The sequence below is a fragment of the Ceratotherium simum genome, chromosome 17, assembly GCF_057802395.1.
Source record: "Ceratotherium simum simum isolate JZ-2026a chromosome 17, ASM5780239v1, whole genome shotgun sequence".
In the NCBI taxonomy this organism is placed as follows: Eukaryota; Metazoa; Chordata; class Mammalia; order Perissodactyla; family Rhinocerotidae; genus Ceratotherium; species Ceratotherium simum.
Window position 1 is genome coordinate 49,492,265 of NC_141916.1, and position 288,358 is coordinate 49,780,622.

A 288,358-nucleotide genomic window follows, 5' to 3' on the forward strand; every position below is an offset into this window, starting at 1 on the left:
AGGAACTCTTTTGTTCCATAGAGAATCTTGAATACAAGGAGAAAGAAATCAACAAAAGATTCTCTCTTTTCCAATTGATTGCATTCCGTTTTTATTATATGCTATTGGAAATCACTAATATCTATCATTATTCTAGATATTCTTTTGTGTTCCTTCACATTTCTGTCTTGTTTAATTTTGAATCTAATGGTATCATTGAGCCACACATGTTTCTTTTGTCTTTGCAGGAAAAAAAATGAATCTAAATCCCACACTCACATTTCATATCATTGCCTAAATGCAAAGAGGTTCTACTTCTTTCTGCCATATCCTGGCAGAGGGCTTGAACTTAATGAGTAGAAGAATTTCAGGCAAACAGGCTGTGTTAAAACACATTTGCTATCTATATTGCTATCACTATCTATAAAATCGACCATGTAAAAAACTCTCTGCTTTGCCTGAACTGAAGGTCAGTCCTTATCTTTTCTTCCCTATTACATCCATTTCTGGAATGATTTTTCCTGATCAGGAGGAAGGAAAACACTCTTTGGTGAGATTCTGCCTAAGGTGAAAGAGGTGTGACCTCAAGAATGAATGTTTGACCAGGAAAGGGGGGATTGTACAGTTAGGAATATGTATACCAGAGCAACTTGAGAAAGAATGCTGAGAATCCCAATGGTCATGTTGTTCCATAAGTAACCCTAGCTGGTGATGCCAGTTCTAGGAGTCAGTTCTCAAAGATTCTCTGGAATGTTCTCTCTACCCTTCTAGACTCAAGAATCTTTGACATGTTTTTCCCTTAACATCATTCTCTTTTCTATTTTGTTTCTCATAATATTTTACAGATAACTAGATTTTTTAAATTATTAATTTCATGCTTTCCTATTACACATTATACACATGTAAGAAATACGGAAAATACAACGTATGTTATTTACATTGTAGAACTACTTAAACACAAGAAGAAGAATCCTTGTTTGTATGATTTGTATTACCTAGATTCAAATTTACTGTGAATTAAGTCATGTTTCCCAAAAAAAGAATAAATCTAATTTAATAATAGAATTAGTCTTATTCCCTGGGAATATTATCTGGCAAAAAAACTTTTTTTAAAAAGTATGATTGCCCCATCTAGAGAAATGACTGCAATATAGAATGTGAGATCATAAATCTTATAAAAGGAATTGATTGTAACTAGAATAAAGTGAGAATTTTCTTAATTTTAGATGAAATTATTTTCAAGAGAAAACCCTTCAGTAAGAGAATTGTCATGGACAGCATTTCTCATATGGAATAAAACTAAAGATAACAAATCTTTTTTTGGCATCTTTCATTTCTAATAAACAACTGCATAGAGGGCAAATTCTTAGTAAATATTGTCATGTGCCTGCCTGACTAATAACATGCCATTTATAATTAGATTCATATTATATCCTCCCCTAATTAACCATTTACGTGAAAATAAGAATTATCCCCTGACTGAATGCTAACTCTCGACAGCCTGATTGCAGTGATCATTTCCAAAATCAAAATCCATTTCCACTAAGAGACCTGACTTGGGGGAAATTTATAATTTATGATGATGAAAATAAAGTTTCATTTATACATTTTGATTTTTATTAAACACATGTTTTTGTTTGCTGTTTGTGACTCCCTATTCGAAACTCAATTTGACAGGTCCAAATATGCAAACTTAACAGCAAGAAGCCTGTTGCAAATTCATGAAATATAATCTTTTTTCATTTTCATGAGACCAATTTCAACCAAACATTTCAGTTATCACTCACTAAAGGCTGGTAATCATAATTTGCCCAGGCTACGAAGCTAGTCAAGCTGTTTGTTTGGAACAGTCAGTTGGTTTAATCTCCATGAATGCAGAAGCAATCCTATTTCAGAGGAGAGTTGGGCACTTCTGGAATGACATTAAAGTCAAAATAATGACAAATGAAAACATCATTCATGATTTGAAGAATTTATTTATCATGCTCCAACTGGTCATCTGTAAACTAGCCCACCTGCAGTGATATTTGAGATCAGGGTGTTCTCTCTACCAACATGCTCAGTACAGAAGACAGCATCTTCCTGGTCATAATTATCAGCAAATTCATATTAGGAATGTTGGGGAATGGATACATTGGACTAGTAAACTGGATTGACTGGATTAAGAAGAAAAAGACCTCCTCAATTGACTACATCTTCACCAGTTTAGCTATCTCCAGAATTTGTTTGATTTGTGTAATGGTACTGAATGCCATCATAATAGTATTCTACCCAGATGTTCATGAAAATGGTAAACTAAAGATAGTCAGTATCTTCTGGACACTCACCAACTACCTAAGTATGTGGATTGCCACCTGCCTCAATGTCTTCTATTTCCTCAAGATAGCTAATTTCTCCCACCCGCTTTTTCTCTGGCTGAAGTGGAGAATTGACAGGGTGGTTCACTGGATCCTGCTGGGGTGCTTGGCCATTTCCTTGTTGATCAGTTCTATATTTGCAATGATACCAAATTGTGAGATTCCTAAAGTTACAAAACGTAAAAGAAACTTCACTGAATCTTTCCATGTGAGTAAAGTTCAATACTTCAGCCCAGTGACACTCTTTAGCCTGCTGGCAATTGTCCCATTTACTGTGTCATTGATCTCATTTCTCCTTTTAATTGTGTCCCTATGGAGACATATTAAGCAAATGAAACCCAATGTTACAGGCTGCAGAGACCCCAGCACGAAGGCGCACGTGAGAGCTATGAAAACTGTGACTTCATTTCTCTTTCTCCTTTTTGTATACTATCTGGCTTCTCTTTTAATGACATTTAGCTACCTTATAAAAGAAAGCAAGTTAGCTGTGATGTTTGGAGAGGTTATAGCATTTTTCTATCCCTCAGGTCACTCACTTATTTTAATTATTGTAAATAACAAACTGAGGCAGGCATTTGTCAGGATGCTGAGATGTGGCAAAACAGCCTCCGTGATGTAAAATCTTATCTTTATTAATGGACTTTAAAAGTAAATTTTATTAAAAAACACAATTTTCTCATAGGTCCATTGGCATTTTTTTCCTGTTATTCCATTTATTTTGGGTACATATCTTTACATGTTATTGAGACCTACTAGCGCACTAACAAATACATCCTCTATGTCTCTTTACACTCCAGACATTCTCATCTTCACACTCCCTTTCCTTCAAGAATTTCAGAGCTCACACTTCCCTTTTTGTCTTCTCACTGCAAATGTTAGGCATGTATTGCCTAGTTAAGTTTCGTTAAGATTTGACTTTGGCCCAAAGTCAAGGTCACCTGAGCTGCACTAACTGGTTTCTCATTTTTTTCTACCATGCACTTTCATTGCTGGCCCTTAATTGTACTCCCTTCACAGCTCTGCTGAGTCCTTCCCATTTGGCTTATTAACTAAGAGCTCCGATTTCCCTGTCCTGTCTCTGGTTCAGTTTCCTGGTTATGTCTCTCTCCTCCCAAGTGAGCAGTGCTTCAGGTGGTCTCTCGGGTAATATTTCCTAGTTGATCTTATTCTGGCACCTCAGATTCCCTCTTCCTTGAAATTAAATTTCTTTTCAAACAACGTGGTTTTAGGCAACACCAGGGTAGGAATAGAACCCATTCAAACACCTCCCTCTAAGGGAGGTTCCTAAGTGCTCTTCACGGTCTGGAAAAAAGGACAGGGGTAACTAACATGAGTCAGACTACTCCACTCAGGTTCCCTTCCTTAATAAGACCCACGGGGGTTCTTTTCACTCAGGACTTTAGAAAAGAAATTAATTGGGAGGAATTAGCATACACAATGATTTTACTATATACTGTTACTAAAAAAGCAATATATGTCCATAACACATACAGAGTAAATTATAAAAATAAAATAAGTCGTTAATAAAATGTGGTTCTACTGTGAACATCAAATCGCTCCTCACTAGAGTGTCATTGAAACACTTGATCTGGCACATCTAGGGTCATGTCTGTTCTGATCTGGCTGTCCATTTTTGCTCCCGCCATTTTCTATGTCTAATTCTGGTCTATTTCAATCTACTCATTTCCTTTTAATATAAGTAAAATATTATTTACCTGAAGATTAGCAACTTTTCTGCATATAATTATGTAAAATTCACTGTGTAAAGTATTGATATTTACAGCCTTAAGTACATAAAATTCATAAATTATATTTCTAATATGTTAACTTTTAAAGTCACTATTTGTTCTACAAGACAGGAGAATTGATGTTCTTTTAGTGAAATATATTAATATACTCTATAAAGTACCTGGAAATTCTATGCTGCGATAAACTTTATTTTCTTCTGCGGGTTTAGATGAAATAAATATTTTCTATGATTAGGACTTCTGGGAAGATTTTCCTCCATTAGTCTGAAGTCCATTCTTCCATGTTTTGTTTGGTGAAGAAGATTGGCCCTGAGCTAACACCTGTTGCCAATCTTCCTCTTTTTGCTTCAGGAAGATTGTCTCTGAGCTATCATGTGTGCCAATCTTCCTCCACTTTGTATACGGGATGCCACCACAGCATGGCATTATGAGTGGTACATAGGTCCACACCCAGGATCTGAACCAGCAAACCCTGGGCCACCAAAGCAGAGCACGCAAACTTAACCACTATGCCACGGGGCCAGCCACATGGTTCTTCCATATTTTGTTTTCTGTATCTGCAATGTTTCAAACATCTTCAATGACCATGACTGGGATTCAAAGCAGTGGGCTTGCGGCAAATGTTCTTTTGCGGGATTTTTTGTTGTTGTGCTTTTTTTTTATTAGGGTAAGAACACTTAACATGAGATCTACCCTTTTTAACAAAATTTTAAGTGTACAATACAGTATTGCTAACTATAATGTAGTGGAATGTGTTACATAATGCAAAATGCTGTACAGCAGATCTCTAGAGCTTATTCATCTTGCGTGACTGAAACTTTATACTTGTTGAATAGCAGCTCTCCATCTCCCCCACCCCTCAGCCCCTGGCAACTACTATTTTAAACTCTGTTTCTATGAGTTTGACTATTTTAGATACCTCATGTAAGTGGAATCAGATGGTATTTGTCCTTCTGTAAGTAGCTTATTTCACTCTGCATTATGTCATCCATGTTTTTGCATATTGCAGGATTCCTTTCTTTTTTAAGACTGAATAATCCGTTTATCCATTCATCTGTTAATGGACAGTTAAGTTGTTTCCACATTTTAGCTATTGTGAATAATGCAGCAATAAACATGAGAGAGCAAATATCTCTTCGAGATTCTGATTTCAATTCTTTTGGATAAATACCTAGAAGTGGTGTTACTGGATCATACGGTAGTTGTGAGGAACTTTCATACCGTTTTCCATAGTAGCTGCGCCATAACATCCATTCTATACAATACTGATATTCATAAAATACACATTTATTTGCAAAAAAAAAAATTTGAGTCTCAAATGTATTTGGGTAAAGGTATTATCATAGCTACTGTGAACACTTTATTTACCAGGACACACTATGGAGAAGAAAGTGATGTGCCTGGGTCAGGGACCATTTCCAAGATCAGAGGAAAGCTGTCACGTGTGAACAAGGCTAATATTGAGGCAGTTTGTCCAAAAATTAGGGCTGCAACTCAGGAATGAAGGTTTGTCCTTTAAGGAAGGATGAAAGAAAATATGCATTCCCAAGGACAGTATGAGAACCCCAGAATTATTCCATGGAAACACTACGTAGTAAAGCTTTTCTCAGTAACTTTATTTTTTTTATTTATTTTGTTTGTTTGTTTATTGTGGTAACATTGGTTTACAACATTGCATAAATTTCAGGTGTACATCATTATACTTCTATTTCTGCGTGGATTACATCATGTTCTCATGTTCACCACTCAAATACTAATTACAATCCATCACCACACACTTGTGCCTAGTTATCCCTTTCGCCCTCCTCCCTCCTCCCTTCCCCTCTGGTAACCACCAGTCCAATCTCTGTCTCTATGTGTTTGTTTGTTGCTGTTATTATCTACTACTTAATGAGTGAGATCATACGGTATTTGACCTTCTCCCTCTGACTTATTTCACTTTGCATAATACCCTCAATGTCCATCCATCTTGTCACAAATGGCTGGATTTCATCATTTCTTATGGCTGAATAGTATTCCATTGTGTATATACACCACATCTTCTTTATCCATTCGTCCCTTGGTGGGCACTGAGGTTGCTTACGAGTCTTGGCTATTGTGAATAACGCTGCAATGAACACAGGGGTGCATGTATCTTTACGCATTGGTGTTTTCATGTTCTTTGGATAAATACCTAGCAGTGGAATAGCTGGATCGTATGGGAGTTCTATCCTTGATTATTTGAGGAATCTCCATACTGTTTTCCATAGTGGCTGCACCAGTTTGCACTCCCACCAGCAGTGTATGAGAGTTCCCTTCTCTCCACATCCTCTCCAATACATGTTTCCTGTCTTGTTAATTATAGCCATTCTGATGGGCGTGAGGTGATAACTCATTGTAGTTTTGATCTGCATTTCCCTGATAGTTAATGATGTTGAATATCTTTTCATGTGCCTATTGGCCATCTGTATATCGCTCAGTAACTTTAAATTAGAGAAGCTATTTCAAAACAACTGTTAGTCTGAAGAAATGAGGTAAATTTAATCATCAATCTTCTGCCTAACAGGCTAGAAGTGTTAAAGATCTAGAAATTCAGATGCAATTAGGTATGGAGGAGGTGAAGAGTAAAATGAAACACAGGATTTTACTTTCTTCTCTCTCATATGTACAAGTGGTCTTAAAAACATTTTAAGTGAAAAGGAAAAATCTAAGGTAATCAATATTCTTCCTTATCATGGCTGCTTATTATATATAGCAGCACAAACTAAATGACAATTAAATGTCACTTGACTGATAAGACAATGTATTATTTTAAGAGGCCTTGGGCCATATAATTGTTCATCTGAGCAACCAAGATAAGTGAGCTAAAATATTTTTTACAACCAAATAATCTATACTTGGTGTTAACATTTTATTTTATTTTATTTTATTTTTTAATAATTTTATTTATTTATTTTTTCCCCCAAAGCCCCAGTAGATAGTTGTATGTCATAGTTGCACATCCTTCTAGTTGCGGTATGTGGGACGCGGCCTCAGCATGGCCGGACAAGCGGTGCGTCAAGTGCGTGCCCGGGATCCGAACCGGGGCCACCAGCAGTGGAGCGCGCGCACTTAACTGCTAAGCCACAGGGCCGGCCCCGTGTTAACATTTTAAATTTCCTGAAAGTATACAGCTCTCAATGTTAACTCAAATTTGGGAAATTTTAGTAATAATATTATCATTTAACAAAATGAAGATTCTTCTACAAATTTCAACTTTTGCCCATATTCTAATGTTCCCATATTCTAATTCCAAGAAAATGCTTGAGGTTTAGGTTTGCCAGATAAAATACAGGGCATCCAATTAAATTTGAATTTCGCTACTTACCAGAAGGACTAATCTCATGCAATTTGGGAAATATACTAAAAAATTATTCATTGTTTACTTGAAATTCAAATTTAACTGGGTGTCCTGTATTTTTATTTGCTAAATCTGGCAGCCCTATTGGGGTTACTAGTATGCATTGCAAATTAATGAATCCAAAATTTGCAAAACATAGCCTCAGAAAGACAGCACAGGATCATGAAAGGGAATTAGCCTAATTTGCATCTCTAGCAAACTGTAGCTCAGCCTAAATTAGCTGTATGTGGAAAAAGAAAACCTGCTGAGAAGACAAATGGACATACAGCAGTCAGGCCTGGGATTGCCGACCACATTGCTTGCCAAGACAAATTAGGATTTAATGAAGATCGCTTCAGTCTTCATTTGCTATTCCAGTCTCCATCACAAGACAGACTACAGTAAAAGAGATAAAGAAAATTACAGCAAAATCTAAGAAGCGGGTGTAGATATCAAACTACATCAATTCAACTAGAAACAATTTGGATATTTATCTATTTTAACATGCCGGAGAGCATGTTAAATGTGGAGAGCACTTTAATGATGATAGCAACTGGAGAGTTCTCAATGGGGGTCTTAGGAAATGCATTCATTGGACTGGTAAACTGCATGGACTGGATCAAGAATAGGAAGATTTCCTCCATTGATTTAATCCTCACAAGTCTGGCAATATCCAGAATTTGTCTATTGTGTATAATACTATTAGACTGTTTTATATTGGTGCTGTATCCGGATGTCTATACCACTGGTAAACAAATGAGAATCATTGACTTCTTCTGGACGCTAACCAACCATTTAAGTGTGTGGTTTGCCACCTGTCTCAGCATTTTCTATTTCCTCAAGATAGCTAATTTCTTCCATCCCCTTTTCCTCTGGATGAAGTGGAGAATTGACAGTGTGGTTCCTAGGATCCTGCTGGGGTGCTTGGCCTTCTCTGTGTTTATTAGCCTTCCTGTCACCGAGAATCTGGACGATGATTTCAGGCGTTGTGTCAAGGCAAAGTGGAAAACAAACTTAACTTTGAGACGCAGAGATAATAAAGCTCAATATGCTTTCATCAAGCTATTTCTCAACCTGTTAACACTATTCCCCCTTTCTGTGTCCCTGATCTCATTTCTCCTCTTGATTCTTTCCTTGTGGAGACACACCAGGAAGATGCAACTCAATGCCACAGGGTGCAGAGACCCCAGCGTGGAAGCCCACATGGGAGCCATGAAAGCTGTCATCTCCTTCCTCCTCCTTTTCATTGCCTACTATTTGGCCTTTCTCGTGGCCACCTCGAGCTACTTCATGCCAGAGACTGAATTAGCTGTGGTGATTGGTGAGGTGATAGCTTTAATCTATCCCTCAAGCCATTCATTTATCCTAATTCTGGGGAACAACAAATTAAGACAAGCATCGTTAAAGGTGCTATGGAAGGTAAAGTGTGTCCTAACAAGAAGAAATTTCTAACATAAACAGATCTAAAGACAAACTATCATTTTTTAGGACAAAGGAAGACAAAGTGTTTCTTAATTATCTTCAGTTCTTGTATTAATGTTGGTTTCATATGGTTAATTACTCTTGAAACTTATTTATACTTGTAATTTACTTGTATACTTGTAATTTAGGAAATCTCGTGTAGAGCTGATTTTGCCCTTTTCTCTCTCTCTGTCCCTCTCCTCTCTCTCCCTCCCATCAGAGTTTATTTTTTAAACATGTTTCAGAACATATAGAAGTTAATATCTGAATAGTAACTGTGAGGGGGAGAGTATTTTCATAGTGAGTTCTAAATCATTTCTCCAGAGGCAAAATCGTATGGCTCATTCAGAACAACTGTAATAACATCTTGCTGTTATTTGCATCTCTATGAATAGCAGCTGGCTCATTCGCATGGTCCTAGCTAGAGTTTTTTTATCTTAGAGCATCCAACTAACCTCCATCTTTGGAAAGACTCAATAAGGTGACAGTTCTTAATCAAATGCTACAGAATTTTATGAATGTAGCAGAAATTAATACTGAATATAATCACAATCAAGGCATAAATTGTGATTAAAATAAATATTGTGACAGTGAGTTCAAAAATTATTTTAGGATCATAGATCAATGAAAGAAAGACACTCTGTAAGCGTGAGAGAAGGAGAGTTTATGTAGAAAGTTTCTATAAAATGAGGTTGGCTAAAGAAAGTGCCTAAGTAGAATTATTGCTTATTGAAGGATATTTATCCACGAAAGACATGTGTAAGTTTACTTTTAGCAAACTAAGACTACACCAGACATTGAGTGTCAAGATACCCTGATAAGACGAGAGCTTTAATCAAAAACTCTTATATTGAGATGTTAAAAAGTCAGAACTGTCAAAGGAGACATTGATTCAGTACAGATCATCTCTACGTGCCAGGTGACTATTATTTGGATGATACATAAGTTATCTATGAGCTATCTATTTGGGAAATTCCATCAAAAGCATCATTTATGTTTTGGAAAAATATTTTGGAATGATCAACTCTGTTACTTACCAGCCTAGAGTAGCCATGGACTTGACGTACAGAAAAGAACATGTTCGTAAGTAAAGAGATATTAAATATTCTGATCAATAAATTTGGTAAAAATTAAAATTACTTTACACTAGTTTCATGTTAATTTTTCTTCTCTGAATCTGGCAGTGTAAAAGATATACATTGATTAAATTGATATATTTTAAAAGAGTTATTGCGTGTCTTGTAAGTTAAAGAAAGAATAGAAAATACCTGTCCCCATCCCCCACCTAAGCAGATGCCAGCTTATGTGAATTTATTAGGCATCGGAACAAAAAAATCTTGAGAAGTGATGGGAATTTTGGAAGCTCCATGTTTGATGTCTTCATACTGTAGACCCTAGAAACTTGATCATCCACTTGCTTTACAAACATAGCATCTCAGCACTCACTTTCTCTGTGGACAGTAACCAGGCAAAGGATACTGAGGTGGAAACAGAAACCATATTGGAGCCCTCTGACTGTACATAATTCTCCTAATTGTCATGTCTTGGATGAAAGTGATATAGCCAAGGCAAGTGGTTTATCTTCTGAAATTATGTTAATTCTGAGAAATCATGCAAAAATAATAATAACTCAGGGTTGAAAGAAGTATTTGTACTGTTTCTTTCACTCCCAGTGTTTGGAGTAGAGTTTTCAGGCTTTCCTTAGGAAAGGGTAGTGACGGGGTTACAGAGAATGCAAGCAGATTCCTTTCTGGTTTTGTTCCTTGTTTAAAAAATAGGTATCCACTTACATATTGAATGTCTGAGTGTCAGGCACCATCCTGGGGGCTGGAAATACCGAAAAATGTGACAAAGTCCATGCTCTTATGCAATACATAGTCATGGAAAATATTTTGAAAGACATAAATGATCAAGTAAACAAACAGTTACAAGTCATAATTAATGCAACTGAGAATAATTGGAGATGAGGAAGAGCTTTATATAATGTAGTAAGAATAGACCAAACTGAGATTTCAGATTGAGACTTGAATGACAAATACAACCCAGTCATGCAATTTTCTGGACAAATAACATCCCAAAAAGATGGCACAGCAAGTGCAGGTAACCTGAGGGACAAGTGTTTGAGGAAGAGCAATAAAGTCGGAATGACCAGAGCATGGTGAGCAAGGGGTGACTGGCAAGATTGTGAAAGGCCTTTTAGGTCATGCAAGGGAATTTAGATTTAAGTGCAATGGGAAGACACTAAAGGAATTGAAACCATGTGTAGCATAATTTGATTTATATGTAGATTTAAGTTCACTTTGGTTATATGAAGAATGGATATTGTATGTGTTGGGGAGGAGTTGTACAATTAAGAGGACCAGCTAGTCAATTATTACAGTAAGTAGTCCATATGAGAAATCAGAGTGGCTCAGATTTGGATGGTGGCACTAGAGTCAAGGAATTTCTTACTGAATGAATTCTATGTATTGTGTAGGTAAAGCTGATAGGTCTTGTTGCTTGATTAGAAAAAAGGAGAGAATTGAAGGAAAAGAATATTCAAACAACTTTTAGATTGTTTTTACTTTAGATTGTTTTACTTTACTTGGGAATACACTACTACCTAAGATTGAGGAGGAACTGTTAATGAGGGATGAGAGAATAGAAATCAAAAATTCTATGTTTTTACATATTATGTTTGAGAGACCTATAAAATAACCAAGTGAAAATGTTAAATGGATCACTGAATATATGAATCTATAACTAAGGGTAGAGATGAGAGAGATGAATTTGCAAGTCGTCAATATATAAACAGGATTACATAAAAAAAGATTATTGATAAAGAAGTGACACCAGATCTGAGGCCTGAGATGTTCAAATCTTTAGAGGTTAAATTGAGGAAAAAGGACCTGAAAAAGAAAACAAGAAGGAACTCCTAGGAAGATAAGAAAAAACCAAGAAAAGCATGGTGGAATGGGAATAAGAGATGTCATTTTGTTACAAGGAGGGAGAGATCAGCTTTCAAAAGCTGCTGAGAAAAACAGTAAAATTGATACAGCAAGACAACCATTGGATTTGGCAGCATGGATACAATTAGCGACCCCAACAAGAGCAATGTTAGTGAAGCGTAGGGGCAGAAGCAAGTTTCAGTGGGGAAAGTTAAAGAGGAAGTGAAATGTGAGAAAGCAAAGACATGGCAAATATATAATATTTTTAGTAAGTTTTGTTATTAAGGAGAGTAGAGGATGAAGCATGGACACTAGGCAAAATTTTAGTGTTTTCGTTGGTTTTGGTTTTAAGTTGGATGATATAGGGAGTGTATGCAAATCGAAATGAATTAATAGAGAGGGAGATAAAAATATAAAAGAAGGGTCGTAATTGCTGGAGCAATTATGTTAAAATCATGGCCCTGACATAAAAGAATGCAACCCTCAGACCTGAGAGAGGGACATTTAAATAGATAAGACTGAAAATATGGAACCCCCAGATTCCCTGGAACCTTCAGGGCCACCAGAAGCAGACCTCTACCTCTTGCAAGAGCAGAGGAGCCTCTCTACTCCTGGAAACTGTTCAGTTAACTCAATCTGAGGCAAGTTAACATATATTCTCCTCAATATTTGCTCTACCACTCCTCATGACTTCAGGCCAAGGTTTCAGCCTTGCCTAATCAGGAAAGTACAGTTTCTGTTCCAAGAGAAAATAGCTTCAAGCTAATACTACAACATATTGTTAACATATCAGCAGGAATAAGAAAACATGCTGAAAATGGATCTTGAGGGTGATAGATCAAGGGATCTTCTTTATTTAGTCTGGATATGGAGAATTTATTGACATGGAGGCCCTCAATAATGACTTGGGACTCAATATTCTGACAAGGGAAAATACTTCCAGTCCTAATATTCTGTTGGGCCAGCTCCATGAAGCTTGGACACGATGATAGCCTCATATATAATGTGGAGTTCCTGCGACTTTCTTGACATAGTATTAGGACAGATCAGAAAGTTCAGGGAGATGGTAATGTCAGAAAAGATTGACCATGTAAAACCCAAGGACCCACCACCTAACTATGTTCCAGGAGATCTCAGAGGATATTTCCCTCACTGAGGCAATAACGAATGCTCTGGTGAGGGGAGCACAGGCATCACTGAGAACTCAGTGATGGGACGTTCTCTGTAAGCCAGAATTGGCTGGTGGGAAAGGTTGCCAGGAAACTGGACTCCCTACTGTCAATGAGTACGTTGGAATTGCCAATTGCAGCACTTAGCCATCATACCATATTGGGCAGCAAGGCCAACCAGAGTGCTAATCAGTGTACACTGATCCACAGGAATCTGTGGTGAGAACTAATAACAATAGTATTCCTAGGATTCAGATAGATAGATAGTCAAATAAGGTGTTTATTGAATTACGTGAGAAAAAATGAAATGCCATGAAGTCACTCCACTAGAAACTCACTGTTTCTCCTCAAGCCTCCAGCTCTAAGTCACTTCACAAAAAGTCTTTGGATTGAAGAGGAAGCTGGGTCACATTGAGAAAAGACCCTACAAAGTCACTACAAAAGGTTTCAAGGTACGTGTTTTCCCAGTCCTCAATCCTCCCCAAAGGGAACAGCACTCATTTGACAGACTAATAGTGAACTAGGGAAAAGGAGTAATTAGATGTTTTGAGAGCTGTTAAATGCAGAGTTTGACTTGACACTAATATCAGGGCAACGAAAATGCCATCATGATCTTCCAGTGAGAGTGGAGACTTGGGGGGACAAATTCTTCAGTGGCTCCAGTGGGTCCGCATAACTACCATGTGGTTATCTCCCTAGTTCTCTAGAATAAAATTGGGATAGACATACTTAGCATCTGCCAGAATACAATATTGAAGGCTCTTAAGTTTCAGGTGGATAGAGTGACTCACCCAGTGGATGTCAGCAATCTTTTGTCTTCAGCTATTCAAGTTTTGAGTAGATGTTGAAAGACAGATACTAATTGAGTGCCAAAGAGGTGGAAATACACATAGATTTGGCTTCTTCAGGAAGCAGTTCTTGCATAGTAAGAGGTGGATAGTCAGGTTCGTGGTCAGTCTAATTCTTACCTCTCTGGGCAGACACCAGTGATGACTAGAGTGTCTCTGCCTGCTTTGTAACCAACCATATGGCTCCATTTCAAAAGACAAAATATGTACAGATAACCAATTGTGAGTCACAGTCCAGGCCCATCATCTCTGTGTGTGGGGACAGTTGTTCCCCAAATCTGATCAGGACTCTAAGTGTCTAGAAAAGAATCAGATAATCTGGTATTTAACTTCTATATGGTAAAATTTAAAACACACAATTGAAATTGACATAAAAATGCCAACTTTTATCCTTTTATCCGATTGGGCAGTAGAATCCTCTCTGTGACTGGAATTTAAGTGTGGCTGAAAAAAAAAAAAGAGTTATTCTAAAACTGCTGGAAATTTGCTGCCTAGAACTCTAAGTATGGCAGAAGAAATTCATTTCTAGGGAGTATTTCTCTGTTCCAGTTAGAATCATATAATTAAGCCAACATGGTCAAACACATACAAATCAACAACTTCAGCATGGTCTTCCTTTTTTGTGTGAGGAAGATTAGCCTTGAGCTAACATCCGATGCCCATCTTCCTCTTTTTTTGCTGAGGAAGACTGGCCCTGGGCTAACATCCGTGTCCATCTTCCTCTACTTTATATGGGACGCCGCCACAGCATGGTTTGACAAGCAGTGCGTTGGTGCAAGCCCAGAATCCAAACCTGCGAACCCCGGGCCACTGAAGCAGAGAGCGCACATTTAACCGCTCTACCACAGGGCTGGCCCCAAGCATGGTCTTCCTTTTTTTTGAGGAAGATCAGCCCTGAGCTAACATCCATGCCAATCCTCCTCTTTTTGCTGAGGAAGTCCGGCCCTGTGCTAACATCTATTGCCAATCTTCCTCCTTTTTTTCTCCCCTTCTTTCTCCCCAAAGCCCCAGTAGATAGTTGTATGTCATAGTTGCACATCCTTCTAGTTGCTGTATGTGGGATGCTGCCTCAGCATTGCCAGACAAACGGTGCGTCAGTGCGGGCCCGGGATCAGAACCCCGGGCCGCCAGTAGTGGAGCTCGTGCACTTAACAGCTAAGCCATGGGGCCGGCCCCCACATGGTCTTCTTTATTGTCCTTAAATAATCACTTTGGCCCAGCCCTGTGCTTGACACTGGGAATATGAAGGTAAATGAAACATTTTTCCTGTACTTAAGGAACTCAGGAAGATTAATGGAAGATTTAGCCTGGAATAACAATGGTCACTATCAGAAAAGTGGCAAAAGAAGGTATTATGGAAACTAAGAGTAGAGAAGGAAAGAGAAGGCCTCCCAAAGTAGATGGCATGCGATCAGGCCCTTGGAGAGTGGAGGGGTGGGGGGGAAAGCAGAGTGAAACGCGTTGCTAAATCTATGCATGTAACATAATATTTCAATGGTCTAGGAACACTGAATCATCCAGGAAGGTTAAGTGAATAGAGGAAGACAAAGTTGGGGATGTGGGTTAGTTCCAGATTGTGAATGGCAAACTGAATTTATAATTTATTTAATGGGCAAAAAGAGACTTTTGGAGAGTGGAGTAGCATTTTTTCTTTGCAAATACTTCAGATTGGAATATAAATTGATTAATGTAAAATTTTGTCTAAGGAAGAGGAGTGCCTCTTTAATAAGAGATTTATTTTAATGTGAGCAAAGTGGAAGTTCCCTCTGGTAGGCTGGGAGACAGTTCCTTGGGATGATACTAGGAGAGAAGAAATGAGGAATAGAGCTCTGAACTGAAGATAGTATTGCTAGGCATGCAGTTTTTAACCAGAAAAGCCCAGTTTGGGGATCTCTTTCTGAAAACAAAGCATGGCGTTGAATGGTTTGTTTATGAATGTCCTTGCCACTGGGGTTGTATTGTGCAAAACTGTATTGATTTGGATATGAGACCATGAGCTTGTTTTCCAGTATTTTGATTGAAATGATTGCAACTCATTATCTAGTAAATTGTCAATTATCTTTCATGTCTAGTGTCATTATGAGTTTTGTTGGTTTTTATTTTTTACTTTTTTTCCCTATGCTTTCAATAAATAGTGGAAAATTGGGAAAGATAACAATTGGGGCTCCTAGCCTGCTTGCACAGTAAAGAGAAATTTTCTAATTTCTTCTTGAATCCTCACGCCCCAAGTCATTTTCAAATGTTTCTACCCTCAGGTTTATACATTTTCATACATTTTGCATTCTGAAATGTACCAACTCCATCTGCAGCATGGTCATATTACTTTAGAAACTGGATGGAAAGTCAATCAAGGTGCTGAAAACGCCAGAACAACCAAAGATTAATTCTGCTTCCAAGGAAAAGGCTAGTTCTAGATCCCATTCCAGAACTAAACCAGGCAGTGAGTATGGTAATAAATAGAATTAAACATGTTTGCTCTTTTTATTACGTTAACCTGTAAGTTCTTCGTTAATACTAGTACTAAAAGCAAACTACATATATCCTGGATGGAAATATCCATTAGAGTTTTCATTTTTATCCTCACCTAATTTTACAGTCAGTCTTCTTGGGCCACCAGCATTCACGTCTGTGACTCCCCATAGGTATAACCATATTTTGACACTCAGAGAAACAAAGAACTTCTAGGCTAGGCACAATTCCTAGCTTGACTACGTTGAGCCCACCAATATCTCACCAATGCTTCCCTGTAACACTCCTCTCCATTGATCTTCATTCTCAGGCTTTGTAGGTAGATGGCATAAGTGTGTTGTAATTAGTCTATGTATGTATTAGTCTATAGTCTCATTCATAAAAAAAATCTGATAAGTGAATTTTCTCACTGTATTAGTTTGCTAGGCTTTCCGTAACAAAGTACTGCAAACTGAGCGGTTTAAACAACAGAAATTTATTTTCTCACAGGTCTGGAGACTGAAAGTCTAAGATCAAGGTGTTGGTTCTGTCTGAGGGCTATGAGCAAGAATCTGTTCCAGGCCTCTCTTCTAGCTGCTGGTGGTTTGCTGGCAATCGTTGGCATTCTTTAGCTTCTGCTACATCACCCCAATCTCTGCCTTCATCTCCACATGGTGTTCTCCCTGTGTGCATGTCTGTGTCCAAATTTCCCTTTTTATAAGGACACCTGTCATATTGGATTAGCCCACCCTACTCCTATACGAGCTCATGTTAACTAATTACATCTGCAACAACCCTTTTTTCAAATAAGGTCACATTCTGAGATACTGGGGTTAGGCCTTCAACATATGAATTTCCGGTGACACAATCAACTCATAACACTGACTTTCCTTTACATATTGCCTAGTTTTGGCAAATTTACTTGACACCATTTCCACAAGTGTATATATGCAGAAGAAATAAGTTGAGTTAACATGTATGAGCTCAATGCAGTGCACGAGGTAAAACTGTATGTCTCTATACCAAGGGGAAGCCTGTCTGATTGACAGCTGGATGAGAGGTCTGTCTCTAACAGGGCACACTGAGGGTGAACAGGTCCTGGAGGCCCTCTCAAATCGCAGACACAAAACAGAAATATATACTATGGTATGCATGCTTTGAAAGACTGCCAGAGATTAAGGAAGTTTATAAGGTAATTTTTCTCTGTGTTTGAGCTGAGAAAAAGATGTGGGTATTGATAATCTGAACTTCCCAAACTCCCTTATTGGTCTCAAGACTAAAATTCTTTGCTTTGGAATACGGTGGTACTTAAGGCCTCACAAAAATTATTAAAATCTGAATATTTTAATAATTTCCCATAAAGTTGCACAATACAGATATTTGGAGTCCAGTCAGAGCTTTGTATCTCCCAGCCTGTCCTTCTTGTCCGTTGACTGAGAATCATGATCTTAAAAGGAAAACAAGAGCCAGGGCTTTAATGCTGATAACTTTATTGATGTTTTAAAGTTGGAGAAAGGAAAGGCCAAGAAGTTTACACCGCTGAAAAGTCTATAGTCATCAGTTGAGCTCTATCATTTCGGAAACAAAGAAAAGAATTTTAGACAGAAGTAATAACCTGGCCTGGGCATGATCTATGCCCGGCGTCTCTACCATTAAGTAGTCTCATTACAAGACATCATATTAAGAGAGACAGGAGAAGAAGGAGTAGGGAGGAGGAGAGGGAGGAGGAAAAGGGCAGGAGAGGGGACAAGGAAGGAATGAGAGGAGAGGATAAGAGAGGACAAGAGAGGAAGGGAAAGGAGAGGAGAGGTAGAAACTTGGGAGGCTGTAGGCTTATATAAGAATAAGGGAGTCAAAAAAAGAGAAGCTCATTGTGTAAGTAACACTTGCTTCTATGAGAATGGAGGATACTTTTCTATATGTAAGGTTGAGTCAAGGAGAATCTTGGCAAGAACAAATCTGGACAAACAGTTTAAGAGTGATTAAAGTCAAGATTTAAAAACAAGAGAAATGCACAGAAACAAGAAGAGAGAATTAGGAAATTTAAAGAGAAATTCACTAGATTAATGAATAAAAACACAATTAATACCTAGAGAATCACTGGAGGTCATCTTTAGTTGGTTTTCCTTGTCACAGGCCACCACGCTGACCACCCTGGCCACCTCTTCTGTGCTAGCCTCTCTGGCCACCAGGGGCACCCTGGCCACTGCCGCCGCGGCTGACCTGGCTGCCCTGGCCACCCTGTTGATCTCGGCCTTTTGGGCCACCTTGCCCACCTTGACCACCTGGACAACCTTGGCCACCTCTGCCACCTCTGCTAGATGAGCTTTCTTGGCCTCCCTGGACATTCTGGTTGCAAAGCCCACAGCCTTTCTTTCCATTTTTGCCCATCTTGCCATGCTGACCTCCACGTTCTCCTTGTGATTCCTCTGGGATTTCTCCAATTAATCCATCAGCTGCATAGGCGAGTGAACACAGATTCAGAAAGGAACAAGTAAAGACAAAGATTAGCCATAAACTTAAATGAGGCAAGTACAAAATCTACAATAGCCCAAATGTGGTTAGAAGTAATATATTACTGATCAAAATGGTAGTGACCAGGGCCCATTGCCTACAAGAGAAGGGGCAGAAATCCTGGCCTCTTCAGAGTGCATGTAGTTAGCTTAGCACCTCTTGTTCTCCCCATCACCACTTACCCTCCCTTCTTTTGATGCTTCTACCACTATTCTATACTGCCATCTATCCTGAACTTGCCATGATATTCATGAAATCATCCATAAACCACCAGATATCTCATGACTTCTGAGAGAAACCACCAGATAGAGTCGCTGTGTCTGCCTATTGATATATATACACAATATCTTGACACAAAATCTATTGTACAGGGGGAAATTTTCAGCCACTCTGCTCTTTCCAATAGCAATGTAGTCATATAAGCCCACTCTCCCCTTCTTCTATCACTTTCTATAAACTGTTAAATCTACAGCTTCCCAAACAGAAAGTGTAAATGAAACTCACCTTATAATGTATCCTTTTGCAAAGCTGTGGTACCTATAATTGAGTCCAAGCCCTCACCATCTCTTGCATCAACTTTCTATCATTTCTTTATGATCTCACGGCCATCACTCTTACAATCATTCATTTGTGGATTCAACATATATTTTACTGCTTGCCCACATATTATACTGTGCCTTATGATAGGCACTAAGATTCCAAGCTTAAAAGACACAATCGGTGCTCTTAAGCTGCTTACTCCTCATTGTTGTTAGATCAACAAAGAAATTACTGTGTCACTCCCATGTTCAAAAATCTCTTTGTTGCCCATAGAGTAACTCACAAATTCAATTTGTCATTCACAACATCCTTAATAACCTGGAACTAACTCACATCTCCAACTTTATCTTCCTATATTCACTTCAACCTTCCTGGATGATTCAGTGTTCCTAGACCTTTGAAATATTGTGCATAGACTTAGCAAGAGACTTATGCATACAGACTCTGCTCTCCCCCACTCCTCCACTCTCCAAGGTCCAGATCTCATGCCATCTCCTGCGGGAGGCCTTCCCTTTCCTCCTTTGCTCTGAGCTTCCATAATACCTTCTTTTGCCACTTTTCAGATAGTGACCATTATTATGTCCAAGCTAAATCTTCCATTAGATCCTGAGTTCCTTAAGGACAGGAACAATGTTTCATTTATCTTTGTATCCCTGTTGCCAAGAATAGGATCCTGCCATGGTTATAGTTAAGTTTTAAATTTTATTGGATTAATGTTGGGTTGAGAATGTGGGTAATCAAAGCATTTCTTTTGGGAATCCTCAAATAGGCAGGTTCTCACAAAGGTAGTCAAGGCCGGATAACATAGGCAAGTAAAAACCAGGAGGAAAGTAGTGGCCACATTCTCTAGACCTGAGAGAAGTCTTAAACCTAAAGAAAATTTCCCTTTTTTTTTTTGTTTGGTCTTTTGTGCTCCTTGTGCACTGTGAAACTAATAAGATTAAACTGTATAATAGAATAGTTGAGAAAGGAAATTCTAATGGTTGTGTGATTTTTTTAATTAAAGTAAAAATCATAGAAATTTCAGATTACACCAGTGACCTGGAGGTTCCTAAAATCCATTTAGAAAAATTCTAAATAAGTTAACTAAATTCAGAATAACTCACTTAATAGTTGGGGTGTTTTCCCTTCCTTTTGAGGGGCTTCTGCAAAGAAAGAACAAAAAAAGAATGAATCATGAAATATATCATAACCTGAAGGAAAGGGTCATTGACAAGTCAGGAACTGGGAAAAAATCATTAAGCATGTAAAGATTTTCTTTAAGCAACAAAATTTTTGGTTGACCCATTTACACAATTCTGCCATTTCTTTGGTAACATAATTTATAATTCATTAGCTGTCTTATGTACTCTGATCCTTTCTTATACCTTCACTCCTGCACACACTCCCATCCATGCTTTTAAAATTGACTTCAGGGGCTGGCCTGTTGGCGCAAGCGGTTAAGTGGGCACGCTCTGTTGCGGCAGCCCGGGGTTTGCTGGTTCGGATCCTGGGCGTGCACTGACACACCACTTGTCGAGCCATGCTGTGGCAGATCCCATATAAAGTAGAGGAAGATGGGCATGGATGTTAGCCAAGGGTCAGTCTTCCTCAGCAAAAAAAAAGAGAAGGATTGGCAGATGTTAGCTCAGGGCCGATGTGCCTCACCAAAAAAAAAAAAAAATTGACTTCAAATTTTTCATTTGAAGTGTGTGTGACTAATAATGGCTTTAAACTTCACTTACTCGTAGACAAATTAACATTTAAATAAATATCAAGGCTTAGACAACAAAAAAAGGTGCAATGGTAAAATCACTGATTGAATAACTATAGTACTTTAATTAAATTGCATAGTAGATTTATGATTACACAGTATCTTTATGATTCAAATTAGTTAAATGTCAGTGGAGGTAATGCCCACACAAATGTAAGAGATTTGTTATTCAATCATTAGCCATTGGTTGCAGAAGGATTTAGAGAAAAGCATTTACAAACGAGTAGGTTGTCATGTTCTGCTGATGTTCAGACACTACTTAGATCTCTAACAAAAGAGATCCCAATGTGAAAGGGAAGGAGATGGCCCATATCTAACAATATTACTGAGGACCACTAAAACTTATGGGTTTCTTATTCCTTTTTGCCCTTCTCTAGACGATTTTGAGAACTTTCAAGAGACAAAACACTAAGCAAAGAAAAAAAGTATGATAGGTTCTGAAGAAAAAAAGAAAGGAACACAACCTTGAACAATGATTTACCTAGTTCTTCAAGAAAATCTTCAGAAACAATACTTAGGATTTAAAAAAATAAACAAGAAAAAGAACATAAATTTAATGTTTGATTTGATAAAAGATCCCAGCTGTACATTTGTAGGAAGTCAAGTAGGTTTAGATACGAGAAGTTAAGAAAATGCCTAAGAGAACTCAAAATAATTATAATAATAATGATGATGATGATGATGATGAAAGGTTTAGATATAACGAACTAACATTTCATAAAGTAGAACGCTAGTCCTGATCATTGATTCTGAAGCAGAGGTGAAGAGGGAGTTAAATATTTTACTAATTTTGCATTGTATATAATGAAATGAAGAACCACAATAATTGTAGACAAAATAAATATTATGTGACACCTGGAAACAGAGAAAATTTGAGAACTGAAACTATCTACAACCATGCAGTTTACTGTCTACATTAACATGACTTTAGTATTCCATAAAACTTCTTCCCAGAAAGATAAGTGTTTCAAATAACTATTGTTTATTTCAGGAACGTGCCCTAAACCCATTAAAAAAAAATATTAACCTGTTCAACTCTTTAATGGCATCCATTGTTTACTCTCTAATACTCTCTTTACAGCACCACAGAACCTTTGCCTCCTAAACTCTTAAATCATGAATTATACCCATTCCTAATAAAGCCCTCCTTAAACCAGACCCCAAAACTTTATTTGCCCTCTTGGGACTTCAGTCCAGGTCTTCAGAGAGAGATTTGCAGTCAGTGGAAAATAGAAACTAATGTTGCCTCCTCTTTTATTGACATACTCTCTGAAATAAAGTGCTTAATTTCTGAGAAGGGTCAATCCAACTCTACTCTATTCCATGAATTTTAGCCCCATCATTCCTGGTATGATCTCCATTTCCCCCTCTTACTATCTTCAGTGCCCCGAGCTGAGCTCAGGGCAAGCAAGGCCATTGAGAGCAAAAGCAGCAGCATCTTGGTAGAAGCCATGGTGTCTCTCTTTCCTGATGCTGTAGGAACCTCAGACACACTTGTTTATAAGACCAAGGAGAACAACATCACCTTTGAAGCCCACGGGTTGGACACCTCTCACCCATATCTGATTTGCCATTTGGGCCTCGCCAGCCTGTTGGGTTCAAGGGCTGGTCAAGCTCTTCAATGGAAAACCATAAATTGGTCCAGTTCTTTAAAATAATTGTTCATCCTCAACTATTAGTTATAATTATAGATTTTAATAATTGCCTTCCATTTTGTAATATTCTATTCAGAACTATGGTTCTTTGTTTTACTACCCTATCCAACATTGTTCAAGTGGTCCAAATGACAATTACTTCAGGCTCCTTTCCTGTAGAATGAGCCAACAGAATCATCATGAAATGAAAGGCTAAAATAACAGAAATATAATAACAAGATGAAAGAACAACAAAGGGTCAAGAAAGACTAGTATAAGTTATCTTATATGGCTTAAAAAATGAAAGCAGTTGCCAGTAAGAGACTAAAACCAACTTGAGACTCAGAAGTCTATAGTTATTCAGAATATGCTTGAGTTCATGATTTGAATGGACTGTGAAATCTTAAAATGAAAAATGATCAGAATAATGAGTGGGTTAGAAAACAATATCATGCAAGGAATCATTAAGTGAATTAAAGGTGTTCAGCTTGGAAAGAGAAGAGTATGACTAAGCATGATAGTTGTATTTTGTTGTATAGAACAAGGAGAAATCTTGTGTGTATTGTTCTGGAAGGTACAAAAAGAACTATTGATTTAAAAAGGAGGATATTTTTAAAAGATAATAGAAAAATAGGTAAAATAATTTCTTACAATATTTAAATTATTTTAGGTAATTTTAAACTTAATTTTTAATTATCTTAGATAAATTTTATCTTAGAATAACATAAGAATACATTTCTTGAAATTATTAAAACTTGAAACAATAGATTGAGTTCTTCAGGGGAAAATTAGTTTTTTATCACCAGATGTCCTCAGACACTAAGGGATCTATAACTAGTATGCTAAAAAAAAGTGGAGATTCATTGGATTAGAAACATTTATGTCCAACTATCTCTTTAAAACAGTCAGTGGAAGAAAGACTTCTCCTTCCTTTGGATGAAACTGCAAGTTACATGACTTTTCTGATCACTCTTTTTTTTTTTTTTTTGTGAGGAAGATCAGCCCTGAGCTAACATCCGTGCTAATCCTCCTTTTTTTGCTGAGGAAGACCGACTCTGAGCTAACATCCATTGCCAATCCTCCTCCTTTTTTTCTTCCCCCAAAGCCCCAGTAGATAGTTGTATGTCATAATTGCACATCCTTCTAGTTGCTCTATGTGGGATGCGGCCTCAGCATGGTCGGAGAAGCGGTGCGTAGGTGCGCGCCCGGATCTGAACCTGGGCCGCCAGTAGCAGAGTGCGCGCACTTAACCGCTAAGTCACCAGGCTGGCCCTCTGATCGCTCTTAGAGAGTAAAATCTAGGAATTATTTTGCCACAAAATAGTCTCGATTCAATATATTAAAATGCCTAATCTCATGTAATGGTCATAGCTTTGATATTCTTTCAAAGTCACAGCTATTTTTCCTCCATCCAGCTAAGGCCTTTTATAGGCAAGTCACCTGTCTCCTAGCCAAAGGGTGTACTCAGCTCTTTTTTTCTTTTTTTGCTTCCTTATCTATTTCCTCGCTCAATAGCAGCTCTTTTTGATACTCCTGGGTTGGAGTGAAGGGAGGAGAGGTAATAAAAGAAAGGGAATCAAAAAAGCTCTTATTTGACTGACGTCATAAGCTAGCCCTATTCTCTAGGCCTGGTAGATATTTAAAGATGACTGTCATAGGAGTACATTCATGCCTTCTTTAGAGACCTCCCTATTATTGGTACAGTACTACCTATAAATCCCTTGATGAGAACAAATGTATCTCTTACCTGGTTAGTTACAATCCCACAGTTCAGCTTCTTTGTCCTGAGAGTTCATCACTTCTCCAGTTGGTGCTATTGGACAGCATCTAAGATGACCCGTCACAGGCTCTCTCACCTGCCTAACCCACATCTAGTTTATGGGAAACACCCATCATTTGCCCTGAAAATCACTGGAGTGTAGGGCAATTCCATTTCAGCCAACCATCCTTCATTTTATCCATGAGCAGTTATCAGGCCACAGCCATAACTACCTTTAGATATCTCAGAGAAGAATCAGACACTAGTCCAATGTGTCCATCTCACCCAGGGTCATAGCTATTTCACATAGAACCTTTGTGCAAATAAGAAGACATCCCCTTTGGGCAGATATAGCCCTGCTGTTTCACAGTTTAGTAAACTCACTGCTGGATGGATTTCTATCACTACTTGCTCCCTTAGCCAGATACCCTTGTGGCAAAGCACAACTTGCTTACCATATGTGATGTGCCTGAATATACAAATCCCTACCCAATTTCAGAAAACCTATACAAAACTCTTGAGTAATCTCCCTTAATGCACCTCTCTCTTGACTTGAGGTGAAGAGAGAAACATCACCTGATCCTCTTTGTTGGTGGTGATGAAGAGGGAAGAGGCAAAGATATTCACAGAGCAGCTCTGTCCAAAAAAAGTCCTTCTCGTAAATCAACCTCTCAATCACTTTTCTCCACACTTAGATCAATGTAAATGACAGGCTTAAAAGATGGGTAACTAGTTTTTGTTCTGTCCTTTTTGAAAGTCCTTCAAGTATTTTATCTTACAACTCAATTTGGTATCTGATATCTATTGTATATTTGGTGCCTTAGTTGGAACTTCTAATTAACATTTTGTTGTATATCTGCTGACTCCACTAAACTCAAGGTGGACAGATTATTTTTCTGTTCCAATTTTAGCTGAGGACCATCCACCAGACGTCCTTTGTTATGGTATGAGGTAAGGAGTTCCACCCGAGGTTATCCTGGTGGTCCCTCAGATTGCCATGTGTCTTAGTCTATTCAGGCTGCTATAACAAATATCATAAATGGGTGCCTTAACAACGACAGAAATTTATTTCTCATAGATTTGGAGTCTGAGAAGTTCAAGACCAAGGCACCAGCAGATCTGGTGTCTGATGAGGAACTGCTTCATTGTTCATAGATGGCCATCTTCTCCCTGTGTCCTCACATGGTGGAAGGGACAAAGAAGCTCTCTAGGGTCTCTTTTATGAGGAACTAATCCCATTCACAAGGGCTTTGCCTCATGACCTATCACCTCCCAAAGGCCCCACCTTCTAATACCCTTACATTGGGGATTAGCTTTCAACATTTGAATTTTGGGGGACACAAACATTCAGTCTATAGCACCATCAAAAAGCTGTTGATTCCTCAGACAAAGGAGTCCCCTGTATTGGGACTTCTCTATGTCTCCAGCTGTTGTATACGACACAGAGAACTCTCAGTCTGTGAATAAGATATTAGACTAGGTGACTTTTTATCCTTCTGAGTGGCTGTAGACATAAACTCAAAATAGTCAAAGTTGGTCAAAAACTTTCATCTTATTTATTTTTCATTTACCTAAAAGGAAAATATAAAGAAAGTAGACTTCACAAAATGTGCTAAAGACTGAAGGCTTTCTTCTGTCTTGCCTTCTTACCTGGCTCCTTTCCCAGTGTCTAACACAGGACTGTGCACATAAATCTCCTCAAGCCCAACTCCTATTCTCAGAAAATTAACTGACTTCCTATTTCAGTGCCTTCAGGGATGTCAGATAAGAATTTTCTCTCTGGATTTATCTATCCTTTACACTTCTATACCTCCTCTCCTCCTATCTCTAGAAAATGTGCTTCCTCCTTTCTGAGACTAAGTACTTAACCTATGCTTTCTTTCATTTACCTTGGTAACTTGCTTCCAAATTAATTTCTTTGTTTACTCTCATAATCTTCAGCTTTTTATTTCTCTCTGACTCTTTCCTCTCAAAAGACTTTTGAAGATGTCTCCGCACACTCTTATTTTTTTAATCTTACTTCTTCTTCGGGATATTTCTTACTTTTCTTTCACTACTAAACATATTTTTATAAGTCTACTCTTGCTTCTTTCATTTCTTCTCTTTTCAATTATGCAATGCACCAAATGATAGATAGATAGATAGACAGAAAGACAGATAGATAGATGATAGATAGATCACAATATCTATATTGTTCTAAGTGCTTATTGCATATTAACTCATTTAATTCAGTTTTAAAATATTTTAACTTATTTAGTATCTCTATATGTAATTTAATCTTTAGATACATGAACTTGTTTCACATTTACATTTACGACTTTTTGAAATTTGCCTCCCGCCCACACCAGTCTTCCAGCACCTCTCTCAAGGTTTCCAATAATATCTTAATAGCCAAATATGTACTTCCTCTCGAGTCCTTTGACATTGTTGACTGCCATATACTTTCTGACTTTCTTTCCTTTAATGATTTTACAAAACTTCTGTCAATAGGTTCTTCTTCTGCTTTGTTTTTCTCTTCTTACCCTCATTCATTGGCTCTTCTTTCTCCATTCAGCCATTAACTCGTTCAGCAAATATTTAATGAGTGCTTACTAGGCTCCCATCACTGTGATAGACACTTGGTAATAATAATGAATAAAAATAAACTACCCCCACCTTCGTAGAAGTCATAGTCTAATGGACTATATAGAACAATGCACATCCAAATAAAAATATCACAAATTTTGAAAAATGTGATATTCTCCAAGGTTCCATCTTATTCTCTCAGTCTTATTCTCTACTCAGTTGACTATTTATTCTAAAGCAATCTTATCCTACCCATGGCTTTAGCAATTACTTATATGATAATGATGCTATATCCAAATCTAAGGCCCTGAGTTGCCTCCTGAACCTTAAGGCTGTATCTCTTTTATAAACGGCACTGCCGGGATATCCACCAAGAGCCTTAAACACATGCTCAACATTGATGCTATTGAACTTCTTGTTCTACACGCAAATTGGCTCTTATTCTCTTCCTTCCATTTTTCTGATTTCTATTAGTGGGAATACCCACTACTCAATTATCCAAGTCAGAAATCTGGAATCCATTCGCACCTCCTTTCACTCTCCTACTCTATGCCTGCCGATTTTATTCCTATTAATTCTATCTCCTCCTCTTGCTATTTCAACTGTCACAAGCCCATTCAGAGTTTCATCATGTCTTATTTAGATTAGTACAATAACTTCTTATCTGATCTTTCTGCCATAGTAACTCCAATCTATGTGTTGTCACCAAAATTATCATTTTAACTTTTCTATTAAAATAATTCAATCACTTAACATTACCGGGTGAAATTGAATCATAATATGATATACATGCAACTTCGCAATCTGGCTTCACTTGACTTTTATAGCTTTATATGCTGCTAGTCTGTGCAACAGTAAGCTTTTATAATAGTCAAATTAGCCTATTCATCATTCTCTGAAAAATGACATACTATCTTACCTTCATGTCCTTTCTCGTCTTAGTTTTTAAATCTTGAATACTCTTCAAGCATGCCTTTTTTTTTCTCCTCCTAGAGAAATAAATCTAAAACATTCTTAAAAGGCTAGCTCTAATGTCATTTTTTTCTGAGAAGTCTTCCCTGACCCCTCCCCCAATCAGGAAGAAATTAATCAAGAATTTTGCAAGTTGTTTATATTGCTATTGTATATCTTATACTAGTTATTATACTTAATAGTCTACTTGTGTTATATATAGTAGACAGCAAATATTCTTCAGAGTAGAAAATTTCTGTCATTCATCTTGTAATCTCCAGCACTCCACAAAGACCAGGTATCTGGAAATTACTCATTAAATATTTTTTGAATTGAACTGTTAAATTTTAAATTCAACGAATATTTTATAATTATCTTTTCCCCCTTTCTCATCTGAAAAACAGGTATATCTTTTCCCACTCTAAGCTAAGCTTCCCGATTGTGTTTTTGATCTCATTCTCTCCTACCTCCTCTAGTATTTTGTTTTTACAATTTTCTTTCCCCTTCCTTGCATGTTCAGTCTCTGCTAACTCCTCTACCTAAAGCCAAAATATTCTCGTCTCCTTTAGCCTAAAAAAAATAAGCCTTCCATGAACTTTTCTAACCTCTTGAGCTACTATCCATTGCTCTTATTACAACTGTCAGTCACTTTAAAACTATCCTGAATTACTCTCTCCAGAGGTCTCAGTTTATCCTTGATTATCAAATATAATAATATACCCTTAGTCGTTTTGTTCTTAACTTTTTTGAAACTTTTTATTACTACATATTTCTGTTTTTATTACTATATATTTCTTCTCTCTTAAAGTCTTTTTTATTTTACTTCTGTGAGACTAAAATCTCCCAATTCTTTTTATACTCTTTTTCATTTTGTCTGCTTCATTGAATCTTCATTTTTTAAATGAAGTTATGACCTAAGACGTGGGGAAACTATTGCTAATTGGTTACTCACTATCCATTTTTACCAGTTAAAATACTGATTGGTATGGCAATGTATCCAGCTAAAAATATCTATTTTCAGACTCTTTTGCTGCTAGGGTGACCACATGGCACAATTCCAGAAAATCTGAAGTTAGTTGAATTTTCTTTGAGTGGTACTTTTGGGAAAGACTACTTCTAGAGTACTATTTGCCTTTTCTCTTTTTACTGCCACAAATGCAGACACAATGCCTTAAATTTTCACAGCCATCTTAAAATATGGGGGCACAATGTGAGGATAGATTTCAAGATGTTTAGCATGCTAGAGATGAAGAAAGAAACATTCCTAGTCCTTAATAGCGTAACCAAACTTCTGTACCAGTCCTGACCTTCGGACATCTTGTTAGTGAAAAAACTAATTGCGTAAATTGCTAGTAGTTAGAAATGCAGCAGAATGAATGCATTCCTAACTGACACACCAAGTTTGTAACTTTGACCTTGTCAATATCAATCATTGCCATCATTTCAACTGTCACATCAATAGGGATCATTCTCACAATAGGCTGTTGGTTGGGGTGGAATGCAAAAGTTTATACCAGCTGCTTAGATGACTGGAGGTTAAGAAATTAAGAAGACCTGAAGACATGACTCATTTTATAAGACTAATCACTGGAATAATCTTTCTTAATTAGGTAAATATGAGACAATAATTCATCAATTGCTATGAAAATAATCTAACAGTCTCCCAATAACTAGTAAATATTCCTTGATATACAAAATTCTGGACATACAGTTTCAAAATGATTTGTGTAAGGAGACCAGGGGTCCTCTGTGAGAGAGGAAAGAGAAGAGTTGAAGACATCTTCTTTCTGAGATTTGAGATAAGAGAATCCTGTCAGAGAAGACTAGGGTTCTCCCTCCAAGGCCCAGTGGCAGGGAAATGCAGTGAGGCCTATGAATAGAAAGGGATAGAACAAGCGAGTAGCTGCCCTAAATCTACAACAGGAAGAGGGAAGAGAGTGGTTCTGGAGGTAGGAGTCTGCAGAGGCCCCCTCCCAAAGGCACACTTGAGTTTTAGATTGGCTGTTTGGCTCTATAATTCAGTTAAAGGGGCAGCTACTATGAGATTTGGCAGAAAACCCTCTTGACTAAATTCTGGAGGGTTAGTGTTATCCTGACTTAAAGAATGCTGTGGTTAAAGTCACGAATGAGGGCATTTATTTCCCACTCCCCACATCTCTTTGGATTTGATCCTCGGAGACACTGCTTCGTCACAAATGCTGTTTCTCCATCAGGGACAGGTTTTTGCAGCTCCTTTACCATGGTAAAATACCTTTGCAAGAGACGTTTCTTCTCTGAACCTAGCACTTCTTCAGTGTAAAGGGATTTAAAGAGTTGCAAACTCAAGAGCCCAAGTTAGTTTTTGGTATGAAGTTCTCTTGATTGAGGGAAAATTAAGAGATTGAAATATTCTTGCCTCAAAGAATGTCTGACCTGTATAGAGTACTTCCAGCTTTCAGCAGAGGCAGCTGCCAAACCAGTCCCCCAAGCTTGGCACTCAGATGCCATGTTAACCTCTCCTAGAACAATCCATCTTCAAACTCTGTGGTGACAGCATTCTATAGCCTCAAGATCACACCTCTATGTTCCAGTGTCAGTCCAAAGAGACTAAAAAAAAGCAAGATACCACAATCCACAATGACTCTTATTATTGAGATTCCTAAACATACAAGAGGGAGAGCAGGTGTCTAAAGAAATGGAAGCTGGAATTTTTGCTATCATACAGAGATTGAATGCTCAAGAATTACATTTTGTTTTATTACTAGGGAGCTATTTATGCCCTAGGTTATAAAACCAGAGACATCAGTTAAATTCTCAAGTCTTTATAACTGACATCCACAAGTACCTTAAAATCCAAATTTTCAAAATTGGATTTGTCATCTTTTCCTCAAAATTTACTCTTTTTTTTTACTAACCCACACTCTATACCTCTAATATCAGAGTCAATTTGACCTCTCTCTCTTTCATTCATTCTTTCATTCTTTTCATAGCATAAGTAATCAAGAGTCTTCTTATTTCCATTGTGTTAGGCATTGTGTTGCAAAGATGAAATTTCTGGCCAAAAGAAGATTACAACCTCACTTGGAAACATACACAGAGACAATTACAAGGCAAATATTTCTTCAAGCCAGTACATACAGGTAAAGTGGCAAGCAGTAAATGGAGCACCCGAGTTTGTCTATAGAAATCAAGGAAGGCTTCATAGAGAAAATAGCATGTCAACAGAAGTAGTAAAATCTTAGTTAAACGTCAGGTGGATGGCTGGATGGTGAGCACGTTCTAGGAAAAAGAAATGTGTACAGAAACAGAAAAGTGTGAGAGAACATACCATATTTGGGACATTGAATGTAGCTTGGTACTTCTGAATTATAGTATCTTAAAAGAGAAGAGACTTGTAATGGAAGGAGAAAAGACTTGACGCATATATAGAGACCAAATGATAAAACCAGATGATAAAATCTTGTGTACCATGTAAAGGAGGTGGTATAAATTATATTTTATGGAATGGGAAACAATTAACAAATATCACACAAAAAAGTAAGATCATTAGACTACTGTGTTAGAAAGATAACATTGCTAATTGTGTTGAGAAGAGAATGGTCTATTCCAATTCTCTAAGAAATATATATAGTGATGTGCTGCATAATGATGTTTCAGTCAACAACGGACTGCATATATAACAGTGGTCTCATGAGATTAATACCAAATATAGGATGCTTACGTACAGTCTACGATGTTCACACAATGACAAAATTGCTTGACGATGCTTTTCTGAGAAGCATTCCTGTCGCTAAGCTCTGCATGACTGTAATGAGGGCCCGAGTTAGGACAGTAACAATTGGAAGAAGAGAAATGCTCAAAGAGATATTTCAGAATTAGAATAAAGATGATATTTTGGTGGTGAACATGATGTAATCTATGCAGAAATAGAAGTACAATGATGTACACCTGAAATTTTTACAATGTCATAAACCAATGTTACTGCAATAAACAAAAAATTTAAAAAAAAAGATGATAGAATTAAAAATAAAGTAGAGTTTTCTGAGGTTAATTTCACTTTTCTTTTTTTTTTTCTTTTTTTGGCTTATGCAACTAGTGACATTAGGATTCACCAAAATAGGCAATCCAAGTAATGAAGAAAAGCAGATTTGGAGGAAGATGCGATGAGATTAAGGTTTAAGGAACCTGTGTAAGATCCAGGTAGAAATGTCTAGTGTCTCACATGTACCTGGAAAATAGGTGCTTACAAACATTCCTGGAATCAATATACTGCTATATACATCAGGATCAGACCTGGAGTGAGATATAATTTGGGAGTCACAAATATGTAGGTAGTTAAACCCATGGTAGGGAATGAGATAGAACCCAAAGTATATATCAGACAAGAAAGGAATAAAGAAGAAGAGGGCTGAAGACTCCCTGGAGAAAAGCAAGAGTTAAGATATGGGAGAAATCAAGGATCCTGCAGGAAAATAAAGACCAAGAAGTTGCCAGAAAGTTCTCAGTGACATCAACAGAAGAAGAAGAAAATACTAAGTCAATTAAGGCGAGGAAGGAACAGTAGCCATTGTGAATGAGTAGCTCAAAGTACTCAGGAGGCAACAGGATGACACGAGATTCAAAAAAAGAAAAAAGTGCATCAAATTAGAAAAGCTTTTATAGAAATTAAAAGTACAACAATAAAATTTAAATCCGCAGTGGAGACAATAAGGAGCAAAGGGGAGTCATCAGAAAATCAAATAGTGCATGTTGTTGACTATAAATTAAAATGTCTAAGGCAGTTTAGAGTAGAGAGTCGATTAAAAGTCAAGGATTCAAAGTCAGACTGTCTGCCTTCTAATCCTGATTCTGTCACTTCCTAGTCACACAACTTTGGGGAAATTACTCAGTGTCTCTCACCTCATTTCATCTGTGATGCAGTAAAAGAACAGAGGATGAGCAATCAACATATAAATAATTTGGCATAGAAGCCAAAATCAAAGCTAGATTAGGAGAAAAATTTTTTTTTCTTCACTAAAAATGCCCAAGTAGATTGAAAGAGCAAATGAATAAAAATAAAAGTCTAAATTAGTTATTTCTCATCAAAATTTTAAAAGTACAAATATATATTATTTTATTTCATAAAAGTATGCAGGTAATGGGTAGAGGTGGGTATAGTTTCTTACAAGGAAATAAAATTTAGACTGGCCTAGTAAATATAAGAAACTACACATAAAATTAAGAATTGTACATTAAAGCTGAGAGATAACATTTTCTAAGTATTAAATCAGTTAAAAATTTGGTGAGTGTAAATTGATAAAAGCAACTTGAAAACTGTTTGGCATTATGTACTAAAGCTGAACATACCCATACTCTGTGACCTAGCAATTCTAGTCCTAGGTGTAGACACAACAGTAATGTAAGAGAAGTGCACTATATGATATGTATAGTAACTAGCAGTTTTATTTGAAGCAGCCCAAACTGTGTATAAGCCATTATCTGTCAACAGGAGACTAGATGAATAAATTGTTGTACAGTCACAGGATAGAATATTATACAGCAATGAAAATGAACACACTATTACCATCCTCGTACAAAATGTTGAGTGAGAGAAACCAAACTCAGAAGAGTACCTACTGTTTTATTATATTTTATATAAAGTTTGAAACTGTAAAACTAATCATTATGGAAAGACGTGTGTGTAGAGGCAGTGGGGAATATTGACTGGGAAAGGACCAAAGGATTCCTTTGGAGTAATATAATGTATTATTAATATACTATTTATGGAGCTGATCTTAATTATATGGGTGTGTTCTCTTTGTAAATATTTGTCAATCTATACACTTACAGTTTGTGCATTTTTCCATGGGCTTCTTACACTTTAACAAAAATGTTTAAAGTTCTTAATCTAGATGATATCGTATCTTTGTGTATAATATACAAATTGTTCCAACTATGTTGGTAAGGATATAGGAAACAGTCATTCTCCTATACCCTTGGGGAGTTTGAGTTTATACAACTTTTAGAAGGTAAGTTGTATGATCTATCAAAGTGCACCTCTTGCTTTATCCAGAAATCTCATTCTTAGAATTATTCCTATAAGTATTATACTGCACAAGTAGGTAAGTAAATAAACTAGAAAAACTATTGCAACACTGTTTGTAATAGCAAAATACTGAAAACGATATAAATGTTGATCTAATTGGTTAAATAGTTATCAATCACCAATACAATGGAATATAATTCAGCCACTAAAAAGAATTCGGTTGATGTGTATGTATGGTATGCATATTAAAAGATATCTAGGGCTGGCCGCATGGCCTGGTGGTTGAGTTCTGCACACTCTGCTTCGGTGGCCTGGGTTTGCCAGTTCAGATCCTGGGCGGGGACCTACGTCACTCATCAGCCACGTTGTGGGAAAGACCCACATACGAAATAGAGGAAGACTGGCACGAATGTTAGCTCAGAGCTAATCTTCTTCAAGCAAAAAAAAAGAGGAAGATCGGCAGCAGATGTTAGCTCAGGGAGAATCTTCCTCAGAAAAGATAAATAAATAAATAAGATATCCAAACAAAATTAACTGAAAACAAAGATTAGTATGATCCCATTTCTGTATAAAAGAAAAAAACTATATATATATATATATACACACACACACATATAATAGATATATATTAATAAATATATATAAACTTTTTATAATGATGTGAGTTTTTTATATTTAAAAAATACTAATAAAAATGAAGACCCTTGCCAACAAGCTTTAGTCTGACAGAATGAATGAGGACCACCCCACAACTGGCCTCATGCCTCAACTTCCTGCTTCCTCATTTCTCCTGCCAGGTATCTGATCTTGGCTTTTAACCATGACCTCAAGTCTAGATCCAGTCAACACTTAGCACCTTCCTTGCTGTCATCCAATAATTAGCTCATTGCAGCTCTTAACTCCACCTGGCCCTGTCAGGCTCACTATGACGTCTACCTGCTTTCACCTGATAATTGACTTTCACTTTGTTTCTTAATTGCAGGCCTTCCTTCCAGATGTAATTTTCCTTTCACCACCTGCTCTTTAGAATTGATAATAGCCATGATCTTGGTTTCCGTGTCCACATGCCCAACCTTGAGATCAATAATCAGTATCTAATGATATCTAACTTTCAGTCAACCTGGGTTCTATGCCCCAAGTATTATGTAAATTCCCTTAGCCATTCTGTTATTTAATCTAATCCTGATAACCTTGGGAAGTAAGTGCTATTATCATTCCAGTAGTATAAGTAAATAAATTGAAGCATAGATTATGTTTATCTAGTAAGTTTTGGAGCTGAGATTTCATTTTAAAACTATTTGACCCAGACAGAATCCATGCTTTTAGCTACTACATTATACTGTAGACAGGACTTTGCCTAACCTTTACTTTACTCTGCCAGATATTTTTATTTGTGTTATATTCCTTATTTGCTTATAAATTTCTGAAAGAGACTAGCAATATTTAGTCACTGTTCTCAGAACATGACTTGAACATTGTTCAAGAACATTCCATTGTTCTTCAACATGCAAGTAAAGGGACATTCCTTTGCATTTGCTTCCTACTTTTGAGTTCTCACTAGCTTCTTTCTCTTTTGTGAGCTTGATAATAAATATTTAAAATGCAATATCAATTTGCTGATGCTATTACAGTCAGGTCAAACATCATTGTAAGACATAACCAATCAAATCTCATCCCATACGGCTAATTGAGAAACACAGTGATCTGGGAATCAGGGTCAATGAGGGCTAGCAACAGATAAAAAGGAAGAGGGATTTTGATCTTGAAGGGAAGGTTTATGTTGAATCACACACTCACCTGGAATTCTGATTTTCAAAAAATCTATTATTTACAAATTTTTCTACCTAAAGACTCACCCATTCATCATATGTACTTTTCTGATCAGAAAAGTCATAGCGATTACAATTACAGCTTTCCAGATTGGTTAGTTCTGGTCACTATGAGAGAGAGAAAGAAAGAGGACAGAGAGAAAGGGAGAGAGGTAGCATATTTAATAAACTGCCTCCAGAGAATTTCCAATTTTCCAAAATGTCTACACAAATTTCTCTGCTTGCTTAGTGTCTTCTTAATTGTTTTTCTTTTGTTTCCTACATTGCTAAAGAATGCTTGATCATTTTGACCTAAGGAATTTAATCCCTTTATTTGGTACTCCCTTTTTCTATGGAAGTTTGGCAAATGACATTCAGGGAACCTAAGTGGAAGCTGTAATCAGGGCATAAGACCTCCCCTCCCCCTGAAAGAAACAGGGGAATGAGTGCTGTGGCCCTGTCCATGTGTAACAAAGGGAAAAATCATTATGAAGTATAAGGCTTAATAGAGTATGTATTTTTTACAATTTAGAGATAAGAAAAAAATTTAAGATTATAATTATGTTTTGGGGGAGAAAAATAATTTTTTAGAGGACCGAGATGCACTAGTGATAAAGAAAGAGATTGATAAATTGGCTACATGAAAATTAAGAACACTTGGGGGCTGGTCCAGTGGCGTGGCGGTTATGTTCACGTGCTCGGCTTTGGTGGCCGGGGTTCACCAGTTCAGATCTTGGGCGCAGACCTACGTACCACTAATCAAGCCATGCTGAGGAAGCATCCCACATAGAGCAACTCGAAGGATATACAACTATGACATACAACTATCTACTGGGGCTTTGAGGAGGAAAAAGGAAAAAAGGAGGAAGATTGGCAACAGATGTTAACTCAGGGCCAACCTTCCTCAAAAAAAAAAATTAAGAACACTTGGATTCATCTAAAGACAGTGAAAAGAGAAGACACAAAATGAGCAATATTTGCAGCACATATAGTGAACACTTAGTAACCAGAATATATAATGAACTACAAATCAATAAGAAAAAAGAAAGCAACCAAATGCAAGAAACGGAATAAGACATGAAACAGGCATTTCACAGAAGAGGCAAACTCATATGGACAATAAACATGAAAAGATGCTCAACTTCATTAATAATCAGGGAATGGCATACGAGACCACAATAAACTACAAGTTTCCAACCATCAAATTGGCAAAAGTTAAGTCTGACAAAACCAAATTTTGACAAGGATATGGAGCACAGGAATTTTTATTTTGCTGATGGGCGTATAAATTACTAGACACTCTCTTCAACAACCTGGCATTATCTTATAAAGCTGAACTAATGCATACTCTATGACTCAGCGCTTTTATTTTAGGAGGATTCCTGGAGCTATTGTTGCTTATGTTTTCTAGGAGGCATACCCAAGAAAGTTTATAACAATATTGTTCAATAAAAAATTATTGGAACTGGGCCAGCCCCGTGGCTTAGCGGTTGAGTACGCGTGCTCCGCTGCTGGCGGGCCGGGTTCGGATCCCGGGCGCGCACCGCTTCTCCAGCCGTGCTGGGGCCGTGTCCCATGTACAGCAGCTGGAGGGATGTGCAGCTATGACATACGGCTATCTGCTGGGGCTTTGGGGGAAAAAATAAATAAATAAAACTTCAAAAAAAAAAAAAAAGGCCAAAAAGAAAAAAAAAAAATTATTGGCACTAATTCAAATTCCACACAACGCATTAACAGATTACAATGTAGTCACCCAATGAAATAGTATATCGCAATAAAAACAATTAGTCACAGCTACTGACTGCATGGAAGAATCTTAAAAACAGAATGTAGGGTAAAAAAAGCAAATCACCTAAGACTGCAGTATGATACCATGTTATGAAAAACAAGCCAAACTAAGCAAATATTATTTAGGAATACCCAAATACATTATAAAACTTATAAAGAGCAAGGGAAAATATGGCCTAGTTGTTAGCTGGAGGGGGACAGAGAGAGATGGATGGGAGATTAGCATACAGACAGCTTCTACTGAGTTGTTAATGTTCTGTTTCTGACTTAGGTGATGGGGTCACGAGTATTCTATTACATTTTTTCAAAGTTACTTCCATAACTTAGAAATATGGAACATATATTCTTTTATAGGAATATTATGTAACATTTGCATAATAATCTAGGCCTCTGAGGACAATATTAAAAAGTAGAAATAATAAAAGAAAAAGAAAAACATTGGGCTACATAACAATGTGAAATAGTGACTTCATTGTGAGAGCAAGGTACCTGGCAAATTATGAACCCATTGGAAACAAAAATTCCTTCCTTACACATAAATTCAGACTGCACTCTTTCTGAGAATTAATGTTTGCCCCTGTAAAATGGGAGTATGTCTCTACATGGTCAAGCTGGGATGAAGGTGAGGCAAGAGAAGCACTGGGCCCAGGTGCCAAACTTTAGGAGGCAGCAAAAAACAATAATCAAGATCAATCATTTTTTAATGTAAAATTTAAGAAAAATAAAAACACAAGAAATCCATGATGAACAAAACATTACAATTTTAAATAAATACCAGTGCTGTGCTGAGCTATAGTAGAACTCGAGGCAAAAGGAAAGATACGTGCCCCATATACATGATTTTATGGAATTTTTAATGGGTGATGTTTTTTTCCAGAATATTAAAGTAGTTGGAAAAATACTGAAAAATTCACGAGCGAACAAAACTTACAAAATTAAGTTTAAATATTTTATTTATATAACAGAAACAGATTTTATTATAGTTTTACTTTCCTGGCTTTAATGGAAGCAAATACATCAATAATATTTTCAAGATCTATTTATTTGCTTACCTTGTTTTCAATTAACAGAATTGCCGTGTTTTGATAATTTTTCTTAACCAAGTGATTAAATAATTTTTAATTAACTTTGGCTAGTTGAAATTTCTTTCACGGGTTGCCACTGGGGCAGATGTTCCGCACTGCCTTTGCATCTGAGGATGATGAATGTCATCCTAGAGGTGGTTCTCAGTGTCAGACGTCATCACGGGGCCAGTGAACAACACTCACTGCTGGCATTTTACATGCAGTAGTGAGTGAGTGAAGGACTATGATCACAATATGCTCACTATTGTCTTTGTTTTAATATTCAACCATAGTAGTGTTTTAAAAGTTAAATAAAGAATAAACTTAACTAGAAAAGCTCAAAAACTAAATAAATATAGCTACCTTTTCTCTTATGGGCTTATTTATTTATTTGCATTTGGGAGAGGGGGCTTGGGAGTCATTTCCCTCCCCAACTCTGCCTCCTCTGATTGTAACTTCCTTGACTGGGGCAGCACCTCTGCTTCAGCTGGCACCTTCTAACTAGTCCCACGCCCTTCCCAGCATCTGCCCCAGCCTGTTTCTGCTGAGGCTGTTTGTCTCTTTCAGAAAATCCTCCTAGGCAGGTTTCGGAGAATTTCCAATCTCTCTTTGCTGTGTGGTTCACAAATGCTGCATAAGGAGCATGCACCTTTTGCTAGGTCTGCAGTTTCTTCCCAAATGCTTCCTTTTATTCTGTTTCCAAAGACTTTTTCTGCCAGCCTCTCACTCATAGACATTTTTTCAGGGATGATTTAGGCAACAGTTTACTGTCCCCCTCAAATTTATGTCTAGGGAGACATATTTAGCTCTTTGAGCCTCTCAGACTAAGTTGGCAGTGATGGGGAAGCCTTATCCCCAAACTACCTCCATGGGGAGAGAACAAGATTGAGACAGCATTCTCATGACTTTTTTCCCAAGGAACTTGTCTCTCTCATCTACAGAATGCTTTGTGGAATTCTTAGCCTTGGCATCCATAACCTAAAGTAGATATGAGGCATTGGTCTTAAACAGGTTTTCAGACACATTATTTGCAAGTCATGCTTAGGGCATCTAGTATTTTGTTTGGAATGTAAGAGGAGTTAGCTTTAATCATCTAGGAGATTTTATAAAACTGAAAAAGAAAGAGTCTCTCCTTTTAAGATTTTATTACACAAGGATGCTTATAGTTCACTTCTTCAGAAAGATGGGAAGAAGAGCCTGTCTAAGAGGGCTACACTTCCTTGTATACACTATACAACGCAGAATGCCAGAGTAATTCCCATACCCATCCCTTTCGTCTTAGGTTCTTAAGAACTTTAGGAATTATAACGTCAACAAGCATCACCCAACATCTTACTGAAAGTTCCCTAGGGCACTACTCCAGACTGAATCATTTAGACTTTAGAAAATATACTTCCATAGCCAGACAAATCTGGATCCTGGGGCAAAATCAAACCCAAAGGTAAGTAATATGACATCCTGAGAATTACTAGAAATGTAGAAGACTGAAGCATCCAAGGTTTTATAAAACTGAGGGCAAGGAAATCAGGTTAGGAACTGGACTATGAGGATTGTGACTACCTGCACTGACATGGCATAGCCGTTATGACTAAGAACTGAGACCACCTGCATCAACATGACCCCGTCGTTCTGAGAAAACTTAGACCAGTAAAAACAAACCTGTAGCATGAGTAAATAACTTAGTTGTGTTGATGGGGTTCAGGACTCACTACTCCAAAATATGGCAGCTTGGCATGTATCTTAAGCTGAAGGATTCTGAGAAAATGGCAGAAGAAGGTGACTCTGACTCACCCCTCCCCCCTCTTCCCTGAAACAGGTCTAAACACTCGCGTGTGAAAGGTACCCTCCTTGTACCAAGAGGAAGGAAGACATTCTTAACACAAGGAATTCTAGGCCAAGAAATGTGTGCAAACAAACCTTGTTAAACTCATCCTTATCTTCCTAGTTACTTCTCCACCATTTACTACCCCAGCCCAAACCCCTCTGTCTTGTCAATGCTTTACAAATTTACTGTTTCTTTGTCTAAAAGGAATAAAAGCTTTCTGCTCTGGTCACTTCTTTGGGTCTTTGTTCTTTTATGAAGGCTCCCAAGTACGTGTAAAAATTTAATAAAATTTGTATGTTTTTCTCCTGCTAATCTGTCTTTGTCAGTTTAATTTTCACACCCAGCCAGGGACCCTTATGAGAGTCAAAAACTTTTTCCTCTCCTACAGTGTGCTTCAGGAAATTTCTGGAAAACAATTTTTCTTAGGCAATAATCTGTTCACCTGGGCAAACAGTTTATTTTAAAATATTTACCTCTGGGGCCGGCCCGGTGGCACAAGTGGTTAAGTGTGCGAGCTCTGCTGCAGCAGCCCGGGGTTCACCGGTTCAGATCCCGTGGGCGCACTGAGGCACCACTTGTCAGGCCGTGCTGTGGCGGGGTCCCATATAAAGTGGAGGAAGATGGGCATGGATGTTAGCCCAGGGCCAGTCTTCCTCACACACACACACACACAAAACCACTGGGCAAAAGTTAGCAGATATGAAGGGAAAGGATGAAAAAGGTCTGAAAATAGGGAAATTAGTTAAACATTTATCTACCAGGAGACACTATAGAAATGAGTCTATGTGAGCTGCAAGCCCCTCCCCGGCACCAGCTACCACCACCAGCACCACAAAGGAAAAGAACATATCATATATTTTAAAGTGATTCCAACAGATTCAGCCAGTGATTTAATATCTCAAACCATCCATTCTTTGAATATCATGCATCTAGAAATATCCGTTTACTCAGTTGGCCAAAATGAATCTGCTCCGTTGCGTATGTGGACTTGGTTTCTCTATGACCCTCTTTCTTGTTATATTGATAAGAACGTGAGGAATCACAGAGCACACTAATCTAATCTCCAAGACTGCGAGAGATCACATTTCATCCCCTTGCTTTGGGAGCAAGGTTTCATTGTAGATTCAATCTTATTTTCAAATATGGAGATTATCCAACTCCCTTGGTAACTTAATACAAAATTTCAAAATCCTTATTAGGTATTTGTTTAATATGATTAACATAGAATAGCCTTAATCTGTTTTCTCTTGTGCAATCCTTTAGAAGCTTGCACAGGGAGATAAAACGGAAGATTTAAAATAGTAAATGTTTTATTTTCTGTGTTCTGATGCTTTGACATCTGGGGACTTGCTGACCCTGGACTGCCCCTCCCAGGGTAAGCAAATTCCTAGTAACAGTAAACGACTCGCTTTTCAAATGCAAACCAACCCAGAGCCCATGCCCCGAACCACCTCCTCCACTTGGGGCTCACACTCAGGGCCACTAATCACCCCAAAGCCAAGTGCCAAACAATTAGGGGCAGCTCCTCTGCCCCAGAGTCTGCTGCAATTATTCAAACCAGCCTATCCTAAACCTGCTTACCCTGCAACACCCGGTTCCTTCCCGCTCAAACCGTAACGGAGGTTCTTGCCCATAATCGCCTCCTCCCTCTGCCTCCTGACCCACTCCAGTGCTTCCCCTTGTGGCACCCATGGCATGGCTTGCCTAGTCCTCCTGGGATCTGTGAGTATAACTATCTTCCAAGGGCAGTCATCCGCTGAGCTGTTGGCCTTACTATATCTAAATAATAATAAAACAGTTACACACAAGGATATTCACTAAAATTATATGTGATAGCAAAAAAGTATTGCAATGTAAATGGCCCCCAGTAGAGGAATATTGGAATTAATTATATATGTCCATAGGATGAAATCCTAAACAGCAGTTTAAAAAAATGGAACAGCTCTATATAAACTGACATGGGATTATCTCCGAGATATATTGTTAAGTGGGAAACTGAGGCTGCAAAACAGTAGATACACCATGACGTACACTGGATGTTTAAATAAGTACACAAAACAACACTCTATATTTATAAATGTTCATATACATGAAGGCACACACAAAAAGAAGCCTTTTTGGATGGTAAATCAAATAGATTACAGTGGATACTTCTGGATAAACCAGGAGGGATTTTAACTTTATCAGTAGTTTTTAAAAATATTTTCACACTGAGAGTGTATTTATGTATTATTTGTAGTATTCAAAATTTTAAAAATTATCTTATTTTTTTAAAAAATTTTAATTAATAGCTAACCTAATTTAAATTTTTCACTAGCCTTATCGTCAACCTACCCCTCAAAATTCAAGGTGTCTAAGGTCCACCATGTTTAGGGACATTATAGACCACAAGCAAAATTAGCCTCATCTCATTACCTCAGCTATAAGTTCACTTCCACTTCAGTGCTACAGAAATTCAAGGATCTCTTTCCTAATTGACTCAGTAAAGAAAAATCAGAATTACAGCTTTGCAGAGAAGTATATTGAATGCAAGTCTTGAGCAACATAGCACAATGCTGAGCTATATGCAATGTTTGGCCACTAACTTTTTAAACATAATTTTTTTTCTTCTGTTTTCTTATCTGGACAGTACCTATGAATGTGCTATTAACCACAGAGAATTATTTTAGGGTTCAAAGAAGTTTTCTTTGAAAAAGCATAAAAGAAACATACTAATAGATATTCATGTGCAATTTCTCTTTCTAGGGTTCATTCTTCCCCACTGTTAGGTAAAATATAAAACAAATTAGAACATTTGTCAGGATAGTCAACTATAGCTTATACCAGAGATCTCTCTGTTTTCTGAATTCTACAAGTTACCATCCATGTGATTCATACATTTTCACGTCCTATTATAGATCATGTCTGTGCAAAAGATAGGTGTTCATTAAATAGTTCTTAAATTAATGAGTTTCAAGTTACACAAATGGGAAAAACTCATCATGCTGAAGTGGACATCATAAGGGATGACTCTCATGATCTCATTAATTTATTACATGGTTTAACTTAGGCAAATTGATAAATGTCAGTACTGTGTGTTTCTTCATATATTTTCCAAAACAAACATTAAAAGATTAGATCAATATAAGATGAAAGATTAAAATAACACCAACCGCATCACAAGACAAAACAGAAACAAAGAACCTGTACACCACATGAACTTTCAGAATTATCTACAGGCGTTTCAGTCAAATGGAGATGTGTGCCTTCTGAAAACATCCCCAAGTCCCTTAGGTTTCACCTCCTACAGAAACTTTGGGGATCCCCTACTGGTCCCAAAGATCCCCATCTGGACCATATGCTTTGCAATCCAGTTACTCCTGGTACCCTTAGAACTCAAAAATAATTAAAACCACAAATTGGACACAGGGCTCAAATATAGATGTCGCTGAGCATTTAATGACGTGGATTTTGAGAACAATACTTGAGAGGATAACATTTTGGCAGAGATGAGTCATTAAGGAAAGCTCAACGATATCTTGTTCTGAACCCATTTCTCCATCCAATATCTAGAGGGGAAAAAAAGAAACAGAGAAGGAAATAATTCAACCAAGAGTTGAAAACTCAGCTCTAACCTTCAGATGGGGTGGTATTTATGCTGCCTTAGAAAAGGAAGGGGAGCAGTAGGGAACATAAGAAGAGGAAAAGTCCTGGCTGCTTAGCGAAGGATAAAGAACATTGCTAAAATTATCAACCGCATGAGTAAAGTCACTGCATCTGTCCTGTCCATCACTGTCTTCTCAGTGCCTGGCATATTGTGGGCATTCAATAAATGTTAGTTGAATGTAAGAATAAGTAAATAAATGAGGAAAATCGGTGGAATATAAATAGAATGTTCTTCTGAGATGGTATGCCCTTTTATACATCATGGAGAAACTGGTCTAAATTCTAGACCACAGTGGACTAAATTCTATATTATAGTTATAATTGGATATAAAATCTGAGTCTGGGTTAGAAGAATATAAGAAAAAAGACACAGAGGGTATTTTAACATGAGAAAGTCAAAGAACTGATGAGAGGATCATGTTGCCTGATACTTATGCCTTAGATTGTGGAGATGGATAGAAAATGAGAGGGTCAACCGTAAGAGGATGTATACACCTCATGCCACATGTAGAGATACCACAGCATTTCATAGCAGGCATTGTCTTTTGTACCAGGATCCTCAGAACAATATATAGAAGGATAAGCTTGTTGCTTAGAGTGCCCTTTGCAAGGACGGGGTCTAAATTGGGTTTGACTTGAGTCTTGACTGCCACTCTGTTGGTTTGCCTCAAAGATTGTGTATATCCAGGACACGTACCTGACCTCTCCTCATCTGTAAAAGAAAAAAGGAGCTGTGAGGCTTTTTACCTTCTCTGTACTTCTATAAGGAATTTAATAAAAGATATGTTCATAGCCTCTTATTAATTATACTCTTCTGTTAGCTCATTCCTCTCCTTAAATCGTGTCTTAAAAGTACTGTAAAGCACTAGACAAGTATATTTAAGGTGTAATTATAAATTGGCTGTTAGACCAGCTCCAACCTGGTTGCTGTAATTCTTTGATATATATCATATATGAGATACATATATGGAATACATATATTTGGAATATTTATATATATATTTGGAAAATACATATTCATAATGTGTATACATTTAGAATATGTATGTGTATTTGGAATACATATAATTGAAATAAATTGAAGGCAAGAAATTACTCACACAACAAAGATGTTTCAACTTAATGTTTGTCTATCAACAGAATCTTATCACAGTTCTATATAGAATTAACAAAATATTTTTGTACATATATACATCTTTTCAACCACTGGAAGTTTTTTAATGTAGGCTTACTCGAAATATGGTATAGGAAATCTAAATTGTGGATGATCAGCAGATGTAGATATCTTTAATTCATTTATTTACTCATTGATTAATTTCTAACAAGTATCTATTGAGTGCCTACTGCATAGGCCAGAGTTGTTAGCACTGACAGTATAGTAGTAAACAAAACAAAACAAAAGTCCTTTCTTTCATTGACTGGGCAAGATAGACATTAAAAAGGATAAATTAGTGAAAGATATACTACATTAGACAAAGAATTGCTAAAGAGAATAATTAAATGAGGAAAGAAGATCCCTAAAAATTCCTTGCAATCCTAAGTCTCTGGTTCTTTTATCCTAGTTACATAAACATTAATCTCCGTAAATAAGTTGTTTTCGTAAGTTTTTGCACACTGAACATCTTGTCTATTCACACTTACTGCCATTTAAGAAGCACTGAGCAAACTTTCACCAGGACTAACAGGAATAATGCTCCTGATTTCCATAAGGTCAATTAGGTTATAGATTTTTTTATTAAAATGCAAGTAAATATTACCAGTAATTAATGAACGCCAGGAAGCATTATAAATGTTCATAATGATTCTATGGTATTTTGACACTTTATAGTGTCCAACAAAATTTAATATATGAAAATGGTAATCCCTGTTGGTCATTATACCACAGAATAGGCAACACTGGACATGAGAGAAAAGAGTTAAAAAATTGAAAATACAGAAAACAAAAAATTAAATAAAACTTACTTGGTGGTATGAATTGACTTTCTAAAGGAAAAAGGAAGAAAAATAGAATTATAGAATGAACCAAGTATTAAAACTCACTTTCCCTTTTTTCTATAACTTTCATTTTCCTTTAATAGGGAAAGTAACGGAACTGGAGAGTTTAAAGTTTGGGAGCAACTTACAATCCCTTTCATGAAAGCGTTATACTTATTATGAGATTTTCTTTCATCAGTCTCCTTAATTTTGGTAATTCACCTCACTGAATATTTAGCATAGAAGTTATGAATGATGTAAATATTCTTTCATGTTATTGATTTTTCACTATCCATGAGGCACATTATTTCATCAACTTTTTCATGCATGTATATACTATGGCAGATTTTTCTTCACCGCAGTTCCAATGTCATACTTCTGAGTCAAAGGAAATAGAATAGGATTTTTTTCAATCTTTTAATTTTGGACTAACTTTAGATTTCAGAATAGTTGCAAAGATAATACCAGTGTGCCTGTAGATCCTTCACCTTCCTTCCCTTTATGTTTACATCTTACATAACCATAGCACAATTATCAAAGCTAAGAAATTAACATTGGTGTAATATTCTTAACTAAACTACAGAATTCATTCAGATTTCCCTAGAATGTTCCACTAATTAGAATTAGAATTCTCCACTCATGTTCAGTTTCTGTTCCAGGACGCAATGCAAGATCCCACATTGCATTTAGTTGTCTCCTTCTTAGTCTCCTCTAATCTGTGAGGGTTCCTCAGTCTTTCCTTATCTTTCATAATCTGAATACTTTAGAAGAGCACAGGTCAGATATTTTACAGAATGCCTCTCAATTTGTGTTTGTCTGATGTTTTCTTACAATTAGACTGGAGTTATGGGTATTTGGAAAGAACACCACAGAGGTGAAGCGCTCTTCTGCTTACATTGTATCGGGGGTATGTGATAGCACCATGCCTTCCTACTGGTGATATTGACTTGATCACGTAGTTAAGGTGGTGTCTTCCAGATTTCTCCTTTGACCACGTGGTTAAGGTGGTGTCTTCCAGATTTCTCCTCTGCAGAGTTGCTACTTTTTGTATTCGATACTTGAATGGATACTTTTAATGTGACTCATTACTGGGCTGAAGGCAGATGCTTGTCTAGCCCTAGCACACTAGCAAGGGTTAATCTTTGCAGTGAAAAAGTATGATACACTCTCAGAACCTCCATCTGAAGGCAACAGGTAGTGAATGTTGTTGGTGCCCTACCCTGATCCTCTTCTGACCAGTGTTCCCAACAGCCACTAGTGGTGAGTATTGGCTGCTAGCACTCACAGCTGCCTCCTTCTCCAGATAATTGCCCTTAGCAGCAACTACCTAACTAGAGGGTACAAAAGACTGGCCTCCTGGCCTCAGGTGGGACAACTCGGTGGAGCCACTGGTATTCCAGAGCTTTCTCTGTGAGGTGAGACTAAGCTAGTGTCCATGTGAAACCACATTCTTGCTTAACTTTATTCTTTGCCCTTACCTGCTTCCCTCACCCACCCCACCCCCGGGGACAATTCCTCAATAAATATATTGAAAACATTCCCATTTCAGGCCTGGCATCTAAAGAATCTGACCTCAGACAGTACATCACCTTGAGTTCTTTTTCTCCTCACAGTACCTTTCTACCTTCACAAGTAAGATCCAAGGCCCTTCTCTCCCCCCTACCAACAGCAGAATCTAAAAGGGCAGAAAATGCCCACTCACAGAGATCAGATACAAGAAGAGACAAGTAGGGGCCAGTGATGGAGTTAAGACGACAGAGGGCTGTGGATGGGCTTGAGAAAGAAGAATCAGAGCGGGAAGCTCTCTGCCACCTGCATCTTGTGCTCTGAGCCTCGGGTCGAAAACTTTCAATCTTGGAGGGAACTCAAGGATAAGTTAGTCACTCCCCAAATTCACTCCACTGTCTTATGAAATCAGTATTGGCTGGATTGTTTCCACGGACTTGAAGTAAAGGATTGATAAAATATATTCTCTGGGTTTCTATATACAAGACTTACTAACTGACAAGACATTTTGGTTGCAAAATTCTAAAGGATGCAACCATATAAGGAAGAGGCTGAGAAAGAATTAGTAAAATAGATTAAATAGAAACAACCTAACAGTAAGAATAAATTTAGAAGAGAGTAATGTCACCAAAGTGCAACAGAAAAGTTTCAGAAAGAAGAGTATAAACAATAGTGTCAAATACAAACTCATTTTGAGGTTCATTGAAAGCAAGTTTTAATAGATGGCATTCGCTCGAAACCAGACTGCTATTGGTTGAAGAGCAGTTACAAAGTGGATTTTACAAATAAAGGATATTTGTTCAAGAAGTTAAGCAGTGAGCTGTTACATAGCTAGCTTGAAGATTAGATAGGATTAGGTTTTCTTTTTAGATAAGGGAATGTTTGACTAGGAGCAAAGGGCAGTTGCCAAGGGAAGGAAAAACTAGATATGAGTCAGAGAATGTCAAACACGTACACAACCAAGCATAGTGCTTAAACCCTGGTTTCTCATGATGATTTCCTTGGAGGTAAGAACCTACAATCATTTGAGCTAGTTTTCATTATATTGTGATTATGCTTCTAGATGTAGTTTTACCATGTCATGCATGATGTTAGGATGCCACACTGTGGGCATTCGAAGTATAGCTTCTATACTACCTCCTTTATATATTATTACACTCCTAGATATGAATTGCAAAAATTTACATGGTCCTTTTATTTTTCTAACATGGCTTCCTATTTTAAGTTTGTTTTTGAGTAATACATAACATTAAAAGAAAATATAAGGCCAAATAAATAATGCAACATACAAAAAGGAATAGGAGATAAATAATAAGAATCAAAAAGTGGGTTACAAGACTTAAATATATAATTTTAAAATTTAGTTGAGAACTTTGTAATGACACGAGGTTAACTTGGCTAACTTTGAAATTATGTTGTATCATTTCTCTGTTAAAAAGCGGTACGACTTTTTAAGATAATGGCATTCAGAAGGATAGAGAAGTTCAAAGGGATACTACAATAGTTGTTATTAATCTTATTCCAAGAACAACTTTTTTATATTCATTATAACAGCACACATACTATAATAACTGCAAACCCAGCTATTGAGGAGTCATCTAACCAAGTATAAACCATTCTTGCTCATTTGATGTGGCCCTTTTTAATCTCTTTTTATTTGATTCTAACAACTTAATAATGGTCTTAGTTCTCCAGGTCCACAGGGATGTGTATCACTTGTTTGTATCATATAGTCTAGCAGTAAAATGCTGAAATTGGTACTTCTTTGTATACCACCTTCTAAGTGTATTCAAGCCTTACTCTCCCATTAAGATTGTCTGTTCCTTGAGGACAAGAAGCCACATCACATATTTCTTTTGAATCCTCTATATAAATACATCATTAATTTAAAGTTAATAGATTGAAGAAGGCTGTATTTCTAAAATTATATTTAAAAAACTATTTGATCAAATTAATTAAGATCATAAAAATTTATTTTCATTGACCAAAGTGACAAGTATATCGACAAGAAATTGTGTTTTGATTGATTAATTCAATTAACTATTAGAAATACTATTCAAAATAAACCAAATCTCTCCCTAAAATTTCAGTACTGTACAACTGAAGTAATAGGGCACAACTCTTGGGAAAGGATAAGAGAATCTTTAGAATGTTAATCTGAATTCTTATTAATCTGTACTGTTGATTAGAATAATTGACATCTTAAGTAATTGATAGAAGAATCAATAGACTTAAACAACAAACATGAAATGAAATCATGGTTTAACAAATCATCTGCTGAATAAATTTTCCTGGTGTGTTGCTCTTTTGGAATTGGGGTCGATATGTTCATCTAATTCTGTCACCTCTTGTTCTTTGGTTGCTCTAGGAAAAGGGAAAGCAAAAAAATGACTGAGGATAGACAGTCTAATTGGTAACATGTCTGCTCATCAAAATTTTACCATATATGTCACCATATCAGACATACCACTCTTGGTCTTGAACCTTTTGCCAGGCTGTGCTCAAAGCCAGCAGGGTAGCTAAAAGAAAGAAGGAAAGCATCTTTAAATCACAGTTATACTCTCCCTTCTTCTGGAGAGATGTGAGGTTTCTCACTGACGTAGTTCATAAAGAACAATAATAGTGTTGCTGCTACACAGGAAGGGCCTCCACTCTTTTATTTGATGGGTTGCTTCAACCAGAACATTTCCTCTATGTGATTTATCACTGATCTCATTGTGTTTTGTGTTATTAAAATTGTCAAATGTTAATATGGCTTCTGCTGTCTTCCTTAACTCTGATGAGAATGACAAACAATGAAAGATTAAGAAAAGACAAATGTAATTTCTTGATGACACAGGAACTGCTTTGGGGGAGGATTTAGGAAAAACTTTCTGATTTGTCAGTAGAGCCAAAGAAATCACTAAGTAGTGCCAGGGCAAGAATCTATAAAGGAGAGACCCACATTAACATACTATATCTAATTTACAGTTAACTTAGTTCATAGAAAATTGGTAAGAAGTGAAGATAAAATTTATGACATCAGATTCCCTTAGCAAAAATGTTGGAAGTGGGGAATTAGAAGTTGTGGAGAGAGTCCAGAGAGTCATGTAGTGGGGCATGGCACTTTTTACAGTGTAGGGGAGCAAAATTTGCCACCCTAAAATATCTCTCTTTGCATGAAGATTATTTTAGGTTGATTATTTTTAAGAAACAAAAGACTCAGTAAGAGCTTTTATCTCCCCCTTAACTCCCTAAAAGATTTAGATAAAGGGCCTCTTCTAAGAAGAAGAGCTATCACCAGATATATCTACAAAGAATAGGAGCTCAATGTGCAGACTGGAGGAAACTTAGCAAGGCCTGTTTGATCAAAGTCCTCTCTGTGTCTCTTTGTCTCTGCAGAGCATGGCAAACATTTGTTTACCAAATATTTTCTTCTCCCATCTTCCTGTGAATTGTCTTCCTTCTCTTTGAAGCCCCAGACCCCTTCTCACTTCTTCTTAGCTCAGAGTAGCATATATACCTCATTTTGCCTGGCTGTCTTTGGTATCTCTCATGTTTATGTGGATTCCTCATACCTAGGAAATTAAATTTGATTTTCTCCTTTTAATCTATTTCATGTCAATTTAATTCTTAGACCAGCCAGAAGAACCTAGAAGGCTAGGGGGGAGATTTTCCCCCTCCCCAACAATAGCAACTTGGAAGGAAATTTAAGACAAACTGACCTCAATGGACTGGAATTATGGAGTTAAATAAAGTTAGCTTGGGGCCAGCCTGGTGACGTAGTGGTTAAGTGCACACGCTCCCCTTCAGTGGCCCGGGGTCCACAGGTTCGGATCCCTGGCGCAGACTGACACACCACTTGTCAAGCCATGCTGTGGTGGTGTCCCATATAAAGTGGAGGAAGATGGGCATGGATGTTAGCCCAGGGCCAATCTTCCTCAGCAAAAAGAGGAAGATTGGCATTGGATATTAGCTCAGGGCTAATCTTCCTCACAAAAAAAACAAAATAAAATGTTGGCTTCTTACACAAACATGAAAGGTCAAATCCAATGATTTCTGTGAATTCAAAACTTGGCTTCTCCATTTATTATCTCTTTGACCTTGAGCATTAAAACTGAAAGAGCTGAACTAAATGCTTTTTAGAGACATGCTTATCTCACATGCTGGGAATCTTAATGGAGTTTCTAAGGATAGAAACTACTATTTTATCCAATACTCTACAAAAAATTATCAAAAAAGATTATTTTACAGGCACTAAGAAAAAGCTTGATTGAAAGAATACATCTAAACAAGAGTTATTCCTTTGGTTCTAAGGAATAAACTATGGGGGTTGTTTGTGCCCTGAAGTCAGATGTGGTTTAAAAATCTGTCTTCATCGCTTACTAATTGTATAATTTGGGCAAACTAATTAACTTCTCTAAGCCTCATTCTGTTTATCTATAAAAGAGAAATAGTAGTAACTAACTCATAACCTTTTTGTGAGAATTAAATGAGATTATCCTGGCCTATCATAAATGTTCAATAAATATTTAGTGATAAGGAAGATGGTGATAATGATGTGGATGTTCCTTAGGATGCATGAATTCCTTCTTTTGAGTGTTTACAGCTGGATGAAAGAGAGGATTACCTCCCATCTACTGACAGCATGTAATAATATATAAAATAAGTGTGTGGTGGGGGTGGGGCCAGATGAGTTGGTAAGAAAGCCACGAAGAAAGTTAAAACAAGAGACAGGAGCCAGGGCAGTAGAGACAATGTGTTGGCTACGGGGGACATTGGCAGAGAAGAATCAGAGCTATCACTGAGGAGAGGTAACATCACAGCTAGCTATCTTTTTATTTCAATCTTTTATACAAGATAAAAGCAGAAATTAGAAAACAAATAGGATAGTTAGTGTCAAAGAGAGAGTTGAGAGCAGTATGGTATTAGGTGTTAGATGGTCAGCCTGTGGTACGGTACAGTGGCACATTGCAGAGGTGAGCAAGGTAGTTTTAGAAGCAGTGAGCAGCTGAGCATGATGGTATCTTTAGAAGTAACACAAAAGTAGTCTTATCGGGTAACAAAGCAATGTTATTATAAACATGGACCAATTCCACACTGTGCTTCCACTATTGTCTTTTGTTAAATCCTGTATTCTTATATTGACGTGGCTTTTTAGGTGAATTCCTACAGATATCTTAAAGTTTAATCCAAATATCTATTTCAATCTTCTCACGTTCTTTACTGTTTTAAATGGTAATGTTTACTGAGCATTTATATGTGGCATGCATTGTGCTAAGCACTTTATAAGCTTATCTCATTCAATCCCTACAAAAACTTAGTAAGCATGTACTGTTATTATTCCCATTTCGCAAATGAGAACACTAAGACCTCTCCAAGGTCACACAGCTAAGGGTCAGTGGGATTCGTACTCAGGCAGTCTGATTTCAAAACCTCTAGCCTCTTAGCTCTTATTTTGGTTATGATGGGTATTTGAATTACTCAACAGTGGATATAAAACAAGCTGGAAAAGGAGAAAAGGAAAGAAAAACTGGCATTTATTAAGCAGCTGCTATGTGCAAGGCACTGCTCTCTCATTTAGTCCTCGCAAAAACCGTGAAAAATGGGTAAAATTTTCCCCATTTAATGGGTAAGGAAATTGAAACAAAGAGTTGTCCAAAGTTATCTGATAATCAACTAAAGTGAAAGAAAATCATCCAAGATATCTGTGGCTTGTTGAACTTCCTTCTCTTCCTGCTTAAATCCCCACAGCTTTCCTGAGAGATAACTCAGATCATCCACTTTACTTTTCTGAAAGAAAATACTAAGTAACTGAACCGTGGTTCTTTGCCCTGAATCACACAATTTGGATAAAAGACTACTCGAATTTTAGGTTAGAAAATTTAAAAAGCTGTCTAGTTAACTTCAAAGCAGTATAAACGGAATAAGAAAAACAGTAATGAGGAGGGGAAATAATCAGCCTAGCTCAGCACTCTGTTTAGCCAAGACAAAGGTAAAGTGCCTTTAACTGCAGGAAAAGAACTTGATTCCATGTGGATTTTTATGGGGATTGGAATTTTCCATTTCAAGTCTGAATCCTCAAAGTCCCATCTCCTGAAATACTACTCCTTCAAGGGCTCCATCTAGTGGTGCAAATTTGATTAAGAACAGCATATTTTATCCGTGGATAATCAAATGTGTGTTCTAAACTGACTTCTACCATTCGCCGTTTACAAAACAATATTAATTGCTTCTGATGTACATAAGTAAGTGTACCTATCACATAATTATCTCCCACTAGACATAGCTCTTTCATTGTCTCGTTTAAAACCTAGATTTTTATTAATCAACTTTATAAATCTAAATTTTATCTTAAAAGGATGACGCTAAATATAACATCAGAAAATATTTTTTCCTACATCTTTCATATTAAGATGAGGAAAGTGAAGGAAAGCCTAGACTGTGTTAATGACTTTTCCGTGTTCATATTACTCACTATGGAAAAAGAATCAGAAGTAAAACTTGGGTCTCAGCTCTCGAGATTGCTTTCTTTTGATGTGGCGTGTATATTTATGACAGTTCGAAACAGGTGTTACTATAATGACTTTGGATCCTTTTGCCCTACCTGAGTGCTTCCTTGAATTCAAAGACTTATTAACTTTGCTCTGGCTTTCATTGAAAAATGATAAGTCTCTACTACAGCCCTTTGGGAATTGGTGGGTATACAGAAATAATCAGTAAAATGTTACCTATTTTTGGACACTGGATTGAGTCACACAAGTGTCTCAAAACACAAGAACCAGGAAATAAAGGCATAGCATTATCATCCTTATTATTTTGCTGTTATGGATTATTCATGATTGATGGCCTTATTCTCGAGGATGCACAATGCCTCCACATTATGAAAGTTTTCCAACCCAGGATTTAGCAAGGGCTCCTCATTCAGATGTCCTAGGTTGTTGAGATTGGCAGGAAAGGTTAAAGCACAAAAGTCAATAACACTAGGTGGAATAGCAGGAAAACCACTAACAGCCACTCAAAGCTATCTGATATTCCTAATTCAGAGAGGAACATTCTAGAAAAGCATATCATTCAACTTTACTGAATCTATGATTTGTGTTAGGCTTCTGTCCCTACGTAAAAGAGTTAAATATCCAAGTTCATCTTGTGTTTTTGTCACTTTATGCTTATAGCACACAAAGCTTCCGAGAGATTTTTCAGAGCCAACCACCTTATTCCTCCAACAAGAAAATAGAAAATAGAGGGACTGTGATTTTTTTTTTTCGCTGATTAACAAAATTTGTTGCTTACAAAAATAAGAATTTTGAGAGCAAATGTAATTTTCTTTATTGAGGCCAATACCCCATTTAAATTAGATATGTTGAGCTTCCCAGTACGTCTTCCTAGTTATTTTTTTTTAAACAACTACTCAATCTAAAGGTATAAAAGTCTTATTCCTAGGAAGTTATAGTGCCTCTTTGAAATGAAGATGCTTAGAATCAAAGATACGAAGGAATAATGTAAGAGCATCGTGTGGTCTATTATTGTCGTGCCTTAAAATGGATATACTCCTTCATGCTGACTCAGATGTATTTATTCATCTTTATGACATACAAATACGTAGATTCTTCACTCTTTTGTATTCTAGAATAAACAACTTTCATGATGGCACAATTCTCAGATTATTTCTTTTATCTACCATTAATACTTCATGATGCCATTAGGAGGTTTAATTTCAAAAATTATGTACAATGTTCATACACTACATTTTGGAACAAACACAGCTTACTTTGACAGTGGAGGGATTTTGTTTCAGCTTGTTTTGGCTTTGTTTCTTTTTATTTTTCACTGTGAGAGCCGAATCAGCTTATCTGACCTAGTAACAGTGATCCCCTTATATATGGTGATGAGGAGGGAAAGCCTGGTGTTGGAGTGAAGTAACAGCTATCCAATAGAATAATTTAAAAAACTAGGGGCAACAAGGGAATTAAAAAAATTTTTATCCAGATCACCTTGCCTCTAAGAATTAGGTTTGCTCAAAAACTCAAAAGAGCAAGAAATGAAAAGAAGGAGGCAGTCCTGCTGTAATGGAGGTAATGCTGTGAGTTCACCAAATCCTTTTTCATGCTCTTTCTCCCTGAAAACAAGGAAAACTATTCTTCCCAAGTCCCTTGTAGTCAGCTAGAGCCATACGATTAGTTCTAGGCAATAAATATGAGCAGAAGTGACGTGTGCTGTTTCTGGTTTGCAGCAGCGAAACACCCTATGTAATGCTTCAGGCAAATGTGGAGGCCTTGTGTTCAGTCGATAGAGGCGTAAGATCAAAGCAGCCAGAATCCCCGAGTAACTCATGGAAGGCAGAGAGGCGTTCAGACCCACATCAGACTTTCTATGAGGGGAAAAAAAGCAAAACAAAAAAACTTGTTCTCTTAAGACTCAAGTCTCAAATAAGATTTGAGACTCGCTGCAGAGTAAAACCAAGAAGAAAAATCTTCCTTGAGAGAAAGATTTGAGAACTTAGAAGCAAGACTAAACAGACACAAAAGAGGAAAAGAGCTTTATACCTCTACCAACTGGATTTTAAAGATTGGGCTAAAAAAGAGAGAGGTAATTGTTAATAGGTCAAGATTGATTTAATAGAGAATGAAAAAAGCAAGATCCTACAAAACAAAGTGAAATCACTTTCCCAGTAGTAGTTGGTTTCAGAAATTATTGCAAGGTGCCCTCTAAAAGTGTGATAGGAAATCATAAAACAGCAATTGACAGGACACCAAAAGTGCTAACCATACAACAAAAAATGAAGATATTTGCCACACAAGTCTTTGAGAAGCCTGTATCTACAAATTAGGAAGAACCACTTCAAATCAGTAAGAAAAATAAGAAAACTAATACAATCATAAGTGAAAGACTTCGACATTTCACAAAACGGTAGATCCAAATGGCCAATAACATAAGGATGCTCAATGTCCTTAGTCATCATGGAATTGCAATTAAAACAATTAAGTTAGATAAGTTTGAAAAAAATAAAGGCATATCTGAAAAAAACATGGAACAGCAGAATCATAGTCCATTTCTTCAAGATAGGAGTTGGAATACAGAGATATTTTGCTGCTCTTGAAGCAATGCAATTTACTCACATCCTGAAAAACTCAGACGCTAGAAAAAAGCATGTTTGGGGAAAGGAGAGAGCTTATAGAAAGGGATATACTGTTCCTCAGCTGGACCTGGGGGCACAGAATTTGCTCCCAAAACATCAAGAGCTCAAATCAAGAATAAGCTGATTGAAATGTTCTTTATCTTGAACTGGGACATAGTTACACAAGTATACTTGTATGAAAAATGTTATCAAGCTGTAGAATTAAGATCTATGCACTACACTGTATGTCAGTTGTGCCTGAATAAAAAAAGAAGTTACTTAACTAAAAGCATAAGGTAAGAGTAATTCTCCAGCTGAAGTGAACTTGGGAGTGAGAAAGAAGCTTCCTCTAGGGGACAGGATTCATAGGCATAAAGAATATCAAGACAGGAAGTAACAGTGACAACATAGGGCTAAAAGGTTTGGGGCTCCTGGTGGGGACAAAGACAGACATCTTCCAGAGCAGAAGACTCGAATGAAGGCTAAGGTTGCTTGGATGTCCCTATTACAAATACCAGTGCCTTGCTGAAAAAATACTGTGGAAGAAAGACGCCATTTAATATTGGACTGCTAAGAATATAACGTTCAAAAAGGAAACAGACATTCAGAGGTTTCTCATAAACTAGTGGGAAGAAGAATTCCTTAAGTAAATTATAGACAATGTTTATAAAATTTTAAATACAAAGAGTTTCACATTTGACTGTCCGAGAGAGAATATACAGATAAGATATAAAATCACTATTAACTTAGTAAAGGGGATATTTCTTCTAGTTGATTTTTAGCTCACAATTTGTGGACTATAAACATCTGGTAGAAATTGACAGTCTAAGTTGAAACAATAATTTCTTCCTTTTTTTTGTTTTTCTTTTTGCATTTTCCTACCTCTGTGGCTGGCAATAGTAATGAAGGAACAATTCTTTTGCTCATTAAATGTTATTGCTCAAGGCAAATTTTCTAAACTTAAGTATAGGATATTTTTATAATATTCTTTTAATTGCAGTTATTCTTTTTGTTCTTTGGAAAATGAGACATATAAGAGACTGTGGCTGGAAAGCAAGAGGATATTTTTCAACTTTGGAGATTCGAGGACCTATAATTACTCAAGTGACAGATGGTGCAAACTCAGCTAAGAAGAAAGGAAAATAGAATCCAACTAGGTATCTGAATGGCTTGGATAAGATGAGCAGAAGATAACATTGGAGAGCAGAGTATTTTGGAATTTAGGGGGTTTTTTAGGGTTTTAATTTATAAGTCATGGAAACTTCTCTTAGAAAAGTTCATAACAGGAGGCATTTTTCCTGTGGTAGTGTTTTTCATTGTAAAGTGGGTTCATTTTGTAACTATGGGACAACGGGTTTGCAGTGGGGGACTTGTGGGGAGAGAGGCTTGTTTACCCTTTTCCTTTCACTTGCGTCCTCCCTACGTTTCCAATCCTTTCTCTCATCCTTTCTCCTTTCTGCCCACCTCCCTTTATGGTCCCTCTTAGGAGAGGAGAATTTGCTAATCTGCTTGTTCAGAACTAAAGATATTAGGATATTCGGTGGGCCATATTTTAAGGGTAGGTTTGCTTGTTTCAAATCCATGAGGTACACTCTCTTTTCATTTACTTCCTGGAGTAAATCCTAGCTAGGCTTGTTCCCTTGAGGCAGACTGATCATTATCTTCTCTCCCCCTCCTTTGGCTAGGTTGATGAGTAGGCAATGGTCTCCTCTGTGCCCAGCCTTTTTGAGAGAGAGAGAACGAGAGTCAGAAGCCTCACTTAGGCCTCCATTCTTCCAATCTGGTTTACACCAAACAGTCTTGCATTACCCAGTGCTGACCCAGATAATTTCAAATGTTACATAGAAAGCTTTCCATAAACACGTTTAACTTATTGAAATGTTGTACATGCATTGATCATCACTTATACTAAGTCCAATCAAGCTGAAAAGAGTTGACGTATATAAGAAACTGAAGGAAATAATATGCAATTGATTCAAAGGATTTTTGAGAAAGAAAGAAAAAGAAAGAGGAAAAGCGACACATGGTTCATGTAGCCAGACATGTGAGTGGTGATGGATTTGTCAATATTCTCAGGAGACAGATGAAAGAATTTACTAAGGGCACAAAAAAACATTGACTAACAAAGGGTTATAGGACCTGATCTATAGTTATAAAAACAAAAACAGGTGCCATCTACTTTAACTTGGAGCAATTACGGTATTATCATGGATAATTCCGTCAATACATGATTTTTTCACCTTGTGTTCTGACTTTGGTTCTTAACTTTGTGTTAGATGCAGCTCCACTGCATTGTGCTTTTCTTTTGTCCACTGTTCTTTTCATATAAGCTCCTTAGTCAGGAACCCTGAGGCAAAAATCTGAGTGGCAGGGTCCTGGATGACTGTTTTAATGACATCTAAAAGCCACCAAATCTCACTCTGTCTTTTAAGAATACTTCCTTAACAATCTTTCCCTTCTCAATCCATTGTACTGGTTTCGACTCCCATTATTCCCTAACATTACTCTGGAAAGGTCACCCATCCTCTCCACATGCCCTGAATATTCTGCCAGGAAATAGAGATGGCCTGTGACGCCTGGGATGGTTAGTGACTGCCTGAACAATATACCTACCTGCAAATATACTTGAACCCACAAGTGTATTTGCTTGTTAAGGGGTAAACTGTGAAGATACCTCAGGTCAGCACACATCATTGAAACAAGCAAGAGGAACATCACAGCGGTCCCTTTCCTTGATTGGAGTTAGGTTATCTTTAGTTTTCTCTCAGTTCTATCATCAGAAGCAGGGTCCTGCTCTTCCCTCATCTCTCTCCACAAAGATAGGGTAGATGGAGAAAAGTCAGTATTTCCATTGATTTATTGTAAGTCCCTTGAGGTCAGAGATCTTTATCTGTTTTGTTCACTAATATGCTCCAAATGCCTAGAAATGTGCCTACGACACTGTAGGCAGTCAGTATATATTTGATAATTTTATATAATATTAATCATTAGAACCTGAAGGCTACTTCTTATTGGCTCAATTGGGAATAAAACATAGATCAATGACACAAGTAACAAAATAATTTTTGTATTCAGCAATCTCTGATAAATGCATGGGAAGTTTTTAGTTTTGATTTATCTTAGTCCATTTGGCTGCTATAACAAAATGCCAAAGACTGGGTACCTTGTAGACAATGGAAATTTATTTGTCACAGTTCTGGAGGCTGGAAGGCCAAGACCAGGGTGCTATCATGGTTGGGCAAGGGCCGTTTTCCCGGTTGCAGACTGCCAACCTCTCACTGGGTCCTTGCATGGTGGAGAGTGAAGGAATCTCTGTGGGGTCTCTTTTCATAAGAACACTAATGCCATTCATGTAGGCTCCCCCTCATGACCTAAGCACCTCCCAAAAGGCTCCACCTCTTAATATCATCATCTTTGGGGGTTAGAATTTCAACATATGAATTTAGGGGGAGTCACAAACATTCAGACATAACACTTTTCTAATATACTACTTACAATTCATGAACTCACAGACGCCTATTTGTTCTGTTTTAGCCATTTCCCCCCAGAACCTTGCAACAACAACTGAAGACCTGTCCTTTCTTCACCATACAGTACATGTCTCCAAAGATCTGAATTTTTCTGCCTGTCAGAGCCTTTGTTTTCCTCATTTGGACAGTAAAAGATGAAAATGCTAAAGGTCTGTTTTAGATTCTTTTAATGGAAGCCATGGATATTCTGCCTTAACATTTTTTAACAGTTTAAAAAACACTTATTTTCCAGACACGCCTTCAGAAAAATAAAATTCCAGTCATTGTAATTGAACTTGAGTATTTCTAAGTCTTTTGAGCAGTACACTGCCACATAATTTCTTACTTTAAAGCCCTTGTACAATTGTAATGACTTTGTTTTAGTATAATCATTTTTTAAACATTTGTCTCCTCTTCTGGTATGTAAGCTCCACGAGAGACAGGAGTATGTGTCTTGTTCAAAACTATGGTCCTGAGACATTTTGTGTTGTCTAGAACCTAGGAAGCACCAGGTTGAGCTACCTTTGCAAATGGTTAGACTATACTTCTATACGTGTTTGCGTGTGCATGTTTGCGTATATTTGCACTTTGGGGAAAAAAAATTTTTTAATGACCTTCTCTCAAAATTCAAAAGGACTTTTAAAATTGGTCCTATGTACAATTATGTAATGCAGTAAAATATGGTGGATGTGAGTTGAAAATAATTGCAATAATAAAGACAATTACTATTGACTGAGTGCATATTACGTGATTGGAACAGTTCTAAGCTCTTTAAATCTAATTCTTCACTACAATACATTGAAGGCAGTACTATAATCAATAACATTTTGCAGACAAGAAACTAAGAGATGGGGAAATTAAATAATTTTCAAAGGTGACACAACTAATTGAGGTGAAATTTGAACCCAGACTGTCTGGCTGCAGATTTTGTGTTTTTAACAGCTTTGCTACCCTGGGCATTGAGCCTTTCTCTGCTGTACACTAATAGTGTGAATCTCAGTTAATCCTAGAACCTATTTTTCTCAACTTGAATTTATAATAATTATCTCAGACTTGTGGAGAGAATTTGGTGATATAATTTATGAATGTTTTGGAAAATGCAAGGTGATGTCAATTTATATAGGAGGGCCTATGATAGTTATTCATTTTTATTCAATTCAATGTTTCTCTGTTCTATGTATTGATTCAGAGATTGCTGAATACAAATATTCTTTCATTACTGGTGTTGTTAGTATATGTTTTACTAGTAGTATAGCCAAAAAGAAATAGCTAGAAATAAAGAAAACAATTAATAAGTGAGCATTAATAATTAATAAGTGGGTATTAGTAACAGAATGGCCAGATGCAGCAAACTTCACCTCAACAACTCTTTGAAAATGAATTTCAAAGTAAGGACTAAATCCTTAACCATACTGGAAAAAAGAAAGAATATCATTAGAAAACTAGAAATGTTTATATATGTCTAAAAGATAGAAATCTGACAGGATTGAATTGAGGAAGGAGATTTGGTGCAAAGATTGAGACTAGATGAGATGGCTGATATGGGCGAGGTTGGTTCTTAAGGCTCTTCTAACTCATAACTAATAAAAATAAAGAGGAACAGAGAGCCAAGGACAATCCTTAGGGTGACTGCTTAGAGATGGAATGTAGAGTCTGTCAGGCAGGTTGGGCCTGCTTCCACAACTCCTACACAAATACAAATATTCTCTCTCACACACACACACACACACACACACAGAGTCAAGCAGTAAACGGTTCAGCATCTGCTTCCAGAGCAGAGAAGCTAGTGTGAATAACTGGGTCACAGAGGCAATACTGTGTTCCGGGTGGGTGGCAATACCCAAAAGGAGTGGAAAAATCCTCCCAGGGATGACTGAGAGATTCTGTACTAGTAGATTCCAACCGTTTCCACCCCAACACAGGAGGCAGGCAACAGTATTAAAAAGTGTACGCAGTCAGGGAAAGAGGAATTCTCCAGTGCAAATATAAGCCTACAATTAAGACTAACAAAACACACAGGGAAAAAACAATTTCATTACAAAGAGGCACCAAATAGCACAGCAATAAAAAAATGAATAAACAAATAAAAGGCACAGCTATGGAAAAGAAAGCAAGGAAAGAGTCAACAACTATAGTTGATATAATTGCCTTTATTGAAAATTCAAGAGAAGTCAAGTGACAGACTATTCAAGTTAATAAAGAAGTTCACCAGGTAAAAGATTACTAGAGGATTTAAAATAATGCCTGGCAAGTAGTAAGTACGATGCAAGTCTTAGCTAATTATACAGCAGTGACCAATAGAAAATGCAAGTTAAAAAAAAGGTTTACATAAACGTATTCTTACCATATGATCTAGCAATCACACTTTTAGGTAGTTACCCAAATGTCCACACAAAAACCTGCACGTGAATGTTTATAGCAGCTTTATTCGTAGTTATCAAAACCTGGAAGCAATCAAGATGTACCTCGTTAGGTGAATGGATAAACAAACTGTGGTACAGCCATACAATGGAATATTATTCTGAGATAAAAGGAAGTGGGCTTAAAGCCACAGAAAGAGATGGAGGAAGCTTAAATGCATATTGCTAAATGAAAGAAGCCAATGTGAAAAAGTTACATACTATATGATTCCAACTACATTACATTCTGGAAAAGGCAAAACTATAGAGACAGCAAAAAGATCAGTGGTTACCAGGGGTTGGGAGGTTCATCAATTGTAATGAGTGTACCAAACTAAGGCAAGATGTTAATAACAGGAGAAACTGTGGGTTGGAGGAGGGAGGAAGGGAGGTACACGGGAACTCTCTGTACCTTTTGTGCAGGTTTTCTGTAAACTTAAAACTGTTCTAAAAACATAATTTCTATTAATAAAAAAAAGTTTACAAAATCTCAGTGTGAGAGCTTTAAAAGAAAAAATACAACGATTACTAAAGGACCTAATGAAGATGTAAATAAATGCAATGACAAACCATGTTTAAGAAGAAGAAGTATTGTAAAGATATTAAGTCTTCCTGAATTCTTCTATAAGTTCAGTGAAATCCCAGTCCAAAATCATAACAGAATTGTTCTGTGAAATTTACAAATTGATATTGAAATGGATCTAAGAGATTAAGTGATCATTGACCACATCAAGAACCACCATCTCGATTCAAGGAACTGAGAATTCTATATATAATTGAAAAAATATTTTTCGGTGCATGGCTGAGCCAGAAAAAATCAAAGGAAATGCTCAGAGATTTAACTAAATAAAGGAAAAGCAAAAATCCAAGGAGAGAAGTCAAGCCTGAAATTGGCGCCTGCCCTCAGGGTATCTGCCCAGCCAGCATAATCTAGAGCTTCCTGTTTATAGCCCGTGAGGAAAATGGACACGCACAAAACTGAATACTCACTCACGTTCACTAGTGAAAAGTCATTAGTCAAGTTGGAGACTAATTAATAGAAACCAATCCCCCCTCATACACACACACATATCTGGAATACAAGAAGGCTATACACTCATTGCCAGGGGGAATTACAAACAAATTTTAAAAAAAACAACTCTCTTCCTCAGAAAAGGGAGGAACAAACTTGTTATAGGTATCAGTCTTGGAAACAAGGGGGGAGAGAGAAAAGAATCTCCACTGAGAATTCATAATCACAAACCAGCCTTCAAATATGTTTGCAACGTTTAGTTAAAACCACAACCCAAGAATTTGTTTTAAAGTGATACCATCAGTTGCCTCAAAGAAGCAAGAAAGAAAACTTTAGTGGAAGAAAACAACTTGAACACAGATCCCAAAGACTACCCATGGATAAATTGCTCAGAACAGGAAGTAATGGGGGAAATCATACACACACACACACACACACACACAAACACACACACATACTCATTCTGCATGCATATGCACAAATGAGGAACTAAGTTGCCACAAGTAAAAACCAGTGGAAACAGAAAGCAATAATCTGCTACTACTTAAAGAGCCATATTTTTTTTTCTGCTTGCTTGGAAAGATAGAAACGTGATAGAAAAGGGAAACGAAAGCAGGGACACCTACAATAGATCAAGAAATAAGTATTAATTATGTTATGTCGGGAATTCAAGCACTCTTAGTAATACAATTAAGACAGTCTTTGCTTTCAAAGAGATTGTAGTCTAGCTAAAGAAATAATATTATACACGTTAAAATAGCTTACATTAGTCAGTGACATGAGCCTCAAAAGAGGTAGCGTGAGCCACTATGGCCTGAAAGGCTTAGAGGATGTAGGTGGAACTTGAACTGTGTCTAGAAGAAATAGAATTTGCATAGCATCAGAGAAGTGGAGGGATATTTCAGGAAGTAGGAGGAATACACAAAGGTGAAATTCACAAGGAATCTTCAGGGAAGAGGGATAGGCTCTCGAACCATCACTCAATACTTGTGCAAAAAAGAATCACAAGAAAATGCTTCTAAAAGAAGAAAATTCGCAGCACCCAGCAAAAAGACTGGAAAAGAGCAGCACCACATGTAAATACAGTGCTATAAGGCAAATTAATCGATCCGTTAACTACTACCTATAAAATAAATAAATGATGAAAAAATAACTATCAGCTGATTGTACATACAAGCATCTATTATCCAGTTGTGTAAGTGGGAAGTAGGTTCAATTAGAAATCAGGAGACCTAAAATTCTCTTCCTAGATGTACTACTGGCCAGCCTTGTGATTCAAATTATTTGGGATTCAGCTTTTATATTTGAAAACTGGGAAGGAGGGAGGTCTATAGAGGAGGGTGCATTAATTAGTGATCTCATTCACGCAAGAAGCACTACATTCAATTTGACAAACCCAAATGGAACGACGAGTGTGCTCATTCCTCCAATGCTCAGAAGAGGGCGCTCACAATCGAGACTCACTAAAGTAGCCATAATCCCCCTTTCAATTTCTCAGACTGAGTTTCATTACCCCAGAAATCCACAGGGTGGCAATAACACTGCACTAGAAGTAAATTTTGAGTAGAATTCCAAGAAACAGGCTTCTTCAATATCTAGTGTTTACAGATTTCCCTTCACCTGCTTTTATGATGTCACTGAGGCCAGAGAAGCTGGGAGAACAAAGGCCGTACACACAGCAGGACAGTGAGGACGACTCTCACGGGAGAACCAACTATGATCTAGACCCTTTGCAATCCTCACAGTTATGCAAAGGAGACTTTACCATCCTCATTCTCCTTGTTACAGAAGAACTAGGAAAAGAGAAACCACATAAAATATATAAGATAACAGAGAAAGCAAGTGATCTAGCCAGAATTCCAACCGTAATGTCTCTGGTCAAAGTCCACGGTCCTTTCACCACAGCTTGCTGAGAGCTCTGAAGAAAACCCATGTGACTAAGCAAAGTGACCTTCCTTCCTAGCCATCCTCCTCATCCATATAGAAATGAGACCTTTGCTATTTTCTTTACAACTGAAGGGAAACTTAAAAGATTTGATTCATTTTTAGCACGTAACTTTCCCAGACACTATTAAATAGTGGCTTGATCACTAGTCCATGATTTTCGTGGCATGTCTGGGCTATTGCCTCTTTCTAATAACTGGCTTTCTCTTCTTCTCTAGACCCCACAGCTCCTGAATTCACACAGCGTCAGCTCCAGTGACTAGCAGAGACTGGCCCACATCTTTGAATCCGGATTCCCAACCTCTGAGAGAAAGAATCCAACATGGTCTGGTGATGGCTATAGAGTAACTAAGCACAAACAAGGGTGATGATTATCAACGAATGATGTTCTGAGCCAGGCAGACGCCCCAGAAAATGTATGTTATAACTGGCTAAACAGCTTTCTGGGAAATTAGAAAGAACATGAGGATGAATTCTAAACCATTTGGCACGTCCACATTTCCTCCCTATGCCAATGATGATAACTATCAAACCATAATTTGGGACAAAAGATTTTGATGATTTTTCAGAATATATCAAGTTAAGCCAAAATTAGAAAATTCTGAATTTATACTTATAATATCTATACTCAGCCTGCCTATTTTAAAATGAATTAGAAAAATAAAAATATGCCTTAACGACAGATCAAGTAGAAATACACTTAAAATCACAAAAGAGTAATTTAAATTTGACATGCAGAAAGACTCCTGACTACAGTTGGAGCCACTGAAATAGGTTGTCATTTGCACAGAACATTTCTTTCCTAGGAAATGGCTCTTAATAATAAAGCAGATCTAGCAAGGATATTTGATATCCTGATTACAGGCAGGTCAGTGAAAATTATTGTTCAAACTGACACCCTTAAGTTGTTTACAACCAACATTCGTTGTATTTAGCTAGAGAGAGCCGCAAAAGTTACCAATACGTTACAAATTTACGTTACTGTCAAAAGCTAAATCACTCACAGCTTATACCCTACAGCAGTGATTTTCAAACTGCAGTGCACTTCAGAATTGGCTGGAGGTCTTATTAAAACGCAAATTGCTGCCTGCGCCACCACCATGCTCCCCTCCAGTTTCTGATTCTTTAGGTCTGGCTAGGGTTTGATGATTCATAATCTGCATTTCTAACAAGTTCCCAGACGGCGCTGATGCTGCTGGTCCCGGGAGTGCACTTTGAGACCCTCTCTAAACTCAGGACATAGGAACCCTGTCTCCCTCCCTTCTTCCCTTCCTTCCTTCCTCCGATTTCTTTCTCTCTCTTTCTTTCCATACTTCCTTCCTTCCTTCCTTCCTTTTCTCTTTCTCTCTTTCTTTCTCTCTCTTTCTTTCTTTCTCTCTCTTTCTTTCTCTCTCTCTTTCTTTCTCTCTGTTTCTTTCTTTCTTTCTTTCTCTCTCTTTCTTTCTTTCTTTCTTTTTCTCTTCCTTCCTTCCTTCCTTCCTTCCTTCCTTCCTTTCTTCCTTCCTTTCTTTCTTTCTTTCTTTCTTTCTTTCTTTCTTTCTTTCTTTCTCTCTTTCTTTCTTTCTTTCTTTTTCTCTTCCTTCCTTCCTTCCTTCCTTCCTTCCTTCCTTCCTTCCTTCCTTCCTTCCTTCCTTCCTTCCTTCCTTCCTTCCTTTCTTTCTTTCTTTCTTTCTTTCTTTCTTTCTTTCTTTCTTTCTTTCCTTCTTTTCTTTCTTTCTTTCTTTCATTCTTCCTCTCTCTCTCTCTCTTTCTTTCTTTCTCTCTCTCTCTCTCTTTTTTCTTTCTTTCTAGCATTATGGTCCCTCTCCATGTTCACTTTAAAATGTTAAGCGATGTGATGTGTCAAGTGTCAATCCTGCTCAAACAGCGTGGTTTAGGGGGCTCAGGTCATTATGAAAGGAAAAAGCGGGATTTTCCTTGGCAAGGCATTTATGTTATAGGTATCAGAGGGTCTGCAGAGCTTGTGTGGAATCTGGAATTTAATGTAAGTCTGCATTTTGGCGTTTCAGTTGGTGATCATCTTACTGCTCCCTTACAGTTTGTGGTATGATTCTCCTCACCACATTCACACCTGTCTGTGCAAAAGGCCTGCACAATGCAGAGTGTGGTTTAAAGTGTGTGCAATCTTCATCCAGATCCTCTGAGCTTGCCCATTTGTCTTTTTTGTTTTTTAAGCTTTATTGAGGTATAATTGACAAATAAAATTGTAAGATATTTAAAGTGTACTTCATGATGATTTGACATTGTGAAAGATTCCTCCCACCTAGTTAATTAACATACCCATCATCTCACATATTTGTTTATTTGTTTACTTTGGTGAGAATATTTAAGTTCTACTGTCTTAGCAAATTTAAATTATACAGTACAATGTTATCACCATAGTCACCATGTTACGCATTAGATCCTCAGACCTTATTCATTTATGGCTGAAAGTTTGCACCCTTTTACCAACTTCTCCCTATTTCCCCCATCCCACCCCCCAGCCCTTGGCAACCACTTTTATACTCCTGTTTTCTCCCATTCACAGGTTGCCTTATCATTTCGTTGATGGTTTCCTTTGCTGTGCAGAAGTTTTTCAGTTTGATGTAGTCTCACTTGTTTATTTTTGCCTTTGCTTTTGGTGTCAAATCCAAAAAATCATTGCCAAGACTGATGTCAAGGAGCTCTGAGAACTTTAAGAACCCCTGCTCTAAGCTCAGGACAGAGGAACCATCTCTAACTGATATTTTTCAGGGTTCATACAGACTTATACCAAACACAACCAAATGCACCAAAAGCCATAAGCAAACAAACAAACAGCAAAATATTTCACTGACTTACTTCTCAGGGTCCAGCTTTATCCAAATTGGAGATGGGAATAATGGTGGTTGGGTGAGTTAAATATATATAGATACATTCACAAATGACACCCCCTATCCTCTCAAAGAAGAACGAAAGCTGAAAAGCTGGAGTAAAGTCTAGTACTAGACAAAGTGAAAGGCAAAGAAATATGTGTTCAGATTGTCACTTGTTTTTGAAGGATCATGGTATAATAGAATCATCACAGATTTTATTGTCAGGCCATCCAGAATTTAAAGCCTAGGTCTTCCATTTACAAAGTACAGAATCTTGTATATTTTTTTTTTATAATACCTATTAAAAGTGATATTGAGAACACTGTCAGATAGCATATATTAAAATGTCTGGCACATAGTAGGCATTCAAAATAATAACCACCACATATTAGAGTGGTATTATGTGCAAAACACTCAACTAGGTGCATTAGCTTATTTAATCCTCACAAGAGCCCCTTGAGTTGTCATCATCCTCAAAACCATCATCATTCCCATTTTGCAAACAAGAAAACAGAATCCCAGAATCACTTAAGCTAAAATTCAAAATCAGGGGCTGGCCTGGTGACATAGTGGTTAAGTTTCCACACCGCGCTTCAGCAGCCGGGGATTCATGGCTTCAGATCCCAGGAGTGGACCTATACACGGCTCATCAAGCCATACTGTGGCAGCGTCCCCCATACAGAATAGAGGAAAGTTGGCAATAGGTGTTAGCTTAGGGCCAATCTTCCTCACACACACACAAAACAAATTTCAAAGTCAAACCCCCAACAGTTTAAGGCCTAATGCTTGCTTTTCTACAAAGATGAGTTTTTTTATCCCCATTGTCTTTCCCATCTCAAGTTCCCTGGCTACAGTTATGAACTAGAGGCTCTCATTGCAGAATGACTTCCTCCTTTAGTCGATTTCCCAGCCTTGCCCTCAGCTTTCCTCTGTCTAAGGAATGTTCACTACTCTTATATCTTACTCTATCAAGACTTTATTGACAGCACTAATTAGGCAAAATTTAGATGTGGGAAAATTTATTTTTCGTAATCTAGTCTCCATTTTTTCCTACATTGCTCCAATAATCCTTTAGTCTTTCTGCTATTATATTCTGTTCCCAGGGGGAAAAAAGCTGACCCTGAACTGCTACAACATAGTTCCTCATCCTGACTATTTGATACAAAAAAGTCTATTTTATAGCATAAACTAGTCTGTATTATATTGTCAACGATTAAATGATAAAAATGACTTTGGAGGGCATTTTCATCCTCCCCTACTCCTTCTTCATGAGGAGATAGATACTTGTCCAATGACAGCTGTCACCACTTCCAGTCAAATACCTGTTTGTCAAGGTGTCATTCAAATATCATTTCCTTGATGATTCTTTGCCTTATCCCCAGATTTTTCTTATCATCCAAATCCCACAATACTTTGTCACTTTTTTTTGTTCTTTTCATGCTCAACTTTCTATACTAAATACTACCTGTTTTCTCTTATCCTCACTAGACTGTGATTTTTCTTGAGAGTGAACATTTACTTACTCATCATTCTTTTGCTGCCTGCTTTTAGTCAGACTCTCTGCTGGTGCTGCAGAGACGGTATGGTAAGGAAGACCAAGAATCAGATTTCCAGAGGCTCACAATCTAGTGATCTCAGAAGATGCTTAGAGAAGCTAGGGAAGGCTTCATCAAGAAAGTAAAGTTCGAAGACAATCTTGAAGGAATAGTGAAAGCTCTCAGATGTGCAGAAGGGGAAAGGGTATACCAGATACGAAACAAACTATAAAAATGCGTGGAGACGTGACAGCACACAAATAAAAGAGGATTTCTAGAGGAGGCGATACATTTACCTAGACTGGCAGATCTGACCCACTAACCCCTTATCCAACCATACTAGACATCACTAATCCATCAAGGATCTCCTTCATACCAAGCTCAGATGTATCCTTTCCTCAGAGTCCTTCTTAACAAGGCAGTCCAGGGAGCCATTACCAATCAACTGAAGTTTGCATGGAATATGAAATCTATTTGCCAAAACTTCACTGACTGAAATATATGAATATCTATCTTGTAGAATTTCCATCTAGTGGGGCAGATATTTTATAGTAAGGGAAGCTTTTGGTGTGAATAACTAAAATTAATTCTCAATGGTGACAGCCTGCAGTCTATATGTCAGATGAGAGTAAAGAGATGCTAGTGTTGCTGAAGGTGGACCAGAGGCTGAGAGAGCGGAGGAGTGACTAAAAGAGCAAGGAAAGGGCATGCTGAGTCAAGCCCTGGGAACTCCAGTACATTGTTTCTTCCTCTTACCATTGAGGGGAGTGATGGCAAACAGACTGCTAACTGGAGAAGTAGGTAAGCACTTGAAACAACCTTCCTGGGCTCTTTGAATGCCTACCTTCTGGTAGCTGTTTTGAAATTTTGTTTCATTATTCATTTGATTCTGCTTAGGTACATTGTGCATTGCTCTAAGAATTATGTCCCCAAGTGATAACAGTAACTTATATCTTTACTGTCACAATGTTCACACACAATATTACATAAAGCTCTTTACTGCCTCCGGTAGGTGGGTCTTCACAACTCCCCCTCACTCCACCCTTGGCAATCAGAGGCTACAGCGCTGTATGGGGCAGAGATACCCTGTCATTATTAACTTAGTTTTATGAGGCACTCCTAAGTTATGGAAGTCTTTTACACTTTTTTACAAGCTGCTTCTCAGAACAATACTGAGAAATGGGTCAGCATTGTTATGGCTCTTTACAGATAGGAAAAAGAGGCTACAAGTTTAGCAGGTTACTTTCTGAAGGGCTGACAATCAATAATAGGGTCATTCTTACAGCTAGGATCTCTTATGCTGTTTGGTCATGAGCCCTGTGATTGACCCACAGGAATTAATAAAATGTTATTTTCTTAGTTATTTTGGAATTTTATTACAACTCCACAATATGTTAGATGCTGCACAGATTACAAATCTCACATATGTTAAGATGAATAAATGACACAATATGTCAAATGTATAATGGACCACATTTGTTATACATAATGTGCTGTATAGTTTACTTTGGGTGCTTAGACATAGAAAGATATTCACATTATGCTCTCCTCTTCATCACCCTTATTACGCTCCCTTCCTCACCCTGCCAGGTGACCACAACAATCATAATCAATTACAAAGATGCCATACTGTATGCTTGTAGGGCTTCTACTTTTGAGAACTACTCCAACTCCTCTTCAGTGCCTAGCTCTGTGGTTTATCATAGCAATTGACAGATTAATAAATTTATAAGTACATTTGATTTGTAATGACAGAAAGATGTATTTAAATGTATGGTATACTTATACAAACATTATAAATGCATATAAAAACCCTGAAAGGATAAAAAATCATGTTTTAAAAATTGTTTTAACTTTTTATTGGTAAATAATTTCAAACATACAGAAAAGTTCGAACTATAAAAACAGTACCAAAATAATCCACATACCTTTTACCTAGATTCACATATTAGCATTTTACCCCATTTGCTTTTTTATTCTCTCTCTTTTTGCCTGAATCATTTGAGGGTAAGTTACATAAATCATGGCCTTTCACCCCTAAACTTTTAATGTGTATTTCCTAAGAATTGTGATAATCTCTTACATAACCACAGTATAGTTATCAACTTCAATACATTTCACATTGATAGAATACTTTTATCTAATCTACTGTCTTAATTCCAAGTTTGTGAATTAAACCAACAATGTCTTTTACAGCATTTGTTTTCCCCTCCAGCATACAAATCCAATCTAGTACCGCATTTAGTTATCATGTCGCTTCAGTCTCCTTGAATCTGGAATATTTCCACAGCTTTTCTTTGTCTTTTATAATATTGCCATTTTTGAAGAATATAGTGCCCCCTCTTTTTAATACAACATTTCTCACTTTGGATTTGTCTGATGTTTCTTCATTATTAGATTCAGATTATGCATTTGCAGCTGGAAGACTACCTAGATGATGCTATGTCCTTCAGAGGACACCTCATCTAGAGACACAAGATGTCCATCTGCCCCTCATTGGTGGTATTAATTCTGATCCCCTGGTCAAGGTGCTGTTCAATTCTCCACTGTATCATTACTGTTTTTTCCCTTCCAATTAATAAGCAATCTGTGGGAAGATATTTTAAACCCATAGAAATGTCCTGGTCCTCACCAACATTTCCTCCTCATGTAGTGTCCATGATGAATCTTACCTGATACCATCTGTACTCTTACAGTTGCAAAATGCTGGCTTACAACAACTCCAGCACACCCTCCACAATCACCAGTCAGCACCGAGCATTTTGTTGTTGAACAAGAGCCCTCCCTTCTCACCATTTATTTATTTTTAAGAGTATGACTCATGAACTCTTTATTTTTTCAATGGTCTATAATTTATCACTGTACTTAATTGTACAAAACAAATTTTTAATAGCGGTTATCTCCAGTGAGTGGGATATAGGGAAAGACGCTTTAAAAGGGAAACTTTAACTTTTTACTCTTTCTTGTTTAAACTTTTTAACATAAGTAGTATGTATCTGTCTTTTTTTTTAATCAAAGGAAAAAATAAAAAAGTAAGTTGTGAGAGAGAAAATTTCCGTAGGGCACTCTAGAGGCAGCATGTCACAGCCTTGACAAGGTGGACATTTCTAATGCTCTGATTCTTATATAAGTATGAGAAGCTAACATAAGAAAGGCAAATTTGGCGGCCAGCCTGGTGGTGTAGTGGTTAAGTTCACATGCTCCACTTCAGCAGCCCAGGGTTCATGGGTTTGGATCCCAGGCACAGACCTACACACTGCTCATCAAGCCATTCTGTGGCGGCATCCCATACACAAAATGGAGGTGGATGGGCACAGATGTTAGCTCAGGGACAACCTTCCTCTTCCTCAGCAAAAAAAAAAAAAGAAAAAAAGAAAAAAAGAAAAAAAAAGAAAGGCAAATTTTTGGAATTATAATTCCAGTAGTAGTAAAGAATTTGCACTGATGACTCATGGCCTCTAAGCTAATCTTGTAATCAACTGGCTGGGTACACAAGTTACTTAGTTAGAATTAGTTCTACAGTGCACTGCTTAAGAAATGTTGGAAGCTAAATTAACTATTATGAAGACATCTCTAATTATTAGAGAACTTGCTGTTGTTTCAAGAAGGTTTTGAGGAAATAATAATATAAGGACGTTAACCTTCCCATACTCAGATATTTAAGAATTGTCTTAAAATAATTACTTAATTTTCTTTAAATAAAATTAAATCATGGGCCGGCCCCGTGGCTTAGTGGTTAAGTGGGTGCGCTCCGCTGCTGGCGGCCCGGGTTCGGATCCTGGGTGCAAACCGACGCACCGCTTCTCCTGCCATGCTGAGGCCGCATCCCACATACAGCAACTAGAAGGATGTGCAGCTATGACATACAACTATCTACTGGGGCTTTGGGGGGAAAAAAAATAAATAAATAAAAAGAAAAAAATTAAATCCAACCTCTCATCCAACCAGACTGGCAAAATACATACAATTTCATATTATATTTTAATACATTATTCTGCTCCATTCCCACTATTAATCCTTACATTTCTGTAAAGAAAATTTACCCCTATTCTGTTATCTTCTGTATGGCATTAAAAAAAAAATTTGGTCTGAATGAGAGGTGTTTCAAAGACAGTAATTGTCGGAAAAATCAATGCCTGGATATATTGGCAATTGTAAAGAAAAAACTCTTCCTATTTTCTATCTACTCACAGAATACTTCACTTCTGACACCAGATATGTAGGTTTTCCACACATCGTCAAGCAATTCTTCAACACCAACTGGGTGTCCTATAATTTAACTCAATTCTCATAATATCTACCTGGAGATAGCATCAGATCCCACAGGTTAAGGGTTTAGTCTTATAAGACTGCCCCCGACACAAACACACAAAGACACACACACAACACAGTTCAGATGCCAATCACCTGTCTAGGTTGTTACCTGTGCTTCTGACCCATCAGCTGTAGATCTGAGGTACCCGTGCCTCCCTTTTAATTTGCTAGAGATGCTTAAGAACTCATGAAAACAGTTTACTCATAGTAGATTACCAACTTATTACAAAGGATATTAAAGGATATGAATGAACAGCCAGATGAACAGATGCATAGGGCAAACTCCAGAAGAGTTCCGAGCACAGGAACATCTGTCCCCTTGGAGTTTGGGGTGCACCACTCTCCTAGCATTCTTGTCCACCAAACCAGGAGCTCTCCAAACCCCATCCTTTCGGGTTTTTATGGAGGCTTTATTACATAGGCACGATTGATTAAATCATTAGCCATTGGCGATTGAACTCAGTTTCCAGCCCCTGTCCCTTCCTTGTAGGTCAGGGTGTGGGGCTGAAAGTTTCAACCCTTTAATCACTTGGTTGATTCCCTTGGCAACCAGGCCCCCGTCTTAAGCACTTTCCAAAAGTCACCTCATTAACAGAAGCTCAGGTGTGGTTGAAAGGGGCATGTTATGAATAACAAAAGGCAGCTGTATCAGTCTTACCACTTAGGAAGTTGCAAGAGTTTTAGGAGCTCTGTGCCAAGAATGGGGAGGAACCAAATATATATTTCTTATCATAAATCACAGTATCACAGCAATATTTTCCCCAAGAGCTGAATATGTAAGCTGAGCACAGTGGGCATTTCCTGCCTATCCTTTTCAGGAAATGAGTCCTCTTGGAAAAATTTCTTTCTCCCAGAACAGCCCCAAATCTACCCATTGCAAGAGCAGTTTCAGAGTCTGTATTAGTCTCCAATAACTTGGAGTCTCAGATAATGGAGCAGCTGTGTGGGGTGTTAAAGATAAAAAGGCATATTAAAAATTTTAAGAGTTTATTTGAACAAAAATCGATTTGAATCAGGCAGTGCCAAACAAGAAGCAGTTAGGAGCACTCTACTGACAGGAGGTAGGGGAAAGACTTTTATAGAAAAGACTTGGAGGCAAAGCCAGGAAATCGATTGACTATAGCTTAAGCTGTTGCATTATGTGGTAAAGTCTAGTTGGCTGTTTGTGATTGATTGTCCTTAAATTTCAATTTCTTAATCTCGAGGCATTACAGACTTGGATTTAGGTTGCTTACATAAGCTAATAGGTATTAAAGTCACCTCAGTCTAATGGCCTCTGAATGAACTTAACAATTCCGTCTTTTGGTCATCCTCTCATGTATGATAGATTGACCAGAAATTTCGTATTAACACCACTCTCAGTCACCACAGTGTTAAGTTGTTCTTGTCTCATCCCGAAACTCATGGGCTGTGATATCAGGTCCATGGAAGAATTGTTTTTGCTGTTCATCTTGTTTCTGTTTCTCTAAATGCAGTGAGACCATCCAGTGTCCCACTGATGACTGTGAACATGTATTTTAGACCCTTGAGAGAACACAGCACATCAGGGAGACTGCAGTGTTGATTATCCGGAGTATAATTCCAGGAGACTGAAGTATGCTCTTTCATCAGGGCCACCACGAACCAAATTAGTTGGTATCAAATAAATCAAAGAATGTACCTCAAGAGGCATCTACCTGTTTTAGCCAAATAGCTTTTTTGCTAATTTCTTTTATTTGCTGCAGTAGCAGAGGTGTTGATCCGGGTACAGCAGGAGGTATTTGCTATGGCACAGATGCCTACTTGTTCAGCCAATAAGTAATCTAAAGCAATTCTATTATCTAAAATCACCTTAGCAAGAAAGCCTAAGGACTTTTGCTGTGCAGCTATGGCCTTCGCAGTAGATTTAGGGATAGTTGCTAGAGTTAAGGAGCATTCTCTTCCAGTGCATTAACAGAAGAAAAAAGCAAGTAGAGAAAAGGTAAAAGGAATAAAGGTTTTATATTGGAGATGAAGATCTTCATCTGTGATCTTGGGAGATTTCTTCACTTTAAGATGTCGTTTACTTCTGGGGAGGAACCTTCCCAGTCAATTTTAATTTTAGATCTTCAGCTGATGTGCAGTTCCAAGAGTCTGTAGGAGCCCTTTTTAATTGGGAGATGTGGATCCAAGGTTCAAGGCCCTGAAGTTTGGCTGTCGACTGAGTAGTGACCTGGTATGGTCCCTTCCAAAGAGGTTCAAGAGCAGTCTTTGTTCTTAATGATTCTAAGTCAGAAAGATGAGAGAAAATTGGAAATGTTAGCTTGGAGAGTTGTAGCCAGATATTTGAGGAAACTAGAATTCGGGATCTAATACAGTTTACAGGTAGGTGACAAAGCCTCAAAGACAATGAAAAAGACAAAAATTTAATACCCACAAGGTTGTGCTATGTTTTTCCATTGAAAGGTAATTTTTCTCTCTACAGTCACCCCCATTTCAATAAAAGATAATCCAAATTCTGGAGGGATCATGTAGGGAGAAAAAGTAAATGTTTCAATTCTGTGTACAAAGGTATACTTTACCAAGTCATAGATAGCTTAAGAGAAAAGAGTTTTCTTAAATCTGGAAAACCAAAACATTAAAGAACTAGCAATGTTTCAAACATAAAGTCATTAAAAATTATAATCATCCTCATCAGTTCACTCAATCCCATGTTATTAATTCTTCTGCTTGAATTCAACTTTTCCATTAGAGTTCTGAAAATTCTTACCCAATTCAGTGGTATGATCTTAAAGTGTCAGGAACCTGTATTCTAGAGGACCTGTTGGAGTACTTTCTGTGAATCTCTCTGAAGACGAAGTACTTTTGCACAAGCATCAATGTAAAACAATAGCTGTCTATGAAAGAGAAAAAGACATTTTAAATGGCCATGGTTAAAGATCTGATGAGAATTCATTTGATAAGGAAATTTAGTTATTTCTGTGGCATACAATGATTTAAGATAATAATTGGGCAATGAGGGTATTGACAAATTTTTATGAACTTAGTTTCTGGAATACCTATATTAGTAACATATATTCATACATATATAACCTAAGAATGTTTATAATCACTTCTTATTTGACAATGCTTCCCATGTAATTTAAATGCCAAATAAACCTAATTAGTTTAACCTAATCTCGTTTACAAAGTGAAAGACAAATCCTTTGAAAATTTCCAGGGACACTCTGGAAATCCCAAAGTTAGTTTGAGGTCAAAAAGGCTCCATTTTAGATTTTATTTGGTGAAACTGTAAAAAGTGTCAAAAGGTTTGAACACGATTAAATAGGATCACAGGTCATTATGAAATAATAATTATCTATTTAACAAAAGTGACAATAGAAGATTTTAAAGGCAAATACAGAAGGTTATGTAGTTGTGAACAAAACTTAGCTCTTATAACATTGAGATGACTTGGTTCTTCCCAGCAATCAAAGACCTGATAAAAACAACATGAAGCACAGGAAATTATTTTGATAAGATATAAAATCTTTGCTTTCTAGGCGGATTACCCAAAAGGTAAAGAAAAACCTTTCACAATCTCTTATCAAGAGCAGACCAATAGTCCAAGAAAACTGTCCTTTTAATAGAGAGAAAATCAAGTTCTAATTTGCACCAGTGTACTTTTGGTATTAGGGATCATTATTTAAAAACATAAATAAATCCATTCCAATCATAGTCAGCTTGACCACACATGAAATTCCTTTCCCAGAAGTCCTTTTCACAAACCTTCAACAACTTTTTTGTATCTATTCAGTTTTTGTCCTATATTTTTCCTTTCTCATTCTGGAACAGCCAGTCACTCTACTTTAGGACAAAATTACTCTCTTTTTCTCTTAACAAAAGCATGTCCTTCATTCCTTTCCTTATCCTAAAAACACATTCTACTTTCTTTACCTACTCTTCATACACAGTTGTTTTCCTTTCACCCTTGTTATTTCCAGTAATTTTAATTACATATATTGATTAGAATTCTTAACCTTTATAAACCATAATTTCTAGTGAAAACTAAAAAGTAAGCAATTATAGACTGTCTACTACACTAGCATTCTGTGGACCGGTAAATTTATAAAAGCTTTTTGTAATTTCCAGAAGTACACTCTTCATCATAGTAAATTTTTCAGTGTGGCACAGGATAAGTTTACCGATAGACTCAAACATCTTTAATTCCATCATTTAATTTAATTTAGTATAACTTTAGGTTTCAAGTTACCAAAAAGATTTTGGAAACTATTTTTTTTTTTTTTAAAGATTTATTTATTTATTTTCCCCCCAAAGCCCCAGTAGATAGTTGTCTGTCATAGCTGCACATTCTTCCAGTTGCTGTATGTGGGACGCAGCCTCAGCATGGCCGGAGAAGTGGTGCGTCTGTGCGTGCCCGGGATCCGAACCCGGGTCACCGGCATCGGAATGCGCGCACTTAACCGCTAAGCCACGGGGCCGGCCCTGGAAACTATTTTTTAAATAATTATGTTTAGATCACTCACAAAAGTTTCACAAGACATTAAACAGCTAACCATTTTCTTAAGTTATTTTTCTTGCTGATAAATTCTGTAACAGAGATAACATGAAGTTATTTGACTTTTAGTAAATTTAGGTAGAATAAAAGTTGTGTGCCTGCATTTTATTTAATGTTGATAACTCTGAAGACATGCCTGTTTTAACTAAACCAACAAAACTTAAAGTAGCTTTTTTTTTTCTGACTATTCTTTTATTTATTTATTTTTTTATTGATCTTTTAATAGTTTTTAACATTGTGAAATTTGGGGTTGTACATTTTTGTTTGTCCAACACCATATATATGTCTCCCTTCATCCCTTGTGCCCACCCCCCACCCCCATTGCCCCTGGTAACCACAATACAGTTTTCTCTGTCCATGTGTTTGTTTATATTCCACATATGAGTGAGATCATACAGTGTTTGTCTTTCTCTTTCTGGCTTACTTCACTTAACATAATACCCTCCAGGCCCATCCATGTTGTTGCAAATGGGACGATTTTGTCTTTTTTTATGGCTGAGTAGTATTCCATTGTATATATATACCACATTTTCTTGATCCAGTCGTCAGTTGAGGGACACTTAGGTTGCTTCCACTTCTTGGCTATAGTGAATAATGCTGCAATGAACATAGGGGTGCATAAGCCTCTTTGGATTGTTGATTTCAGGTTCATTGGATAGATTCCCAGTAGTGGGATGGCTGGATCATAGGACATCTCTATTTTTAATTCTTTGAGGAATCTCCATACCCTTTTCCATAGAGGCTGCACCAGTTTGCATTCCCACCAGCTGTGTATGAGGGTTCCTATTTGTCCACATCCTCTCCAACATTTGTTGTTTTTTGTCTTGGTGATTATAGCCGTTCCAACGGGTGTGAGGTGATATCTTAGTGTTGTTTTGATTTGCATTTCCCTGATGATTAGTGATGCTGAACATCTTTTCATGTGCCTATTAGCCATCTGTATATCTTCTTTGGAGAAGTGTCTGTTCATTTCCTCTGCCCATTTTTTGATCAGGTTGTTTGTTTTTTTGTTGTTCATTTGTGTGAGTTCTTTATATATTATGGAGATCAACCCCTTGTCAGATGTATGCTTTGCAAATATTCTCTCCCAGCTGGTGGGTTGTCTGTTCATCTTGATTCTGGTTTCATATGTCTTGTAGAAGCTCTTTAATCTGATAAAGTCCCACTTGTTTATTTTTTCTTTAGTTTCCGTAGTCTGGGTAGGCATGTCATCTGAAAAGATTCCTTTATGACCAATGTTAAATAGCGTGTTGCCTATTTTCTTCTATGAGTTTTATAGTTTCAGGTCTCACCTTCAGGTCTTTGATCCATTTTGAGTTAATTTTTGTGAATGGCGATAGCAGATGGTCCACTTTCATTCTTTTGCATGTGGCTGTCCAGTTTTCCCAACACCATTTATTGAAGAGACTTTCCTTTCTCCATGGTATGTTCTTAGCACCTTTGTCGAAAATTAGCTGTCCATATATGTGTGGTTTTATTTCTGGGCTTTCAATTCTGTTCCATTGATCTGTGTGTCTGTTTTTATACCAGTACCATGCTGTTTTGATTACTATTGCTTTGCAGTGTGTTTTGAAGTCAGGGATTGTGATGCCTCCTGCTTTGTTCTTTTTTCTTAGGATTGCTTTAGCTATTCGGGGTCTTTTGTTGCCCCGTATGAATTTTAGTATTCTTTTTTCTATTTCCGTGAAGAATGTCATTGGGATTCTGATTGAGATTGCATTGAATCTGTAGATTTCTTTAGGTAATATAGACATTTTAACTATGTTTATTCTTCCAATCCATGTGCATGGGATATCTTTCCATTTCTTTATGTCATCATCGATTTCTTTCAGTAATGTCTTGTAGCTTTCATTGTATAGGTCTTTTACCTCCTTGGTAAGATTTATTCCTAGATATTTTATTCTTTTTGATTAAATTGTAAATGGTATTATCTTTTTGAGCTCTCTTTCTGTTAGTTTGTTATTAGCATACAGAAATGCAACTGATTATTGTAGATTGATTTTGTACCCTGCAACTTTGCTGTAGTTGTTGATTATTTCTAATAGTTTTCCAACGGATTCTTTAGGGTTTTCTATATATAAAATCATGTCATCTGCAAATAGTGAGAGTTGCACTTCTTCATTACCTATTTGGATTCCTTTTATTCTTTTTTCTTGCCTAATTGCTCTGGCCAATACCTCCAGTACTATGTTGAATAGGAGTGGTGAGAGTGGGCAGCCCTGCCTTGTTCCTGTTCTCAGAGGAATGGCTTTCAGTCTTTCCCCATTGAGTATGATATTGGCTGTGGGTTTGTCATAAATAGCCTTTATTAAGTTGAGGTACTTTCCTTCTATTCCCATTTTGTTGAGAGTTATTTTCATAAATGGATGTTGTATCTTGTCAAATGCCTTCTCTGCGTCTATTGATATGACCATGTGGTTTTTATTCTTTGATTTGTTGATGTGATGTATCACGTTGATTGATTTGCGGATGTTAAACCATCCCTGCATCCCTGGTATAAATCCCACTTGATCATGGTGTATGATCTTTTTAATGTATTGCTGTATTCAATTTGCCAATATTTTGTTGAGGATTTGTGCATCTATGTTCATCAGCGATATTGGCCTATAATTTTCCTTCTTTGTATTGTCTTTGTCTAGCTTTGATATCAGGGTGATGTTGGCCTCATAGAATGATTTAGGAAGTGTTCCATCTTCCTCTATTTTTTGAATAGTTTGAGAAGGATGGGTATTAAATCTTCTTTGAATGTTTAGTAAAATTCACCAGAGAAGCTATTTGGTCCTGGACTTTTATTTTTTGGGAGGTTTTTGATTACTATTTCAATCTCTTCACTTGTGATTGGTCTATTCAGATTCTCCATTTCTTCTTGGTTCAGTTTTGGGAGGTTGTATGAGTCTAAGAATTTATCCATTTCTTCTAGATTGTCCAATTTGTTGGAATATAATTTCTCATAGTATTCTCTTATAATCCTCTGTATTTCCGTGGTATCCGTTGTAATTTCTCCTCTTTCATTTCTAATGTTATTTACTTGAGCCTTTTCTCTTTTTTTCTTAGTAAGCCTGGCTAAGGGTTTGTCGATTTTGTTTATCTTCTCAAAGAACCAACTCTTTGTCTTATTAATCCTTTCTACTGTTTTTTTTGGTCTCAATTTCATTTATTTCTGCTCTGACTTTTATTATTTCTCTCCTTCTGCTGACTTTGGGCTTTGTTTGCTCTTCTTTTTCTAGTTCTGTTAGGGGTAATTTAAGGTTGCTTATTTGGGCTTTTTCTTGTTTGTTAAGGTGGGCTTGTATCACTATGAGTTTCTCTCTCAGGACTACTTTTGCTGCATCCCATATGGTTTGGTATGGCATATTTTCATTTTCATTTGTTTCCAGATAGTTTTTGATTTCTCCTTTAATTTCATCAATGATCAGTAGCATGTTGTTTAACCTCCACATTTTTGTCACTTTCCCGGTTTTTGTTCGTGGTTGATTTCAAGTTTCATAGCATTATGGTCTGAAAAGATGCTTGTTATGATTTCAATCTTCTTAAATTTATTGAGGCTTGCTTTGTTTCCCAACATATGGTCTATCCTTAAGAATGTTCCATGTGTGCTTGAGAAGAATGTGTAGTCTGCTGTTTTTGGATGGAGTGCTCTGTATATGTCTACTAGGTCCATCTCATCCAGTTTTTCATTTAAGTCTACTATTTCTTTATTGACTTTTTGTCTGGATGATCTATCCATTGATGTAAGTGGGGTATTAAGATCCCCTACTATTATTGTGTTGTTGTTAATGTCTCCTTTTAGGTTTGTTAATAGTTGCTTTATGTACATTGGTGCTCCTATGTTGAGTGCATATATATTTATAAGTGATATGTCTTCTTGGTGGAGTGTCCCTTTTATCATTATATATTTCCCTTCTTTGTCTCTCTTAACCTGCTTTATCTTGAAGTCTACTTTGTGTGATATGAGGATGGCAACACCTGCTTTCTTTTGTTTGCCATTAGCTTGGAGTATTGTCTTCCATCCTTTCACTCTGAGTCTGTGCTTGTCTTTAGAGCTGAGATGTGTTTCCTGGAGGCAGCATATTGTTGGGTCGTGCTTTTTAATCCATCCTGCCACTCTGTATCTTTTGATTGGAGAATTCAATCCATTTACATTTAGGGTAATTATTGATATATGAGGGCTTAATGTTGAAGTTTTGTCACTTATTTTCTGGGTCTTTTGCATTTCCTTTGTTTCTTGTCCCATTTGTTTCGGACTGCCAATTCAGTTTGGTTGTTCTGTCTTATGACTCTTCTAGTTTTCTCTTTGTTTATCATATGTGATTTCGTTTTAATTATTTGTTTAGTGGTTACGTTGAGGTTTGTGTAAAAACTCTTGTGTATGAGATAGTCCATTTTAAAGTAGCTTTTATTCTTTAAGATTATCCTACATCACTTGAACTTGAAAAATATTTGGGCTAGTTTCTATATTTCTAGGAGAATACTTGATTTATATAAGCACTTATTTTTATTCAAGCTAATTAAATAGAACTCCTTTACAAATTAATTTTGGCAATACCATCCAGAACTAGAAAAATCACATCTCTATACATACATATATAGACATACATAAACATACAGACAGACAGATTTTATAGCTTTCATTTTAAAATTTTAGCCATGAGACAGGTACAACAATACAAAATTCACCAGTTTATAATAGAACAGTTGGATCCAAATTGTGTTTCTGGCGGATGGAATAAGTTAAGTTTACTTGCCCATTTGGCTTAAGCTTTTTACTAGTATTTATGAAGAAGACTTTTAAGACTTTTTTATTTGCCTAGTTTCCAAATAGCTTCTTCTTTTTCTCTTCTGATAAGAACTATCTCTCTGTGCAACTATGACATACAACTATCTACTGGGGCTTTGGGGAAAAGAAAAAAAAAAAGGAGGAGGATTGGCAATAGACATTGTTAGCTCAGAGCCGGTCTTCTTCAGCAAAAAGAGGAGGATTAGCATGGATGCTAGCTCAGGGCTGATCTTCCTCACACACACAAAAGAAAGAATTATCTCTCTGAAGATTGAATTTCAAAGAGATGGCTCTGGGTTCCTAGAGAAGACAGGGTCAAAAATTTACATCTCAAAGGCACAGAGAAAGGATGTAAGTTTTCTCCAAGAAGGAGTTTTGTTTCCAAAGTCCTGATCTTTTGCAATATCTGGAAGTCTTTTGAGATGAATAGGGAATGTTTAAGGATTGTTAAAAAAGGACTGATGGGCTTTGATTGTTTCTAGTGCTGCGTTTCTATTATTATAAAACAAGTACAGTTGTTTTTAATTCCTCAGAGAATTAGGTTGCAACCTGAAAGATATCAAGGGGCTGACCCACCCTTCCAACTTGCTTCTTTACATCAGGGAGAAGATTTCCAACTAAGATGGAAATCAAAAGATTCCTATGCTCTAGATTAAGAGCTGTGTGTCTTTGGAATGTTTTAGTAAATCCTCACACAATGGCTTCAGGATGTTTTCTTTCCTCTGAGTATATTGTTCCATTTTAGCTTAGGAGAGAAGGCCTTTTTAAAAAGTTTCTATCAGGCTCTGAATATCAACTTCCAGTTTGGCCAACTTCTGACCATAGAGCTCATTTAAAAACATCTTTTCAAATATCTTATTATCAGATTTTAGCTAGGACAAACAGTAGATATTCCTGGTTGTATTGAACTGCTTTTTAAAATTATTATTTTTTCCTTTTTCTTTTAAACCAAAGACATACCTATCAAGTGACTCAAAACCAAACCAATAAGCCTTTTATGGCTTAACCATGGACACAGGAGGCATCCCAAAGAGGGTGCAAAATATGTAGGTCTTCCAAGATCCAGAACCACTCCCAAAGATAACCAAAAGAAAGAAAGACTTAGACAATTCCCATGAGAGCTGACAACAGTCAGTAGGGCATTAGCTGCAAATGCGGTACAACTCACATTTCTTTTTTTTTTTTTAAATAATTTTTTAATTTATTTTTTCCCCCAAAGCCCTAGTAGATAGTTGTATGTCATAGCTGCACATCCTTCTAGTTGCTCAACTCACATTTCTATCTGGCCATACTCTTGGAGCCCAAACCTGATGGTCGAGCTTCCTGCACATACAAGAACTAACAACCTGCATGCCCCAACAGAAGAAAAGCCAAGCCAAGTTCTCAGGACACAAAACAAGACAAACAAGAAAGCAATAGCTGTCCCTGGGAGGAAAAGAATGAATATCTAACAGGTACTCCAAACCAAATTCACAAGAGTATGAATTTGGAAAGGAAGGGAAAACATGAAATTTTACCTTCCTCTCTCAACCAGGCACTACAGACAGAGATCTGCAAAGCTAACTTTGGTAAGAATTCTTGCACTTTGCTGGCTTCTGCCAGTTTTCCCAGGATCTCATCTGCAGGCTCTGGAGTGAGAGAGGTGTCCCAGCAGGTCCCGTCTGGATCACCAAAAACTGCAGGGGAAAAAATAATTTTCCCTCTATCGGTCTGAGTTCTTGGCTGAGACTCCTTTTTCTCTAGGGCACCTCATAGATGGATAAGCTTTTCTAGGTTAAAAGTTTCCCACTGTGGCAACTATAATTCAAGATTATCTTTCTAAAGTTTAACCTACTTGTTCAGACAAATGTAGGTTCTGAGCTCATAATTTTTATACATATAGTCATCCAGAGTCCCAGATGGAGGAGTCTCAGACTCTTTGGACTTAAAGGAATCTATGTTCTCTTTTTTTTTTTTTCTTAAAATAAAATTTTATTTACCTGAGGCCTCACACTGGACCCATTCCAGTGTAAGTTGGGCCCAGTCTGACTCTGGACCCAGTCTGGTTTAAGTCAGACCCTAGTCCAGTAAAAAAATGTGCTCCAATAAAGTCTGAGAGCTCATAATACAAAAGCTGTGGAGTTTGCATGTCTGAGAGAGACTTACCTGCCATCTCCAGATGCAGCGAGAAAGCAGGAAGCACAATGGGGTCAGCAGGTACCCCTCCTTCTCATTGCTCATTGCTCCCAAGGGCCATTAGGGCTCTCCTTCAGATCCCACTACTGACACCAGAACTTTTAAAAGATAAACTGAGGCATATCAAAAACTTTAAGAGTTCATTTGAGCAAAAATCAACTTGAATCAGGCAATACCAAACCAGAAGTGATTAAGAGTGCTCCACCAACAGGAGCTAGGGTAAAGACTGTTATAGCGATGACACAGAAGCAAAACAAGGAAATTGATTGGCTACAGCTTCAGCAGTTGCATTATTTGGAAAAGACTAGTTGGCTGTTTGTGATTGGTTATTCTTAGGTTTTAATTTCTTAACCTTGAGGCATTACAGGCTTAGGTCTTAGTTTGCTTACATAGGCTACCAAGGCATTGAAACCACTTTAGTTTAGTGGCCTCCTTGTTTAATTAATTTAACAGGGGTTTAAGGCAGAAACATAAGGTCTATTGACGGCAAGCAATGTGAGTTGCTCATCCAAGTCAAATCTTCAGCCAAGCTTCTTCATCCTTAGAGGCACCATTCTTCATCCTTAGGGGCACCACCTCCTTCCTTTTCTCCTCACCCCTTGGGTCATAACCTCCTGCTCACATCCGTCCTTGTTTGGGAGAAGAATGAGAAGGTGATATATCTCTCCTTGCCCTTTATCCATCCTCAACCTTCATCCATTACCTGGTGAGGGTTTAGACTGTACTTTCCTCCCTTTTCAAATTCCAGTTTATTTCCTAAAAATCTTCCCCAAATAAAGCACATAAAATTCTCTAGTAGAAAGAATTACTTGGTAACACCTAATAACTCATTTTCTAAGCAGACTCTGTAGGGCTAATGCTATTTGATTCATAGGCACATAAAGTAGATCATAAGAGGGTTAAGTTAAGTGGCTGTGAGTCAAACTAAAGATATAATAATTGAATGTGGCCTCTACTGAGATGATAGTGGCTCCACCAGTGCTCCCTTGGGAACTTCAAAGCACACCTTAGCTTTTTCATCACAAGCACTCATTGCATGGTCAATCATGGAATGTCAATCTTCCTCAAAATCAAAATTAAAGAAGCGTGACTGTACTCACTAAACTCTAAACAACTATTTTATAAATGTTTCCTTTCTGATGAGGAGGAGAAGGATAGACAAACATTTACTGAATATTTTCCATATGGCAGGTATTATTCTAAGACTTTTATATACATTATCTCATTTAGTCATCATAACAACCTTATAAAAGAAAAGAAGTACTATTATTATCCCAATTTTGCAGATAATTAAACTGAAGTGAAGAGATGTGAACTTTTCAAGGTTATACAGGTTATAAGATGGAAATCCCAGTAAATATGGCTTCAGACCTCCATTCTTAACACTACAGATGCTAGTCAGTCTAGTCTCACTATGGGGTCCAGTCTTTTTCAAGTCACAGGCCCTCTGTAGGTGCCTCTGGCCACTATATTGATGGCAGGTTAAAGTTTATGATAATTTGATGGGAGTATCATCAGGCTTCACCCATCACAGAAGCTGGTTCTCAGGGAAAACTGGAGAAGGGTATCCACCCATGTTTAACTACAACTTTGAAAAGTGGTTGGCATTCAGAGCCTTTGACTGCCATGTTAACTCCCCATCTACTCTTTCACAGGGTCTGAGCCAATAGACTGAAAATGGGCCTATCTGCCTGAATCCCACATCCCTGCTGTGGAAGGAAACAGCTTCTTCTTCTTCCCTTTCTTTCTCCAGCTTCACTAGTTAGGAGAATTTTGGAAAGGGGTTGAGTTCAGTCAGGTTAAGATTTGTGCAGGCAAAGATGCTCATCTTTGCTCCTGCTCACACCTGCGCTAAGTGGGTCAGCTCCACTCTTCCTCAGGCTCCAAGGGCCGGTTCCATTGTAATGAAGTCTCTAACCTTACTGTGAATATCATCAGCTTTCCCTAATTTTCTGGCAACACTTAGGAGGTTTGCCTACCATATTCTCTGGATTTAAGCCCCCAGAACCAGCTCTCAAGTACAAGCAACTGAAATGTTTTGCTTGAGAGCACTAGTGGCCTCTTCAGGTTGACCTCCTCAGACATTCCACAGGTCATGTTCTTTTTCTCTGCTCCCTAACATCTCAATATGAGCCTTATTCAAAATAGAACTGTCTTTTCTCTTGGGACGGAAATTGTATCTCCTAAAAACACTCTGAGTTTCTGGTAATTATGTCCATCACAAGCTAAATGGCCTTTTCCTAGCTCTATCATCTGTTCTGACCTGTTAAACCATGCCTCAGATGGCATGCCCAGGTTTGGAGAATAATTTTCACCTCATACACAGGATTCTGACGACATTACTCCTCCATCTTTAAGAAGTGGTTTAATTTTTAACAATTTATTCTGATATGAGGGTCTTATATCCACGCTCCCATTAAAAAGTATTCTCCAAACCATAGTTAAGCAGGGTTGTCTTAACCCTAATTTCCCTCATCCCCTTCTGGACAATATTAAAAATTTGTGTACTAATTTTTAAACTCTGTCTCATCATAGTCCACTAGACACAAATCACTAAGGCCTTCTTTTTTTTTTTTAATTTTTTATTTATTTATTTTTTCCCCCAAAGCCCCAGTAGATAGTTGTATGTCATAGTTGCACATCCTTCTAGTTGCTGTATGTGGGATGCGGCCTCAGCATGGCCGGAGAAGCGGTGCATCGGTGCATGCCCGGGATCCGAACCTGGGCCGCCAGCAGGGGAGCGCGCGCACTTAACCGCTAAGCCACAGGGCCGGCCCCACTAAGGCCTTCTGAGCACACACCCAACTCTACATCAGAGTCAACTAGGCTAATGAACCATCTGATTTGCCTGGGACTGAGGCATTTCCCAGGATGTGGGACCTTCAGTGCTAAAATCTCAAAATGATTTGGCTTCAGTGCTAGGAGTGGTAATCTACACACGGCTCTGGTACAGACTGCACAAGGACTTCTGGTAATTGCAGAAAAAAATAGCACACACAGGGTTATGAGTCCACATACTCAGGTGTGAAAAAAAAAGCCACCTAATGCACTAGTCAGGGTCCTGGCAGGAAAAAGATGGCATGATAAAAGGTAATTAATTGAAGAGGATTTAAAAAAGAAACTCCTTTAACAGGTGTAGATAGGATTAAGGGAAACCAACTAGAAATAATGCAGTACCCCCTTCCCTTCACCACCACCTCCCGGGGCTAACAACAATGGGGAAGCTTCTAAAGATCTTAGGTTTGAGAGAGCAAGGAGACGGAATGGTTACCAGAACCCAATCCAATCCAGAGAGAGTAACTATAAGGGAGGGCCACCAGACAGGATCAGCTGTCTTCAGTAAAGACACCCAGTCAATCCATAGGAAGGGATCATTGGACATAAATATCCCAATTAATTCCCCACTTTTCCTCTGATCTCCTTCCAGTGCCTACCAATAGCTGGACACAACTGGAATCCAGAGGGCAAAGAAGTCTGTAGAAGCCATCCATAAAGGTTAGCTCCCTGGGACACAGACTAGGGACGAGAAAGTTGGAGAATGGATCTACAAGACAAACAAAAATATTCAGCCTACATTATTTTCTTTAACTTAAAAGTAATCTTATTTGGGGAACCTATCTCACCAAAGTGGTAAGAAATTCACACAGTCTTTAATGGGGTTGTGCTTCCCCTTCCCATCCATGTCCATCCCATCTAAGACCCTTGTTACACAGAGCAAACTTTGGTCTACGCTGTATTCATGCTTGCTGCTGAGATGGGCATTGTCGAAACTTGCAAGAATGCCCAAGTCCAGTGGTCCTGTGGCTCTGCACCACAATGTTCATGAGAATCTTTACCAGAGTTGAGAACCCCAAGCAACAAGGTGATACCCAAATGTGCCCACCATGCAGACATCCCACACACTACGAAGTCCTGCCAGGAGGCACTAATGGGAGCAGGCCACAGTCCCAGTTACCCAAAGTAGCCTCTTCTCCCCTTTCACTAGAAACACTCTAGCATATTATCTTCAGTGGGTTTAGATCTTCACCACATAAAAAGAGGTCTTCTTAAATCTGTTTCTGCCTTCAGTCCTTCAAACTACTAACTGCCAAAATCTTGGCTTTCTTTTTGGAATAAGGAAAAAGAAAGTCACAGAAACAAACCCAGTTAGTCAGAATTCTCTCTGGTTCTTCTATTGCAATGTAAATAACATGCAACTTAATTTACATAAATCAAATTGGAAATTTAAATGGTGTAGGGGTACTATAGCAGAAGGGGAAATTGAGATTAATCCTAGCATGTAAGATAAAAACAAGAAAAAAAGAAAAAAAGAAACTCTGCGTATAATAAGACAGGAAAACAGTCATAGCCTAGTCACTTATCTCACTCCACATATATCCCACCCCCTCCTCTTTGCTTCCACATGTCTGATCCTCTGAGTTCGGTAGAAGTGGAGGGATGTGGGAGGATGAAGGCAATCATTTAGTGATATGGCTTAATCAACAATTTTCAAACAAACTTGCCTCTCTGAATGAGTGCTAGATTACTTTCTAGAGCTGGTAGCCTCATATAATCTATATGGATAAGAGCTGGAGGAAGCATCAGTGTAGAATTGAAGAGATGGTCTTTGTTTTAGGCCTTGAAAGACCTGAGTTTGAATCTCTGTTCTATGACCTGTGACTTGCCTAAGGTCTAGCTCTGTGACCTTAGGCAAGTCACATGACCACTCTGAGTTTTGGTTTCCTTATCTGTAAAATTAGGATAATTATACCAATTTTGCAGCACTAACGTAAGGATTAGAAATGATAATGATGAGGCCCCTATTTAGTACCTAGACTATGATAGATATCAGATAAATAATGACTTCTATTGATCTTCAAGTAATTGTGTCACCCTCACTACTATAGAAAATAGCAACTGCAAAAAAGATCTGAGAATTTTATGGATTCAAAAATGAACTGCACTTGAGTTAAGGACAATTGAAATGATAAGAATGGCAAATGGAAAGGGTCAATAGAAGAGAATAAGTTTATACCTAGGAAATATTTTTGCCTTTTCTTTCCAGTTTTTGTTTGAGAGGGTGATGGGAGGGGATCCTCTGATTACAAAACTTACTCTCAATATGAGTTTGGTCCTGATCTGGAGGAAAAGGCATCAGTAATCTCAACCTAGCATTTTCTTGACAGACTTCTATTTCAAACAACACTGTGGCCTATTTCTGTAGGTATATAAGGCTTGCTTAAGAGTTTCAGCTATACTAGAGGTCAGGAAATTGCTAACTAATCTTGAGGGACCAGAATATATTGAGATCAGAAACTAAGGCTAATGTGTGCCCAGTTATACCTGTTGAGCAGCTATAGTGAATCTTATTTCCTAAACTATGACGAAGAGTTGAATGATGGAGTAAAGTGTGTATCACTCTCCAGGGCAGACTCCTCTTCCTGTCAAATCTGGGTAATAAAATATCACTTAAGCACATACCTATGGGCTTTTCACAGTAAGTCAAGACTTCATCCAACAGCCAACCAACCTCCTGCCCACAAAGATTGTCTTCAGTACCTTTCCAAATAGGGAAGCTATTTTGTCACATGATTGAATTTCTCACCATCTCACAGTTAGATGATATTAAACTGAGATCCTTCTTGGTACAACTTTACTTGTGTTCTTCTGGTTTACTCTTATTAGACACAAAAAAATACCTAGCTCTCATTATTATACATTAGTGAAATTTAAATAAAATGGCATTTTTAGGTCTCAATGTGCCTTCTGGGTCCCTTTAAATGTCAGGTTCCATACTCTAGCTTTAGGGCAATACTTTATTTCATCATAGTTATAGATTATGAACTTTGAATGTGAATAGGAACTCATGAAACTGAGATACAAGAGAACAGGAGTAGCCACAGCCAAACAATGTAATATATGTCTTTACTGTAACATACTTCTTAATATTGCCCATCATCCTGAAGACATGTTTTTAGCTTAGTGGGTTTTTTTTTTACAGTGACAAAATAATAATAATAATAATACATATATAAAAAAATCATCACCCCACCACCACCAAAACAAAGTAACTCCCTTGGAAAACAAACAAAACCAATCCACTTGATTCTTGCAATCTTGTTTTTAAAAATTAGCCTACTTGAACTTAAGTTTTCCTTGTTGATATTTCACAACTCCTAATATTTTCATCTTCCATGTAATCTCTCACTGTAGGGACTCCTGGTGTGGTATAGCTTTAAACTCTAAAACTTCTTCTTTCATCTTTAAAAACTCTAAAATTACTCCATCTTTACCAATAAAATACTCTTTTATTTATTATTCCTTTTCATCTTAAATGGCTTAAAAAGCCAAAGAGAAGGAAATACTGGCTTGAGAGTCAAGACGTGGAAAATCACTGTAAGTTGCCTAAACAAGAACACAAATAAAGGAAAAATTATTTTTCTAAAACTATTTTTCAAAATATATTTCATGCATCAAAGCAAAACAGCATTAGGTGGATGTGTTTCTGGAAATTTGCAACAAGCTTATCTGTAATTATAAATCGTAGTAAAACACAACCTAGTCAGGACACAGGTATCCTTTCATAATAATTATTTTTGCTCAAACTCTGCTCCCCAACATCCTATACTTATTAAAAGACCAAGACCAACAGTGATGGATTCAAGGGATTCAGGTAAAGGCAGAATAAAAGGAAGAGGACTAGAAATAGTTTACTCACAGTGCAGTAAGATTTCTAGAGATCCAAAAACTTGGAAGAGATAGGTACTGCTCTCCTTATTTATATTTAGTTCATAATATCAAAATAAATACACACTCAGATCTATACTAGAAAATATTACTACTTTATGGTAATTTTTGTGTGTATATATATGGATATATTTTTTTCTTCAATATCATGACCTTATCACATGGAAGTCAAAACTCTGATGGCACTTGACTAATCTTTCATTCTTGCAATTTTATTAGGAGTTAGTTTCTTCCTACCCTCTCAAATTTTCTCATTCTCAATTTCTACTCAAAAGTTCCAGTGTTAGAGGAGTATCACAATCGGAGAAAGATTGTTAAAGAGCAAAAACTGAAAAAGAGATCTATTGGCAGCCGGCCTGCTCGCATAGTGAAGTTCACGCGCTCTGCTTCGGCAGCTCAGGGATCGCGGGTTCGGATCCTGGGGGAGGACCTACACACCGGTTATCAGGCCATGCTGTGGCAGGCATCCCACGGATTAAATATAGGAAGATGGGCACGGATGTTAGCCCAGGGCCAGTCTTGCTCAACAAAAAGAGGAGGATTGGCAACAGATGTTAGCTCAGGGCTAATCTTCCTCACCAAAAAAAAAAAAAAAAAAAAGAGAGAGAGAGAAAGCGATCTATTGGCTGCTTTTCATTTTTTCTTTTGCTGGTTGAGGATCTATTTCCCAGAATTGTCATATCTACCAAAAAACGTAAGACATTAGATCTTCTAGACAAGAATTTAGATTAGATATCACATAAGATTTAATTTCTAAACAAGTGAGGACATAAAGGGAAGTGATGAAGAAGATAAATAGAGACAGCAAATTAACACAAGAAAAAAAGAAGTAATCTGTGCAGAAAGAGACAGAAGAAAACTTTTTCAGGAAGAAGAAAATATATTTTATTCATTGTTTCAGAGAGTTTGTTCCAAAATGCAATAAAAATTGCACACAGCTGTTTGGTTTCCTCTCCAGGGGTCCTAATTGAAAAGATATGAACATCTTCTAGAGCCTTGTTCAGTTGACTATTTCTGAGCTGAGTTCAGAGTGTTTACAGATTTCTCTGCATGTTTCTTACATTTTAACAGATTTCAGTTATTATTTACTTAATCAAACAGGAGGGTTTAAACACCACTAGACTGAATGCCAGAGCATGTGGATTTTTTCAGCCAGAATTGTATTTTCAGCCAGAAAGAGCACTGGACTGAGTGTAAGGAGACTCAGGTCTTGGTTCTAGCTTTGCCACTAAATAGATGAATTAGTTTGAGAAATTAATCTCTCTGAGTCTCATTTGTAAAATGAGTGGGGTTGAAATGAATAATTTCTAAGATTCCTTTCCAGTTTTTATTTATCTATGAGACAATCTTTTCAAGTTCTTCCACCCAAAGTATACCAATTTGCTAGTCTTTAGAGAAACACTGAGAACTTATCTAAATAATTTAGGAAAAAAAACAATAGAAGGAAAACAGAACAAAGTCTTTTAAAAGCTGGAACTTTTATACAAAATCAACATATGCTGAAATAATGAGTTTTTTTACACCTGTTTTTTAAACTTCTCAGCAATTGCTTCTCCCCTCTCAATAATCTCAGACCTAGAGGTGCAACATTTTCCAAATCCTAAATCCAGTTCCTATAGGAGAGGGTTAAGTCACAGAGAATCCCCCACTCTACTCTTAGTTCTCTTAATGCAAAGGAAGAAAGCCAATAATATATCTCCACTTTGGTATGGTGATATAAAAGTTAAAGGAGAGTGTATGTCTGCAAAGGCAGCGGTGGCATGGAATGGATATTGTAAATTAACTTTATTTGCATATTCTAGAACTTATCAGTGACACCATCAAATACAGTTATCCAGAATTTTGGAATTATGATTCATGTCAATTCTTTGGATATTATATGTCATAGGGAAGCTCAAGCAAGCCTAACAGGTAGCATCATCTTGATGGGTTACCACAGACTGATGTGGTCCAGATTGCAGGGCCAAGACTTTTTCACAATGGGCTTCTGGAGAATTATTCAGGCTAAATTCCTAGTTGTCTACAAGACTTGTACAAGTCAGTATGGTAGCCACTAACCGCACTGAGCACTTTAAAGTGTCAAGTCCAAATAGAGATGTTCTATAAGTTTAAAATACACACCAGAGTTTGAAGACAGTACCAAAAGAAAAAGAAAAAAAGGAATATAAAATATATCATTAATAATTTTTTTATTGATTCAATGTTGAAATGATAATATATATTTTGGATATATTGGGTTAAGTAAAATGTATTAAAATTAATTTCCTCGGTTTCTTTTTACTTGTTTATTCTGGCTGCCAGAAATTTTAAAATTATATATGTGGCTCATATTTGGGGCTCAAATTATATTTCAATTGGACAGTGCTGGTCTATACCATAAGCTCCTTGACTACAGGGGCCGTTCTGGTCTTGATTTGCATGATATCCTTAGCACCTAATGTGAATAATCAATAAATATGTTGAATGCATTATTAGTGAATGCCAAACAGAGACTTATAATTAGGGTAACTTCTCCCCTGAACATTGCTGGTGACCATGAAAAACCTTTGCTCTCTTATTCCTCTACTTTTCTACTTTTTTATTCCAAACTGACCATTTCCCTTCTGCGTTGTTTTAGCATCAATTAGGTTCAGATTAATACTTCACTGTTTCCCAGCATTACCAGATACGCTAATATATCAATGCTTCCATGCCTTAAGGCTCTAGTCCTTTGAATGGTTTCAACTCTCCTTAATCTCCTTAGCCAATTGCATTTTCTGCTTTAGGGTGATATGCTGGATAGTCTCTTATCAACTCAACATCATCCTTAGCCTCTTCAAAGGCAGGAACTACATTTCCCAGAATCTCCTTTCCTGTATGGTTCCAGGTTGGAACCTGTCAATGAGAGGCACTAGTTCAAGATTTAGAAGGCAGAAGAGAGAATACCATTGTTTTCCAGAGTCAGTTACAGGAAGATGCGTGGGCAGATGGAGGTTCAAAGTTGCTTCCAGATAAACTTCTTGAGGAACTCCAGCATCTATGTTGCCAACCATAATAGCTAGTGTGGGGTGAACTCATGGTGAAGCTAAGGAAGTTTAAGATGAAGGGCTCCTTTCTCACATGAGCCCTTTCTAAGACTCTGGGTGTGCCTTCAGCAATTTTATGTTCAAAATTTTATTTGTTTTTTCTTGGAGAGAGCTCTCTAAATTGCATAAACTATAAGTCTCACAATACCTGGCTCTACCCCTGAATGGTAGAGAGCTTCCCAGAGATCTTATGATTCCAGTGGCTTCAGGAGAGCTCCTGAGAACCATAGGCTTTGGGGCTGGAGTCCGAGATCTTCAGTGAAGCCTCTCTTTCTCCCCTCCAGCTCTTCCAACAGTTGTGGAAGCTCTAACTCCCTTCATACTAAGAACAGTGTAGCTTTTATTTCCATGACCAAATTGGTCATTGCTTAAAAATGATTGCCATGAACAATTAGATTATGATTCTTTTTTTTCTTCCACTTAATCTCAAATTTAAGAAATGAGATTTTCTTACAATAGAAATGATAGTGAAAAAAAATGATTTAACATCACAGGAAAAAAACCTCAGAGCAAGCTCCATTTTGACCAACATTGGATAATCATAATGTAGCACTTTATCTGCCTTATAGTGTGCACTTAGTAAATAACTGCTAATGAGTGAGTGCATGAATTAATGAGTGAGTGAAGGAATGGAAGACTTTATGTGCATCTGTATCCAAGTTGCTCTCTACTCATATTATTAAAACATAGATCATGGTTGTTTTAATTAATTCTCTCTAGATTTATTTAGCACAATACCAAGGACTTGCAACTGCTTGCTGCTTTTTTTGGTGAAAATGATGAGTAGTTTTGGGAGCCATTCCAGCACAAAATTCTAGGAAATCCGAAGATACATCTGTAACTATTTTAGGGTCTTCCAGAGGTTGGAGATCACACCTGCTGTTATGAATTGTTTTCCAAGGGTGGATATACATATATATATATATATATTTTTTTTTTTTTAAAGGGCTGGACTATTAGATTGGAGTTTGAAGAGTTCAAGTCCTCTTGTTTTTTTTTTCTTGGAATCCAATTCTGCATGATAAATAGCAATAATAATCATTTTGTTTGTTAAAGTCAATGGCCAATCCTCACCAAAATAAATCATGCTTATAATTTAATTGTAAGACTATAACCTTTAAAAATTAAGAAACAATTTAATCATGCTTCGAATTAGACCAGCATTTTTTAAACACACACATATAGTTAACATTACTGTATGCTCTGTATTGAAGTCAAACTAAAATATGAATGTAACATTTAGATGTTTGTAATTTTAAAAATATAGATGAATTACATGGAAAAGTCAAAAATTCTGTATTTTGCCATTTTTTTCTAAGAATTTCTTTTCTCTTCTTCTTCTTTTTTTTTTTTTTTTGCTGAGAAAGATTCACCCTGAGCTAACATCTGTTTCCCATCTTCCTTTTTTTTTTTCCCTCCCCAAAGCCCCAGTACATAGTTGTATATTCTAGCTGTAAGTCCTTCTAGCTCTTCTACATGAGGCATCACCATAGCATGGCTACTGACAGACAGGTGGTGTGGTTCTACCGGTGGAAACCAGGCATGGCCACCAAAGCGGAGCACCAAACTTTAACTACTAGGTTATCAGCACTGGCTCAGAATTTATTTTCTTTAATTTGTATTTTTCATGGATGGAATAAGAAAGTAATAAGACAGGATAGTTTCATAATTATTGATAATGAATGTGTTGATAAGTAATGGAGTTTGGAGAGGTCTTTTTGTTTGCTTGTTTTCATTGATAAACATTTCCTGTGTTCTAGCTCTATGCTAGGTACTGTGCTAACCAGTGCGGATACAATGATGAATTACACTTGATAGCTACCTTCTTGATGCAGTCACATAACAGACAATTCCAGGAAAAAAAAATAGGTAAATGGTATAGTAGAATAGGTAATGAAAAAAAGGATCTTTTGTTAGACCAGACACTGCAGTTACATATAATAATCTCATCTACTTTCCATAGCACCTTTCAGAAACTCTCATAGACGAGGAAACCTACTCTGGGACGTAGTATTCCTAGCCCAAGTTAACGAAGAGCAGCACTAGAATTTATACCTAGGTCTGTCTGGACCCTAGAGGCGAACACCAAATAGTCCTGTATTCCAGGAGTTCTTGGCTACCGGTCACAGTCCCTCTGGCCATGTGTTTAGCATAATCCAGTCCATTCTCTAAAGGCCTTGTGGGCTCTTCAAATGGGAAAACGTTTATAGGGTGATCCGGGTCTCTATATTTCTCATTCCTGAGGCTAAGAGGGCTCCGTTGCTTAATTAAGCCTTCACCAGCTGGCAGAGGCAATTGCAGCAGAAGGTAGGATGTGGATTTATTCGGGTTTGTTTCAGTATCAAATACATATTAACAGCTCATTATTTGTTGCTGTTAAATTGGTGTAAACTCTTTTTACATGAGTTCTCCGAGGTTTGGACCTCAATTCCTCATCTGTGGATTATAGACTAAATAATCCGTAAACTATCTTTCAGGAGTAAGTAGCCAAATAGTCGTAAGATCTTAACTGCTGTATCACAGTTTCTGGTGCTTCACACATGTTGAATGAATAAATACAAAGGATTTAAACACAAGTGTTTGGGCGAGAGAAGCGCAGCGAAATTTGGATGCCCTATTTTACCTCTCCTAAAGGTCAGTTTCTGATGTCAAGATGTCGTGAGGAGGGAGAGCCCCTCTGCCGCGCTCCAACAAAGGGACAGCAGCGCTAGCTCAGAAAACTCCAGATCACAATGCAAACCTCAGACGCACCCTTGCTTTCCCTGACTCGCCAACTCGGCCCCTGCGCCCCCGTCCCGGGCGGACTGGTGGGTGGGAAAGGGCATCAGGCGCCTTTAAATGCTAATGAAGCCGATGCCCAACTCGGGAGCCAACTTTCTCCACCCTCTTCCCTCGCCCGCCCTTCCCTCCCGGGCCGGTGCGCCGCCTAGAAAAACTTGTGCGGGGCCATTTTTGGGGCAGTAAGATCGAGCGAGGAGCCCAAGAGCGAGCGCGCAGCCCGAGAGCTCGAGCCGCCTCCGCCGCGAGACCCACCTCGGCCGCCGCCTGCGCCGCGCGATCCGCACCGGCCTCCCCGAGAGCGAGCCCCGGCCGCCGCGACCGCCAGCCGCGCTAACCGCCGACCAACCGCCACCAAGGCGCCCGAGTGAGAGCAGACGAGGCGGCATGAGCGAGGCGGGCGAGGCCACCACCACCACCACCACCACCACCCTCCCGCAGGCTCCGGCGGAGGCGGCCCCCGCGGCCCCCCAGGACCCCGCGCCCAAGAGCCCGGTGGGCAGCGGCGCGCCCCAGGCCGCGGCCCCGGCGCCCGCCGCCCTGGTCGCAGGAAACCCCGGCGGGGACGCGGCCCCCGCAGCCACGGGCACCGCGGCCCCCGCCTCTTCGGCCCCCGCCGGCAGTGAGGACGCGGAGAAAAAAGTTCTCGGTGAGTCAGGCCTGGGAAGGTAGGGGCTGCTGCGAGCGGGGCGGGCTGCAGCCGGCCGCCGAGCGCGTGTGGGCAGCCCCCGCTGCATTTCCCCCGGGGCCGGGGCAGCTGACAGTGCGAGGTCCCCGGGGACCTCGGGTCCCCGGCGCCGTGGCCGCAGCCCGCCCGTCCTGCAGGCGCTCCCAGGTGAGCGCGCGGCGCCCTGCGCTCCTCGCCGTCCGGGGCGCGTCCCGCCTGGGACTGGGCCTGGCCCGGCAAGTTGGGGGTCTTAACTGTGGTCACTTAGGCAGGCAGTGTCGCACATTCCCTAGTAGAGAATGCCTCTGTCCCTCTGTCTGAAGGGGAAAGGAGCGGCAGTCTGGAGAGGGGACCCAAGGGAGGGATGGATGTGGATGTAGGGGAGGGACAGACACGTGGGACAGGGACTTTGGAGTCCTTGGTTAGGATTTGGGTGAGGAGAGGATTTCCTTTGGGGAAGAGTCAGGCCCTAGAAGGAGACGGGGAGGGAAACGTGGAAAGGCTTCTTGCTGGGAGGGCTCAGGTGTCTGTCCCTGACGCCCTTCCCACATGGGCATGGGAAAGACGCCATGCTTCTGTCTGCCACATGCCGGCAAAGAGGTGTTGCAATCCTCTCTGGGAAACTTGGGTCTCGGTCCCACGTCCTCCTCCCTCTCTGTATCCACTGCTGGCGCAGAGAAGCATTCAGTGTAGCAATCGCTACACGTTTTCTTCTCCCTAAACTGTGGGAACGCACTTGGTGGAGCAGCTGAAAAAACTTGGGAGTGTGGGTGTGACGTTTGTTCAAAACATCGTTATCTTGGGACTTGTAACTTAGGAAAGGAAACAGGAAGATGAGAAGTTCAGGTTTTGGAGGCAGAGCATTAGAAAGGGTTTCTGTGGTCGTTTGGGTTTGTCACATTTTTCAGCGGTCTCTCCTTAAGTAACGTCCTGTGTGAGGCCTTGAGGCTTACAAAGCAGGTGGGTGGTGAATAAGCTCTCTGAAGAATGTGTGTATCACTTTTTCTCTTTTAAACGGGAAAGTTAAGAGAATGGTGCTGGATACTCCAGAGAAAGTCTCAGTATTTTGGGTGGGTTGTATTCCATCTCTCTGATCCTTACCTGCCCAAGTTTCTAGAAGGAAAATTGAGAGAATAATGTGAAGGAAGTTTAATACTATTCCATGTTCCCCACCTGGACAGCCCTGTTTTGTTTTTCCAGGGCTTTTACTCAGTTACTGCCAAATAACATGTTAGATGTAACCTGTGTGGGTTAAGAAACAATGTAGCCCTCATTTTGCTGGACTAAAAATCGCTTAAATCTACTCAGTATTTGTATTGTGATGTTGTTTCCAACAAGTGTTTCTTGGAACACTTCCATGCAAAATGCCTGATAGAGACAATTTTGGGTTATCCAGCATAGTGTTAACAAATGTTCTTAGCAATAATTTATTTTTGTATAAAGGAAATTTTGCAGTTTTTCACTTGATCCTTTTACCCTTCTGGATCTAAACTAAACTTCTGGATTTTAAACTAAAGCAGATGTTTTTAAAGATGAAAGAAACAGATAAAGTTCATTTCCTCAACCACCAACTGTTATTCAGCCTCTACCACATCCCTGGTGATGAGTCTGGAGGTCTTTCATCTTTCCACAGTAACTCGGACTCTCAAAATGAAGGGCAGCCTTCTACATGACATTTCAACACTGTCTCTGTCCAGTGTGTTCTGCCATCTCCTTTCCTTTGCCAGACAAACACGCGGGTGCCTAAAATGTGCCAGGCACAGGGCTGACTGAGATGGAATTCTGGTTTTGGATTCTCCCGTTACAAACTGTCTTTTAACTTTCCCATAGGCCAGGGAAAGTAGTTTACCTGAGTGAAACAAAACTTCCCTTCTAATGAACATTGTGGAAGCCTTATGGTCTTCCTCTGTTCCCCTTTCCCCTGTTGTGTATGTGAAATGAGTTTGTGGTTTTAAAGCAGGAAGTGTGCATAAATGTGTTTGGCTATTTGAAGTCAATGGAAATATTTGTAGAATTAGGAAATTTTTTAAAACTACATTGGGGAGTAAAAATAACCTTCAGCCTGGATTGAAGTTAAACTTGAAAATCATTTTTCATCTTTTTTCCTGTTATATTAGAGTTGCCCTTCTAATCAAGATTATTCCTTTGACAGTGCTAGACATTAACTGTATGAAAATGAGTTGAAAACAGTTCCTATCCCTGTATTTTCCTAGGTCATTAATTTTGGGGCATATGAAAGGAGGCGCAAAAAGCATGTCTTTTGAAATAATGTGTGACTTAAAAGCATATGATTTGTCAAAAACAGGCCTCTTTTGTTGACATTTTAATCTAAAACATAAAATGTTTTTTCTTCTTTGCCCTGCTGCTCTAATTAGAGTGGCCTAGAAGTGAAGATTCCAGTGGTTTAATCTCTTGATTGGAGAGACCTTCCTTCCTTGGAAATAGAGCTGCAGATTGCTCAGTCAATGGTGGACTGAATGACTGTGGGGGCATAAAGAGTTGTTTGTTTGTTTTCTTTTTACAAAGAGAGCTAAAATACTTTCTGAAGCGTATCAGTCTAGCAAAACTCAGAAGTAACCCTGCCCACAACAAAGCAATTCCTAATTACTATTTTAGTCTTGAATTTAAAAACTGAATCCTTACTGTTTATCCTTAGAAATTATAAACTTTGTGTCTCATAGAGAGGCAACATGGATTAATGTTAATTGTTACTTTCATTCTCTACTAAGCATTTTTTTAAGGTACTCTATTGTAGGATTTCCTGTTTCATTGAGTCTTGATGATTGCTTTATGCATTTCCTGAATTTAGACATAGGCATTTCCTAGACGTACTGAATTTGGCATTCATAATTGATTCAAAGAAGTCATCTCAAATCATGCTTGATGACTGAAATAAATATGAATCTAAAAAGTACTAGTTATATGACCAGACTGTTTAGATTCCTTCTCTTGAATTCTGTTAAAATCTGGTGTTGTACAGAAATGGTCCTACTCGTGGTGGAAAGTAGAGACAGTAATCAAGTTAGAGAGGAGGATTTTATAGAAATGCTGAGTTTGATTCCCACCAACTGCAGAGAGTAGAGTAAACAATGAAACAGAAGCCCAAATGCATCACTGTGGTTTGAAAAGGCCTGTTGCATCACATCTCAGGGTGGTGGGTACAGAACTGGATTGAGAGCATCAGTTCTATTATTACGCTTGACTCCTCCGATAGGCCCCTGTCTGGCAACTAGACAAGTAACTTTATGTCTTTGTAGATTAGCTGTTAACAAGGAGCAACTATTTCACTTATTGAAGTTTGCCTAATATTTCAAAGTGTGAAAGGATGTGTTAAGGTTGTTGGTACTTATTTTGTTCATCTACCTACATTCTTTTTCCTTGTGACCCTTCTTTTGCACTTTAAAAATTTTTCTTTGTTAAAACTTTAGTCTTACAGAGCATTATTTTTATTTTTCCTTTAACAGTGTTTCTCAATTTTAATTATTACAGAATTGTATAGACTTACGACCACTCCTTATCTTATGACTTTAATGAAAAGTTTTACAAGGAAGAAAGGTTTAGTCTTCTGAAAAGTATTCCTTATGATATCTTCACTTGCTTCATTTTTTTTTCCTAAAATATTTTGGAATTAAGCTTTTAATGGTTTCCCCAGGTATGTTTAGGCTTTATATAATGCTCTCAAGACCTTAGTGATATGAGCTTTATCTCTTTGTAGGTCAGATACTAATCTATCTGCTTAATCCTATTTTAGCCACCAAAGTCCTTGGCACTGTCAAATGGTTCAACGTCAGAAATGGATATGGATTTATAAATCGGTATGTGTGTGTGTTATCTCTACATGTTTTAAATACATACTTATGTTGTGTCACCAGCAGTTACAAATCCTTACATACTTTATTAATGGCTTGTGGAAGTTTTAAGATTTCTAGGCACTGTAAATATTCTCATTTCTAAGCTACTAGTCATTAAATATTAATTAAAGTACATTTCCAGAATACTGATAAATAACTTGTTTTATAAAACCTAATCATTAAAAGAAAAGGGGGAGGAGGGAGATAAATCCGAAATGGGAAGGGCTTTAGGATAATTGAGCCCATAACCATAATTTCACAGATGGAGAAATGGAATCTTAGACTGGTTAAGCAACTTTCCTAAGGTCATACAACTAGTGAGTAATTGAGCTGGATCTGTAACCCAGGTCTACTCCAAGTCCTGTGTAGATACCGTAGTGTTTTCTTTAAACCGTGGTAACTTCTAACCATATAGGAATGAGAAAGCAACTGCAAGCCATTGGGAATATTATGATGTTTTTACATGATGTCGTCCTTTTCTTTGCTCTCTCTCCCCCCCTCCCCATTCCCCCCACCCCCACACTTAAAAAATTCCTCCAATTTCTTCCTTGTCTGTTTTGTTGGGGGTAGGGGGGAGCTAGGGCAGGGTGGCGGTGGGGGGACTGTTTTAGGTTTCAGTGTAAGGAGAGCCTAGTTCACAGCTGTGCCCTATCCTTTTAACTGTCTTGCTTTGCTTTTGCTGGGAGGGATGTCTGGGGCTCTGATTACATGCCATGTGATTTAGAAGGAGATGAGAGGAAAGGGGTATTTCTGCGTGTTGAATCTGCATGCTTGGATCTAAGCCCTGTGGTAACATGGGGGAGTAAGGTGGGTATCTCACGGGTTTGGAAGTTTTTAACAAGGATTGATTCTAGGCATCTGAATTAAGTTTAGAGGATAAACAAGAATTTATGTTGTATTTTGAGGTCTTGGATTTAAACTCATAAAACATCTGTTCTTATAAGTTTTCCATGTACTTAATACCTTTAATTGTGAGCTTTTTGTCTTCCAACAGAAATGACACCAAAGAAGATGTATTTGTACATCAGGTAAGCGGGATAATAAATGTTACATTTGCTATGTGAGGAGAGAGGTGTCTGTAATCTGCTGTTTTCCCTTTCTGAAAATGAAGTCCTATAAATTATTCTACTCTGACCTCTTTCTGGTGATTTTATTTTGGCAAGAGAGTTCAATTCCACGTTTTAAGGTTGGCAGATAAGCTCTTCTGTCCCATGATATTAACTGTTTTCGAGTAGTTTTTATTTTTGCAGTTGAATGAATTGATATTCAGTTAGACCACTTACTAATTTTTAAAGCCTTTGAGTCCTTAGTAAAAAACCTTTTCTTTCCATGTCAGCATCCTATTCTGACCTTGTGGTTCCTCCTTAGTGTTTGGCTAGAACCCATCTGGCTTTTGCCCGAATGGGTATTGGTTAAAGCTCCTCTATGAGAGCAACTCTAACTTGAAGTAAACAGCACAGCGAAGCAGATGGTTAGGGTGTGTGTATCCAAGACATGAGGAAACTCCCCATTCCCAGGATAGTCCTGACTCCTGTTACAATGAGCCACAGTTAGCACATGTCCAGGTCAGAAGGCCCGCATTCCCTCAGAATGAAAGGAAACGGAGAAAATAGGTAAGATGTGGAAAACACGGGTTTCTCTGCTACAGGTATCTCAGTCTTTCTTTACATTATTATCCTAGATGTTATTTATTCTATTATTATGTATCCTGACTTGCTTTACAAAATAGGTTAAAAGAAGGAATACCAACCCTTACTGTTCTTTTTGTATATTTGATTTTCAGTGAATTATCTCAAATATGTACGTGTTCTTAGCGTGTAACCACAGGGAAGTATAGCGGCAGATACTAATACCAGCACTTTTACCTGCTGGGCTCGGGCAAGCATCTGGTTTTCTGGGTTTTTGTTTCCTTCTGTTTAGGTTTGTGTGCGTATCGAGGTGGGTGTGGTGATGGAGACAGTGATATCTAAGAGTGAGCTCTCTAATTGTGGTTCCTGTCATTTATATTTCTGCTTGACTGGATATATTTCAGCTGTACCTAGATAATTTGAGTGGACTTTTTTGTTCAGATACAGTGACTTAATGTTAGAGCAGACTGAAAGGAAGTGTTGTTTATAATACCTGGAGGTTAGCACACTTTTTGGGGTAAGAGCTCCCCGTTGGGCGACTGCTGGAGTTAGGGACCTCAGAAGTGTGTGTGCCAGTGGCCAGCTTCCTTAGCCTGTGAGTGTATGACCTGATTCCAGCCCCGTGAGGTTGTGTGGTGAGTCACCTCTATGTGTCAAGGCCTGCCCAGTTTAACAGGAAAAAAGGAACAAGCCGGCAGGGAGGGGCTGTTTTTGGAATGGCTGACTCTTCAGACTGCGTGTGTATGTATCCTGTCCTGAACTGGCTTTTTGCCTCTGTGGGTGAGGTCTCTGCCCTATTGGCTCGTTGTTTTTTTTATTTTCCTCCCTCCTACTCAGAGTAAGAGAAGGGCTGGATTACACATGCCTAATCGCTTTATAAAATAAGGTTGACCTAGTTCCACAGAAACTCAGAGCCCCTTTGACTGTTTAGAGATACCAGCTAGAGAAATGGAAATTCATTGCAGGAATGATTCTCTCCCTTCCACTGGTTGAAGAAGAGAAGCCTATTGATAAGCAGATCTTTAGGTGCAGATATTTAATGCAGGATGACAGCTTCATTAACCTTTTCGTGTATTATCAGGGAAGGTGTAGGGATGAGTTGACGTGTGAATGGTGTGATGGGAAAAATATTGACTATCACATAAATACAGTACTGTACAGGGATGTGAATTCCCCCCCTGCCCCCCCTGCCCCCCCAGGCTGCGTCTTGATGCCTTCAGATAAATCACTTATGAGCCTCATGTTTCCTCATCCCTAAAGTGGGTGGGGAGTGGGGAGGAAGAGGTCAGATTATCAGTACTCTTTTGGTTCTTGAGGTCATTTTGTACATTCTATCAGGAATATTGATCCCCTTGGCATTTTTTAATTCCATTTTTTCTATTCTTCATCATCCCTCCTTCCCTTCAAACATTTTTAAATTCCTTTTGAGGTTAGCAGTTTCTCTTGTCTACAGAAATCTTTATTCCTAAAATGTCTGCTAGTGTGTTTGTGTGTAAGATTTCATGAAGGCATTTTTCCCACCTACTGATGGAGCTGCAGTCTGAATCTCGGACTCTTAAGAGTTTGAGGGAAGTAATACAGTCACGTGTCACTTAACTACAGGGGTGCATTCTGTGATGTGTGTTAGGCTATTTTGTCGTTGTGCAAACATCATAGAGTGTACTGAAGGGGAACAAAATTTGCCACCTTGAAATGTGTCAGTTTAACATGAGGATTATTTTAGGCTGATTTTTTTTTTTTTTGGTGAGGAAGATTAGCCCTGAGCTAACATCTGTTGCCAATCCTCCTCTTTCTGCTGAGGAAGATTGGCCCTGGGCTAACATCCGTGCCCGTCTTCCTCTACTTTATATGTGGGACGCCTGCCATAGCATGGCTTGATAAATGGTGCATAGGTCCATGCCCTGGAACCAAACCTGCGAACCCCGGGCCGCCTTGCCGAAGTGGAGCATGGGTGAACTTAACCACTGTGCCACTGGGCAGGCCCCAGGCTGATTATTTTTAACAAAAGATTTAGAAAGTTTTTCTTGTTATCTCCCCCTTAACTGTCTAAAAGAATTCAGGTTACAAACCTGTCTCAGGAAGTAAGCTCTCCCCTTGCATAACGTGAACTAGAGGGTAGGCAGGGAGGAACCTAGAAAAGCCCGTTTGTTGGGCTCCCCTCTGTGCTTTTCTATTTCTGTGTGGCCAAACACTTGTTTTTCAAACATTTGCTCCTTTTCACTGACCTGTGAACTGGCTTTCTTTCCTTTGAAGTCCCTGACTCTCCCCACCCCCCACGACTTCTTTTGTCGTTAGCTGAGGAGGGTGTTTAAGGTGAAGGCTTTAGCCATTTTAGCGAGTTACTCGGTTTTCCTGGGTTTATCCCATGTATACATGTTGTTAAACTTCTGTTTTTTCCTCCTGTAAAGCTGTCTCATGTCAATTTAATTCTTAGACCAGCCAGAAGAACCTAGAAGGATAGAGTAGAATTTCTTCATTCCCTCACAGTACTTACACAAACCTAGATAGTGTAGCCTACTGCCCTGCTAGGCTGTATGGTACCGATCTTATGAGATCACCCTCGAATAGAGGGTCCGTCATTGACTGAAACATGCAGGTGTGACTGATGTCCAATATCATGACTAGGTGATCAGGCTGTAACAGGTGTCATAACTACACATTCTGTTTAATACACCTACCACGATGAATTTTGAAGGGTAACATGAATCCAGAAAGTAATGTGGAACATAGTTTTATACTGTTTTTTGTTCGTTTTATTTTATTTTGTTGTTGTTATTTTGGAGATCCAGGTTAGTAGGAGAATAATTTAGAAAAGTAATAATAGTCAACGGTTTCTTCAAATACCCAGTAAACTTGAAAGTGATGAAATCTGTGGCCAATATTGACATATACTTCCTTTAGAATTTTCTGTTCTCTTGACAGACTGCCATCAAGAAGAATAACCCACGGAAATATCTGCGCAGCGTAGGAGATGGAGAGACTGTGGAGTTTGATGTGGTTGAAGGAGAGAAGGTGAGAGAAGATTGTGGTTGGGTATCAAAGTGTGCTGGCACAGAGTTTTCTTGCAAAGTAAATGGTATGAATTCACATTACTTTGGATTTTTTGTATGACAGGAAAAAGTGACTTTTAAGTAGAAATATTTTCCATTATTGAATGTCATTATAAACATTCTTTGATATATTATAAAAGAACATTTTAATTTTTCCTTTAGTAAATGATGAACCCTATTTAATTATGAAAGGAAAAACTAATTTCTCAAGATTTAAAATGACATATTGTATTTTGGTACCAAATGTATATTCAAGTGTAGATAAAAATTTAACTGTTTTGTAGTGTTAAAAATAGATAAAAAGCTGCTGTGGGGCAAAAGATTTCTTTTTATTAAAATAAAATTTTCAGGCTGTGATGTGTAGGCACTTCTGCACAAATAATTCACGATAAAGAACGTTTTAATTTCAATAAAATAAGAATCAAATTGAATATGATCATTGTGTTTTCTCTTTGGCTTGGATTTGGGAAAACTGAAGGCATCCTGACAGACTGTATCACAACTTGGTTCAGATGAAGAACAACCCAAGAAGCTAATGGATCATTTTGAAGTGCATCTACAGAATTTTTTTTCTGCTGTTCGATATTTAATTCCAATATTAGTAATGTCCTTTATGCTTTGTTTTTAATTAATAATCTGTTATAGCTATCAGTAAAACAGCATAGAATAAGAATAAAAACATTTTAAAGCCATATTTGGTATAGCTAATGATGGTAGCTGAATTATAAACTAACTGAGTGAGTGACTAGTTAACTCCCAAACATGTGCTCTTTCCACATACATACACGCTATTCCATGGTCCATATTCTTAGTGGCTCCCAAACTGTTTTATTTTAAAAGAAAAACACTTTATATCATTTAATATAGAAATTTAAATGATACCTTTACCAATGTGATCCCCAGAGTATCTTGCAAGTCTCTTGGTGTTTCAAATCGTCTCCCAGCCAATGCTGGCCTGTAATGATCTCTAATATCCCATCCAATTCTTAAAATATTGTTTTGCCAGGGTGGTTTTACCTCTGTATGTTTTCAGAACTCGAGGTTTTACAAATGGATGTAGAGTATGAAATACACTCTTTTGAATCTCCTCCGAATTTTTTATATTTTTGAAGCATTATTTTATCCATTTGTCCATATGAGAATAAGAATGCTAAGTCTATTTCAAGGATAAAAGGGAGGTCGAAAGAGGGACTCCATGTGTGGAAACTATGTATTACTAAATCAGGGACCCTTCTTTCCTATTGCTGCCAAGATGGGAGAAGTTTCACTCTCAGTAACTCAGTGCTGGACAGGGGCCACGTGAGCCCATGAATAGAGATTCTCCTAGTACCACTTAGAGTAACGTTAAGTTTCAACATTTTCTAGGAAGATAGCATTATCTCAGTTATTTTCCATTGAGGAATATTCTTCCTGATCTAGCATTACTTCTTTTACGGTTGCATCATATTTACCAGTTTATGTTCATTAAAGGGGTACATATTGCTCTTGAACTTACTATAACCAAATAAGAAGGCAAAGTTTACATCGTATATATTTAATTTAGGACATCAAGCACCTTGCTCACCTTATTAAAACTTGGATTTTTTTTTTTGTGAGGAAGACTGGCCCTGGGCTAACATCCATGCCCATCTTCCTCCACTTTATATGGGACGCCACCACAGCATGGCTTGCCAAGTGGTGTGTCGGTGCGCGCCCGGGATCGGGGCTGGCGAACCCCGGGGTGCTCGCGCTCACTTAACCACTTGTGCCGCCGGGCCGGCCCCGAAACTTGGATGTGTTTTTGAGGTCACAATAGGAATTGTTAGTATGTTCTGCCAGTCTCTAACACTTTGGCTGGCTAAGGCTGTTTTTTGGGCTTAGTTTAGCTTCTTTTTAATTTTGAGGCCGTTTTTGTTTATTTTCTTTCTCAGGGTGCAGAAGCAGCCAATGTGACCGGGCCAGATGGAGTTCCTGTAGAAGGGAGCCGTTATGCTGCTGATCGGCGCCGTTACAGACGTGGCTACTATGGCAGACGCCGTGGACCTCCCCGTAATGTATGTCGTCTCTCTCAGTGATTGAAAGAATTTTCACATCTAAAATTAAGTGTACATACTTGGAGCAGATAAATGCTGTGTCTTCTTCTGGGGACACAAAGTGATTTTCTTTTTTGGATGGGAAATTTTTAGTGCCCAGAATTTATCCATGTAGCCTCATTGGAAACTTGCCATTCAGAATTTGTATCAGTTTTTATGTGTTTGGCTGCAAGTAATAGACATTTAATTATCTTGTCACAAGAAGACTTAATTAAAGTAGGCTATGCCAAGGTTGTCAAAAAGGCTTTTATCTGGCCAGAACCTAGTCATATGGCATTCACTGGCAAAGGGGAATGGGCTGTCTGTAATTGGCTTAAACCTGTTGATCATCTCTTGGCACTGGCAGTGTTGACCTCTTAAGAAAACCGGTGTTTTGTTGGCAAGGAAGAATGGGGAATAGCTCAGGAATAGGCAATAAACAGTGCTGGCCACAAAAGTATTAAATAATTTCCCTTGATTAAGTAGCTATTTCATTTAGCATAGCATTTTTCCATTGTTTTAAAGTAGAGAAGTATTAAGTAATTCTCCAAATTTTTAGTTCTTTAGATTGGTACCAATCCAGATGAAAAGATTTAAAACCAAGTCTGGCTGGAGCTTTTTTAGGAGGCTCAATTTAAAGTATTCTCAAGGCACTCAAAAAGAATCCCATTCATTTGTGGTCTTGAGGATCCTATTAGATTTGAATCATTTTGATGTTTCTAGAGTTAGTAGATGGGATCAGCACCATAGAATAAAACTCAACATGCTTTGTGAGCACAGGATTGTGGCTACTTTTATTATCCAAGGAAAACTTTTGAAAAATCTCACCAGAATAAAATATCTACAGATTGAGAATGGCTGTGCTTTGATAGATTTATATCCTTCTGCTTACCTAAATGCTTTTCCTCTTCATTTTATCATCTTCACACCCTGTGCGAATAGATTTTTATTGGATTCCTTATGACACCTTGTTTTTATGTTTCTATATGTTTCTCTTCTGTTTACCCATGTTTTGCTTATCCTACTTGATTTTTAATAATAATATGTGCAGGGGCCGGGAGAAGGGAATGAACTACCTTAGCATGTACCACATCATGTCACCTCTTCCAAGTTCATGAGATTCATGGAGCCCTAATTCTGATTAATTAGATTCCTAGGTTGATTCAGAAGTAAAAGTGGTAGAAAACCTTCAGTGAAAAATTTTCCTTTAAAGACTTTTCTCCTCAGAGGGCTGGAAATTCTGATGTCATGCGTGTAAATGATATTTAGAAATAAAATTGTCAAAATGCTGAAAGTATACATGAATGAAGGTGTTCTGTTGTTATGTCTTTAAGTCCTGACTGCTTATTGAGTATCTTCAAGAGTATGTTTGGCGATGGTGGTGCCCTTATTCTTAATTTTGAAAACTCCTAGTGAAAGATTTGGCTGTATAAAACTCAAAAAGATATAGAAAAGCCTAACAAGAAAAACAACTTATGCAGTTTCACACTTAATACTTTGGTGAACATTTTTTATGCTAATACTCTTTACATAATTGGGGATCATGTCTGATACAGCTTTATGAAATGTAGAATGGCTTGATTTTTCTGAAATTAGACTAGTTGAGGCTATAGTTGAAGGTTTTCCTCTTTGGGAATTTAGTTGCCCATGTCAGCTGGTTCTGGAGGGTTCTAAATCTTAAATGCCCTCATCCCTAAAAGAACTGGGTCATTATTTTGTTAGTTTTTAATTTATTCATTTTTAAAAACTATAGTTACTTCCCTTAAGACTACCTTTTGCATTTGCATATCTCCCTTGAAAGTAAAATTTGAAATCTAAAATTCTTTGAGGGATATTTGCCTGTTTGTTTATATTTCTTAATATAAAAATATTAGTATGTGATATAGTAGTTTAAATACAGGAAAAAATATAAAATGAGTCGATAATTCCCTTTGTTAATAAGGCCTATGTTTAGAAGCTGCCTGTATCTATTACTTAAGTCAGTGGTTCTCAAACTTTATGGTGTTTGGACCCATTATATGCTTAAATATTATTGAGGATTCCAACATTTTTGTTTATGTGTGTTTATATCTACTAATATTTATTGTGATAGAAATTAAAGCAGAAATTTAAGTTATTTAATTGACTTAAACTCATTACATGCAAATATAAGTAACATTTTTTATGAAAACTGTATTTTTTTAAATTGAGCGAGAAGAGTGGTTTTTCCTTATATTTTTGCAAATCTCTGATGTCTGGTTTAATAAGAGGCAGCTGGATTCTCATAGCTCCTTCTGCATTCAGTCCCCAAGAGACCACATGTCATTGTAGCTTCTGGGAGACCCCACGGCACACTTTTGAGAGAATGAGATGGGAAAAGGCAAATAGTATCTTAGTAGCATTATCAGAATAGTTTGACCTCGATAACCCCGGGAAGGGTTTTAGAGACCCCATCCACACTTGGAGAACTGCTGCAGGAAGTATACCACTTAGAATAAACCTGGTGATAACTACAAAATGTGTTTTCTTCTTGACTTTGCCCCAGTGGATGGTAAATGTCAGGAGACACACGTTTGGTGGAGCTAAATATTATAAACTTTGTAAATGTTCTTTGGGTGGTTGGTCAACTGATATTCATCAGTTCTAAATAGGTGACTATTAAATTCATTGTAGATTGATTGCTCTTGCTTTTCTGCCTCTTGGTATTTTATCTGCAGAGGTCTACTTTAATCTTAATGTAGTTTATTCCAGGGAATCACATGATAATCTGGGTTAAATGTGTTTTGTCTGTATCGCAGAACAGATTATTCCTTTTGGGGAGATATTTTTCTTTTGGTGATATTCATCCTAAATGGTATTCTTTGGTTCTTTCCTTGCTGAAACTTCTTCTGAATCTCTGTTTCTTTGCTTCGCTAGTACGCTGGGGAGGAGGAGGAGGAAGGGAGCGGCAGCAGTGAAGGATTTGAGCCCCCTGCCACTGACGGGCAGTTCTCTGGGGCCCGGAGTCAGCTGCGCCGCCCCCAGTATCGCCCTCAGTACCGGCGGCGGTTCCCGCCTTACCACGTGGGACAGACCTTTGACCGTCGCTCACGGGTCTTTCCCCATCCCAACAGAATGCAGGTAAAATTGCACCTGGGCCTTCTCTTCAGCAGTCCTCACCCTTCCGTCCTTCCTCTGCCTCCTCTTCCTCCTCCTCCTCCTCCAACACCAGCTGCCGGAAATAAAACCTTGCTTGTGGCTTCCCGTTACTCCAAAAGCTGAGGCAAGGCCTTTAGTCAGCTTTTTCAGAGCAGTTGTTCCAGTAACATTTCTAAAAGCACCACACAGGAGCCATGCCTATAACTGGGGACCCTGGTGGATAGTTTATGGATAGTTCTAGTTTATGGAACAGTAAAAGAAAGAAAGTAGAGAGACAGATGTTATGTGTAAGAGCTTGAAATCTGGAGTCAGGCAGGCCTGGATTTGAATCCTGTCTCTGCTACTTATTTGTGATCTTTTGAGAAAACCAAACTTTAGAGAGATTAACTTGTCCATCCATTAAATGGGGCTAATAATGTGCCTTCACTATGGGATTATGATGATTAAATCAAAGGTAAAGACTTTAGCACAATGCCTCAGGGTAGATAACATCTATAAAGTCCTTAATTCGGTTGAGATCATGTTGATTATTAAGAAAGTCTAATGTAGAGTGGAGATTGTTGATTATTGATGGATTCTCCTTTTTTACTGCAAAATACTGATACGGCTGTTGTGAACTTGAGTAATTAATAAGCCTTATACCAACTTTGCAGTTCCCAGGAAACTTGGAAGACTTGGGATAGGACATCATTTTTGCTATCTCTAGCTAGAACTTTTTCCTCTTAGTGTCCTTGGTTTTTGTTGTTTGTTTTTCTACTAAGTGTTTTGACTGAACATTATGTTCTGTCTGTTCTTTGCTACCCTTCTCCTATCCCATCATGCATGACAGTGTTCTTTCTACATTGCTTCTTGTTTTTTCCCTTCCACTCTTTAACAGCTGTCCCTGACAAATGTGCTAAAAATAACAAGTAGACTTACATATATGGAGAGATTGGGTACATGAGGCATAGTAGCTTTCTGTAGCGCAGCACTCTGGGCTTCTAGGAAGTGAGAACAGGAAGAGTCAGTGAGATTGTAATACACATTTATTTTTAGTGCATTACTAGTACCTTCCTGAAGTAATCAATCTTAATATTTAGCATATACATTTGTATCATATTTTTTGAGAACATTATTTTTTTCCATATTGTTTGAAATAAAGTGTGTTTTACCTTAGGAATTAAAGGTTCAGAGCAAAGTGCTTCTTCAGTGCCATGTTGGAACATTTTTTGTGGAAGTTGGTTGAAAACTAATTTTGAAAAAATGTGCTTATTCTCATAACTGCATTAAGTTGTTTTAAGTTGGGCTAAATTTCTTACCCATTCCATATCTGAAGTAAAAGCTGAAATAAAAGATTCCTTCAACAGTTTTTCCTTAGAATTGTTCTAATATATACCATGTTTGGATGTTCAGTGACTAAGAAGTCTGCTTCAGCCAACCAATAGCATCAAATGAAAATTCCTAAAACTTTCTTCCATTTAGTTAGGCTACTTCAAGGTTGTCAGTATAATGGCTTAAAAGTATAGAGAGGTCTCTAGGATGGTAAAAATTATTGAGGTCAAATAGAAATGTCTTTGCCAACATTTTCTGTTATATACAAAACTATGAAATTCATTGGACACAGCAGGATAAAAATGATAATATATAGGCCAATAGTATTTCCCTATGTACCAGGTGTAATATAGCATGATACATCAGTTACCAAATGACTTCCATTTTTTGAAGATGATAATTCTATGTATTTGAACATTAAGTAGAATTGGTGACTGAGTGAATATCAACTATTTGTAGTCTTTGAGAAAAGAATTATGTGATAGAGGAAAGGGAGCAACATTGTTTGGCATCTACCAAGTTGCAGATGTTTGAAATCAATTCTTATTCAGTCTTCCTTACAGCTTTATGAAGTTGACAATGGTTTCTTTATTTTGTTGTTGTTAAAAATGAAGAGACTTGAGTGCTTAAAAAAATGAGCAACTTTTACCTAAGGTTACACAGGCAAGAAGTGGTAGAGCTTAATTTAACCTCAGTCTGTCTGCCTGTGCTCTTCCCATTCGCATCCTTTATGCATGTTTCTGTCTGTCTTTTTTTGTGAATCAAAGTTCCTGGGGAAGAAGCAGCTTTGCTTGTTCAGAGAACTAAAGGAAAGCTCATGTGGTTGGGATGGTGTGTGTGAAGAGGAGAGGGTAGGAGGTGAGATCAGGGTGATATCTTAGGGCAGATCAGGCATGCCTGGTAGACCATGATAAGGACTGTTGACCTACTCTACATGTGATGAGAAGCCAGTAAGGGGTCTAAATAGGGAAGAAACATTTAAGAGATAATCAGATTGCTTATGGAAGCTAGACCACAGGAGGCAACAGTAGAAGTGGGGAGACCAGTTATTATACTTGCCCTGTGGAGAAATGATCTCGGCTTGGGTTAAAGTGCTAGCAATGAAAGTGATAAGTGGTCAAATTTAGGAACAGCTTTTTTGTTGTTGTTTTTTTTTTTTTTCGCTGAGGAAGATTTGCCCTGAGCTAAAATCTGTGAGTCTTCCTCTATTTCTTTTAGTATGTGGGCCGCTGGCACAGCGTGGCTGCTAACTGAGTGGTGTAGGTCTGCGCCCGGGAACTGAACCTGGGCCACCAAAGTGGAGTGCGCCAAACTTAACCACTAGGCCACCAGAGCTGACTGTAGGAACAGTTTTAAACATAGAAGTGACAGCATTTGATGTGAGGAGTAAAGAATACCTCTGTGGTTTTTTATTTAAACAACTATAAGAAGACTAAAGAAATATCAGATTTGGGGGGAGAAGTGGAAATCATTTGGAGATCTTTTTCCTACGTTAAATTTTACCTCCAAGTGGAGATGTCAGGTTAGCAGAAAAATAAAACAAAGCAGAGTCAAGAGGTAGAAAGTGGCTTGAAGGGAGGAAGGTGTAGTTTTAGATAAGGTGGGTGGCAAACTTTGGGGCTGTATTTGAGAAGAGACCTAAATGAAGCAATGGAGCGAGTCATTGAGGTACCGGGAAAGGGCAGGAATGGCAAGTACAAAGGCCAAGGGAGCCTGAAAAGGAGAAATGGGCCTGAAGATATAACTTTGGAGGCATAAAAACATTGAAAGCTGGGGCTGGCCCAGTGGCATAGCAGTTAAGTTTGCACTCTCCGCTTTGGCGGCCCGGGGTTCATGGGTTCAGATCCCGGGTGCAGACCTACACACTGCTCGCTCATCAAGCCATGCTGTGGCAGCGTCCCACATAGAAAAAAAAAAGGAGATTTGCAGTAGATGTTAGCTCAGGATGAATCTTCCTCACCAAAAAAAAAAAAATATTGAAAGGCATCAGGGCAGGATGAGATTAACTATAAAATGCGTGTGGGTAGAAAATTGATCCTAGGACTGAGTTCTGGGGCATACCAGCAGTTAAAGATTAGGAAGATGAAGAGAGTCTAGCAAAGAACAGTGAGAAGGATCAGATAGGGAGAATGTATTTCATGAAGGAAATGCTGTGTTAAATGCTGTTGATAAGTAAAGGAAATTAGGCTGAGGATTGATTATTGAGTTTGGTAACTTAGAAGTTAGTGGTATGGTGAGGCAAAGGTCTGATTAGAATGAATTTGAGAGAGCAAAGGGTGAGGAAGAAGAGATATTATATTCTCCTTGGAGGAGGTTTCTGTGGTGATGGTGGTGGTGTTTTCCTTTAGTAAAGGAACTGAAAGAAATGGGGCAGTAGCTGGAGGAGGATATGGGGTTAGGGAGAGGTTTTTATTTGATTTGGTTTTGTTTTTACATTGAGTGAGTTCTCCTGGTCTCCCTTAGCCCTTCCCTCACCAACAACTTACTCCTAAAGCCATTAGATGAGCAGATCAAATACGCCATGCATACACACACACGCACGCATTTATATATGTGTAACTCAGTGTGTGTGTGCACATATATTTGTGTGTGTGTGTGCACGTGTGTGCTCCTTAGTTCTGTCTACTGAGATAGCCTGAAATCAGTGACCCCTTAATAGCATTGAGCATACTTGGCCCTCAGTTTTTCATTTCTGAATACCGTTCTCCAATAAAAAGAAGCTCCTTTGGAGGAATGGCTGATTTCAGAGCTGGGCCAGAGAAAGTACAATATGAGCCTGGAACATCTTGTTGTTCCAGAAAGCAAGGAAGGACTCAAAGAATGTTGGAGACATGTCAAAAGGAAATGAGCCAGCTTGAAAGAGTTCTCATTGGCCAGTAATGATAGTAACAGATTATAACTCATTGAATAAAAAAGAAAACCATGAGCCTACACAGGTATAAATAAATAAATGAATATATTCAGAATTTGATGAAGGATAGAATATTTACAGACTTTGAAAGTACTTCTTCACAAAATCCTCATTAGTTACAAAAGGGGAATAACAAATGTATGGTGGAGACGCCTGGCAGATACCACCTTAACTACTTGTTAAAGTGAACGTGGTCAGTAACGGTACAAATTGAAACCATACGCCATCTGACAGGGTGCAGTGAGAAGAATGCAGTGTCACTTTTGTGGCTTCCTTACCAAAGATGCATAGACTAAATCATGAGGAGACACCAAAAAACCCAAATTAAGGGATAGTTTACCAAATAACCGGCCTGTAGTCTTTAAAAGTGTCAAGGTCATGAAAGCCAAGTAAAGATTAAAGAACTGTTCCAGACAAAGAAACAACTAAATTCAAAGCCTGATTGTCAATGGGCCTTTTTTGCTGTTAAGGACATTGTTGGGACACCTGGCAAAACTTGAATGGCATCTAAGGATTAGATTCTGTGCTTCCAGCTTTCTGTAAGTTTTGTGATTATTTCAAAATAATAAGAAAAATTGAAAAAGGTAGGTACTGTCTCAGCATGTTTATATCCCTGGATGGAAATGATGGTGTAGAGAAGGGAAAAAATATACAGGGAGGGAGAGAAGGAGGGATAGAGTGTTCAAGTGCTCTGGTAGGCGAGAAAAAGGGGTTGGCTTTGGATATGAGCATAGATCACTTATTCAGGGTCATGAGAGAGAAGAAAATTAATATAAATGCAGGAAGGTTGCTATTTGATAGTGAAAAAGATGTGGAAATTCTTTTCTGATTGCTTCGCTTTTCTTAGTGAAATATGAAGGAGAAAGGGGTATTAGTTTTGAGAAAAGAAGGTTGAGATGTGGCTGTATTGTAAAGAATTTCAGAGATTGTTGATAAGGTTTTTTTTGTTTGTTTTTAGCTGTTCTTTCCTCTCCTGGAAGTTCTAAATAAGTTAATTTTATTCTCCCATCTTAAAATTTATCATCAAGGAAGTATATTTTAAGTAACATTTACTTAATTAATTTAATAAAATTTTATACATTAAATTGTCTAACATTCTGTAATGAATAATGCAAACAGATGAAAGGAAAAAATTGTAAAAGTAAGAAATCAGGAGTGAAAGTGTGGTTAAGATTTTGATGCAAGGCTTGTCATTGTGAGGTGTGTGAGAACTTTTGAATGCAGAAACCATTAATGGTATTGAGGGGACACGTAATTTGTAGAATTAGTGGGTTTGGGTTTGAAAAGATTGAAAAGATTTTCATTGCTCAAATGTAGTAAATCATTCCATTTCCTTTTGTAATATAGATTTTCTTTCAAGAGATTAGTGGAACACTTCAAAATGTTAAATTAATATTGTAGGGGCCGGCCCCGTGGTGTAGTGGTTAAGTGTGTGCGCTCCGCTGCTGGCGGCCCAGATTCGCAACCTGGGCGGCACAGCCACACTGCTTGTCAGGCCATGCTGTGGCGGTGCCCCACATAAAATGGAGGAAGATCGTCACGGATGTTAGCTCAGGGCAAGTCTCCCTCAGCAAAAAGAGGAGGATTGGCATGGATGTTAGCTCAGGGCTGATCTTCCTCACACACACAAAAATTAATATTGTAAAATAAAATTAAGTGCTCTGGGATAAGGCAAAAGACTATTCTAGTGAGAATGAGTTTTTCTTTCCTTCCTATCATTCACAAAGATCTAATCAGTAAGTAGTTCTGTGTTATAGTTGAGAGTTCCCAGCTTTATAATGAAGCATTTTAGTTTTTACTTTTAAAAAAACATCAAATGCAGCTGTGTGCTCTGTGTCTCTTACGTCCTGTAGCATGACGCTCATTTTCAGCTCTCATTGCCCTCTTCTAGGCTGGTGAGATAGGAGAAATGAAGGATGGAGTCCCAGAGGGAGCACAACTTCAGGGACCAGTTCATCGAAATCCAACTTATCGCCCAAGGTACCGTAGGTACGTAACATTTTCCTATAACTAATGATCAGTTGAAGGACTGTGAGCGACGGTAGAATGGATGAGGATATTGTGGGTCTGTTTTGTGGGTATATTATATAATTAGCAGATGTGTCTGCTTTGGCTATATGCCTGAGTTTTCTGGAGGATTCTGCAGTACATGTTTTCACATGACAGTGTGACATTGCCCCCCTACTTAAGAATTAGAATTTTTAGTTATCCCTGTATCAAAACCTTATTTGTATTCCATAACTTTTACATGATATAAATTATTTATTTTTATTTTTATTTTTATTTTTTTTTGCTGAGGAAGCTTCGCCCTGAGCTAACATCCATTGCCAATCTTCCTCTTTTATTCTTTTACGTGAGCTGCCACCGCAGCCTGGCCACTAACAGACAAGTGGTGTAGATCTGCGCCCGGGATCCGAACCCGGGCTGCTGAATTGGAGCACTCTGAACTTAACCAGTAGGCCACCAGGGCTGGCCCTGCATGATATAATTCATACTTAATTTTTATTGTATTTAATGAAATAAATTAGTTGATGGATAATTCAATGATAGTGCTATAAATAGAGGAAGAATTGAATGCCAGAGAGTATTTGGGATCCTGAAGAGTCTGATACCTTAGGTAGTGTAGTATAGGGGTTAAGTCAGGCTACAGATCAAATTGTCTGTGTCTGAATTCCCACCCTGCAATTAGTAGCTGTATCTCCTTTGGCAAGTTTCTGGGCTCTCTAAGACTTAGTCACCAGGTCTGTAAAATGGACATTGAGGAACATTCTACAATTGTCAATAGGGTTAAATGTACTAATGCATCTAAGATAATTAGTATGGTGTCTGGTATAATAAGCCCTCAATAAACATTAGGTATTATTGCTACCAATGATGTTAATATTAGTGAAGGAGAGGGTTATTTTATTTGTGCTTTATCCCTTGTGAAGGCTGTGAATTAGGCTAGACTCCATAAGGTCCTTTTTAAGCTTTTTCTATTGTGAGGCTTCCCATTCCTTTTCTGTATTCTTGAGGGAAGTGAAAAAAGTAGAACTTCATGCCTGAATGGCATCTACACCACCTTGAAGTTGGGCAGTGTGGGTTTATTGAAAGGAGAGTAAGTATATTATTTGGGGAAAAGATTTGTACCACTCTATGTCCTTTTTCCTCACAAGATTCATTCCAGTTTTAGATATTTTAGACATAATCATTCTAATGATTAATTACTAAGGACTTTTGAAATAAAAGAGACTTCATAGAAATGTCTTAATGAAAACAGGGAGGAGACAGTAGTTCATGGTGAATCCCAGCGCTCTCAGTCTCCAGCTGTGTGATCTTGGGAAAGCTGTGTTTGACATTTTTTGACCTATAAAAACAGCAATCCCATATGGTTCAATCAAATAGGTATTCTCTCTAAACCTCTTGCTTTTCTCGCTATAAAGCTACCTCACAGAATTAGCATTGAGTTAAGTATTTAACGTGCAAACATACCTGCACGGGCTCTGGCACGTAGTAAGTGATGTTAATTTTCTTCGCATATTTAATCCCCTTAGTCTCTACTAAACTCTGTGGAGGGCAGATACCAGGCCACTTTTCTTTTTTATTTTCCTGTCCTCAGTGCCTGTCAAAGTGCCTGGTAGGACCATAGTATGTGTTCAGTATGTGTTTGTCCACTACAAATAGGTGTTCGGCTGAAGGGGGAAAATGATGGAAAAGTAGGGTTTTTCCACCAAGTCTTTGTTCCATTTGCTGCATCAGCCCGTGCATAATTCTAGCAATAAATACGGATCACTTGACTTTTTAATCTTTTTTTTTTTTTTTGTGAGGAAGATTAGCCCTGAGCTAACGTCCAATGCCAATCCTCTTCTTTTTGCTGAGGAAGATTTGCCCTGGGCTAACATCCACTCCCATCTTCCTGTACTTTATATGGGACGCCGCCACAGCATGGCTTGACAAGCAGTGTGCACCTGGGATCCGAACGTGCGGACCCTGGGCCGCTGAAAGCAGAGCGCAGGCACTGAACTGCTCGCCACTGGGCTGACCCTTTTAATCTTTAAGAATAAATAAAACCTTATGTTCTTGAGGACCTCAGTCCCATTGCACTGTTCTCTTTTCTCTTGTGTTCTCTGTTCCAGGGGCCCTCCTCGCCCACGACCTGCCCCAGCTGTCGGAGAGGCTGAAGATAAAGAGAATCAACAAGCAGCCAATGGTCCAAACCAGCCATCTGCTCGCCGTGGGTACCGGCGCCCGTACAACTATCGGCGTCGCCCCCGTCCTCCTAATGCTCCTTCACAAGATGGCAAAGAGGTATATCCAGCCAGAGGGATGTTGCCAGATGGTCCTTAATCATGTGAAACTGGTATTCCATTCTAAGAGTGGTTTTATAGTCTGATAACTGCCAGTTATAAATATATATATAATATATACTACATTTTATATAGAATGTAATTTATAATACCATTTATAGATACATTTTACATATAACACTTTACATATATATAAAATAGCATATATGTATTATATATAAATTTTTATGTATGATAACATTTTGCTTAAGATGCATATATATAGAAGGAGAGAGAGAGTATGCCCTGCACGTAACACAAACCAAATATTTGAATTCAACTAATTCAGCATTCTCTGAGAGAGTTATCCATACCAATGGGGATTCAGAGCTAAAGCTTTTAGGGCTGTCCAAACAAAGGACAGCCTTTATAGAGAGGAACCTGCCTCTAAGCATGTGTCGAAAGCAATCGGATGTCATAGACTTTTTGTTCCGGAGAGTGGTGCTGTGTAGTTGCCATTTGGAGGCCATTCTTCTGTGATACTAATTTTTGCCTCATACTTGAGTAGTTAAAATTTTGCACAGTGATTTACCTTCATTGGCAGGAAGATTCCAACTTTTGAGACCTTTTTTCTTGAGCTTCCCACTGTCATCTGAATGGATTCATTTCTGGCGTGTGGTTCTGTTTTGTGTTTTAGACCAAGGCAGGTGAAGCACCATCTGAGAACCCTGCTCCAGCCACCGAGCAGAGCAGTGCTGAGTAACACCAGGCTCCCCAGGCACCTTCACCATCAGCAGGTAAGAGCTTGGGCAGCCCAGGCCTGAGTTGATATTTCTTTTAAATATCATCAATTTTTCAGCAATAGTCTGACCTCGTTCTGTGAGTCATCTGGGCCAACCCCTTATCTCCACTGGGATTCTGGAGAAAGAGCGGTTTTGGTGGTTAACTGTCTCTAGGGTTAACCTTATTTTTGCTGGGTTTTGGGGGCATAAACATTCAGACAGAGTTAATGATGATCAGATTCTTTTTTCTAGACAGACAATTTTTAACTATTAATACCACATAAGAAAACTATTGAAAGTTTTACTTTTGTGACACCTAGTGGCCAATTTGATAATTTTAGAGTGCCTGACAAAGGCCTCATTTTACTAACAGCAGACTGATCTGTAGAATAAACTAGAATGGTTTTTCTTCCTTTTTCCCTTTGATAACCAACATTATTTTGAGGCAGTGCAGTATAATATGTGAGAGCCAGCGGGTTTATGTCTCCATTGCAGGACCTACTACTTATTTGCTGGGTGATCTTGAGCAATTTATTTGCCCTCGGCCTCAGTAATGTTGGCTGCTGGTGAAATGGGGATACTAGCTAGACGCACCCACGAGGGTTGTTGCAAAGCTTGAGTGAGGTAACACGTGTGAGGTGCTTACACAGGGCACAGTAAAGAATAGCCTCTCCACAAGGGTTAGCTTGTTGTCTTCATTGTTTCCTACTTTTTTCTGTTGTCTTGTAAAGAGCTTAGAAATTTTATTTACTTAGGTAGCAATGTAACTCAAAAGACTGACCCAATTATGGAACCAGTCTTAAAAGCATTTATAAGCCTTAGTTGATTTCATTTTGGGTTTTTCATATAATAACTTCTGAGACTTTTAATTTTTCAGTATTTCTTGGTTGTTGCTCTTTTCATTAAATAAATAGGAATTAGCTTTTATTTAAAACGAGAGATGGTAAAACTCATAAAATGTTAAGATTTCATAGTTTTGAGATTAGTATAAGGTCCTACTTTTTAAATGCCGTCTGCTTGTATATGCAGTGGTTTGGGATTTAAATTAGCCTTCCATTAGGGAGGCTTTTGCTAGGCTGGGAACATTCTATTTTATCTCTGGGTAGCGTGGACAATTTATCATAGAAATAAATTCCCTGGGCCGGCCCCGTGGCTTAGCAGTTAAGTACGCATGCTCCACTACTGGTGGCCCGGGTTCGGATCCCGGGCGCACACCAACGCACCGTTTCTCCGGCCATGCTGAGGCCGCGTCCCACATACAGCAACTAGAAGGATGTGCAGCTATGACATACAACTATCTACTGGGGCTTTGGGGGGAAAAATAACTAAATAAAGTTCAAAAAAAAAAAAAAAGAAAGAAATTCCCCATTCAAACTTGCTTGTATTAACTGACTTAGAATTCTATGTGTCAATCATTTGGCCATAACCTTTTATTTAGTAACATTATTTCTAGGTATTGTTCCTAAGAAAGTAATCTAAAACATAGGAGGCAAAAAAATATTTCTAGCGGGCTGGCCCCATGGCCTAGTGGTTAAGTTCAGCATGGTCCACTTGGGTGGCCCAGGTTCAGTTCCCAGGTGCGGACCTACCTCTCGTCAGCAGCCATGCTGTGGTGGTGACCCACATACAAAATAGAGGAAGATTGGCCCAGCTGTTAGCTCAGGGTCAGTCTTCCTCAGGCAAAAAGAGGAAGATTGGCAACAGATGTTAGCTCAGGGCTAATCTTCCTCAGCAAAAAAAAAAAAAAAATATATATATATATATATGTACATATTTCTACTATTTACAATCTGTCTAACATTGGGAAAGTGGCTAAATATTGTGGTATATTCATATTAGGAGATATTGTGCAGCCACTAAAATGATTATGAAGAATTATACCATAGTATTGTTTATTTGAAAAGCTTTGTGTTGGTAATTTTCTTTTATATAATTTTACAAAATTTTTACTGTTGTGTACTGATTTTCTGGGTTATAAAAATACTTTATCAAAAAGTAAGAGTTTGTATTAAATTAATCTATAGAAGAAGAACATGTATAGATTTGTTTAGAGCTTCTGAAATAAACATTGTTTTTTGAATTACTTGAAACAGATAATTTTTGCCTTTTTATTCTTTAGCTCTTGGTCATTTTGTCACTCCTTATGAGTTTGATTTTAATTTTTTCCAGGTGACCTAAAGAATTAATGACCATTCAAAAAATAAAACAAAGCAAAAAGCAGACCACGACCTTACCAACACCAAAGAAACATCCAAGCAATAAAGTGGAACACTAACCAAGATGTGGACATTAGCATGTTCACTGTTATTCTTTATGAAACAAACAACTTTATAAAAGGAAAATGTCAGCAGATTTTTCCAGCAAGCTGAGATCCGGAAATTCCTGCACAGAAGATAAGAGAGCATCCTCCGCAGTTTCGGCAACCACTAGGTTTATATTTTTTCCTGGTTTTTACTGTTTTGGTAATATGAATTGAAAGAAGAAATATTAATACCACAGGGGGAGAACCCCAACCAAAGAAATCCGAAATATATAGTGAATGCTTTTTTTTCCTTTTTTGTTCATTTTGGATGCTGGTGCTAAACTTCCGAGTGTCATGATTTAAAAAGAAATTTTGTGCCCTTCTTATTTATTTCTAGGATGAGGGGAGGATAACATTTTTGCTTTCTTATGTGACTCTCTTTGGAAATGTGCAGTATAAAGTTCCTCAAAAATAAAATTTTTATCTTTGAAAGGAAAAGATGTATAACTGGAGTATGTTTTCCTATCTTAGCATATGTTTTGTCTTTTTTCCCCCACTTCATTCACTTAATAGTAAACTCAAAGCCACATGTAAAGATGGATTAGTGCTATTTCATAAACGTAGGCATATGCGTTTGAGATCATAGGAAATGGGATTCCTTTGAGAACATGCAGTTCACGTCTGAGTTCAGCAGTCAGCATGGTTGGTTTGGTACTCTGAATCTCCTGAGTAATCTTCATTCAGGTGGTTGGTGGCATTTAGGTTAACAGCATCCTTTAGATTAATGAAGGAGTTAGTTCTAACATCCTTAAACTTCCAACCCAAGGTTTTCAACACTAGCTGCTGTGCTGTATAAGTGTGTCTTTCAGAAAAGAGGAAGGGGGGCTCTTTCCAACCACACTACAGATTTCTTCCCCCAATGAGTAGACGGTACAGGTTGAGAAACACTAGAGTATATGTCAATGCTCTGTAATTAATTCGGAGATCCACTGCACCTTTCAAATTATTTATTCCTTAAATTAAGTAAGTATGTTTTGAATGTAGGTTTGTGCCAAGCAGTATTCTAGCGGCTATGAGGGAACAAATCAACAAATGACCCTAGTCTCAAGGAGCTTGTATTTTAGTGAGTGAATATAAAGAATGAAGAAATAATGTAAACAAATGTGAAATTTAATGTCAGATGGCAATAAATGCCATAAAGAAAAATAAAACAGTAAAGGGATAGAGTAGCATAATTGCAGGAGGTATGTTTATTTTAAATGGGAGGATGTTGTCTCTCTTTCTATATGATAAGATAGTATATAAATGGAGTTCTGAGGTGGGAGATCAATAACTGTTTGAATATTTGAAGGGAAGAACATCGTAGGCAGAGGGAGCAGATGGAAAGACTCTAAGGTGGGAGCATAGTTGACCTGTTTGACAAGCAGGAGAGTAGATTGTTCAAGAACCTTGCCTTGTGTTGCAAATTTAAAAAAAAAAATCGAAATTGGTAATATGCACAAGGCAAAAATATTCAAAGGTATAAAAAAGTATTTTATGAAAAAAGTCTTCCATCCTAGTTCTTTTTTTATTTTTTTCAGTGAGGTAATGTTGTTTTATAACATTATATAAATTTCAGGTGTACCTCGTTATATTTTGACTTCTGTATAGACTACGTTGTGTTCCCCACCAAAAGTCTAGTTGACATTTGTCACCATACACATTTCCCTTTAGCCCTTTCACTGTCCCTCACCTCCCCTTCCTCTCTGGTGACCACCAGTCTGTTCTCTAAATCTGTGTGTTTATCTTCCACATATGAGTGAAATCATATGATATTTGTCTTTCTCCATCTGACTTATTTTGCTTAGCATAATACCCTCAAGGTCCATTCATGCTGTGGCAAATGGCAAGAGTTCATCTTTATTTATGGCTGAGTAGTATTCCATTGTATATATATACCACATCCACTGTATCCATTCATCCATCGTTGGGCACTTAGGTTGTTTTCAAGTCTTAGCTGTTGTGAATAATGCTGCAATGAACATAGGAGTGCATATATCTTTTTGAATTAGTATTTTTGTGTTCTTTGGATAAATACCCAGAAGTAGAATAGCTGGATCATATGGTAGTTCTATGTTTAATTTTTTGAGGAATCTCCATAACTGTTTTCCATAGTGGCTCTACCAATTTACATTCCCACTAGCAGTGTATGAGGGTTCCCTTTTCTCCGCATCCTCTCCACACTTGTTATTTCTTGTCTTTGTAATGGCCATTCTGATGGGTGTGAGGTGATATCTCATTATGGTTTTGATTTGCATTTCCCTAATAAGTGATGTTAAGCATCTTTGTATGTGCCTGTTGGCCATCTGTATATCATCTTTGGAAAAATGTCTGTTTATATCCTTTGCCCATTTTTTAATCAAGTTGTTTGTTTTTTTGTTGTTGAGTTCTATGAGTTCTTTCTATATTTTGGATATTAACTCCTTACTGGATATGTGATTTGCAAATATCTTCTCCCAGTTGGTAGGTTGTCTTTTTGTTTTGTTGATGGTTTCCTTTGCTGTGCAGAAGTTTTTTAGTTTGATGTAGTCTCATTTGTTTATTTTTTCTTTTGTTTCCCTTGCCTGAGGAGACGTTCAGAAAGATACCGCTAAGACCAATCCCATCCTAGTTCTGATTCCCTCAAGGCAATCAGTTAGCATATTTTTAAAAAATATCTATTTCAGTTATTTTCTGTGCGTGAATGTGTGTGTGTATGTGTGATTGACAACCTGATGCAATTCAGGGAGAGGGAAGGAGTTTTAATTGTGGTTACCCTACAACTTAACAATCCTTAGATATATCTGTTTAAAATTCTGTGGGTAACTTTACTGCCCAGCTGGTCCTCCTTTCTAACTTTCCCCTCTGTTCCTGCTCATTTTAAAGCAATTTTATTATGGAGTATTTCAAACATACTTTTATATGTGTTTTTAGAAATGTACCCTATACTTTTTGGCACTGAGATTTTCTTCACCTAATATCTTTACTGTTCTTCCATTATCAGTGTGTGTAGAGTCCTCTCATCTTTTGTACTGGCTGTGTAACATTCCATTATATAGCCATCCACAATTTTGTCCATTCTCTGTTATTGGATATTGAGAGTTTTTTAAAATTGCAATTATGAACACTTTATCTCGTATAATTCCAACACCTTTACCTCCAAATACTAAGAATCTGTTTCAGGGTTATAGCTGTTCTGTTTCTAGAGGAAAATAATGTAATGATGAATGTGAAGAGTTGGGAGAAAAATCTTAACTTTGGTAGTGGGTATAAGTACAACTCTAAAACACCCTGGTTGAAGGTATGGAAGAATACAAATTGGATGTGATGTGAGGATGGGCCTGAAATAAGTTCTTTTACAGCGGAGAATCAGGGTCTTGAACTGCTTTATCAAGGGACAGGCTGTCTGGGTGGAGCACAGCCAGAGATTAATTAGAAGACAGTCATAAAGTGATTACACATTAGGTGTGATTGGTATTAATTTGAAGCTCAGGAGTTTTGCATATTTTATAGCACAACACCTATTGAGAAAGTAGCCCCACACAACTCAAAGTATTTGAGTGCCTACTATGTGCCAAGAGTGATGCTGGGTGCTTTCATATCACAAATATCTCAATTGCAACATATTTGCATTTATTGCAAAGATGAAATTTTTGAAAGTACTTTTGCCCTTAGCAGTGTGGAGAAATAGACTAATACCTTGAGACTTTAAAGTAATAAAGTTCTTTAAATCTTAGAGCCAAAACTTGGTTTCCGCTGAAGAGAGGAAAAAATAATCTTAATGGCTTGACTTCAGAGGAATAATTTTGTATATTATGGCATGAATATCTTATTTAATAGGAAAAGCCTAGAAAGGAACCAGGTGCTGATATAAATCTTTGAGAATTAGGTGACCTTATCAGTGGTCATGGTAAGACTTCATCAGCTCTGTGATTTTTCTCAGGGTGAAAGCATTTCATTGTATCTGATGAGCTAGCTCCAGAATCACCCAGATTTTCAGAATGGGGATGGGAGGCTATAATGGAACTGAAATCCACACTGGTAACATGACACACGGAGTTCAGCTTGCGGATCCCTGCCTACACCTCTAGGTAGGGCAGTATTCTATTAAAAAGGGGTATAGAGTGGAGGCATGTGAGAAAAGAGACGAGAAATCACTACAGAGTCACCTTTCCATTTGATCTGTTTAATTCATGGAGGATTTCACATGTGGGGTTCTAGGTGACTGGTGTCTCTATTACATGAACATGGCACCACTGGTAAAGGTCCCTCTCACCGTTTGGGAATAGTGTTTGTGTGTGGGTGTGTGTGTTTTATTACTTTAATAAATCCCTAAACTATTTTCCAGAATGGATGTTAAAGGCTGAATTGTGTCGCTTTCAAATTCTTGTGTTGAAGTGCTAACCCTCCAGTACCTCAGAATGTAGCCGTATTTGAAGACAGGTCTTTAAAGAGGTAATTAAGTTAAAATGAGGCCGTGTGGAAAGACAGAAAGAGGGCTGCTGTCTGCAACCCAAGAGAGGCCTTAGAGAAACCAACACGGCTGATACCTTGACCTTGGACTTCCAGCTCCAGAACCACGAGAAAGTGAAGTTTTGTTGTTGAAGCCACCCAGTCGGTAGTATTTGATTATGGCAGCCCTAGCAAACTAATACGGTACCATCTGTACCGTTTTACATTCACAGCAGCAATGTGTGAGAGTTCCAATTTCTCAACATCCTTGTCAGCATTTGGTATTATCACTGCTTACATTTTAGCTCTTCTATAATATGAGTATGGTGATATTTAATTGTGGTTTTAATTTATATTTCCCTAATGGCTAATGACGCTGAATATATTTTCATGTGCTTATTTCCTCTGTATATGTCCTCTCTGGTGAAATATTTGTTCATGACATAAATTTTTTGATTGGACTGTTTTTTTGGTTGTTTTTCACTTTTTGAATTTTGAGAGTTCTTTATGTGATCTAGACATGAGTCCTTTGTCAATAAGTGATTTGCAGATATTTTTCTCCCAGTTTGTGGCTTGTCTTTTCATCCTCAAGTCTTTTGTAGAGCAAATTTTTTTTTAACTTTTATGTCCAATTTATTGATTTGTTTTTTTCCTTTGTGAATTGTGCTTTTGTTGTCATGTCTAAGAACTCTCTACTTTGCCTAGGTCTTAAAGATTTTCTTCTCTGTTTTCCTCTGAGATAATTTTTGTATAAGATGTGAGGTTTAGGTTGTTCATTTTTTTGCCTGTGGATGTCCAATTATCCCAGCACCATTTCTTGAAAAGACTCCTTACTTAGTTGCATTGTTTTTATAACCTTGCTAAAATCTAGTTGGCCATACTCATGTGGATCTATTTCTGGGCTCTCTATTCTGTTCCATTGGTCTAGTTTGTCTATCCCTCCACCAATAACACATTGTCTTGATTACCACAAATCTTAAAATCAGGTAGAGTGGTTCCTCCCACTTTATTCTTTTTGAAAATATTTTTTAACTATTCTAGTTCTTTTGCCTTTCCGTGTGCATTTTGGAATAAGTTTGTCTATTCTACAAAAAATCGTGCTGGGATTTTGATAGGAAATGTGTTAATTCCATAGATCAATTTGGAGAGAATTGACATTTTGAGTCTTCACAGCCATGAATGCAGTATGTTGCTCCATTTATTCAGATCTTTGATTTCTTTCATCAGCATTTTAGTTTTCAGCATAGAAATCCTGTACATATTTCATTAGATTTATAACAAAGTATTTCATTTTGTTTTTAGTTATTGCAAATGGTATTATGTTTTTAATATCAGCTTCTACTTGCTCATTACTAGTATATAGAAATACAGTTGATTTTTGTATGTTCGCCTTGTAGCCTACAAATTTACTGAACTCACTTATCAATTCTAGGAATTTTTTTGTTTTGATAGATTCTTCAGGATTTTCTCTGTAGTTAGAAAATAAGATTTTAATCCTGTTATCTGCAAATAGGGACAGTTTTATTTCTTCCTTTCCAATCTGTATGCCTTTTATTTCCTTTTCTTATTTTGCTGGCTGGCTAGGACTTCCAGAACTATATTGGCTAGGAATGATTAGTGAATATTCTTGCCTTGTTCCCAATATTAGGAGGAAAGCATTCAGTCTTTCATCACTAAATATGGTAGCTGTAGGTTTTTTTAAGATGCTCTTTACCAATTTGAGGGAGATATCTCTATTTCTATTTTGCTGGGAGTTTTTGTCTTGAATGGGTGTTGAATTTTGACAGATGCTTTTTATGTATCAGTTGATATGATCATATGATTTTTCCTCTCTCTTTAGCCTGTTAATATGGTGGATTACAATGATTGCTTTTCAAATACTGAACCAGCCTAGCATCCCTGGAATAAATGCACTTGGTCATTGCTGTGGTCGCTGCCCTCCCCGCCCCCCCTGCAAAATTCATATATTGAAATTCTATTGCCAATGTGATGGTATTAGGAGGTGGGACCTTTGGGACATGTACAGATCATGAGGTAGAGCCCTCATTAATGGGATTAGTGATCTTATAGAAGAGGCCTAATAGAGATTCCTAGCCCTCTACCATGTGAGGACACAGTGAGAAGGTGCCCCCTATGAACCAGGAAGAGAGACTTTACTAGAACTCCACCATGCTAGTGCCTTAATCTTGGACTGTCAGCCTCCAGAACTGTGGGAAATAAAGTTCTCCTGTTACAAGCTACCAGTCTGTGGTATTTTGTTATAGCATCCCAAACAGACTAAAATACTCATGCTGTAAAATTTTTCAAATACGTTATTAGATTTAGTTTGCTAATATTTCGTTGAAGATTGTTACATCTCTGTGCATGAGGGATGTATTTTACTTTTTTTTGTACTTTTTTTTTGTAGTTTTGATATCAGGGTAATACTGGCCTCATAAAATGAGCTGGGAAGTATTCCTCTTTTATGTAAGAAATAATGAGAATTGGTGTTAATTTTTCTTTAAATGTTTGGTAGAATTCTTCTGTAAAACCATCTGAGCCTAGAGATTTCCTTTTTGAGAATTTTTAATCAATAAATTTAATTTAATAGTTACAGGGCTGTTCAAATTATTTCATATTGGATGAGTTAGTTGTTTGTGTTTTTTGGGAAATTGGTCCATTTCATCTAAGTCATCAAATGTATGAGTGAAGAGTTATTCAGTTCTTTCTTTATTTTTCTTTTTTGTCTGCAGGAAAAGGTAGTGATGTCTCTATTTTATTTCTGATATTCTCAATTTGGTCTTTTCTCTTTTTTTCTTTGTTAGTGTTACCAGAGGTTTTTGACTTTATTGATCTTTTCAAAGAACCAGCTTTTTGTTTCATTGATTTTTCTCTGGTTTTCTGTTTTTTATTTCATTGATTTCTGCTCTTTATTATTTCCTTCCTCTTGCTTTAGGTTTATTTTGCTCTTCTTTTTCTGGTTTCTTAAAATGGGAGCTTAGATTATTGATTTGAGACTTTTCTCCCATTCTACTATAAGCATTTAATGCTATAAATTTCCCTCCCAGCACTGCTGTACCTGTACCCCACATATTTCAAATGTATTTACATTTTCATATAGTTTAATATATTTTTTAATTTCTCTTGAGACTTTCTCATTGTCTCATTTATAAGTGTGGGTTTAATTTCCACGTGTTTGGTGATTTTCCTGTTATCTTTCCAATATTAATTTCTAATTTTATTCCATTCTAGTCAGAGAACACAATGTATGATTTTAATTCTTTAAAATTTGTTGAGTATTATTTTGGTTTATGGCCCAGGATACGGTCTATCTTAGTGACTGTTCCATGGGATCTTAAAAATAATGCTGCTGCTGTTGTGTGGAGTGTTCCATAAATGTCAAGTAGATCCTGTTGATTGATGGTGCTCTTAAGTTCTTCTATATTCTTGCACCAATAGACCTTCTAAGAATGTAGGTCCCGTGGTTTATGCTTCATGAACATGATACTGCTGAGTTTTGGGGGAGACCAAAGAAATCTTCAAGGTCATATACTGATTGAGTTTGTCAAAAGATCTAATTTGAGCCAGATTGTGTGAAGAAAGGGCAAGATCTTAGCACCTCCCTCAATTTGAAACTTGCGTTGTGGACTTGTGCAGACCTAACCTAAACCTATCTTAACTCCTTCAAAAGTTTAAGAAACTAGGTGGGGCAAAATGACAAAAAATTTGTGGAAAAAAAGTAAAGAAATATATCATTAACTTAGGAACGTTTTATCTTTAAAGTTTCTTGCATAAATTAAAAAAAAAAAAACATGAAGTACCAACGTTTTTATTATTGTTTTAAACCTTCGCAGCAGTCCTGGCTGGTAGCTTTTGTTGCCATTTAGGAATTGAGAAAGTTGTGGATCCAGCTCACACAGATTCATTATGAGGCTCAAACTCACAGAAATGAAGGCTACAGAGAGAACAAGCCATGGAATCAGAAGATCTAGGTTCAAGCCCAAAGCTCTCACAATCTTTAACCTCAAGCTGTTCACGCAACATCCTGGTTTCAATGTCTTTGAAAGGAAAGGAGTTGTATGTATCAGTGGTTTCAACTTGGGGTCAGGGTGACGTCATTTCAGAAATATCCCCAACCCTCAACTCTAATGTGCCCTTATCTTTTTGTGTGTGACTCTATGAAGGTCACACGTAAGGATGGCACCAGAGAATAATATTTTGCTGGCTGAGATTTGTAATCGATATCTGTACATAATTGTAGGGCAAAGGTTTGTGGAGACAACAGACAACATGTAGTGTGCCACTGTGTGGGTAACAACAACATTGTGTGGTAAGTACAACTAACTGAAACAGGTAAGGGAGAAGCTGAACGAGAATCAGACACTTTGCTCTCTGCTTGCTTACTGTCTGTTTGGAAAAGTCTGTTTAAACTGTGATACTAGACCCTTTTTGACAAGTCTGGTTTAAGATAACCCCGAAGTTGTTGAAAGTGAAATGTACAAGTAATGGTTAAGAATTACTTAAGTCATTTCCTTAACAGACTTTGAACCTCTCAGGCCTTTTCCTCCCACTGTTCCTCAGCTTAGTCCTTCTCCTCTTCTTCCCTCTTAGACATTCACTTTAAGGTTAAAATATTGCTGGTGCCATGTGAAATTGTTAATCATTTCCATCATCTCCAATAAGCAGCGATTGATGGATATTGAGATAGCTGTTCTTAATTATATCAACATCACCTTCCTTTACAGATATGACTGCAGTTGGAAGGTTTTACATAAACCCCAGGAAGAGTTTCTCAATGCTTTTAATTTGCACTTCCCAATCTCATTAATCACAATGGCCCAGCATGTGTACTTGTAATTTAGCGTGGTCAGAGGGTTTGTGGGGTTTTTCTTCCTACCACAACTCTCAGGGATAAATTCCCCAACGTGAATAAGGAAACAGGAGAAGACTCAGTTGTATAGTTTTTCTCCCGATGCTATGCTAGTGATTCCAAGTAAAGTTATTTAAATGTCAGGTAATATAGTTACCACTGAGAGCAGTCTTCTCTCTATTCTTTTAATCATTCATTCTAATTAAAAAATCAATTTAAATCAATTTTAAAAAGTGAGTACACACCCCTGATACATGCATATTTTTAATACATAAACTCCGTGTATGTATATATGAGTATGCACTCATAGCATATGTTATAAAACATAAAAAAGAAATTAAAGATGAAATATTTTGCAGAAAATGTTTACTAACGTAACAAACTTCTTACTAAGATATTTTAATAATTATCAGTAAGATGATTTAAAATGTTTCATTATTTGTAAAAGTATTGGCTTAATATTTTGTGATATGTGATTTGAAAATATGTTTCTCTGTTCAGTTTAATTTGATAGTTGATTTCAATGCTGTAATAAGTGAAAGAAAAATATGAGTCCAAATGGAAGAAAAGAATTTTGCCTCTACCAGGATATGTATATTTCAATTCCATCTACCAATTATTTAAGTGATTTGTTGAAATTTGTATAGAAAATTTCCATCTGCCTGGTATCAAAACAGTTTATGTAAACTAGTTAGAAATTGTTACATAGCAATTGCTTTCAAAATAAATGGAAACTAATCATTCACATAATTTTTAAAAAGGTTAGAAAATTCTTTTAAGTTTTATAAATATTTAAATATGAGAGAATTTATAGGTGAGAAATTTATCATTTCACTGCCAAAACCCTAGATAATGAATTGTAACATTTCCAAAAACCCATTTTCAAGCCCCATAGCAAGAATTCTTTTCATTCAAAAAAGTTCCATTTTACATCATTTTTACCTTGAAGGTATTCAATTTTTCCAAAGCTACCTATTAGTAGCATGCTCCTGCCAGTCACTTATCAGAGAAGAGATAGCAAATTCAGGAGACCTGCCTTTATATAAAAGGAAAATAAATAATATTTTAAATATGATGACTTGTTTAAGTATTTTAACAGATGATAAACAGTAAGTCTCTAGGACAAACAATTTTAGTTATTACTCTCCTTCTCATTCCAAGGTATTGCTAAGATTATACTATTTAGTTGTTTTGTTTTTATAAAATAAACCACATTGATATCATCATAGATTGCATTATGTTAAACATGCATGAACAAATGCATCTTGCGAATTATCAACCCCTTTATTTCAAGTAATTGCCCTTCTTTCCACAGGATACCTCGTCTCCCAAACATGATACAGATCCTCTGACATATAGACTCAGAATGTGCCATCGTCACATCGTGCCTCTTTTTTTTTTTTTGTTAATTTTTTGTTTATTGCAGTAACATTGGTTTATAACATTGTAAAAATTTCAGGTGTACATCATTGTACTTCTATTTCTGCATAGATTACATCATGTTCACCACCAAAATACTAATTACAACCCATCACCACACACATGTACCGAATTATCCCTTTCACCCTCCTCCCACCCCTCTTCCCCTCTGGTAACCACCAGTCCAATCTCTGTCCCTCTGTGTTTGTTTATTGTTGTTATTATCTACTACTTAATGAAGGAAATCATACGGTATTTGACCTTCTCCCTCTGACTTCTTTCACTTTGCATTATACCCTCAATGTCCATCCATGTTGTCACAAATGGCTGGATTTCATCGTTTCTTATGGCTGAGTAGTATTCCATTGTCCATTGTGTATATATACCACAGTTTTTTTATCCATTCGTCCCTTGATGGGCACTTAGGTTGCTTCCAAGTCTTGGCTATTGTGAATAACGCTGCAATGAACACAGGGGTGCATGTACCTTTACAAATTGGTGTTTTCAAGTTCGTGCCTCTTTTATATGAAAATTTAGTGAATTTTAATGAAAACTTACTTTCACATATTTCAAGATAAAAATATAAGCAAATCTTTGCATTTTCCTCCCAATTTACATATATATCACTAATGTAACCTAAGTACCAAGCATTGTAAATACATTATCTTTGACTTTTACTGCAAGACATACTACTTCTCTTTTGTTGTGGTTATATGAAGCCAAGTTGGCTCCGACTCCTGGCGACCCCTATGAATGAGTGATGTCCTCAATGTCCTGTCCTCAGCAGCCCTACTCAGCTCCTGTTGACTCAGGCCTATGGCTTCCTTTATTGAGTCAATCCATTTCATATTTGATCTTCCTCTTTTCCTGCTGCCTTCTACTTTTCCAAGCATTATTGTCTTTTCTAAAGACTCCTGCCTTCTCATGTGTCCAAAGTAGGACAGCCTCAGTTTTATCCAGTGATAATTCAAGCTTTATTTGCTCTAGGAACCACTTGTTCGTCTTTCTGGCAGTGGAGTATCTACAGAGCTCTCCTCCAACACCAAATTTCAAATGAATCCATTTTCTCCTGTCAGTGCTCTTCACTGCCCAGCTTTTGCACCCGTACATAGTAATTGGGAAGACGAGAGAGTAGACAATCTTGGCCTTGGTCTCTAATGACACTTCCTTACACTTGATGATCGTTCCTAATTCTTTCATTTCTCCCCTTCCAAGTCTGTCATCTCTTGATTTCTTGGCTGCAGTCTTCATTTAAATTGATAACTGAACCGAAGTAAACAAAATATTAACAATTTCATTGTCTTCATTGTCTACGTTAAAGTTGTGTGGTTCTTCTGTAGTCATGAGTTTTGTCTTCTTGATGTTCAAATGCAGTCCTGCTTTGGCACTTTCTTCTTTCACTTTCGTCAGAAGTCCTTTAAGTCATTGCTGCTTTCAGCCAGTGAGGTGGTACCATCAACTTCTTTTTTACTGATGTGGAAAATAGTGGCTCTAAAAAATTAATATGCCTGCATTCTTCAAGCTAATTAATTCTAGCTACTTTAACAAACAATCTTAAATTTCGGTGGCTTAAAATAATACATTTTTTTTTCTTGTGGACGTGTTTGGTTGGGTGGTTCCCCTGGCAGTTTTCCTCCCAGTGGCTAGAGAGGAATAAAGTTTCCTTCCATGCTGTGGCTCTGTCATCTTTAACACATGGCTTCAGCTTCTCGTGCTGTCACCCAGCCAGTAGATGGCGATATGAGAGGGCAAGTCTGCTTCAGACCAGAAGTGACACATCACTAATGCTCATGATCCGTGGGTGGGAGCTAATTACATGACTGCACTTAGATTTAAGAGGGCTAAGAAAGTAGTTTAATTGTGCCTAGAGAGAAGAAATAGGTTAGATGAGCAGAACCTACCACAGTCTCTGCCATAATTCCAAAGCATGAACTGTTAAGAGGTGAATCTGGGTTTCAATCATGGTCTGTCTGACTATAATATCTATACTTTTCCTTTATGCTACATTGTAGTGCAAGGCAAAAGGAAGCACCTACAAAAAGGCTCGCTGGCTCTTCATGATGCACTTTGCAGGGGCATAGCCATGACAGAAACAGGATCCTCCACTTTGCTCATTCATAAAATTTACTATTTATTAGTTCACCAAGGGTTGTTTAATGCTAAGTTTACAAATGTGATTGGTTAGAAATGATATTTTAATAATCTAAACTTGAAAATTCCCTGAGTTTATTGATATTTTTCTCCTCCCTATTCTAGAATGATTTAAGATGACTTACAATACGTGTGACACAAAAAAGATAAAATAAGTGAAAAATCAATAAGAGAATGTGGTAAAAGGCAAATAAAGTAAAAACTGAAATAGAACACAATATGTTAGCCATGAAATCCTATACATAGTAGAGTGAGCAATGAATTTGGTTCTGAGATCTGTAGCAAGTTTGGTTCTAAGGGGGAAATATAGCTATAAGGTGCATTGCACCTATAAGAAGAATCAAACAATTTGCTTCAAAAACATGTACAACTGCACCTCATACTTAAACCAGAAGGAAATATAACCCATGGATCATTGATTCATTTGTTCATCTATTTCACAAATATTTATTGAGTGACTACTGTATTCCCGATACTGTTTTAGGTTCCAGAAACACATCTGCGGACAAAACAAAATCCTGTCCTTATGTGGTTAAGGAAGAGAGACGATAAATTAACAAGTAATTTTTCAGTATGTTTGGGGCTGACAAGTCCTAACAGGAAAAAAACAGTAACGGTGACAGATGCGCTGAGATGCAGTGGGTGGAGTGGTAAGGAAAGGCTTCACTGCTAAAATGACATTTGAGCAGAGAACTGAAGAAGTGAGGGGTTAGCTGCGCAAAAATCTGGAGTGTTCCAGGAGCAGTAAATGGCAAGGGCACTGGCCTGGGAACATGTTAAGAGTTTTTGAAAGACACTAAGAAGCCAGGGAGATGTGGTCAGAGAGGTCCTGGGGATCTTGTGTGATGTAATAATAACAACACAACGCGTTCGCCTCATCTGATAAAGGCATATTTTCCCCTGGGTGATGCTGAATGCAGTTGACAAATTTCACTCTTTTGTTTTTCTTTTTCTGGACTCCGTTTAGACCACCGCATTGTTGTAACATAAATGAGTCCTTAATGGGATTTGGGTTTCCTAATCGCAATGCATTTCTTAATCACTTGTTAGAGAATTGACTTATATATATATATATATTTTATATTTGTATTTATAGAATATATAGACTATATATAGAGAGACTTTAGTTATATATATTTTTTAAAGTTGATTTTTACTAGCAAGTTTTAGAAATTTGGATACAAATATGTATTTAATAAAGCATTTAATTTGGAAAGAGAAGACCTTGATACAAGTCTTGACCCTGCAGCCTACTTTCTGTGTAGGACAAGCCACATGGACAAGCCACAACCACTGAGTCTCAATTTCCCCATAGTACAATAAAAAATACAGGTTCTTCACACTATCTGTCCTTTCTGCCTCATAAAGCTGTTACAGGGATCAAACAAGATGATGAGTCTGAAAGTATTTTAAGATTTCAGCTTAAGACCATTACTTTTTCTGATCTTCCCATATTTGACAAACCTGTTCCAGGCTCCTTGATAGGGTCTAGATATAGTGATTAATTGTGGTCTCTGCCCTCGGGGAGAGCATAGCCTAATAGAAGAAACAGACAAACTGTTATGAATGAGAACCACTCTGGGTGCTGAGAAGACAGAGAAGGATAGTCCGTGTAGGAGAGGATTAGAAGTAAAGGTCAAGAAACACTTCTCAGAGGTGAGCTGAATCCTAGAGAACCAAGAGGAGTTATTAGGGAAGTTAGAAGGGGAAGGACATTACAGGCACAGAGAACAGAGTATGCAAATGATTGTGGGGTGAGAGAACTTAGTTCTTCTTGTTTATTTTTCGTTGTTATTGTTATAGAGAATACGAATGGTATGACTGGAAGATACTGAGAAGTAGAAAGAAATAAAGTATTTATGGAGATGTACAATCATTAAGAGATTTCATTCTGCAATAATTTAGATTTTAAATGGGAGAGGTATTACCTGGTAAGACTTGCTTGTTAGAGAGATCGTTCTGGCAGCAATCTGAAAGATTAGAGGGAGAGTGAGACTGAGGAATGGAGGCCTGTTAGAAGACTCCTACAGAAATTCAGGCAGAAAATAGGGGGTGAACTCAGACAATGGCAAAGAGGAAAGAGGGATGATAAAGAGAGATTTAGAAGGTAGAAGGACTGTACTGGATGCCATTCGATGGGGTGGAATGGGATGAAAAGGGTGGTAAGCATCAAGGCAGCATTTCCCAGCTTTCTGATTTGTACAGTTAAGTGGATGTGGTACACTTAAGTTGAAGCTTATAGCCCCTTAGGAAGACAGGTAGCCTTTTGGAAAATCGTATTCAAAGAGTGTTTATCAACTCATATCAATCTTTAGAGAATTATTTAATAGCATATATTAAAACTGTTCTTTTTACTGTAATCAATGAGATAGGAATATATTTTTTTAAAGGCTTTTTTTTTTTTAAGTCAACTAGTAGTTGACCATATCTCAATAACATAGCCAGAAAGGTGTATGTTGAAGTTTTGATTCAGAATTATTTTTAATGTTTTGCCTGAAGGGGACTGAAATAAACAAGATAAAAATTTTAAAAGTTAGGTGTACAACCCACTATAGATTGCATAAGTATGGGTTAATAGAAACCTAGGTTATAATTATTAATAGTATCAGATAATAATAGGGCAATTAACATTTATGTAGTGCTTTTGATCTTTAAGAAGTATTTTCAAGCATATTTTCTTATTTGAACTACTTAACAATTCTACGAGGTAGATATTTTTCATCTTCATTTTACAAATAAATAAATTGTGGGTTAGAGAGGTTAATTTTTTACTTAATATGAGGAAAAATTTTGCAACAGTCAGAGCTGTTATGAATGGAATGAGCTGCCTGGTAGCAGGTCCTCAGTACTGAGAAAGTTTAGACAGAGCTGGAGACGTTCTGCTGTGGGAAATGGCTCCAGCAGGCAAGAATTTGGAGCAGATGAGTTTTCTGTGTTCAAGGACTAGAGAATCACGTGATGTGAAACTTGACGAGGACCTGGAGCTAATCTACTCCACCCTCTTCATCTTACCAGTGAGAAGACTGAGGCCCAGGAAGGTTGACCTGCAAGCTGGTGGAAGCTACGGAACCTAGCTGCAGGCCACTATCTCTCAACCACACTGAACGAGTCTATGAGAATCGTGGGGAAGGGAGGAAAAGGGGAGGCAAGAAATGAGGGGAGCATGCGGTTGGCATAAGGTCTCAAATCATCATATTTCTCCCCATGGGGAGTATGAATGTTCTTTACCAGAGTAAAAGTAATTGGCAAGTGAGATACTTCTTGTATGGTCAACAGCGTTTATCGACCTCTTGCTATTTGCAGGAAACAGGTAACACAAAGAGGTATGGGATATGGACCTTATTCTAAAAGCTCTTCCAAGCAATGTGTGGTAGGGAGAATAATGCCCCCTCCAAAGAGTCCACACCCCAATCATCAGACCTGTGACTATGTTACTTAATGTGGCAGAAGGGACTTTACAGATGTGACTAAGGTTATGGGGCTTTAGATAGGAAATTATCCTGTGCACCCAATCTAATAATCACATGAATCCTTAAAAGCAGAGAAACTTTGGGGCTGGCCCGGTGGTGTAGTGGTTAAGCTCGCGTGCTCCGCTTTGGTGGCCCAGGGTTCGCAGGTTTGGATCCCAGGCGCAGACCTATGCACCACTCATCAAGCCATGCTATGGTGGCATCTCATATACAAAATGGAGGAAGATGGGCATGGACGTTAGCTCAGGGCTAATCTTCCTCACCAAAAAAGAAAAAAAAAAAGCAGAGAAACTTTCCCAGCTGTGGTCAGAGACAGAGAGAGATGTGACAATGGAAAAGGGGTCAGAGAAATATACATGTGATATGAGCAGGACTAGACTGGCCGTTGCTGGCTTTGCAGATGGGGAAAGGTGTCCATGAACCAAGAAATATAGGAGGTCTCTAGAAGCTGGAAAAGGCAAGGAAACCAGATTCTACCCAACAACCTCTGGAAAGGAACACAGCCCTACCAACACCTTGATTCTAGCCCAGAGAGACCAGTGTTGGACTTCTGGCCTCAGAACTGTATGATAATTTTGTATTGTTCAAGCCACCAAGTTTGTGGCAATCTGTTACATCAGCAACAGAAAACCAATACACAATGTAAAAAGAAACAATGTACACATGGAAAGTTAAATACTCGTAATCAGCGTTCCCTAGGACTCAACCACCTGGGGTAAACATGAGGTCATACTGATGGTGTTAGCCCACGCTCTTTAGTCTCTGCCTTTAGTTGGTTGCAGAATCTCTGGTTTATCTTAAAAACTCTTTCCTCAGCTGTCCCTGGGAGTCCTCAAGGCAGTGGACTACCTCATACATTTTCACCAACCCAAACCCCTGCTCCTACATAGAGTCTACCATTTTCCTTCTCTGGCTTAGATTCTCTCCGCTGATGTGTACTGTTCACTCTATGCCTGAGGAGCCCCGTGGCGGTGCTGGGCATTGCTGCAGCAACTCGACTGCTGACTCGATTTATATCTTCCATCCAAGTTGCTGTTTCCCTGTGCCATGCAAGCCTCCCCGGGTCCTGTGGAGCTTCCTTCCACTGATGGTCCCTGCTGCCCTCCTAGGGTGAAGCTGGGCTGCGTTTTCAGATAAAGTTGGAAGAAATCTGTCTGCCTTACTTTTGTGTTAAATTCCTCTGAAACAGTTCCAAAGCAATGTTACCCAAGGTCTAATATAGTTCTGTTTCTTTGGTTTTTTTTTTTTTTGTGAAATCACTCTACCAGTTGTACTTATAGTCTCCTTTTCCTAGGACTCAGTTATAAGTCGTGACACCTCAGCCAAAAGACCCTAAGAGACAGACACAATACTGAACACCAAGCTGTTCTTGTTATTAGGCAAAGCCTTCATGCCCTGACTCTCTTTTTCCTCATAATGAATAACTTCCCAGGGATTTCTCCATGCCTCATGTACATAGATTCTAGGAGCATACACCCCACCAGACTTCAAGCTGGGATTCCTCCTTACCATTGTAGAATCATACAAGAGAGAATACATTAAATAACATGTGAATGGATGGCTGTTATAGCATTTAGAGGAGAGCAAGATCTGGAGAAGTTTTGTGCAGAGTAAACTGCAGAATGAAGAGATCCCCAGTGTATATTTCAGTGTGACTTCCTACTGTTCAGCACTTAACATGGGCAGAGCAGATAAGGGGCATTCAATAACTGCTTATTGAATTAATAGCAAGGCAGAAATAACCATCTGGCAGGGATGGTGAGACTGAAGCATTGCTGAAAATGAGTCAGAGGTCTAGAAATTTGAGACAGAGGTAATAGTTGAAATGATAAGAGAATGAGCACTTGGAGAGAGAAGAGACATTTAGCCACCTATTCATGAGTATATGTGTAGGACCTCCTGTTTATGCCTTCTAACTAGCACTCTACCTAGCATGTACTTAGGTGTTTCTGTGTCTGAGCATTGCTATTTCCAGTGTTTTCTCTAGCTCAGAAATTTTAAAAATTCATCATTTATTTGAATTGCTCAATAATATTGGAAAATAAATTTTTGCCTCTCCTTCTTCGTTATATTTTGTTTTTTTAAAAATTCCTAGGTCATAGAGATGATAATTTCTATCACTATAACGGCTCCTTGACAATAACTAGATTTTTAAACAAAATTCTGTGTGTCAGAACATGGTGCTGCAGGAATTACAAAAATGAGCAAGCCAGTCTCTGCCCTCAAGGAGATTACGGTGCTGGGGGAAGCAGAGTAGGAGATTATATAATATGAAGTTCAGATCAGTTTATTTGGCTTTTATTAATCAATTATGACATAAAGGATGGGAAGAACAATTGACTGAGACTTCATCCTTTTTTAAAAATTGAGGTAAAATTCATATAACATAAAATTAACCATTAGCCATTTTAAAATGTACAATTCAGAGGCATTTAGTTCATTGTATTTTAACAGAGCTCTGAAGGAAATCAAAATTTCAACAGAGAAGAGTCTAGAGAGCTGAAGCACCTCAGTCTCTAAATACTCCACATTACATTGCACCCAAATTCTTTTTGTTCGAATGGATGCCCATTTCTGCTTGGCATGCTATCAATGCTGAATAAACTGGTCACCTATTCAAGTTATCTATGACATATTTCTTTAATAGAACTTGTATTAGGTGTTACTATCTAATTTGGAATTCTTCCAAATTAGATTTGTATTTTCTTTATTGTTCCCTATGACTGTAAATTCCATGTGGACAGGTAACATAACTAGCTTGTTCACTGCTACATCCCTAGAGGAGAGCCCAGCACGTAACGGGTATTTAAAGAGCATATGCTATTGATTGATTACCTACTCCTGGGATTTTTATTTCTGCTTATTCCTTATAGGTTCCCTCATGTCATAGTAGCGGCCAATATCTTGTACACGCAGCAAAGGCTTGGGGTTACAAATGTCCCTGGAGGGGACTAATCAAGCAAAATGAGAAATCCCGACCATTTTGAGCACCAAAGAAGGCAGCTGCTACGGAGTCGGACACGAGGTGGCGCTGTTGCCCTTATTCATGAATTTCCCTTTTCACCTGGCCTGGCGTCTCCCTATACCTGACCATCTAGCAATCACTAGAGAAGGAAATGAGTAAGTAGATCAGCAACAAGTCCAGCTTTTACAGTTTCAGCAGAGGTTTCCTGCTGGCTGGTATGTGGCGAGTCCCGGAAACCTCAATGCCCGCAGAGTTCCCTTTGTGGGGAGCCCGCCCAAACTCCATCCTTTGCTGGCAGCCACGCCCCACAGTGGGAAGGAGGGACGGAAAAGCATTTCCTTGAGGCTGGCACACCTTCCCTACCCAAACCGGTCATTTCTTTCTTTCCTTCTTTTTTTTTTTTTTTTTTCCTGGCTGGACCAGTTCCATCTGAAACCCGAGTGACCCGAGGAGGGACACGGTAGTGAACGGGGATTTGGGGGTACGGAGCGTTGGGAGGGGGATAGCAGTGATGCGTCTAAGGGTGGATTTTTGACATTTGGCCAGAAAACGAGGGAGGAGGTTGGGAGTGAGACGGTTGCGAGCGGCTGTTGTATATTATGTGAACAAACAATAATCACCAGGTGTATTAGTCTGTGTTTCTTTGGAACCAGCATCTGGTGGGTTTTGGCTTCCACGTTTTTATGACAAGAGACTAGACCTGCCTCAGCAGTCTTCGCAGAGAGAAGAGCAGCAAGAAAGCCTAGTGGTGAGGGGCCTCTGTGTATTTCTGGGGAGGGAGCAATCAGGAGAGTAGAGATGGAAACAAGCAGGGCACAGGAATTACTTGTCACAGGGCTACCTAGTCGTTCAGATGTGTGGGCTCACTGCTCTCAGCTTCGTCATGTGTAAAGCATAAATAATAATGTAATTACCTCACAGGGTCGTTGTGATATTTAAATGAGATAATATCTGTAACCATGCTTAAAAACTGTACGTGTAATATGCTGTTCCTTGGTGACCTAATGTGTTTTCTTCTTAATCTGTCTTCTCTTTTTCTGTGTCTCTTTCCTTTCTCACTATCAATGCCTCAACCTCTACCCCATTTTGTCTCCTTTCTTTCCCTTTCATTTCTGTGATCGTGGCTGCCTTCCGTCACGAATCCTCTCTCCATCTGAGTTTTTCTTACATTTCAGACCAAGCTTTCTTGCCACTACTTAGAGTCATCAGTAGTTGTGGAAATAAAGGCTACTGTAATGTGTGGCACAGCCACACTGAAATGCACCTGGACACAGGGCTTTGTGCTGTCGACCTCCTTTACCCTCCTCAGTACTCCTCACAGCCAGCTATGGGCCATCCAGGTCTTCATGAGACATGACCAAGTATTTGCTTCAGTGAAAATCATATTCTTTCTTCAGTGCCTTCATCACTGTGTTAGTTTGCTAGTGCTGCTATAACAAAGTACCACAAACTGATTAGCTTAAACAGTAGAAATTTATTCTCTCACAGTTCTGGAGGCTAGAAGTCTGAAATCAAGGTGTTGACAGGGTTGGTTCTTTCTGAGGGCTATGAGGGAAGGATCTGCCCCAGGCCTCTTTTTTGGCTTATAGATGGCGGTCTTCATGTTCACATGGTATCCTCCCTGCATATGTATCTGTCTTCAAATTTCCCCCATTTTTAAGGACACCAGTCATATTGGATTAGGGCCACCCTAATGACTTTATCTCTGTAAAGACCCTATTTCCAAATAAGGTCACATTCTGATGTACTGGAAACTAGGACTTGAATGTAAGAATTTTGGGTGGCACACTTCAACTCATGACAATTACTAGTTCTCTAAGTATGCACACATTCAATGTTAGTTGAGCATCCCATCTCTTTCTGTTGTCTTCTGCAGAAACTGTTTTCCCACCTTTCCCAGCCCCTCACAACCAGCTCCTGCAAGCATGTGCTCTAAACTTCTGCTGGGAGTTATGTGATTCTGCAGCTGTTTTGTTTTAACCTGAGTTTGTTAGTTTCCTATTGCTGCTCTAACAAATCACCACAAACTTGGTGGCTTAAAACAAGGCAGGGCAGCTTCAGACCAGACTGGCTGGATTTGTGGAATCTGCCTATAAAGCTGATGGAAAACAAAGTAGTAAAGATAGATTTTCAGCCTTCCTTTAGCCACCCACCTCCTTCCTTGAACCGCAAGTGTCTGTGGTCTTTCCCCATAGGTCTCAATGCCTGACCCCTTTAGCCATACTTGGGGCTGGTATCTTAGTATGAGTCAAAATGAGTTCTGGTGGAGGAAGAAGGAAGAAGCAGAGTATTCACTATAATATTCTTAAAGCCCTGCAGTGCCAGCAATGAAAATACAGCTGGAGTATAAATGCTCTAACTTTCGACACATATGAGTTAGAGATTTCCAGAAGCTAGTCCAGACACATGTACAGCCCAAAGGACCAGCAGGCAGAAGAAACTATGAAAGTATATGCACATTATGAATTCCAAGAACCAGGATCTTCCTCCTCATTCTCATCCCTACAAAACTTAACTGAATTAAAAAAGGGATCAAATATCCAGTCAGCCTTATGAATGACGGAAAATTGTATTGAAAAGAGCGCCAGATGGAGATTCAAGACGCACGATGCTAGTCTTAGCTTACATGCTAATTAGCTGTTGGAAGACAAATAAACTCTGTGCCTCGGTTTCCTCATCAGTAAATTATGGAGGTTAGGGGTTTTTGTTGCTTTCGAAGGGCTTTACTGGTCATACACGTTTAGACTTCTAGGGCCTTTGTGGAGCTCATGTTGCATTTCATAGTGTGCTTGTCAGAGAGAATAAGAAATGGAAGACAGGGTTGCTGTTTTTACTATTTTTGTTTTGGTTTCTGTAGCAGGGCGGTGTGACTACAGTGGCACAGAAGATATGGGTTATGGAGTGGTTACTTCATTTACAGTGTGGGAAGAGAATGGCATTTTGACACAGAGTTGAGCCTCTGTGTTTGCATCCCTTCTTGAAGCCCAAGCAACTCCCATAACACCAAGTGACCTCGATGTCACTCCCTGTCTTTCTTGTCCTCACCCACGTCCCACTCTTAGGATGGTCCAATAATGGATTCATCATCAGGAGGTCTCCCATCTGATTATATTGGATTTATTTTCTGACCCTAGGCAAGTCACCTCTTCACTTAGACCTGAGTTTCCACGTGCAATATGAAATTGGGAAAACAGCCATGGATTCTTCTCAAGTGGCTTTCTATTATAAAAATGAAGATAACTTTGAAGAATATTCCGGTTTTACAGAATTGGGAAAAAAGAAATGTAGATAAACCAAATGTGATTTTATAATTGTCTGTAAACCCATCCCCTTTACCACAACCATATTTATCTTTCTAAGTCTGCTCTTCTTGGGCTGATATTAAAATTGATTATTTTTAATTCACTGAGTTAACATTGACGGGGAAATAGAGGCAGGCTGACTTAAAAATGAAAGTATGAGCTCAGGTTATCTATAAACAGATGGGCAATAAAGATTTCATTGTATCAGCAAGGCTCTAACTGGTGACAGGTTGTGGGTTTATAGATATTCAGATAGTGTGTGAGATAAATTATTCACAAAAAGAAGTTCATTGAACTCTGGGATAAAACTCTCTATGCTAGATGGAAATCCCCTTATCTTCACCTGAGTTATGGGGTTTAACAGAGATATTGGGAGCTGCACGTTTGTGGCTTTTATTTAAACCTCAGTCAAACATATTTTGGGTGAGTACTCAGGGAGCAGTATTCTCTTTAGGTTAGATATGTAGAAGCATTTATGTTGATAGGAATTTAACGAGTGATTCTTTGGACACCTTCTCTATTCCTAACAATTCACAGCAACCTGAGAAATTTAGACCAACTCAGGGCTGTCAAAGAAAATAAATTGGGTCCTGACACTGAGAACTACAGAATGTAGTGCCCTACATTCTGTACTTATCCAGATATGAGAAAGATCGGTAGTGGCCTTATATCATTCCTTGGTATTTGATATGGATAGCATGTCTGGCGAGACTCCAGGAGGCATGTATTATCCAACTTGTTCTAGAACTGATTTTCTCAGAGACACAACATTCTGTGGTCTTACCAAATCATACATAAATTCTAGTTTAACCTTTAGAGGCCATGGAACTATAAATATTATCATCAACGACAAATGAGACTTGTACACCAAAAACTACAAAATATCATTGAAAGAAACTAAAGAAGACCTAAATAAATGGAAAGACATCCTATGTCCTTAGGTAGGGAGACTTAATATTATTAAGATGCCAGTACTCCCCAAATTGATCTATATATTCAATGTAATCTCTCTCAAAATTCCAGATGTCTTTTTTTTTCAGAAAAGGTCAAGCTGATTTTAAAATTCATATAGGAACACAAGGGACTTAGAATATCCAAAATGATCTTCAAAAAGAGAACAACGTTGGAGGACTCCCACTTAATGATTTTAAAACTTACTACAAAGCTATGGTAATTAAGACTGTGTGCTACTGGCCTAAGGATAGACATAGGACCAATGGAATACAATTGAGAGTCCTAAAACAAACCCATATACCTATGACCATTTGATTTTCTACAAAAAATGCATTAGGGGAAAAAGAATCCTTTTAACAAATTGTGCTGGAACAACTGGATGTCCACATGCAAAAGAATGAAGTTGAATCCCTACCTCACACCATATGCAGAAATTAACTCAAAATGGATCAAAGACCTAAATGTAAGAAATAAAACTATTAAATTCTTAGGAAAAAACACAGGTGTAAATCTTCATGATTTTGGGTTTTTTAGATACGACACTAAAAGCTCAAGCAACCAAAAAAAAATAGATAAATTGGACTTCATCAAAATTAGAAATTATTGTGCTTCAAAGGACACTGTCAAAAGAGAAAAGATAACACACAAAATGGGAGAAGATATTGCAATCATATATAAAATATGGGTTTAGTATCCAGAATACATAAAGGACACTTAAAACTAAACAATAAAAAGACAAATAGCCCAATTAAAGAATGAGCAAAGCATTTGAATGGACATTTCTTCAAAGAAGACATACAAATGGCCAATAAGCACATGAAAAGATGCTCAGTATTATTAATCATCAGGGAAATGCAAATCAAAACCACAATGAGATATCATTTCATGTCAATTAGGGAGGCTACAATAAAAAATACAGAAAACAACAAGTGTTGGTGAGAATCATTAGTGGATATGGTGAAACTGGACCCCTTATAAATTGCTAGTGAGAATGTAAAATGGTGCAGTCACTTTGGAAAATAGTTGGCAGTTCCTCAAAATTTAAACAGAGTTACCTTGTGACCCAGCAATTCCATTGCTAGGTATATACCCAAGAGAAATGAAAACATATGTTCACACAAAAACTTGTTTCTAAATGTTCATAGCAGCATTATTCATAATAGTGAAAAAGTGGAAACTATTCAAATGTATATTAACTGATAAATGGATAAACAAAAAGAGGTATATTCATACAATGGAATATTATTCAGCCACAAAAAGGAATAACTTATGCTACAACATGGATATGATGGGTAATTTTATATATTAACTTGACTAGGCTAAGAGATGCCCAGATAGCTGGTAAAATGTTATTTTTAGGTGTGTCTGTGAGGATGTTTCTGGAAAGATTAGTATTTGAATCAGTAGACTGAGTAAAGAAGATCTTCCTCCCCAGTGTGGGTGGGCATCATCCAATCCACTGAGGGCCAGAATGGAACAAAAAGGCAGGGAGGGTGAATTCTCTCTCTTTTCTGGGGGTGGGACATCCATCATGTCCTGCTTTCCAATATTGGAGCTCTGGGTTCTCTGGCCTTCAGACTCCTGGGTTTATACCAGTGGCTTCCGGTTCTCAGGCCTTTAGCCTCAGACTGAATTATACTACTGGTTTTCCTGGTTCTCCAGCTTGTTTCCAGCTTGTGACAGCAGATTGTGGGAATTCTCGGCCTCCATAACCTCTTGAACCAATTCCTATAATAAATCTCATCTTTTATATATATTTATACAATATTAGGAATTAATAGGAATAAAATTAGTAGGAATTAAAATTAGGAATATAATTTATATAATGTATATTATATTTATATATAACCTATTGGTTCTGTTCCTCTGTACAAATTGTATGATTCAATTTATATGAAATGTCCAGAATAGGCAAATCCATAAAGAGAAAATAGATGAGTGATTGCCAGGGGCTGGGGGGAGAGGCAATGAGGAGTGACTGCTATTGGTACAGGTTTTTGTGAGGGGTGGTGAAAATATTATAAAACTAGATAGGGGTGATGGTTGCACAACTTTGTGAATATACTAAAAACCACTGAATTGTGCACTATAAGTGTGAAAATTTTATGGTATGTGAATTATGTCTCAATTAAAAAAACAAAAGCAATATTAAAGGTAATTCTAATTTTGCAAAATAAAGTTTTCAAGAATCTACTAGGGAGCCAGACCTGACGGCCTAGTGGTTAAAGATTGTTGCGCACCGCTTCAGCGGTTGGGTTCACTTCCTGGTGGCAGAACCACACCTCCCGTCTGTCAGTTGCCGTGCTGTGGGGGTGGCTCACATTGAACTAGAATGACTTACAACTAGGATATATAACCATGTACTGGGGCTTTAGAGAGAGAGAGAAAAAAAAAGAATCTACCAGGGAGGCAGTATAGTACGACATAAGAATACAGATCCTAAAGCCACACGACCTGGGTTGGAGTTCCAAATCCCTGCTTAGGAGCTGTGTGATCTGAAGCAAGTTACTGTACTTAACCTCTCTGTTCTCCAGCTTCTTCCTCTGTAAGAACTGAATGACTTATTATAGGTAAAGTGCTTAGAACAGTGCCCAACACATGGTAAGCACTATATAAATGTTTGTCACTTTAGCTTTACGCCATAAAAAGTACTAGGCAGTAATGAGAAACAAAAACCAGTATCAAGGAAGCTGTGCTGGGCATAAATGTCAGTTAAGGACATTTAAGCAGAGCGGGGGGAGTCCAGAGCAGATTGCTTCACTTGGTTTATTGTCTGACCTCTGCTCCATGCCGACTCGTGGAAAGACTCTGGGTTTAGTGGAAAAGAAGGGAGAGAGACTATAGATCGAGGATACAATACCTAAATTTAACCTTCTTACTTGGGTCCTGGAAAAAGGTCCAAAAATATGTTAGAGGAGGCATAGAGAGGAGGAAACCAGAGCAGGGATGGTGAACAGTACTTAATATATTTGTGTTCTTCGATTTACGTGAATATTAAGCAAACACTTTTGAGTTTTCCTCTGGAGTTTAGACTTTAAACTCATGATCTTTGTTCTCCTATCCTGTCTTTGTTGGGATCTTTGTTGCTCTTTCATTTCAAAAAGTAAGATCAAACGAATCTTTAAAGTTCATGTCACTGCCACATTTTTATTCCCAGGACAAATCAAGAAGCCAGGAGGGTGGCAGGTGTTTCTAGCAACATTCACATTCCTTGGCCTTAAACTGCCGTGGGCATCTTTGTAGGGGCACACTTACAATTCTTGATTTTTCTGTAGATCTCGCTCTATTGACAGACAGCAAATAGAGATTCTACTAGAAGGACTGGATTCCATACCCATTTTGAAGGAATGATATAAGGTATTAAATTCCCTACTTAAAAGGATAGAGAAAAACTCTGTTGTCCACCTTTCCTCTGGTTTTACACTTCTGAATTCTCTTCTATGTAAATATAATTTATATATCCTTGGTTTCATCACAGTTTTGCTTTCTTGGATACTCTCCAGTGGCTGTCAATAAATAATTATAATGCCTTGTATTTTTAGTCTTGTAATGCCTTGTATTTTCACAATTCTTTACAGACAGCCCTCTGGCAAGAGATGTTAATTGGCTTGCTTAAGGTCACACACAAGAAGTTGCTGATCCAGGGCCATAACTGAAATCTCCTAATTCCTTTGCCTGTATTAGGAAACGATTATTTCCTTTCACTCTTCATTTCTCCTAGAACTTTCTATTGAGAAATAATCTAGGTGAGGAAAATACAGTGAATTTTAGGGAAGAAAGCAGCTGAAGCCAAAGTGAATGTTAATGCCAGGGCATCATCATACTGGAGTCCACGCTGGTATAGAAATAGCATTACTAAAGTTCATTGGATCTCAAATTTTTCTCTGAAGTGCATCTCACATCACCTCTCTTTAGATGCATTAATGTTTCTCTCCCTAAAAGTTAGTAGTAGTGATATATGAGAGAAGAAAAAGTATAATCAACAAATAATAGAGCAATGAGTAGAGTTGGCTTGAAATTCTGTGCAATACCAAAGCCTGAACAACAGCTTATCCCCCAATCATTTACTATAGAAAAGCTTTAACTGTGGGTAGCAGGGATACCTCAGAAGAGATGGCAGTGGGCATGTAGAGGGGCAGTGGAGGGGGCAGGGAGGGTAGAACATGATCTTGGATTTCTGGAATACTTTTATTCTAAAATGTTCAAGTCCTTTCATTTATTTTACCTCATTTGCCTTGTCAGAATGTCTCTGGTTAGGTAGTGCAAGGATTATGATCTATTAGTTATAGATTAGGAATTAAAACCCAAGGAAGGGGCCGGCCCCACGGCTTAGCGGTTAAGTGCGCGCGCTCCGCTGCTGGTGGCGCGGGTTCGGATCTCGGGCGCGCACCGACGCACAACTTCTCCGGCCATGCTGAGGCCGCGTCCCACATACAGCAACTAGAAGGATGTGCAACTATGACATACAGCTATCTACTGGGGCTTTGGGGGGAAAAAAAAAAACAAGGAAGCAGGGGCCAGCCCAGTGGTATAGTGGTTAAGTTCACGTGCTAGAGTTTGGCTCCCTGGGGTTCATGGGTTTGGATCCCAGGCACAGACCTACACACCGCTCATCAAGGCATGCTGTGGCGGCATCCCATATACAAAAAGGGGGAAGATTGGCACAGATGTTAGCTCAGGGCCAGTCTTCCTCACTAAAAAAAGCCAAAACAAAACAAAAAAACCCAAAGGAAGTGATAAAACTTGCCCCAAATGACATAGAAACAAGGAAAGAGAGAAAGAGAATACTAAAACGTTGCTGCCAATTTAGAACTTTATTTATTAAGTTAGAGCCTGGTGAATTTCCTCTGTATTAATTAAGAAAGGAAGGTAATGAGGATTTAAGGCAGAGTTCCCAAACTTGACTGCATATTGGAATTAACCTTGGGAGGTTTAAACAAAACCCCGGTACCTGGTTCTCATTCCCAGAGAGTCTGATTCTGACTTAATTGATGCATCATGGGCATTGAGACTTTCAAAACGCTCCTCAAAGACAACCACACTGGTTTAAGTTTTGGGAGTTAGAGTCTAGGAAAAGCAGTCTAAAATCTGAATCTAAAATAAAAGTGGATGTGGTGTTGTAAGTATATGATTTTTTTTTTTTTGCTGAGGAAGGCTCATGCTGAGCTGACATCTGTGCCAATCTTCTTCTATTTTGTATATGTGTTGCTGCCACAACATGGGTGACGAGTGGTATAGTCTGTGCCTGGGATCTGAAGCTGCCCCCTGGGCTGCCAATGCAGAGCACACTGAACTTAACCACTATGCCACAGGGCTGGGCCCCATGTATATGATATTTTAAATTCAACAACTATTTAGCAATGTTATAAAAAAGAGCAATAGAGTTGAGAATTTAAGATTTAAAAAAAAAAGATACCTTGTAGAAGAAAGGTGAGAAAATTGTAGTAGAAGCCTAGGTAAGATTTACTGTAAGGATACATTAAACTTATGTCTCAGGAAATAATTCTCTTATTCTTGTGTGATACTCAGAAATATGAGAATTCTAATTATGTATTATGATATTGATGCTGCATAGGATGAAGATCTTATCCAAAAGGAGAGGTCATTTGAAGATGCCATAATTTGAAGAACAATAATAATAGTAATTATTATAGGAATATTTTTATTTCTATAATAGGAATAATTAGTAACAGCTATTATTTACTATGTGCTAGATCTTGTTCTAAGTATCATTTAATTCCTACCACGACTCTTGGAGTTTGATAATATTGTAAGCGTAGTTTTAACAGTTGAGAAAACTGAGGTTTAGGAGACAGTAAGTGATTTGCTCAAGAGTGCACAGTTAATTAATAGCAGAGGTGGGTACATTAGACTTCAGAAAGGGGCTGGGCTATGCTTCTGAGACTTTAATAAAAGCTGAAAGTGAGGTGAAACCTAGGAATATGCCTTTTTGGCCTTTATCGTGGAAGATATAAAAGACCTTAAGGAAAGTCAAGTGTCTAAAAACAGCACCTTGCTCAGGCATACAAGTTCAGAGCAGGGGAGTAAAGGGCAAAGGCAGATGGCTGAGGTGGGGCCAGCTGTTGGGCTGCGGTGCGGCTGTAATAAGATAAGAAGCCAGCTATAGCAGAACTGCAAACTTCTCCTTAGGAAAATACACACCCACACCCTTCACACACCCACGTCCACATCCGCACACACACACACACACACTGATTCTGCACTTTGTGCTCACTGAATTTGTTTTCCAACTATTCTCTCTTAATGTTTAGCAAGTCTTTTGGCACTTTCATTGCATTGCACCGTGTTAAGAGGAAAGGGATTTTATCCACATTTGTGCCAATGCTTTGAAGGAAAGCCACACTCTCTTGAGACCATTATTGTGGGGCAGTTGTAAGCAAAGTTAGAGAACCTCAAGTAGAATGTAATTTGCAGGAACGCTAAGTTGGAACCCTTGGTCTGAAAGTAATTATGTTACACAAATGAATCCTTGCTGGAAGAGGAACCTGTATCTACCACCTTTGAAGGACACTTTTACATTCGCATTAATTTCATTAGAATCCTCTGAGGTAAGTGGTCATGATTATCTCAGTTGTATAGATTAGGAAACCAAGATGCTACAAGGCTGAGATAAATCCATCCTGCATCTCTAACTCTGTAATTCTTTCTACTATTCTGCAGTCTGATGGAGATGATATATTGACTTTGTTCCTGGCAGTTCCAACTTGACCCTCTCTCAGGTAGGAAAGATAGTGCCTTTAGCAAGCAACAAGGAAGAACTTGTTCAACTCCAGGTCTTCACCTTGACTGTAGACCAAGAGAACCATTTTGAAGCCATAAATCTTGATTTAGTGATTCTACTTAGTCTTTAATTCTGATCACTAGTTCTTGAAGAAGTTTTTTTCCCCTTTTCTGTCACTCGCAGCCAATTTTTTTCTTTTGATGTCTCTGCTTTCAAATTTTTCTGCCTTAAGCTTTTCTTCCTTTCCATTTTCTTATTTTGAAATAATTGATGCTTAATTCAGACAATCTGGAAAACAAAAAGTAGAGGAAAAAAATTATTCTTATTGTTATCATTGTTGCTGTAACATTCTGATATGCTTTTCTTTGGGGTTCCCCTGCACAAGTGTTTTCCTCTAACCAATAAAATTGTGCCTTCTATATATATACATACATATATATATTATCTGCTTTTGTCACCTAACCTAACATAAAAAATTCTCCATTTATTAAAAATTTTCATGAACATAAAATTAATATGTTTATAGTATTCCATTATACAGCTATATAAAAATTTGACATCCCTCTTTGTATTAGTGAGGGTTCTCCAGAGAAATAGAATCAACAAGATGTGTATGTGTGTATGTATATCTATGTATCTATGAATCTATGTATCTATATCTGTTGAGATTTATTTTAAGGAATCTGTGGATGCTTGGCAAGTCCAAAATCCTCAGGGGAGACAGCAGGCTGGAGACCTAGGGAAGAGTTGTAGTTTGAGTCCAAAGGCAGTCTGCTGGCCACATTCCCTCTTCTTATGAGGAAGTCAGTTTGTTTCTATTAAGATCTGCAAGTGACTGGATGAGGCACACCCACATTATGGAGGGGAATCAGCTTTATTCAAAGTCCACTGACTTCAATGTTAATCTCATTTAAAAAATTCCTTGATAGAAACATCTAGAGTAACATTAGACCATATATCTTGATACCTTGGCCTAGCCAAATTGACACATACAATTAACAATCACACTCTTCTTGATGAAAATTTAAGTGTATTTCTATTTTAATTTTATTACAGAAAATATCAAATATTTACAAAAGCAGAAAAAATAAGTAGGATGGTAGGATGACTACCCATGTATTAATCACCCAAATTCAACAATTTTCAACACATGGCCAATCTTGTTTCATTTATATCTCCACCCACTTCTCCTTCTCCAAGTCCTGGGATTATTTTGAAGCAAATACCTATTTCTGCTTTCAAAAGAAATAATATATATGTGTTCAGAAACATCTTCCATTAAAAAAAAATCCTCTTATAATTGACTCTAGGAGAGAAATTACTGACTCAAAAGTATGAATGTCATTAAGGCTCTTTATTTACGTATTGCCAAATTTTTTCCATAAATGTAGGAATTTAGATTCACTGTCAATGTGTAAGAGTGGGCTTTTTATTTTATTTTTATTATTTTTTTCTTTTTTATTGCAGTAACATTGGTTTATAACATTCTGTAAACTTCAGGTGTACATCATTATACTTCTATTTCTGCATAGATTACATCATGTTCTCATGTTCATCACCCAAATACTAATTACACTCTATCACCACACACATGTGCCTAATTATCCCTTTCGCCCCCCTCCCTCTTCCCCTCTGGTAACCACCAATCCAATCTCTGTCTCCATGTGTTTGTTTGTTGTTGTTTTTGTCTACTACTTAATGAGTGAGATGATACAGTATTTGACCTCCCTCTGACTTATTTCACTTTGCGTAATACCATCAGTGTCCATCCATGTTGTCACAAATGGCTGGATTTCATCGTTTCTTATTGCTCAGTAGTATTCCATTGTGTATATATAACACATGTTCTTCATCCATTCGTCCCTAGATGAGCACTTAGGTTGCTTCCAAGTCTTGGTTATTGTGAATAATGCTGTAATGAATACAAGGGTGCATGTATCTTTATGCATTGGTGTTTTCATGTTCTTTGGCTAAATACCCAGTAGTGGAATAGCTGGACGGTATGGGAGTTCTATCCTTGATTTTTTGAGGAATCTCCATACTGTTTTCCATAGTGGCTGCACCAGTTTGCACTCCCACCAGCAGTGTATGAGAGTTCCCTTCTCTCCACATCCTCTTCAACACTTGTTGTTTCCTGTCTTGTTAATGATACCCATTCTGATGGGTGTGAGGTGATATCTCATTGTAGTTTTGATTTGCATTTCCCTGACGGTTAATGATGTTGAACATCTTTTCATGTGCCTGTTGGCCATCTGTATATCTTCTTTGGAGAAATGTCTGTTCAGGTCTTTTGCCCATTTTTTAATTGGGTTGTTAGTTCTTTTGTTGTTGAGAGGCATGAGTTCTTTATATATTTTTGAGATTAACCCCATATGAGATGTATGGTTTGCAAATATCTTTTCCCAATTGTTAGGTTGTCTTTTCGTTTTGTTGATGGTTTCCTTTGCTGTCCAGAAGCTTTTTAGTTTGATGTAGTCCCATTTGTTTATTTTGTCTATTGTTTCTCTTGCCCAGTCAGACATGGTGCTTGAAAATATGTTGCTAAGACTGATATCAAAGAGCGTACTGCCTATGTTTTCTTCTAGAAGTTTCATGGTTCCTGGTCTTACATTCAAGTCTTTAATCCATTTGGAGTTAATTTTTGTGTATGGTATAAGATAATGGTCTACTTTCATTTTTTTGCATGTGGCTGTCCAGTTTTCCCAACACCATTTGTTGAAGAGACTTTCCTTTCTCCATTGTATGTTCTTGGCTCCTTTGTTGAAGACTAGCTGTCCATAGATGCGTCGAATTATTTCTGGGCTTTCGATTCTATTCCATTGATCTGTGTGTCTGTTTTTGTGCCAATACCATGATGTTTTGGTTACTATAGCTTTCTAGTATATTTTGAAATCAGGGAGTGTGATACCTCCAGCTTTGTTCTTTTTTCTCAGGATTCCTTTGGCTATTCGGGGTCCTATGTTGTTCCATATAAATTTTAGAATTCTTTGTTCTATTTCTGTGAAAAATGTTGTACAACTTTGATAGGGATTGCATTGAATCTATAGATTGCTTTAGGAAGCATGGACATCTTAACAATGTTAATTCTTCCAATTCAAGAGCACGGAATATCTTTCCATTTCTTTGTGTCTTCTTCAATTTCTTTCAGCAATGTTATATAGTTTTCAGTGTACAGATCTTTCACCTCTTTGGTTAAGTTTATTCCTAGGTATTTTATTCTCTTTGTTGCAATTGTAAATGGGGTTGTATTCTTAATTTCTCTTTCTGCTACTTCGTTGTTAGTGTATAGAAATACAACTGATTTTTTATGTTGATTTTGTATCTTGCAACTTTACTGTATTCACTTATTACTTCTAAAAGTGTTTTGGTGGATTCTTTAGGGTTTTCTATATGTAAAATCATGTCATCTGCAAATAGTGACAGTTTCACTTCTTCCTTTCCAATTTGGATCCTTTTTATTTCTTTTTCTTGCCTCATTGCTCTGGCTAGGGCTTCCAATACTGTGTTAAATAGGAGTGGTGAGAGTGGGCATCCTTGTCTGGTTTCTGTTCTTAGAGGGATAGCTTTCAATTTTTCACCATGGAGGATGATTTTAGCTGTGGGTTTGTCATATATGGCCTTTATTATGTTGAGGTACTTTCCCTCTATACCCATTTTATTCAGAGTTTTTACCATAAATGGATGCTGTATCTTCTCAAATGCTTTCTCTGCATCTATTGAGATGATCATGTGATTTTTATTCTTCATTTTATTAATGTGGTGTATCCCGTTGATTGATTTGCTAATGTTGAACCATCCCTCCATAAGAGTGGGCTTTTTAAAATAGAGCTCTTCAGAGCATCAAAATTCTCTCTTTCAATGTTTTTTTTCCTTAAATGGATAGGCAAAAAAATTGCACTTTGTTTTTATTTTAATGTGTATTATGTAATTACTAGTTAAGTTGAACATCTTTAATTTTACTTCACCCTGCTTCCATATTTGTTAAACATCTGGTTTGGTGAATTGGTTTTCTTTTGTTTTTCACTTTCCAGTACCATTTATGTATTGACTTCTTAGTAATTTTCTTATTTATTACTATAAAATTTCTATACTTTTATTCATGGATTGATTGGATGATCTTTTCTTTGTGATTTTTTTTTCTTTAGAAGGAATGTTTTCTTTTAAACTTAGCAAGTCCTCACCATCCAATATAATTTATTTTTATTTATTTATTTTTTTTTTGTGAGGAAGGTCAGCCCTGAGCTAACATCTGATGCCAATCCTCCTCTTTTTTTGCTGAGGGAGACTGGCCCTGAGCCAACATCCATGCCCATCTTCCTCTACTTTATATGGGACGCCGCCACAGTATGGCTTGACAAGCAGTGCACCGGTGTGTGCCCGGGATCCCAACCGGTGAACCCCGGGCTGCTGCAGCGGAGCATGCACACCTAACCACTTGCGCCACTGGGCCGGCCCCCATCCAATATAATTTATACTGTTATTTTTTATGTTTCTTAAAACATATAGTCATTTTTCTAACTAAAATTTATTTTTGCATAGGGATGAGGCAAGGATCTACATTATTTTCGGCAAATGAGTAACCCATAAGATGCATATTATGCATAATCATATAATGCATAATCAACCTCAGTAGTTCTCAACCTCAACTATAGTTTAGTATCTTCTGGGAAGCATTCCCTTTTTTCAGTGCTGATAGGTAAAAACATAACTTATGGGATTCATCATCATTATAATCTCCACCAGGCGTGGGAGTGGCCCCAGCCTTGGTATTTTTTAAAAAGCTCCCTAAGAGATTCTAATGTGCAGCCAGTTTGAGAATCTGCTTATTTTCTTTCATGCTGACTTCTTTAGATTAAAGTCCCAAATATGTAGTTTATATCTGGGATATTTATGTCTTCTATTAATCTTTCTGTTTTTCAGTGTCATTGTGTGTGAGTGTGTGTGTGTATGTTTATGTGTGTGTTAGGCTTTGTAATATATTCAGGCCTAGAACATGCCCCTCCACCCCAAAGTGTGCTAGTACCCTTCCTCATCTTGCTGGAGCCCTAAGTTTCCAAACAAATCAGCCATATAAGTCCTCCCTGAACTCCTTATCTTAGTCCTCTCATTCATAGTTAAACATCTTAGAAAAGTGACCTAAACACATTTTTCTCTCCATCCTCAACTTCTGTTTATTCCCTGAAGCACCCCACTCTCTGACTCTGCTACTGCCCTACAACTGCTCTATCTATGACCATGAGTGATCTCCCTTTTGCCTGTATCCACTGGTGACGTTTTTCTCTTATCTCTCATTAGCTTTAGGGCCAGTTGTCTGAGTGAGTGATTTGAGATAAACTAACTAGGTTGTAGAGGTAGACTCTAGGTAAAGGTGAACTGTTCAGTTATAGAGTCAAGTGTAGGCAAGCATAAGAAGCTTGGGTTTTAATGTGATGAGCAGAACACAGAGGCGAGAGGTCCAGGGGTACGTGGGTGGGAATGAAATAGAGTGGGGATTCGGTGATGGCCATTATTCAGGCACCAGGCCAGCAGCTGTATTTATCCAGGGAGGTGTTTCCATTTGTAGCAGGACCTCAGTAACCAGATTATAGAGCAAAGGTTCTAATCTCATGAAAAAGGGTTGGTTTAGGCAGAGAGGACAATAAGGCCCTATCCACCTGTGAAGCATTCAGGATAGGGCTCCAGATTTGACGATGCTTGGATATGAAGCATGAGTAGCTGGAGGACAGACCTTGTGAAAATGGAACAAGGTTATGTCTTCTCAGATTGGGGAGTATGGTAAGAATGGAGAGAGGGGAGCTGAGACTATTGAGCTCCTTACCGCCTCTTTCAAGGTTGGTTCAGGAACTGGGTGAAAATTTAGCCAGCAGATAGTACTATCAATGGAATCAGCTAGAAGGAGTTGAGAAATTTAGGGACAGAAGGTTAATTAATTAACTAATTAATTAATATACCACTGTCTAGCATTCTATCTGTTTTTATACCTTAGTTCACAGCATTATGCTCTTTGATCCATCTTGTTTAAATCTCCCTTCCTCAACATGATTGTAAAATTCAAAGACCTTCTAGCAGGTGTAATACTTAGGCTGTCAAATGACACCCAGTTGATGTATGAAGAGTTTTAAAACCCACATTAACTTTATGATTACTTTAACTCCCTCTTCATACACAGGACTACATATACTTAGATCTACAAATATTATACATATTTCAGTAATAGGTTTTTTGTTTTGTCTTATTATTTTCAGTTATATATGCTTACCTGATTGGTACAGCTATGTGACTACCTCCCAACCTGGGAGACAGGTGAAGAAGAGAGGGAGGAAGAGAAGATTCATATATATTGATTGTCTGTAATGGGCCTGGCACTGTACTAGGTATGTTACATAAACTATCCCATATAACTTGCAACAGTCTTTAAAGATAGATATTATTGTCTCCACTTTACAGATGGAAAAACAGAGGCTCAGGAAGTTAGGATAACTTATGCACAGTCATGATGAATGGTTTCACTGAGAGTCAAATAGAAGCCCAACTCCAAAGCTCCTTCTCTTTCCACTACTCCATAGGAAATTATAGGCAGGGTAGGGAGAGGAAGGAAAACTTGTGAGATTCTGGGGCTGCCACGATATGGGTAGGAAGATGCAGAGCCAAGGGAGCCTTCAGAATTTGAGAGAGGCGAGGTGGAATAGTTGGTTGAGGGGACTTGTTGGTTGGCCTGCCCCTTTTCTTTTTTTTTTCTTTTTTTTTTGTGAGGAAGATCAGCCCTGAGCTAACATCCATGCTAATCCTCCTCTTTTTGCTGAGGAAGACTGGCTCTGAGCTAACATCTATTGCCAATCCTCCTCCTTGTTTTTACCCAAAGCCCCAGTAGATAGTTGTATGTCATAGTTGCACATCCTTCTAGTTGCTGTATGTGGGACGCGGCCTCAGCATGGCCAGAGAAGCAGTGCGTCGGTGCGTGCCCGGGATCCGAACCCGGGCCTCCAGTAGCGGAGCGCGTGCACTTAACCGCTAAGCCATGGGGCCGGCCCCTGGCCTGCGCCTTTTCTGATTGATTCATTTCCTGCTGCTTTCTGTAGTTCTTTACTGCCCTCAGGAGAGAAACAGGTGTCCTGGTCCCTAAACTAGGAAGAGAAGGAATGGCAAGGTCAAGTGATATGCCTCTGGATGCACCATGAATCACCTACCAAACCAGAATTAGAAGTTCAAACCTCTGACTCTGTTATCACAGCACCAGGTCAGTGCTAATTCTACTTCCCGCCACTCCCAGCCACTCAGCTCTGAAGCACGCTGACCCACTCCTACGGAGGGGAATCTGCAGTTTGCTCCTGGCTATGCAGAATGAGATAGTTATGTGTTCCCAGAGGTGTCTTTTTCATCTTGCCAGGCATTTGTTTTTGTTTACCTGGGATTACATTCTATGTATAGAATCTTTACAAGGACACACCCTGTATGACACAGCACTAAGGTAAATGGCAGCTGAGTTGATTTCCTGATTGTGAACTCTCCTGTCCATTTGTCTCTCTGCCTGCCTGGGTCTGGGACTCATTTATCAGAGAATGAGAAGTGTGTGTATGCGTGCATGTGTGTTCCTGAAATCTTTTGTAGAGACTGTCTTCCTTCTGTCCTCCTTGGCGGGGGCCCTCCTCTCTGCCAGAGGGCAGTGTGCTAGAATAGGCTGGGCTGGAGGAGTGGCCAGAAAACAAAATAGATCTCCTCACTTATGGGGGGAAGCTGCTGAAAGATTTTTAAAGTACCAGAAGTCTCCCCTTAGAAGGAAAAACTGAGCAGGATGAGTAGCAAAAAAGGGGACTGATCCTTGGAAATGTAATGTGACTGACAACAGTAGGAACAAGGTGTTTGAAAGGAGCCCCACGCAGCATGTGCAGGCGTCTTCTGGTGTGTTAATCAGGTAGGAGAGAGGAGACACAGACGATCAGAGGCAATTCTGTTTAGAGGGGGTTGCGGTTGTGAGTTCTCGGCTTTTCCCTCTTATTGATAGCCCTTATTCCGGGCTGGGGACATTGTTGTTGATTAATAATCCCAGGAAGACAAAATAATCAGCGGGAAAAATATCTAATTTAAGATATATTATATATGGGCTTTTGAAGTTTGAATGTGGTAGATGTAGGATTATGGAATCGGGAACTTGAAAAATAGAAGGATAATTGTAATAAAAATAAAATGAATTTATATAACACCTCAAAGGAAATAAACTGTGTTCATCTATGTAATCATTTTTAAAATCTGACGCTGCTTGTAGGGCTGGTGAGCACTGCATTCCTTCCTAGATGTTACGGAGCCTGTCTTGCAATCCTTTTGCTCCTCTACAGAGCAAACTTTTCGGGAGGAGCCAAGATACAAATTAGGCTTCCTCATCTCTACTGTATATCATTTGTGTTTCAGGAATTCCTGCAGACAGGTAAAAATAACAAGCCAGAAAATCTGATAATGCTGTCTTATTGTGAAAAGATCTTTGTTTAAACAGGGTCAGGACTCGCAGGCACCACAGCAGAGCTTCTTTTCCAATCGTCTCAAAGTGCATTTCAGGCCCTGGGTCTCTAGGAAGGTGGGGGAGGGTCGAGATCAGAACAATCACAGTCCCTCTGTATCTGAGAAGAATGAGAGGACAAGAGATTCCATCTGGGTAACCCCCTCTCTTCTCCACCTCATCCACACTAGGAGATATCGCCGGGCAGAAGGCGAGTTATCTACACAAGTCTGATTCTCTGGAATTAAAGAGGGTCACCCCTCCGGTGTGCCCTTCCATTCACTCTTTGTTCTCTTATGGTTTTGCTTCAGTAGAAAGGTGGAGCCCGGGGCCCTGCAAGATGGAGCATGGTGATCCTAATTCTTAGGCCAGTGCTCTGCCCCCTGGGAGTTCTGGCCCCTTCCTGACTCTCACCCTCTCAGAGAAAGATTGCTAGTCCTGGAAACTAGGCCCTTTCCTTCAAACAGCAGAAGATAAGAAATAGGATTGGGGTCAGACCCAGGAAAATGAGCAAACAAAGAAAATGATCCAAGATTTCATAATCTGGTGAGTACTGGAAAAAAATTCTGATTCTAGTCTTATTTTCAGAATACACTTTGAAGACAGACGTGCAGATGTTGTCTGTGCCCCATAAGACCTTAGAGAACACATGTACAGGAAGATTCTATTCACTTGTTTTTTCCAAATTATGGTATATTTGTTGGTGCAATTTGGTTTCAGCATTATGATTTCCATGATTCTTTTGGATTCTGACATAATTTCTTCTTGACACTATTGGTGTTGTCCCTTTGAGACAAAAGTACATACATGTAGTAAAGTCGTTGAAATATTGGGTTTGTAATTAAAAAATTAGGGCATGAAACCTTGCTCTGCCATTTACTTGTTTTTTTTAACCCTGGCTAATTCAGAACTTAATCTCTTCAAACCTCAGTTTCTTCCTTCATGTGAAAGTGCCTAGTATGATACCTGGCACATTATGGTTGCTCAATATATGTTTATTGGATGTGAAAATAGGAAGGACAGCTTGTTTTTCAGAATGTTGGAGATAAGTAATTCTGGAATCCTCTAGATCTGAGCAGTTCTTTCCTATCTCATTTCCAATTTAACGTGTCCATTCCATTAAATGAGTTTTTGGCTAGAGAGCTCAAGGATAAGGATGAATGGGGAGGAGAAGAGAAGGCTGAGCGACTGAGTGAGAAGGCAAACTGTATCAGTCTGGGGTGCTACCTCCATATGTTTTCCCTTCTCACTTTAAGTCTTTGTGTCCTCTGCCCCATAGCCCATAGCTATTAATAACTCCCTTAACCCGGTGTGGTGCCCATCTAGGCAGCTGGGCCACCTGTCTATATAAAAAGACATGGCTGGCAGATCCACTTGTGTTGATGTGCAGGTGGTAAGGTCGAGGGTGAGGCTGGCATAATGGATATAAACACACCTTGTGGTAGCAGGACCAGATGTTATATGGAGGTCAATCAAGGAATTTCTCACAACAGAAAGGCAGACAGAGTACAGGAGAATGTATCTAATTTTTAGAGTTCTATCTGTAGATGTATTTTGGTAAGAAGAGTTTCTTCTGGATACTCATGGGTAAATTGCTGGTTATATCTGGGACACTATTTTGTGCTAATTGAACAGAATCCTCACTAGTGAGAGTTGTGTTATTGTTGCAAATAGAACTGTCTTTGCATGTAATAAAACGATGCAGAGATACAGCGTAATATTATGCTTGTATTGTGAGTATGAGTAAGAGTTTGGAAAGTTAATATTAATATTTAGTTCAATTCTAGATATAATCATTAATTTCTATGGTCTCCAGACTACAGTCTTGCAAAGATTTGGGGTGGACTTCACTCCTCATTTCACTCTCATCCTCTCCCTATTTGCATCTCTTTCTTCATTGTGTTGTTTTCCTCTCTAGATTCTCAAATCAAGAGGGAAGCTAAACTTTTTAATATGCTAACAGAAAGTCAGAAGCAACTGAGAAGAAAAAAAAATAGGGAATGATAACCACAAGTAAGGCAATAGTATTGTTTTAACTAGAGCCCTGCCTAAAGAGATTTGGCACTGTAGATATGTGTAAATGATAGGCAAGCTGTGTACATATTTTCCAACCATCAAATAGAGTTATCAGAATAAACAATTTCACAATTTCACTGGACTCTTGATTTCCAATGCCCTGAATTTAGTAATACATGGCACTAAAGAGAGAACTTGAAATCTGCCAACTGTTTATTCATTCTCTGAGTTAGCTTTGTATAAAAATGAAATTAAATGTTTTGTTTAAAAATAAGTGATAACACAGCAAAAGAAAATTAGACCTGCTTAAGGACTATAGGGGAGGTAGATCTTCCCCAAATAATCCATGGACCACTATTGCTCAGACAGGTGCTTTCATCATGAACTTGAGCACTGGAGCAGGAGTCTTGGGTAGGAGGGGAGCCTCTAAAAATAGTTTGAGAAACAATGGCATGAAAGGATAAGGCATGTGGGATAACCTTTTATATAGTTAAGGATTTTACAGTATAGTTAAAAAGTGTTAGCTAACATTTTTGTTAAACACAGTGAGAAGACTATTTAGATGTAATTGAAAGAGAGTTTTGGTCAAATTGTACAGAAATGTTGCTCAGGAACAGTCTTCTAAGAGTTAGATGGGTTAGAATCTAACCCATAGGAATAGTCATCCGAGAAGGTTTTGGCATCTAGGCATGCCTTTTCTCAGCTCAACACAGAGTGGGCAGGCAAAATCATGTGGTAACTGAATATTAATTGCAGGGAGAAAAATGATGCAGACAGCAATGTTGTTGTAACAAGTGAATATGGGCATCTTCTGATACAAGTGCTTTGGTGTGCTCTGTGTGGTAAGGTTTCCTGTCTAGGCTTTCATGAATACGTGGGTAAGCCTGGTGTGTATACCTTAAAAATTCTAGACTCATTTGGTGTATCCCAAATGCCTCTAGCCAAACTGTAATCATTTTAAAGAGCTTATTGTACAAACAGCTGGAAAACAATTTATTGAGTGAGCCTCTCCACACTATACATTTATTTCCTTGTTCCAGCATCCAATTTCATTGGGCTGCTAGGTGTGAATAAGCCTGGCCTTTTTAAACTATCTATGCACAAATAAAACTGATGGTGAGGACCTTGTTCAGGAAATGCAGCAGCAGGTCAAATTGTATCCAAAGGTGAGTGCTCTGTAATAAGTGTGATATCCAGGTGCAAGGGTATAAACGTGGATTTGAATCATTGGCTGTAGGTGTGTTTGGCCATGTGCCTGTAGTTGAGGGTGGCCCACTATGAGCAGTTCTATGTGGGGACATGTGCACACAGCTTTGCATGACTTCCTTCAGTATGTATTAGTGGGTGTGTAGTTTGGTTTCTGGGCAGAGCTCACAAGTTTGAGCTGGCTGCTGACTGCCCCTTTCTTCCACTTGTACTATGGTAAGAGAGATTATGCTCACAGAATCTACTCCCAGAGTGCCAAACTTGTTTAACTGGCTGCTTCCTGAATGAAAATAATTATGTCTGATAATGCCCTGAAAAGGAAGTAAGAGGAAAGGAAAATAAGAAGGAGAATGGCAGTGAGAAACTTTCGAATAGCTTTTGAATTCTCCTTGCTGAGCTAATGCTTTGTTTTTAAGAGCTTCTCCTTCGCTCCGCCCTCTCAAGGCTCTGTTTCTTGCCCAACTACAAGGGCTTTTCTTTCCATGTGGTCCTGTGGAATTGTGGAAACTTTCTCAACTATTGTTCGCCTTGCCTTTTTGGCTTACTAACTAGATGAGATGGACTTTGCTGTCTTATTATTCATTGACTTCATAGATCCCTTGCTATGTACAAACCCACAGACAAGAATTTCCCTGTCCTCTTTGCAATTTTCCTCCTTCTGGCTATTCCTCTGTTTACTTGGGCTTCTGTCAACCAACCACACACCTGTCTCCCTTCTGAGTTGTAAGGGAATTGTTTAACTCTCACCCTCCCATACGAGCTCACGAAGCTCCAGGAGTAGTGAAAAGGGCTTGGCTGGAGCTGGGAACCTTCTTGACACATGTGTTTCAGGCACTTAGAGACTCTGCTTCAATAAGTAACATTGTGGTTATTATTATCAATAATAAAATACAATATGTAATGTAATAGAAGACAGCATAATATGACTAATGTAACACATGTACAATACAGCATATCATAAAAGCTACAATTCTGATTTTTAAAATTTTACCTTATTTTCAAATCACTATAAAACTAGATCACATATTTAGGATACCTAGACAGTGGAAAATCAGCATATTTTGTTTCAGATCAATCAGAATTAAAGAAGTAGGCTTTGCTGGCCATAGACCCAGGGGAGACTTGTTAACCAAAGGCAAAATAGAGTTTGTAGAAATATGGAAGAGTGGTAACGTCAGTTCTCTTCGGAAAGAAAGAACCATGTTTTTGGAGGTGTAATTTCAAATATGTGCTGATTATAGAGAATTAAAGGTGACGCACATCAAGAATCTCTGGTCAGGTAAACAAGAAACTAGTAACTATAGTCTACTTGGAGAATTGGGAACTGGATAAATGGAGAAGGATGGGGTGGGAGAGATTTTTATGGTATATAATCTTACATTTTTCTTTTTGAACCATGTGAATATATTTCCTTTCTGTTTAAGAAGGAGAGAGCGAAAGATGATGGCTTGGTTCTGACACTCCCTTCAATCTCTATATTGGTAAGAATGAGTGTCTGTGTTTATCTACATATGATGGGCAGGGGAAGATCTTCGGAGCTGTGAGAGCTGCAGAATTAAATAGTTTTTATTGATAAATGCTGTCTGTTAATTGGTTGTGAGAATGCCATAGGGGGATGTTTCAAAGAAAGAAAGAAAATGCATAGCTCATCTCTCTTGAAATGTGCCAACTATTTATTCATTCCTGAATTAACTTTGTATAAAAATGAAATTAAATGTTTTGTTTAAAAAATAAGCGATAACACAGCAAAAGAAAATGAGACCTGCTTAACGACTATAGGGGAGGTAGATCTTCCCCACAAAACCCATGGACCACAATTGCTCAGACAGGCGCTGTGAACATGAACTTGGTTATTGTGGCAGGAGTCTTGGGTACGAGGGGAGCCTTTCAAATAATCTGGGAAACAATGGCATGAAAGGATAAGATCAGATCAGGGCTATACTTGCTGTATAATAAAAAAGAGAAAAATGCCACGAAAAAAATGTTCTTCCAGCTTGAATATCAGGTAGATGGATAGAGATGAATTGATGGCTCAGAGAGTTCCAGGTAGGCATGTGCTTAATAACTAGTGATCTATACAAAGTTTAAAATTCTGAGTGTGCTGTTTTATTTTTTCAGAATGACTCAATCCTTGGGAATTATTCTCAGCTGTGTTCTGTGCATTCTCTGTGAGTCAAGCATAGAAGTGGACAGCTGTCTGGCAATGGGAGATGAGAGGGGCATGACACGAATGCTACTGGAATGCAGCAGTCTCAGTGACAAGTTGTGTGGTAAGTAGAGATACAGATGTCTATCCTCTGATTTTAGGACGATGGAGACTAAGATCTGAATAGATTCTAGAAGGAAGATGATTTGATTTCTAGTAGAAATGAACAGCATGGTGATAAAAGAATAGGGACCAGAGGCCATTGTCTATGAAGGGGATCAAGTGCCAATCAGAGATCCAGATGTGCTGCTTCGTCCTTCTCAGTAGGAAGAAGATAGAAGAGACCCAGAGCACATTTGATGAGCTAAGAACAGGGACACTGGGGTTTCTGATTAGCGAGTTGTTCTCAATACTGGTTCCACTGAATGGAAGTAGAGGGGAAGAAGGAAGAGATGATCATTTCATGTATGATGAGCTGAGGACTGGTGGGTAGAGGAAGTTGTGTGGACAAGTTAGGCTGCTTCTTCATTCTCTTCTTTTCCTGCTTGATTTCTTACCTAGTTGTCCAGGAGCATCAGTATGAAATCATCATTGTCCCAACCTTCCTGGTTGGCATCTTCCTCATCCTTCTTGGGGTCATCCTGTGGCTTTTTATCAGAGAACAAAGAGCTCAACAACAGTCTTCTGGACTCCGAGGTAAAGCTCAAACTGGGGCTGGGCAGAGGCTCAGAGAAGATGGAGATTGCAGAAAATAAGACCCAAATCTAGAGGTCTAGGTCCCTGCAATGGGAGAGGAGATATGGGTCCCCACCTATGCAGTTGAAAGGGTAGTGAGGTCTTTTCTAGGAAGTCATGAGTAGAAACTCAATATATGCTTGTTACCTGAAAGAAGATTAGGCAAGAGGCCTCACGTGACCTGTTTCTGTCTTCTTTGTCCTATTGCAATATCACATGACTGTCTACGGATTGGGGAGGAAGACTTAGTGGGTAAAGCCCAAGGCTTCGTTACCAGCCTTGAAGGATGACATTTAACTCTATAAAACATTCTAGCCCTACTCTGTGCCCCTGAAATATATGATGAAAAGGGATAGCCTTCCTAACAGTCTTTGAAGCATTAGGTAGGAGATGATAATATGCTGTTCTGGAGTATCACTGAGCATATAATGAAAGAGAATCAGCTCATACATGAAACTAAGAGTAAAGAGAAGGAGAAAAAGTCCTCACTGTGATATGAAACTCTATAGTGACTGATCCCTAATCCCTCCCTAAATTTTATCCCAATTCTCTTATAATTCACTCTTACGGAAAAACTTCTCAAAGATGTTGTCCTAAATTCACTCTCACTACTTCTAATTTTCACATTCTCATTTGAACATACTAAAATAAGGCATTTATCCTCACCACTCCATCAAGACAACTCTTTCCAAGATCACTAATGACAGCTATCCTGAGTCCTTATCTTAGTTGACCTGTCAAAAGGATTTGAAACCATTTTGGACTTCCTCTTTCTTGAAATGCCTTTTTTCTTTTAATTCTACAGTCACTTCCTAAATGATCTCATTTTCACTCTTTTGGATTCAAATACTTTCTCTATTATGATTATAGTCCCCTTTGAACTCCAGATTCTTATATTAAACCATTTACTTTGCAGTTTGGATCTAATACACATCTCATACGTAATATGTCCAAAACGAAGGTCCTAAAATTCCCTCACAAATGTCCCCTCCCAATAGTCTTCCCTCTCTTAGTAAACAGCAAGCCCAGACTTCTATGTATTCAGTCTAAAACTGTGAAGGCGTCCTTGACTCCTCCTTCTCTCACACTCCATATCCAATTCTTTAGCAAATCCTGTTAACTCTACCTTCAAAATAAACCCAGGCCACTCTCACCTCTCATAGATCACTGTAGTGCACTCCTAACTGGTTTCCCTGCTTCTGCCCCTATCCCTTTAGAGTCTATTCTTCTCAAAGAAGCAGAATGACTCTTTTAAGGCGTAAGTCAGTCTTGTCAATTCTCTGCTTGAACCACTCCCCCAGTAGCTTCCCATCTTACAATGAAAAACGACAAAATTATTATTATTACTTTTTAATTTTTATTTTTGTGAGGAAGATCAGCCCTGAGCTAACATCCATGCCTATCCTCCTCTTTTTGCTGAGGAAGACCGGCTCTGAGCTAACATCTATTGCCAATCCTCCTCCTTTTTTTCCCCCAAAGCCCCAGTAGATAGTTGTATGTCATAGTTGCACATCCTTCTAGTTGCTGTATGTGGGACGCGGCCTCAGCATGGCCGGAGAAGCGGTGTGTTGGTGCACGCCCAGGATCTGAACCCGGGCCGCCAGCAGCGGAGCGTGTGCACTTAACCGCTAAGCCACGGGGCCGGCCCCATAAAATTATTCTAATGGCCTTACATGATCTGGGCCCTCTCTGGCCTCATCTCCCATAACTCTCCAATTATCCCACTTGGTTCCAGCTGCACTGACTTTATTACTCTTCCTCAAATATGCCAAGTATACTTCTTCATCAATACCTTTGCACTTCTTGCTCCCTTTGTCTATAATATCCTTCCTGATAGCAATGTGGTTTGCTCTCTAAGTGCTTCCAGGTACTTCTCAAATGTTATCTTATTAGAAAGGCCTTTCCTGACCTTCAAACATAAAATAGCATCACTGATGCTTCTTATTCCCCTGTTTTCCTCCATAACACTCATCACCTGGTATATTATTATCAGCTTCCTATCTCCTACCTCTAGAAAGTAATCTTCATAAGAATCCAGACTTTGCCTATACACCTAGAACAGAGCCTGGTATGTAGGAAGTGATATTTGTTGAATAAACAGATGAATTAATGAATGAATGGAGATTTAATAAGAAGAATGAATCTCTTTTCCAATGGAGAAAAGTTGGCTAAGAAAGGGGGGAAGTACCAGAAGACATCTTTGACTGAGATTCTAGGAAACATGGAATAATTTGACTTTGGGGATAACTTGAGCAAGAATAACCATAGCTTAGGATTGAGAAGTTATCCATACTTCCTATCCACCTTTGGAAGCCATTATTGACTTAAACGATAGTTCCCACTGGCAGTTAACACTATTTTCAGGTATCTGTGGTTTGAGTACCTATTTAGGAACTTCCTTATACTCATACTCAACTGTAATCCTGAGACAGAAAAGAATTGTCATTACCACTTTCCAGAGGTCCACCTTGAGTTGTCTCAGAACTAATGTGATTATTATAAAAGTTCTACAAGGTTGGTATTGATGCTGGTTCATAGAGAAGCATCAGAAGGTATCCCCACATTGGCCAGAGAAAAAATTGCTCAAGAAACTTTCTCACCAGTTTGCTCCAGGGTCTGCTTTCCTGGAGTCCCTAGGGTAGAGAAAAGATGGGTGGTATCATCTCTTTGTTCTAGGCATTGCCCCCATGCCTCCATCAAGGAGCCTAAGCTGGGAAGCAGCAGGACATGGAGGAAGTGTGTTTGTGCCACTTAAGGAGACATCGGTGGAAAGCCTTCTACAGACTACCACGCATGCCCTGGCTAAGCTGCAAGTGCCCCGGGAGCAACTCTCTGGTGTTCTGGAGCATATCTACAATGGTAGTTGTGGGGCCATCTATCGAACCAAGATGTATACTGGGGACCCTGCTAAGCCCAAGAGTGTCATCCTCAAGGCTTTAAAAGGTAAAAGGAGAAGTGTTAGACTTCCTTTCCCCTTTTTACTTTTCCACTGTGAACTCCTAACAGTGAATGCTAACAGGCTTTGCAGATGTTAAGATGTTAATCAACAGATAGTTGTGATTATAACTGTGTGCAGAATAAGAAGAGAATAGAAAGTGAAAACTCAAGACAGAAATTTTTTTCTTGGGGTCTTTCCCTAGCTCAACCTTGCTTATTGAGGCTTTTAGAACTGATTTTTCCATTTTGGATATTACTTGGATGAGGATTTCGAGGTTGTTTCTTCATTTTTCTTCACTATTGGATACCTTTCCCTAATACTGTATTTCTCTCTTTTTTTTTTTTTGCTGATACTCATGATATAGGTTCGTAATGGTGGATAAAACAGCACAAAGAGGGGCCGGACCAGTGGCGCAAGTGGTTAAGTGCGCGCGCTCCGCTGCGGCGGCCTGGGGTTCTCCAGTTTGGATCCCGGGTGCGCACCGACGCACCACTTGTCAGGCCCTGCTGTGGCAGCGTCCCATATAAAGTGGAGGAAGATGGGCATGGATGTTAGCCCATGGCCAGTCTTCCTCAGCAAAAAGAGGAGGATTGGCATGGATGTTAGCTCAGGACTGATCTTCCTCACAAAAACTACAACAACAACAAAAAACAGAACAAGGAGAGGATAAGCAAGAATATTAATCAAAAAGCCTAGACAGTGATAATATTTAATGTAAACAGAACATTCGTCTATTTAGATAGATAAAATCTTATCCACTTCTAAGACCTATGATTCTACATTACCTTTGACAAAAGATCAATGACATTGAGGATGATCTTCTAATTGGTTCCCTTTCTATTTAGTTTTTGTTTACACTCACTCCCTTTTGGAGCCTTGGAAATTATCATCTAAGGTTGCTTCCTATCTCATACCTCCCATTTTATTGGTGATGCTCTGACTGCTCACTACTCATGACTCTTCTGTCCTCCACAGAACCAGCTGGGCTCCAAGAGGTGCAGGATTTCTTAGGGCGAATCCAATTCTATCAGTATCTGGGGAAGCACAAGAACCTGGTACAGCTGGAAGGCTGCTGCACAGAAGAACTGCCGCTCTATATGGTTTTGGAGGACGTGGCCCAAGGGGACCTGCTCAGCTTTCTCTGGACCTGTCGCCGGGTGAGCAGTAGGGTAGAGTCATTAGGAAGGGAAAGCTTGACCTGGCTGATTAGCTGTGCACATGTCAACTAGCCTGACAAATGACAAAGTAGAGAGACATAATAGCATAACAGAAGGATTGAGTATCACCATTCAGTAGACTTTTTATGATGACAGAAATGTTCTATACCTGCTCTCTCCAATATGGTAGCCACTAATCACATGTGGCTATGCAGCTCTTGAAATGTGGCTGATGTGAGTGAGAAACTGAAGCTTTAATTTTATTTAATTTTAAATAATATACATTTAAATAGCCACATGTGGCTAATGGCTACCATATTGGGCAGTGCAGATTTAGAGTACGGACTTTAGTCTCCACCTCCTACTAGCTGTGTGACTTTGAGCACGTCATCTCTCTGAGCCTGAGTTTTCTGAATCTGTAAAATGAGAATAATAATAAGTTATTATTAAAATTAAAATACATTATGTATGTAAAAACATGGCAGTGATTGCTACACAGCAAGCACTCAAAATGGTAGCTGTTATCATGATAATTACATAACAACATAACTATTGTTAGTACTGATTGTAATTTTGTTGTTAGTGTTAAGTGTGCCTTCCATTCTGTGACATCACCTTTAGTATGCCGGGGCTGATTTGAGGAGAAATTCAGCTAGTAAGTTTTTGTACCTCAAACTCATATTTTAAAAAAGTAAAATGTTCAGAAATTTCCAGACTAAAGTGCAAGTCCTTTTTCTTGCAATTTCCCTACTCCTCAATGTATTCTTTCTGAAGTGCTACATGTCTCCCGATTGCTTCCTCACTTGTTAATGAACAAGGTCAATATTGATCAATCCTCTGAAATTTGCTGATTATTTTACTACTAAATATGTATGAAAAGGGACCCTGTTAACATCTTCCATTCGGTGATGCAAAGCGGACAATGTTCAAGTCTTTAGGCATTTTAAACCTTTTTAAGAGTTATCCATCTGTAACTTGTTCTGTGCTCTAACCTCGTTAGCTTCTATTTTTCAAAACTATGCTTTTCTTCTAGATTATCTTCACATGCCTTTCTCGTTACACCAAACTTCTCCCTTCTCTTCTTTGTATAGTCAATGTCCACTCAGCCTCTGATCTCATCAAAAACTTTCCTTGCTCCTCCAACTGCATTAGCTCTTTTCCCCATCAACATATGCTCCCTTTAACATTTCCTTCATGTGCTTATAGATATGTAATCATATATTTATGTACGATTACTTGATTCTGATCCACAATCAGACAAACAAAATTATTTGTTTGCCACACTTGAAGTTCCAGAAGGCAGCAGATGTTTATTTTGCTCACTCTTGTATTCTGAGTTCCTAAGATGGATTCTGGCACATAGTAGGCGTTTAGTCAAGATGTGTTGAGTTAATGTGCTCAATTAATCACTCTCTCTCTCTCTCTCTCACTCACATACACACACACACTGCCCCAGGAAAATTACTGCTTTATTCAGTGGATAATCTTATTTATACTTGTCTGTCTTACCTGCTATTCTGTTCTTGATTCATTCTGGTATTCATCTATATTCTTTATTGTTTCTCCAGTCCAATAAAGCATGGTACTTCTTTGCATATCTGACACTGTCTCATATCAATCTGTCCTTGTATCTTATAATCCCTATGTTTTGTATCTTTTCCTTAGCTTTGATGTCTGCAGTTAAGAATATCACTGCCACTATTTTTTTTTTTAAATCTGTTCATGTCATTTTGATATAATGCTTTTTTTTCTGTCTCTTTAGGATGTGATGACCATGGATGGCCTTCTTTATGATCTCACAGAAAAACAAGTATATTACATTGGGAAACAGGTCCTTTTAGCTTTGGTAAGGCTGGGAAAAATAACACCAGATGATAGGGGCTTTTCTTTTTAGTCTGGTATTTGATGTCATATTTCTCATATTTATATTCCCAAGAGAGGTATATATTATAAGAAAATCAGATGGAAATTAGGGGACAGAAACTCAAAAACTGATAAATTATTTTCAGTTCTTTCTTTATGAAATTATTTAGATAATATACTACAAGATTGGTAATTTTAAGGCAGAAAGTAGTCAATTTAGGGTTTTTAGAAGGAACAGGAAGAATTTTAAAAGGTTTCTCAGTCTTAAAGTTCACACACAAGGGCCAAGAACTGTATGTCCATTTACTTGATACTCTTACTTCCCCATATACACTAATATTAATAGACGTAAAAGAGGCCAATAGGGAAGCAAGTTGGGAGAAGATGTGAGAAGAGAAACTGAATGGGTGAAAAGCTACATAACCAGAAGTATATAATTTTATACCTGAAAAACAAGAAATACTAGTTCAGAATATGTTTGGTTGGAGACTTGCTTTGTTACTGAATGTGACGGGAAATACATGTACTTTAAAAAGAACAAGGAACAAGTGAAAGAGCAGGAATAAGGGGCAACAGTGAGATCATTCCTTTATTTTAAACCAATTTAAATAAACAAGTAAGAGAAAGAACTCAGGGTTTAAGAGAAAAAATTTACCTTTACCAGAATTACTCAGGAAATTTAAATGACTATTTCTACAAAATTATTTAGATAATTGTATTTAAAATAGCATTTGCTGGGGCCAGCCCGGTGGCGTAGTGGTTAAGTTCACGTGCTCCACTTTGGTGGCCCGGATTTCACGGATTTTGATCCCGGGCGTGGACCTACACATCACTCATCAAGCCATGCTGTGGCGGCATCCCACATACAAAAAATAGAGGAAGACTGGCATGGATGTTAGCTCAGCGACAATCTTCCTCACCAAAAAAAATAGCATTTGCTATAGAAAATCAGGGGTCTCTGAAGCCACTATTTTAAGTACTTGATATATCTTGCCACCTTGAAATGTGATATATACCATGGATCTAAATGAAATCAGGGAAATCTTAGAAAAAAGAAGCAGCGAGGTGAGAAAAGAGCAGTAATCAGAGTTGAAGGTCCCATGGGGCAAGGGAGCGAGCACATCATATAAATGAATATACCTATAGTGTCTGGAGGGCCTCGTTGGTATGTCCCTTGATAAAGTTAAGGTGTCAGGATTCAGCCTACCTTGTATTCTGAACCATAATTGCAGAGGTGCCCCATAGGGATGCACTGATCATGCTGATGCATTCATCAGGGCCCTAGGTTACCAGTTACAAGGCAATATCATACTATTTTTTCTTACTTAACCTCTAAGTCAATACATTTTTTAACTCTTCTCATTACGGTATAATTTCTTTGTTCTAAAACCTTAGCAGAGACAGAAAACTGCTAGTTACTATTTTCCTTCATCATCAATGATTGGAAATTACTACCTTAACCTTTTTGTTTTTTTATACTATTCTTGTTTAGTAACCATAGACCTTAATCTCTAGCTCTTCAGTCATGTATAGCTTTTCAACTTCTCTATATGCCTTGAATAGCTTGATGTCAGGGGAAATGAGTCCTGCAAATCTATGTTGTCCAGGCACAATGGTTTTCAAATGTTTTGTTGGCTGAGCTAGAATCATTTTGATATTTCTTAAAAATATAGATTACCAGGCTCCTCTTCCTGGATTTTGGTTAAATAAATCTGGGTGAAAATCTTATGTTTTTAACAAGCTCTCAGGCAATTCTGATTTGGAGCCAGGCTTAAGAATTATTAATAGAATTGATAGTACTTCCTAAGAATTAGAATACCTGGTTCTGGTCACTACCACTTAATAACTGTGTGGCCTTGTGGTAATCATTTGGATTTATGTAAAAGATACTTCCTTAACTTACCTCATCTAGTTATTTTAGAGACAAAATGAGATGCCATAAAACTCTACATAAATTCATGATTATGACACTCAATTTTGCTATTGTATATTACCTTGTTTTGGGGACTGCTGCTAGAACTTGAAACCTACTCCCTCTTCCAGTATCTAGCTGGGTCCTATCTGAGAGGAATGTGAAATCAGGCAGGGGTTAGGGCTTGACATAGTGGGGGTGATTATACTTTCCAAACCCAGTATTAATGTTATTTGGATTATTTGCTCAGTTTGATAATCCTAAACGCAATGCAAAAATGTCTCATTCATTATCATGACTTGGAAGTGGTATGTCATTATTAATGAGACTTGTTGAGAGTAGAAAATGTCCTTGTCTTTTTGAGGATTCCTAGGACTGCTTCTCCTTGTGTGTCACCCAAGCCATGACCTCAGATAGCTGATCCGTCTTTGATCTTTTGTTGACAGGAATTTCTCCAGGATAAGCATCTGTTCCACGGGGATGTAGCAGCCAGGAATATCCTGATCCAGTGTGATCTTACTGCTAAGCTCTGTGGACTGGGCCTGGCTTATGAAGTCCACACCCGAGGGGCCATCTCCTCTACTCACACTGTACCTCTCAAGTGGCTCGCCCCAGAACGGCTCCTGCTGAGACAAGCTGACATCAGAGGAGATGTGTACGGTTTGCTCCTGCCCTCTGGATTTCTCCCCTTCTTGACCTAGGTGTCCTCTAGTCCCTGAACATGACTGCGTCTGTTGTCAAGTATGTCTACAAATGAAATCTCCACTTAGAAGTCACAGACTCTCAAGCAGAAATCTGTGTGATGTGACAGAGCTCATATTTGGCATCTGGCTGCCATCCTTTTTAGTGCCTTTTGAAGTATTCCTTCTGTATTAGATTAGCAGCTTTAATTAGGAAAGCAAAAAGAAAAAGGAAAAAATTATTCACACCAATATCCAAAGACTTAATCTAGTAGAGTCCCTTTTATCTGAAGGAGGTGGGTCTACTTAATCAAAAATTCAGTAAAACCAGGAATTATTAAAATAAAAGGAAATATATATACCTCAAATAATTTATTTTAACTTAAAACATATAAATGGATATTTATTTATTGATCTTTTGGAGGAGGACCAAAGCCCTTTTTATGAGGATGGACCTGCTAAATGAAGTTATATATTGTTTTTCTTGTATAAATACCATCCATAATGAATTATTTTTGAGTTTCAGTTTGGGATGATTCTAAGTAGAGTGAGAAACTTGAAAACAATTGTGAAGCAATTTGACTGCAGATATTTATTGTTATTTTTCCCAAATTTCTACAGTTGTCTCACCCACACAGTTTGACAACACTTTCCTTTTAGCAGCTTATTTTTATAGAATATTTTCAAAGCATTCAACCTAGTTTTCAGAGAATGAATACTTTTTTGCGTTTATATTTAATCAGCTTACATAATATTTAATTGGTTACATAATTGCAGTTATACATATGATTGGCATAAACAGGATTGTAAAGAATCAAAATTGACTTTTGGTAACCATATAACTCAACTGCTTAGAGAAGCACATAGATGTAATATAGAATGTTTTACTAGCCATGAATGTCATGGGCAGCAGAGGAAATTTAGAATGTAAGTTAATATGGTGAGTCAATTAAGAAACTTCCATTGCTGCTTCACTGACATCTGCTTTTCAATAGAGGTCTGGGTGTAATAAGCTTAACTGGGAAATATTGCTCATTTAATGATGATATTATAGAATAGTGAAATATACATCTCACAAATCCAATTATGTATAAAGCTTACTCTGTTAATATTTTTCCCAGGTTTGGGCAATTAGATCTACTGACGAAGTAGTAGATAAAAGATAAACCTCGCTTGGCCTTGTGCTAAGCATAAAAGCTGGAATTTCAGCAGGAAGGAATGGAAAGGATGAAAAAAATGCAGAAGGGAATTTCTCTCTGTTTGGGTGAATGTGTCTGTGTGTTTGCATAAACATACACACAATTTAGCAAATAATAGTAAACATCCATTAATGTGAAATATAGAAGAAAGAAGACATAAATCCAGTCCTCAAAGAGACTATCTAGTCCCCATAAAGACTCCAAGGGCATTACAGAGAAATGCTTTCTAATGGCACTATTATTTTGCTTGTTGTATCAGACAATCTCTATTCCCCTTCACTGCCTTCTTTATGGGGTTCTTACTGAAGGCCTCTGATATTTAAGTGACCTCTCTTTAGGAAAGGCAGAAATAGAATTTAAGTAAATGGCTTTGTTTCCTTTACAGCTGGTCCTTTGGAATCCTGCTCTATGAGATGGTGACTCTAGGTAAGGAGGATCCCCAAAGTAGTGTGTACCTGTATGCAAATAGGCGAGGATGTTTATTTGGGTGGTGGATGATAAATGCTATGAGAAGGGGTTTCAGTACAATCTCTGAAGTTTGAACTGGCTGACATGGAAACCAAGCTGGATTTCTGAAATAGTCTTGTAAAGTTGTGATTCCCTCCATTTCTCATTTCCTTCCTCCTGCTCCTTTTAACTTCCTTTTGTTTTCTCTTTCTTTGTTTTCCCCAACACTTTACCAATTCCAAGGGATGTTTTAAAATCCAAAGAATGATTCTAAGAGTGATTTGCATAAACATAAAAATGTTGTCTTCAGACTTATTAATCCATTTGATGAGAAACTATAGCACATTCCCACATTTGGAGAGTGGAGGGCAGGACTTATTTCTCACTTTGCTTTGTTACTTTCCTAAAGACTCAACAGTCTACTAAATTATCATATCTTTTCCCCCAAAACACCCTTTTTCCAAAATTCTCTAAGTTATATCTTTTCTTGATCACTTGGTGATCACTTGGAGCAACTATATTGTATCTAGTATTTTTCCTATGGCTATACCTTTTGCAGGCAATTAGCTCAGATAGATGGACAGTAGTGTTAGTTACAGTTCATATTCTAGAAGACCCTAAAGTTCTCTTGCTACTATCATTCTTTCCATACCAACAGGGGCACCACCATATCCTGAAGTCCCTCCCACCAGCATTCTACAGCATCTCCAAAGAAGGAAAATCATGAAGAGACCCAGTAGTTGTACACACACAATGTAAGTGGCTTTTAAAGGCCTACTCTTCTCTCATTCCAAATCTTTTTTGCTCCTCATCAATCATGCCCTTTTCAAAGTGGCTCAGATGATCCCCAGCTGTCCTTTATGTGGTAATGTACAGCCTTAGACCAAACCTATGCAGTAAAACACATCTGTTCATATATCATATATATGATACAATTTTGAGGCAGCCACTGAGAACTATATTACGAATCTAAGTTTGATAAAGTTTAGTTCCTCTGGAAGCTTCTACAACAGGTAAGAAGTAGACCAAATCCAATGCAAGTACAGTAGTGTTTTATTTGTCTAATTTTCAGCTCAGTCAGAGACTGCCAGCTGCAGTACTAATATAGCTGCCATAAAAGCCATTGTACTAGAGTTACTCACTGGCTCTTATTTAATACTTAACTTTTAAAAATTATTGACTATCTGGTTTCCCAGCTCTGAGCACATTAGAAACCAATCAGAAGAAGGGGGTAGGAGAAAATTAGACAGACAGGAAAAGGAGTATTCAATATTGTCAGCAGAAAGGTCAGTTGGTGAACCAACGTGCAGGCAGAAAATGAAAAAATTAAAAATTACACACAGGGATGAAGGGATAAAGAAGATGTGGTATATATATATACAGTGGAATACTACTCAGCCATAAGAAAGAATGAAATCTTGCCATTTGCAACAACATGGATGGACCTTGAGGTTATTATGCTAAGTGAAATACATCAGATGGAGAAAGACAAATACTGTATGATTTCACTTATATGTGGAATCTAAAAAACAAAACAAAGGAACAAATAAATCTCATAGATACAGAGAACAGATTGGTGGTTGCCAGAGGGGAGGGCGGTTGGAGGTTGGGCAAAACGAGTGAAGGGGATCAAAAGGTACAAACTTCCAGTTGTAAAATAAATAAATCACAGGGATGTACAGCATGATAACTATAGCCAATAATATTGTATTGCATATTTGAAAATTGCTAAGAGAGTAGATCTTGAAAGCTATCCTGACAAGAAAAAGAAAAAATTATAACTTCGTATGGTGACAGATGGTAACTAGACTTATTGTGGTGATCATTTCACAATGTATACAAATATCAAATCATTATGTTGTATACCTAAAACTAATATAATGTTATCTGAGTTATACTTCAATAAAAAATTACACAGAATTTTACAACCAATAAAGTACAAAAAGGAATTGTTACAGAACATTAAAAAAGGTTAAATGATTTATAAGAAGGCAGGAGAAAATAATATTAATATAGATATCTATTAAAATTGTTGCTATTTTGTAAATTTTTCAGCATTGGAATGGTCAATTTCCAGCACCTGGGTTTCCCAATAATAAATAGTTACTATATAAAGCATATTATAAATGTTAAATATCATAACTATGTATATTTATGTATATATATACAACACACATACACACACACACATAGTGATACTGGTTGGGTATAGCAGAATGAAATTGCTGACAAATATTTCTTGTAGGCTTTCTATGTGTAAAAGGCTATCCTTGATACTGTGGGGAGACACTCAACTGATAAAGTGCCTGATCTTGAAGAACTTAACATTTGGATGAGGAGATATCTGAAACAACATGAAAATCCACATAAAGTGTGAGGCAATAACTAGAATGATTAAAAGCTCAGATTCATCTCAGAGTCAAAAAGGCATAAGTTCAGTCCTAATCCTGCTACTTTACTGTACACTGTTTACTTATCTTAAAATAGGTACAATGATAATCCTACCTCAAAGATATTGTGAGGCTAAAATGAAATAATGCAGGTTAAGTTCCACTACCATGACTCATATAATAAGTTCTTGGTAAATGTTAGCAGTGTTATTAAAGTAGCATCTTTTACAGAGTCTCATGGTACAGCACTAAAGAGTGTGGGCAGCACAGTGTGGGCTGAAGTTTATAAGGGAAGGTTTCACAGAGGAATTAAGATTTAAAACAAAACTGTAGGAAGCAATGACAATGGAGAAGATATTGAAGGAACTGGGCATAGCATGAGCAAAGACAGAGTTGGGTGTTAATGACCACATCTAGGGCATAGCAAGACACTGACTTGGCTGGAGGAGACGGCTTCAGTTAGGCAAGGCCTATGTGGTAGAGAAGCTAGGGGGTAGGATAGCGACTTCATATAGCAGGCAGTGGGAAACCACCGTAGGGTCTTGAGCAAGGATGAGACATGAGACATGATGAAAAGTGTATGAAAACAGACTACCTTATAAATTCTTGGTAAAATGGATTGAAGAAAAGACAGATTAAAGGTGGTAAGTACTTTTATCTAGATTAAGGTGATTTCCTGGAGAAGCTAAATAATAAAGGAGGGAAATGACCTGGATTAATGGAAGGAAACATCTAATTACATTATCCAAAATTAATATGAATTATATTACTCCATAACTTCTTATTTTCCTGGCTGTAACGTAGCTTTTACTTGTAGATAAGTAATAGCAATGGTCTAGAATGCTGCAAGTTAGTAGCATCTAAAGATGAGAACGCCTAACTTCTGAAAGAGTTTTTGGCAATAGAATGAAAAAAAAAAAAACTTCTGTCATACTGATTGTAGTTTGAGAAATCTTCAGTCATTCCTATTATAAAAAGGGCCCTGTTGAGAAGAGACTTAGTACTGAGGATGAGAAGGAATATTATTCTCTGGGAAGAATATGAGATACAGGACAATGAGAAGTAGATTAAAGAATTGCAGGGTTTTTTGTTAAGGTGTGTTAGGAGAGAAGACATGTTCCTCAAACATTTGCCTTGTCAAGGCATCAGTTTCTCTTGTTTCCCTTTCAGGTATACTCTTATGAAGTCCTGCTGGCGCTGGAGTGAGGACAGCCGCCCTTCAGTTAGAGAACTACACTCGCGCCTAGAAACTGCTGCTCGAACTGCAGATGACAAGGCTGTGTTGCAAGTACCAGAGTTGGTGGTGCCTGAACTGTACGCAGCTGTGGCGGGCATCAGCGTGGAGAGCCTCTCCTACAGCTACAGCATCCTTTGAAGATCCCAGGGCAAGAAACATTTATGGGTGATCACATACTCTTGGAGCCAATTCCTCCAAGAACAGAGAATAGACTTTCTAGTGGGACATAATGAGAGAAATGGGACATGGATCCTGGATCTTCCCCTACACATTCCCTAGATACCTGACATGATGCTATAGGAGGCTCTACACACCATATACCCTTGAGACTGAGAAATATAGTTTCATTTCTACTGTCCCAATCCTAAAGACCCAGGAGAGAAGTGGTGGACAGTGTCATTCCAAAGGAGGTTTTAGAAATCTGCAGTGTTTGTTGCGGCATGGCACAAATAAGCTGGTCCCTCCCACCACAGGCTAGTTTCCTCCTGAAGCATGTTTTTTTATCTAGCCTATTATAAGGTGCAGAGAAATTGCAATCAAATGAGGGAATAGAAAGCCAGTAAAGAAGTTGATTAAGAGAAAATTAAAGGTTTTACTTGCTGAGGAGTATAGATGTGGACCAAGTTTATCCTTCAAAGAGAAGGAGGAGGAAGGATGTAAAGTTCTTCAGTTCTGGTCCTATCATGCAGGGCTAGAGGAGAACCATGAAGGAAAACTTCTGAGTTTCCTCTTGGCTATAGATAAGAGAAAGATGGTCCCCTTTTCTCTAATTCTGAGAGACGAGTACCCTGTCGGTACTACTTTTAACTAGAAGCTGGAGGGGTCAATTCATGATTAAGAACATTCAACACGTCTTGTTCATCAGGCTAGCTTCCTGGTCCCTATAAGACTAGGGAGATTGAGCCTAAAGAGTCAGTTCAGTCAGCGATGAATATATTATGTGTCTATTAAATAAACAGGAAATGTGGAAACCAAGCAAGAATGCTTAGTAAGACAGAATGTCTTAAACAAGGGCTAGAAAAGGATGTATTCTGAGACAGAAGGCTAGCAGCTTCTGATTTGCAATCATTTACTGATGTACTGTGAAATTTATTTCATTATATTAATATTTATTAAGTAAAAGTAGGCTTTTCTGGTATACGGCTTCCAAAATGTCTACAATAGGGAGGATAAAAGTAAATAAATGGAAATTAATGTCAATAGAAAAATTCAAGAGACAATCTACATTGTCAGAAAAGGGATTCCTCACGTGTAAAACGGGGATAATATATACCTCACAGGGTTGTCATGAGGATTGAATGAGAGTATGTATTTGTACAGTATTTGGCACATAATATGTGCTCAATAAATGTTTTCTTTCCCCCTTCCTATCCTAGACTCTTTCACATCTTTTCCATTTAAAACCTACTATGGCCAAGAACAGAACCTTGGCCTGTCAATCACACTGTAAGGCAGGCATGCCTAAAGCTGATGATGTGGCGCACACACCACATGACTAAAAGGATGAAGTCATCACTCTTGTGTGAGCTTCTGGATGATGACAGTCGTCTCCCACCATTTCAAAATACTGAAAATAACATCATGATGACAACTCAGTTGAACATGGGGTCTGTGATTTGACAGAATACTCTGGGTATTCTGGGAGGGACATCTAAGGCTGCTGCTGGAGGAAAGATGACTGGCCATTGAAAATTTTGTAGAAGTCAGAATCCTGATGGAGTCATGATGAGTCATCCAACTGAATAACGATTCTGGCACTGTGGGAATACCACAAGGACCAATCAGGATTTAAATGGTGAGTGTCAGTAGGGAGAAGGGAGATAGAGTGGCTTGGCACAAAATGATAAAGTCCTGTGGAATCTCATTGTTGCTTCTCGACTGTTCATTTAAGTCAAATTTACAAAATATTTATTTATTCAAATATTTTTTAAAAAATTAAGTGTTAAGGCCAACTGTGCCAGACACTGTGCTAGATATTAGATAAACGAAACAGAGCTTTCGATTACAGTCTAGAAAGAGATACTATACACATATTAGTGTGGGTATTTGTTAATCACAAACTGTGGTAAGTGCTATGAAGAAAACGTGGAGGACAGTAGAAGGGAGTATAAAATGAGGCCCTCCCTGAAGAAACGGCATTTAAACTGAGACCTTAGGGATGAGTAAGTTGGCCTGACAAGGAGTGAGAAGAGCCTTCCAGGAGAAGGACTCTGTGTGAAAACTCTGAGGCAAGAAAAAAGCATAGTTTATTTGAAGAACGTCAAGGAGGTAAGCGGGGTGGGCGCAGAGTGAGGTGGGAGGAACGTGGCGCATAATGAAATGGAGCACTGCTCTTTCATACTGTATGTTAATATGAATTTTGGTATGAGGGAAAGAAGCAGATAAGCTATTTTAAATTTTGACCCGTAATTTTTTTTTCTGGATATAGGTCTGGAAAACTGAATACAGTAATTGCTTATTCTAAAAAAACTGAGTCTTTCCCTCACTTGGCCAGGCTTTTTCCAAAAAGGGGATTACATTTCTGGCATCTTTGACTTATCAGCTAAACCAGCTATTTCCAAGCTAATGAATGGAAAAGAGAATTAAAATATTTACCATTTTATCATGTTGAATACAGGTTAGGATTTGTTGTATTGTTTTGATTTTCCCCTACCGCAATCTTGTTTTTCCAATCTATGATTTATTGTTAAAAAAAAATTCCAGCACAGCTAGGAACTGAGCAAACACCCACCTGGATACGGTGTCTAATTGAAAATTGACAATGTAGTTTAACTTAGAATAGTCTGAACTAGTAGTTTTCAAATCATGCTCATATGAACAGCAGTGTTTTTCATGGTAGATTTAGGTATTTTGTTATTAAAATTGAATAATAAAAGTTTTTTTTCACCATTTTTAAAGAAACAGTAAGTTAATGGGTAGAATCTTCTTAATCATAACCTTGCTGTAATAGTTTTTATGAAATTTTTGCCATAACTCATTTAAACAAAGAAATAGATAGCAAAAACACTGGCAGACTGGGAGGATAGCCTATTATGCTAATTTAGCACACTGTTTTTATTTGTTTTGGACATAAGTGTTAGTGTTTATGCTATTTGTTAGATGCATATAATATTGTCATATGCTTGAAAAAATTATTAGTTTGAATAATGCAATTAAATATATTATCATGTCATAATCATCTAGCAATAGCTCTAAGTGCTCACCATATATGAATATATCTGAGAAACAATGGTGTGGAAATTTTGGTGTTTCTGCATGGTGGTGTTTCTCATTAAAAAAGTAATACCACTGAATGGTTAAAAAGACATATATGGTTAAAATTCCACAGGGAAGTCTATTATAGAAGAGAGGAGAGAAAGGTGGGAGGATGGAGTAAAGGTTGAAGTAGACCATTTCATTCTGACATTTAAAAAATTTTAAATTACCTTAGAATGTTGTTTTAGATCATATAATATTCTTGATTTACTACTCTGATCCATTGAATGGAAAAAGATAGTCCTGACTGTTTTTGTCTTGTAAATACAAAATCAAAACTATTCAAAAGCTACTGATAAAATAATGAAAACAAAAAACTATCTTCTCTAGCGTTTATCACAGGAAAGTCAGAACATTTTTCTGAAAATTGTAATTAGGAATGATTTGATAATTTTAAATAGTGAGACAAAACAGATGTGAGGACAGAACAGCCATAAGAGATCAATGGAAGAGAGAATTTTAGACACAGGAAAAATCAGCAGAAAGTTTTAAAAGACTAAATTAACAATTATAAGAAAGAATCATCTTTGACCATAGCCCTCTGACTTGATTCATCACCGGAAGCTGAAAGCAATAAACTTAAAAAAACTCTAGTTGGAAACAATTATTTTGCCAATGAATATTATGTATTTGATTAAATCATTAAGCCCTAATTTCAGCTGAAGCTGGAAATACATTTATTTCTTAACTACTTCACACGGGTGCTTTGAAGCTGACCACCGATAGGTTGCATTAGCAAAGGTGGAAATAGTTCTTAATTTGGCTTCATTTAAGCAGCTCAAATATTTATTTTCATAAACAAACTGTGGTGACACCAGTTTTGAAGCCCTACTTTGAAGTCTACAGTAACTGAGATTGAGATGTCTCAATGTTCAAAAAATATTTTCATTATTTCCAGCTCAAGTAAAAGTGTATGAAATGGTTCTTATATAACTGCACTGTCCACTACAGCAGTCAGTGGACACATGTGGCTATTTAAATATTAATTTAAATTCATAAAAATTAAGTAATATTTAAAAATAAAAAAATTCAGTTTCTCAGTCTCACAAGCCACATTTCAAGTGTTCAGCAGCCATTCAAAACGTTTCCACATCTCTGTAACATCCAAAAAGAACACAAAACACAAATGCTTTATCCCTTTGCAATCCTTATAGTGATACTAGATACCAGCCCTGCTGGTCTCGTGGTTAAGATTTGGTGCTCTCACCGCTGCGGCCTGGGTTCGTCTTTCCGGTCAGCGAACCACACCACCCATCTGTCAGTTGTCATAGGGTGGCAGCTGCATGTTGCTGTGATGCTGAAAGCTATGCCACCAGTATTTCAAATACCAGCAGGGTCGCCCATGATGGACAGGTTTCAGCAGAGCTTCCAGACTAAGACAGACTAGGAAGAAGGACCCGGCCACCCACTTCCAGAAAAACTGGCGGTGAAAACCCTATGACTAGCAGTGAAGCACTGTCTGATACAGCACTGGAAGGTGAGAGGTTGACACAAAAAGACGGGGCAGGGTTCTGTTCTGCTGTACACGGGGTCCCTAGGAGGTGACTAGACAGCACTAACATAGTGATACTAGAGATATACATTTTGACGTTTTTTAGGGGGCTAAATATATGATGGATTAAGTACACATATTTTCACATTTCATCTTAAAAACAGGGTTAGAAAGGATTAGTCTTGAGCTCAGGAGTCTTTTTAGGGGATGGCCCACAGATAAAGTTCTTAACACTCTACATTCCTTAAGTTCCGTAGTCACAGTTCTGGTAGCTGTAGCTCTATTCCAGTAGGCATGAGGATGAACACTGGCACATGTGCCAAAAATCTGAATAAATGCATTAGGGAATCTAAAGATACTGAATGAGGCTCCCTACAAAAAAACTCCCACAAAGCAAATGGATTATGCCTATATTTTCAGAGATACTATGCAACAGTGTGGTCCAATTTCTGTGCGGTATTCTTGTAGTAAGTACAGTGACCAATTCATTTCAGTTTGCCTGGGACTTTCCAGGTTTTAAAACTGAAAGTCCCTCATCCCAGGAAACTCCTCAGTCCTGGGCAAAGTGAAACGGTTAATTTTCACCCCAGTGTTAAGGGATGGTTCTTTATGTTTCTTGTGTATTTTCCATAATGGCAGCCTATAGTACGAACTGAATAATTTTTCTATATTAACACTTATACAATGGTTAATATGGATTTCTATATTGACCGTTATACAATTAATATAGACTCAACATAACCTGGCCCAGTCTGCCTTTCTAGTTTTTCCACTTACATGAACCTTATGTTCTAGCTATACTAAATTTTTTGGCTTTCCCACATCACGCATTTTCATACAACTGTGTCTTTGCTCAGGCTGTCTTCCTGAAATGCTTTTCCATCCCTCTGAACATATACTGAACTTATCCAACAAGGTCCTATTCAAATAGCACATTTTGTCACAAGCCTTCCCTGATACTTCCCTTTCTTCAACTTCCTCTATTCTCCAATAAAGTGACTTGCTTCCTCTGTGTACTACCAGCACTTAAAAAAATTCTTTCTTATACCAATTGCTACCTTGTGCAATTATTGGTCTACATGTTTGCTTTCTTTTACAGACTACAAGTGCAAAGGGCTCTATCTTTTTATTACTAGTGTCCAACCCTTTCTGGCACATAGGAAATGCTTGTCAAAACTCATTATATAATGTTTTATAAATTTTAAAGTTTATTTTACATGCAGTATCTCATTTGATCCTCTCAACAATTCTGTGAGCTTGGAAAAATTGACTGTAGAATATTCACTTGGTTGATGAACAAACAGGCTCAGAGATAGTGACGTGACCAAGGTTAGGTAGAGGTACGTGTTGGGAATGAATCCCAGGTCTTCTGACAGCCACTCTTTCTACTAAATCCCACTGGAGGTTAAAGGTCACCCAACAGGCAGGATTAGTTTGTGTTGATAAAAGGAGGGTGGTCATTAATATTTGAAGAATAGACTGTGTAAAAGCTCACCCTGTGTTTCCTCATTATTCAAGCTCCATCCCACACTAGAGCATTCGTTCACTTCTCCAATTTAGTTTTATTTGGTAGGAAACGTGGGCTAAAACATTTGATTTTAAGTCATATTGCCAACACTCCACAGGCCACTAAAGATTAACCTTTACTGAATGAAAGAAGTTTTGCTATTAAAAGGAACTCTTTTATACCATGACTGTAAGGAATTTTCAGTGTCAATGTGCCTTTCAAAATTTCAGACCTTTTGTCTGATGGATTCTTTCTACTTTGTCTCTATTATTACAGGTTTCTAGCTGCCGGATAACTAGCAATCCTTGTCCAAAGGGGAAAGCCCCGTGTTAGAAACCTACCAGGAGAAAGTGTTGTATGCAAGTCTGCCACCTATTCTGGGCTTTATCTTTACTCATCCCACCATTTAAAGGGGAATGATGCCACACCAATCTCAAAAAATCCCGCGGGAATTAGAGACTCGGAAAAAGCGATTTGCACACCTTCTTCCTAAGCCCATAAAAAAGGCTATCGTATTTTCACACTTCTCTGCTTTGCTAATATAATTGGATCTATTTAATTTGGAAAGTAATGTGCTTCCAATCCTAGTAAAGCTACATACACGTCGCTACTACCCTCCATCCCGTACCTCCGGGTCTCTCCGAGACGCCACCTTCCCCCTTTCCCCTGGGGACCCGGGAGGCGGAAAGGGCGCGCCCGTGGTGACGATTTTATCCTGGGCGACTGACGTCACTGCCAGGCGCCCGGCGGCACGGTGGCCAGGCCTTCGGCGGGCTTTCCGGGGACGAAAATGGCTATGGCCAGCGATTTTTACCTGCGCTACTACGTAGGGCACAAGGGAAAATTTGGACACGAGTTTCTGGAGTTTGAGTTTCGGCCCGACGGTGAGCAGAGGAGTGGCCGCCGGGACCGCACCCAGCGCGGCGCTGAGCTCGGGGAAGCTCGGGGCTGGCCGTGGAGGAGGCGGGGTGGGGTGTGCGAGCCTCCGCGGGTTTGCAAGCGCTGCTTGAGACGAAGTAAAGAGGAGCTAAGGAATATAAGAGGTTAAATTGGTTTTGTGAATAAAAGATAACTAAAGGGTGGAAATTAATTCAGAAAAGCCACTCATGCCAGATACTGAGAAGCTGAACCCACGTTAATCAGAATCCTAGAATCAGCACACCGGAAGGGACCTTCAATGCCATCTGGTTTATCGACCTAATACGTGCTTGAACATTTTTAAGAACACCCCACCACGCAGTGGTCCGATGGATACTTACAGTCTTCCCGGACCAGTAACTTTCCGACTACCCATTCATCCATTTTATTCATTCAGGCGCTGTATGTAAGGCAACATGTAGAAAAACTAAGGAGACCTGCTCCGAAGGGGGGCGCTCGACGTGGAGAAAAATGCGTGTTTTGCGTACTTAAATACAGTTATTCTCCATTGGATGTATTAAGAATACAAAAAAAGGCGAGCGGTTAGTTCTACATGAAGGAATCAGGGAAAACTTTCTAGAGAAGGTGACAGTTGAGATGAGTCTTGAAATGAGAGTAGGTATTTTCTTGGCCTCTGAGAAAAAAAGTCAGACTGCTGAGAGCTGCCTGAGCCTAGGGCGAGGTGGAACTGCCTGCTGCCCATGTAGTGTGAAGCAGAGTCTATCTTTTCACAGCTCTGATTCTCTTTAGAGAGTGTTGTTGTATACTGAACTCTTCTTGAAACAAGGACGGTCCAACTGCGTAGACGTTTCTTTTTTGAAAGCATATTATTTGCTGGGCTACGTGTAAATACGAAAATTCAATTTACAACAATGAATAAGACTGTTTAATTTTCCTCAAGGAGTTAAATGTTTTGATGAGGGACACAGACATGAAACTAACCATAAAGCAGTATGGATATTAAGTATTAGGTGCTATGTTCATGCTTTGGACAAAGTTCTGTGAAAGCATGAAAGAAAAATTAGGAGAGGATCACACATTACAAAAGGGGAGGAGTATCAGACGTTTCAGGCAGAACGTAAGGAACTAGAACCCTGCCATTATTTAGAAACTTTAATCACCTTATTCTCAGATCTCTTCCAAGTTTAGCTAAGGAGGCAATTTACCTGAATTCTCCATCTGTTCTTTCCTTTTGTGATATTGTTTTCAGTGCGTTTGTGAACATCACTTAGCTTGTTCATATCACTTTTATCCAGTGACATAAATTAAATTGTCTAATATTATCAGGGAAATTTCATGCCTGAACAGTGGTTCTCATCCATTTGTCTGCCACCACACCATCCACATACTTTGATCAGTAACAGTGACTCACAAAGACAGTGATTCCTAAGGGGTTCACCTCATTAGGGTAACCTATCATTTTAGAGGATCAGGACCACGTTACATTTGTACCTGGACAACTGACTAGGTGTGAGGAGAAGCATGTATCAGGGAGTACAAAAGTCATGATGGATTAAAATTAAACATAGATCAGCTAACAAACTGGCCAACCTTTATCCAGAAGCAGCACATAGTTTGTATGCTTCCTAGTCACGATTCTAAACTATTAGCATTGCCATATTATATACATACATTAATTTGAAAGAAAATAATTAAAAGAACATTTTGGAGTAGCGAGGAAAGCGTGAGTATTGGAGGAAGGTAGATCTAGATCTGCATCTTGTGTGACCTTGGGCAAGTTACTTAACTGTTTTCTCACCTATGCATAGGTGAGAGAATAAAACCTAGATTTTAGGGTTTTACAGATTAGATTAAATGCTCTGGGTAAATCACTTAGCCCGAATACAGACACATAAAATAAACTTTAAAAGAAATGTTTCTTCCTTTTTCAGCTTCCCTGTCTAGTTCATGACATAGCTTAAGAAAATGGCCCTTTCATTATATTGAATTACATTGAAGGCGTGGAATACTTAAAAATTATATTGAATATTTAAAAATTATATCAAAGGCATAGAATATTTAAAAATTTGAGTAGCTTCAACTGCAGCCAATTTACCAGTAAATTTTTGAGTATCTACATGTCTAACATTGATCTTATGCTAGGAGGGAGGAAATATTAATAAAATTAGTAGTATAAAATAGTCTTTATCTTCAAAATTGCTTACGATGTCATTTATCTTTTTTTAGCAGTTTTTGCTGTTATAGATTGAATTGTTTTCCACTCCCCACAGGAAAGCTTAGATATGCCAACAACAGCAATTACAAAAATGATGTCATGATCAGAAAAGAGGTAAGGTTTTTTTGAATGTATAATTTTTTACATTTAGCTCATTTTCTTCTTGTCTGTGTTGAATTTACTAAAGTATATCTAAGCTGTACTGTAAAAAAGAAGCCAATTTATAGATTGAAAAGGGATTCTACTTAAATCAGGTATAATTGTAGCATCTGTAACAACAAAAGAAGCAATCTGAATATATTAATTTGTAGTCCCACATTTGAACATATCATTAAATTCATTTTATAATTTGTCATTTTACTCTATTCGCTGTTAATTGATAATCATGATTTAAACACAGTATGAACTTTAAATGAAAGGCCTAAAAGTTGGAGATAAGAAAAAGTTCAGAGCACTATGATGTGCACTTGCGTTTGTCTCTGTTCACCTCATAGGTTTTGCATTGTCACCATTAACCGCTTGGAGATGTTTGAATCCCATGTTACAAAGGCAGAATACAGAGTTTTAAAAGGGAGTTAGTGATGTGAAGAGGGAAAAATATATATTAAAGGAAAGGGCAAGGGAGTGAAGAAAAAACATAGGATGAATGATTCTCTCCCATCTTGTACTTTTGGAATTATAATTAAATTTTTCTGTGATATTCTGTTTGAATATTCAGGGTTGTAATTACGTTTTGTCATTTCCTTCTGAGTTGTGGGAAAAAATAGAGAAGCATTATGAAATTTTTATTATGACTTATTTTCAGGCTTATGTACACAAGAGTGTAATGGAAGAACTGAAGAGAATTATTGATGACAGTGAAATTACAAAAGAAGACGATGCTTTGTGGCCTCCCCCTGACAGGGTTGGCCGACAGGTTTGTATTTAGTGATTCTTTAAATGCATAAATATTAGAAATTGATAATATAATTGTTGTGTTTCTCTTTATTTATTTAAAATAGATCCTTATTGATTCTTTGGTTTTCTGTTTAGTAGGCACCTGGGAAATACTCTTTAATTTTCTTTTACTTAGCCTCATTTTCTCTGCTACTTCCCAGTAGTAAAGGAGGCAATGCATAGCTGTAAATTTAGACATCTTTCTGAACAGTCTCCTCTGTAGTCACCACAAAGTTAGCATGTTTTCACATTGTTATGAATAATATGTATTATATGTTAATCACTTTTATTAGGAATAAGTACAGGTGTTTGTTAAATTTGAGATTTAGGATCTCATTGACTATGAAAATTTACTGTCTCCAAATTTATAACTTTGAAAACTCTTATTTGCATCTTTATGCCCCAGAGAAGGATTTGGTTTATTCAAACTGACCTTTGCCTCTCATATTCCCTTCAGAGTAATTGATGTGTCTCAGAGGGCTTCTGAAGAGCTCTGAAGGCCTCATTTCACTCTGTGGAAAGGCAGTTTGATTTCTGAATTGGGTCCTTTCAACTCTTGGAGAAATGAGATACGACCCCTGGAGGAAGCAGCATTTAATTTCACTTTTTTATATTCCCAAGGATTATACATTATAACACCTTCTTTGACTAGAAGAAAATGTGGAGAAATCTAATATGCTGACACTCTGTAGCAGCAACTTAACTCTTCTATTTAAAGAAACATTATTTAGGAAAGCAAAGGTAATAGTTAACAGTATTTATTTTATGCATTGTAAACACTTTTAAAAAGTAAGTTTAGATCTCAGTTTATTTTATGTATATATACATGTATACTAAAAAATAAACAGCGACAGTAAACTGTGTATCTCTTTTAGACTCAGGGAGAGCCCAGTGTTTTCATCTACCCACTTAGTGATGTGTTCATCTGTTTTGGTTGGTGGGGGAGGATTAGGCATGCTCCAGAAGTTGTCCATTGGATCTTTAAGTCGAAGATGCTATGTTTGTTTGAGTCTTACTTAATTTTCCATTTTGTGTGTGGCATAAACTGTACATAATTAGGTCTTTTGATCAACTGTGTAGCTAAGAATATCTTTAATGGCATCTGTTATTTAACCTGAAAAATCACAGACGTAGCCTCTTAATTATTGGTTTTGGATTTGCAGATAAAATATAGAGAAAAATTTATACAGTAATTATGGCTCACTGGGAACATCTACATTACGTTGTATTTGTTTTACTAGTTCTTAATTTTAATGTTTTGTGAAGTCAAAAGAGTATGAGCCTTTCAGTCTTACAGTCCTGGATTCAAATATCAGTACCATCACTTATTAGTGGTTGAAATATCAACAAGTTTTTTCCTTTGCCTTACGAGTCTTGGATTTCACATTTGTAAAATGAGCCTAATAAAGCCTACCTGATAAGGGTATTTTAGGGATTACAGATAATGTTTATAAAGTCCCTAGCAGCAGGGCCTGACACATAGTAGGTGCTAAAGAGGTACTATTTTTAATATTATGCATTTTATTTTTAGAGCCTGGTAGAAAGGGTAAATGTGTTTGTATTTATTATATTAAAAATAGGCTTACCCATATTATTTTTACATTATGCTTCAAAGTGATGCCTTTAGTTTTTACTGACATAAGTAACATTTCTCTGTCACTCTTAAGTGACATTTTATAGTATCTTCTTTATGAAATCTCTGGAAAGCAGTTTTGGTTGGTCCTAACATTGGGGACTATTGAACAGTTGATGAGGTTATTATTTTATAGATGCGGTTTCTGTTTAACAAATCGTTTCTTTTTTTTTCCCCTCCTCTATGACTACCAGAAACCTTGCAGCTAAAATTGGGACATTTTGGTAGCACGAATACAGATATCTCTGGGGTGGACTTTTATATTAACTTCATTTCTCTATTTTATTTTTTTCAGGAACTTGAAATTGTAATTGGAGATGAACATATTTCTTTTACCACATCAAAAATAGGTTCTCTTATTGATGTAAATCAATCAAAGTAAGTATGTTAAAGCATTGTGACTAAATTGATAAAATTTATTATCTCTAATAGAGATGCAACTATAGCTAGGTTGCTAAGATTTCAGTGGCACCCTATCAGTTTATTAGGCAGCTGTAATTCTGATTTTTGTCATTAAAGACTTGTTATCAAAGAAGTTAGCAGTGTATTTTATTGATTGCCAAAAAAATCTTAATCTAACAGCTATATAAAATGCCCAAGTTTTATTAGCTACTTTTGTGTAAAAATCTGCACATAGTGTCACAAAATTTAAGAGAAATCCTTATTGGATTATATCAGCCTCATTAGCCCTATATCATGTCCTTCTCTTCCTTGGGTTTAATAATTCGAATAAATGGAAAAAATCTAGTAGAGCTTAAGTATGGCTTTAGCTGTCTATGTCTTCCCAAGTTCTGTGTCCCTATAGCACATACCATTGTCTTTGTGTGAAAAATCTCTCTGCCTCCTGTTATTTTTTCCCACTCTTTTCCCCTTAAAATGTCCTCAGAGTGTTTTTTCCTATCACTTTAAATTATAACAACTTATTTATTTGCTTTACTGATTTGAATGTTAGCTCCCTGAGAACCTTGCTATATCTCCAAAGTTAGCCCAGTGCCTGGCACATAAATAGGTGCTTTATAAATATTTATTAGAGGAAAGGAGAAAGGAATGAATGCCTAATAACTCTTGGCTACAAAATGCTATGTTCATAAACCGATCGGACCCTTTTATTTTATTTTTTTGTGAGGAGATCAGCCCTGTGCTAACATCTGCCAATCCTCTTTTTTTTTTTTTTTTTTTTTTTTTGCTGAGGAAGACTGGCCCTGGGCTAACATCCATGCCCATCTTTCTCTACTTTATATGGGACACCGCCACACCATGGCTTGCCACGTAGTGCGTCAGTGTGCGCCCGGGATCCGAACCGGCGAACCCCGGGCCGCCTCAGCAGAGCGCGCCCACTTAACCGCTTGCGCCACCGGGCCAGCCCCAATGATTGGACCCTTTTAAACTATCAAATTTATTTTCCCACAGTTGGTGAGGATGTCTCATTCATACCCTTTTGGGATTGTAAATTGGTACAGTGTTTTTTGGAAAGTGATTTGATAATATGCTTTAAAAGTCATGGATATTTTACTCATCTTTGTCCTAGTAATTTCATTTCTGAGCATCTATTCTGGAGAAATATTCTCAAATAATGAAAAAGCTATTATTTGTAAAGATGGTCATTGAAGCCTTAAATTGGAAAAAAATCCAAATGTCTAACAAGGAGAGAATTGTTAAATTAACTAAAAACTATTTGTGAGTTTTTTTTAAAGTAATGGTAAAAGCTATGTTAAAAAGGGCCCAGGGGGCCGGCGCTGTGGCTTAGCGGTTGGGTGCACTCGCTCTGCTGCTGGCGGCCCGGGTTTGGATCCCGGGTGCGCACCGACGCACCACTTCTCTGGCCATGCTGAGGCCGCGTCCCACATACAGCAACTAGAAGGATGTGCAGCTATGACATACAACTATCTACTGGGGCTTTGGGGGAAAATAAATAAATAAAAATTATTAAAAAAAAAAAAAAAAGGGCCCAGGGAATGATTTTAGTATTAAAAAAATAAACACCAAAATATTTATAGTTACTCCACGAGGTGTAACATATAGTATTATAAGTATCATTTTTTCTACCTTTATAATTTCATTTGCTTTATACATTTTTGTGATGCCTAGCTATTACTTTTATAAGAAAGTATACACTTCAAATATGAAATGAATACTGGTGAAGAAAATTTGTATTTTTTTTCTTACAGAAAAGATAGAGATGGCAATTTTCAGTATGTTCATTTTAGTTACCAGCAAATCCTTCCTTTCTCTTGAATTCCTTCAACTTAATTTTTTAGGTTTTTGTTTTGTTTTAGGAATTAACTTATAAAGTTATGTTGTTTCATTATAGGAACAAAAAAAGTAACTTTTACCTTTTTAAATTTTAGGGATCCTGAAGGCCTTCGAGTATTTTACTATTTGGTACAGGACCTGAAATGTTTAGTTTTTAGTCTTATTGGATTACATTTCAAGATTAAACCAATCTAAATTGTCTGTTTTTTGAAGTTGTTTTTATATTTAATTAAGGGATGGGTAAGGGAGGGCTTATTTGTCATTGGATTGGGATTTTTATGCATGTGAAGCAAACATTTTTTTTTGTATGCAAACTGAAAATAAGAAAATACGTAAACAGCCTTAATGATTATCCTCACCTGGGTCCAAGTGGGTTGGACAGTCCCCCCACACATTAAGTTCTGTAAATAAAAGCCACCTTTCATTGAAATTGTGCTCCAATAAAACATATCAAAGCCTGGATGGAGAGTGCTTTTTTTTTTCAGGAGGTTATGTCTCTGATTCACTTTAAAGATAATAAAAAATTGTTGTAGTAGCTACATCTTACAGCAGAAGTTCTTTCAGGTAGAAATATATAGCCAGATTCCCATCCATTAAAGGCAATTGTAGATCTTCCCTTATTTCTTCCATACCTGACGGGATTTAGTTTTTGGGTCTTATAGAAGTTGTTTACATAAAGTTCTGGATTTTTTACATTTATCACAAACCCCTCAGAGATTATTCACATTTAAATATTTTAGTATAAGCAGAGATTGCCTAAAGGGTTACAACAGTAAAGTCAGTACCCCGAGTTAGGCACATCTTTTATTATGCCCTCATTCCTTATTTCACAGTCTATATATTTTGTGTATCTGTGGGAACTAAATGAGTTCTCAGCTTAACAAGTTTTTTTAAATTTAGACTTAAACACACATATATGTGTATGTGTGTGTTTGTTTATTTGTTTATTTATTTATATTTTGGCTCCTAATGAGCACAGTTCCCACTCATGTTTCCCAGTTCCCTTCAACCTTTTTTTGATAGACTTGATCTTTCATTACTTCTCTTAGTAATGATGTCTCTGGTATACTGTTACTCCTCCATCTGAACCCCTACTCTTTAAAAGTGTGCAGTCCTGGTAGTCATAGTCCACTCACCTCAGGGACCAGTCAAGACTGACCTTAGGGTGGAAGAATTAGTCTCTGAAGGCTTGCCAGGACTCCTGAGCAGCTGGACTCGAGAGCTACTTTGTCCAGTAAACTCCTTTGAGATAATAGAAATGTTCTCTATTTGCATTCTAATAGGGTAGCCACTAGCTGTTACGTGTGGCTACTGAGTACTTGAGATGTGGCTACTATAACTGAATTTATAGTCCTATTTAGTTTTTAAAAATTATTTTCCAACATTTTATTATGAAAAATTTCAAACAGAAAACTGTTGAAAGAATTGTAAAATGAATACCCATATGCCAATCTGGATTCTATAAGATTTTATTTTACTGTAATAAGTCAATTATAATAAATCATGTCCTGTTGATTTTTCACTTAAAGGTGGAATAACTGGTGTAATTGGTGCCAATAGACTACTCTTTTTTAAAGTGCTGTTTAATTTTGATTAAATTTAGATGGCCACATGTGGCTTGTGGCTACCCTTTGGACAGAGAAGCTCTGGAGCCTGGCTTGGTGGCCTGTTTGCCATGGAGTGCTATCTGGTTCTTGACACTGCATCCTCTTCAGGGTTGCCATGGAAAGTCACCTGATGTCCACTTCATTGTGCAAGACTACATTGTCATCACTTCAGGTCTCTTATGAAAATAAATATTCAAGTTGTAGACCTTGATGGATGTACAGTATAAAATCATATAATTCTCTTATACTTAGATGTCAACCTCAAGGACAAGGGGAGAAACAATTGCTCTTTGAACCTCCAGTGGGCTCAACTTTTGGTTGCTCCTCAAAATAATCTTCATTCTGTGGCTCCTGTTGAATAAGATGATCCACTCAAGATTGAGCAAGGCTGGGGGGAAATAGTCCTTGGATTAAAAACTCTTTAACATATTAACTCTTTGTCCCTATTCTCTAACTTCCTTCTAGCTCTGATTTACTTGTTATACTCTTTCCCCGTTATCTACTAAGTTTGTCGTATTCAAAGCAAGATTGGAGAATAGGTCATTAGGGTTAATATTTTATATTGTCTCTGATTTTCTCATACCTTGTTTGTACTGGCCCTTGATTGTAAGCTGCTGGTGGACAATGATCATTAAAAATTAAATTTTGTACAGCACTAGTTTTATGTGAAACTAGATTTTTATAGCATTCACGTCAGGATCCAGCATTCATGGATACATGTCCCCACCTCTACTCCCCCTATGATAAAGAGACCTCTTACAGTAATCGGACTTATTTCTGAGTGCTGGGTCTGCGCCCTATCCCTCCTTTTTCCCTTCATGGGATGGAGCGTCACTACACCAGCACCTAGCACAGTCTTTTCCGTATAGTAGGTGCTTCGTAAAAGTTTGTCGGACTGGTTGTCTTTTGTACTTACTGCCTTCAGATTATTTGTTTTTGTAACTTAGCCTAAGGTAGAAGAGATTCATTTCTGTCGCTATGGAACCCTTTCAATTACCATGAATTTTGCATATGCGCATACTCATACTGCAGAGTTATATATTTGAACACATTGGATAAGGATGTGTCTTTTGGATGTGGCTCACCTGTGATCCTAATTTCTCATGTATAGACTGAGTAGAGCTCTTTTAACTTACTCAACCAAAGCAACAAATACAGCGCAGCATAGAGGAGTAATGAGAATTGGGATGATCTGCCAGGCTCTACTATTCTATTTTATTTGTATATTTTCCTTTGAGTTTCCAGGTTTTCTGCCTCTACTTCTTATAATTAAGAGTGCAGGCAGATATTTCATCGATATCAGGCTGAGTCTATTCACATGGACATTTTTAATATGAATATAAATGATGGCTGAGAGTATTTATTTTATATATCCTATTGTTAGACTACTTTGTTTTGATTTGAAATGTGTGAGACCTGTGAACATGGATTGTGCTGTAAGTTCAACCACTGACCCATATGATTATTTTTAAAGACTATTTTTTTAGAAAAATTTTAGGTTTACAAAAAATTAAGACAAAGGTACAGAGATTTCCCATACATCCCCACCCCCACCCATATGTAGCCTCCCCCGTTATCAACATCTCCCACCGGAGTGGTACATTTGTTACAATTGATGCACCAACATTGACACATAATAATCACTCAACGTCCATAGTTTATATTACGGTTCACTCTTAGTGTACATTCTATGGGTTCGAACAAATGTATAATGACATGTATCCGTCAGTATAGTATCATACAGAGTATTTTCTCTACCCTAAAAGTCCTCTGTGCTCTGCCTATTCCTTTTTTGCTGCTCCCATCCTCTGGCAACCACTGATCCTTTTATTGTCTCCATAGTTTTATCTTTTCTATGCTGTCATATAGTTGGAATCACATAGTATGTAGCCTTTTAGATGGACTTCTTTCACTTAATAATACACATTTAAGTTTCTTCATGTTTTTTCACGTCTCTTGATAGCGCATTTCTTTTTAGTGCTGGATAATATTCCATTGTCTGGATGTACCACAGTTTATTCATTCACCTGCTACAGGACATCTTGGTTGTTTCCAAATTTTGGCAATTCTGAGTAAAGCTACTATAAACATCCATGTACAGGTTTTTGTGTGAACATTAAGTTTATTGATTATTTTCATAATTGGTTTCCTAGCATTTAGTAATGAGCTAGAATAGAAAATCCAAAAAATTTAATGAAAATAAACAACAATAGTAAATGAATGATTTGAGGGTAAGCTTGAAGTCTGAACTGTGTGATATAGTGGAGAGAACACTGACTGAAGAATCAAAATTCTTAATTATGGCACTACTTCACAGAGCTGTTTTCCCTTTCAACCTGTGAGTAGACTTTATCCCTTAGTGGTGCAGATCCCAAATAGCCATCTGAAATACTTTTTTTGCCATTATTTTTTCATGCTGTCTTATTTCCTGAGATGGCCTGCACTTTTAGTTACCTAGAAATTGGAGAAAGGATGGTTATAGTTTGATTGACTGCTGGAGGCCAGTTGGGACAATATAGAGGATTTTAACTCTAGAGCATTAGAATGGCTTTTTTTTTTTTTTTTTTAATGTATATGTATATTTTTTGCAGAGGAAGATTCGCCCTAAGCTAACATCTGTTGCCAATCTTCCTCCTTTTTTTTCTTTCCCCCCCAAAGCTCCAGTACATATTTGTGTATAGTTGTAAGTTTTTCTAGTTCTTCTATGTGAGCCACCGCCACAGCATGGCTACTGACAGACAAGTGGTGTGGTTCTGCACCCGGGAACCGAACCCAGGCCACTGAAGCAGAGCCCACGGAACTTTAACTGTTAGGCCATCAGGGCTGACTCAGAATAGCTTTTATTGTAAAGATGAGAAGGACAAATAAGGTGGCTAATTAGGGGAACAGGAAACCTCAAACAAGAGGTCTTTTGAGTTTTAATGTAAGACCCAGGAAATTTAATATCACTCAGTGGTGTAAAGGTTAGGCATTAGGACAAATTACCATGGAGGTAGGAACCTGGCCAGGTGAGGTTACTCCTCACAATAGAGTGATGCAGACCATCTTTCCCTGGGAGCTGGTGGTTATTCCAGACACCCTTTACTTCAGCTTAGGACAGGAAGAACAGCGTGCTGCTGTGAAGTGATAAGGCACTGAGGTTTGAAGGTGTGACCAGAAAGCTTGAAGGTGTGACTAGAAGCTGTGTGCTAAGCTTCTAGCTGACAAAGTTAATGTTGTCAGGAAGGGATGGGTAAAATGTGTGGTTTCCCAAGTGAAAAAAGGCTTTGCAGCAAAGCAGCCAGGGAAAATACATGAATGCTTTATTTAGTCATTTTGTGTATGTGGATGTGTGTTTTGCAAAAAAGTGAATTCGGAAGACAAAGTTCAAGAGCATTAAAAACATTCTTCAAATTTCTCATCTTTCTATTTTATTAACTGTGGTTGGGACTAGATGAAGTTTGGTGCTGCCAATTTTGTGCTTCTTTGATCAAAGGGCCACGCTAGGAGTTTCAGTTAGTCCCATCTGAAGTTACTGCTGTTACCTTCTGATGCTGGTTATCTTCTCATTTAAGAAGAAATTTGCCTTATCTAGAAATTCAGAGCTTAGTAATAAAAAGGAACTAGAGCTTAGAGGGAACAGCTACACAATTTGGCTTTTCAATCATTAATTTCATTCTGCCTCTTTCTAAAACTGAAAAATCTAGATTTTGTAGTCAATTTCTCTTAACTTGCACATGTTCATCGAGTACACACATAGGCTTCGTATCTCTTCTATGTGCTGCAGGTATAATAATGAACAAGACAGATGTACTCACCCTATAGAGTTTATATAGAGGAGACAGACAACTATGTAAGTATAAAAAAGTATTCTTTACCTGTCTAGCTTGCATCATGAGAACTGTCTACCCTCCACCAGCTGGAAGGGTGTAAATCAAAACAGAAAAAAAGCTCAAAGTTACTAACATCTCCATGGGCAGTAAGATTTAAATAACTAGACCTGAAGTTAAAGAATGGTTTTTCTAAAGAGGTAGCAGTGTGCTGCCACATGTTTCCCAGCTCCTAAATTATGCTAATGTGCGTCTCCTCTCCCGTACACACACAAACTTTCCTCCAAGCATCTGCACTCCAAACCTGACATGCTAGGATAGACAACCTAGCTCAGTGTGACAGGATTTCTGGATTTCAGTCTTGGCTCTTCCACTATTTATAGAATCTTGGGAGAGAAAGAAAAAATGAACATTTACCTATTTTGAAGTCTAAGAAATCCTATCTGTAGTGATAATCTCATTGAATTCTTCCAAGTCTAGGAAGTGAGTGATATTCTTATTACCAGGTGAGGAAAATGAGGCTAAAGATTTGGAGTGACTTGTTCAAATGGTTACAGCTAGGGAGGATTTGAATCTTAGACCTCAAATAATAATGTTTAGCATTTAATGAGTGTCTACTATATATTTTCCAGGTCTGATTAGGCACTTTATATACCCTATCTCATTTAATCCTCACAGCAACCTTGGAAGGCAAATATTATCCCTATTTTACTGTGGTGAATCCGAGGTTTAGAGAAGTGAAGTAACTTGCCTCAACTCACACATAGAAGCTAGGGCTGGTGTTTCAAGCCAGATCTGCCTGGTTCCAGAATTCATGATTCGTGGCAGAGGTTTGTTGAAAATCAAGGCCCTTTAGAATCCGTAGTCCATTTGTACTCCATGTATTCAGTCATGCCTGATTTTAAACATGGGTCAAGCATTAGCAATAATGTGTCCTTTGGCAAGTCAACTAACCTCTTAAGGTCGATTTCAACATTTGTAAATTGGGGACGATAATAAATAGCTGTCAGCGTTGAGAGGTTTCAATACAGTTATACACACAGGTTTCAATATGGTTATACACACAGTAGGTCCTCCAATAAATGATAGTATCTCTGCCACCTTTTCAACAACCATTACTCTTTCTCCCAGCCCTACACCCTATGTTCTCTCAACAGAGCTTCTTTTATTTCTTTATTTTTGGCATTGGGATAAAGGGCTGAGGATCTCTCTCTGTTTTGAGATTGACAAAGCCAATCCAGGATTAGGGTAAAGGGAAGAAAATGCCCAGCAGCAAGTATTCCTGAAGTGTCCAGACTCCACCCATGATGCTTTGCTTATGTTATTAAATTAAATTAGTCTCTGGGAGGTATTTCAGTGGACTGCCTGCACATGGTGACAAGTGGCAGACCTCAGTGGTGATTCAGAGATTAAAGACTGCATTGAGGGACAGAAGTAGGCTACTTGAGGGCAAACAACAGGCAGACAGCTAGACTGGGTCCTAGTGGTCAGATCACTCAGTAGACTGTGTCTGTAAAGTAGTTGGGTGGAGATGTGGGGCATGAGCAAACTGAAGAATGGGGAAGCCTTCTAAAGTGTGATGGTTTAGTTGTGGCTAGAGGTGAGTAAGAGAAGAAAAGAATAAGCAAGGAATTTAGTCAGAGCCTGGTGAAGTAGGTGTGGGTTTGCCTCTGCATAATCAATTTCCCCTTGTGTCCCACACCTCACTCCTCTTCCTCCACACTCCATATTAACCACTGCCACTTGATTTGAAGAGCAATGTAAATGGGCCTCATAAAGCTGTAGGTCAGAAGATCGACAAGGCCTGTGTCAAATGAAAGCAAACTTTAATGAGAGATTTGGATATACTCTGGCAGGGTCTGGCTCACAGAAACAGAGTTCTAGAAATGAATTTCTTTTAGCTGGAAGGATGTAGATCTTCATGAAATAAGATTCATACACAAAACTCAAGTAGAGGAATAATTCACCAGTATCTCTTAGAAATCAATAGTGAACGTTTTCACACACAACTAGTGGTGTATAAATGGGAACAACTTTTCTGGAGGGCATTTGGTAATATGTGTCAAAGTTCTTTATTGTATATATCCTTGGCCACGTAGTTTCATGTTTAAAAAATTTTCCTAGGAAAATAGTCAAAAGTACAGGCCAAATTTTTTTTTTGTTTGTTTGGTGAGGAGGATTAGCCCTGAGCTAACATCCGACGCCAATCCTCCCCTTTTTTCTTGAGGAAGATTGGCCCTGGGCTAACATCTGTGCCCATCTTCCTCTACTTTATATGGGACGCCACCACAGCATGGCTTAACAAGCAGTGGGTCCGTGCATACCCGGGACGCGCACCTGCAAACCCCCGGCCACCACAGCTGAGCGCGTGCACTTAACCACTGCGCCACCGGGCCGGCCCCCAAATATTTTTTATAGTAGCAAAAATTGAGAACAATGTAAATGTCCAACAGTAGGAGATTACCTTAATAAATTATGGTATAATCTCTATGGGTAATAACTATATATGGTTTTAAAATCACATTTTAGATAAATGTTTTTTAAAAGAAGAAACATTTATTAGAAAATAGTAGATCAAAAACGTTGTGTATAGAATGACATCAACTTTGACAGTAAACTTAATGAATGGATAAAAAACTAGAAGAATATACATCAAAGTTTTTATAGTGGAGTTATGGATTTTTTAAAATAGTTTCTAAAATACATTTATCTGCAATAAACATAAATGGAAAAAAGAAATAATCTTTTTTTCAAATAGCAACATGTAAAAGAAATTTTATAACAGGATATTTATGAGTTAAAGAATAGTAATAATAATTCTTCTGTATATGTATATATATATTTATATATATATACATTTTTATCATTTGTTTTTACTAGCAGTTTCTTTCAAGTGTGCTAGTTTTTGTTAAAGATACTAGTTTTTGTTTTCTACAAAGCTGTGTTCCTTTATCTTTTCAGTCCTCAAACAGAGATTTTGATTGTTATTTTGCGAAGAGTACTAAGTGGTTGTTTAGTTGAAATGGAGGAAGATATTGCTCATGACCATTTTTCCCTTCCCGTCAACTTCAGCTTTTATCATACAATTTCCTTTTACCACTTTGGTCAAGAGGAGGGGCAGAAAATTTTGAGTTGTAGTACCACTCAGAGACAATTCATTTCTGCCTTCTGTCTTGCAGCCTCTCACGCATCCAAGGGATCCAGGATTGGAAAGGCCAACTTCTCCCACCTCGTTTTTGGGTCAGTTTCCTCCACCTGCATCACTGCATGGCACAAACACAGGTAACATCTGCTTTCATTCCTCCAGATCTTTGTACCTGATTATACTATTAGTCCTACTTATAAAGGAAAAATTCTAGGAATATGGCATTTTATTACAGATGACTTGGCATGAACATGGAATTGATGGGAAAGCATTCTTTATTGATTGCTTTAGGGCTGCGTTAACTTGGAAGGATGTGAAAACTAGTTCAGCATTCACGGAGAGTTATTTTCTTTTTTTCAACATGCTACAATTTTTGCTTTGTGTTATCTAAGTGAAGAGGGATTTGGGGGCTTAATTACTTTTTATTTGAGTCTAATGATTTACATATTATCTTATCAATATTAAAGGATTCTGTGATAGAAAAAACTCCTTTTCCTTAGGAAATTAGAGAAAATGTGCAGAATTAAGATTAGAAAATTTTATAAATTAAAAAACTTTTAAAAGAATGTCGTTACATGTGCAATTTGTTTTCCATATTTCTTGTTTTCTGGATATCATCTTTTCACACTCATTAATATAAGCAACAAGGTAAATTTTAAGTATTTACTGTTTACAATTTTTTTATCTTAATATCATTAATAGCTTGAATCCTTTATAGATATTGCCTAATGACTGCCCACTGACAAATTTATTTTCACATAGGCTTCTCTGGCAACATCATTCACTAGAAGACTATTTCTAAAATTTTAATATGCATGGAATCATTTGGGATTAAAAATACAAGTGTCTAGGCTCCAACCTAAGAGATTTTTATTCAGCATATCTTGCATGGGGCACTGGAATCTGGAATGTTAACCAGTCTGCAGTGTTAACCCTCAATAATTCTTTTGCAGATGGTGTGTGGGATACACTTCGGGAAACACTCTGGTAGAGTCATGTTGTAATTTAAAAGAATGCAAGAACCTTTTAATATTTATATCCAGATCTGGACGTGTATATTAAGTTTTTTTAAAGCCAACATATTTATATTTTTTCAGAATTTCAAAAACATAGAATTTTTGCTTTTAAATTGATAGTTTTAAAATGTCTCAGTAATTTGGGATGGTACCAATTATGCCTAACAATTGTATATGTTTTTTGAACATTTTGAGCTAAATTGGCTGGGTGAATAGGACCCAGGCTATTCAATCTATTGGTAGATTTAAAAAAAATTCTTTCTGTATTTTCTAATAATTATGAGAGTAATCACTAGGAGAATAAATGACTTGATTAGAGATATTGAAAGGTTTTCCATTTCTAAAATAAATCAAGCTCAGTCTACAAGCCATAGGCACTGAAAGGAGTTAATAAACACACAGCCCAGCCACATACACGTACACATATACACACATACCTTTTAATCCTGGTATGTTCCTATAGACTGACATTTTAATTTCTCTTTAGACAGAAATCATCCTGTTGCAAAGTTTTAATGCAAAATATATTTCTCTTCTTACTCAAGACATGAGCAATCAGGAAGTGATTTATTCCTCCTTGCGAGTTCTTCAGTCTCCTTCAGAGTCACAAAATAGATTAAAGCCTTGTGGTACTAAAAGGCCTGGGAAAACAGATGACAAAGGTATATGTTTTAAGCATCTAGATTCACCTGTCTCTTATGGATTCTCAAACTTTAGACTTTTGAAAAAAGTGTTCCTATCTGTGCTTCAGGTTCTCAGAGGGTAATATGAAATCATAATTGTGTAGACTAGTAGGACAAGCCTTTTTTTTTTTTTTTAAAGTTTGTGAGAATGGAGAAATTAATGAATTCTTTTAAATTTGAGAAGCTAATAGAATGTTTTCATTCAAATTTGTTTAAGAGGAATTGATGAGGCCTTTAAAAGTAAAGGATAGGGGCCGGCCCCGTGGCTTGGTGGTTGGGTGCACGCACTCAGCTGCTGGCGGCCCAGGTTCGGATCCTGGGCGCGCACTGGCACGCTGCCTGTCGGGCCGTGCTGGGATGGCGTACCACGTGCAGCGGCTGGCAGGATGTGCAACTATGACATACAACTATCTGCTGGGGCTTTGGGGAGAAAAAGGGAAAAAAAATAAATAAATAAAAGTAAAGGACAGACTAGAGTCTCAAGAAAAGATTACATTTTCTAGAGAAATAAAAGTCTTACAGAATGAGAAATGAAAAATATGCATTAGAAACAATATTTTTATTCAGACAAAAGATATTTTAGATGTCTTAAATATTTACCAAACATTAATGGCAATGAAGAAGCAAAAATGTTCAAATTAAAAGGAGCATTCTAATTTTTCTATTCTCTCTCTCTCCCCTCAAATATTGTCACAAATCTAAATTAAGAATAACTTTTACTTGTTTAATTTAGTGACAGAGATACAATTTTTAGATCGTAAGGACCTGAAAAGTAGGAGGATAAACGTAGTATTGACTACAAACAAATAGAACTGATGAAAAAGAAAGGAAGTTGATTTTTGGAAACTCCTTTAAGGATGAACCCCGATCACATTTGCAGCTTCAGAATATCCACTATTGGCCACCAATTTCTCAAGAATATTGACTGCTTTGTCCTTCATCTTCATGGTTAATCATGATCATAGGAAGGAGTATACATGTCAGTGTGGATTCTCATAAATGTGTATTGTGTCTATTGCCATCTGTGCTTTTGTCAGGGATATACTTTTAAAATCCTGTAGGACTGTTCCTGTGTGTAGGATTTCTACAATGGGTGTATGTCAGTCAGAAATCTGAAACTTTAAAACTGTAATGACTAGACCACAAGTTTAAATCAATTTGTATGATATAGTTTTGTAAAAGTTTTGGAGAAGATTGTCTTTTTGTTCCAAATGGTGTCCTAGGTTAACGTTAGTAGCGGGTGAGGCTCTATTCCTAATGATTATTTTCTTCCTTCTTTGTTTAAAGAGTTTTCAGTAACCTGGCGTCTCATTGTAGTGACTCTTGGGATCCTCTGCTTAATTCTATTGGTGACAGTCACAGTGTTGGGGACAAAGAGTGAGTAATTGGAATATATCCTTCAAGTCTGAGTAACAGCAGTAAGCACTAACTGTGTAGATATTAACCAGGATCCAATAACTGTTCCTTGGCTGTAATCGGGGAATGTTCCAGGTGGCTCTTTTTTGGTGATTTTTCCTCAGACACATCACAGTGTCATTTTCATTTTACTTACCTATCCCACTGACTATGTCAGTAATGAACTTTCTTATTCTGTATAATACATGGTAACATTCCTTCTGGTGCAGGACAGTAATATTCTGCTTTCCGAGTTTAGATCATTGTGAATTTTAGATAGACATTCTTTGCGAAAAACTGTTCAAAAGAAATTATGACTTTCTCTTGACTTTTTCTAAGTGTACAATGAAGAAATGGTTTAGTAAAAAGAGTGATCCTATGTGTGGATGTTAGATGATCTTGAATTCAACATTTATCTTTTATTTGAATTCCGTGACGTCTTTAGAGAAAAACATTAATATGTTACACTCAGATAAAATTACATATTTGAATCTTCCTCTCTTTTCTCCTATGGATATTCCATCTACTCCAATAATAATGATGCTATCTCTTCAGGTTTGTTAATGCAGATTTTCATTTCATTTCAGTGTTGCTAAATGTTGATTGGTTTTCACTTTGGTGCCTATTTGTAAATGATGTGCTAACTGTTAAAAAGAAACTAAACTGAATAGTAAGGTGTTGCCATTATAAGTTTATGCAGATAGCTTATTTTATTTATTTTACACTTAAGTTGCTAATAGTGAGAAATTTGATGTTTCTATTTCTGTGGTCAGTTTATTGAGGTGTTACTTTCTAAATGTCAAATTACTAATTAAAGTAATGAAATGGGTTGTTTGTCAAAGTGAGACTTTTTCACCATTAAATTTCAACATTTAAGCATTATGAGTACTTTTTTGTGTTGTATCTATGTTATTAATTTTAGTTTTTCAGTATATTCAAGAAAAACATCAACAGGAGGAAATTCTACGAAATCTCAGTCAAAAGTACCACAATATAAAAAATGATAGCTATTTAAAAGAGCAACTTTTGACAAAGAAGACTTTAGAATATGACATTCTCAAAAGTGAAACTCTTCGGCAGAAAAAGGAACTGGACTCACTCTTTATAGAAAAGAAGAGATGTCATAGAAAACAGGAGAGCTTTTCAAAGTCTTTGCAAAATACAGGTATTTTGGGTATAGGAGGAAATCTTGAATGAAAGATTGCATGATTTTTTATTATTTTTTCCCCTCCAGAGGCTTTGAGGCCTAACAAACAGGCCTATGGTGTATGCTAGCGATCTATGTCTACTGGACAACTTTAAATTGTGCTTGTTAGATGTAGTATGGGTATTTGTGTTTATGTGTTTCAAATATGGGATTAAGACCCTAGAAACCATGTTTGGATTAGTAGAGCCCTATGTTTCCCAAAATTCAATGGCGGTTCTTGCATTCCTACTTCTCCTAGAAGGTGAAATAATATGTCAGCTCCCCTGAAAATTTGGGTCATTTTGGAACTGTGGGCAAATTAGACACTCCCATTTTGTTGCTGACATGAAATATCGAGGCTATCAGTAAAAATATACTTAGGCATTAGTGGGCACAAGGCCTTTTATTTGGATGCTGTTGTAAAGATAAGTGTGTGTGTGTGTGTGTGTGTGTGTGTGTGTGTGTGTGTATCCATTCTGCCCTGACTTCAGATATATGGTCTATTTGTGATCAATACATATTCCCTGCAGTACATCTGTAAGATTCGCCATAGTGTTGATGCTTGTGCCACAAACATCCAAGAGATAAGAATATTAAATCTTATACAGTAAACTCTGTTATCATGCATGACAATGAAATGAATTGACCTGGTTAATCAACAACTACTAAATATTTGTTTAGGATTTAGAGTTTACAAAGAGATTTTGCACATTTAGTATCATTTAGTTATGGTAGTTAATAGAAATTCACTGTCTTTATTACTAGAGGATCAATAATATTTTTAAAATTTGGTATATTGTAAAATACATGAGGAGGAAAAAATCCAAAGAATAATGTTTATTTTATTTAGAAGGCATTCCAGAATCTTCTTTTGAATTTTATTTTATTATTTTTAAAACATCTTCATTGAGGTATTATTATTATGCAAAGAACTGCACATATTCAATGTATGCAATTTGAGGCACTTGGGCCTGTGCATGTATCTGTGAAACCATTCACAATGTGGGCAATAGACATATCCATCACCTCCAAATTTTCCTCCTGTTCCTTTTTTTGTGTATGGCAAGAACACTTAACATAAGATCTACCCTTTTAACAAGTTTTTAAGTGCACAATTCAGTATTGTTAACTGTAGGCACTATGTTGTACAACAGATCTCTAGAACTTATTCATCTTGTATAATTGAAACTATATACCCATTGAACAACAACTCCTCATTCCCCGACCCCCACCCCACCCCAGTCCTGGCAACCACCATTCTACTTTCTGTTTCTCTGAGTTTGACTATTTTTTATGTCTCATGCAAGTGGAATCATGCAGTATTTGTCCTTCTGTGATTGGCTTATTTCAATTAGCACAATATTCTCAAGCTTTATCTACGCTGTCGCATATGCCAGAATTTCCTTGTCTTTAAGGCTGAATAATATTCTGTTGTATGTATGTACCACATTTTCTTTATCCATTCATCCATTGGTGGACTTTTGGGTTGTTTTCATATCTAGGTTATTGTGAATAATGCTGCAATGAATATGAGAGTGCAGATATCTCTTGGCCTTCTAGAATATGGATGAACCTCATATTATCATTCTTGATAGCTATTAAGAGTATTTATAGAAGGCTGATAAATATATTACTCTGCTTAACAGAATACCAGACGACAAGAAGTTTAATGTTTCACCTTATATGTTGTAGGCAAACTCTGTGAAGACCACGGGTCCTGTTGTGGAGGAAAGTGTTATTATTTTACCACTGAAAAAAAAGACTGGAAGGGGTGTAAACAGACTTGCCAAAGTTGCGGTTTATCTCTTTTGAAGATAGATGATGAAGATGAATGGGTATCATGGGTTGTTATGTTCACTTTTATTCTCTTGCACTCTGTGTGCCATTCTTGGACCCAAGATATTGAGGACAGGAGGGAGTCCAGAAAGAGGGACCTGTAGTTATTCTTTGTGTTGTGTCTCTTGAGTGAGCAAAAATTGTATAGTTAAGAGTCAACCAGGAGACCCCAGCCTGCTAATAGGCATATGATCTTGTTACTAAACATTCAATACACATTATCTATCCTGACAACCTTTATTATTTCTAAAATAGAAACCCCCTTGAAGGTGCAGTTTGGGTCTTTGCAATCACCTCCCTCTCTAAGGAGTCTTCAGGGGAACTTGCTCATGGAGAATTATGCTTTTCCTTTGATGAAGTACTTAAGCCTTTGGTGAATCGCAGCCTAGCCCCAGCGGTTCTTTCTCCACATAAAGTGGCAGTTACGAGCCCTGAGGCAGTGTAGTCTGCTAGTTACTATTAGGAATACAGGAGCCTGGGGTAAAATCCAGTTCTGCCACTTACTGCCTGGGTGACCTTGGGTAAAGTACTTAACCTCTCTGGGCCCCAGTTTTCCTATTTAACAAAATGGAGATAATAATGAGGAACATACAAGTGATAACAATTTTACAAATTAGCCTTATGGTGATTTTCATTGCATCTTTAGGTAACATTTACTTGATCAATATTCTTATATATTACATCAAGATGTATAGCTTTCAAAAAGAATTATAAAAAGAGAAAATGCAGTGACAACAATATCAAAATTATCTTTTTAATTTATTACTAATAAAAACTACAAACATAAAATGTGTTTTTATAGAGAGATGTTTGTAAAGATCAGACTGAAACCTCTATTTATCGTTTAGGAAAACAACACAAAATTTATATGCAAATCTAATAGATGTTTTAAATCACAACATAAAAGAATTTATGAGATCAAGTCATAAAATAACTTCTTATGTTTGTTGCAGTAAAACACAGTTAAATTTAAACCTATATTTTAAAATACATTGTCATTTAATCAGACATTATGTGATATGTCACTTTGATATATTACATTATAGGACAGTAAATATTTCCAACTACTGCCCTTTTTCCCCTCACCTCTTCCAACTATTGAACTACCGCCAGTCTTTCAGTTTTGAAGCTGAAGGCTGAAGGCTCCCAGGCACGTCTCCCCAGATATACCTGTTGTTTTAATAAATTTATTTTGAAGATTCCTTTTTTCACTTAAGAATATGTAATATCATTTTTCTCCATGCTTAAGTATTTTTCTGGAACATGATTTTTGAATGGTTTCATAAAGTTCATAAATTATTCAACAAATCTCCTATTGTTAGATATTTAGATTTTAAATTTTTCCATTTTTTGAATAATCTATGAGACTGGCAACCATTTTCAACATAAATAATCCCGGGGGCCAGCCTGGTGGCATAGTGGTTAAGTTCGTGTGCTTCGCTTCAGTGGCCCAGCATTCGCAGGTTCGGATCCCGGGCGCAGACCTACACGCTGCTCATCAAGCCATGCTGTGGCAGCATCCCACATACGAAATAGAGGAAGATTGGCACAGATGTTAGCTCAAGGCCAATGTTCCTCACCAAAAATAAATAAATAAATAAAATAATCTTGTAGAAAATTACTTTGCAAAATGAAAATACAGGTTTGAGGGGAGAGAAGGTTTTCTAGGAAGGAGGGATGAAGGATGATGTAGCAGAGTAGTGGCCTTACAAACAGTTGGGCCCTTTACCTATCCTTTTCATTCATCTGACAGGTGGGAATTTAGTCACATGATATATTTTGTTTCCTTTATAGGCCTTCCTTCAACCCCAGACTTATGGAAACTACTACTGGATTGGATTATCATATAATGCAGAGGAAAGGAAGTGGAAATGGATTGACAATGGCACATTTTCTGGAACGTAAGTCTCTGGAATGCATTCAAACTCTAATATTGGTGTTGGGGTTGGAAGGATTGTATCTAAAAGGAATCTTCTAGTATTTTGCACAGCTTAAATCAATTTCAAGTAGACACCATTGGTCAGAATAAGTAGAATGATTAGGAAACTGTTTCAGGAAGTATAGCTAAAAAGGAAGAGATGTGTCACACAGAGTTATTAATAACAATAAAATTATGATGCTAAATACATGCTCAGAAGTATGTGTTATGAGGTACACAAAATAAAACAAAATCATAAAGTGAAGTGATATGGAGAGATTGAACCATCCTGACTCAGCCAAAGTGATCCCTCCCACAACATTAAATGAATATTTTAAGTATCCCAAGAATTCCTTTGAAACTCCTTTACTTTATTAGTTTATATTATTTATAAACATAAATGTATGTGAGTATACACACACACACACACACCTGCACTATGGTTCTTCAATTTTGAAGTGCAGAATTTTGTAGACTTTTGTGTTTACATTTAGTTATAATCTGCTGTTAAACTGTTCCATGATTTTTAAAAAATCTGAACTGTGTTACGTTATTTATTTCTAGAAATTGTTTCATGTTTCCAAATCTTTCTAGTTACTCATATTTTCAAGCCGTCTCTTATTTCTTGAAAGATGCTAAACATTGCTATTTTATATTTGATATCTGGTAATTCTTATATTTGAAGTTTTGTGGGTCCACTCTATTGTTTCTGCTGGCTTTTGCTCACGACGCCATTTTCTTTGTAGTGTTTAGTGATTTTTTTTTTCTTTTTTGAGCTGCTGTGTAACTTATTCAAGGACTGAGATGAAGGTGGCTCCTCAAGAAAGAATTTGCTTTTGTTGGATGCCTTGGGGCTCTATGAGTCACGGCCACTTTTTAAAATTATTATTATTTTTATTGAGGTCATAATAGTTTATAACATTGTGAAATTTCAGTCGTACAGTATTATTTATCTGTCACCATATATATGTGCCCCTTTAACCCTTATGCCCACCCCCCAACCTTCTTCTCCTCTGGTAATCACTACTCTGTTCTCTTTGTCCATGTATTTGTTTATCTTCCACATTTGAGTGAAATCATATGGTGTTTGTCTTTCGCTGTGTGGCTTACTTCACTTAACATAATACCCTCAAGGTCCATCCATGTTGCTGCAAATGGGGAGATTTTGTATTTTTTTATGGCTGAGTAGTATTCCATTGTATATATATATACCACATCTTCTTTATCCATTCATCAGTCGATGGGCACTTGGGTTGATTCCACATCTTGTTTATTGTGAATAATGCTGCAATGAACATAGGGGTGCATAAGTCTCCTTGAATTGTTGATTTCAAGTTCTTTGGATAAATAACCAGTAGTGGGATAGCTGGGTTGTGTGCTATTTCTATTCTTAATTTTTGAGAAATCTCTATACTGTTTTCCATAGTGGCTGCACCACTTTGCAACCCACCAGCAGTGTATGAGGGTTCTCTTTTCTCCACATCCTCTCCAACTTTTGCTCTTTTTTGTCTTGTTGATTACAGCCATTCTAACAGGTGTAAAGTGATATCTCAGTGTAGTTTTGATTTGCATTTCCCTGATGATTAGTGATGTTGAACATCTTTTCATGTGCTTATTGGCAATCTGTATATCTTCTTTGGAAAAATGTCTGTTCATATCCTCTGCCCATTTTTTGATTCGGTTGTTTTTCTGTTGTTGTTGAGTTGTGTGAGTGGTTTATGAATTTTGGAGATTAACCCTTGCTGCATATATGACTTGCAAATATTTTCCCCAGTTGGTGGGTGGTCTTTTCATTTTGTTCCTGGTTTCCTTTGCCCTGAAGAAGCTCTTTACTCTGATGAAGTTCCATTTGTTCGTTTTTTCTTTTGTTTCCCTTGTCCGAGTAGACAAGGGTATTTGAAAAGATCCATCTAAGACTGATGTTAAAGAGTGCACTGTCCATATTTTCTTCTAGAAGGTTTAGGGTTTCACGTCTTCCTTCAAGTCTTTAATATAGTTTGAGTTAATTTTTGTGTATGGCAAAAGATAAAGGTCTACTTTCATTCTGCTGCTTGTGGCTGTCCAGTTTTCCCAGCACCATTTATTGAAGAGATTTTCCTTTCTCTGTTGTATGTTCTTGGCTCCTCCTTCAAAGATTAGCTGTCTGTAGATGTCTGGTTTCATTTCTGGGCTTTCAATTCTGTTCCATTGGCCTGTGTGTCTGTTTTTGTGCCAGTACCATGCTGTTTTGATTACTATACCTTTGTAATATATTTTTAATTCAGGGATTTTGATGTCTCCAGCTTTGTTCTTTTTTCTCAGGATTGCTTTAGCTATTCGGGGTCTTTTGTTACCCCATATGAATTTTAGGATTCTTTGTTCTATTTCTATGAAGAATGTCCTTGAGATTCTGATTGGGATTGCATTGAATCTGTAGGTTGCTTTAGGTAGTGTGGACATTCTTCCAATCCATGTTCATGGAATGTCTTTCTATTTCTTTATGTCATCATCGATTTCTTTCAATAATGTCTTATAGTGGTTTTTATTCCTCATTTTGTTAATGTGGTGTATCACATTGATTGATTTGCACATTTTGAACCATGCCTGCATCCCTGATGTAAATCCCACTTGATCATGGTGTATGATCCTTTTAATGTATTGCTGTATTTGGTTTACCAATATTTTATTGAGGATTTTTGCATCTATGTTCATCAGTGATATTGGCCTCTAATTTTCCTTCTTTGTATTGTCTTTTTCTGGCTTTGAGATCAGGATGATTTTGGCCTTGTAAAATGTGTTAGGAAGTGTTCTGTCTTCTTCAATTTTTTGGAATAGTTTGAGAAGGATAGGTATTAAATCTTTTTGAATATTTGGTAGAATTCTCCAGAGAAGCCATCTGGTCCTGGATTTTTATTTTTTGGGAGGTGTTGATTACTGTTTCAGTCTCTTTACTTGTGATTGGTCTATTCAGATTGTCTGATTCCTCTCAATTCAGTTTTGGGAGCTTGTATGAGTCTATGAATTTATCCATTTCTTCTAGATTGTCCAACTTCTTGGCATATAGTTTTTCATAGTATTTTCTTATAATCCTCTGTATTTCTGAGGTGTCCATTGTAATTTCTCCTCTTTCACTTCTAATTTTATTTATTTGAGCCTTCTCTCTTTTTTTCTTAGTGAGTCCAGCTAAGTATTGGTCAATTTAGTTTATCTTCTCAAAGAACCAGCTCTTAGTTTCATTGATCCTTTCTACTGTTTTTTTTTGTTTCAATTTCATTTATTTCTGCTCTAATTTTTATGATATCTCTCCTTCTGCTGACTTTGGGCTTTGTTTGTTCTTTTTTTTCCTACTTCTGGTAGGTGTAGTTTAAGATTGGTTATTTGAGATTTTTCTTGTTTATTTAGGTAGGCTCATATTGCTATGAATTTCCCTCTTAGGACCGCTTTTGCTGCATCCCATATGTGTTGGTATGGTGTATTTTCATTTTCATTTGTCTCCAGATATTTTTTTATTTCTCCTTTTATTTCTTCAGTGATCCATTGATTCTTCAGTAGCATGTTGTTTAGTCTCCACATATTTGTCACTTTCCCAGCTTTTTTCTTGTAGGTGATTTTTAGTTTTCTAGCATTATGGTCGGAAAAGATGCTTGATATGATTCCAATCTTCTTATTTATTGAGGCTTGGCTTTGTTTCCCAACATATGTTCTATCTTTGAGAATGTTCATGTGCACTTGAGAAGAATATGTATTCTGCTATTTTTGGATGGAGTGTTCTATATATATCTATTAAGTCCATCTGGTCTACTTTTTCATTTAATTCCACTATTTTCTTGTTGACTTTCTGTCTGGATGGTGTATCCATTAATGTAAGTGGGGTTTTAAGGTCCCTTAGTATTGTTGTGTTGCTATTAATATCCCCTTTTAGGTCTGTTAATAGTTGCTTTATATACTTTGGTGCTCCTGTGTTAGGTGCATATATATTTGTAAGCCTTATGTCCTCTTGCTGGAAAGTCCCTAGGTCACTGCAGTTTGGGGAGGGAGGGGATATCTCCTTACTGCCTCCTGGAGGGTCCAGCACCTCCACCTTCAGGCGTATGGCTGCATGGGTCTCTCAGATGTCTATTGTGTTGTGTGAGTGTCCTCCATTGGTTTATGAATGTCCTTTTCATTGCGTCCTAGGGAGGAAAGTCTAAGGGAAGAGCTCACTCTGCCAAGATCCTGACATCACCCGTTTTCCAGCACTACTTTTATTTCTAAATATGGGCCCTGCAAGTAGTGTAATTCTGGGCTGCAAACCTACAAAAGATGTCATGCAGGAAATTACCTTAAGGTAATCTCAGCCTGTAAGTACACTTTCAGGCAAACAATCTCAGAGGTCACAGAACAGAAAGGCTCATGGACCAAATAAACATACTTAAATTGTATAGTTAATTAAATTAATTTAAAACACATTGCAGTATGTCGAGGGAAAGAAATGGAATGGCTCTCACACTTGGATGAGTTGGATAGGTTGTCACATTTAGGATGAGGTGCTAGGGGGTGAAAGGATCACCTGAATCCTGGGTTAGGCAATCTTCATACGGCCTGACTCTCTCTGCCCCATAACCCTTTCCTGATGATGGTGTGGTTTCTAGGACCAGACTTGAGATTCAAGTAAAGGGTCTCAACAGACAGAAGGTTCTTGTGCCCAGCATACACATTTTCTTTATTGGGGAGATGCTGGAGCATGGAAGCCTGACCACAGCTGCAGCTTTCTAATTAACCTTATGAGCAGCTATGGATTTTATGTGAGTTTCTTAGACAGAGGGCCAGAATGAGTGTCACCAATGGGTGGGGAACTTCGGACCTCATGAATGTTGAGTATCTATGTGTGTCATGTATATTTGGAGTATTATATTTAGTGTCTACATTGTTCTTTCTTCCTTTTCTACGTTTAGCTCACATATGCTCTACTTTCTGTATCTATACCTTATGTCACATAGGTTACTAACTTACTTATCCATACTTAATGCATCTTATGTGTTCTGCCTATGCCTCACAAGCTACTTAGTTTCATTTATCTTCCTTCTTTGTTTCTCTTTATTCCTGTAGCCTATTTTAATGTTCTTAAATAATATAGCAAATGCAAATTATATGAGAGATGATTTATGGTTTTGAACTCTTAGGTGGGATTATTCGTTTTCTCTTCTAAGTGCAAGGTTCAAAGACAGTTCTTGGGTGGTTTATACTGAAGATATATCCCTTTGGGGTCTCAACTATTTATAGCTTGTCTTCTGTTTAGAATCTTGGGTGCAATTCATTATTCAGCCTACTACATCAATTAAGGGTAAAATGACTTCAGAGCTTCACTTACCCTTTTGAGTTCCCATCTTTACTTAACCCTCAGCCTGAGTATGAATTTGTTTCTTTCCAGTTCATAAATTTATTGAAGAAGTTTTAAATTTATTTTCAGCATTTTTAATTATTTCAATAGGAAGATAGTTCTGGTGTCTAACCCACCACTTTGCTAAAATAGAATTCCTGCATTTAGATATTTTTCAACGGATTGTCATATTTTAGCTAATAATTATTAGCTATGGGGTAGAGAAGGAAAAGAAACAAAACAAATTAAAACATCAATTAAACAATTTCATCTCTGGCTATATTCCAATTCTGCTTTTTCTCTTTAGGGTATGTGCACCTGAGACCCGGTTATCTCTGTCACAGAAATTCAGTTCTTCTCCTTTTTAATCTCTTGCTTTTACTGAAAAAATTAACATAAGAGAGCAGGTTTGCTATATATTCTGGTCCCTTAGCAATATTACAAGGTAATTTTGCCTTCTGAAAAAAAATTCCCAGTGTGGAATAGAATCGAAGATTACGGGTGTGATCCAGAGGCTCTTATTCTATTTAACAGGATAAGAGCAAAAGAAAATCTTTCAGTGATGAAGTTGTGATTAACATTTCCATATTCCAGATCTTTAGGCAACACACTTAAAAAGATGATGATTTATGTTATTGTAAGCTTCAGAATTCAACAGTTGACCATATATGTTTTCTGTTCTACAGTAAATCTACAATAGTGAGTTTGCCTTCTGGGATAGGACAATGTGCATTTTTAAGCTCAACAAGAATAGCAAATATTGATTGCTCCAAAACCTATAATTGTATCTGTGAGAAGAGAATTGACTGTGTTTCCACTGGCCGCTTCAAGTAGACACAGAAGAAAGGGTGAGATGGAATTTTGTCCTTTTTGTTTGTTTTTTTCCTGTGATAATTTGTGATTATTTACAAATTAATGTTTTTGACAGCAGGACTTATTCCATTGTGGAAAAAGAGATGAGTTGGAAGAGGAAGAAAATGCTCTTTTGGACCGTGATTTAAGACATCAGATGCCGGCTGTCTTCTTGGGGAAGAGAGGGAGATTTTGTCTTTGGAAATCAGTTACCCCTCTCTTTAGTGGTCCTGAGAAATTCTCTCTTTCTGTTTCCCTGAACTACCCACAGAGCCAATTAGACAGCTCTGGATCTTCCTTATCCATAGGATAAATCATTTCAATAGGCTTAGGCTTGGAGAGAGAGCACAATAAAGAACTAAAAAATAGTTATCCTGCCCATCCCTCATTTAGATGCTTACTTCTCATGTAAAATTGAAACGATAGTACCAGGAACTGTCATATAACCTTTACCCATAGTTACCATTTGTTTATATTTTGCTCTAGCTGCACTTTACAGTTTTCTTTCTTTCTCTATACTGATCCATTTGATAATAAATTGGGGACATTATGTTCCTTTGTCTAAATATTTTACAAGAACAAGGACTTTGTCTTCTATAACCATAGTACAATGATCAAAATCAGGAAATTTAACATTTCTACACTACTATGATTTCATCTATAATCCATATGCAAATTTTGTCAACTGTCCAGACAATGTCATTTATAGGTATTTTTCCTCCATGTTCAGGATCATGCAATACATTTAGTTGTGATGTCACTTTAGTTTCCTTTAATCTGGGACAATTCCTCAGGATTTCTTTGTTTTCCTTGACATTGACATTTTAATAATCAACCTCATTGAGTCATACATTCATGCAATAAAATGCATCTTTTTTAAATCATGAGATCAATGGGTTTTTAACAAATGTGTACACCTCTTAAATACCATCAAATCAAGACAAAGAACATTTTCATCACCTCCAAAAGTTCTTTTCTGCCCCTCCCCACCCACTTGGCCCCAGACAACCAGTGATATGCTTTCTGTCACTATAAATTAGTTTTGCCTATTATGGAATTTCATACATCATGTGCTGTTTTGTCTCTGGCTTCTTTTTGCTCAGCATGTTTTTGAAGTTAATTCATGTTCTTTCATGTATCATCAGTTCATTCTTTTTGTTACTGCGTAGTATTGCATGGTACGGATATACCATAATTTGTTCATCCACCTATGGACATTTGATGTGTTTCCAGTTTTTGGCTATTATGAATTAACTTACCATGAACATTTATGTGCCAGTCTCTGTGTGCACATGTGTTTTCATTTCTTTTTATTAAATATCTAGGAATTTGATTGTTGAATCTTATGGTAAGTGCATGTTTAATTTTGTAAGAAACTTCTAGTTCATTTTCCAATGTGGTTGCATCATTTTCTTTTCCCAGTAGCAACATATGAGAGTTCCAGTTGCTTCATATCATTGCAAGATTTGATATTGTCAAACTTTTTTAATTTTAGCTATTTATGGTGGGTATGTAATGGTATCTCATTGTGGTTTTTAATTTGTATTTCCCTGAAGACTAACGACATGGAGCATCTTTTCATGTCTTTATTGGCAATTTGTATATCTTCTTTTGTGAAGTATCTGTCCAATCTTTTGCCCATTGAATTGTCTATTCTCTCTTTTTTAAAATTGTATTTGTCTGTCTTATTATGGAGTTGTAAGAGTTCTTTACATAACTTGGATACAAATCCCTTGTTAGATATATGTATTGCAAATACTTTCTCCCAATCTGTCTTCCTTTGTCATTTTCTTAGTGGTGTCTTTCAAGAAGCAGAGGTTTTAAAGTTTCGATGAAGCCTAGTTTATCATTTTCTTCTTTTTTTGTGCTTTTTATGTCCTATCTAAGAAATCTTTGCCTACAACAGGATCACAGAGATTTTTCTTTTATGTTTGCTTCTAGAAGCTTTATAGTTTTAACTTATATGTTTAGCCTATACCCATTTCAAGTTAATTTTTGTGTGTGAGAAAAGGGTCGAGGCTCACTATTATTTCATATAGATATCCAGTTTTGTTGCCATATTTGTTGAAAAGACTTCCCTATCCTCCTTTGGATTACTTTGGTGCCTTTGTAGAAAATTAATTGACCATATCTGTGTGGGTCTATTTCTGGATTCTCTATTTTGTCTCATGATCTATATAACTAATCTTGCAGTAATATTACACTGTCTCCATTACATAGCTTTATAGTCAGCCTTGGAATCAGATGTGCTAATCCTCCAAATTTTTTCTTTTTCAAAAATATATTGGCTATTCCGGGATTTTGCATTTTCTCAACATTTCTTCAGAAGTGCTTGATGAGATTTTGCCTGGGATAGCATTGAATCTGTAGATTAATTGGGGAGAATTGCTATCTTAACAATATTGAGTGTTATAATTCATGAATATAATTTATCTCTCCATTTAGTTAGGTCTTTTTAAGTTTCTCTCAGCAATGTGATACATTTCAGGATATAGGTCTTATACATATTTTGTTAAATTTATATTTTTGATGCTGCTATAAATGGCATTTAATGTTTTTTTCAAATTATTTGTTATTAGTTTATAGAAGTGAAGTTGGTTTTTGTAAATTGACCTCATGTCCTATCACCTTGCTAAATTTACTTATTTCCAGTAGGTATTTTTTCCTTCTTGTAGATTCCTTAGGATTTTTCTTTTCTATGTACATAATCATGTCCTATGAGAATATGGAAAGTTTTATTTATCTTTTTCCTTCACTTTTTCTCTTGTTTTATTGTACTGCTTAGGACCTCTGGTATAGTATTGAAGAGAAGTGATGACAGTAGGCATCCTTGCTTTGTTCCAGTCTTACAAAGAGAAGTATTTAGTCTTTCACTATTATGTGTGAGGTCAGCTGTAGGCTTTTTGTAGATCCTCTTTATAATGTTGAGGAAATTGCCTTCTGTTCTTGTTGATTGAGACTTTCATCATGAATAGGAGTTGATTTTTGTTATATGATTTTTTTACATCTATTGAGATGATTATATAGATTTTCTCTTTTAGTCACTGAATATGGTGAATTGCATTGAGTGGTTTTTGAATGTTAAACAAAACTTAGACTTCTTGGATAAATCCCACCTGGTCATGCTGTATTTATCATCTTTTTTTATATATTGCTAGATTTGTTTGGGTAATATTTCAAGGAATTTTGTGTTTATATTCATAATGGATATTGGTCTGTTATTTTCTTTTTTAAAATATATTTTTATGTTTATGGTATTGGAGAAATGCTGGCATTTCTATATTCATGTGGCATTTTTTTTAATATCCATCTATTTTGGGAGGATAGGATTTGTATTTTCATTCCTTAAATGTTTGATCGAATTTACTAGCGAAATAATCTAGGTCTGAAATTTCTTTGGGAAAAGGTATTAAAAATTAGGAATACCATTTCTTTAATAGACTTAGGGCTATTTAGACATTCTGTTTCTTGTAACGTTTGATAATATTTATCATTCAAGAAATTTGTCAATTTTGTTTAAATTGTCAAATTTATTGACGTTATTTTTCATAGTTGTGTTAGTTTCCTAGAGCTGCAGTAACAAAGTACCAAAAATGTGATGGCTTAAAACAACTGAAATGTATTCTCTCACTGTTCTGGAAGATAGAAGTCCAGCACCAAGGTGTCAGTATGCTTCCTCTGCGACTCTGGGTGGAAACTTTCCTTGCCTCTTGCTGGCTTCTGGTGGTGGCATTGATCCTTGGCATTACTTGGCTTGTAGCTGCATTCCTCAATTTCTGCCTCTGTCATCACATGGCATTTTTACCTGTGTGTCTCTGTCTTTACATGCAATTTCCTCTTCTTATAAGGACACTAGTCATGTTAGATTAGGGCCCACTCTAATGAGCTCATCCTAAGTTGATTACATTTACAAAGACCCTATCTCCAAATAAGGTCACATACATAGGTGCCAGGGTTAGGACTTATAAACATGTCTTTTTGGAAGACACAATTCAACCCATAATAATAATGTTTCCTTATTATCTGTTTACTGTTTGTACAATCTGTAATCATATCCTTTCTTTTCTGATATTGTTTCTACTTCTAATATTGCTGTATTTGTGTTTTTCTTTCTTGATCAGTCTAGCTAGAGCTTTATATCAATTTTATTTATCTTGTCGATGAACCAGCTTTTTATTTCCTTGATTTTTTTTGTTTTTACATTTCCCTTCTTATTTATTTCATCTTTTATCTTTATTATTTCCTCTCTTCTAGTTTTTTTAACTGCTTTTGTTTTCCTGGCTTCTTAAGTGAAAGCTTATATATCCTCTTGTCAAACTTCAATCTTTTTTTTTTTTAAATTTCTCTTGATATCTGGTTTTATTGTGTTCTACAACATAAAGGAATCATTTTGTTCAATAAAAAGAATCCAGAAAAGCAGTAGAAGCACGGTTGTCACTCACTTTCCAAACTTGTGTTGATTTGTACAGTTAGATGAAAACCATTCTCTGCCCTGCTTGCTTTAATTGACTAATTTTTAAGCAGTTTTAGGTTTACAGAAAAAATTGATTGAAAAGTACCGAGTTCCCATATACCTCTCACTGTCACACCAATTTCTCCTATTTTAAACATCTTGCCTTAGTGTGGTACATTTGTTACAATTGATCAGCCAATATTTATACATTATTAGTGACTAAAGTCCATGGTTTACATCAGGGATCACTCTGTGTTTTACATTCTGTGGGTTTAGACAAATGTTTGATGATGTGTATTCACCATTACATGTCATACAGGATAATAGTTTCAGTACCCTAAAAATTCTCTGTGCTCCATCTATTCATCCCTACCTCCCCACGGAAATCTCTGCCAACCACTGAACTTTTTACTGTCTCTATAGTTTTGCCTTTTCCAGAATGTCATATAGGTGGAGTCATATAATATATAGTCTTTCCAGATTGTCCTCTTTCAGTTAGTAATATGCGTTTAAGGTTCCTCCCTTTCTTTTCATAGCTTGATAACTCATTTCTTTTTAGTGCTGAATAATATTCCAATGTTTGGAGGTATCACAGTTTGTCACCTACTGAAGGACGTCTTGGTTGCTTCCAAGTTTTGGCAATTATGAATAAAGCTGCTATAAACATTCGTGGTCTGGTTTTTGTATGGATGTAAGTTTTCAACTCATTTGAGTAAACATCAAGGAGTGTGATTGCTGGATCACATGGTAAGAGTATGTTTAGTTTTATAAAAAATGGTCAAACTCTCTTCCAAAGTAGCTGTCCCGTTTTGAGTTTCCTTCAGTAATGAAGGAGGGTTCTTGTTGCTCCATAACCTTGCCAGCATTTGGTGTTGTCAGTGTTCTGGATTTTGGCCATTCTAATAGGTATCTTACTGTGGTTTTAATTTGTATTTCCGGATGACATATGATGTTCAGTATCTTTTTGAATGTGTTATTTGCCATTTGTGTATCTTCTTTGGTGAGGTGGCTGTTCACACCTTTTGCGTATTTTTCAACTGGGTTGTTTGTTTTCTTATTGTTGCGTTTTAAGAGTTCTTTGTATATTTTAGATACTGGTCCTTTATCTGATATGTATTTTGGAAGATTTTCTCCCAGTATATGTCTTTTTTTTTTTTTAATTTTTTGTTTATTGCAGTAACATTGGTATATAACATTGTAAAAATTTCAGGTGTACATGATTATACTTCTATTTCTGCATAGATTACATCATGTTCACCACCAAAATACTAATTACAACCCATCACCACACACATGTACCGAATTATCCCTTTAACCCTCTTCCCTCCCCCCTTCCCCTCTGGTAACCACCAATCCAATCTCTGTCTCTATGTGTTTGTTTATTGTTGTTATTATCTACTACTTAATGAAGGAAATCATACGGTATTTGACTTTCTCCTTCTGACTTATTTCACTTTGCATTATACCCTCAATGTCCATCCACGTTGTCACAAATGGCTGGATTTCATCGTTTCTTATGGCTGAGTAGTATTCCATTGTGTATATATACCACAGCTTCTTTATCCATTTGTCCCTTGATGGGCACTTAGGTTGCTTCCAAGTCTTGGCTATTATGACTAACGCTGCAATGAACACAGGGGTGCGTGTACCTTTACAAAGTGGTGTTTTCAAGTTCTTTGGATAAATACCCAACAGTGGAATAGCTGGATCATATGGTAGTTCTATCCTTGATTTTTTGAGGAATCTCCATACTGTTTTCCATAGTGGCTGCACCAGTTTGCACTCCCACCAGCAGTGTATGAGAGTTCCCTTCTCTCCACATCCTCTCCAACACATGTTGTTTCCTGTCTTGTTAATTATAGCCATTCTGACGGGCGTGAGGTGATATCTCATTGTAGTTTTGATTTGCATTTCCCTGATAGTTAGTGATTTTGAACATCTTTTCATGTGCCTGTTGGCCATCTGTATATCTTCTTTGGAGAAATGTCTGTTCAGATCTTTTTCCCATTTCTTAATTGGGTTGGTAGTTTTTTTGCTGTTGAGATGCATGAGTTCTTTATATATTTTGGAGATTAAGCCCTTATCAGATGTATGTCAAACTTCAATCTTTACCTATATGAGATCAAAGTTAAACCTAGAAAGTTCATAAAGCTTTTAATGCATCTCCCATCACTGGACAGTATAGTGGACCCAGTTCATGTGCTTTCCCATCACTGGGCAGTATACCGGACCTAGTTCATGTGCTTTCCCTGGTCTCTCAGCCCGTCTGTCTCACTCACCTGGATGCGTGCCCAGCTTCCTATCCAGAACAGCCCCCGCAATGCTTGTTTTGTATGCATGGTTTTAAAACTAGGTTATCATAACCTGTACAAGACCAGATGTTGGCATGGCCTCCATCATGTCCACCTTGGCGGGAGCCACAGCAGAGTCAGTGCCCAGGTTGACCAGATCCCTCAGAGGCTACGGCTTTCAGAGGTGGCCTGAAGGGTTCAGGTAACACAATCTAGAAATGTACGGATATAAAGGACCTATATGACAAATTTCCATTAGAAAAAGACAGAAGACAGGAAAGAGGCTGGCAATGAACTGTTAGCCCCTCCTCCCACCTGTTGGACTCTTTGAAGATACAGTGTTTGTGTAAGGGCTCCTCAGAGATGTTCCATGTGAATGAGTGAAAAATTGTTTTCTTGTGAAGCTGTGGCCAGCTTCTTAAAATGTATCATCTTGTACTTCCTTTTCTTCCTTCCCTGACTCACTTCTCTTTTCTTTTTGCCTCTCGTTCTTGCTTCCTGTGCATTTCACTCCTTTCCCCCTTTAAGTGTTATCACATAATATTTTCCTCAGACTCTGTTTTCCAAGAAACCCTGGGTTAAGATGGTGCCATCTAATGAAAGACAGAATTGTAGCCATTCAAGGGAGTTTGGAATGAGGATTTGGTCCACATCATATAACTTCTCTCTAAATAAGTGCATATACCATTAGCCAGTGAGAAAGGCTATAATGTTTACAATATAATAGAAGGGAGAATTCTATATTATCTTTAATCCCTTCATTGGGATCCATACCATACCTAGAGAGGACATAGCGGGACATGCCTGTCTTATGCCTGCTTTGGAAATGAGAACTGAAATCTCTTCCCCAGAAAATGTTTAATTATTTGTACTACTACTACTGAATTGTCAAGTGAGTTAGGGGGTTTAAATTTAATCATGAATGACTGCAAATTATTTATGAAAAACCTGTTGAATGTAGAAATGCTGATAATATGTGACCATCAACTGCATATAGAAAGCAGATCTCCTGTACTGTGAATAGATATTGGATGTCTAGAAGATATAAACTATGCTGTTTTTATATAAGGAAGAGAGATATAGGAAAGGACAAGTCCAGAAGACTGGACATTGCCCATTGTCTAAAGCTAAGAAGCTAAGACTCACAAGTGACCTCCTGAACTTAAATAGTACAGAAGGCAAAAGATGGAGGAGTTAGGCAGAGACTGAACATCTGTGATGGGGGATGTCCCTCAATGCAATTGAGTCCTAGCTCCTTATTATGCCTAGAATGGCAGGATTAGTTGACAATGACTAATTGGGCTCTGTGTCTCTCCTTGTTGGGGAGAGGGTGAGAGCCTCTTTTTTGGTATAGCAGACAGTTGCCTCATATTAGGTGGAAGCGTGCAGTTGTTACATAAGATTTAAATATGAATAGAGGATGGGAATGAACGTTGAGGTTACAATATGCAACTCTGGGCCTGTTTGTGCTCAGACCTTGCTCTTCCTCTGCTCAGCTTTGCATTGCAGGGGAGTTAACCCTTCCAGGCTGCGTTTCCCAGTGTCTCAACCAAGCAAAGCCTGAGGAGAAACTTAAGTTCTTTCAATGCTTTACAAGGCAGTGAAAATGAGGGAAAAGGGAAGTGAGGCACAGAAAGATAAGAAACAAATACAAAGTGGTACATAACTGAGTTGAACTGCTCCATGGAGAAACAAAGCTGGTCACTTGACCATCGGGGATGTGGCTGTACAGAAACACTGCAAGTGTAAATAGTCCTTGGAAGGGAGGAGTGGACAGGAATTTGTGTGCCGATTGCTTTCCATTTCTGTCTCCCCTTGGTTATAGTTCATTCCAAGTGGAAACAAGTAACCTGCACTTCTAGCCTGTACAGCTGCTGGTGAATCCAGCTCTCATATCCCGTGGTGTGATCCTTTCCAGAGTCTGGAAATGGTGATCAGAGCTAGACAGTTCAATTGCAGACTTCAGACAGTAGAATCATTCAGCCTCACCTGCAGGTGGTCATTGCAGGGACAACTGTGTAAAGCAGGTGGTTAAGAACCCGAGAGACATGTGAAGCTGAGGCTGAGAATCTGAGAAGGTGTATAAGATGTGTTCTGTAAAACCAGGTTTCCAGATTCAAGGTGGATTTTGTCAATAGGAGATGCTAATAGGAATTTGGAGGGTGGGAGAAAGGGAGAAGCCAAGGTAGTTTTAACCCCTGTCTACTTTAGATTGCATCTCTAGCAATAGCTGCATTACTTCTATGCTCCTCTCGTTGGACAGATCTTCTGTGGTTCTAGCTTCTGCCAGTGGTCTTGGTTCTGGGAAAACCACCTCCTTTTATTCCCAGCTCAGAGGGTAGTAGAGGCTTCCTGGTATTGTTAACCTCAGAATTTCCTTATAGACTCCCAATTGGTTTCTTAGCCTCTTTGTCACCTGCTTAATTAATTCCCTGAATTACATTCCCTCTGTTTTAAATACTCAGAGAGATTTCTCTTTTCTTTGCTGGACTCTGACTGATACACATATATTTTCACATTTTATCATTATAACAATCCTATGAGATGATATCATGATCTCCATTTTATAGATGAGGAAACTGAAGCCTGTAAGATTATTCAATTAATTAATAATTGGAGTTGGGGTTTAAACCCTGGCTGCCTGACTCCACTCTGAAAATGATATATCTCTGAACTTTATCTTTAGCTCAGATGTCTTTTCATTATCTTAATAGACTGAGAATAATGATTAATAAGTACAATTAATGAGAATAATGGACATTTTCCTGAGTACAAAGGCAGATATATATACATTATCCTAGACACTTAAAAATGGCAGGTGAAATGCTTTCATGCAAGTAATTATGCTAATTATTTAAAATAGGCCTTTTAGTGTGTTACAGGAGCAGTAAGACCAAGTGGAGATACAAACTGAACCTGATTTTAAAACAAGTTGAACCTGATACTGAGTTCATCCTCAATGGGTAGATACTGCCTCATGATGTAAAGACAAGGATATTGGAAATCAATAGTGTAGAATACGGTGGTTTTCAATTTTTCCTCTTTTGATTTTTTCTGTCATGTCTTTGTCAGAATTTCAAAGGGGAATCTAGATATTTTACACAAAAATCCATAAGATAATTCAGTTTTAGAAGTGGTTATTGTGTACTTGTAATTCTCTGTGCCAAATGCTGGTTGTTTCACCCCTTCTTTGCTCTAGTCATGAGTTTCATTTGGGCCAATGTGTTTTTTCCCTTCCCGTTTCTACAGTTAAAATTATTTTTCTTTCAAGAATCAGCTTAAATGGCACATCCTTGTACAGTTGCTCACATTCCAGCCCAGTCAGAGTTAACTGCCCATTTTCCCTGCTCTATGAAACTCTTTTGTCCTCTATTATGTCACTTTGGATTACATTAAGGAAATGTCCTTCATCTGAGTTTCACTGAAAAATATTTTTTACACCCTCTTTCATAATTTGTATGAATTTTAAATGTTTATTTCCTTACTTAGTAGCAGTTTGCTTTTGTTCATTAAAGCAATACAAAACAGAACACATCAGTGGCTTTTATGAGGGATATCTTAGAAGAGAAGTCATCATTTTTAAAAAAAGGAGAAGAAATTTCTTTGGTTGAATATGAAGAAAACTATCCTCCAGTGGTGAAAAGTGTAAGCAGAGGAGTGGCGGCTCTAGATCTCCAATTGAACAATCTCTCTGAGTATTTATTATGATAAAACCATCAGAGGAAATAAGGCTCTGGATGGGGTGTACTTTAAGTGTCAAATAAACAAAATGTACTTCAAAGGTAAATGATAAGAAATTTTGAGTTCATTTTTGTTCAAGAAATATTTATTAAGCAACTACTCTGTATAGGAAACTGTGGTAAGTACTGGAAATTCAAAATGAATATAACATAGTTATATGTCAAATGAAATTGACATAATTTATGACATAAATCTAGGCTACTTGGCAAAGTGATCATTAATTAAAAGATAAATATCCACAATAGCAAATAACTTATTAATGAGGAATGCATATTATAATTAGAGAGAGGTTCAGAATATACATAATATATATTAAATACAGGGTGGCTAAAGTTGGAAATATAGATAATATTTTCTTTTACTTTTTGACCATTAATTCACTTGATTACTTCTGTGGCGTGCTTAAGGTGCAGGTTTACAAATAAAAATCAGAGACAAAAATCACTGCAGGTAACTCATCACAGAAGCATGTTCAGGGATTGATGGAAATGTTATGTTATTGTGCTACATTTATTCCTAATTTGCATAACACATTGCTAATAAGGAACAACATGGTGAACATATTGTGTAATGTCATTGTATTGTAAAGTGACAGCAAAAACCATTATTATATAACTTTGCTTATGTTTCCAGACATGGGGGCCATGTTGTATATATAATATAATACGTATTTCATAATATAACTTAAATATTTGACCATCCTTCTTTTATTCTTTCATTGAAAGAAAAGAAACTTGTGTGGTTTTCTTCCCAATAATTTAGCAAAGTAAAACATAAGAAAAATGGCACTTATAAAATGACAATATTTCAGTATTTGTAAACTTTTTTCTGGCTAATTAAGAGATAATTATTCTTCTCCCTCATTCTCTCACAGTTTGACTTTATAATATTTTTTTTTTTTTTAAATTTTTTGTTTATTGCAGTAACATTGGTATATAACATTGTATAAACTTCAGGTGTACATCATTATACTTCTATTTCTGCATAGATTATATAATGTTCACCACCCATGTACTAATTAAAACCCATCACCACACACATGTGCCCAATGATCCCTTTCACCCTCCTCCCTCCCCCCTTCCCCTCTGGTAACCACCAATCCAATCCCTGTCTCTATATGTTTGTTTATTGTTGTTGTTATCCACTACTTAATGAAGGAAATCATACGGTATTTGACCTTCTCCCTCTGATTTATTTCACTTTGCATAATACCCTCAATGTCCATCCATGTTGTCACAAATGGCTGGATTTCATCATTTCTTATGGCTGAGTAGTATTCCATTGTGTATATATACCACATCTTCTTTATCCATTCGTCCCTTGATGGGCACTTAGGTTGCTTCCAAGTCTTGGCTATTGTGAATAACGCTGCAATGAACAGAGGGGTGCATGTATCTTTATGCATTGGTGTTTTCAAGTTCTTTGGATAAATACCCAACAGTGGAATAGCTGGATCATATGGTAGTTCTATCCTTGATTTTTTGAGGAATCTCCATACTGTTTTCCATAGTGGCTGCACCAGTTTGCACTCCCACCAGCAGTGTATGAGAGTCCCCTTCTCTCCACATCCTCTCCAACACATGTTGTTTCCTGTCTTGTTAATTATAGCCATTCTGACGGGCGTGAAGTGATATCTCATTGTAGTTTTGATTTGCATTTCCCTGATAGTTAATGATGTTGAACATCTTTTCATGTGCCTGTTGGCCATCTGTATATCTTCTTTGGAGAAATATCTGTTGAGGTCTTTTGCCCATTTTTTAATTGGGTTGTTAGTTTTTTTTTTGTTGAGATGCATGAGTTCTTTATATATTTTTGAGATTAAGCCCTTATCAGATGTATGGTTTGCAAATAACTTCTCCCAATTGTTAGGTTGTCTTTTCGTTTTGTTGATGGTTTCCTTTGCTGTGCAGAAGCTTTTTAGTTTGATGTAGTCCCATTTGTTTATTTTTTCTATTGTTTCTCTTGCCCGGTCAGACACGGTGCTTGAAAATATGTTGCTAAGACCGATGTCGAAGAGCATACTGCCTATGTTTTCTTCCAGAAGTTTCATGGTTTCAGGTCTTACATTCAAGTCTTTAATCCATTTGGAGTTAATTTTTGTGTATGGTGTAAGGTAAGGGTCTACTTTCATTTTTTTGCATGTGGCTGTCCCGTTTTCCCAACACCATTTGTTGAAGAGACTTTCTTTTCTCCATTGTATGTTCTTGTCTCCTTTGTCGAAGTTTAGCTGTCGATAGATGTGTGGGTTTATTTCTGGGCTTTCGATTCTATTCCATTGATCTGTGTGTCTGTTTTTGTGCCAGTACCATGCTGTTTTGATTACCATAGCTTTGTAGTATATTTTGAAATCAGGAAGTGTGATACCTCCAGCTTTGTTCTTTTTTCTCAGGATTCCTTTACTTATTCGGGGTCTTTTGTTGTTCCATATAAATTTTAGGATTCTTTGTTCTATTTCTGTGAAAAATGTTGTTGGAACTTTGATAGGGATTGCATTGAATCTATAGATGGCTTTAGGAAGTATGGACATCTTACCAATGTTAATTCTTCCAATCCAAGAGCACGGAATATCTTTCCATTTCTTTGTGTCTTCTTCAATTTCTTTCAGCAATGTTTTATAGTTTTCGGTGTACAGATCTTTCACCTCTTTGGTTAAGTTTATTCCTAGGTATTTTATTCTGTTTGTTGCAATTGTAAATGGGATGGTATTCTTAATTTCTCTTTCTGCTACTTCATTGTTAGTGTATAGAAATGCAACTGATTTTTGTATGTTGATTTTGTATCCTGCAACTTTGCCATATTCGTTTATTACTTCTAAAAGTTTTCTGGTGGATTCTTTAGGGTTTTCTATATATAAAATCATGTCGTCTTCAAATAGTGACAGTTTCACTTCTTCCTTTCCAATTTGGATCCCTTTTATTTCTTTCTCTTGCCTGATTGCTCTGGCTAGGACTTCTAGTACTATGTTAAATAGGAGTGGTGACAGTGGGCATCCTTGTCTGGTTCCTGTTCTTAGAGGGATAGCTTTCAGTTTTCCACCATTGAGGATGATATTAGCTGTGGGTTTCTCATATATGGTCTTTATTATGTTGAGGTACTTTCCTTCTATCCCCATTTTATTCAGAGTTTTTATCTTAAATGGATGCTATATCTTTTCAAATGCTTTCTCTGCATCTATTGAGATGATCATGTGATTTTTATTCTTCATTTTATTAATGTGGTGTATCACGTTGATTGATTTGCGAATGTTAAACCATCCCTGCATACCTGGAATAAATCCCACTTGATCATGGTGTATAATCTTTTTAACGTATTGTTGTATACGATTTGCTAGTATTTTGTTGAAGATTTACGCATCGATGTTCATCAGTGATATTGGCCTGTAGTTTTCTTTTTTTGTGTTGTCCTTGTCTAGTTTTGGTATCAGGGTAATGTCGGCTTCGTAGAATGAGTTAGGGAGCTTCCCTCCCTTCTCAATTTTTGGAAGAGTTTGAGAAGGATAGGTATTAAGTCTTCTTTGAATGTTTGGTAGAATTCACCAGGGAAGCCGTCTGGTCCTGGACTTTTATTTTTGGGGAGGTTTTTGATGACTGTTTCGATCTCCTTACTGGTGATCGGTCTATTCAAATTCTTTACTTCTTCTTGATCCAGTTTTGGAAGGTTGTATGATTCTAAGAATTTATCCATTTCTTCCAGATTGTCGAATTGGTTGGCATATAGCTTTTCATAGTATTCTCCTATAATCTTTTGCATTTCTGAGGTGTCTGTTGTAACCTCTCCTCTTTCATTTCTGATTTTACTTATTTGTGCCTTCTCTCTTTTTTTCTTGGTGAGTCTGGCTAAAGGTTTGTCAATTTTGTTTATCTTTTCAAAGAACCAGCTCTTGGTTTTATTAATTTTTTCTACTGTTTTTTGGTCTCTATTTCATTTATTTCTGCTCTGATTTTTATGATTTCCCTTCTTCTACTGATTTTGGGCTTTGCTTGTTCTTCTTTTTCCAGTTCCTTTAGGTGCATTGTTAGATTGTTTATTTGAGATTTTTCTTGTTTGTTGAGATAGGCCTGTATTGCTATAAACTTCCCTCATAGAACCGCTTTTGCTGTATCCCATAAATTCTGGCATGTCGTATTTTCATTTTCATTTGTCTCCAGGTATTTTTTGATTTCTTCTTTGATTTCTTCATTGACCCAGTCTTTGTTCAGTAGCATTTTGATTAATCTCCACGTATTTGTGGCTTTTCTGATTTTCTTTCTATAGATGATTTCTAGTTTCATACCGTTGTGGTCAGAAAAGATGCTTGGTATTATTTCAATCTTCTTAAATTTATGGAGACTTGTTTTGTGGCCTAATATGTGATCAGTCCTGGAGAATGCTCCATGTGCCTTTGAAAAGAACATGTATTCTTTGGTTTTTGAATGGAATGCTCTGTATATATCCACTAGGTCCATCTGTTCTAGTGTATCATTTAAGGCCAATGTTTCCTTATTGATCTTCTGTTTGGATGATCTATCCGTTGGTGTAAGTGGAGTGTTAAAGTCCCCTACTATTATTGTGTTACTGTCTATTTCTGTTTTTATGTCTGTTAATAATTGCTTTATATATTTAGGTGCACCCTAACCCTAACCCCACACCCTCCACCCGCTCCTTGTGCACGCTCTGCCCCATTGAATTCGGCTCAGTTGCCAGGCTGCAGAGAATCCAGTCACCAATCTATGCAGGCCCTCAAATTGCCTGAGGGCTTGTTGTTGGGTGGGGCCAGTCTCTAGGGTGGGCTGCCTGCCCTGGCTGAGCTGGATTAAATTGGTGCTCTAGCGGGTGGGGCAGACCTGGGCTAGCAGGCCCCAGGGAGAACTCCAATGGCGTCTCTGTCAGCACGCCCACACCAGGCCACAACAATGGCTGCTGCCAATGTCCCAGTCCCTGGAGAGGTCTCACCTCTCACCAAGATGCACACAGGGCCTATCAGGTGAGTCTCTTTTCACCAAAACACTGTGCACTTTTCTGTCTGGTGATTTTAGGTTGCTTTCTGAAACGAGTGAGTTTGCACGTAGGCCCTTTAAGAGCTGGTTTTACTTTCTTTGTGAACCAGCTTTTCTGGGGGTGCTCCCCAATGTTTTAGTAGCAGGCAAAGGCACATATTCTGCCACTTGTCTCGATTGTGCTGGGTCCACAACATGCCCACAGCGGGGGCGCTCCCCGGCTCAGGGCCCCGCGCCTCCAGGGAGGCTGCGGACCTTTGGGTTGTTCCCAGCGGCCGTGAGGCCCTGCGGCTTGTGAAGGTGGCGTTTTTTCTCTCCAGAAGGGAGTTTCTGCCTCTTCTACCTCAGTTAGGATTGTCCGTTGTTGCAGGAGTTCCTCTTATCCAGTTTTCAGTTCTGTCTCAGGGGTAATTTTTCCATGAGTAGTTGTAAACTGGCTGTGTCCGCGGGAGGAGGTGAGTTCAGAGTCTGCCTATGCCGCCATCTTGACTTCCTCTCTATAATATTTTCTAAGAGAGTTCTCTTGTGTATTTTCTTTGTTAACTCCGTCTGTCCCATGTGGGAGGTGCCGTCACACAGAACATTCTTCCATCCTCTTAGTTCTTGCTTGGATTTCCTCTCACACAACATTAGGGAAACATGAGATCTCTACATGGAAACTACACGCAGAATGATTACGGAGATTCCCAGCTAACCCCCTCCCAATTTTGACTAGATTATTTCCCATTCTTCTCTCTTCCTCCCCCTTCTTTTCTTTTTTTCTCTCTCCTTTCTTTCTTCTTTCCTTCTTTACATTATCTGGTCATCTATGGTATTATTTTTTCCTCTATTTATCAGTCAAAACTATTTACCTCACAGATACTTGTTCTTCACCTGTGCCCTGGGGTGAAAAAAGGAGAAAAGATCCTTTAAAAAATGTGTAATCATATATAAGAATCCTGAGCATAACAGAAACTTTCAGAAAATCTCTCAAATGTCAAGATCTCATATTCTGCTGCTGAGGATATTTTCAGTTGTTCTGGACATCAGATCTTTCCCTCCCGTTCAGGCTTTATTATGGAAATTGAACTACTCTCAACTCTATCTCTGACCAAACTGTAGAACTTTCAGGTAAGGTCAAAGGTGTCATCAGCTACCATTTCTAGAGACTTTGTTAACATCTGTAATTCTATCTGATGTGGATTGGTATTTGAAATTCAAGAACAGGAGAAGAAACTCAGAACAATTGACCTTTAGGGAAGGGAAGTGAATCTCCTCAATTAGAATATTTTCAAGTAGAATTGAGTTAAATTAAAAGCAGGTCATTGAGTAGAATTTCTATTCTAGTAGTGGAATAATGCTGGGCCCTCCAAGGTTTCTTTCCTGTGGAACAGAATAAAGTGAATTACAAAGACTGAGGAAAGTGGAGAAGATATAAGTTTACTTTTCTCTTTTTTTAGAAATAATATTATTTTTGTGAATATTTTGTATCATGCTTTTTAGTGAGACTTTATTCTTAGTTACAAACTATAATAATCTAGATAGGGAATATTTGTTCTCTGGAGGTATACAGACAAACTATGAGATGAGTGTTTTTTTTTTTTCCTTATAAGGTGAAAACTTTTAAAAAATGAACATTTTGTATTTTAGTGTAGGAACAAAGCCATTCAAAGACATTAAACTATTCTTTCTTAGACATCTTGAAACAGAATTAATTGCCCGTTCTTTTTAATTTTCATTGTTTATAATTGTCTCCCTTAATAGAGCATTAATTTGTTCCATTATTCAACAGTTGTTTATTTTACTATATGCAAGGCATTATACTTGTTATTCAAATTATGAAGGTAATTAAGTCACAGACCCTTCCCTTAGGGAGCTCAAATTTCAGAGGGCAGAAATTCCTATGAATAATTGAAACGCAATGTGAAAATAGAAGTAATTGTGTCATAATGATGAAGGTACTCTGAGAACTCACAGGAGGGCTGGAGTTCACGCTGCTGAAGCACAGGGAAGACTCTTCAAAGAAATCCATTCAGTTGGATTTGGGGGAAGAGTATGTACTTTTCGGTTTGACAAATTGGAGAATGGTATTTCATTCAGAATGATTATAGCAAAACTGCATAACTTTCCACAGACTATTAGTGCTGCTGGAAGGTAGGATATTGGGCGTTGCTGGAGGAGCTGTGAATAGGACAAAGAGCATGGTGTTTAGCCAGAGTAGACAAATAAAAGCAATGATTTAAAGAATTAATGTGAGAATGAATATTGTAGAGAGATCAAAAATAATCTGATAATTCCTGCTGAGTCCCAAACTCCTTTTCTTCTCTTTTTTGATGCGGAAACTCATCCTCCTTCTTTTTCCATTTGAAGTTGTTACTACCTGACTCGGACACGTACCTCCGGTGGAATCTTTTTAACTCTACCGTTTTTGTTTCCTCAAAGGCAATTATTTGGGTTCCTTTGCTTTCAAGGTTTTTTTTTTTTTTTAACTGATAATTGCTACAGATAAACTAGCAGAGGATAACAATGCCAAACCAGTGATATAGTATAAGATATTTCCTTATTCTCTATATACTGTGGTATATAGTTCTTTGTTCCTTCTCTGAAAAGTAAAAAAGCCCTCTTGGATTCCTCACTTTTACATTTATTTTGGGGTATAAGTAGTAAGTCCTCAAAAATTTGTTGATGTCTGGTTAAATCTTGTTTATCCTTAGTGTAGGGCAGCAGAGACTGTTGGCCTATCCATGAGCCATTCCAAATCACCTTTTCTCCTGCCATTTCCAGGAGTTACTCACTATCCCAGCTCCCCTTGCAGGTAGAGTGGCCATGTGGCCCAGTTTTGGGCCCACTGAAACTTACAACAAAGTTATCTAGAGGATTTCTGGAATGGCTTACATTGCCTCCATTCTCTTTTTGTTCTCTTGAATACTGACAAATTATCTGGAGCTGTGGCAGCTATGTTATGGCCATGAGGTTATCAACATGCCCAAGGACAGATTAGAAAGATTTAGAGAGCCAATGGCATTGATGACTCATGGCTGGGGTGGGATGGAGCAGGATAATGCAAGATTTTTATCACACTACTCAGAAGGGCATGCAATTTAAAACGAATGAGTTTTTTATATCTGGAATTTTTCGTTTAATATTTTTGCACTGCGGTTGACTGTGGGTAGCTGAAACCAGGGAAAGCAAAACCACGAATACAAGGGGACTGCTGTGTACACACCCAACTTCTTTATCCATTCATCTATTGATGGACCTTTAGTTTGTTTCTGTGTCTTCACTGTTGTAAATAATGCTATTATGAATGTGGGGGTGCAGATACCTTTTCGAGTCAGTGTTTTCATTTCCTTTGGATATATTCCCAGAAGTAGGATGGCTGGATCAAATGGTAGTTCTATTTATAATTTTTTGAGAACCTCCATACTGTTTTCAGTATTGTCTGTACCAATTTACAATCCCACCAACAGTACACAAGTGGTCTTTCTCCACATCCACTGCAGGATTTGTTATCTCTTGTTTATTTTTTTTTTTTTACCTGCTGAGGAAGATTCGCCCTGAGCTAACATCCGTGCCAATCTTCCTCTATTTTATATGTGGGTTGCTGCCACAGTAAGACTGAAGAGTGGTGCAGGTCCACACCCAGGATCCAAACCCAAAAACCTGGGCTGCTGAAGGAGAGTGTGCCGAACTTGAACCATTACACATCTCTTGTCTTGTTGATACTAGCCATCCTAACAGGCATGAGGTGATATCTACTTGTGGTTTTAATTTGCATTTCTGTAATGACATGAGCATCTTTTCATGTACCTGTTGGTCTTTTGTATATCTTCTTTGGAAATATGTCTATTCAAATTCTTTGCCCATTTTTTAATTGGATTATTTATATTTTTGCTATTGAGTTGTATGAGTTCTTTATATATATATTTTTTTTATTGTGGTCACATTGTTTTACAACATTATATAAATTTTGGGTGTACAACATTATATTCCAGTTTCTGTGTAGATTACATCATGTTCACCACCCAAAAACTGATTACAATCCATCACCATACACATGTGCCTAATCACCCCTTTTACCATCCTCCCTACTCCCTTCCTCTCTGGTCGCCACCAATCCAATCTCTGTCTCTATGTGATTGTTTGTTGTTCTTTTTATCTTCTACTTATGAGTGAGATCATATGGTATTTGACCTTCTCCCTCTGACTTATTTCCCTTAGCATAATACCCTCAAGATCCATCCATGTTGTCACAAATGTTCAGATTTCATCCTTTTTTATGGCTGAGTAGTATTCCATTGTGTAAATATACCACATGTTCTTTATCCATTTGTCCCTTGTTGGGCACCTAGGTTGTATCCAAGTCTTGGCTATTGTGAATAATGCTGCAGTGAATGTAGGATTGTATATATCTTTATGCATTCATGTTTTCATGTTCTTTGGATAAATAGCCAGCAGTGGAATAGCTGGATCCCATGGTAGTTCTATTCTTAACTTTTTGAGGAATCTCCATACTGTTTTGCATACTGGCTGCACAAGTTTGCACTCCCACCAGCAGTGTATGAGTGTTCCCTTCTCTCCACATCCTCTCCAACACTTGTTATTTCCTGTCTTGTTAATTATAGCCATTCTGACAGGAGTGAGGTGATATCTTATTGTAGTTTTGATTTGCATTTCCCTGATAGTTAGTGATGTTAAACATCTTTTCGTGTGTCTGTTGACCATCTGTATATCTTCTTTGGAGAAATGTCTCTTCAGATCTTTTGCCCATTTTTAATTGGGTTGTTAGTTTTTTTCTTGTTGAGATGTATGAGTTTTTATATATTTTGGATGTTAACCCCTTATCAGATATATGGTTTGCAAATATTTTTTTCCCATTCTGTATGTTGTCTCTTCACTTTATTGATGGTTTCCTTTGCTGTGCAGAATCTTTTTGGCTTGGTGTAGTCTAACTTGTTTATTTTTGAGTTTGTTGCTTGTGCTCTAGGTGTCATATGCAAAAAATCATTACCAAGACCCATGTCAAGGAGCTTTATTCCTATGTTTTCTTCTAGGAGTTTCATGATTTCAGGTCTTACATGTAAGTCTTTAATTTATTTCAGGTTAATTTTTGTGAGTGGTTTAAAATAGGGGTCCGGTTTCATTCTTTTACATGTAGTATCCAATTTTCCTAGCACTGTTTATTGAAGAGATTGTCTTTTCTCCACTGAGTATTCTTGGCTCCTTTGTCACATATTAGTTGACTATATACTCTTGGGTTTATTTCTGGGCCCTCGTTTCTGTTCTGTTAGTCTATTTGTCTGTTTTTGTGCCAGTACCATACTGTTTTGATGACTATACCTTCATAGTATGGCTTAAAATCATAAAGTGTGATGTCTCCTGCTGTATTCTTCTCTCTCTTTGGCTATTTGGGGTCTTTTGCCATTCCATATAAATTTTAGGAGTTTTTCTCTATTTCTGTAAAAAAATGCCATTGGAATCTTGGTAGGGATTGTGTTAAATCTATAGATGGCTCTTGATAGTATTGATAAAATGTCCTATTTTTGTAAAAAATAAAGTAACTTTTAAAGTTAAAGTAATTAACTCTAAAACAAGAGCTAATGTAATGACCTGTGGCTTGAGTTAAGTCACAGTGGGAAAAGCAGACACGTCCCAAACAATGACTAAAAATCAGTTGTTTAATAAACCATTTCCTGAAATATTTTGCTTTTTGGTCTAGGTAGATCACTGGAAGCTCAGGAAGGTATCAAAGGATGTAGTAAAGCAACTATTGGAAAGTACAAGTATAACTATAACCTTAGAGAAGTATAAAAAATTACAGAAATAACAAACAAAATGAAGTTCAAAAACTGTTATATTTTAGGATAGGTTTAACTATAAGAATAGCAATAGGTTTTGTAATAATTTTATTTGTATATGTTTGTTACTTCAGGGTTTGATGTGTTCAAAAGAGTTAGCTAGACTAACTCTTTAATTGCAGTTTAAATTTTGTATAGGACTTAATTTGAGTGACTAAGTTGAAATTAATATTTAAATGTGAAAATAGTTTCCAATTCTCTTTATTAGTGAATTAGCTATTTCTGTGTAAATAAATTACCCCATAATTTATCTCTTATTTTTTGGGTCAGTAGCAAGGCATGGCTTAGCTGGGTGACTCTGACTCAGCGTTTCTCACTGTAGCTGCCTATGGGATGTGGCCTAGGGCTGGGGTCTCATCTCAAGGCTTAGTTAGGGAGGATCTGCTTCCAAGCTCTCTGTTGGCTGGCCTCAGGTCCTCACTGACTATTGACTGGAGAATTCAATTCCTTGCCCTGTGGGCCTCTCCATAGTGTTTTTCACAATGGAGAGAGAGATATGGAAACAAGCTCATACTCCTGGAAAGAGGATTACACAATGGCATGAACAGCAGCAGATGGGGATGATGATTGGGGGCCATTTTAGAAGCTGCCCACACAATTAGATATTATGTATTTTATAAAATAAGGATGATTCAAATTACAAATATTAGTAAATATTATTTTTCACTTGCAGAAGGCTTTGGTCAAGTTTGTAATGAGAAGTTTTCTTTTATATATCCTCATTAAATGATAAACTGCTTGAGATTGTGCTCTGTGACTCATCTCTGTCTTCAGCACTTAATAGAATAGCCACCATGTGGGAGGTGCTCAGGAAATTCAGGTTGAATAGATGAAGTAATAAGTATCATTTGAAACCGTTTGTAAGCTTTATTTATATGGTTAGTGAGGATATTTAGAAAGCCAAATAGCAAGAGTGCTTTTTGAACACTTAAAGACCTATAATAATTACTGCCACTTAATTTCCCTCACTGCAGTTTCCAAGATCTTTTTCACTTCTGATTTGTAGTTTTATACTATGACCACCAGATGGCATCACCACACAATCCAAGCTCTAAAATCAAGGCTCTTAAATTTAAAAATGTCTTGCTCGTAAGGATAAAGTCATAAATATAGTCTCATAAACTGCTACTGGGAATGTTAGTTAGTAAAACATTACTATAAACAAATTTAACAAATATATTTTTAGTCTTAAAAATGTTATACTATTTGAGCTAATGATTTTGCTTCCAGAAATCCATCTTCAGGAAGTAATATATGTGAACAAAATGCTACACACTTAGATTTTTGCCTCATCATTATTTGAATTGCCAACTACTACAGAACATTTTGTGTCCAATGATGGAAGGGTTAAATATATATGATAGAACCGTTCAATTGAAAAATATGAATACAATAACTTATTTTGTGAAGTATTCAATGATATGAGAAATGCTTCTGACATAATGTTAATTGAAAAAATTGGATTGTGAAATAATGTGTGATTCCTACTGTGTACAAAATATACATAGAAAATATGGAAAGGAAACATATTGACATAATTTTATAAGGAGATTTTAAGGTTTTTTCCTTCATTTTTGTCCCTGTTGCACCAATTTTCAACAGTGACTAGATGGATATAAAAGCGTATGTTATTAATAAAAAGAAATCAAGTATGACAGTAATATTGCAAAGGAGTAAAAGTTTTTAGTGCTTACTATCACTGAAAGTTCATTGTTCTGTACTATGTTAAGCCATAAAAATATTCATTTATTCAATATTTTCTAGTGGTTTTTATATGCCAGACATTGCACTGGGTGTTGGTGATACCAAAGTGAATAAGACACAATTTCTGCATTTACTGAACGTATGGTCAACTTGGAGAGAGACATAGAGAAGCAAATATATATATTTTTATTGCAGTAACATTGGTTTATAACATTATATAAATTTCAAGTGTACATCATTATACTTCTGTTTCTGCATAGATTCCATCATGTTCACCGCCCAAAGACTAATTACAATCTATCACCACACACACATGCCTAATCATCCCTTTCATCCTCTTCCCTCCCCGATTCCCCTCTTGAAACAGCCAATCCAATCTCTGTCTCTGTATGTCTGTTTGTTATGTTCTATTTATGAGTGAGATCATATGGTATTTGACCTTCTCCCTCTGACTTATTTCCCTTAGCATAATACCCTCAATGTCCGTCCATGTTGTCACAAATGGCTGGATTTCATCGTTTCTTCTGGCTGAGTAGTATTCCATTTGTATATATACTACATCTTCTTTATCCGTTCGTCTCTTGATAGGCACTTAGGTTGCTTAGAAGTCTTGGCTATTGTGAATAATGCTGCAGTGAATGTAGGGGTGCATATACCTTTACCCATGAGTGTTTTCATGTTCTTTGGATAAATACCCAACAGTGGAATAGCTGAATCGTATGGTAGTTCTATTCTTAACTTTTTGAGGACTCTCCATACTGTTTTCCATACTGACTGCACCATTTTGCATTCTTACCAACAGTGTACGAGAGCTCCTTTCTCTCCACATCCTCTACAACACTTGCTGTTTCCTGTGTTGTTAATTATAGCCATTCTGACGTGCGTGAGGTGATATCTCATTGTAGTTTTGATTTGCATTTCCCTGATAGTTAATGATGTTGAACATCTTTTCGTGTGCCTGTTAGCCATCTGTATATCTTCTTTGGAGAAATGTCTGTTGAGGTCTTTTGCCCATTTTTGAATTGGGTAGTTAGTTGTTTTGTGGTTGAAATGTATGAGTTCTTTAGATATTTTGGAGATTAACCTCTTATCAGATATATGGCTTGCAAATATCTTCTCCCAATTGTTAGGTTGTCTTTTCATCTTGTTGATGGTTTCCTTTGCTGTGCAGAAGCTTTTTAGCTTGATGTAGTCCCATTTGTTTATTTTTTTCTATTGTTTCCCTTGCCCGGTCAGACACAGTACTTGAAAATATGCTGCTAAGATTGATGTCGAAGATCATACCTCCAGTGTTTTCTTCTAGAAGTTTCATGGTTTCAGGTCTTACATTCAAGTCTTTAATCCATTTTGAGTTAATTTTTGTGTATTGTGTAAGATAATAGTGTACTTTCGTTTTTTTGTGTGTGGCTGTCCAGTATTCTCAACGCCATTTATTGAAGTTATTTTTCTTTCTTCATTGTGTGTTCTTGGCTCCCTTGGCAAAAATTAGCCATCCATAGATGTGTGGGTTTATTTCTGGGCTCTCAATTCTGTTCCATTGATCTTTGTGTTTGTTTTTGTGCAAGTACTATGCCCTTTTGGTTACTACAGCTTTGTAGTATATTTTGAAATCAGGAAGTGTGATACCTCCAGCTTTGTTCTTTTTCCTCAGGATTCTTTTGGCTCTTCGGAGTCTTTTGTTGTTCCATATAAATTTTAGGATTCTTTGTTCTATTTCTGTGAAAAATGCTGTTGGAACTTTGATAGAGATTGCGTTGAATTTCTGGATTGCTTTAGGAAGTATGGACATTTTAACTATGTTAATTCTTCCAATCCAAGAGCATGGAATATCGTTCCATTTCTTTGCGTCTTCTTCAATTTCTTTCAAGAATGTTCTATAGTTTTCAGTGTACAGATCTTTCACCTCTTTGGTTAACTTTATTCCTAAATATTTTATTCTTTTTGTTGCAATTGTAAATGGGATTGTATTCTTAAGTCTCTTTCTGCTACTTCGTTGTTAGTGTATAGAAACACAACTGATTTTTGTATGTTGATTTTGTATCTTGCAACTTTACTGTATTCATTTATTATTTCTAAAAGTTTTTTGGTGGATTCTTTAGGGTTTTCTCTATATAAAATCATGTCATCTGCAAATAGTGACAGTTTCACTTCTTCTTTTCCAATTTGGATCCCTTTTATTTCTTTTTCTTGCCTGATTGCTCTGGCTAGGACTCCCAACACTATGTTAAGTAAGAGTGGTGAGAGTGGGCATCCTTGTCTAGTTCCTGTTCTTAGAGGGATAGCTTTTGGTTTTTCTCCATTGAAGATGATATTAGCTGTGGGTTTGTCATATATGGTCTTTATTTTGTTGAGGTACTTTCCTTCTATACCCATTTTATTCAGAGTTTTTATCATAAATGGATGCTGTGTCTTGTCAAATGCTTTCTCTGCATCTATAGAGATTGTCATGTGATTTTTATTCTTCGTTTTGTTAATGTGGTGTATCACATTGATTGATTTTCTTTTTTTTTTAACTTTATTTATTTATTTTTCCCCCCAAAACCCCAGTAGATAGTTGTATGTCATAGTTGCACATCCTTCTAGTTGCTGTATGTGGGACTCGGCCTCAGCATGGCCGGAGAAGCGGTGCATCGGTGCGCGCCCGGGATCTGAACCCGGGCCGCCAGCAGCGGAGCGTGAGCACTTAACCGCTAAGCCATGGGGCCGGCCCTGATTGATTTTCTGATTTTGAACCATCCCTGCATCCCTGGAATAAATCCCACTTGATCATGGTGTATGATATTTTTAGTGTATTGTTGTATTTGATTTGCTAGTATTTTGTTGAGGATTTTTGCATCAATGTGCATAAGTGATATTGGCCTATAATTTTCTTTTTTTGTGTTGTCCTTGTCTGGTTTTGGTATCAGGGTAATGTCGGTTTCATAGAATGACTTAGGAAGCTTCTCCTCCTCTTCAATTTTTTGGAAGACTTTTGGAAGTATAGGTATTAAGTCTTCTTTGAATGTTTAGTAGAATTCACTAGGGAAGCCATCTGATCCTAGACTTTTATATTTTGGAAGATTTTTGACTACTGTTTCAATCTCCTTACTGGTGATTGGTCTATTCAAATTCTCTCTTTATTCTTGATTCAGTTTTGGAAGGTTGTATGATTCTAAGAATTTATCCATTTCTTCCAGATTATCCAATTTGTTGGCATATAGCATTTCATAGTATTCTTTTATAATCTTTTCTATTCCTGAGGAGTCCATTGTAATTTCTCCTCTTTCATTTCTGATTTTACTTATTTGAGCCTTCTCTCTTTTTTTCTTGCTGAGTCTAGCTAAAGATTTGTCTATTTTGTTTATCTTTTCAAAGAACCGGCTGTTGGTTTCATTGATTTTTTTTTGTCTATTTTTTTTAAGTCTCTATTTTATTTATTTCTGCTCTAGTTTTTATTATTTCTCCTCTTCTACTGATTTTGGGCTTTGTTCTTCTTTTTCCAGTTCCTTCAGGTGTACTGTTAGATTGTTTATTTGAAATTTTTCTTGTTTGTTGAGATAGACCTGTATTGCTATAAACTTCCCTCTTAGAACCACTTTTGCCGTATCCCATAAACTCTGGCATGTCATATTTTCATTTTCCTTTGTCTCCCGCTATTTTTTCATTTCTCCTTTGATTTCTTCATTGACCCAATCATTGTTCAGTAGCACTTTGTTTAATCTCCACATATTTGTGGCTTTTCTGATTTTCTTCCTGTAGTTGATTTCTAGTTTCATGTGGTCAGAAAAGATGCTTGGTAACATTTCAGTCTTCTTAAATTTATAGAGACTTGTTTTGTGGCCTAATATGTGATCAATCCTGGAGAACATCCTATGTGAATTTGAAAAAAATGTGTATTCTTCGGTTTTTGGATGAAATGTTCTGTAAATATCTACTAAGTCCATCTTGTCTTGTGTGTCATTTAAGGTCAGTGTTTTCTTATTGATCTGTTAGGATGATCTATCCATTGATGTAAGTGTTAGAGTCTCCTACTTTTATTGCTTTACCGTCTATTTCTCCTTTTATGTCTGTTAATAATTATTTTATATATTTAGTTGCTCCTATGTTGGCTGCATAGATATTTATGAGTGTTATATACTCTTGTTGGATTGTTCCCTTGATCATTATGTAGTGCCCCTTTTTTGTCTCTTGTTACAGTTTTTGTTTTAAACTCTTTTTTGTCAGATATGAGTAGTGCTACCCCAGCTTTCTTTTCATTGCCATTTGCATGGAGTATCTTTTTCCATCCCTTGATGTTCAGTTTGTGAGTGTCTTTAGGTCTGAAGTGTATCTCTTGTATACAGCATATATGAGTCTTGTATTTTTATCCAGTCAACCACCCTATGCCTTTTGATTGGAGCATTTAGTCCATTGACATTTAAAATAGCTATTGATAAGTATGTACTTATTGTTGTTTTTTTTTACTTTTTTTCTGGGTGGTTTAGTAGTTCTTCTCTGTTCCTTTCTTCTTCTCTTGCTCTCTTCTCTTGTGGTTTGAAGGCTTTCTTTAGTATTATGTTTGGGTTCCTTTCATTATTTTTTTGTGTATTTATTATAGGTTTCTGGTTTTTGATTACCATTAGGTTCATGTATAATAAACTACGTATAAGCAATTTATATTAAGTTGATGGTCTCTTTAGTTTGACCTCTTTCTAAAAGCTCTAATCTTTTACACCCCTCCTCCCACATTTTATGTTTCTGATATCATATCTAACCTCTTTTTTGTGTGTTTGTGTTTGTTACCCTCTTATCATGGACATAGATAATTTTTTCCTATTTGTGATCTTCTCTTTCCCCTGTAAATAAGTCCCTTTCGCATCTCTTGTAGGGCTGGTTTCTTGGTGATAAACTCCTTTAATTTTTGCCTGTCTGTGAAACTCTTTATCTTTCTTTCCATTCTGAATGATAACTTTGCCATGTACAGTATTCTTGGCTGTAGGTTTTTTCCTTTTAGCATTTTAAATATATAATGCCACTCTCTCCTAGCTTGTAAGGTGCCTCCTGAGAAGTCACCTGATAGCCTTATGGGGTTTCCTTTGTATGTAACTTGGTGCTTTTCTCTTGTGGCTTTTAAGATTCTCTCTTTATCTCTAATTCTGGACATTTTAATTATGATATCTCTTGGTGTGGGGCTCTTTGGGTTTATATTTTTTGGTGCTCTCTGTGCTTCCTGTGCCTGGATGTCTATTTCCTTCCTTAAATTAGGAAAGTTTCCAGCTATTATTTCTTCAAATAGATTCTCTGCCCCTCTGTCTCTCTCTTCTCCTTCTGGGACACCTTTAACATGGATGTTAGTGTGGTTGATGTTGTCCAAGAGGTCCCTTAGACTGTCCTCGCTCTTTTAAATTCTTTTTCCTTTTATCTGTTCAGCTTGGGTGATTTCCTCTAGTGTTTTGTCCAGCTCACTGATCTGTTCTTCTGTATCCCCTACTCTTAAGCATATATTTTGTAAAATAATATGACAAATGTGATGCTGAAGACTAATAATGGTATAATAAATTTTCTTTATCCCATTTAATATTCTTAACTCTCTCAATTTGAACTCTTCTAGAATATTTGATTTATGACCATGACATACTGAAGTTTGTACTTATTTTTCATTGTTTAAGAATTTCCAAGAACAAACATGATACATGACTAAATAACACTTGCATTATTTATCCAGTGGCTACAAGTATTTATCTGTTGGAAAAGATATTATCTACTTGTGAGAAAACAATTATCGATACTGCTATTAAGGTAGATTGTGGTATGGAACACAATTACTAAAAAATCTTTGTTGTTTGAGTTTACAAAATTTGAATTGTGAGGCCGAGGTGATTTTTACTAATATGGATTTCCACAGGATTTTCTCTTTTCTTTGGAACTCAGTGTTTTAGCAAAATAGAGTGTATATGTGAAGAAGGAGAACATGTGCAGGCAGCTCTTTCCAGAGAGGAGAAGTAAACCTTTGAAAAGCTGCCTTTTGGGATGGTTTTCCTCTTTCTAGGATCAGGTGATTGGATTAGTATGGACAACACTGAGGTTTGAAGAGTTCTGAGCCCCACAGCCATTGAAGGTATTGTTGGGCCTCTGCACCGTGGATCTGAGGGTGTATTAGGAAGATTAGGAGATCTTTCTTCCTAAGATTAGCAGAAGAGTTCATGTGGAAAGTCTGGTCCAGGGTTCTTGGCTTGCTAAACATTTAAGATGCAATCCTGACGAAGGAGAGACATTGAGCAATCATTTTGAAAAGTTGAAAGGTGAGTGGAAATGCTTTCATCAAGGTAATGAGAGTGAAAGTCTTTCCTTATTTAGGCTGCAGATGGTGCTGGAGTTTAGTTGCTCTCTTCTCATTCTTCACAGTTAGCCAGAAAACTCCCAGACTGACCACTTTAGAACACTTGAACTAGTCACTTCCTCTCTCCTCATTCATTTCCTGGTATCACTGTGAGCTCATACCAGCCATCTGGGGGCAAAAATGTAGCCTATCCCAGTTTTGTCCCTGTCTCTCTTTTAAATTTTGTGCATGATATCCTTTGAATGTAAAAAAGCAAAATGATTTTGTGGAAAGGCTATTTTTTTTTTTGGAATTTGACAAAACAATTTCTATTATTAAATATAGAAAAGAGGGATGAGAATGGACACATAATTCACACTCTTATTCTTTACCTATAAAAGTATAAACACATATTAAAATATACTACATAAAATCATATATGTGCATTTATCAATTGAGTTCCCTTTTTTTCAGTCACCCAATCTCCCTAAATCTGAGTTTCTTCTTTTATAAAATGATGATAACAATCCTCTTATCCAGTTTGTTGTGGATTTGATGAGGTGATATATTTGGAACAGTAACAATAACAAAAAATCCCCCCAAATCTGAAAAAAAACTGTGCTTGGCAGTTGAATTCCCTAAATGTCAGTTTTCTTCACCTAGTAAACAATGAAATAGAGATGACAATACAAAGAATTTGCCCATACTTACTCATCTTTGCAGAGAGTCAAAAATACTAAAAATCTAACAAAAAACAAGTTTTGCATCCTAATGCTACATTTTGAATCATCAGATGAATATTTGTATCCAAATCCAAGAGGCCAACTTTAAAGTAAGCCAATGATTTACAGATAAATCTAGAATCACTGTTATTTTAAAAATTTGCCTTTTGCCTTGTTCCTAGACCTTGCATGAAAATTAGGAAAGAGAGGAAGCCCTTGTTGGGGTCACTGTGCCTCACACAGTGAGAGGGTCCTTGCTCTGGGCCTTGTGGTCTACAGTAAGTGAGCTCCTTGAGTTTGAGACTTCCTGTGTCATTTTAGCTCAAATACGTACTCCAGGGAGCTCCAGCTACTTCTCTTCCTCTGCTGGGCTAATGTGTTGATAACCTCTCAGGAAGTAACTGGGTCTATTTTCATGTTTTATTTTCATAGAGCATTTTGTAGTGTCTTTTATACTGGACTTTCAGTTATCCTTGTGTTGGTGGAGGGTTCAGTTGGCATAGACAAATAGGTGATCTAAAACTTACTTATGTGTTATTTAATTATATTTTATATTTTACTATTAGTTTGAATACACTTTGACACAGCAATATCAACTGATGACGTTCTCTGAGCTTTAACTAATTGATGGCCAGTGAAGGTGGGTGAAGAAGGGTGAGGTGCTGGTAGGAAACTAGCTGAGCATGAAATAAGGCAAATGTAAATCCACTAAGTGGAGAAGTCATTGGGACAAATCACTGAAGAGTGAATGCAGAGCTATAGCTCTACCTAGGCTATGATTTGACCCCCTCTAAGCACTGTGCCTGCTCTTGGTTTTATTACCATCAGGTGATTATGATGCTATATTAGCCTGAACCTGGAGATGAACTTTTTCAGGTTTCAAAAATTGAGATGAAGGCAGAAACAAAGTATAATTCAGTCTAGTTCTTATTCTATAAAAATATGAGATGCCACAAAAATGATTCAGCATATCCTCACTTTGTATCAAGGTTAAGAAAGAATTTTATATTCAGATACATCCTTACTTCCAAATTATGATCAACCTCTGATTATTTAACTTATTTTTTCTCATTTTTTATTCATCCCACCCATGGGTTTAATGTTAGTGACTTTCGACAGATGTGGCTCATTTGTTTCCATTGTTAGTACCAGCAGATTTCAAACTTTAGTTTAAATGAGAACCACTTGGAAAGCTTGTTAAACTACAAATTTTTGGGCCCCACCTCAAAGTTTCTGATTCAGTGATTCTGGGATGGGGCCCAAGAATTTGGAGTTTTAACAGTTCCCAGGTGATGCTTATGATTCTGGTCACGTGGACTCACTTGAAGAACTTATGCTGTTGTATATTTTCAATTATTTCATAATGAAATGAAAATATTAATTATGCTTACCAGTACCCTTTGGTAATCTGAGAATTCCTTCCTTAGAATTGCTTTCTCTGACAAGAGAAACTGCTCTTCATTTCTTCAAAGTCCCAATTAGCCTTCCATTTCAGAGCCATATTTTCCAATTAAATGCTATTTCCCCAAGAGAATGTGCTCTCAGAATGAAGGTTTATATTTTTTTCCCTCATTAAAGTTCACTTCTTCCTTCTGCAGTGGAAGGTCCTTGCTTCTCTTGATCACATGGGAATCCCACTTGTGAGCAAGGAATTTAGTTTAGTTTCATCTTGGTCAGGGGCCGAAGCTATCCCTTTGTGGTTCCCAACACCACACAGGATGTCCAAGTTTTCTACCCTCTCTTGAGGAAGCTTAAAAGTGTCCAAAGTTGTTGAGATGCTAAGTTGTCCAAAGACGACAGATAGGTGGTAGAAAATGCATGCCCGGGACAATTGGGTCATTTCTTGCTTTCTGTTCCATTATGCTCAAAGTTTTTCTGGTTATTATCCATTCCCACTCATCTTGTATTCTGCTTTTCTGCCTTTTCCTTCCCCAAAGCCTGGAGAAAACATCTGGTTCCACAAGTGAGCTTCTACTTCAGTCTCTTAGAGTACTTTCTTTGCAAATTAGTTTCAGCTGTGTGCCAGGCTGGGCAAGAAAGAATACCTGTTAGGGTATGAGTGAGAGGGAGGGAAAAACCTGGAGAACTAAAAAGCAACTGGGATAATAACCCTAAAACTCTGTCTCTCTATATTTATATTTACATTCATATCTTCTTTTATTCAGCAAGTATTTATTGAGCCCTGGGTGACTTCAGTTAACACTAACCACCACTTTTTAAAAGAGATTAGTTCTCCTCCCCATGTCTATTTTCTAATTAGATTAAAATGGCATATATTTAAATATATGTTAAATGTTTATACATAAATTAAACATATTCAAATCTATACTATTTTAATATATGTGTCAAGTGTATTTAATATATATGTGTTATAGGCTTTATTTTTACCTATTTTTTATTATAATATAATTAACATATAACGTTCTATTTGTTTCTGATGTACAACATAATGACTCAATATTTGTATATGTTGTGAAATGATCACCACAATAAGTCTAGTTAACACCCATCACTATATATAATTACAAATTTTTTTTGCGTGTGTAATGAGATCTTTTAAGGTCTATTGTCTTAGCAACTTTCAAATATGCAATACAGTATTACTAACTATAGTCATCATGCCGTACATTACATTCCTAGGACTGACATATTTTATAACTGGAATTTTGCACCTTTTGGCCCCCTTCACCCATTTTACCCCCCTGCTCTCCTATAGGCTTTATTTTTAATCTCTAATCAAAGATGTTATAGAATTGATCTATGGTACAAATGTACAGTTTTTCTTTATCTCAGAGTCACCAAGGGGCTGGCCCCGTGGCTTAGTGGTTAAGTGTGCACGCTCCGCTACTGGCGGCCTGTGTTCGGATCCCAGGCACACAGCGACACACCGCTTATCCGGCCATGCTGAGGCGGCATCCCACATACAGCAACTAGCAGGATGTGCAACTACAACATACAACTATCTACTGGGGCTTTGGGGAGAAAAAGAGAGAGAAAAAAAAGGTGGAGCTTGGCAATAGATGTTAGCTCAGGGCCCATCTTCCTCAGCAAAAAGAGGAGGATTGGCATGGATGTTAGCTCAGGTCTGATCTTCCTCACAAAAAAAAAAAAAAAAAAAAGAGAATCACCAAGAATTAAAATACTTATTTTTGCTTTAAAGTGCTCCACATTATTGAATACATTTCTGGGGTTTCTTAACAATGTTTCCCAGTTATTGTATGTTCTCCTCTACTGTGTCTACTTGATGACAAATATGAAAAACAAAAATGTTTGTTCAACATTCTTAAATGCATGACAGTGTACAGAAAAAACATCTCTATGAAATAATTAAAAATTATTATAATACATAAATATACAAAAGGAAAAATTTCACCATATATACTCACTTAAAAATTCTTTTAAACTCACTTTCTAGTCATTATTTTGTTTAATTAAACTGATAATTGTTTTTTAAAAACACAGTATAGATTCTTTACAAAAATTGAAATTGCAGTTAAATACAAAGAAGAAAGTTTTTCAAAATTTGAAATGTTGTGTATCACCTAGAAATAATCATTGTGAATATACAATCTATGAATATATATCAGTAGGATATGTAGATAGATAAATAGGTAGATACATAGAAGATAAAAATGCATTTAGTAAAATAGGATCATACTATACCTGCAATGCTTTAATTTTAAGAGTATTAAATTTTATTTTAGCAGGATCTAGAAGAAAATAACGGAATGGAAATTAGACTAAAGGAATTAATACTTCAAATGATGCTTCTTTAATATATTATTTCCTATATTTTTCCTCTTAAGGTTAAGAGAAAAATATTACTTAAAAAATATGTTGAAACCATTAGACTATTATTCTTTTAAACATTTTAATTTTATTTTTATTATATTTAAAAATATTTTCCTCAGCTTTATTGACTATAATTGACAAATTGTATAGATTTAAAGTGTACAATGTGATGTTTTGTTAGACATATACATTGTGAAATGATTTCCACAATCAAGTTAATTAACACATCCATCACATCACATAGCTGCCTTTGTGTGTGTGTGTGAGAATGCTTCAGATCTATTCTTTTAGCAAATTTCAAATATACAATACAGTATTATTGACTATCGTCGCCATGCTGCACATTAGATGCTTAGAACTGACTCATCTTAACACTGAAAGTTTGTGCTCTTTGACCAACATATCCTCAATTCCCTCATCCTCCAACCCATGGCAACCATCATTCTACTCTGTGTTTCTATGAATTTGATGTTATATAGATTCCTCATATAAGTGACACCAAACAGTATTTGTCTCTCTCTGACTTATTTCACTTAGCATAAAGCCTTCAAGTTTCATCCATGTTATTGCAAATGGCAGAATTTCCTTCTTTCTCATGGCTGAATAAAGTTCTGTTGTATATATACCACATTTTCTTTATCCATTCATCCATCAACAGATACTTAGGTTGTTTCCATGTTTTGTTTATTGTGAATCATGCTGTAATGAACAAGAGAGTGTAGATAGCTCTTCAAGATAATGATTTTGTTTCTTTCACTTATATATCCAGGGGTTGTATTGCTAGATGGTAGTTCTATTTTTAATTTTTTGAGGAGCCTCCACACTGTTTTCCACAGTGGTTGTACCAATTTACATTCCCATCAGTAGTGTACAAGAGTTCCCTTTTCTCCACAGCCTCACCAATATTTATCTCTTTTTTTTGATGATAGCCATTCTAATAGGTGTGAGGTGATATCTTGTGGTTTTGATTTGCATTTCCCTAATTATAAGTGACGTTGAGCACCTTTTCATATACCTGTTATCCATTTGAATATCTTCTTTGGAAAAATGTCTATTCAGGTTCTTTGCCCATTTTTAAATTGAATTATTTGTTTTTTTATTGAGCTGTATGAATGTTATATATTTTTGATATTAACCCCTTATTAGATATACAGTTTGCAATTATTTTCTCCTATTCCATAGGTTGCCTTTTCATTTTGTTGATTGTTTCCTTTGCATGCTGAAGCTTTTTGGTTTGATATAGTCCTCGTAGTCTATTTTTCTTTTTGTTGCCTATGCTTTTGTTGTCATATCCAAAAAATCGTTACCAAGACAATGTCACCCAAGGAGCTTTTTCCATGTTTTCTTCTAGGAGTATTGCAATTTGAAATCTTACATCTAAGTCTTTAATCTATTTCATGTTAATTTCTGTGAGTGGTATAAGATAAAGGTCAATTTCATTCTTTTCCATGCAGATATCAAGTTTTCCCGGCACCATTTGTTGAAGAGACTATCATTTATCCATTTTGTGCTCTTGGCCCTTTGTCAAAGACGGGTTGACTGTATATGTGTGAGTTTATTTCTGGGTTCTCTATTTTGTTCCGTTGATATATGTGTCTGTTTCTCAGGCCAATACCATATTGTTTTGATTACTATAGTTTTGTAGTATAGTATGAAATCAGGAAGTGTGATGCCTCCAGTTTTGTTCTTCTTTCTTAGCGTTGCATTAGTTATTTGGGGTTTTTTTTTTGTTCCATACAAATTTTAGGATTTTTTTTCTATTTCTGTGAAAAATGCCATTGGAATTTTGATAGGAATTGCATTGAATTCATACATCACTTCGGGTAGTATGGATATTTTAACAATATAATTTTTTGCCAATCTAAGGCATAGAACATCTTTCCATTTCTTTGTGTCTTCTTCCATTTCTTTCATCAGTGTCTTACAGGTTTCAGTATATAGATCTTTCACCTCATTGATTAAATTTATTTCTAAATTTTTTATTCTTTTTGATGCTACTGTAAAAGGGATTGATTTTTAAATTTCTCTTTCAGATATCTTTTTGTTAGTGTGTAGAAATGCAACTGATTTTTGTATGTTAATTTTGTATCCTGCAATTTTACTGAATTAATTTATTAGTTCTAAGGGTTTTTTGGTGGAGTCTGTAAGGGTTTCTAGATATGAGATTATGTCATCTGCAAACAAAGACAATTTTACTTACTTTTTTCTTAATCTTGCCTTTAGTTTTTTTTCTTGCCTCACTGCTCTGGCTAGGACTCTCAGTACTATTTTGAACAGAAGTGGTGAAAGTGAGGACCCTCGTCTTGTTCCTGATCTTAGAGAAGAGGCTTTTAGCTTTTCACTGTTGAGTGTGGTATTACTTTTGACCTCTCATATGTCTTTTATTTTGTTGAAGTACATTCTTTCTATACCTAATTTGTTGAGAATTTTTTATTATGAAGGGATGTTGAATTTTGTTAAATGCTTTTTCTGCATCTATTGAGATGATCATATGATTTTATCTTCATTCTGTTAATGTGGTGTATCACAATTATTGATTTCTGTATGTCGAACCATTCTTCTGTTCCAGAATAAATCCCACTTGATCATGGTGTATGATTCCTTTAATGTATTGTTGAATTCAGTTTGCTAATATTTTGTTGAGGATTTTTGAATCTATGTTTATCAGGGATATAGGCTTGAATTTTTTTTTCATAGTGTCTTTGTCTGGCTTTGGTATCAGGGTAATTCTGGCCTAATAAAATGAGTTTGGAAGTGTTTCCTTCTCTTTAATTTTTTGGAAGAGTTTGAGAAGGAGTAATATTAATTCTTCTTGAAATGTCTGGTAGAATTCACCAGGGAATCCATCTGGTCCTTGGCTTTTCTTTGTTGGGAGCTTTTTGATTACGGATTCGGTCTTCTTACTACTTATACATTTATTCAGATATGCTATTTCTTCAGGATTCCGTCTTGGTAGGCTGTATATTTCTAGAAATTTATCTATTTTTCTCGGTTAGCCAGTTTGCTGGTGTATAGTTTTTCATGGTAGTCTCTTATGATCCTTTGTATTTACATGGTGTCAGTTGTAATATCTCCTCCTTCATTTATAATTTTATTTATTTGGGTCTTTTTTTTCTTGGTTAGTCTAGCTAAACATTTGTCAGTTTTATTTATCTTTTCAAAAAGTAGCTCTTAGTTTCGTTGGTATTTTCTATTGTCTTTCTATTCTCTATTTTATTTATTTCTGCTCTGATTTTTGTTATTTCCTATTTTCTGTTAGCTTTGCAATTAGTTTGTTCTTCTTTTTCTAGTTCCTTGATGTGTAAGGTAAGTTTGTTTATTTGAGATCTTTCTTTTTCTTAATGTAGGAATTTATCGCTGTAGACTTTCCTGTTAGAAGAACTTTTGCTTCATTCCATAAGTTTGGTATGTTGTATTTCCATTTTTGTTTGTCTCAAGATATTGTTTGTTTTCCCTTTTGATTTCTTTTTTAATCCATTGACTTTTCAAGAGTGTGTTGTTTAGTTTCCACATATTTGTGAATTTTCCACCTTTCCTCCTATATTGTATGATTTTTAGTTTCACACCTTTGTGGTTAGAAAAGAATACTCAATGTATAAATCTTCTTAAATTTGTTCATACTTGTTTTATGACCTACCATGTGATCTATACTGGAGAATGTTCTGTGTGCACTTGAGAAGAATATGTATTCTGCTGCTGTTAAATGGATTGTTCTGTATATATCTGTTAGATCCATTTGTTCTAAAGTGTAGTTTAAGTCCAATATTTTCTTATGATTTTCTGTCTGGATGATCTATCCATTGTTGAAAGTGGAGTATTGAAGTCTCCTAATATTATTGCATAACTGTCTATTTCTGCATTCAGATCTGTTTATATTTGCTTAATATGTTTAGGTGCTCTGAGGTTGGGTATATGTATATTTACATTTGTTGTATTTTCTTGTTGACTTGACCACTTTATCATTATATAATGACCTCATTTATCTCTTGCTACAGTTTTTGACTTCAATTTATTTTGTCTGGTATGAAAATAGCTGCTTTCTTTTGGTTTCCATTTACATGAAATATCTCTTCCAGCTCTTCACTTTGATATTGTGTGTGTCCTTAAAGCTGGACTGAGTCTATTATAGGCAGCAGATAGTTGGGTCTTGTTTCTTTATCCATTTACTCATTATATATCTTTTGATTGGAGGATTTAATCCATTTACATTTAGAGTAATTATTGATAGATAAAGACCTATTATTGGAATGTCATTAGTTGTTCTCTGGTTGTTTTGGAATACCCTTTTTCCTTTCTTCCTCTCTTGCTGTCTTTTCTTGTGATTTGATAATTTTCTGTAGTAAAATGCTTTAATTCCTTTAACTTTTGTGTATCTACTATAAGATTTTGCTTTGTGGTTACCATGAGGTTTACATACAACATCTTATATGTATAAGTATCTATTTTAAACTTAACTTCAATATCAACTTAACTTCAATTGCATGTAAAAACTGTACTCTTTTATTCTCTTCCCCATATTTTGTTTTTGATGTAACAATTTACATTTCTTATATTGTGTATCCGTTAACAAATTATTATAGCTATAGTTATTTTTAACTGTTTTCTTTTAGCCTTTATACTAGAGTTAAGTGACTTAGACACCACCATTATAGTATTAGAGTATTCTGAATTTGACAATACATAGAACCTGCCCAAGACATAGACCAAGAGAACTTAGAATTTCTACTTTCTCCCAATACTATCATACTTAGTGTAAAAAACCAGATGTCTAACATTGGGGGAGGGGCAAGAGTTTGGAGAGCGATGCCTCCTTTTTTTTTTTCTGACCAGGGCCTGCCCACTCCAGGCAGGCTGGGATATGACAATTCATTTATTTTTTTCTATTGAGGTAACATTGGTTTATAACATTATATAAATTTCAGGTGTACATCATTTATTTTGATTTCTGTGTAGATTACATCATGTTCACCACCCAAAGACTAATTACAATTCATCACCATACACATGTGCCTAATCACCCCTTTCGTCCTCCTCCCTCCCCCATTCCCCTTCAGTAATCCTCAGTCTAATCTCTGTCTCTATGTGATTGTTTCTTGTTGTTTTTGTCTTCTATTTATGAGTGAGATCATACAGTATTTGACTTTCTCCCTCTGACTTATTTCACTTAGCATAATACCCTCAAGTTCCATCTATATTGTCACAAATGGTAAGAATTCATCCTTTTTTTAATGGCTGAATAGTATTCCATTGCCACATCTTCTTTATCCATTCGTTCTTTGATGATCACTTAGGTTGCTTCCAAGTTTTTGCTATTATGAATAATGCTGCAATGAACATAGAGGTGCATATATCTTTATGCATTCATGTTTTCATGTTCTTTGAATAAATATCCAGCAGTGGAATAGCTGGATAGTATGGTAGTTCTATTCTTAAATTTTTGAGGAATCTCCATACTTTTTTCCATAGTGGCTGCATAAGTTTGTACTCCCATCAGCAGTGTATGAGAGTTCTTTTTTCTCCACATCCTCTCCAACACTTGTTATTTCCTGTCCTTTTAATTATAGCCATTCTCACAGGCATGAGGTGATATCTCATTGTAGTTTTGATTTGCATTTCCCTGATAGTGATGTTGAACATCTTTTCATGCGCCTGTTGGCCATCTGTATATCTTCTTTGGAGAAATGTCTGTTCAGATCTTTTGCCCATTTTTTAATTGGGTGGTTAGTTTTATTCTTGTTGAGATGTATGAGTTCTTCATATATTTTGGACATTAAACCCTTATTAGGTACATAGTTTGCAAATATCTTCTCCCAATTGTTAGGTTGTCTTTTTGTGTTGTTAATGGTTTCCTTTGCTGTGCAGAAGCTTTTTAGTTTGATGTAGTCCCATTTGTTTATTGTTTTATATTGTTTCTCTTACCCAGACAGACATGGTACTTGAAAATATCCTACTAAGATTGATGTCAAAGAGCATACCAACCATGTTTTCTTCTAGAATTTTCGTGGTTTCAGGTATTACATTCAAGTCTTTAATCCATTTTGAGTTAATTTTTGTATATGGTGTAAGATAATGGTCTACTTTCATTCTTTTGTATGTGGCTGTCCAGTTTTCTCAGAATCATTTATTGAAGAGACTTTCCTTTCTCCATTATATGATCTTGGGTCCCTTGTCAAAAATTAGCTGTTCATAGATGTGTGGGTTTATTTTTTACATCTCAATTTTGTTCCATTGATCTTTGTGTCTGTTTTTGTGCCAGTACCATGCTTCTTTGATTATTATAGTTTTGTTGTATACTTTGAATTCAGGGAGTGTGATACCTCCAGCTTTGTTCTTTTTTCTCAGGATTCCTTTGGCTATTTGGGGTCTTTTGTTGTTCCATATAAATTTTAGGATTCTTTGTTCTATTTCTGTGAAAAAATGTCATTGGAACTTTGATAGGAATTGCATTGAATCTGTAGATTGCCTTAGAAAGTATGGACATTTTAACTATGCTAATTCTTCCAATCCAAGAGTATGGAATATCTTTCCATTTCTTTGTGGAGAGACTCTCTTCCAAGTGCAGATGTACAAGGCATGCTAAAATCAGAGAGTGGAACAAAATCACTCAGAGACACCCTCCAGCTCCCCAGACCCCACACTAAGTGCTAGGCAGCAGCAACACATCACTAGAAGAACTCAGGTCTGTTGTGTACTGAATAGACCACAGAAACAATAAATCAACTCATGATCCCACACTAATAGCCTCACAGAATAAGAGATGCGTCTATTTCTGGCCAGACTTACAATGTTTACCATTCAATAAAAAATTAGTAGACACGAACATGCAAAAATCAAGAAAAAGATCCATTGTCAAAAGATAAAATAGCTGAAATAAGCTCAGATATGTTCAAGATGCTGGAATTATCAGTGAGAAATTTTTTAAAATAACTTTTTTAATGTGTCAAAAAACTAGTGGAAAATTAGTGGAAAGGTGGCATGAACATATGGGAAAATTTTATCAGAGAGATGGAAACTATATAAAAAAGAGCCAAATGGAAATATCATGGATAAACTATGATATCAGAAATAAAGAATTTATTCTTTAGGCATACCAGAAAACTAGTCACAAGATAGGGAAAAAGTTCCAACTTGAAGATGGTTCAACAGAAATTATCCGAACTGAAACACGAAGAATAAAAAAGAGCGAAAATTAATACAACAGATTGTTTAAGAGCTTTGGGACAATAAGAATGATGGATGTCTCATATGAAACTATGCAAACTAGAAGATAATAAAGTGATATCTTTGAAGTATTGACTGAAAGAAAATTCTGTCAACTACTATGGGATAAGGAAGAATATTACATAATGTTGAGGGAATCAATGCAATAAGATGACATAAAAATTCTAAATGTGTATACAGCTAATAACAGAACTTGAAAATACATAAAGTCAAAACTGATAGAATTGAAAGGAGAAATAAATCTGCAGTTATATTTGGATATTTCCACATAATTCTCTGAGCAAAAAATCAGAATATTTAGACAAAAATAAGGAAGGATATAGAAAATCTGGAAGAGCACTAACAACTAAATTGACCTAAGTGACATTTATATATATATCACTCCACTCAATGATAGAAGAAAACATATTCTTTTTAAGTCCACATGGAACATTCATTGCAATAGACAGTATTTTGGCCCCCCAAAAGTCCACAAATTTAAAATAACAAATCACGCATAGCATGTTTTCTAGTCATATTTAAATTAATTTAAAAATCAACAGCATAAATATATCTGGAAAATCCTCAAATATATTAAAATTAAACAATGCACTTATAAATAACATACAGCTCAAGGAAGAAATCACGATGGAATTAGAAAATATTTTTAACAGAATGAAAATGAAAGTATAGTATTGCAGAATTTATGACACTAGCTTGAGCAGTGCTTAGAGGGAAATTACGATATAAAAGACTTCTCTTACGAGAAAAGAGAGATCTGAAATCAATTATCCTAGCTTCCACCTTTAGAATTATAAAAATAAGAACAAATTGTCCCAAAGCTATCAGAAGGGAAGAAATAATAAAGATAAGAGCATAAATCTAGGAAATAGAAAAAAGAAAAACAATACAGAAAAATAGATTAAACCAAAACCTGATTCTTTTTCTTTCTATTAAAATATAATTGACATACCATGTTATATTAGTTTCAGGTGCACGACATAACTCAATATTTGTATATATTGCTAAATGATCACCATACTAAGTCTAGTTAACATCTATCACCATATATAGTTATAGAATTTTTTTGTGTGATGAATACTTTTAATATTTACAATCTTAGCAACTTTCAAATACACAATACAGTATTATTAACTATAGTCACCATGCTGTACATTATATCCTCATGACTTTATTTTATAATGAGAATTTTGTACCAAAAGCTAATTCTTTTAACATATCAGCAAAATTGATTGCTCCCCATAAAAGTAAGAAGACACAAATTACCAATATCAGGAATGAAGCAGGGACAGTTATACGGATGCCACAGACATTTAAATCATAATGAGAATATATAATAAACAACTTTCTGTTAATAAGTTTATAGTAACATATAAACTGTATTCTTGAAGGATACACTCCCAAAGTCCACTTAAGAAGCAGGAGTTAACCTAACTAGTTCTATATCTATTAAAGTAATTCAATTTCTAGCTTAAAAAAACCCTCATATAAAGAAAACTCCACACTTCACTAATAAACTCTACTGAACACTTAAGGAAAACAATACCAATTCGACATAACTCTTCTGTATATTAGATGAGGAAGGAACACTTGTCAATTGATTTTATGACACCTGCATTACTTTGATACAAAAACCAGACAAAAATATTTTAAGAAAAAAAATTACAGACAAATATCCCTCCTAAATATAGAGAAAATTTCCCTAACAAAATATTAGCAAATCAAAGTCAGCAATATATAAAAAAATGATTACTCCATCATGACTAGTTGGAGTTTATCCCAGGAATTCAAGGTTGTTTCAACTTTTGAAAGCTAATTAATATGATTCTTTATTTCAGCACACCAAAAAAAGAGGAACAATATATTCAACTTAGTACATGCAAAAAAATACATGACAAAATTCAACATCCATTCTTGGTAGAAGCTTTTATAAAACTATGAATAAAAGACAATTGTCTTCAACATGCTAAAGAGCATATACAAAAAACTTACATCCCACATCATTCTTGAAGGTGAAAAACTGAATGCTTTACCCTAAGATTGGAAAGCAGCAAAGATATCCACTCATTACTCTTTTTCAATGTTGTACTGGAGGGTTTTGCCAGTGCAGTTAATCAAGAATAAGAAATAAAATGCATACAGATTAGAAAAAATGAAATAAAATTTTCTTGATTTTCAGATGATCTGATTGTATAAAAAGCATTTACTCAAAAACTCTATTAAAAAAGATATGGTAACTAATAACTAATTGTATCAAGTTTATAGAAAACATAGTCAATGCATAATTGTATTTCTATATATGTGTGGCAGGCAGCCCTTAAAATGGCCTCTTGTGATTCCTACCTTCTCTTATTTTTGCCCTTGTGTAATCTCCTCACCTTAAGTGTAGATTAGACTTTGTGACTATTTTCTAACAATAGTATGTGGTAAAAGTAATGGTATGTCACGTCTGTGATTTGGTTACAAAAAGACTATGGCTTCCATCTTGGCTGCTCTCTCACTCTCACTCACTTGCTCTGAGGGCATCCAGCTGCCATGTCCTGAGCTGCTCTATGGAGAGGCCCACATGGCAAGAAGTTGCTGGCATGTTTATGTAAATCTCAATTAGAAAATGGTTAAATAATTTAAATAAACACTTCACCAAAGAAGATATACAGATGGCAAAAAAGTAATTGGTTATTAGGGGAATGTAAATTAAAACCACAATGAGATACTATGCAAAAACTAAAAAGATGGATAATACCAAGTGCTGATGAGGATGTGGAACATCTGAAAACTCTCATATGAATGTGAAATGGTACAGCCACTTTGGAAGACAATTAGCCATTTTTTATAAAGTTATATATACCTTATCATATAACCCAGAATTTGCACGTAGGTATTTACACAAGTGAAATAAAAACACATATTTACACAAAGCCCTATAATGTGAATGTTATGGCTTCTTTATTTATAATCACCAAAAACTAGAAGCAGCGCAAAAGTCCACCAATTTGTGAAGGGATAACAACTGAACAACTAGTGAATAACAATTCATACAATGGAATAATCTCAGCTATAAAAAGGAATGATCTACTGACACATACAACAACATTCATAAATCTCAGTAGCTTTATGATAAGAGAAAAAAGTCGTAATCAAAAGCCTTCATATCATTATGAATCCATTCCTATGATGTTGCAGAAAAAGCAAACTTATAGAGCAAGAAATTAGATTAGTGGTTGCTTGTAGTTGTCAAGAGAAAGGTTGGTGGGAGATGATTGTCTACAAGGAGGCATGAGGTAAATGTTTGGGAGATGGAAGTGTTCTATATCTCCGTCATGTATGGGGGGTACAAACTATATATATCTGTTAAAACTCATCAAACTGTACTCTTAAAAATGATGAAAATTGCCATATATAAATTATAAATCAATAAAATATTTTATTTAGGGAGATGTTTGAACTTATGTTAGAAGTTTTATGCTCTTTCTAGGTTTAAGTTTGATCTCATATAGGTAAAGATCTAAGTTTGACAAGAGGGCCTATTTCAGTAGAAAGACAAAGAACTTGGCTCCCCTGTCCACATTTTGTTGTGACATTAAGTAATCTATTTAATTTCTCTGAACTCGAATATAAAATTCCCTACCTACTTCACAAAGTCTTTATAAAAATAAATTCATTTATTATTTGTTTATAAGATAATGTAACACATATGTATTGAGTGTTTAAAACGTACCTGATTCTGTGATTGGCAAGGATAGATTAATGAGCAAGTCAGATAGGTCTCAAACTTCATGGGTTATATAATCTAATGGGAACAGTGAGAAATAAACACTAATGCATAATATTTTTATGATAGGGAATATTGGGAATAATGGGAACATATAATAAAATTATAACCTAGTTTAAGAATCAGTAAGAGCTTTCCTAAATAAGTGATTTATTTTTTTTTTATCATCTGAGACCTGAAAGACGCGTGGTATTTAACCAGCTATGGTTTGGGAAGAGAGAAGAGAGATGAGTGAGAGGAGTAGAATTGTGCAGACAGGAGAAGGAATTGGCTCAAGTCAAGGTAGTGGAGTCAATGAAACGAATGCAGAGGATAAAATTAGAGAAAAAAAGAACAGAGAATAGCTAGATTTGTAGGCAGGGGCTGAAGAAATAACATAAAATAGATTAACTATACAACTCACGGATTTGAAATACCTTATTTTTTATTAAACTAACTATCCATATGTGTTTTGATCTCTTTCTCTGTAATTTTATCTTTTCTTGTATGGTTATTGAATAATTTTATTTATTGACGAAATGGTAAGCACACAGAAGTTGCTCTAAATGTATTTATTTAATAATTATTTATGTAGTGAATAATAAGACATGGTTTCTGCTCTGATGGAGCTAATCTATATTTAGACTCATAATCTCTTCTCATATCTTTTAGGATTTTATTGAAGTGTTTTCTTCTCAAGTGAGATCTATTACTACCACCAAGCTCTCTGCCCCTCTTTCGACATATTTTTCTTAGTTTTTAAAGTCACAATTTAACATGCTTTTGACTTCTTTACTGTTTTCCATCTTACTACAAAATAAACTTTACAAGCATGGAGATATTCATTTACTTGCTATATTTGCTGACTGCTGTATTCCTAGCTTCTAGAACATAGCCTGGCATAAAATTATGTGATCAGTAAATATATATTAAAAGAATGAATTAATGATTGTGTTGCTTTCAGGAATAAAGAAAAATAATTTTTAGATCTACCTGAGACAATTATATTTTTTTAAGTTAAAAATTCCTTAAAAATGTGCATCCCAATTCTTGAAATAAAATTGGCCAGAATTCTGAGACAACTGTAAAAGTTTCTATCTTTTGATGTTATGCTCATTTTCATAGTTCAGCAGTAGTGATTCAAAGATTCAAATGTACTTATTGAACACAGGATCATATTATCTGATAGTGTGGAACATTAAATGTCCTCATCATTTTACCTATGGTGTGAAGGGAAAGCAACCTGAATGTGAGTCTGTGAGGAGACTTCCTATGCAGGGGGTTAGCTGGAACATCACAGAGCAATTGGATTTACCTTTCTCTGCTGTTATTGTCTCTTTGCCAACTTGCTGGTTAGTGAGACAGACTTCCTGCCCAGGACCTGGAACACCAAACCATGAGGCATAAACTGCAAAGAGGCTATGATCTCAGGATAAGAGGCTATAAGTACAATTTAATAATTTATTCTACCCTCCTGGGAATTGAGTTTCATTGTATCTGTTTTGTAGTAAATGTAGTTTTCTGTAAAATATACATTGTGAGCACTGGTTAAGTTGATACTAGAGAGATGTTTGTGTTTCTTTTTCTTTGTAGTTTAATGGAATTTGGTCTCTGAGATACACATGCATATACCCACACATACAACAGACAAATGGTGCCAAGGAAACTTTTGGGATACGCCTCCGTATTCTTTTTTTTTTTTTTTTTAAAGATTTTATTTATTTATTTTTTCCCCCCAAAGCCCCAGTAGATAGTTGTGTGTCATAGCTGCACATCCTTCTAGTTGCTGTATGTGGGACGCGGCCTCAGCATGGCCAGAGAAGCAGCGCGTCGGTGCGAGCCCGGGATCCGAACCCAGGCCGCCAGCAGTGGAGCGCGCTCACTTAACCACCAAGCCACGGGGCCGGCCCTGTCTTCACCTCTTGACAATTTAATTCTAATGTGCATCAGTGTAGCCCTTTTCAGATTCAATCAATTTTAAGTCCTTCGTGCCTCATGAATCTAGATGACCATTTCTCTCGCCATGTTTGAGGAATTTTCAGCAATTATTGCTTTAAATATACTTCTTGTCACTCTCTTTTTCTCTTCCCCTTCTGTGATTCCCATAAAGCATACATTGTTTCTATTGAGGATGTCCTATAAGTCCCATTGGCTTTCTTTACTCTTTCATTCTTTTTTTCTTTTTTATCCTCTGACTTTATAATTTCAAATGACCTATCTTCTAGTTCACTAATTCTCTCTTTTTTTTTTTGGCTTGGTCAAGTACTGTTAAAGCTTTCAATTGATTTCTTCAGTTGAGTCATTGTATTCTTAAACTCTAGGATTTCTGTTTCTTTGAGTTTTTTCAACAAAATTTCTTTTTTGAACTTCTAGTTTTTTTCATGTAATGTTTTCCTAATGTTGTTTAGTTGTCTTTCTGTATGTTATTATACATCACTAAACTTCTTTAAGAGGATTATTCTGAATACTTTATCAGATAGTTAATAGATTTCCATTTCTTTAGGGTCAGTAATTGGAGCTTTATTAGTTTGCTTTGGTGGTGTCATGTTTACCTGATTCTTTGTGATCTTTGATTCCTTTTGTTGGTTTTGCACATTTGAGTAAGTGATTTCCTCTTCCAGGCTTTACAGATTTGCTTGGCATGGACAGTTCTTTATCAATCAGCTCATCTTGGGGTTATGAACAGGTTTGCTCCTATTATCCTTGAGCAGGTGGGCCTTGCTATTGAGGTCTCTCTTTGGGTGGGGTCTTTATTTGGATGAGGTAACTGACTGTTCACTGAAATAAGGGGTGGTGCTACTGGCCAGGCTCTGTGGTTGTATAGGCCTGCTGTGTGGCTCCACATTCAAGTGGGGCCATAGTGTGTGCTCCCTCATTGGATGGAGTTGCTGGCTATGCTCCATGGTCTGGCTGGGCTGTACCTTTGTCAGGTGAGGTTGCTGGCTGGGTTCCCTGGCAGGGTGGTACCGCTGGTTGGATTCTTCAGTTGGCCTAGGCTATGGGCTTGGCTCTGCAATCATTCATGGTTCAGTTAGATTCAGGCTGAAGTCCTTGACTGGATGGTATTTCTAGCTGGGCTCTGCAATTAGGCCAGATCTCAGAGATGGTGTTTTGGTCAGACAAAACTTAAGGTTTGCTATGCAATCAGTTGGGGCTGCAGACTGTGACTTGAAGTTGGGCAGGGCCACAGGCCATGCTCTGCTGTTGTTCAAAGTCACTGGCCAGGCTCTTTGGTTGGGAGGGGCCTCCTGTGTGTCCTGCAGTTGCATGGGCCTAGACACTGTGTGCCATAGTTGGGCATGGTTCTGTCCAAGTTATGCCATCATTTGGGCCCATAGGCAGTGCTCTGTCATTGGACAGGGTCACTGGCGTGGCTCCTTGCTTGGGCGAGGCCACGGGTTGTGTTCAGCAATCAGACAAGGCCATATGCTAGCTTCTGCTGTGGGGTGGGTCTGTAGGCTGGGATCTATGGATGGGTGGTACCATAGACTGTGTCCTGAGGCTGTCCAGAGTATCTGTTAGGCTGTCTCTTTATGCAGAGCCAGAGGCTATATTTAACAGTTAATCAAGATTGCTGGCTTAATTCCCTGCCTAAGTGTTGCTGTAGGATAGGCTCCACAGCTGCCCCAATTCTCTAGTCTGGCATCCTTGTAGAACAGAACTAGAGGCTATTCTTAGCAGTTGTGGGGCTGCAAATATGATTTCCTGCCAAGGCAGTGCTGTAAAATGGGCTCCACAGCCAGCATGGCTTGCTGGCTGGTGATCTGAACTAGGCAGAATTGACGTTTGAGCTCCCTGGCCAGACAGGTTCACCAGCTCAGCTCTGCAGATGGGCAGAGCCACTGGCTGGGCTTTTTACTTGGATGCTGCTGCAAGCATGACTGTAGGATGGGCTACTCAGCTGCCCAAGTTCTCTAAATAGGCTTTCTGGTCTGGTAAGGCTGGGGGCTATATTCAGCAGTAGGTAGGCCTTTGAATTAGCCTCCATCCCTGAGTAGGGCCATAGAACAGGCTCCATGGTCAGCATGGCTAACTGACTGGTGATGTGAACCAGGCATAGTTATCCACTGTGCTCCCTGGCCAGATGGGGCCACTGGCTCAGCTTTGCAGATGGTCAGCACCACTGGAACACAGCTGTATGTAGGCATATGGTCCACCAATGTCTGAGCACTTGTTATAGTCAAGCTGCACAGATTTCCCCAATGCCCCAAGTGAGGTGAGACCGAAGTGGCCCTCCTGGTAAGTCCCTAAATGCTTCCTCCTGGTGAAAGTGGATTTCTACCTTCAGCTCTCTTTTTCCCACTGGAGAAACCATAGGCCTGGGGGACCCTCTTGGTGAGGCTCTGTGCTGGCCTGGTGGAAGGGCACTGCAGTCAGAATGTATCTGGTCCTCTTACTCCTAGAATGCAGTCCTTCTCAGTCTCAGTGGTTCATATGGGTGCTTCAGCCTCACCCCCTTGTTCTGGGATTTTCACAATGGTGTCCCATCTGTGGATAGTTGCTGGTTGGTCTTGTGAAGAGGACAGAAGTTGGGAATGACTTATGTCATTTTGATGATGTCACTCTCCCATATAATTCCTAAATTATGAGAAACAAGATTAAAATTATGGGATAGGAAATTTGATTTTTTAAAATATTATGCATGTATTTTCTTCATTTTGAAAATCAAAAAGAAATCTTAGTTTAACAGGGTTATATTTTACCTACTAATGTAACTGTCTTGTACTGATGAATTTCAGACTTTCAAACTTCTTGTAAATATCAGAATATGTTGGATAATCACACCCAGGAATACGGGAACTCCATGATTCACATGAAAAATAGATGCTTTTCAAAGGATCACTTAAATTCAGGTATGTCGTAAAATATAAACATTAGTAATTAAAAGTTGGTGTAACAAGTTATTGCCAGGCAACCTCCATTTCATTATTAAACTGATGATCTGCAAACGTTAAGTATTGTAGAGATATTTTTCAAGGGGATTGCAATTTCTTACCACATGGTCTGCTGACATATTTGAATTGGGGATAATCAAAGTTTAGTAGTTTCTGTTCATTGGCCCATCAGCTAATTGATTTTGCAAATAATAGGGGAAATGAAATAGTTTTTGAACCTATTTCAGAGCTGTATGAATCAGCAGAGGGATTTATTCAGTACATTTAATTTATAGTATGCATATGGTATAGTATAATTGTTTTCTAGTTTCATATTTGGCTATAGAACAATATTGTCCATTGATCCTTTGTAAAACTCTACTATTGTATGTATAGTTGTGCTAACTAGACTTCCTTCAAACAAATCCCAACTCCTGACTTGCTCATATGGGTGAAGTTCACCTTGCAGGCAATTCTATCCTGTCTCTCAAAGTCGTGAATAACCTGAAAATCAGGGAACTTCCCTTCATTAAGTCATCAACTGAAGCAGCCAATTCAATAGGACTCGTATCCATATACATTTACTGATTTTGAATAAACACTGTGGTAGGACATTGACCTTCTGTCCGTATTGCCCATCACTACCAGTTGTCTTAAAGTTTTCCTACTAGCGTATAACTCAGTTACCTTGGTTTTGCCTTCTGTGACAATAACTTTGAGGATGACTTTTTGGTAAATCATATTTTTTGGTTTTACATTTTTCAGATAGCAAAATTTGATGGGTAGGAGAAGGGAAAAATGGATTGTTTTCTTTCTTAAACAAATAATTACTGTTTTTATGAAGCTAGAAAACTCATGGAGGAAAAGGGTTCTTAGTGTAGGTACAAAAATTAAATGATGAGAACAACTCAGTTTGTAAACTCTTGAATATTTCCTTCTTTGGACTCATTCTGTGGTGCTCATGGCATTGGAGAAAGCTTTGCAGAAAAAACTACTGTTTCCCTCTCAACAACAAATATGTTATTTTTGCCTCCTGATGCAGCAATGATGTCTTCAGTTTTCATGGAGAGCAATAACACTGTCGTGGGAGATCAAAACTGGCCATCCTGAAATATGTCTCTTTACCTTGATTGTTTTCTCTGATGCACATTTGACCTCCCCCAACTTCCTAAAGAATTTAACATAGAAGACCTGTTTCAGGAAGGAGCCACTACCATAAGATGGCTGTAATATAATGTAAAATAGATGTTACAGTAGGAAAGGCAACACCAAGCCCATCTTATCAAAAATTCTGTCTCTCCCCAGCTACATTCTCTAGGTGGCCCTGAAAAGAGTTGTCAGACAAACCTTTACATATATAAGGGAAATATCCATTTGTAAAGGTATCTCCATCTCTGTACTGGGAAGAGGGGGAGATGATCTTATTTCTGGAAACTCTTTTCAGTAGGGAAGGAGAGGACTTAAATCTGCATACTCTTGATAACTGTGATTTTTGTCTCCCTGTCTCCCCCCCCCACCCCCAATATCCTCCTTTGTCTTTAGCTGAAGATAGTATTTAGGGTGAGAATCTCTGCCATTTTGTGGGGAAACTCAGTTTCCCTGGTTTCTCCCATGTAACATATTATTAAACTTGGTATTATTTTCTCCTGCTAACCTGTCTTTTAATTATTTGGCCAGCCATAAGAACCTTAAGGGAAAGAGTGGAGGGGGATTCTCCCTCTTCCCCAACACTGTAGGACAGGGAAGGTTGTCTGGATCACAGCTCCCAAGAGGAGAAACTTTCCAAAGGGAATCAAACTAACTTTTTTTTTTTTATAGAAAAGTATGGAGAAGCATACAAAAACAAATGGTCTTGTTGTGGAGAGAAATGCTACTATTTTTCTGACAAAGATAAAAACTTTGAAGAGAGTCATAAATTCTGCATCAGCCTGGGCTCCCATCTTTTGAACATAGAGGATAAGGATGAACAGATATTGAGTTTTGAAATGGTAATTTTCCATATATTTTGTACCCAAGGAAAAAACTGCTTTAAAAAATTTTAAGAACAGCTGAAAATAATAACAATGTGTTTGTTAAATGACAATGAGTTATCTTTGCAAGTCAAATGGAATGACTGATGAGAAATAAAAGGGCTCTGTCATTATTGAGACTTACAGTGTCAGAGTTATATTTCTGTTTAGGGACAAAGCTTTAAGCTCTGGTGATGATGCTCTGTGTCTGCTCTAGGAAGCAAACTGAGGTTGCTGAACAAAAGGACATCTCTAGTGAGCTATCATGGTAGTTGTCCTGTTTTCATGTTGTTATATTTTGAAGTCCATTGATAGTAAAGCATCTTTCAGTGTGTGAATACTTGTGCCACATAGGGAATGATTAGGCAATGATAATCAATCCTAATAGAAATATAAAAAGAGTTAAAAAAATTATCATTCTTTGTGTTCATGTTACTTTCATGGTTGTATTGTCTAAAAGAGACAGAAAGACTAAATCACATGAAGGGTTCTCTCTTCACAGAAACTTCTTCAATCTTGAGTGTCTTATTTTTACTGGATTGGATTATCTAGAAAAGGAATTGTCAGCCCCGCGATGTGGGAAGATGGTTCCTTGATGCATTATAGTTTGTGAGTATTAAAGACATATTTGAGATCTTCAGTTTATTTGTTATTAACTATGGAAATGAGTTACTCAGACAAGTTTCACAAAGCAAGGTTTTCTGACCTCAATAGCAACTCTAACAGATGAATTTTAGTTTCATAAAACATCCTGGGCATTAGAAACACACTGCAGACTTCTCTGCTTCTATACTTGTATTCCTGTGATTTACTCAACCAGCTATGCTTTTCCCTTAATACTCGCAGTTAAAATTTACGTTCTTATTGAAGCCATTCTTGATCTCCTATTTTGGAATTCTTTCCTCCTCTGTGCTTCTAAATCACTTTTTTTCCTTTTACTATTTCATGTCCAATCTAGAGTTTAGTGACTCTCATCTCTTGTTCTCCCACAGCACACAACACATAATACTTGGTGATTGTTTAACAAAATTTTCAAAATGTATCTATATGGATAGTAACAAATTTTTGTAGATTTGGAAATGTATATACAGAGGGTAACTGGAAATGGAGTTTCAGTGACTAGTTTCATGGTCTAAATCAAATAGTTATACAGTGTTATGCTGTATTTATTTTCACTATCTATTTAGATAGTCTTTGCTATCTAGCACAGCACATTCCATATCACAAACAAGTATGACTAACAAGAAACAATTTGAAACTGAGTTGGATTGAGCTCAGTCTAATATTCTTTTCCATTTTTTCATGATAAATTTTTCTATGATGCATGGAATTATAGAATTTTAGAGCTATAAATAATGTTGGAGATCAGATGAATTTCTTTTTACAGGTGCTACATAAACTAACAAAGTCCTAACAACTATTAATGGCAGAGTACTTTGCTCTTTGCTATATTTTTGTTCCAAATTTGCAGTTTCTCACATGAGATATATGTTTTATATATCTCCATATTTGCATATGGTAAACCCTTTATCTGGATTACCTTAACTCCATTCTTCATCTGGTTAGATCCTATTCAATAATTTATTACATAATTAGGTCAGTCATTTATTCATTCACACATGGAAAGCCATGTGCCAGGTTCTGTGTAGTGGCTGGACATATAATGGAAAGCTAGGTAGACATAGTCCCTCCTCACCAAGTGTGTGTATCTTCTTTACAAGTCACCTTAAATGTTACCACATCCAAATAGCTTTCCCTGGCAAACTCTTTCCCCTTTTTCTGAGTTAGAAGCTCCTCTTCAATGGCCAGTGAATGTGTCCTTCCCTCAGAATGTGAACTCCTTGAGGACAGGAATAGATTTTCTCTGCATCTGTATTTTAGGGCCTTGGTGTATGGTGGTGCTTTAGAAATGTTTGTTGAGTGAACAGAGAAATACCTAAATATATAACTCTCTTGTCCAAATCATTTATCCACTGAGAATACAATTTATATCTGATCATTAGGCTCAGTTTTCTTTTTTTCCCCTCATTAACAGAGCTCTACAAGGTTCAAATATAAACAACAACAACTGTGTGTATATCACAGCAACTAAAGTGGTTGCTGGTCCCTGTACCAGGCAGTTTTTCTTTATTTGTGAGAATTATACTAAATTTGATCTCAAATTGAGTGAAGATAAATGAAGTAATGAACAATCTGGTGCATCTACTTTTTACCTGCGGGATGCAGGTAAGTGCTCTGTGTTCTTGACACTGCTTTATTTGTGAGCTTAATTGCCTGTGTAAGAGAACTTGTAATTTATTTTATTTTTTTGTTTATTGCAGTAACATTGGTTTATAACATTGTATAAATTTCAGGTGTACCTCATTACACTTCTATTTCTGCATGGATTACATCGTGTTCACCACTCAAATACTAATTACAACCCATCACCACACACATGTGCTGAATTATCCCTTTCACCCTCCTCCCTCCCCCCTTCCCCTCTGGTAACCACCAATCCAATCTCTGTCCCTATGTGTTTGTTTATTGTTGTTATTATCTACTACTTAATGAAGGAAATCATACGGTATTTGACCTTCTCCCTCTGACTTATTTCACTTTGCGTAATACCCTCAATGTCCATCCATGTTGTCACAAACGGCTGGATGTCATCGTTTCTTATGACTGAGTAGTATTCCATTGTGTATATATACCACATCTTCTTTATCCTTTCGTCCCTTGATGGGCACTTAGGTTGTTTCCAAGTCTTGGCTATCGTGAATAACGCTGCAGTGAACACAGGGGTGCATGTATTTTTACGCATTGGTGTTTTCAAGGAGAACTTGTAATTTGATGTAGATATTTTGAGTGTTAGAGTTTCATCTGCATGGGAAGACAGTGTATAAGTGGCTTCTTTGACTTGATTTCAAGTTGTATTTATTTTGATGAAAAATAAATATTATAATTCAGACATGATTAAAGAGATTCTTTTTTCCTCTATTTAGCTGGATTTCCTTGCAACATATTGTATCCGTTATATACTTTGTGAAGAAATGACCAACACATCTGAATTATTTTTGAATTGAGGTTCAGGAAACACAGCTTGTGAAATCAAGATGGACTATGACATGACTGCATACATTCTCCTTTTTCTGGGAAGTATATTAGTACCTTCAGATAGAATGAGTCTCATTTCTGTAACTTCCATTTTATCACTTTTAGGTTTCAAAAATTTTCACAATTAGTATAATTAATAGTTGAAAAATAAAATAGAAGTATATTGAACAAAAACTGACTCTACATTCCCTTCCAATTTCTTCACGTCTCCAGTGTTCACTGTTAATTTGGTTTGTATCTTTCCAGACATTTTTTTCTAGCATTTACTACAAATAGTGCATGAACCTTTATTATGTATATATCTCTGTGAATGTACCTAAATATTTCTATAAAGTAGAAATCTAGAAAAGAAACTGAGATGTCAAATTGTATGCATCTTTAAAATCATGATTATAAGTAAATATCTACCTTCTAAAAATGTTGTCAGTTAGCACTCACTCCTATTTTTTCAAATCCTTACTAATATTTTATATTATCAATTTTTTATTGTGAAATTTTTGTTGTACATTATTGTTTTTCAGTCACCATATAAGTGCGTCCCTCCACCCCTTGTGCCCACTGCCCACCCCCCTAGCCTCTGGTAACCACCAAACAGTTCTATCTATGCATGTGTTGGTTTATCTTCCACATATGGGTGAAATCATGCCCTGTTTGTCTTTCTCTTTCTGGCTTATTTCATTTAACATAATACCCTCCAGGTCCATCCATGTTGTTGCAGTTGGGACGATTTTGTCTTTCTTTATGGCTGAGTAGTATTCCATGGTACATATATACCACATCTTCTTTATCCATTCATCAGTCGAGGGACACTTGGGTTGCTTCCATGTCTTGGCTATAGTGAATAATGTTGCGATGAACATAGCAGTTCATAAGCCTTTTTGGATTGTTGATTTCAGGTTCCTTGTGTAGATACCCAGTAGTGGGATAGCTGGATCATAAGATATTTCTATTTTTAATTTTTTGAGGAATCTCCATACTGTTTTCCATAGAGCCTGCACCAGTTTGCATTCTCACCAGCAGTGGATTAGGGTTCCCATTTCTCCACAGCCTCTCCAGCATTTGTTGCTTTTTGTCTTGGTGATTATAGCCATTCTAACGGGTGTAAGGTGATATCTTAGTGTGGTTTTGATTTGCATTTCCCTGATGACTAGTGATGTTGAGCATCTTTTCATGTGCCTATTGGCCATCTGTATATTTTCTTTGGAGAGTTGTCTGTTCATTTCCTCTGCCTATTTTTTGATTGGGTTGTTTGTTTTTTTGTTATTCAGCTGTGTGAGTTCTTTATATATTATGGAAAGTAATCCCTTGTCAGATATACGGTTTGCAAATATCTTTTCCCAGCTGGTGGGTACCCTATTCATTTTGATCCTGGTTTCATTTACCTTGTAGAAGCTCTTTAATCTGAGGAAATCCCACTTGTTTATTTTTTCTTTTGTTTCCCTTGTCTGAGTAGACATGGAATTCAAAAAGATCCATTTCTGGCTGATGGTGAGTTGTGTACTAGCTATATTTTCTCCCAGGGGTTTTATAGTTTCAGATCTCAGCTTCAGGTCTTTGAACCATTTTGAGTTAATTTTTGTGTATGGCAAAAGAAGATGGTCTACTTTCATTCTTTTGCAAGTGGCTGTCCAGTTTTCCAAGCACCATTTATTGAAGGGACTTTCCTTTCTCCACTGTATGTCCTTAGCTCTTTTGTCAAAGATTAGCTGCCCATAGATATCTGGTTTTATTTCTGGACTTTCAATTCTGTTCCATTGATCTGTGTATCAGTTTTTGTACCAGTACCATGCTGTTTTACTTACTATTGCTTTGTAGTATGTTTTAAAGTCAAATGGAGGATTGTGATGCCTCCAGCCTTGCTCTTCTTTTTCAGGATTGCTTTAGCTATATGGGGTCTTTTGTTGCTCCGTATGATTGTTAGTATTCTTTGTTCTATTTCTGTGAAGGATGTCCTTGGGATTCTGATTGGGATTGCATTGAATCTGTAGATTGCTTTAGGTAGTATGGACACTTTAACTATGTTTATTCTTCCAATCCAAGTTCATGGGATATTTTTCCATTTCTTTATGTCATCATTGATTTCACTTAATAATGTCTTATAGCTTTCATTGTATAGGTCTTTTGCTTCCTTGGTTAAATTTACTCCTAAATATTTTATTCTTTTTGTTGCAATTGTAAATGGGATTATCTTCTTGAGTTCTCTTTCTGTTAGTTTGTCATTGGTATATAGAAATGCAACTGATTTGGGCAAGTTGATTTTGTACCCTGCCACTTGGCTGTAGTTGTTGATTATTTCTAATAGTTTTCCAATGGATTCTTTAGGGTTTTCAATATATAAGATCATGTCATCTGCAAACAGTGAGAATTTCACTTCTTCATTGCCTATTTGGAGTACTTTTATTCCTTTTTCTTGCCTAATTTCTCTGGCCAGAACCTCCAGTACTGTGTTGAATAAGAGTGGTGAGAGTGGGCACCCTTGTCTTGTCCCTGTTTTCAGAGAGATGGCTTTCAGTTTTTCCCCATTGAGTATGATGTTGACTGTAGGTGTGTCATATATGGCCTTTATTATGTTAAGGTACTTTCTTTCTATACCCATTTTGTTGAGACTTTTTATCATAAATGGATGTTGGATCTTATCAAAAGCCTTCTCTGCATCTATTGAGATGATCGTATGGTTTTTATTCCTCGTTTTGTTAATGTGGTGTATCACATTGATTGATTTGCAGATGTTGAACCATCCCTGTGTCCCTGGTATAAATCCCACTTGATCATGGTGTATGATCTTTTTAAAGTATTGCTGTATTTGGTTTGCCAACATTTTGTTGATGATTTTAGCATCTATGTTCATCACGGATATTGGTATGTAGTTTTCCTTCGTAGTATTGTCTTTGCCTGGCTTTGGTATCAGGGTGATGTTGGCCTCATAGAATGTGTTGGGAAGTATTCTGTCTTCCTCTATTTTTTGGAATAGTTTGAGAAGGATAGGTATTAAGTCTTATTTGAATGTTCAGTAAAATTCTCCAGAGAAGCCATCTGGTCCTGGACTTTTATTTTTTGGGAGGTTTTTGATTACTGTTTCAATCTCTTTACTTGCGATTGGTCTATTCAGGTTCTCTATTTCTTCTTGATTCAGTTTTGGGAGGTTGTATGAGTCTAAGAATTTATCCATTTCTTCTAGATTGTCCAATTTGTTGGAATATAGTTTTTCATAGTATTCTCTTATAATCTTTTGTATTTTTATGGTATCTGCTGTAATTTCTCCTCTTTCATTTCTAATTTTATTTATTTGAGCCTTCTCTCTTTTTTTCTTGGTGAGTCTTGCTAAAGGTTTGTCAATTTTGTTTATCTTCTCAAAGAACCAGCTCTTTGTTTCACTGATCCTTTCTACTGTTCTTTTAATTTCAATTTCATTTCTTTCTGCTCTGATTTTTATTATTTCCCTCCTTCTGCTGACTTTAGGCTCTGTTTGTTCCTCTTTTTCTAATTCTGTTAGGCGTAGTTTGAGGTTGCTTATTTGGGCTTTTTCTTGTTTGTTAAGGTTGGCCCGTATTGCTGACTTTCCCTCTCAGGACCGCTTTTGCCGCATCCCATATGAGTTGGTATGGTGTATTTTCATTTTCATTTGTCTCCAGATATGCTTTGATTTCTCCTCTAATTTCGTCAATGATCAATTGGTGGTTTAGTAGCATGTTGTTGAGTCTCCACAGCTTTGTCACTTTCCTGTTTTTTTCCTTGTAGTTGATTTCTAACTTCATGGCATTATGGTCTGAAAAGATGCTTGTTATGATTTCAATCTTCTTAAATTTATATAAGCATGCCTTGTTTCCCAAGATATGGTCTATTCTTGAGAATGTTCCATGCACGCTTGAGAAGAATGTGTAATCTTCTGTGTTTGGATGGAGTGCTCTGTATATGTCTATTAAGTCCATCTCATCTAGTTTTTCATTTAGGTCCATTATTTCCTTATTTATTTTTTGTCTGGATGATCTGTCCATTGATGAGAGTGGGGTGTTAAGATCCCCTACTATTATTGTGTTGTTGTTAATATCTCCTTTTGGGTTTGTTAATAGTTGCTTTATGTACCTTGGTGCTCCTGTATTGGGTGCATATATATTTAAAAGTATATGTCTTCTTGGTGGAGTGTGATTTTTATCATTATATAATGCCCCTCTTTGTCTCTCATTACTTGTTTTGTCTTGAAGTCAACTTTGTCTGATATAAGTATGGCAACACCTGCTTTCTTTTGTTTGCCATTAGCTTGGAGTATTGTCTTCCATCCTTTTACTCTGAGCCTGTGTTTGTCTTTAGAGCTGAGATGTGTTTCCTGGAGGCAGCCTATTGTTGGGTCTTGTTTTTTAATCCATCCCACTACTCTGTGCCTTTGGTTGGAGAGTTCAGTCCATTTACATTTAGGGTAATTATTGATATATGAGGGCTTGTTGTTGTTATTTTATCCCTCTTTTTCCAGTTCTTTTGCATTTCTTTTGTTTCTCATCACGTGTGTTTTGGACTGCCACTGCAGTTTGGTAGTTCTGTATAGGGGTTCTCTTAGTTTTCTCTTTCTTTATTGTGTGTGATTCTGTTCTGATTATTTGGTTAGTGGTTACCATGAGGTTTGTATAAAAAATCTCATGGATGTGATAGTCCATTTTTTGATGGCCTCTTATTCCCTTAGACTAAGTCAATTTGATCCCTTTCCTCTTCTCCTTCTACATTATTGTTGTCACATCTTATTCCTTCTTGTGTTGTGAGTTCGTGTTTAACATGATGAGGTTATATTTATGCTTGATGCTTACCTTCTCTTGATCTTTGGTTTTATAATTAAGTGTTTGCTAATCTATTTTGATAGAGGACTGCAATTTTTCTGATTTTGTTTACCTATTTTCCACCTTGTTCAAAACTTTGAATCCACTTTTTCTTTTTTTCCTCAGGGATGAGGGCCTTCTTGAGCACTTCTTGTAGTGGAGGTCTTGTGGCAGTGAACTCCCTTAGCTTTTGTTTATCTGGGATAGTTATTACTTCCCCATTACATCTGAAGGATATTTTTGCTGGATAGAGTATTCTTGGCTGAAAGTTTTTGTCCTTTAGACTTTTGAATATATCATTCCACTCTCTCCTAGCCTGTAAAGTTTCTGTCGAGAAATCGGGTGAGAGGCTGATAAGAAATCCTTTGTATGTTATTTTTTTTTGTCTAGCTGCCCTTAATATTTTTTCTTTGTCATTGACTTTTGCCAGCTTTACTGCTATATGCCTTGGAAAGGGTCTTTTCGTGTTGATATATTTAGGAGATCTATTTATTTCATTCACTGGTATTTCCAGCTCCTTCCCCGGGTTTGGGAAGTTCTCAGATATTATTTCTTTGAACAAGTTCTCTGCTCTTTTTGCCCTCTCTTCTCCCTCTGGAATACCTATAATCCTTATGTTGGATTTCCTAATTGAGTCAGATATTTCTCAGAGAGTTTCTTCATTTCTTTTTAGTCTTAGCTCTCTTTCCTCCTCCATCTGGAGCATTTCTGCATTGCTGTCCTCAATATGCTAATTCTTTCCTCCATATTATCAGCTCTGGTGCTTAAGGCTTCCAGATTTGTCTTTATCTCCTCTATTGTGTTTTTCATCTCTAAGATTTCTGATTTTTTTTTTATAGTTTCAATCTCTTTTGTGAAGAAACTCCTGATTTCACTGAATTGTCTGTCTGTGTTTTCTTGTATTTCATTAAGCTTTTTTATGATGGCATTTTGAATTCTCTTTCATTAAGTTTATACATTTCTGTGCTTTCTGGGTTGACTTCTGGGTGCTTGTCATTTTCCTTTTGGTCTGGAGATTTAATATATTTTTTCATGGTGCCTGTTGGTGTTGGCTTACCTTTGCTCATAGCGAAAATATATGGTCACAGTTTCCTCTTGCTGCCACTGGGTGGGGGTCAAGGGCTGTGTATTCTGGCCCGTCTCAATCTGTGGGCACTCTTGTGAGCCTCTGGCTGATCTGTGGTGTGGCTTAGTGGAGGCTGCTGTGGGGGGGGGGAAGTGTGGAAACTGCTGGAGCTGGAGCACAGCTGGGCTGAAGTAGCTGGGGCTCAGGTGTGGATGGGTTGAAGCAGCTGCAGCTGAAGTGCCACTGGGCCAAAGAAGCTGGCACTGGAGTGCACTGGGCCAAAGAAGCTGGAACTGGAGTGTGCTGGGCTGAAGAAAGAGGAACTGAAGTGCAGTGGGCTGAAGTTGCTGGAGCCAAGTCGGCTGGAGTCTGCGCACAGGCCAAGCCAAAGCAACCGGAGCGGGGGGGTGGGGGGCCATCAAACCAAAAGAGCTGGGGTGGGGCACATTCCAGCTGAAAGAGCTGGGGCTGTGGCATGGTGGATCTGGGGAAGCTGGGGCCGTGACTCGGTCCAGCTGGAGCAGCTGGGGCTGTGGCGTGGTGGGGACTAAGCTGCTGCTGCCTCTGGTGTGGGGGTGCAGGCTCACCCCACTGCTGGTCGGGCTGGGTGTCCCCGCTGCCTCTGGGGATGGGGCTGAGCTGAAACACCACTGTGCTGAAGCAGCAGTCGAGCGGGCCGGGTTGGGGAGGGGTGCTTACTTTTGCCTCCCGGATCTCAGAAGTTTCTTGCCTCGCTGTCGCTCTCTGCTCTCCTGAAAGGCTAGCTTGTTGAAGCTACCCTCGCAACAGTTCAGCTCCCTATGTAGGGGGATCCCCTTGGGCTGTGAGGTGTCTTGGAGAGCTCCATTTTTCATGCAGCAAGCCACCCCTCCCCCTACTCTGAGAGCCGCATGATCACAGTCCTTGGGGAAGGAAGGGAGCTCCTTCCCCAAGCTCCTCTTACCTCCTTCCACTTACTCTGGAGATTCCAGCACCTAAGTCCTTGGGCGCATGGCTGCCTGGGTGCCTCAGATGTCCCCTGTGTTGTGTGAATAGCTTCTGTTGGAATATGAATGTCCTTTTTGTTGTTGTGTCTTAGACGAGGAGAGTTCAATGGGGGAGGCTCACTCCGCGATGATGCTGACGTTACTCCCTATTATCAATTTTTTAATGGGCACAAATGTTCTTTTCTGTTGTTTTAACTAATACTTTCAATATTACCTACCTGAGAGATAAAGCATCTTTTCTTTGCTTATTGGTCACTCATTCTTCTGTGAACAGCTGTTTTATTTTCTTTATTTACTGATTTTTCTATTTGTTTGTTTTCTTCCTTTCTTTTAGTGATTACAAAAAATGTTTATGTATTTTTATAATTTTACTCAGTATATTTTTATTATTTTTGGCTTAGTTTTTAATGATTTTTATTATATATATTGTATATATGTCATATATATTTATGTCACATATATGACAATATTTTCCTTTATGACTCTTGGATTTCAAGCCTTACTTAGGAAGGCATTTTAATCCCTAATATTTAAAATAATATTTTCCTTTTTCATTGTTTTAGGGAACTTTTAATTTTTGGAATAGGTGAGAGTTTCTGTGAACTGAAATAAGTAGTCTTACCTACTTGGATTTTAATTAATATTAAACTTATTGAAGCACTTGTATCTTGTAAAGCTAATATATCAAAGCAAAAATTTAGTATATAGAATTCAGATATTTTAAAGCAGAGTCCCCCTCACAAGAAGACCAACTAGCAGCTACATATAGACAAGACACCATTGTGAAAATCCCAGAACACTGAGGAGAGGCTGAAGCAGCCCCTGGATCACAGAGACTGAGAAGGGCTCCATCAGAAGGGTAAGAGGAGAGGCTGCAGTCTGACCACATCACCCCTCCCCTAGGCCAGCACAGCACTGCACGGTGAGTGCCTACCTGGGCCTACAGTTTCTCCAGTGGGTAAAAGAGAGCCCAAAGTGGACATCCAGCTCCCCCAGCATTGTGGGTCACTTCCCAGGAGGAGCACTTGGGGCTTACCTCACAGGGACTGTGGGAGGAATCCATGGGGCTTAACCACTGGAAATCAAATTGGGACAGAGAAGGGAAGTGGGGCTGAGAAAAACCAGCACTTGGATCTTGGCAGGCCATGTTCCTCCTCACAGTGGCAGCTGAGTTGAGATCCCAGCCAACAGTTTTGCCCAGCTGAAGAACCAAGCTGTTGGCTACATCCGTCAGAGAACTCGGTGTGCAGATCTTTCTGATTTGGGACCCCAAACAATAAGATGTGCAGATTTTGGAAACTGTTCTGTTGCCAGTTGCAGGCAGGAAAGGTAATCTATAGCCCCTCCTACTGCTGAATACACTCTCAGCCCCATCCAAACAGGAAACCTAAGCAGAGCACCTGGGAAGCTGTATAGCCCATTCTACAGCCTGCTTACAGTGGCATTTGAGCTGATACCAAAGTCAGCAAATATGCCCATCTGCAGAGCTGAGCTGGTGGTCTTATTCAGGCCAGGGCAATCAGTGCAAAGTTCTGCCTCATTTGGGCCTGCAGCCGAGCAGCTGTTCCTTTCTTGGAGCCTGATCTGCTGCCCTGCCTGGGCAGGGAAGTGGGTTCATACTCCCACCTACTGCTAAGTATAGCCTTATTTCCACCCAACAAGAAAGCCTAACCAAAGCACCGAGGAGGCTGCATAGCCCACCCTACAACCCAAGTCACAGCAGTGTTTGAGCAGAGATCAAAGCCAGTAGCTCTGCTCATCTGCAAAGCTGAGCAGGCCAGGGAGCTTGGTGAATAGTTCTGCCTGGCTTGGGTCTGCAGCCAATGAGCCATACTGGCGTGGAGCCTGTTCTATGGCCCTGCCTGGGTTGGGAAGCAAATTCAAAACCATACCTAGGCCTGAATATAGCCTCCAGCCCTGGCCAACCAGAAACATTATAAGAATATCAGTAACATGCATAGTCTATCCTATAGCCCCATTTACAATGGCAGCCAAGCAGAAAGACCAGGCAGTTGCTCTGCCCATCTACAAAGCTGGGCTGGTGGCCCTGTCTGGCCAAGGAGCTTGGTGGGCAGCTGTGCCAGATTTGAGTACCCAGCCATGGAGCTATAATGTCCATGGAGCTCAATTTAGGCTTCACTCAGGCAGCGAAGCAAATTTGTAGACCCAACCAACTGCTGAATAGAATATTTAGTCCCCCTCAATTAGGAAGTCTGATCAGAGAATCTGAGCAACCACTGAGACCATCCTACATCCATGCTTGGCAGGAAACTAAGACAGCAGTCCTATCAAAGTGTTCCCAGCCAGTGGCACCCCCCTGACCTCTGAGCTCAGGAAGTGGCCTCACCCAAAAAGAAACCCCGATAGCAATCCCCATCTGTTCAAGAATACTACCAGCTGACCTGTCCAGAACCTCAAGCTAAGCTGACTGATGGACTATTTCTGGCAAAGTGAACATGTGAAGTCTGGAAGAGGAGATGGCTGAATCAAATGTGCAGATACCAAGAATAATGGGTCCTGAAGAATCAGGTAAACATGACACCACCAAAGGAAACTAATAAGGCTCCAATAACTGACCCTAAAGAAATGGAGATCTATTAATTATCTGACAAAGGATTCAGAATAATTCTCTTAAAGACATTTTTTGATCTACAATAACACATAGACAACTAAATGAAGTTAGGAAAACAATGAATTAAAAAACAAGAAGATCAACAAAGAAATCGAAACCATAAGAAAAGGAAAAAAAAACCCCAGAAATCCTAGAGTTTAAGAATACTATGAGTGGCCTGAAGAATTCAGCAGAGTACATCAACATCACTTGACCAAGCAAGAAAAAGAAAAGAATTTCTGGACTGGAACATAGGCCACTTGAAATTATCCAGCAGAGGAACAAAAAGAAAAAAGAGTGAAGAAAGCCTACGGTACTTATGAAACACCATCAAAAGAAATGCTATATGCATTATGGGAATCCTTGGAGAAAAGAAAGAGAAAGAGACAGAAACTCTGTGTAAACTAGTAATGTCTGAAAATTTCTGAAACTTGGTGAGAGAAATGGCCATCCATATTCATGAGACACAAAGGAGCCCAAGTAAGTCGAACTTGACAAGGGCTACATCAAAACACATTATAATTAAATTGTTAAACGTCAAAGACAAAGAGAATTTTGAAAGAAGCAAGAAAAAAACAACATACCACATACAAGGAAATCCCCATAGGCAGATTTCTCAAAAGAAACATTGCAGACAGGAGAGAGTGAGATGATATATTCAAAATATAAAGAAAAAACAGTCCACCAAGAATACTATGTAGACCAAACCTGCCCTACAGAAATGAAGGAAAGATAGACTTTCCTGAACAGGGACAAGTTGAGGGAGTTCTTCACCAGTAGACCTGCCTTACAGGAAATGCTAAAAGGAGTTCTTCAAGATGTAATAAAAGGATGCTAATTAACATTACAAAATCATATGAATGTATGTGTAAAACTAACTAGTAAGGGTAAATATATAGTCAAAGTCAGATTCTCTAATGGTGGTGCATAATTTACCTACAACTCTAGTTTAAAAGTAAAAAACAAACATACTAAAAATAGCCATAACTATAATAATTTGTTAAAGGATACACAATATAAAAAAGATGTAAGAGCTGTAACATCAATAACCTAAAATGTGAGGGGAGATAAGTAAAAGTGTAAAGTTTCTCTATGCTGTCAAAATTAAGTTGTTACTAGCTTGAAATACGATGTTATAAATATAAGATATTTTATATAAGCCTACTGGTAATTGCAAAGGAAAAATGTTTAGTAGATGCACAAAAGATTATGATAAATAAGTCAAAGCACATCACTATTCAAAGTCACCCAATCACAGAAGAGACAGTAACTAAGAAGCTAGCAACAAAGGATCTCAAAAACAGTCTGTAAACAATGAACAAATTGGCACTAGTAAGTTCTTCTCTATCATTAACTGCTATAGACATAAATGGATTAAATTCTCCAATGACAAGACATAAAATGGCTGACAGGTCAAAAAAAAAAGACCTAATGATATCCTGCCCACAAGGGATTCACTTTAGCTTTAAAGACACACATTTACTAAAAGTGAAGGGACGGAGAAAGTTATTTCAAGTAAATGGGAACCAAAAGAAAGCAGAAGTAGGTGTATTGTTATAAGACTAAAAAATCTTTAAGCTAAAAATGGTGAAAACTGTAAAAGAAGGTCATTAAATGATGATAAATGGATCAATTTATTGAGAAGATATAACAATTATGAATATTGATGCATCCAACATTAGAGCACCTAATGATATAAAGAAAATCCTAACAGAACCCAAAGTAGAAATAAACAGCAATACAATAAAAGTTGAGTTCTTTCATACCCCACTCTCAATAATGGATAGATCATCTATACAGAGAATCGATAAGCAAACAGTGGATTTCACAACACTATTGACCAAATGCAACTAACAAATGTGTACAAAACATTCCATCCAATGACATCACAATACACATTCCTCTCAAGTACACATAGAACATTTTCTAAAATAGATCATATAATAGGCTACAGATAAGTCTTAGCAAATTTAAAAAGATTGAAATCATGCCAAGTACCTTTTCTGACCACAATGATAAGAAAGTAGAAATCAACAGCAGATATAAAATTGTAAAATTCACAGATATGTGGAAATTAAACAACATGATGCTAAACAACCAATGGAACTAAAAATCAAAAGGAAAATAAAAAATACTTTGTGGCAAATGAAAATGAAAACATAACATATCAAAATTTATGAGATTCAGCAAAAACAATGCTGTGAGGGAAGTTCATAGGGACAAACACACACATCAAGAAAAAAGAAAGCTTTTAAATAAACAACTTAGCTTTAAACCTCAAGGAACTAGCAAAAGAATAAAAACTAAATCCAAAGTTAGCAGAGGGAAGGAAATCATTAAGATTAGAGCAGAAATGAATGAAATAGAGAACAGGAAAACAACAGCAAAATGAAAAAAACTAAGATCTGGTTCTTTGAAAAGATAAACTGGCAAACTTTTAGTTAGGCTGCCCAAGAAAAACAGATAAGACTCAAATAAATAAGATTAAAAATGAAAATGGAGACGTTGCAACTGATATGACAGAAATACCAAGCACGTAAGAGACTACTATGAACAAGTATATGTCAACAAATTGGACAGTCCAGAAAAAAATGGATATATTTTTAGAAACAGTCAACCTACAATGATTGAATCAAGAACAAATAGAAACTCTGAACATACCAGTAACAAGTAAGAAGATTGAATCAGTGATCAAAAGCCTCATGAAAAAGAAAAGCCCAGGACCAGATGATTTCACTGGTGAATTTTGCCAAACATTTAAAAAAGAATTAATAACAATCCTTCTCAAACTCTTCCAAAAAATTGAAGGAGAAGGAACATTCTGAAACTTATTTTACAAGGCCAGCATTATCCCATTACCAAAGGCAGATAAGGACACTACGTGAAAAGAAAACTACAGGTCAATATCCCTGATAAATATAGATGAAAAAATTCCAAAGAAAATATCAGCAAACAAAATTCATCAGCACCTAAAAGGATTATACTTCTTGATCAAGTTTGAGTCATACCCAAGATTCAAGGATGGTTCAATATACACTAATTAATAAATATGTTCCATCACATTAATAGAATGAAAGATAAAAATCACATGCTCATCATAATAGATCCAGTAAAAGCATTTTACAAAATGCAACACATTTTCGTAACAAAAACTCTCAACATATGGTATATAGAAGGAATATACCACATGTAATAAAGGCCGTATGTGACAAGCCCCCAGCTAACATCTTACTCAATGGTGAAACGTTGATAGCTTTTCCCCTAAGATTATGAATAAGAAAAAGGTGCCCACTTTTACCATTCCTATTCAACATAGTACTGGTAGTCCTAGCCAGATCAATCAGGCAAGAAAAAGAAAGAAAAAGCTTCAGAATCAGAAAGGAAGAAATATTATTGTCTTTATATGTTGATGACATGATCTTACATATGGAAAATCCTAACGACTCCACCAAAAAACTGTTAGTTCTAATCAACAGTTAGGAGAGTGTAGTATTTAGAAAAATGGATCATTGCTCAAGCAGTGAAATCATGTCTGGTACAGAGGCTAAAATTGGAGGTACCACCTGGCTAAGCTTACAGTAATTCTCGTCCTTCTCCAAGATTCATCTGTCTTCTGTGCAACCCAAATAAGCAAGTTGAATGAGGGTGTTGTGGGAATCACTATCTCTGCATATTTCGAGACCTTAATGGTGGCACTAATTTTTGCAATTTTTCAGAAATGAAATACTGCTTTTTGTTTTATTTCCTAGGTTGAGATAGGTTTAGTGGCTTTCACTTGGCCTGTTCCACCATAATAGCCATCACTCCATAGGTCAGAGAACCAATATGGTGATTCTGCTGATGAGTATATCTCTTTCAGTTGTGCAATCTGAAGCTGGAGAAATAACCACAGAATGGGTTCAAGGACCCACTGGGCTCACAGTGAGACAGATCTGAGCTAAAACTTTATCACCTGACATCCATAAGCCCCTGTTCTGACTTGTGGATCATGGTGATGTTTTGGTTCTCCTAGAATTAGTGTCGGTTCAGAGACAGTGTCTAGTAGTTCCTAAAAGTTCTGATTATTTTCTCTTCCCCAATTCACAGTTATCCTCATAAAAGGTTATGAGTGTCTTTGGAGAAGCCTGGGAGAAAAATTAACAGTTAAATATGTGATAGCGTTCCAAGTTCCTTCCTCAAGGGGACCTGGCCTCCTCTTCATTCAGGGAGTCTGGGTCTATAAACTGGCTCAAGTCTGGGATTTTATTGAGGGAATGACTCTCTGTTTTTGT

General features: G+C 37.4%; 7 protein-coding genes and 1 pseudogene across 24 annotated transcripts in view; all 8 read left to right on the plus strand.

Moving 5' to 3' along the window:
• TAS2R9 (taste 2 receptor member 9) overlaps positions 1-21 on the plus strand; it is a 936-nt gene extending 915 nt beyond the window's left edge. Inside the window, exon 1 of the mRNA XM_004435372.1 lies at positions 1-21. This exon is cut by the window's left edge and continues 915 nt beyond it. Within this exon, the coding sequence (XP_004435429.1) occupies positions 1-21 (21 nt within the window).
• Positions 22-2,034: 2,013 nt separating this feature from the next.
• TAS2R8 (taste 2 receptor member 8) lies at positions 2,035-2,955 on the plus strand. Its single transcript, XM_004435371.1, has one exon. The coding sequence runs from the start codon at positions 2,035-2,037 to the stop codon at positions 2,953-2,955; it is 921 nt and encodes a 306-aa protein (XP_004435428.1).
• Positions 2,956-7,958: 5,003 nt separating this feature from the next.
• Positions 7,959-8,894, plus strand: TAS2R7 (taste 2 receptor member 7). Its single transcript, XM_004435370.3, has one exon. It carries the CDS (start codon positions 7,959-7,961, stop codon positions 8,892-8,894), a length of 936 nt encoding a protein of 311 aa, XP_004435427.2.
• Positions 8,895-98,456: 89,562 nt separating this feature from the next.
• On the plus strand, positions 98,457-124,679 carry YBX3 (Y-box binding protein 3). Of its 2 annotated transcripts, XM_004435368.3 has the most exons (10): positions 98,496-98,955; positions 102,725-102,788; positions 103,819-103,852; positions 107,375-107,464; positions 109,413-109,535; positions 112,449-112,652; positions 118,784-118,881; positions 121,008-121,179; positions 121,855-121,954; positions 124,109-124,679. In XM_004435368.3, exons 1-9 carry the CDS (start codon positions 98,694-98,696, stop codon positions 121,918-121,920), a joined length of 1,113 nt encoding a protein of 370 aa, XP_004435425.2. In that variant the 5' UTR covers positions 98,496-98,693; the 3' UTR covers positions 121,921-121,954; positions 124,109-124,679. The 2 variants fall into 2 exon arrangements, with proteins under 2 accessions (XP_004435426.2, XP_004435425.2); XM_004435369.3 differs by lacking the exon at positions 112,449-112,652 and having other exon boundaries at positions 98,457-98,955.
• A 19,215-nt stretch (positions 124,680-143,894) lies between these two features.
• Positions 143,895-184,290, plus strand: STYK1 (STY kinase 1). Of its 12 annotated transcripts, none has more exons than XM_087442742.1 (13): positions 162,053-162,415; positions 163,306-163,540; positions 166,051-166,176; positions 167,641-167,697; positions 168,335-168,486; positions 168,924-169,058; positions 171,774-172,040; positions 173,011-173,192; positions 174,955-175,038; positions 177,414-177,622; positions 179,232-179,272; positions 179,952-180,048; positions 182,854-184,290. In XM_087442742.1, the coding sequence occupies exons 5-13, from the start codon at positions 168,336-168,338 to the stop codon at positions 183,056-183,058; spliced, it is 1,371 nt and encodes a 456-aa protein (XP_087298868.1). In that variant the 5' UTR covers positions 162,053-162,415; positions 163,306-163,540; positions 166,051-166,176; positions 167,641-167,697; position 168,335; the 3' UTR covers positions 183,059-184,290. The 12 variants fall into 12 exon arrangements, with proteins under 12 accessions (XP_087298872.1, XP_087298874.1, XP_087298877.1 ...); XM_087442743.1 differs by having other exon boundaries at positions 167,644-167,697; XM_087442740.1 differs by lacking the exon at positions 166,051-166,176.
• A 5,617-nt stretch (positions 184,291-189,907) lies between these two features.
• MAGOHB (mago homolog B, exon junction complex subunit) lies at positions 189,908-197,550 on the plus strand. Its single transcript, XM_004435366.3, has 5 exons — positions 189,908-190,058; positions 192,324-192,382; positions 193,074-193,184; positions 195,133-195,215; positions 197,186-197,550. Exons 1-5 carry the CDS (start codon positions 189,965-189,967, stop codon positions 197,283-197,285), a joined length of 447 nt encoding a protein of 148 aa, XP_004435423.1. The 5' UTR covers positions 189,908-189,964; the 3' UTR covers positions 197,286-197,550.
• A 1,181-nt stretch (positions 197,551-198,731) lies between these two features.
• Positions 198,732-223,328, plus strand: LOC147914802 (T-cell surface glycoprotein YE1/48-like). Of its 5 annotated transcripts, none has more exons than XR_015554993.1 (9): positions 198,732-198,869; positions 205,686-205,788; positions 207,213-207,329; positions 208,638-208,727; positions 209,668-209,910; positions 211,624-211,766; positions 213,562-213,668; positions 217,841-217,991; positions 219,710-219,793. XR_015554993.1 is itself a non-coding variant. In XM_087442753.1 (9 exons), the coding sequence occupies exons 1-8, from the start codon at positions 198,813-198,815 to the stop codon at positions 219,855-219,857; spliced, it is 1,008 nt and encodes a 335-aa protein (XP_087298879.1). In that variant the 5' UTR covers positions 198,732-198,812; the 3' UTR covers positions 219,858-219,871; positions 219,952-223,328. The 5 variants fall into 5 exon arrangements, 4 of the variants coding, with proteins under 4 accessions (XP_087298879.1, XP_087298878.1, XP_087298881.1 ...); XM_087442753.1 differs by lacking the exon at positions 217,841-217,991 and adding an exon at positions 219,952-223,328 and having other exon boundaries at positions 219,710-219,871; XM_087442752.1 differs by lacking the exon at positions 217,841-217,991 and adding an exon at positions 219,955-223,328 and having other exon boundaries at positions 219,710-219,871.
• An 11,845-nt stretch (positions 223,329-235,173) lies between these two features.
• On the plus strand, positions 235,174-275,072 carry LOC147914803 (C-type lectin domain family 9 member A-like; annotated as a pseudogene). The gene is made up of 6 exons (XR_015554994.1): positions 235,174-235,323; positions 269,380-269,493; positions 271,333-271,502; positions 272,026-272,132; positions 273,559-273,749; positions 274,508-275,072. The product of XR_015554994.1 is annotated as a C-type lectin domain family 9 member A-like (transcript).
• Positions 275,073-288,358: the final 13,286 nt, after the last annotated feature.

Excerpts from the sequence above, each read along its gene's own strand:
- TAS2R8 (XM_004435371.1), top strand. The coding sequence starts at position 2,035 with ATGCTCAGTACAGAAGACAGCATCTTCCTGGTCATAATTATCAGCAAA.
- LOC147914802 (XM_087442753.1), top strand. The coding sequence starts at position 198,813 with ATGGAAAGTCACCTGATGTCCACTTCATTGTGCAAGACTACATTGTCA. Across the intron at positions 207,330-208,637 it reads TGGGAAAACAGATGACAAAG|AGTTTTCAGTAACCTGGCGT; the intron begins GTATATGTTTTA and ends CTTTGTTTAAAG. Across the intron at positions 211,767-213,561 it reads TAGATGATGAAGATGAATGG|GCCTTCCTTCAACCCCAGAC; the intron begins GTATCATGGGTT and ends TTTCCTTTATAG.
- YBX3 (XM_004435368.3), top strand. The coding sequence starts at position 98,694 with ATGAGCGAGGCGGGCGAGGCCACCACCACCACCACCACCACCACCCTC. Across the intron at positions 98,956-102,724 it reads CGCGGAGAAAAAAGTTCTCG|CCACCAAAGTCCTTGGCACT; the intron begins GTGAGTCAGGCC and ends ATCCTATTTTAG. Across the intron at positions 109,536-112,448 it reads GCCGTGGACCTCCCCGTAAT|TACGCTGGGGAGGAGGAGGA; the intron begins GTATGTCGTCTC and ends TTGCTTCGCTAG.
- STYK1 (XM_087442746.1), top strand. The coding sequence starts at position 168,336 with ATGACTCAATCCTTGGGAATTATTCTCAGCTGTGTTCTGTGCATTCTC. Across the intron at positions 175,039-177,413 it reads AACAGGTCCTTTTAGCTTTG|GAATTTCTCCAGGATAAGCA; the intron begins GTAAGGCTGGGA and ends TTTTGTTGACAG. Across the intron at positions 177,623-179,231 it reads GCTGACATCAGAGGAGATGT|CTGGTCCTTTGGAATCCTGC; the intron begins GTACGGTTTGCT and ends TTTCCTTTACAG.
- MAGOHB (XM_004435366.3), top strand. The coding sequence starts at position 189,965 with ATGGCTATGGCCAGCGATTTTTACCTGCGCTACTACGTAGGGCACAAG. Across the intron at positions 190,059-192,323 it reads GTTTGAGTTTCGGCCCGACG|GAAAGCTTAGATATGCCAAC; the intron begins GTGAGCAGAGGA and ends CACTCCCCACAG. Across the intron at positions 192,383-193,073 it reads ATGTCATGATCAGAAAAGAG|GCTTATGTACACAAGAGTGT; the intron begins GTAAGGTTTTTT and ends ACTTATTTTCAG.
- TAS2R7 (XM_004435370.3), top strand. The coding sequence starts at position 7,959 with ATGTTAAATGTGGAGAGCACTTTAATGATGATAGCAACTGGAGAGTTC.